Source organism: Pleurodeles waltl, chromosome 10, assembly GCF_031143425.1.
Source record: "Pleurodeles waltl isolate 20211129_DDA chromosome 10, aPleWal1.hap1.20221129, whole genome shotgun sequence".
Lineage (NCBI taxonomy): Eukaryota > Metazoa > Chordata > Amphibia > Caudata > Salamandridae > Pleurodeles > Pleurodeles waltl.
In genome coordinates this window covers 428168547-428456904 of record NC_090449.1, presented here as the reverse complement: position 1 = coordinate 428456904, position 288358 = coordinate 428168547, and the positions used below count along the sequence as shown (strand labels likewise).

The following is a 288358-nucleotide window of genomic DNA, read 5'->3' as shown; positions in this document are numbered from 1 at the left end:
GTAACTCCACCCAAACTAAGTTGCACTACAGCTAAGGGGAGAGACTGAGTAGAGTTGTTGACATCAGTAATTGGTACTTCTGTCCAAGGAGGTGTGATGCAGGTGACACCAGGTTTTCAGTCACCAAAGTGATACTGGCACCTGTGTCCCTGTAGGCCTGGGCCTCAACACCATTTATTAGAATTGGCTGCTTGTGCTTGTCCATGTTAAGGGGACAAGCAGCCAAGGTGGCAAGGCCAATGCCACCAGGCATAACAGAAACTGTCTTGGGGGTTTCTACACATACCCCAGTTTCTATAATGAACCCAAAAGTGAACCCAATTACACCTTTAGTTTGACTATTGCCAGTAGTCCCACCACTGTTACTACTACTACTAGGGGCACTATATGTTGAAATGGATGTATTAGTGGTGGTAGGCTCAGGGGCTTTACCTGGACAGGACTTATCCCCTGGCCTATGGCCTTTACCTCTGCAAACATAGCACCAAGGCTTTTTGTTGTGCGTAGAGTGTGAAGAAGAGGTTGTGGACCTGAAGAAGGATCTTTACATTTATGTTTGTCCCCATGCTTGTCCTGAGATTTTTCGCAATCTTTCTTCTTTTCTTTTTCACCCCCTGTATGAACTTTTCTGCTCACCCTTGTTCTGACCCATTTGTCTGCCTTCTTACCAATTCTTGTGGAGAGGTCAGCTCTGAGTCCACTAGGTACTGGTGTAACAAATCAGATACACAACTATTTAGTATATGCTCTCTCAAAATCATATTATACAGACCCTGGTAATCAGACACTTTACTGCCATGTAACCAGCCTTCTAAATCTTTGACAGAACAGTTCACAATGTCAACCTAATCTTGTGGAGATTCTTTCTTGGTTTCCCTGAACTTGATTCTGTATTGCTCTGTGGTGAGCCCAAACCATTAATGAGTGCATTTTTGAGAATGTTATAATTGTCTGAGTTCTCCTCCCTAACAGTGAGAAGTTTGTCCCTCCCTTTACCAGAGAAGGACAACCAAAGAATAGCAGCCCACTGCCCATGAGGGACCTTCTGAACTATACAGGCCCTCTCAAGTGCAGCAAACCACCTTTGGATATAATTCCCCCTCCTTATAAGGGGGAAGAATCTTGTGCAAGATTCTGGAGTTAATGTTGTCCTCTCTGACCTAATATCTTTTGAAACTATTATTGCTGCTGCCACCATGGGGAACTAATCCCAACCCCTGTCTTTCCCTTTCTACAGCTAAGGCTTCCCTACCTAGGGCCAGCTGTTGCTGTTTCAGCCTCAATCTAGCCTCTTCTAATCTCAGCTTTCTGACTTCCCTATCTAGGGAGTTATCCTCAGGATTGGATGTGTGAGGCCATTCAGAGACTGAGGTGATATGGGAATGAGCAGAGGCAGATCTTTCCCTGACTTGTGTAACCCTAGATACATGGCCTCTGGTTGTGAAGGGAGTTCCACTTGTGTGTGACCCCTTCCCACTACCAGCTACACTAGAAGGTTTACCGGGGGAAGATCTTGGGAAGGACCCTCCCCTGCATCCTCAGGACCCTTTCCTGATTCTACCTGGTTAGAATCCCCTTCTACCTCCTCTACCTGGTGACCAGACAGTTCTTGGTCATCCTGGAGAAGGAGATTTGAAAGAAAATCTTTGTTAGGGTTCTTCCCAATCCCTAGACTACTCTCAAAGCAAAGCCCCCTCAAACTCTTAAAGTTTAGGTTCTCATAAGTGGTTTTCATAACCGTAGGGGTAGCCTCAGAGGAAGACATAGGGGGTCATTACAACCCTGGCGGATGGTGTAAAAGGTGCGGTAATACCGCAAACAGGCCGGCGGACAAAAAAAGGGAATTATGACCCTGGCGGAAACCGCCAACAAAGACAGCCACTTAAACACACCGCCGGCCACGGCGGTACAGACAAGCAGCGCGGCGGTTACCGCCAACAGACAGGCGGGAGACAATGTACCGCCCACACTATTACAACAGGCCAATCCGCCACCTTTTCCGGGGTGGATTCACTGTGGATAAAAACACGGCGGAAACAGCTTTTGCAATGGGAAAACGCTCACCTTAACACATCCCACGAGGAACGACGACTCTATGGACCCGGAACTCCAAATACTACCTGCCCTTGTCTTTCTGCTCCTTTACGACCAACAGCGACGTAGGTGCAGAAGATACCGTTGAGTACTGCATCTACGACACGGGGGGCGGGTGAGGGGGGAGGCAAAAGTTAGGGGGACACCCTCCAAACACCCCCACCCTCGCATATTACAACATACACACCAATGCAGTCAAAAATATCACATTAACAACCCACAATCCCCCCGGAAGAATGCAAAGACAATGCGAATTTCGAACAAAAATTGTAATGTGCCAATATACATGTCATACAAAAATATACAGATATATATCTCTAAATCACTCATATTTACACATACAATCCGAGAAGTAGTGCAGATATGTACACAACAATGTCCGTGCACCAACAGTCCAAAAATGCATGGGCGAGGCCCACAAAGGATACCTGACCAAAATCGGAGAGAACACTGCTGGGGCATCAGATAGAAACACTACAGGCACCTCAGGGGGAAGGGAAGGGGGGGGGGCACCTCAGCCACATGAATGTGAAGCCAGATCCACGACGGGGCTCCTTGCCCATTGATGTATCCTGGGGAGTGCAAAGCCACAGTCTCTCAAGTCTCTACAGTGGGTGGTTTGCCCACTGTACCATCCTGGGGAGTGCAAAGCCACAGTCTCTCAAGTCTCTACAGTGGGTGGGTTGCCCACTGTGCCATCCTGGTGAGTGCAAAGCCACGGTCTCTCAAGTCTCTACAGTGGGTGGGTTGCCCACTGTGCCATCCTGGGGAGTGCAAAGCCACGGTCTCTCAAGTCTCTACAGTGGGTGGGTTGCCCACTGTGCCATCCTGGGGAGTGCAAAGCCACGGTCTCTCAAGTCTCTACAGTGGGTGGTTTGCCCACTGTGCCATCCTGGGGAGTGCAAAGCCACGGTCTCTCAAGTCTCTACATTGGGTGGTTTGCCCACTGTGCCATCCTGGGGAGTGCAAAGCCACGGTCTCTCAAGTCTCTACAGTGGGTGGTTTGCCCACTGTGCCACCCTGGGGAGTGCAAAGCCACGGTCTCTCAAGTCTCTACAGTGGGTGGTTTGCCCACTGTGCCACCCTGGGGAGTGCAAAGCCACGGTCTCTCAAGTCTCTACAGTGGGTGGTTTGCCCACTGTGCCATCCTGGGGAGTGCAAAGCCACGGTCTCTCAAGTCTCTACAGTGGGTAGGTTGCCCACTGTGCCATCCTGGGGAGTGCAAAGCCACGGTCTCTCATGTCTCTACAGTAGGTGGGTTGCCCACTCTGCCATCCTGGGGAGTGCAAAGCCACAGTCTCTCAAGTAGATGCAGGTCTACACTGGTTCTGGAGGGGGACTGGTGCCCAGACTGGATGAGTCTCCCCGTTGAAGTTCCTGTCCTGTCACTGTCCCAGCTGCACATGGGATAAGGATGCCTGATGTGGCGGTACATTCATTCCTACACGGTCTTTGCTATGTTCAGCGGTGCTTTGCCATGGCGGTTCAGGACTGTTCAGCGGTGCTTTGACATGGCGGTCTTTGCCCTGTTCAGCGGTGCTTTGCCATGGCGGTCTTTGCCCAGTTCAGCAGTGCTTTGCCATGGCGGTCTTTGCCCTGATCAGCGGTGCTTTGCCATGGCGGTCTTTGCCCTGTTCAGCGATGCTTTGCCATGGCGGTTCTGGACTGTTCTGCGATGCTTTGACATGGCGGTTCTGGACTGTTCAGCGGTGCTTTGACATGGCGGTCTCTGGACTGTTCAGGGGTGCTTTGCCATGGCGGGCTTTGCCCTGTTCAGCGGTGCTTTGCCATGGCGGTCTTTGCCCTGTTCAGCGGTGCTTTGCCATGGCGGTTCTGGATTATTCAGCGGTGCTTTGACATGGCGGTTCTGGTCTGTTCAATGGTGCTTTGACATGGCGGTCTCTGGACTGTTCAGCGGTGCTTTGCCATGGCGGTCTTTGCCCTGTTCAGCGGTGCTTTGCCATGGCGGTTCTAGACTGTTCAGCGGTGCTTTGACATGGCGGTTCTGGACTGTTCAGCGGTGCTTTGACATGGCGGTTCTGGACTGTTCATTGGTGCTTTGACATGGCGGTTCTGGACTGTTCAGCGGTGCTTTGACATGGCGGTTCTGATACTGACATTGGTGTGTGGCATGACGATCTCCACACTGGACATTGGTGTGTGGCATGACGATCTCCACACTGAACATTGGTGTGTGGCATGACGATCTCCACACTGGACATTGGTGTGTGGCATGACGTTCCATCATTGGCCAGCAGGACTGTGGCATCCTGGCCCCTCCTGGGCTGGGACTCCGGCGGTGGTCTCCTGACCAGTGACGATACTTGTGCCCTCCTGGGCTGTGACTCTGGCGGTGGTCTCTGGACCAGTGACGATACTTGGGCCCTCCTGGGCTGTGACTCTAGCGGTGGTCTCTGGACCAGTGACGATACTTGGGCCCTCCTGGGCAGTGACTCCGGCGGTGGTCTCTGGACCAGTGACGATACTTGTGCCCTCCTGGGCTGTGACTCCGGCGGTGGTCTCTGGACCAGTGACGATACTTGTGCCCTCCTGGGCTGTGACTCCGGCGGTGGTCTCTAGACCAGTGACAATACTTGTGCCCTCCTGGGCTGTGACTCCGGCGGTGGTCTCTGGACCAGTGACGATACTTGTGCCCTCCTGGGCTGTGACTCTAGCGGTGGTCTCTGGACCAGTGACGATACTTGGGCCCTCCTGGGCAGTGACTCCGGCGGTGGTCTCTGGACCAGTGACGATACTTGTGCCCTCCTGGGCTGTGACTCCGGTGGTGGTCTCTGGACCAGTGACGATACTTGTGCCCTCCTGGGCTGTGACTCCGGCGGTGGTCTCTGGACCAGTGACGATACTTGGGCCCTCCTGGGATGTGACTCCGGCGGTGGTCTCTGGACCAGTGACGATACTTGGGCCCTCCTGGGCTGTGACTCTAGCGGTGGTCTCTGGACCAGTGACGATACTTGGGCCCTCCTGGGCAGTGACTCCGGCGGTGGTCTCTGGACCAGTGACGATACTTGTGCCCTCCTGGGCTGTGACTCTGGCGGTGGTCTCTGGACCAGTGACGACGGTGCTGGCGGTTGTGTCTGGACCGCCGGAAATGATGGCGCACTTCTCCGCCGTGACACTCACAACAGGCTGGGCAGACTTCCGCTGGACCTTCCCCACCTTTTTTGGAGTTACAGCTGACTCACCAATCGCCTTCGATCCCATTTCACTTGTTGTCCCACCAGGAGTCTTGACAAGGTCCCGTCGTCCACTCTCCAATTTCAGAGCCTTTACAGGGGGTGGGCTGCCAGTGCCTTGGCTCCTGGTCCTACTGCCTGCCCTGGTGCATGGTGCACTCCAAAAACCTGGAACACACGCCACCGGTATTGGAGGCTTTTTGGCTGAGGCGCTACGACGGGACTGATGAATTGGAGGGAGGGTGGGGGCAAAAAGGTCAATTTGACATGGGGACAGTTTCTGACGGACACTGGGATGGGTAGCTGGAGGGGGTCTGGGAGTGGAGGAAGAGGAGGTGGTTGTAGGAGGTGTCACTTTAGCTGTTTTGGGTGCAGGTGCAGGTACTGGAGGCTGTCGTGAGGTGGATGGATGTTGGGTGAGTGATTGCCGGCGTTTGGGTACTTTGGGAGGGGGCGTCACAGACACACTGGGAGAGGACACAGGGGACGTGTAAATGGCAGTGGAGGTGGTGAGTGCAGGTGAGCGGCATGTGGTGCTGGGTTTCCTGGTGCAAGTCCTAGTGCCTGCAGATGTGGTGCATGCAGGTGTGTGTGTCGACGAGACTGGGAGGGAGGAGGGAGAAGAGGAGGAGGGGGACACAGTGGAGACTGTGGATGTTGCTGTGTCTGTATGGGTGTGATGCTTGTGTGAGTGCCTGTGGTGTGTGTGGTGCCTATGTTTGCTTGAGCTACTTGGGTGTGTTGACTTGTGTGCATGCTGGTCTGTAGGTGTGCTTGGGATGGGCTGGGGTACAGGGGATTGGGTCTGGGTGGAGGAAGTTGGAGGGGGGAGGCTGGACACAGGGACAATGGCTGCCATCAGTGCTGAGGCCAGAGATTGCAGGGTTCGCTGAAGGGCAGCCTGACCAGAATGAATGCCCTCCAGGAATGCATTACCGTGTTGTAACTCTCGTTCTACACCCTGGATGGCATTCACAATGGTAGACTGCCCGACAGTGAGTGACCTGAGGAGGTCAATGGCCTCCTCACTGAGGGCAGCAGGGGTGACTGGGGCAGGGCCTGAGGTGCCTGGGGCGAAGGTGATGCCCACTCTCCTGGGTGAGCGGGCACGGGGCGAATGCTGAGGGGCTGCTGGGAGGGCGGTGCTGGTAGGGGAGGTGGCGGCTGTACCTGTAGAAGTGGGGCGCACCGATGGTGCCGCCACCACAGGGGAGCTCCCATCGGCGGATGAGTCCGTGTCGCTGGTTGGTGATCCGGTGGCCGATGTGAAGCTCCCCTCGCCCTCCGTCCCACTGGTGCATTCAGAGTCTGTGGTGTGGCCCTCCATGGCCATGTGGGATGCAGCTCCCTCGTGCTCCGGTGCCACTTTACCGCCTGATGATGCTGATGTACAAAAGGACAGGGAGAGCAGGAAAAGGGGGGGGAGACAGAAGAAAGAGAGTTTTAGTGCATGGCATACCGCTACCGTTGGCGGACAAGACAGACGCAGCAGCCCCATGCATAACGCCGTGCACCTGGCCTCTGCACATGCAATTTCTGGGATATAGCCTACATGGCAATGGTGGAAATCTGCGCACATGGATGCCACAGGGGCAACTATACCTCGACTTGCCACTCTGCTGAGGTGGGGTAGAGTGCCACATGGCCTACATTACAGAGGGGCCTTGCCTACCTAACTCGCCCCGGCCTAGGGACACTCAGCTAACCTCCCCCACCCAGACCCCTCCACTGCACGCAAAGTCAGCAGAATGAGGTTGTACTCACCCCCTTGTGTCTGCTGTGATGTCCTCAAGCGCCCATCCAACTCCGGGTAGGCCACCGCCAGGATCCGGAACATCAGGGGGGTCATGGTGCGACGGGCACCCCTCCCACGTTGGGAGGCCATCCCCAACTGAGCCTCCGCCGTCTTCTTGCTGCAGCGTCGAATGTCCTCCCATCTCTTCCGGCAGTGGGTGCCCCGTCTCTGGTGGGCCCTCAGGGTCCGGACCTCCTTGGCGATGGCACACCATATGTCCCTCTTCTGGTGGGCGCTGACCTACATGACATGCACAAGGGAAGAGGAACAGTCAGTACCAACTGCACCGTAGATGTAAGTGTCCCCCCTCCCTACCCTTGCCATTTGGCACATGCAATCATGTTCCCTGAACTCTGCCCCCGTCCCTCTTCCACCCAGCCCTCCCCACCCAGGGCTAGCCCATACAACGTGCTCCCTGTGTACTAACCTGTTGGTCTGGGTGACCGTAGAGTAGCGTGTACTGGGGGAGGACCCCATCCACAAGTTTCTCCAACTCCTGTGCAGTGAAGGCAGAGGCCCCTTCCCCAGATGCAGCAGCCATCGTCGCTTCCAGACCGAGGTCACAGCAGCACTAGCAGAGTAGGTCCTCTCCTGTCGAAGGTCAGGTCTCTAGTGATTGAACAGATAGAAAATGGCGGTGACGTCCGCGGCGAAGACGTCCGCGGCGGTGCGCATCATCTCCGCCGGCGCACCTGTTCATTGGCTCCTGGGACCCATAGGGTCCTATGTTAACCAATGCAGCATTGCGCCGCGGTCTACTACCGCCTACCACGACGGTGTGCAACGCCAGCGCTGTTACCCCACAATACCATTGTCCCAGTTTAGAGGTCAGGCAGCCACCATTTCAGGGGCCCACATGGATTCATTTTCAACTGCGTCACACATACTGAGGCCTACACTCAACACACATACAGGAAGGGTTTATTGTCTGGTGTAGTCTTGTGTGTGACTGTGGGTACATACCTGGAGGAATGGTGACTGTTTCATCGCTGTTGTCCTTCTTAGGCACCGTCAGCTGGGACATGTGAGAAGATGGCGGAATCCTCTGGTGTACCGACCGCTGGTGGATCTGTTGACAATGGAAGAGAGACATTTAATCGTGACCTACAGGTTTGACCGTGCCACAATCCAGGAACTATGTACCCAGTTGGAGCCAGACCTGATGTCACCAATCCGCCATCCGACTGGAATCCCCCATGACGTGCAGGTGCTGTCAGTGCTCCATTTCCTTGCAAGTGGGTCTTTTCAGACAACTGTGGCCATGGCATCAGGGATGTCCCAGCCTATGTTTTCCAACGTGTTGTCCAGAGTGTTGTCTGCCCTGCTGAAACACGTAAGGAGCTACATCATTTTCCCTCAGGTGGAGGATTTGGCTACAGTGAAAGATGACTTCTATGCCCTTGGACATATCCCCAACATCATAGGTGCCATTGATGGGACCCATGTAGCTCTGTTCCCCCCCCACAGGAGTGAACAGGTGTACAGGAACAGGAAGAGTTATCATTCGATGAATGTCCAGATGGTCTGTTTGGCAGACCAGTACATCTCGCAGGTTAATGCTATGTTCCCTGGCTCTGTGCATGACGCCTACATCCTGCGCAATAGCAGCATCCCTGATATGATGGGTCAACTCCAGAGGCACTGTGTATGGCTATTTGGGGACTCTGGTTACCCCAACCTTTCCTGGCTATTGACCCCAGTGAGGAATCCCAGGACCAGGGCAGAGGAACGCTACAATGAGGCACATGGGCGGACTAGGAGGGTGATCGAACGCACCTTCGACCTCCTTAAGGCCAGGTTCAGGTGCCTCCATATGACAGGTGGGTTCCTGTTCTACTCACCGAAGAAGGTGTGCGACATCATCATCGCCTGCTCCATGCTCCATAATTTGGCATTGCGACGGCAGGTGCCTTTTCTGCAGGAGGATGATCCAGATAACGGTGTTGTAGCAGCTGTGGAGCCTGTGGAGCCTGTGGACAGTGATGAGGAGGAAGCTGAGGAAGAAGAAAACGACAACAGGGAGTCAGTCATACTGCAATATTTCCAGTGATACTCAGGTGAGTACATTTTCATGTTTCACATTACAGTAACTTTCACACGTCTACCTCTATCCTGTACCAACATTTCACTCACTATTTGTTAACTGAGTTGTCCCCTTCCATTTCAGTTTCACAAGTGTGGTAACCTACGTGTCAATTGCTTGCATCCTTGAAGGGCTTGTGATGTGTGACATAGGTATGTTAGCCTTCCATTGGGTAACCCATTATGACACTGTAATTGATAATACAAAATTACAATTCATAGATTGACTCCAGTTTTTTTTGGTGTTTCAAGGGTGTTTATTTAAGTGCTGAAAAATGAAGGGGGGTTGTAAAATGGGGATGGGTGATGGTGGAGGAATGTCCATGGCAGAGTCCAGTCTATTAGTCTCACAGGTACATTGCCCATCTGGGCATAGGAAGTGGAGCTGGGTCAGTTCCGATTCGGACAGGGTAACAAAGTGGGACAGTGGGGGGACAATCAGGGTGGCCTTATTTCCTGGCAGGGGTCTTGCCATCTTGCTCTGTCCTGTTCCTCGATCTCGGGGACCACTTGCGTGGTGGTTGTCCATCTGCAGGGGATGGGGTGCTGGTGTGGTGGTCCTGTGGCGGGGCATCCTGTCCACTAGCACCAGCGGAAGTGGTGGGCAGTTCGTCGTCGTGGCTAGTGTCAGGGGCCCCTTGGAGTGCCACGGTGTCCCTCAAGGTCTTTTGAATGTCCATCAGCACCCCTACGATGGTGCCCAGGGCGGAGCAGATGGTCCTGAGCTCCTCCCTGAACCCCAAATAGTGTTCCTCCTGCAGACGCAGGGTCTCAAGCAACTTGTCCAGGACCGTCACCATCGTCTCCTGGGAGTGGTGGTATGCTCCCATGATGGAGGAGAGGGCCTCGTGGAGAGTTGGTTCCCTTGGCCTGTCCTCCCTCTGTCGCACAGCAGCCCTCCCAGTTCCCCTATGTTCCTGTGCCTCCGTCCCCTGGACCGTGTGCCCACTACCAGTGCCCCCAGGTCCCTGTTGTTGTTGGGGTGGTGGGTTACCCTGGGTGCCCTGTAGTGGTGGACACACCGCTGATTGACCTGTCCTGGGTAGGGAGGTTTGGGCCCGCTGGGTGGGTGCTGTGCTGGTGTTACCAGAGGGTGGAAGTTCGGTGTTGGGCTGTGGCTGGGCAAGGGGAACCGACTGTCCTGAGGCCCACGATGGTCCGGGCTGGTCATCAAGATCCAGTAGGGCAGAGCTGCTGTCGTCACTGTGGGCCTCCTCTGGGGGTGGAGTGGTGTTGTCTATACCCTCTGGTGTGGTGACGTTCCTTCGGGTTCCTGCGGGGGTATAAGTACATGATTATTGCATGTGTGTGTGTAATGGTGTGCAATGGTTGGGTGTGCATGAACCCCAGTGCAGGCATTCCTGTTTGGGGGCTTGTGTGCTGATGGTTGGGGGGTGTTCTGGGTCTGTGCAGTGGGCATGCTTTAGTGATGGGTGTCCATGCTTAGGTGTGTCATGCAGGTGTTGGGGTTGGGATGTGTAGTTGGTGTTATTAGTACATTAGTGAGGATTTGGGGTGATAGGGGAGGTTGTGAGGGTGGGGGGGTGATAGCATGCAGGTAGGGTGGGGGATATGATAGTTAAGATTTGACTTACCAGTGTCCGTTCCTCCAACGACTCCTCCGAGGCCCTCAGGATGCAAGATGGTCAAGACTTGCTCCTCCCATGTTGTTAGTTGAGGGGGAGGAGGTGGGGGTCCGCCGCCAGTCCGCTGTACCGCGATGTGGTGCCTGGATACCGTGGAACGCACCTTCCCCCGTAGATCGTTCCACCTCTTCCTGATGTCCTCCCTATTTCTTGGGTGCTGTCCCACGGCGTTGACCCTGTCCACTATTCTTTGCCATAGCTCCATCTTCCTGGCTATGGATGTGTGCTGTACCTGTAAGCCAAATAGCTGTGGCTCTACCCGTAGGATTTCCTCCACCATGACTCTGAGCTCCTCCTCGGAGAAGCGGGGGTGTCTTTGGCGTGACATGGGGTGGTGTGTGTGAGGTGTGGGGTGGTGTATGTGGTGATGAGTGTGGTGAGTGTAGTGGTATGTGGTGTTCTGTGCTTGGATGTTGTGTGGGTGATGGTGTTGTGTGCCTCTGTGTGATGGGGTTGTCTATTCTCTGCCCTCTCTCTGGCCTTCTCTCCGAATTTTTGGTTGTAGGGGTTTGTGGGTGATGTGGGTGGGTGTTTTATATTGTATTGGATGTGTGGGTGTGGTGTGTGTATGTGTATCATGTGTGTAATTTGAATTGTCCAATGTGGCAGTGTTTTGGAGATGTGTGTGTATTTTGAGCGCGGCGGTGTGTACCGCCAATGGAATACCGCGGTTGAAAGACCGCCGCGTGGATTAGTGGGTCGTAATAGCATGGGCGTTATTCTGTTGGCGTGGAGGTGGAGGATTTGTTTCCGCATGTTTATCGCTGACCTTTGGTGTGGCGGTATTGTGCTGGTGTCTGATTTTCGGCGGATTCCGTGATGTGTGTCATAATAGATGTGGCGGTCTACCGTGGCCGCAGTGGTGTATTGGCGGTCTTCTGCACGGCGGTAAGCGCCTTATACCGCCAGGGTCAAAATTACCCCCATATTGATAGAAAAGTTAGAGTAAAGTGAAAGGAAAGAATATAGCAATTTGGAGTGGAATACTGGGTTACCAGTATGTAAGTACAAATTTGGAACCAGAGAGAGCATAAGCATTGGAGTTCTGATTAGCAGGACTCCAGTGACACAGTTAATACACACTGACAAACAGGCCAAAAATGGGGGTAACCATGCTAGAAAGAGGATACTTTCTCACAATGCCATATGAGGTTGTTGTATGGAGATCCCTCAGGTAATACGGACATGTCAATTGCTATGAGGATAACATGGATTGGCTCTGTTGCCACATCAAACTTAGTGTATGGGGTGTAAACATGTGTGTGCAAATCAAAATCAGTCTTCACATGTGGTATGATGACCTTTAGCCTGAATTTCAGAAATGTTAACTTATGAGCCACTTCCACTGCTGGTGTGTCACTATTCATAGGGGAAAACGTGAAGCACTGGCAGCGCAAGGGACGCTATGATGAGCCCCTTAGTGACAAATTCAGACGGTCCCTATTTATTCCATGCCCTAGTTAATGTGTGCCCTATGAGTGACACACAGAGCTGACTAATGTGCTGTGCCTCACATATTGGCACTCTACACACATGCAGCTAATGCAGCACTTCAGGCACATGCCCTGACAGTCATCACAGTGTATGTTCCGCATACAAACCTATTCCAACAATCACAAAACTCTTGCAGCTCTGTGAGAAAGTAGCCTCCTTCTAGCATGGTTACCCCCATATTTGGCCTGTTTGTCAGTGTTTGTCAGTGTGTTTTTACTGTCTCACTGGGATCCTGCCAGCCAGAACCCCAGTGCTCATAGTTTGAGACCTATTTGTCAGTGTGTTTTTACTGTCTCACTGGGATCCTGCTAGCCAGGACCCTAGTCCTCATAGTTTGTGGCCTATATGTGTTGTCAGTATGCCTGACTGTGTCACTAGAGTTCTGCTAACCAGAACTCCAGTGCTTATGCTCTCTCTACTTACCAAATTTGTCACTATAGTTTAGTGTCTTCATATACCAATTCTAATTGGCACACTGGTCCCCCCTTATAAGTCAATAGTATATGGTACCTAGGTACCTAGGGCATTGGGGTTCCAGGAGATCCTTATGGGCTGCAGCATTTCTTTTGCCACCCATAAGGAGCTCATGCAAACATTCCTTCAGGACTGCCTTTGCAGCCTCAGTGAAATAGTGCACACACTATTTCACAGCCATTTTTCACTGCACCACCTAACTTATAAGCCACCTATATGTCTAACCTTCCTTTACTGAAGACTAGGTGCAAAGTTACTGTGTGTGAAGGCATCCTTGCACTAGCAAAGGTGCCCCCACGTTGTCCAGGGCCAATTCCCTGGACTTCATGAGTGCGGGGACACCATTATGAGCGTGCACTACATATATGTCAATGGTAACACCAGAATATGGCCATGTGAGGTGTCTAAGATCATGAAATTTAACCCCCAATTCAGATCTGGTGTTGAGGGCCAATTCCATGCACCCTGGGGGCCCCACCATTGACCCCGAATACTTCCAAACTAGCTCTCTGAGGTTTCCATTGCAGCTGCAGCTGCTGCCACCTCACAGGTAGGTTTCTGTCCTCCTGGGGATTGAGCTGCTCAATCTCAGGAAAGCAGAACAATGTATTTCCTTTAGGAGAGGGGTTTTACACCCTCTCTCATTGGAAATAGGCGTTACAGGCATGGGAGGGGTATCCTCCCAGAGCCTCTGGAAATGCGTTGAAGGGCACAAATGGCGACCTCCTTGCACAATCCAGTCTACACCGGTTCAGGGACCCCCAGTCCCTGGTCTGGTGCAAAACTGGACACAGGAAAGGGGAGTGACCACTCCCCTGTCCATCACCACCTCAGGGGTGGTGCCCAGAGCTCCTCAATAGTGTCCCTGGCGTTAGCCATCTTGGATTCCAAGGCGTGTGGACACTCTGGGAGCATCTGAGTGGCCAGTGCCAGCAGGTGACGTCAGAGACCCCTCCTGACAGGTGAATACCTTGGTAGGTAGCCAATCCCCCTCTCAGGGCTATTTAGGGTCTCTACTCTGGGTGCTTTCTCAGATTTAGTTTGCAAGACTCCTCCAGGACTTCCCTGTTTCAGCTTCAGACTGTCGGATCAACCGCAGACTGATCCAGGAACCGCTGTAACTGCAACAAAGTATCCAGGAAGGCTACTGTGACCTGCAACTTCAGCTCCAGCTCCAGCAGGCAACTGTAACAGTTGTCAAGGTGGGCACGCTCAGAGAACTGCCTGTCTTCACCCTACACCAGAAGAACAGAAAGAATCTGCCATGGAGTGACAATCAATCAATCAATCAAGGATTTATAGAGCGCACTAATCACCCGTTAGGGTCTCAAGGTGCTAGGGGGGAGCTACTGGTTGTAGAGCCATGTCTTGAGGCGTTTCCTGAATGTCAATAGGTTTTGGGTCTGGCAAAGGTGGAGCGGTAGGGAGTTCCAGGTCTTGGCGGCTAGGTGAGAGAAGGATCTTCCTCCGGCGGTGGTGCAGCGGATACGGGGGATGGAGGCGAGGGCGAAGCTGGCGGGGCGAAGATTGTTGGTGGGGGTGTGGAAGGTGAGTCTGTCGTTGAGGTAGGCTGGGCCTGTGTCGTGGAGGGCCTTGTGTGGGTGGATGAGGAGTTTGAAGGTGATCCTCTTTGATACTGGTAGCCAGTGAAGGTCTCTGAGGTGGGGTGAAATGTGGTCATGGCGTGGGATGTCCAGAATGAGGCGGGCGGATGCGTTCTGGATTATTTGCAGCTTTGTTAGGAGTTTGGTTGTTATTCCTGCATATAGGGCGTTTCCGTAGTCCAATCGGCTGCTGACCAGGGCATGGGTGACAGTTTTCCTGATTTCGACGGGAATCTACTTGAAGATTTTGTGGAGCATGCAGAGAGTGTTGTAGCAGGAAGAGGAGATGGCATTGACCTGCTGAGTCATGCTGAGTGTGGAGTCCAAGATGAAGCCTAGGTTGCATGCGTGGGTGGTGGGTGAGGGCGCGGTTCCTAGGGAGATGGGACACCAGGAGTCATTCCAAGTTGAGGGGTTGGTGCCAAAGATGAGGATTTCTGTCTTGTCTGTGTTTAACTTGAGGTGGCTTGATTCCATCCAGCTGGCGATGGCGTGAAGTCTGTTGTGGAGGTTGTTCTTTGCAGCTGTAGGGTCTTTCGTGGGGGAGAGGATGAGATGAGTGTCATCTGCTTAGGAAACTATGTTGATGTGGTGGCTTTGTGGGATGTTGGCGTAGGGGGCCATGTAAACGTTTAGGAGCGTGGGGCTGAGCGAAGATCCTTGGGGAACGCCACAGATGATTCTGGAAGCTTCTGACAGGAACAGTGGGAGGCGGACTCTCTGGGTTCTGTCTGGGAGAAATTACGAGATCCAGTCGAGTGCCTTGTTGCTGATTCCAGCATTGTGGAGTCGTGTGCAGAGAGTGTGGTGACATACCGTGTTGAGAGCTGCGGAGAGGTCCAGGAGGATGAGAGCTGCTGTTTCTCCTTTGTCGAGCATGGTCCTAATGTCGTCTGTGGCAGCAATGAGTGCAGTCTCGGTGCTGTGGTTTCTGCAGAATCCGAATTGGGAGGTGTCGAGTACCTTGCTGTCTTCCAAGAACCGGGATAGTTGGCTGCTTACGATTTTTTCGATGACCTTGGCTGGGAAGGGGAGGAGGGAGATCGGCCGGTAGTTCTTGGGTTCGTCTGGGTCTGCCTTTGGTTTCTTCAGCAGGGCGTTGATTTCTGCGTGCTTCCATCTTTCTGGAAAGGTGGCTGACTTGAAGGAGCTGTTGATGGTTTTGCATAGGTGAGGGGCGATGATGATGTTTGCCTTATTGAAGATATATTGTGGGCAGGGGTCCGATGGTGATCCGGAGTGGATGGAGGCCATGGTGGTGGCAGTGTCCTCTATGTTGACGGGGGTCCAGGTGTGGAGGAGGTGGGTGTTGCTTGGAGCATTGGGTTCTTGGGTGTTTGTAGTCAGCTGGTGGGTCTGGGGTTCGAAGCTATTGTGGATTTCTTCTATCTTTCTACAGAAGTGGGTTGCCAGTGAGTTGCAGAACTCCTGTGATGGCGGGGTTTCATTGGAGCAGGTCCTGGGGTGGAGAGCTCATTGACAATGCCGAAGAGCTCTTTGCTGTTGTGAGTGTTGGTGTCAATGCGGTTTTTGAAGTGGGTTCTTTTGGTGGTGCGGATCAGTTGGTGATGTTTGCGCAGGGCATCCTTGAAAGCAATGTGGTTAAAGTTGGTAGGGTCAAGGTGCCAGGTTTTTTCCATTCTGCGACATAGCTGTTTGGATTCCTGTAGTTCTGGGGTGAACCAGCTGGCCTTGATTCTGTGGGAGGTGTTTGGGGGGTTTTTGAGCGGTGCGAGGGTGTTGGCGCAATCGTCTATCCAGCGATGCAGGTTGGTGGTGGCTGTGTTGGGGTCCCAGGTGGTGGGGCCCGGGCGAGAGTGGAGATCAATTGATCCATTGATATTTTCCTCCAGTTGCGTCGGGGGGGTTGTGTGCGGTGGTGGTGAGTAACTGGTTTTTGGTAGAAGTGGATGCAGCAGTGGTCTGTCCAGCTGAGTTTGGTGGTGTGGCTGAAAGAGACGTGGTTGCTGGCTGAGAAGATGGGGTCGAGTGTGTGGCCTGCGGAGTGGGTGGGTGTAGTGACGAGTTGCTTGAGGCCGAAGTTGGCGAGGTTGTCGATTAGGTTGGTGGTGTTGATATCGTTGTTATTTTCTAGGTGGAAGTTTAGGTCACCAAGGAGAATGTAGTCTGTTGAGGAGAGGGCTTGGGAGATGATGGCGTCGGCGATGTCGTCGCAGAACTGCGGACTGGGTCCCGGGGGTCTGTAGACCAGTGTTCCTCTGAGTGTGTTGTTGGCGTTGATGTGGATTTTGAAGTGGAGGTGCTCGGCGTAGTTGATGGTGTCGTGGGAGTTGGTGGAGACTCTTATGGTGTTTTTGTGGACTTTGGCAATTCCTCCTCCTGGTCTGTTGATTCGGTCTCTTCTGGTGATCTTGTAGTTTTCTGGTATGGCTATGGCTACGTCTGGTTCTGAGGCCAAATTCATCCAGGTTTTGGTGAGGAATGCAACGTCGGGCGAGTATGTGGTCAGGATGTCCCAGAGTTCAATTGCATGTTTGTGGACGGAGCGGGTGTTAAGTAGGATGCATCTTAGGCAGTTGTCTGTTTTGATTTGGAGTTTGGAGGCTAGGTTGCAGGTGAAATTGCAGGCTTTGCAGGAGAAGGGTCCTTTGGTGCGCGTCGGTCTGGACTGGAAGTCACTTCCTTGCTTCAGCAGGCACCTCTCTGCAACAACGACCATACTCTGGGACTCCTCTTCTGTCAACAAGCGTGATCCCTGGAACACAGGTGGTGGACTGAAGTGATTCAGACTGTCCAAAGGTCCAGCTGTTCACATTTGGTGGAGGTAAGGGCTTGCCTCCCCGTGCCGGACAGTACCCCTGGGCATTGCGTCTTCTGCAGCTCCTTGGGCTTCTGTGCACTTCTTCCAAACGTTCTTTGTGCACAGCGTAGCCCAGGTCCCCAGCACTCCATCCTGCAACGCACAGCTCTCTGAGTTGCTCCCCAACAGCGTGGGATCCTCCTGTGTAGTGCTACGGTGAACGGACTTTGCAACTCCTTTGTCCCTGCATTCTGGGACTCCCATGGGGGCTGCCTGGTATTCTGAGGGCTCTCTGCAGTGCTGAGACCCCTCTCTGTCTCCTCAGTCCAAGTTGAGACCCTGAGGTTCCTCCTGGGTCCGGGCAGCTCCTCTTTGACGCAAACTGGGTACTTGCGTGAACCAAGGCTTTTTGGCAGAATCCAGCGACGGAAACAGCCTGCATCCTGCAACTCGACGTGGGATATCTCTTGCACCAAGCAGGAATCCGCAGCTATCTTCTTTGGTGCATTTCTGTTCTTTTATTTTTGGTAACACTGAGTATTGTCTTTTATTGTGTATAAGTACTGTGTGACTATACTGTAGTGGTATTGCAAGAGCTTTGCATGTCTCCTATTTCAGCCTTGGCTGTTCTGCTACAGCTACCCCTAGACAGCCTAAGCTGCTAGACATTGTCTGCATGTCATTAATAAGGGGAAACTGGACCTGGTATAAGGTATAAGTACCTTAGGTACCCACTACAAACCAGGCCAGCTTCCTACAGTTACACAGCAGACCCTGACTTACTGTTGTTGTTACTGACTACTCTTTTCCTACCTAGGAAAAACATCTGAACAGCAGTCTTCACATATAGGGGGTCATTCTGACCCCGGTGGGCGGCGGGAGCCGCCCGCCTGGAGGGAACCGCCAGAAGACCGTACCGCGGTCAAAAGACCGCGGGGTCATTCTGGGTTTCCCACTGGGCTGGCGGGCGACCGCCAAAAGGCTGCCAGCCAGCCCAGTGGGAAACACCCCTCCATGAGGAGGCCGGCTCCGAATGGAGCCGGCGGAGTGGAGGGTGTGCGACGGGTGCAGTGGCACCCGTCGCGTATTTCAGTGTCTGCAATGCAGACACTGAAATACAAAGTGGGGCCCTCTTACGGGGGCCCCACGACACCCCTCACCGCCATCCTGTTCCTGGCGGGCGGAACCGCCAGGAACAGGATGGCAGTGAGGGGGTGGGAATCCCCCATGGCGGCGCAGCAAGCTGCGCCGCCATGGGGGATTCCCAGGGCAGCGGAAAACCGACGGGAGACCGCCGGTTTTCCTCTTCTGACCGCGGCCGAACCGCCGCGGTCAGAATGCCCAAGGGAGCACCGCCAGCCTGTTGGCGGTGCTCCTGCGGTCCCCGGCCCTGGCGGTATTTACCGCCAGGGTCGGAATGACCCCCATATTCTTGTGTGTAGCTGCTATAAAATTTCAACCAGACAAACTTGTGTGACCTGTGTCGCAAGGTAAGATATTTCGACAAAAGGCTATGCATACATTTCACACACACAATTTATTTGTGCAATATGGGTAGTTATTTGTTGTTCCTGAGTGTGTTCCTATGTGTTTTCCAACTGTTGTGGCTTAGTCATGGTTTCCGAGATGTTGGTGAGTTGATAAGATATGTGAAGTTGAAAAGATGTACTCTAAGACAGATCTGTGTTTAAGTTCTTTATTTACAAAATTTGTGCTCAGTGATGATTGCAGTATAGTCCCTAGGTGAAGATGTTGTGCACAATGTGCTCCCTTCTGTGTGCTCCTGCAGCAGTATTTTGTACTACCCATCATCCACTCATGCATCATTGTCATCCTCATCTCTGGGGACCTCAATGTGTTCCTCCCAGGGCACATTGGTGAGTACAAGGATGTTGTGCAAAATTGAACATACTAGTATGATTTTGCACATAAGGGGTGGTGCATATGATAGTTTTCTGCCAGATAGTTCTAGGCACCTGAACCTCGAATTGAGGATGCCAAATTTCCTTTCCACCACATTTCTGGCCCTTTTGTGGGTGCCATTGTATGCCTTCTCAGTATCCATCTGTGGGTAACCATATGGGGTCATGACCCATGGCTGGATCATGTAACCTTGGCTTGCTTCAATGGCAGGAGAGATGCAAGTGTCAGAATTGCACTTATGTATTTTTTTAAACTGACCTGCCAACGTATTTGTCAGTGTAGTGGATGATCAAACTTGCTTCTGGCATTATGTGTGTTCCTGTTTCCATGTATGATTGTATTGCTGTATGGTGATGCACTTTCCAGTCACGAGTTGAGCCTCAGGAGCATGGTGATTGTGGGATTTGCCTGGCATGCTAGTTCTGCCATGAGGGATATGTGTGATGTTTAAGTTAATTATCGCTAAGTCCCATTACTTTTGACCTGCAAAAAAGCTATTTTGTGTACATTTGTACCAATTTTGTGTATTGTGTGCCATGAGACGTGTGTTGTGTACTGTGTGTTGCATGTGCCCTCACCCCCTTGGACATGGTAACCCTCTCTTATATACAGAGCTGTTATAGCAATTTCCTGGCTAGCACTCATGTGTAAATGTGGACATCATGTAAAGTGTGGCAGAGAAGCTGGAGATGTCTTGCCATGTATGTGCCAAGTTTACAAACACCAGTGGCAAAGGACAGGGGATGAGCTGTTTTCCTGCACTGCCCTGCATCACTAGGAAAGGCCATCAATGTAACCTGTCTCCATGATGTGTTGAATTTCTGAACTCAATCACTGCACTGGGGGTAGTTCAGTTGCAAAATTCCACTGAAAGCACCCTTGTAACATGGGAGGGAGATGGGTGCTTTGCATATTTCTGTGCAGTAAGGTGACCCTTCCTACACATGAACAATCAATGATGGCAAGTTCCAATTTGAATGTGTGCTGCACTATGTACCACACATGGTAAATGTATACATAATGAGAGTATCAGTTATTTGACTTGATGTGACTCTGGTGCCAATATGCAGTTTTTTTGGAGGTGGCATGCCCAGTGCCAAAATGATTTCTGACCACTTCCACAAAAAGTGATATTTGTGAAAGGGCCATCTTTTTGATTCAGGGTCAGGACACAAGTGATGTCTTGACACCATCTTTAGAATGCAGAGAGGCCATTGCTCCACAAGAGCATCATTAAATGTGACAGATTAGTGGTGCTAGGTACTTGTACTAGTGGCAATATGTGAAGGTGATGTGCATTGAATGTGTGGAGTGCTGCATGTTGCAAATATATGTTGTTAAATGGTTATCTATGGTTTCCTGTTCATGTGTGTGTAGTGTGGTGTATGCATTGTTTGCCCCAGAGGTTTAGTATGTTGTATGTATGATGTTGTGTATGCTTGCTTACCTACGAGTAAGCCATTGCCATATTATCCATCCTGGAAACGTTGGTTGATTATTGATTGTCGGAAGATGCATGAATCATGGACAATGCTTGGATATTTTGCAAGGATGTTTGTGAATATTCCGTGATAGTCCGCAACAGCCTGTACATTAATTGAGTGTGTGTGTTTTCTGTGCCTGAAGAAGTATTCCGTTGCAGCAGGAGGGACAAGTTGGACATGTGCGGAGTCCATTACACTAAGCACATGTGGAAACCCAGCAATTTGGTAAAATTCTTGTTTGGTGTCCTGCTGCAGTTGCTGGGTGTTGGGGAACAGGATGGAGGGGGAGTGACGTGGATGATGGCGTCCAGTACAACAGGGAGGAAGGCAGAAAAGGATGGTTGGGAGATCCCACCCACTTGTGCTGCAGTGGTCTGGAATGAGCCAGAGGTCAGCATGTAGAGCACAGCTAGGAGCTTGGTCATGGATGGTATGACTGTCGTACTCTTACGGTGATGACTAGAGCAATGCGGTGGAGCAGCTATGCAATGGAGTCCCCCTTTAGATGGTAAAGTCTGATGACATCTTGTTCCCTGAGGGCAAGGATGGATGTGCGCTGAGGGAATAATCTCTTCCTCCTGTGCTGTCTTTGTGACTGTTGTGGAGATTGAGGTTGCGCGGTGGTGCTGTTGGCACCTGGCGTTGATGCTGTCATCGTCTCCGGGTGATGAGCTGTAGCAGTAACAGGTCTATGTTGTCCAGTTGGTTGCCAGAGTTCCTTTTGTGCCTTTTCCTTTAATACATGTGTCTTTGCGTCATTTTAATGCCTGGTCTGAACAGGCGTTGAAATTTTGATGGTAACCAGAGTTAGGGACAATTTAGGTATGCAATTTTAGGCGTGCGTCATTTTTCTGATGAGACATAAATATGGTGCTAGCAGATTAGCATCATTTTTTAGGAGAGAACACCTACCTTGTATATCATTGTTGATAAACACTGCAAGATTTGGTGACTCGCCTAAAAAATGATGCTAACTCCAGAAAAGTACTGCTAGACTGGTCAAGCAGCACTTTATAAATATGGCACTGGGTTAGCGCTGCTTTTGCATAAAAAACAAAATGGTGCTAATGCAGCGCAAACAGTTAATTCCTCCCTAATTTGTATTTTTCAAATGTAGTTGACAGAACAATTAGGTAAATATTTGAGTCTTTCGGGCTGAAGGATTGTTTGCAATGTATTTAACTGAACTGTGTCATTCTTTCCTTTCATTCCACAACAGATTTGGGCCCTCATTTCAACATTGGCGGTAAATGCCGCTTACCGCTGTGCAAAAGACCACCAACACATCGCTGCGGCCACGGAAATCCGCTACAGCTATTATGACCCACAGGCCGGAATCCGCCAAAATCTACACACCCACACTAGTCCTCCACACCAAAGGTCAGTGATAAACTGGCGATAACAAAACCTCCACCGTCACACCAACAGGAATACGCCCACACTATCACGACCCACAAATCCACGCAGCGGTCTTTCAACCGCGGTATTCCATTGGCGGTACACACCGCCGCGCTCCAAATACACACCCATTTACAAAACACAACCACTTTGGACAATTCAAAATACACACACCTGATACACACACCACTCCCACACACTCAATACAATATAAAACACACACCCACATCACCCGCAAACCCCAACAAAAATAATTGAGAACGAAGCACAGAGAGAGACACCACCATCAACAAACAAGCATCCACAGGCACACAACACCATCACTCACACAACATTCACGCACCTCACACAACACACACAAACACATCCCCTCACACATCACAACACACACCACCTCACACATCACCCACACCACACCATGGCACTGCAAAGACACACCAGGTTCTCTGAGGAGGAGCTCAGGGTCATGGTGGAGGAAATCGTCTGGTAGAGCCACAGCTATTCGAATCACAGGTGCAGCACACTTCCATTGCTATGAAGATGGAGCTATGGCGCAGAATCGTAGACAGGGCCAATGCAGTGGGACAGCATCCAAGAACTAGGGTTGACATCAGAAAGAGGTGGAACGACCTACGGGGGAAGGTGCGTTCTATGGTCTCAAGACACCAGATTGCAGTTCAGAGGACTGGCAGTGGACCGCCACCTCCTCCCCCACAACTAACAACATGGGAGGAGCAGGTCTTGGCTATACTGCATCCTGAGGGCCTCGCAGGAGTAGCAGGAGGAATGGACTCTGGTAAGTCAAACCTTTACTACTTTATCCCCCACCCCACCTGCAGGCTATCACATACCTCCACCCTCACCCTCACCCCCATCACTCCAACACCTCACATATGTCCCACTATCACAAACCACCCATCCCAACACCAAGCCCTGCATGCAACACCAAAGCATGGACACCCATCACCAAAGTGTAGTGTGGTCAGTTTTACGTATATTTTGCGCATTAGCTTCAAGCCTTAGGCCTCTGTGCACTTTGCCCTAAATATATTTTATTCATTTGCTAACAGCTTAGAGCCTCTGTGCACTTTACTCTAAATGCTTTCTATTAGGCTTCGTACTGTTATTTTACAGAATAGCCAGTTCTACGGTGTTGTTTTTTATTCATATCACACTGTTTTGCCTATTTCAGCACTGGAGTTCTTCATAACATATTCACTCTGTGCTTTAGTCAAGGATACAGTCTGGTACATTGCCGATAGACGTGGTAGGAGTCTAGACTTGCCATTCCTGCGCAGGAACATTTTGTGATCACAGTGACATGTTAGTTATAAAATCACTTCCTTGTCCCAATACATCAAGAGGGAGATTCCGACCAGGGAACCACAACTAGACGCTGACTGCCTCGTTGCAGATGCTGAACCAGATCACAGGCCTTTGCTCAGGTATGAGTGTGTCCGTCTCCCTAGTGATACAGAAAGGCAAGCTGAAAGCTTAACATGCTGTGCTCTAAATAGAACAAGCAGAGGGAGAGTAGAAACGGTTAGGAATTATGATAGCTTTATTTCTATGTTTTACTCTCCTGGTTACTATATCAATCCTACTATGTTGTATTGTTCTGGTTATTGCGGCTCACGCCTTAATATCTAAAATACAGTCATTTTATTAAAACATTATATAAAACTTATACTGTCTTTGTCATTTGTATATGAGACCATATTGTGAATGAGAGAGTTGGTTTGGATCTGAGTGACCACGACTTCCCTGAGAAGTTCCTAAGATGTCATGCGCTCGGCTGCCCAATCATTTCTTCCCCGTGGGAGAAATGAGGCACTGCTAGTTAGCCGGAGCAACAACCGGATTTAGGGTGACAGAGTTCCTTACACGTGGGTCAGACTCAGTCCCCCACACCGTTATCGATCCTGCTGCCTAGAAATCCAGTAGTCTCATTTAGGATAATGAGAGCCCACGCGACATGGCGCCGCCAACGTTTGGTCTGGCTCTAATGTTTGGGTCCGACTGACTCTCTCGGTCTCGTATATATTTTGACTCCTCGGTTCCGTATGCGGAGACGTCCGTGGGGCTGAGGGTTTCCGCCACCACGGGTTGGGTACATCCTCATACTTTGTGGTTGGTTGTTCAAGCTTGAACTTTGAAAGGAAATACCCCGATATTGGTGTGCCTTCTCTGTCCTAGAGCAATTATTGTTATACTAATGGCGAATCCAGTTGTAGTAGATATACCGCTTAATATGCGATTTCCGCTCACGGGTCATCTGATAGCACATGGACTGACGGTCCAGGGGGGTCCGGTCACTTTTGTGGTGGACGCCCATGCAGCCTATAGATCAGAACTTTTTTATTCTTGGGTCGTATTTCCAGCAGCTGATGGGGTTCAAATACTTTTCACGAATATACTGTTGCGAATGTCCCTGGACAATACAGGGCTTATGCATACTTAGAAATACCTTTATCTTATCAAGAACACCATAATTGGCTTGATGGCGCCCTCCCACATTCAGGAACACCAGTACGGTTAGGTCCGTTGAGTAATGATGGTCCGACCTGGCCTTTATTGGCTACATATACACCATATCCTGGAGTGGCAAATGTGGCAGTGGCTGAAGTGCGTCGTTTATATGTGGAATTAACTGCAACGTACAGACGATTAGTTCAGTTTGTGATGCAGACATTAAATACTAATGCAGCGCGTGCTGCTCCAGCTCATCCACATGCGGTGGTGCCGGGAATAAATCCGGCCACTGTACACTCTGTAATGGGCAAGGTACCGGCTAAACGTGAGGAGACTCCATTTTGGGTGGCGCAAAAAATTTATACGCTGGAAGCAGTATTTCCCCATACGGGACCTCAGGATAAGCATAGAATTTTGACGATGTGTTTGCCGTATGGGATGGTTCCTACGGTGGATCTTTGTAATACTTGGGGCACGGTGTTTGCCGCTCTCTATACTACAGCACACGGTACACCGACTTTGGCTAATTTGCCGGAGGTGCTTAAACAAATTCAGGATGAATATGGGGCTGCCCCTGCCTTGGATTTAGGTATGCAATTGATGGGTAATTTTGACGCGGTTTCTTCTATTATTTTGAGTAATCTCAAGGGGGAGGCTGTAGCACTAGCAGTGCGAATGCGTCTTCGGGACGTTCCGCAGATTAATCAGGAGCGGGAACTTCCGAGAATAATAGCTGAAACATATTCTAGTATTGGTCGTGATAGCCTAGGGGCTCGACCGCAGAAACCACAATTGCAGGGTAAAAATAGTAAGGATAATTCTAAGCAACAGCAACCTGAGGGTGCGAAAAAGCGCTGGGATAAGAAACAGCAAACACCTAAGAAAGATGGTGGGCAGTCTCCGCAACCGGAGACCCCACAAAATAAGTATAATCTCAGGAATAGGGATACTTTGAAGACGCCTGATCGATATCAATATACTGATACGCGCCAATCTCTTTCCTTTCAGGACTCCTCGGAGAAAAGAAGTGAGAGAGGTGGGCGGTCAGAGCGGAGGACGGAGTACGTGAAACCGAGACAGGATTCACAACGCTCAGCGGAGGTTTCTATTAAACAAGAAGAGAAACCGCTGCAACAAAAACAGCAGTTTAAAAAGAAGAAAGTGGCAGCAGTCTCAGTTAGACATGCCGCTCAAGAAGAGAGTTCTCTTGACGAACAAGACATGGGCGTTAGCGCTGTTAGACAGCGCGGCAGAGGTCACAATAGTTCGCCGGAGTCTTCTAGAGCATCTGGAGGCGAAAGCAACTGATGACTTCATACAAGTCGAGACGGCGGATATGCGAGTCTCTGATCCTGATCAAGTATATCTTGTGACTCTACGATTAGAAGGGGACATTGACCGCGTTGTACACGCCATCTTTTGGGATCATATGGTGAAATCATATGATGTCCTGTTGGCCGAACAAGATTGGCCACCTGACTTTGTTCGCGACTGTCCAGTTGGGGAGGAGGTTATTGCGCCTTCCTTTTCACCACTTGTTGCGAGAGAACTAGCGGAGTCATATGGTAAATCATGGGCTCTAGCACAAGCCCCCGCCCTATATAGAAATAATGTGGGGTGGGATAAACAATCACCTTATCATGTCATTCCCATTAAAGGAGAACCTCAGCCACAGCCGCAATATCCTATTAAATTTGAAGCAAGGGCATCGGTTCGGAAAATTCTTACACAATTGGAGTACCAAGGTGTGATTGAGCCTTGTGTCTCGCCGATGAATAATCCCTTATTTCCGGTTGCTAAACCGGACCATTCCTATAGGATAGTGGTGGATTACAGACATTTGAATAGTCATACACGCACATATGCTATACAGAATTCACATAGCGCTGCGCTTATGAATAATATAGTGCGTAAAAAATACAAAACAACCTTGGATATCTCGAATGGATTTTTCTGCCAGAATATAGCACCCGAAAGTCGGGACTATACTGGTTTCAGTGCGTTTGGCTCTCAGAAAAAGTTTTGTCGTTTACCTCAGGGGTATAAGAATAGCCCAGGACTGTTCTCGGCTCGTGTGACTGAACTTCTGCACGAGTAGGACCCTGAGGCGTTATCATATGTTGATGACATTTATTTGACGGACGATGAGATTCTACAACATCTCAGTCGCGTATTGCGCATTGTTGTGGGTTTTGCTGATATTGGTTATAAGTTTAATTTTAAGAAATCGAAGATTGCCTTCCTCAGTGTTATTTTCCTGGGATATGAGTTATCGAGTGAGGGCAAGAGCCTGGCGCCACATTTTTTGGAGAAATGTGCTTTACTGCAGCCTCCTAGTACGGTTCGGAAGCTCCAGTCTTTGTTGGGGTTTCTGAATTTTGGCAGAACTTACATTCCTGATTATGCTACACGTATAAAACCCTTATATGAACTGATTCGCCCGAATTTTTCAAGTAGATTTTGGACGATTGAGCATACACACATACTGCGAGAGCTGCAGAATGATCTCTTAGCGGTTAAACATTTACACACGCGGGACAATAAAACTCATTTGGTCATCAGGGTGATTCCTGGGGCTCTTGGATTTACGTATGTCACCTTTAATGAAGGGGAGACAGTCCCGATAGCATACAAGTCCCACTTGTATTCTGCTGCAGAACAACGTTTTGCACAGACTGAGAAAATTCTCACTGCAGTACAGATGGCTGTGATCAAAGAAAGACCGCTAGCCCAGGGCCAACGCATTATTGTCGTTTCCCCAATTCCGGCCTTGGAGGCTGTTACAAAAGCGAGTGTTCCTAATTCGAAAGCTTTACACCCGCGGTGGATACAATGGGCTACGTCTTTGACGGCCACTGATGTGGATTACATTTTTTACCCTAAGCTGCAGACTCAAGAATTTCTTCAATATGAAATTGAGTACCCGGTTCCTGCTGGCACATTACCTATTGACCAATATGAAGTGGTCATGTATACCGATGGCTCTGCGCAACCGGCGGTTGGGACTAAACAACAGTATTCTGCTGCTTGTGCGGTGGTGAGCGGGACTATGGAGGGGGGAGTTTTCTGCCCCCGACATACTTATACTAAAACCTTGGGAGATTGCACGGCGCAGCTGGCTGAGCTCAAAGCTCTTTTGTTAGCGTTGGAGCATGCAGAGCCGGCGATATTGACCTTGCTGGTCTGTGACTCCTACTACTGTGTGCAATCCTTCAATGAATATCTGCATTATTGGAAAATGAATGGGTTCAGAGATTCTAAAGGCAACACCATTAAACATAAATTGTTGTGGGGTAAGGTTGCGGGTCTGAAAGAAACGCTTCCTAAAGTCCATGTTGTACATACACTTGGACACCAGCGCGTTGGAATACACGTTGCTGGGAATACTTTGGCTGATGAGGCTGCAAAGTCGGCAGTGGCTATCGCCACTGTAGCCGCGGTAACTCGTTCGAGTTCAAAACCAGACATAGAGATTTCGGCTGCCATAAAAGCTACGGCTGATGGCACGCCATTTCCTAAAGGATTCCCTTCTAAATATAGTTACTGCTTGAGTGGTGCACTAAATGCTGTTGTTAATATTCCAGGCGTTGGTGTACGTGAGTTACCGAATAAGATTGAGAGACCTCGATTAATTTCTGCAGCGCATGAAGGGGTGGCATCTGCGCATGCTGGTGTGGCTGCCACGATTTCGCTTTTACAGGCCCGTTATTGGTGGCCTGGTCTCTATAAGGAGACAAAGCAGTATGTCCTTTGTTGTGACGTCTGTCAACAAATTAAAGCATCGTCGGCTAGACGCCCGCAGCAGACTCCTCTTCTGATATCAAATAGACCATTACAGTGTGTGTACTTGGACCATTGTGGTCCACTGACACCAGATAGTGCATACAAATACATATTGGTTGCTGTAGATTCGTGCTCCAGATTTGTGTGGGTCTGGCCACAGCGCTCGGCTGACGCTCGGACTGTTATTAAAGATTTGCGTATCTTTGTCGATACATTTGCAGTTGCGGCTTTTCATTCGGACCAGGGCCCTGCTTTTGCCTCTAAGGCATTCAGGGACACCATGGCTTCGTTGGGGGTCCAACTCCAATTCTCGTCTCCATTTCATCCCGAGGGAAATTCTGTCGTGGAGCGTTCAAATCGTGATTTAAAGCAATCCCTAACAGCCAGGGTTATAGGTACGGGTCGTAGTTGGCTAGCCCACCTGTATGGAGTACAGAGAGCACTTAATAACTTGCCTAGAAGGTCACTGGGGGGTCGTACTTCATATGAGTGCCTGTTCGGAACACGAATGTATGTTCCTGATCTAGATGGTCCTGGTGTGGAGGCGGCAGATACGCCCTTTGACATAAATGATTGTGTCACTGTTTTGCAGGATTTACAACAATTTCGTGAAGATAACTCTTCTGCGAGTGCTGCCTCCTCTGGAATTAAGGATGAGCCAGTAACACCTACTGGTTGGATACCCAGGATTGGGGATCTAGTGCGTGAAAAGGTCGCAGTAAAGAAAGAATTTGGTCCTTCTTATCGAGCACCTGTCCCGGTGTTGGGGGTGAGCGGCACGAGAACTGTGATTTTGCCGCCGCTGCAAGGGGCCAAAGGAAATCGTTTTGTTTCCATTGATAATGTCAAGTTACAACATGTGGCCGATTCTGCACAGCAGACCAAGAGGGACACCCAGTAGTTCCGGCATCCCTCTCACTACTGGGGAAGAAGTCCCGCTGCAGGTGATTAGCACCGACCATGTTTCCTCTCCGAGCTTGGGGAGGGTGGAAGATGATCTTGCGATTGTTCCACAGTCAACGATTGATATCGATTCTTTTTCTCAAGTTGCTGTACGTTCTACTGATGTTTCTGAACATGTGATTTATAGCGTGCCTAGGAGAGAACCTCCATCAGCTTCCTTGTTCACTGTTGCACCTTTTGCAAGAACTGCCTCTGGCTGCTTCAACGACGCGGATGCGGCTGTATCCAGCTCTTCGTCTTCGCTGTCTTCAATCCGAGGTCCACGTAAGCTACTAAGTTGGCTTAAACGTACATATTTTGTTGTTCCTTAGAACTATTTGTGGCTTTTTATGGCTGTACTGACTATTTTTTTATGGTTGGGATTTGTGGTTACCTTTTTTCTGGTAATACATGGTCATTTTCTTCCGGATCGATCAGACATTGAGCACGTGGAGACTGTGTTGAGACCACATTTTTCGTCTCATATGGTTCGAAGAGACTTATCCAATGTGAACATTTCTGCAATACCAATTCCAGATGGAATTGTGTGGGATAAAGTAATGTTTGAAATATATGGTCCAACTGAATTGATTCAAATACCGTATGTTCTTAAGTTATCAATGGATGATATTGTTATTCCAGGCATTGTTTCTGATGATTGGGATGTGAAGACAGTAGATGCTATGCTAAAAGATTTGCAATATTATACTGTCTATGACGATGAAGATGCTTACCAATTTAAAGATAATCATGGTGATATGTTTTGCTACACCTATTATGGACACCACTTTATTCACAAAGCGAGTAGCCCTAAGTCCATCTTTAATTATGTACAATGGGAACATTGCTCGACTCCTCCACAAGGGAGTTCGAAAACGTATAATGATAAATTTGCATATTTTTCTGGGCATGATCAGCGAAGCGCTAAGTCTTACTATTTTAAAGTGACACCGTATTCTAATAAGCAGATTTTGTTGACCGATACTAAATTACTGTATTCTAATTAGTTTGTATCTAAACTTTCGGTCGAAGGATATGAATACTGGTTGAAGACTGTTGACTTGAAAAGTGTTTGGGGTACGAAAAATTGGCAGATGCAAGGCACAGATACATTATTTCGAGCATGCATTATCCCTGTGCAAATGATTTTCCTCAATGACACAGTACAACAGACTAGTTGTTTGGGCTTGGCGTCGATTAGAGAATTGACTTTGCCTAGCATACCTGTCCCTTCTAAATTAAATAACTGGCAGCACTATGTGAATGCTACTTTTAGTGAATTTACGCATTGGGTCCAGAATGGTACGCTTAACGCTTCATCGTTACATCCGGACGGGTGGTTATTGTGGCCTGTAGACACTAATCAGTGTCATCAACGTTTTGTTACCTCTTCTGGGGGGTTCAGGACTAGTAGGGCAGACCCTCGTTACATTTCACCAGAACATGCAGATATAATAACTACATACAGTGTGGGGAAACTTTGTCAACAATGGTTGAAGTACTCCACGCTGGGTGCAGTTAAGTCACACCTCAAGTTACTGTCTAATGGTACTGATTTACAAGATTTCTTGTCAGGTCCCAAGGTGCCGCGGAGAAAAAGGTTCTTATACGAAGTGTATAATGAGTTTTGGAAACTTTCCCAGCAGGAGGCTGCAGCCAGGTTAAGACAGATTGATCGAGAAAATCTGCTGCAGACTTTGTCTGTTGTTGATAATGGCATGCATACCCTTTCTGACCGTGTTTACACGATTGACAGCATTGTCTCTTCTGCTATTGACATTATAAAATCAGACATGTCTTCTTTATATCATGGGCAGAGTCAGACACGATCTATCATGCAGCTGGGTTGGACTCTTCAGACCTTGAAGGCGGGTCGCGTTCCATGGCAGCACATTCGTGCCAGAGAGATCTTTATCTCCTTTAATTTAACTCGTCAACAACAATTGATGGCTAAGAAGGAAGCGACGTATGTTATGTTAAATATTGAAAAATTGGAGAAACTGCCTTTTACGGTGGCTGAGATTCCGTCAGCTGAGTGGTTGATTCATGGGGTTATTAATTTGCCTATCTCCACTCTGCGATTTACTTCTTGTTTGAAGCACATTCCGGTGGGAAGATATGAACTATTGGGTGACAGTTACATACACGAGGTGTGGGAGCTTCCTTTTCAGTACAGATGTGTTAATGGTTTGCGGGAAGTTTTTCTTAGCGGTAGCGACTGCAAAACTTCTGTTGGCCATTCCATGGTTTGTAAACAGCTGTCCTTGCACGGAGCGTGTAATGCTTCGATTGCTAACTTAGCTTGTTATCTGAAGGGAGTTCCGGTCCCGGTAATTAAAAACACTTTCCAGGTGCTTTCTAACGGCAGTTACATTGTTCTTAACAGCGAACGCTGCTGTGGCATGCGTGCCGGAATAGTTTACATCGTCGTTGTCAACAAGGCCGTTACGTGCTGCGGGAATGTGTTGTTTCCCCCTACTGAATTTAGGGAGGTAGCGGACATCTGGCCTCATATTGCTACTTCCAAGGTTGATTTCGACAAGTTGAGTCGCTGAAAGCTTTATTGTTTCAAAAGCATGTGGCCCTTACATCTGCTAGCGAGACCTATGCACTTCAAGTGGCAAGGTCATCGGCGGAGATACAGTCCCTTTTGAATACTAACTTTCCGAGTCACTTCGGTGAACTTGTGGGACATATATTTAATGCGTCCAGCACTGCTGGTATTGCTCATTTTTTCAAAGCCGTTGGTGTTGGTTTCGTTCACACCTTCTCTTCCATATTCGGTTTGATACCTTCGGCTATACACTCTATTTTCGGAAGCATTTTTGGGGGTTTCCCAATTACTTTGGCTTTATTGGCTGGAGTTTTGCTATTGTTGCTATTTTTTCGCAATGGCTGTCCCGCCGCAACGAGATCCTGTATTGCTGCTCCCGTCAGCGCAGCTGTGTCGTGAACGCATGATGCAGTGTTTTGGAGCAACACTCCTGGCTCATTTGGAGTGTGACTGGTCTTTGTCGTTCCGACCGGTTTTGGATTGTGTGCAACCCGTGTTTCGATGCCTTTGGTGCTCGTTTGAACATGCACTGGCTTTCTGTCTCTCACTGCAGCGCTCTCCAGTGGTTGATCTTGATCTGTTGATGTTCCCGATTAGGGCTCATTCCCAGACTTGTGCACTACGGTTGCGTTTGCTTCGTGAAGCGGATTATGAGATTCCCTTCCTGGAGTAAGATGGTTTTGTCTCTTTCCTTGGCACTACACGGGGTGCCGCCCTGAATGGTTTTGGGGCTTTGGAACACACCTGCTCCATGGTACTTTGTGGCGTGGATCTTCCGATATTGACATATCTCGAAGTGGAGGAGCTTCTACGTTCTATTGCTTCTGTCTGACAATTGGATTTTTTTTCTCTCTCTCCCGACTAAATTGACACTATATTGCAATTCGCTCTCTCGTCACATGTTTCCTAAATTTATGACTTTGCTGTCTTCTCATCTTGTCGAAATGTTGGGTTTAAATTTAGGTCATGTTTTTTTTTAATGTTGTTAGAACCACTTGCTACCGACAAGGGGAGGGTGTAGTGTGGTCAGTTTTACGTATATTTTGCGCATTAGCTTCAAGCCTTAGGCCTCTGTGCACTTTGCCCTAAATATATTTTATTCATTTGCTAACAGCTTAGAGCCTCTGTGCACTTTACTCTAAATGCTTTCTATTAGGCTTCGTACTGTTATTTTACAGAATAGCCAGTTCTACGGTGTTGTTTTTTATTCATATCACACTGTTTTGCCTACTTCAGCACTGGAGTTCTTCATAACATATTCACTCTGTGCTTTAGTCAAGGATACAGTCTGGTACATTGCCGATAGACGTGGTAGAAGTCTAGACTTGCCATTCCTGCGCAGGAACATTTTGTGATCACGATGACATGTTAGTTATAAAATCACTTCCTTGTCCCAATACATCAAGAGGGAGATTCCGACCAGGGAACCACAACTAGACGCTGACTGCCTCGTTGCAGATGCTGAACCAGATCACAGGCCTTTGCTCAGGTATGAGTGTGTCCGTCTCCCTAGTGATACAGAAAGGCAAGCTGAAAGCTTAACATGCTGTGCTCTAAATAGAACAAGCAGAGGGAGAGTAGAAACGGTTAGGAATTATGATAGCTTTATTTCTATGTTTTACTCTCCTGGTTACTATATCAATCCTACTATGTTGTATTGTTCTGGTTATTGCGGCTCACGCCTTAATATCTAAAATACAGTCGTTTTATTAAAACATTATATAAAACTTATACTGTCTTTGTCATTTGTATATGAGACCATATTGTGAATGAGAGAGTTGGTTTGGATCTGAGTGACCACGACTTCCCTGAGAAGTTCCTAAGATGTCATGCGCTCGGCTGCCCAATCATTTCTTCCCCGTGGGAGAAATGAGGCACTGCTAGTTAGCCGGAGCAACAACCGGATTTAGGGTGACAGAGTTCCTTACACGTGGGTCAGACTCAGTCCCCCACACCGTTATCGATCCTGCTGCCTAGAAATCCAGTAGTCTCATTTAGGATAATGAGAGCCCACGTGACAAAAGCATGTCCACTACAGATACCCACACAGATCCCCAAACCAAATATCACACAAGGTCCTAGACAAGAATGTAAGCACTGGGGTACAGGGTCACCCACCCATTGCACACGATGGCACACACAGATGCAATAATCATGCCTTTACACCCCTGCAGGACCCCTACCCAACGTCAACGGACAGGAGGTTCCAGACATATCCACCCCCCCCCCCCACAGAGGAGGCCCACAGTTATGACAGCAGCTCTGTCCAACTGGATCAAGATGACCAGCCCAGCCCATCTGGGACCTCGGGACAGTCAGTTCCCCACACACTGTCACATGCCAAGCACAGAGCCTCCCCCCTCAGGAAACACCAGCACAGCACCCACCCAGCGGGCCCATCCCTCTGTCCCCAGGACACGTCAAGCAGCAGTGTGTCCACCACTACAGGGAACCCAGGCAAACCCACAAACCCAAGAACATCAGGGACCTGAGGGCAGTGGCAGTGGGCACACAGTTCAGGGGACAGAGGAACAGGAAAACAGGGGAACTGGGAGGACTGCTGTGCGACAGGGGGAGGACAGGCCCAGGGAACCCACTCTCCACGAGGCCCTCTCCATCATCATGGGAGCCTACCATCATTCCCAGGAGACGATGGCAATGGTACTGGCCAAGTTTCAGGAGACCCAGCAGCTGCAGGAGGAACAGTATTTGGGGATCAGGGAGGAACTCAAGCCCATCAACACCACCCTGGTCACCATTGTAGGGGTGCTGAAGGACCTTGTGAACACCAGGAGGGACACTGTGGCACAACAAGGGGCCCCTAACACTAGCCTCGATGATGAACTGCCCACCACCTCCGCCGGCGCTAGTGGACAGGAGGCACCACCACAGGACCATGACACCAGCACCCCACCCCCTGCAGATGGAGAACCACCCCGCAAACGGTCCCTGAGATCCAGGAAAAAGACAGAGAACAATGCCAAGACCCCTGCCAAGAAATGAGACCACCCTGAATGTCATCCTTCAGTCCCACTTCGTCACCCTGTCCATCCTTCAAGTGCCCTAGCTCCACTTCCTATGCCCCTTTGGACAATGCACCTGTGAGACAAATAACTGGACTCTGCCATGGGCATTCCTCCACCATCACCCCTGACCATTTTCCAACCCCCTCCACTAATTTGCACTTAAATAAACACCCCTGAATCACAAAGCAATCTGGAGTCAGTCTGTGCTTTCACAAATGTGTATTTGCTATAACTAAGGAACATAGCAATGTCCATTGTATTGTCAACATACCTATGTCGCACAGCTCTAGTCTATGAAGTAACATAGCAGAGGTCACACAGTGGTACCAACATCTGTGAAATGGAAAGGCAAAGTGACAGGTCAGGGTCCATACACTGGGTGAAAGTGACAGACATATGATAGGTCTAACAATTGTATGAGATGTAGGAGGCAGTGATGTAGTGATGTCTTCTTACCTGTGTCTCACTGGACGTATTGCTGGATCACGTTGTTTCTGTTGTCGATATCCTCTTCTTCACTGTCCACAGGCTCCACAGCTGCCACAAGACCTCCTTCTGGACCATCCTCCTGCAGAAAAGGCACCTGTCATCGCAAAGCCAGGTTGTGCAGCATACAGCAGGCCACGATGATCTGGCACACCTTCTTTGGTGAGTAGTAGAGAAAACCACCTGTCATATGAAGGCACCGGAACCTGGCCTTCAGGAGGCTGAAGGTCCTTTCAATCACTCTCCTAGTTCGCCCATGTGCCTCATTGTAGCGTTCCCGTGCCCTTGTCCTGGGATTTCTCACTGGGGTCAGTAGACATGACAGGTTGGGGTACCAAGAGTCACCTGCAAATGCCGAGGGACAACTGTTAGACACACACTAACCGTTAGGGACAACCCCAGACCCAGACAACTATTCACAGGGTATAGGGTCCTTGTCCTCACCTATTAGTCACACACGGTGCCTCTGGAGTTGCCCCATCACATAAAGGATGCTGCTATTCCTCAAAATGTAAGTGTCATGCACTGAGCCAGGAAACTTGGCGTTCACATGGGAGATGTACTGGTCGGCCAAACACACCATCTGCACATTCATTGAATGGTAGCTCTTCCTGTTTCTGTACACCTGTTCACTCCTGCGGGGGGTACCAAGGCCACATGTGTCCCATCAATGACACCTATGATGTTGGGGATATGTCCCAGGGCATAGAAGTCACCTTTCACTGTGGGCAAATTCTCCACCTGAGGGAAAACGATGTAGCTGCGCATGTGTTTAAGCTGGGCAGAGAGCACTCTGGACAACACATTTGAGAACATAGGCTGGGACATCCCTGATGCAATGGCCACTGTTGTTTGAAAAGACCCACTTTCCAGGAAATGGAGTACTGACAGGACCTGCACTAGAGGGGGGATTACTGTGGGATGGCTGATAGCTGAAATCATGTCTGGCTCCAACTGGGCACACAGTTCCTGGATTGTGGCACGATCAAGTCTGTAAGTGATAAGGATGTGTCTGTCTTCCATCGTCGACAGGTCCACCAGCGGTCTGTACACCGGAGGATGCAGCCATCTCCTCACCTGCCCCAGAGGACATGCCCTATGGAGGAGAACAGCGAGCACAGAGTCAGCCAACAATGAGGTAGTAAAAAAGAATTTATTGCACACATTTGTCAATCCGCTATGTGTCTGTCACTGTGTGTATGCAAGGCCTAGATATGTGTGACGCATTTAAAAATAATGCCATGTGGCCACCTGAAATGGCGGCTGCCTGACCTGTAATGTGGGACAAGGGGATATGAGGTAACAGCGCTGGCGTTGTACACCGTCGCAGTAGGCGGTCAAAGACCACGGTGCAATCCTGCATTGGTTAACATTGGGCCCTATGGGTCCCAGGAGCCAATGACAATATACGCCGGCGCTGACGGTACGTACCGCCATGGACGTGAACGCCATTTTCTCTCTGTTCACTCACTTGATACCTAACTTTCGACAGGAGAGGACCTACACTGCAAGTGCTGCTGGGACCTGTGTCTGGAAGCGACGATGGCTCATGTGTCTGGGGAAAGGGCCCCTGCCTTCTCTTCGGAGGAATTGGAGAAGTTAGTGGATGGGGTCCTCCCCCAGTACATGCTACTCTATGGTCCTCCAGACAAACAGGTGAGTACACTGTGAGCATGCTGTATGGGAAATGCCTGTTTGGAGTGGTGTGGATGGAAGATACATGGGGGGGGGGAACTGAGGCCTGCATCAGCAGACGGTGAGTGTATGTGCGTCAGGACAAGGGTGGGAATGTGGGCCAATGACTGTGACGGTCCGGACGGTTAAAGATCACACTTTTCCCCTGTACTATTCCTCTAGGTCAGCGCCCACCAGAAGAAGGATATTTGGCGTGCCATCGCCAAGGACGTCCGGACCCTGGGGGTCCACTACAGATGGAGCACCCACTGCCAGAAAAGATGGGAGGACATTCGCCGCTGGAGCAAGAAGATGGCGGAGGCCCAGCTGGGGATGGCCTCCCAACGTGGGAGGGGTGCCTGTCGCACCATGACCCCCCTGATGTTCCGGATCCTGGCGGTGGTGTATCCGGAGTTGGATGGGCGCTTGAGGGCCTCAAAGCAGCCACAAGGGGGTGAGTACCGTCACATCCATCTGACTCTGCGCGCATTAGGAGGTGTCTGGGTGGGGGAGGTGGGCAGTGGGTTCCCCTAGGCCAGGGCGAGCTTTGTAGGCAACGACCCTTTTCGAGGCAGGCTATGTGGCACCCCAACCCCCCCAGTGGAAAAGCCATCTACACCTAGTCAGGCTGCTGTGACTTCCATGTGTACAGCAATCAGGCATAGGCCTTGTACCCCATGTCCCTGTGATTAATTAAGGAACTCTAAGAGTATGGCGTAGTGCAGAGGACTCCTTTGTCTGTAGTGTCCGCCAACGGTAGCGGTATTGCATGCACTGAACAAGTCTTTCTCCCCCCCCCTTTTTGTGGTCACCCTGTTCTTGTGTGCATTAGCATCATCAGGCGGAGGAGCAGTGCCACCGGAGCAGGAGGGAGCTGCATCCCACATGGCCCTGGAGGGCGAGACAACGGAGTCTGAAGTCACCAGTGGGACGGAGGGCGAGGGGAGCTCCACGGCGGGGACAGGAGCAGAGACCAGCGACACCGACTCCTCCTCTGAGGGGAGCTCCCTTGCGGTGGCGGGCCCCTCTGTGCCCACTGCATCTACAGATACAGCCACTACCCCCCTACCAGCACCGCCCTTTCAGCAGCCCCTCAGCGTGTGTCCCGTGGCCGCTCACCCAGGAGGGTGGGCATCTCCTTCGCCCCAGGCACCTCAGCCCCTGCCCCAATCAGCCCTGCTGCCCTCAGTGAGGAGACTATTGACTTCCTGAGATCCCTCACTGTTGGGCAGTCTAGCATTCTGAATGCCATCCAGCGTGTAGAGAGGCATTTGCAACAAACAAATGCATACCTGGAGGGCATTCATTCTGGCCAGGCAGCCCAACAGTGAGCATTTCAGGCTCTGGCCTCAGCACTGATGGCAGCCATTGTCCCTGTGTCCAGCCTCCCCCTTCCAACCTCCTCCACCCAGACCCAATCCCCTGTACCTCAGCCTATCCCAAGCACACCATCAGACCAGCATGCACACACCTCAACACACAAGGGTGGCTCAGGCAAACATAAGCACCACACATCCCACAGGCACTCACACAAGCACCATACCCATGCAGACATACCAACATCCACTGCCTCAAAGGTGTCCACCTCCTTCACATCTCCCTCCTCCCTCCCAGTGTCGTCTCCACTCACACCTGCATGCACTACATCTTCAGCTCCTACCTCCATAACCAGTACACCCATCACCACACACCGCTCACGTGCACTCACCACCCCACTACCATTCACACATCCCCTGTGTCCTCTCCCAGTGTGTCTGTGAGCCCTCCTCCCAAACTACACAAACGCAGTCACACACGCACCCAACAGCCATCCACCTCACAACAGCCTCCAGCCCATGCACCTTCACCCAAAGTCAGCAAACGTACAAATCCTACATCCACTCCCAAACCCTCTCCATCTACCCGTCCCAGTGTGTCTAAAAAGCTTTTCCTATCAAATGTTGACCTCTTCCCTATACCTCCCCCCCGTCCGTCCCCTAGGGCCCTCCTTTCCAGGTCCCAACCCAGCACCTCAGCCACAACATCACCAGGCACAGTGGTGGCAGCAATAGTGGGATTCTGGAGTGTGCCAAGCAACAGGGCTGTCAGTGTCCCAAGGAGCTAGGGCAGGGACATTCCCCCATCTCTAAAGCAGAAAAAGTTGCCCACATCCCGGAGGGAGAAGGTGAAAACTCCTGCCACCAAGGGCTCAGGCAAATCAAAAGTGGAAAGTGGCAAGACAGCTGCGCCACCATCCAAGGTGGGGAAGGGCATAAAAATCAAAGGCAGGTCCACGTCGATGACAACATGCACGGCGAACAAGAGTGCCACCACCACCTGCACCGCCGCCACCAGCACCGCAGTCAGTGAGCCCGCCACCAACACCGCAGTCAGTGAGCCCTTCACCGGCACCGCCACTACTGACACCGCCGCCAGCACCGTTTCCACAGAGCCCGCCGCCAGCACTGATGCCACAGAGCCCGCCACCAACACCGCAGTCAGTGAGCCTGCCACCAGCACCGCCGCTACTGACTCTGCCGCCAGAGCCCGCCGCCAGCACCAATGCCACAGAATCCGCCGCAAGCACCGCCGCTACTGCCACCGCCGCCAGAACCGCCAGTGGCCCCACGACATCCTGAGCCAGTGACACCACTGCAGACATGGCTGCCATCCCCAGTGGTCAGTCGTACGAGGCTGGTTTTCAGTTCCAGGAGCCTGGCCAGCTTGCATGTTGCACCACCGTCAGTGGAGTGTCGCATCCACTACCTCAGTCCTTGGCAGGTTGAAGCACTCTGGGCACAAATCCCCCTCCAGAACCAGTGGAGAAAAGCATCCACTACCTCAGTCTTTGGCAGGAAGAGCACTCTGGGCACCAAGCCCCCTCCAGAACCAGTGGAGAGAGGGATCCACTACCTCAGTCCTTGGCAAGATGAAGCACTCTGGGCAAAAAGCCCCCTCCAGAACCAGTGGAGAAAGGCATCCACTTGAGAGACTGTGGCTTTGCACTCTCCAGGATAAAGCAGTGGGCAAACCACCCACTGGAGAGACTTGAGAGACTGTGGCTTTGCACTCCCCCGGATAAAGCAGTGGGTAACCCACCCACTGAAAAGACTTGAGAGACTGTGGCTTTGCACTCCCCAGGATAAAGCAGTGGGTAACCCACCCACTGAAAAGACTTGAGAGACTGTGGCTTTGCACTCCCCAGGATAAAGCAGTGGACAAACCACCCACTGAATAGACTTGAGAGACTGCGGCTTTGCACTCCCCAGGATACATCAATGGGCACGGAGCCCCGTCGTGGAGCTGGCGTCTTGCACTCGGCCGGCTGAGGTGCCCCCCCTTCCCTTCCCCCTGAGGTGCCTGTTTCATTTCGATCTGATGCCCCAGCAGTGTTCTCTCTGTTTGTAGTCTGGTATCGAGTGTGGGCCTCGCCCATGCATTTTGGGCCCAGTGGTCCACAGACTTTGAATGGTGCACTATCTGGACTTGTATAGTTGGTGTATATAATTGTTTATTCTGTATATAAAGTTTTGACTAATGGATTTTTATTGATTACAATCGTTACAATCATTTCCTTTTGTCATTGTGTTCTTCCAGGGGGGGTGGGTGTTGTAAATCTATTGTTGCAGCATGTATTGGTGTGTGTGTTGTTGTGGGTGGGGGTGGGGGGGATGCGTGTTGCGTGTGTGTGTCACTCTCTTTTCCCTCCCCCCTCCCCTGTGTTGTAGGTGCAGTGCTCACCGTGGTCGTCGCCGCTGTCGTTCGTGCTCCTGGTAGAGGAGCAGGAAAACTATTGCAGGGAGGATTTGGAGTTCTGGCTCCATGGCGTCCTGGTTCCTCGTGGGTTGTGTAGAGGTGAGTGTTTCCCCTTCCAAGTCCTGTTTCCGCAGTGTTCTTGTTCTCGTTGAATCCGCCACGGAAAAGGTGGCGGATTGGCCTCTGATAATTGTCTTCGGCCTGTCTGTTGGCGGTGACCGCCATGCTGTTTTTTTGTACCGCCGTGGCGGTCGGAGTGTTAAAGTGGCTGTCTATGTTGGCGGTTTCTGCCATGGTTATGATTCCATTTTTTTTACCGCCGGCCTGTTGGCGGTCTTCCCGCCACTTTAACACTGACCGCCAGGGTTGTAATGAGTGCCTTGGTGTGCTCCTCATTGACCTGATGAATATTGTTGTTGTGCACTGTTTGTCTTTGTCACACCTTTCTCCAACTCCCCGTTCACCAAACCCCAAATCCTCTTCCCCCAGGCTATGTGATGCAATGAGGTATGATTACAAATGTACACCATAAATGGATCACACACTTGGTGGGGCAGATGTGGTGAAAGCAAAACTAACTCACTGCAGGATCTTCTTACTACTCACAAAGCTACTTTTCCATCCGTAACTACTCGTAAAGTTATAGCTACTAGTCATAAATTTACACTGCAAAAATTTGTTAAGTAACACCAAAAGTGTAACTTTACCTTTGAGAATCAGGCCCTCCCTTTGGTATTTACAAAATGTATGCAACATGGAGTAACCAAACCTTCTACTCCTGCGTCTTGAATCAAGGATTTTGTAAGTTTAGTTTTATTCTTTTTTATAAATTAGACACCGGATTGCTTAGGAGTTACTACTTCTAGTTTTTGTAATAAGAGTTTTTTGTCATGGTAGTCTGGTCTACGTCTTAGATAACCCACTAACTCTGTGTGGTTCCTTTCAGTCTAGTTGCCTGTGATGATTTTTTCAGAGTAATTCGACAGTTGGAGTTCACCTCATTTGTAATAGGTTGGGGTGGCATCTTGCCTTGTGATGCCTTCCCTGTTAGTACAAGTACACTAATAATACCACCACCATTAAGAAGAAGGCCTTTTTCAGAAACCCTACAATATGGCTTGGGAAGTTTGCGAGAAGTACCATTGCTTAATCAATTGAGGTAAGAAGTGAACTTGAAGAGCTAGTTGATGACTTATTAGTGAAGTTGTCCTTTGGCAGGATAGATAATATTACATTTTTGTTTATGCTGGTGGATCCCTTACTGGGCAAATAACGACAAAGTGTAGGACAAGGGCAGTTACCACACTAACTGTTATACTGTGTAATTGAGTGGGGGCCAAGTGCTGTAAATCCTCATCAAGTGAAACAGAATTAAATTAATCACTATTCTGTTCCAGGACAGTTCCACTCCGGTGGCGGGGTGTAAATGATTACTGGACTGCAGGAATAAGTAAGTAACCTACTGAAGAATACATACATGGTGAGCGACCTAAGATAGGGAAAGTCAAGGGGGAAAAGTCAATGTATAATGTGTGTCAATTTGAGAGGGCAGCTCAGTGTCACACTCTTGAGTCACCAGTAACACTCAACAATGCTATACTATGCCAACCTTCAATGTAAAGACAGATTATGATGATGAAAAAGAAAAAAGTAAAGTCCATTCATTTTAGGAACCACGCTCTCCACTCACAGTAAGCCCACCACCCTCCCCAAGCTAAACATAAGTTAAACATCCAATGTCCAAATCCCTTCCCCAACTTTCTGCCCTTCTCCACCCAAATAAGCTCTCCCACCAAAACAAAAGAAATCAATAAAATAGGACAGCGAGGGCATCCCCACTGCCCTCGCAGGAGCTGTGCCATCTCTTGTCTGAGCTGGGCGCTCTCACATCTGAAGTGCTCCAGCTCTTGTAGGAAACGGTGGAGGAGGCATGGTGATAAGTCTGAAGAGGGGAAGCTGGTGGTGGTACGAGTGGTAGCAGACCCCGGCTGCAGTTGGCAGTGGTGTAGCCGAGTTGGAGGCAGGCCTGGATTGTGGCCCGTGGAACTTGAGGCCTGTACGACCAGTCGGTGATATTCAGCAGCAACTGCCTCCAACATCTGCCTCCGTAGCCAGGAGACTATCTCCTGCTATGTTGGAACTGGCACTGCTTGCTGGTTGTCACCAGCTCTAGCAGCAGGAGTAGCTAAATGAAGAAAGTAAGAAGAACAAAATAGAACAATATGAAATTCTGATGCTCAGCTCAAGCACTTGTTTATACAGTCTATAGTGGCACAGTAGCAGAACATTGCTATTCCCCCGGGGACTCTGGAATTCAATTTGGATGTGATGATTGATGATTTAGTAGTCACCCAGCCTGGGCCATGATTTCCCACCCATGCATCACATCATAGTTAAGTAATCAATCATAGACTGACTCCAAGGAACAGTTAAGCCAGAACATCAACATAATGAATTCAAAATGTGATTTTAGTTTAAAGTATTTCATAGTGAAACTGAACTGATACTTTATGTGTGTTACAAATTAATTACCTGCCATTAAAGAGCAAAGCGTATATAGAGATATGTATATGTCTATATGCTGCACAATTAATACTTGACAATGCAACATTAACACAGCCCTCCTGGCGGGTCTGCTTACTCTCCAGCATGTTTTTGGGCAACCCAGCTGTATCATGTTATAAATATAATTCCAATGACCCTGATCTTCTCCAACTCCCTCCTCAATTCTACTATCATTAGTTCAAACATAGGTTATAGGCTTAGGCTGATAGAGGCTGGCAGGTGGGACACACTTGGCAAAAAGCGGATGTCCCATCCACCGTAGTACAGTAGGCAGTACATAGAAGAATAAGATGAACTGTAGTACTCAGAACTGGATACTTGTCACAGAGTATTCCATCCACCAAACTCTAAATCAGACTCTTAGTCCCAGATTACACCCTGGCCTTTAACATAGAATATTCTCAGGAAATACCTACTCTTGGCAGTGGGAAAAATGAGTCCACTGGGAGGTAAGTTTTCAGTATAGGGTCAGGGAGATGTTTAGCTATGGAATAGTTGGTTATCACTGATTATGTACTACTCTTTTGAGTCTTAGTCACATCAATTGATGGGAGGAACATTTTTGGAACCATCAATCCATAATGGAAAACATAAAATATAACTTCACTTGGGCAGAGATATGTGGCACAGACATTGCCTGCTGAGAGGGAATTACCTTTTTTAGGTAGGATGGGACAGAAAGATAGAATGATAGAATGAAGAAGTGAAGCACTAGTAGGTGACAGAGTGAGCACTAGGATGCACATCTTGTTTTCAGTTTGAGGTTTGTCATTGCAGACTTGGGGCCTGATTTAGATCTTGATGGAATAGGTCCCACTGTTTATTTACCGTTAGATTTTTCGTTCGCTGCCTTGTCGGCCACCCGCTCTATTTAGATGTTGGCAGTCCCTTAGACGAAAGACTGCAGATGAACCGCAGTCACCAAAAGGATTCTCCAGAAGCAATGACAGTGCTGTAGGCAAAAGCAGCTGGCGGTGGGTCTCCAGCCACTTTTACTGCTGAGCCAATAACGATGTGCCTTCCCACCAACACAACTGTGGTAGCTGCAGATTGGGTGGGATGAAAACACAAAACATACCTTTTTCTATTTTTTTCATTTCCTATCACCATGTATCTGATCGTACAAGTCCTACCTTTGCTGCTGCTACTGGACCAAGATGAAAATCACCCCTTCGTCACCAGAACGAAAGGCAAGTCACTGTTATACTTATCATCCACCGAATTGCCTGTGGACATTAGCACTGGACTTGTGCATGTTTCAAAAATATGTGCAAGCAATAGTACTATGAAGTGCACAGCATGTGTGTGGATTGTGGTAGTTACAAAAATTTAAAATAAAACACCTCAAAATATCTTTAACACTCACCAATCTGGTACCAACTGCCTGCATGCCAATGGACACCTACACGAAAACTCACAACTGTCCCTAAATGTGAATGTGTTCATAGAGGTATGTGTAATTATTCAACACAAACTACCATATCATATACATAAACATTACAGATCATTGTAAATACATAAAGCCAATATTATGTAGTATTCACACTACACAGTGAAACAAGTGGGTTTACACAGAATGTACAACCAATGGAACCTCTAAACTTCAAACATGTCAGAGATGTATTAAAGTCACATGTCCCCTTGGTTTGTGCAATTTCTGTTACACATTAGGTGCCATTTAACTCTAGAGTGTTGTATGCCCTGTGTAATGCATATGTGTATATCATCAAAACATAATGTTGAAATAAACACACATGCATTCTCAAGTCACAAAAATAGAAGCATATATAATTTTTGTGTAACTGTCCAGTAACATGATAAATGCCTGCACCAAAATTAACAAGTCCATCACAAATGTACAACACTAGTATATGTACTATATGAATATGTCAAAACTGTAACCTATGCATGTCACTATCATAAATGAGAATAAAAGCATATCACAAACATTAGTATAGATAACATTATCAGCAAACATTTACTAATAATATAAAACTAATGCCGGATGAAGGTATTTCAAATTGAACAATTTTATAAATGTCCAAATCATCCACAATTTGACAAGTGGGCTTCAGGCTCTGAAGTCGCCTCCTGAGTACACTGGCAAGTACAACCTCATCAGGAAGGGGCATCTATTGGGCATAGAGCAGGCACCTCAAAGATCTTACTTGGGAGTTGGGGGTTTAGGAGGGGTGGGCTTGGTTTTTGGAGGAGTGGTTTTGGAGGGGAGGGGGTGCTGATGGGTTAGGGAGGGGTGGATTTGGGTGTGAGAGGGATGGGTTGGGCTTTGGGAGGGTAGGTTTATATTTGGAAGGGGTGGTTTGGGATGTGGAGGGAGTCAGGGCCAGGGCAATAAAAAGTCTTCTTTAGGAAAATGGGTAGGATGGTTGGCAGGGAGCTGGAGTCCGGAGGTAGAAGGAGTAGCAGGGGATGATATGTGTGTGTCTGTTGAGGGTGCAGTTGCCTGTGGGTCTGGTGTATATGGTGTATGTTTGAGTGTCTGTTTTTGCTGTGTGTCTGTTGTTCAGGTGAATGTGGGAGTTTGTGCCCTGTGGGTGTGGGTATGGGCGTGGTTGCGGATTTGGGTGTGGTGGTACGTGTGGTATCTGCAGGTGTGCTGTGGTGGTGCATGTGGGTGTGGTGTCTGCAAGTGTGCCTGTGGTAGTGGTGCATGTGGGTGTGGTGGTGGGTGTGGTGTCTGCAGGTGTGTTGGTGGTGGTGGTTTTGGTGGTGGGAGTCATATCTGTATGCTTGTGTGCGCGCCTTTGTTTTTTGCAATGTCTGTGTTTATGTGTATGTGCTGCTTGTGTGTGTTGGAGTGGGTGTGTGCAAAGGAATGAGTGGAAGGGGCAGGAGTTTGGGCTTGAGGTTGGGAAGGGTGGGAGGCTGCTGTCAGTGAGGAGGCCAGACCTTGAAATGACCTCTGTAGACCAGATGTTGCACTATGTGTGCCTTCCAGGTAAGCCAGCATTTGTTGCATCTGGCAACTAAGCCCCTGGATGGCATCCAGGAACTCAGTCTGGTCTCCAGAGATAGTCCGCAAGAGGTCAATAGCCTCCTCACACAGCACAGCCATGTGGACAGGAGCGCAGGGAGAGACCTGCAGTGAAGGAGACACCACTCCTTTTAGGGGGGTGAGTTTGACCAACTGGGGGGGAGCAAGAGAGAGGGTGGGGATGGGAATGTGGGTGGCAAACAAGGATGCAGATGGTAAAGTTGCAGTAGGGTCCATCACCACTAGGGACTGGTCTTCTGTGGAGACCTCCCCAGATGATGTTGATGAACTCGTGGCCTCAGTGCCAGTCCCCTCAACCTCCGTGGCATTGGGACCCTCAGTGTCAGTGGTGTCAACACCGGAACAACAGTGGCCAGCTGCTTCCTCACCGATGTGGCCAATGTCTCCTCCGCCTATCCCTGATGATGCTGAAATGACAGATACACCACTTTGAATGTATCTGTATCAATAGAATTGAACTTGAACTTTGCTCACAAAACATTTGCCAAGTCTACATATTTAATGAGCATCAAGGCTCTCAAACTTGGCTTCTTAATCATCACTATCTCAGGCATGTACGGAACATTTTCAGAAAAACCATTTGGTTACAGTTTTGAAATTCCCCATGCTAGCTCCTATATCATGTAAGCTCTTGTCTCTTATCCATTTTAGTTTCTCTGCAGAAACTGTTTCACACCTCTGATTGCTAGGGCTTTGTTGTTTAGAATAGTGAACTCATGACCCCAGAAACTGAATAAACCAGAACTACATTTGTACAGTGTGTTTACATGGTCAAATAATCTGCATTACTTACTGTGAGAAGGTAGCCTCTTTCTAGCCTTGTTACCCCCACTTTTGGCCTGTTTGTGAGTGTATGTCAGGGTGTTTGTCACTGTTTTCACTGTCTCACTGAGATCCTGATAGCCAGGCCTCAGTGCTCATAGTGAAAACACTATGTTTTCAGTATGTTTGTTATGTGTCACTGGGATCCTGCTGGTCAGGACCCCAGTGCTCATAGGTTTGTGGCCTATATGTATGTGTCACTGGGACCCTGTCACACAGGGCCCCAGTGCTCATAGGTGTGCATGTATGTGTTCCCTGTGTGGTGCCTAACTGTCTCACTGAGGCTCTGCTAACCAGAACCTCAGTGGTTATGCTCTCTCATTACTTTTAAATTGTCACTAACAGGCTAGTGACCAATTTTACCAATTTACATTGGCTTACTGGAACACCCTTATAATTCCCTAGTATATGGAACTGAGGTACCCAGGGTATTGGGGTTCCAGGAGATCCCTATGGGCTGCAGCATTTCTTTTGCCACCCATAGGGATCTCTGACAATTCTTACACAGGCCTGCCACTGCAGCCTGAGTGAAATAACGTCCACGTTATTTCACAGCCAATTTACACTGCACTTAAGTAACTTATAAGTCACCTATATGTCTAACCTTTACCTGGTAAAGGTTAGGTGCAAAGTTACTTAGTGTGAGGGCACCCTGGCACTAGCCAAGGTGCCCCCACATTGTTCAGAGCCAATTCACTGAACTTTGTGAGTGCGGGGACACCATTACACGCGTGCACTACATATAGGTCACTACCTATATGTAGCTTCACCATGGTAACTCCGAATATGGCCATGTAACATGTCTATGATCATGGAATTGCCCCCTCTATGCCATCCTGGCGTTGTTGGTACAATTCCATGATCCCAGTGGTCTGTAGCACAGACCCTGGTACTGCCAGACTGCCCTTCCTGGGGTTTCTCTGCAGCTGCTGCTGCTACCAACCCCTCAGACAGGCAGCTGCCCTCCTGGGGTCCAGCCAGGCCTGGCCCAGGATGGCAGAACAAAGAACTTCCTCTGAGAGAGGGTGTGACACCCTCTCCCTTTGGAAAATGGTGTGAAGGCAGGGGAGGAGTAGCCTCCCCCAGCCTCTGGAAATGCTTTGTTGGGCACAGATGTGCCCAATTCTGCATAAGCCAGTCTACACCGGTTCAGGGACCCCTTAGCCCCTGCTCTGGCGCGAAACTGGACAAAGGAAAGGGGAGTGACCACTCCCCTGACCTGCACCTCCCCTGGGAGGTGTCCAGAGCTCCTCCAGTGTGCTCCAGACCTCTGCCATCTTGGAAACAGAGGTGCTGCTGGCACACTGGACTGCTCTGAGTGGCCAGTGCCACCAGGTGACGTCAGAGACTCCTTGTGATAGGCTCCTTCAGGTGTTAGTAGCCTTTCCTCTCTCCTAGGTAGCCAAACCCTCTTTTCTGGCTATTTAGGGTCTCTGTCTCTGGGGAAACTTTAGATAACGAATGCATGAGCTCAGCCGAGTTCCTCTGCATCTCCCTCTTCACCTTCTGATAAGGAATCGACCGCTGACCGCGCTGGAAGCCTGCAAACCTGCAACATAGTAGCAAAGACGACTACTGCAACTCTGTAACGCTGATCCTGCCGCCTTCTCGACTGTTTTCCTGCTTGTGCATGCTGTGGGGGTAGTCTGCCTCCTCTCTGCACCAGAAGCTCCGAAGAAATCTCCCGTGGGTCGACGGAATCTTCCCCCTGCAACCGCAGGCACCAAAAAGCTGCATTACCGGTCCCTTGGGTCTCCTCTCAGCACGACGAGCGAGGTCCCTCGAATCCAGCGACACCGTCCAAGTGACCCCCACAGTCCAGTGACTCTTCAGCCCAAGTTTGGTGGAGGTAAGTCCTTGCCTCACCTCGCTGGGCTGCATTGCTGGGAACCGCGAGTTTGCAAGCTACTCCGGCCCCTGTGCACTTCCGGCGGAAATCCTTCGTGCACAGCCAAGCCTGGGTCCACGGCACTCTAACCTGTATTGCACGACTTTCTAAGTTGGTCTCCGGTGACGTGGGACTCCTTTGTGCAACTTCGCCGAGCACCGTTTCACGCATCCTCGTAGTGCCTGTTTCTGGCACTTCTCCGGGTGCTACCTGCTTCAGTGAGGGCTCTTTGTCTTGCTCGACGTCCCCTCTCTCTGCAGGTCCAATTTGCGACCTTCTGGTCCCTCCTGGGCCCCAGCAGCGTCCAAAAACGCCAAACGCACGATTTGCGTGTAGCAAGGCTTGTTGGCATCCATCCGGCGGGAAAACACTTCTGCACGACTCTCCAAGGCGTGGGGGATCCATCCTCCAAAGGGGAAGTCTCTAGCCCTTGTCATTCCTGCAGTATTCACAGTTCTTCAGCCTAGTAAGAGCTTCTTTGCACCAACCGCTGGCATTTCTTGGGCATCTGCCCATCTCCGAGCTGCTTGTGGCTTTTGGACTTGGTCCCCTTGTTCCACAGGTACCCTCAGTCAGGAATCCATCGTTGTTGCATTGCTGATTTGTGTTTTCCTTGCATTTTCCCTCTAACACGACTATTTTGTCCTTAGGGGAACTTTGGTGCACTTTGCACTCACTTTTCAGGGTCTTGGGGAGGGTTATTTTTCTAACTCTCACTATTTTCTAATAGTCCCAGCGACCCTCTACAAGGTCACATAGGTTTGGGGTCCATTCGTGGTTCGCATTCCACTTCTGGAGTATATGGTTTGTGTTGCCCCTATCCCTATGTTTCCCCATTGCATCCTATTGTAACTATACATTGTTTGCACTGTTTTCTAAGACTATACTGCATATTTTTGCTATTGTGTATATATATCTTGTGTATATTTCCTATCCTCTCACTGAGGGTACACTCTAAGATACTTTGGCATATTGTCATAAAAATAAAGTACCTTTATTTTTAGTATAACTGTGTATTGTGTTTTCTTATGATATTGTGCATATGACACTAAGTGGTACTGTAGTAGCTTCACACGTCTCCTAGTTCAGCCTGAGCTGCTTTGCTAAGCTACCATTATCTATCAGCCTAAGCTGCTAGACACCCTATACACTAATAAGGGATAACTGGGCCTGGTGCAAGGTGCAAGTACCCCTTGGTACTCACTACAAGCCAGTCCAGCCTCCTACATTTACATTCACCAAAAGTAAAATATGGATCAATGTGTGTCCACAAATACTTCAATGTTGTACCAATATGTCTATAAGCTGAAAGCCTGCTTCATTTGCCTGACAATTTCACAATGGTAACACTTACTACAAGTAACTAAAGTATAGTTCAAATGTACTATATACGATGTGGAGTCTGTACTGAATGAGCTTAGCAATCTGTTATGCACTATGTACCTACCTATGATGTTGAAGATATTTAAAAAATATTTTTATGGTAGATTGACAAATGACTTTGACAGCATGAGTGAGTACATAGGCCTTGATATATTTCTAATACACTTCAGTACAGAGCAAATCACTTTCACATTTCCAAAAGAGTCATGCTTTGGGCCTTATATCGACACTTTCAGATATGATACCTCAATGTGATATAAACTTCCATCCCCAAATATTCCTTTAAGTATAACATTTCTCACAATCATTGATTTCTCATCTCGACCTAAATAAGGACATTAAATTGTTCTTTGGGATACATGTAACTCTGTCAACAAGGTGGACACATTCCTGTCTGTTTTAATCAATAGAGTTTGGCAAAAAAAATAATGTTGGCTGAAACAGACTAACTTGCATGCACATTTGTGAAGGACTAAGGCTTCATGCCAATCTGCTACTGTCAACATGAACGGACTTCAATACTGCTGTGAAAACATATTTCTAACATGTTTTGATAGTGAATGGTGCCTCTGTACTCATGTTTCCAGTCCTTTTGGACCATATGCTCATTATCATTTTGTAATTGTACCAACTCACCAATGTAAAGTCTGAAACATCAACTGTATCATAAATGCTTAGTATACCATGTCACCTGTAATAGGGCCTTCATTACTTACTCACATCTGTGATGGACCATCACACTTGACCCAATACTCAAATCTGGCATGTTTGGTATAATTGTCCCTCAAAACATGGAAAAAATGCAGCTACCTCTTTTTTCTAATGCAGCCATGTGACTGCTCAAAGCTGTACTTGGCTTGTGATGAGGTATCTAGTGGCAATCTTTCGCACACATCAATACACCAAACACATCATCAGACACTGGCCCTCATTCTGACCCTGGCGGTCGGTGATAAAGCGGCGGCCAAGCCGCCAACAGGCCGGCGGTCTAAAATATGCAATTCTGACCCTGGCGGGAACCGCCAACACAGCCCGCCGTATTAACACTCCGCCCGCCACGGCGGTACAAACAAACAGCGCGGCGGTCACCGCCAACAGCCAGGCGGCAGACAATGTACCGCCCACCCTATCACGACCCACCAATCCGCCACCTTTTCCGGGGCGGGAGCACCGCCGATAAGAACACGGCGGAAACAGACTACGAACGGGAAAACGCTCACCTCTACGCACTCCACGCGAGATTCCGGCAGTATGGAACCAGAGTTGCAGGTCATCCCCGCACTCCTATACCTGCTCATATACCAGGAGCACGCCCGGCGGCGCGGAAGACATCGGTGAGTACTGCACCTACGACACAGGGGAGGGAAAAGATTACCGGCACACACCCACCCACCCACACCCACTACAACACACACATCAATGCATTCCCACAGATCACTGTCACAACCCACAAACCCCCCCCCCTCCGAAATAATGCAAAGACCAAAAGAAGAGATCATAAACGGGCAGATATATTGAAATATGTACACCAGTAATCCCAATAAATAAATAAACTATGTACAAAATATACACAGCTACTAAATGTAGTCCAACCACTGTCCGTGGATCACAGGGGTCCTGTGCAAAGGGGCAAGGCCCAGTCCCACGACAAGAACTCCACGGAGAGAACACTGCAGGGGCATCAGAAAGAAAATAGGACAGGCACCTCAGGGGGAAGGGGGGGCACCTCAGCCACTTGAGTACACGACGCCAGATCCACGAGGGGACTCCATGACCACTGGGCCATCCTGGGGAGTGCTAAGCCACAGTCCAAACAGTCCATACAGTGGGTGGCCTGCCCACTGGGCCATCCTGGGGAGTGCAAAGCCACAGTCCATACAGTCCATACAGTGGGTGGCCTGCCCACTGGGCCATTCTGGGGAGTGCAAAGCCACAGTCCATACAGTCCATACAGTGGGTGGCCTGCCCACTGGGCCATCCTGGGGAGTGCAAAGCCACTGTCCATACAGTCCATACAGTGGGTGGCCTGCCCACTGGGCCATCCTGGGGAGTGCAAAGCCACAGTCCAAACAGTCCATACAGTGGGTGGCCTGCCCACTGGGCCATCCTGGGGAGTGCAAAGCCACGGTCCATACAGTCCATAACAGACCCCACTGCCACTGGAGGAGGCAAGTTGGCCAGAGGACATCCTGCAGCCCTGCCCGAGATAGATCCTGCCCTGCCACGTCTGCCAAAGGGCCAGCGGTTCTTGCCTTGAAGGGCCCAGTTCAGCGGTTCTTGAGACGGCGGGGCCCAGCGGAGCGGTGCTTGAGACGGCGGGCCCAGTTCAGCGGTTCTTGAGACGGCGGGGCCCAGTTCAGCGGTTCTTGAGACGGCGGGGCCCAGTTCAGCGGTTCTTGAGACGGCGGGGCCCAGCGGAGCGGTTCTTGAGACGGCGGGGCCCAGCGGAGCGGTGCTTGAGACGGCGGGGCCCAGTTCAGCGGTTCTTGAGACGGCGGGGCCCAGCGGAGCGGTTCTTGAGACGGCGGGGCCCAGCGGAGCGGTGCTTGAGACGGCGGGGCCCAGTTCAGCGGTCCTTGCCTTGAAGGGCCCAGTTCAGCGGTTCTTGAGACGGCGGGGCCCAGTTCAGCGGTGCTTGAGACGGCGGGGCCCAGCGGAGCGGTGCTTGAGACGGCGGGGCCCAGTTCAGCGGTTCTTGAGACGGCGGGGCCCAGTTCAGCGGTTCTTGAGACGGCGGGGCCCAGCGGAGCGGTGCTTGAGACGGCGGGGCCCAGTTCAGCGGTTCTTGAGACGGCGGGGCCCAGTTCAGCGGTTCTTGAGACGGCGGGGCCCAGCGGAGCGGTTCTTGAGACGGCGGGGCCCAGCGGAGCGGTGCTTGAGACGGCGGGGCCCAGTTCAGCGGTCCTTGCCTTGAAGGGCCCAGTTCAGCGGTTCTTGAGACGGCGGGGCCCAGTTCAGCGGTGCTTGAGACGGCGGGGCCCAGTTCAGCGGTTCTTGAGACGGCGGGGCCCAGCGGAGCGGTTCTTGAGACGGCGGGGCCCAGCGGAGCGGTGCTTGAGACGGCGGGGCCCAGTTCAGCGGTTCTTGAGACGGCGGGGCCCAGTTCAGCGGTGCTTGAGACGGCGGGGCCCAGTTCAGCGGTTCTTGAGACGGCGGGGCCCAGTTCAGCGGTTCTTGAGACGGCGGGGCCCAGTTCAGCGGTGCTTGAGACGGCGGGGCCCAGTTCAGCGGTCCTTGCCTTGAAGGGCCCAGTTCAGCGGTGCTTGAGACGGCGGGGCCCAGTTCAGCGGTTCTTGAGACGGCGGGGCCCAGTTCAGCGGTTCTTGAGACGGCGGGGCCCAGCGGAGCGGTGCTTGAGACGGCGGGGCCCAGCGGAGCGGTGCTTGAGAAGGCGGGGCCCAGTTAAGCGGTTCTTGAGACGGCGGGGCCCAGTTCAGCGGTGCTTGAGACGGCGGGGCCCAGTTCAGCGGTCCTTGCCTTGAAGGGCCCAGTTCAGCGGTTCTTGAGACGGCGGGGCCCAGTTCAGCGGTGCTTGAGACGGCGGGGCCCAGCGGAGCGGTGCTTGAGACGGCGGGGCCCAGTTCAGCGGTTCTTGAGACGGCGGGGCCCAGTTCAGCGGTTCTTGAGACGGCGGGGCCCAGCGGAGCGGTGCTTGAAACGGCGGGCCCAGTTCAGCGGTTCTTGAGACGGCGGGGCCCAGTTCAGCGGTTCTTGAGACGGCGGCCGGTCTATGGCCAACTGCTCATTGCCTGGTGGTGCCCTCCTGGGCAGCGGGGATGGTGCTCCTTCAATGCCCACCTGGGCTGTGGGTGGTGGGGCCCTCCTGGCCAGCTGGGCTGGGTCCTCCCTGGGCAGCGGCTATGGGGGTGGTGGGCTCTCCCGGGGCAGCTGTGCCGGTTCCTCCCGGGGCAGCGGCTATGGGGGTTGTGGGCTCCTCCTGGGCAGCAGGCCTGCTGCCTGACCTCTCCGACTTGCTGCCCTTGCCCTCCTTAGTCGTGGGCCTGTGGCCCTTTCCTCCCTTTGGAGCTGCGGCTGGTGACTGTCTCTGGGTGGTGTCCGGGGGGGATGTAGAAGGCGGGCTCCTGCGGCGCCCCTTCCGCCTTCTGCTCCTCTTCCCAGGGGGTGGGCTGGCTGTCCCCTTGCTGCTGGGCGAAGATCCAGACATGCGGGCTGGCGGGCTCCAATACCCCTGCACCCTTGTCAAGGGGGCTGCAGGGCTGGTGGTGGCTGAGGTGCTCTTCTTACCCCGACGAGAAGGAGGGGGGGGCTCAGGGTCAGGAAAGAAGTTAGTAGTGGCGAGGAAGAGTTTCTTGGGACAATGGAGAGTGGTAGGTACAGTGGGAATGGGAGTGGAGGGAGAGGATGTGGTTGTAGGTGAGTCACGTTTGCTGTCTTTGGGTGCAGGTGCAGGAGGGATAGGCTGTCGTGAGGTGGATGGCTGTTGGGTGGGTGGGTGGCTGCGTTTGTGTGGTGTGGAAGAGGGGGTGACAGACACAGTGGGAGAGGACACAGGGGACGTGTAAATGGCAGTGGGGGTGGTGACTGCACGTGTGCGGACTGGAGTGGAGGGTGTGCTGGTGATGGAAACACTGGCTGATGGTGAGGTGAATGGAGGTGTGAGTGTAGACGTCACAGGGAGGGAGGAGGGAGACGAGGAGGTGGGGGTCACAGAGGTGGTAGTGACTGTTGGCATGTCTGCATCGGAATGTTGCGTGTGTGAATGTCTGCGTGATCTGTGGTGCTTATGTTTGGATGAGCTTCTCTTGGGTGTTGAGGTGTGTGCAGGCTGGTCTGATGGTGTGGGTGGGACAGGCAGAGGAACAGGAGACTGGGAGGAGGGAGTTAGTAGAGGGAGGCAGGAGACAGGGACAATGGCTGCCGTCAGTGCTGAGGCCAGAGCCTGGAACGATCGCTGATGGGCAGCCTGACCCGAATGAATGCCCTCCAGGTACGCATTGCTGCGATGAACCTCCCTCTCCACCCCCTGGATGGCATTCAAAAGGGTAGTCTGCCCAACAATGAGCGTTCGGAGGAGGTCAATGACCTCCTCACTGAGGGCAGCGGGGGTAACAGGGGCAGGGCCTGAGGTGCCTGGGGCGAAGGAGATGCCCGGCTTCCTGGCAGAGCGGGCACGGGGCGAACGCTGAGGGGCTGCTGGGAGGGCGGAGATGGTGCGCTGGGTGGCGGCTGTACCTGTAATGGCGGGGGGCACGGATGGTGCCACCCCCGCAAGGGAGCCCCCTTCCGAGGACGTGTCCGTGTCGCTGCAGGGTCCAGTCGTCCCCGTCGTGGAGCTCCCCTCGCCCTCCGTCTCACTGGTCCAGTCTGACTCTGTGGCATGGCCCTCCTGGGCCATGTGAGATGCAGCTCCCTCCTGCCCCGATGCCACTTCTCCTCCGCCTGATGATGCTGATGCACACAAGCCCAGAAAGACAAACAAAAAGGGGGGGGAGAGAGAAATAAAGGGATATTGAGTACATGGATCTCCGGTACAGTTAGCGGACATGACAGACACAGATGCCCCCTGCACTAAGTTGCGCACTTGTGGTCCGCTACGCATTCCGTGGAACATGCCCTACACGCCTAGATTTGACAACTGCACCCATGGATGACACGGCCCAGGGATGGCTGTACTGACAAACTACTGAGGGTGGTGGCTGGGGACACAGGGGCTTACGGGGGTGCCCAGCCTACAGATATCGCCCTGGCCTAGGGGGACCCCCAGCCCTCCTCCCCCACCCAGACACCTCCACTGCACGACAACAGAGTAGATAATGGTTGTACTCACCCCCTTGTGTCTGCTGTGCTGCCCTCACGCGCCCATCCAAATCAGGGTAGGCCACCGCCAGGATCCGGAACATCAGGGGGCTCAGTTGACGGCAGGCACCCCCGCCTACGTTGGGAGGCCATCCCCAGCAGAGACTCGGCGGTCTTCTTGGTCCCGCGGCGGATGTCCTCCCACCTCTTGCGGCAGTGGGTGCCCCGTCGATGGTGGACCCCCAGGGTCCGGACTTCCTTGGCGATGGCACGCCAAATCCCGATCTTCTCATGGGCGCGGACCTATGTGACACGTACAGGGAGGGAGAAATACCACGTTCAAGTTTGTCAGCATTTTCCTTGCCAGTGGCCCAACGCCCCCATCCCCGCCAGGCCCCCCGCCATGCCCCCCGCCAGGCCCAACATGCCCCCCATCCCCGCCAGGCCCCCCCGCCATGCCCCCGCCAGGCCCAACATGCCCCCCATCCCCGCCATGCCCCCCGCCAGGCCCCCCGCCAGGCCCAACATGCCCCCCATCCCCGCCAGGCCCCCCGCCATGCCCCCCGCCAGGCCCAACATGCCCCCCATCCCCGCCAGGCCCCCCGCCATGCCCCCGCCAGGCCCAACATGCCCCCCATCCCCGCCATGCCCCCCGCCATGCCCCCCGCCAGGCCCAACATGCCCCCCATCCCCGCCAGGCCCCCCGCCATGTCCCCCGCCAGGCCCAACATGCCCCCCATCCCCGCCATGCCCCCCGCCAGGCCCAACATGCCCCCCATCCCCGCCATGCCCCCCGCCATGCCCCCCGCCAGGCCCAACATGCCCCCCATCCCCGCCAGGCCCCCCGCCAGGCCCCCAAGCCAGCCAGTGGCCCCAAATCCAGATTGAATTAAACTCACTTGTTGGTCTGGAGGACCGTAGAGAAGCGCATACTGGGGGAGGACCCCATCCACAAGTTTCTCCAACTCCTCTCCAGTGAAGGCAGGGGCCCTTTCCCCAGGCGCAGCAGCCATTGTCCCTTCCAGACCGAGGTCACAGCAACACTTGCAGTATAGGTCCTCTCCTGTGAAAGTTCAAGTCGCAAGTGGATAAGTAGATAGAAAATGGCGGTCACGTCCGCGGCGGTGCGTACCGCGGCGGTGCGTCCCGCCACCGCCGGCGCCCTTCGCCATTGGCTCCTGAAACCCATAGGCTTCAATGTTAACCAATGCGGCTTCGCGCCGCGGTCTTCGCCCGCCGCCCGCCGCGGTGTGCCACGCCAGCGCATTGACCTCACATCCCATTGTCACACTTCACAGGTCAGGCAGCCGCCATTTCCAGGGCCCACATGGCTCAATTTCAACTGCGTCACACAGGCCTAGGCCTTGCATAGCCACTCAGACACGCCATTCACTGCATAGAGAATCGTTTACTGTGCTAGCTGTGAGTACGTACCTGTGGGTTGCTTGACTGTGTGCTCCATGTTGTCCTTCCTAGGCACCGTCCGCTGGGTTGGGCGAGGAGACGGATGAATCCTCCCGTGTACCGACCGCTGGTGGACCTGTCGACAATGGAAGAACGCCACATTATCCTGACCTACCGTCTTAACCGTGCCACTATCCATGAACTGTGTGCCCAGCTGGAGCCCGACCTGATGTCCCCCATCCGCCAACCCACAGGGATTCCCCCTCTGGTGCAGGTCATGTCAGTACTCCATTTCTTGGCAAGTGGGTCATTTCAGACAACAGTGGGAATTGCTTCTGGGATGTCTCAGCCCATGTTTTCGAAGGTGTTATCCAGAGTGTTGTCTGCCCTGATGAAATCCGTGAGGAGCTACATCATTTTCCCTGAGGTGGGCGAATTGGCTACAGTGAAGGGTGATTTCTACGCCCTTGGACATATTCCCAACGTCATTGGTGCCATTGATGGGACCCATGTGGCTTTGGTTCCCCCAAGAGACAGGGAGCAGGTGTACAGGAACAGAAAAAGTTACCATTCAATGAACATCCAGGTGGTGTGTTTGGCTGACCAGTACATCTCGCATGTAAATGCCAAATTCCCAGGGTCAGTGCATGACGCCTACATCCTAAGGAATAGCAGCATCCCTTACGTGATGGAACAGCTACAGAGACACCGTGTATGGCTAGTGGGGGACTCTGGGTACCCCAACCTGTCGTGGCTACTGACCCCAGTAAGGAATCCCCGGACCAGGGCAGAGGAACGGTACAATGAGGCCCATGGGCGTACTAGGAGGGTGATCGAACGCACCTTTGGCCTCCTAAAGGCCAGGTTTCGGTGCCTGCATATGACAGGTGGATCCCTAATGTACTCACCTAAGAAGGTGTGTCACATCATCGTGGCCTGCTGCATGCTTCACAACCTGGCTTTGCGCCGCCAGGTGCCTTTCCTGCAGGAGGATGGTCGAGACGGTGGTGTTGTGGCAGCTGTGGAACCTGAGGAGAGTGACGAGGAGGAAGACGACGGGGCTGAAACAGACAACAGGGACAGAATCATTGAACAGTACTTCCAATAGGACACAGGTAACATTTCAAAGATAATTTAGTAAATGTGAACTACTCTCCTGCATCTCTGCTGCCTGTCTATTTGCCCCAGTGTATGATGACTGAGTTGTGGCTTTTCCCTCCCTATTTCAGATCTGGGGTCCCCACTACGAGTCCTGTGCTTCGTTTCCCCATGGACTACAGCTTTGTGGCAGCTGTTTGTTGACTTCACCATGTACAAGGACATATTTGCACTGTCATGTCAATTACAATATATTGAAATCACAGCCAGACTCCAGATAGTTTTGTGCAAAATAGGTGTTTATTTAAGTGCTCAAAATGGGATGGGTGGTTTCAAGTGGGTGGGGGCTATGGTGAAGGAATGTCCATGGCAGAGTCCAGAGTAACAGTCACACAGGTGCATTGTCCAGAGGCCTGTGGAGAGATGGAGCATGGGCAGTTCAAGGATGGACAGGGTGACAATGTGGGACAGTGGGATGACATCAGGTGGTATCCATTGCTGGCGGGGGTCTTGACATCCTACTCTGTCTTCTTGCGAGATCTCAGGGCCCTCTTGCGGGGTGGTTCTTCTCCTGCAGGAGGTGGGGGTCTGGTGGGCTGCTGCTGTGCGGGGGCCTCCTGTCCACTAGCGCCGGCGGAGGTGGTTGGCTGTTCTTGGTCCAGGCTAGTGGCAGGGGCCCTTGGGTGTTGTTGAGTGTCCGCCCTGGTGTTGACGAGGTCCTGCAGCAGCCCTACCATGGTAACCAGGGTGGTGTTGATGGCTCTGATGTCCTCCCTGTACCCCCGATAGTGTTCCTCCTGCAGTACCTGGATCTCCTGGAACCGGGCCAGTACCGTCGCCATCGTCTCCTGGGAGCGGTTGTATGCTCCCATGATGGTGGTGAGGACCTCGTGGAGAGTGGGTTCCCTGGGCCCGTCCCCCCCCTGTCGCACAGCTGCCCTCCGAGTTGCCCTGTTTCCCTGGGCCTCTGCCCCCTGGCCGGTGTGCCCACTACCACTGCCCCCAGGTCCCTGTTGTTGTTGGGGTGGTGGGTTATCCTGGGTGCCCTGTAGTGGTAGACACACCGCAGATTGACGCGCCCTGGAGACAGAGGCATGGGCCCGCTGGGTGGGAGCTGTGCTGGTGTTCCCAGAGGGGTTTGGGTCTGTAGTGGCCTGGGCCTGTGTGAGGGGAACCGACTGTCCAGAGGTCCCCGATGGTCCGGGCTGGTCATCGGTGTCCAGGTCGACAGAGCTGCTGTCATCGCTGACGGCCTCTTGGGTCGGGGGTGTGGAGAATTCTGGCCCCTCCGCCGCGGTGTGTTGACGGTCGGGTCCTGCAGGGGTATAGAGGTATGGTTATAGTTTCAATGTGTGGCATATGGGTGTATCTATGGGTTCTCGTGTCCCCAAGTGCTGGCATTCGTGTGTGGGGGCTTTGGTGAGGGTGGCTTGTGGGGGGGATGTGTATATGCATTGGGCATGCTTTGGTGATGGGTGTCCATGCTTAGTGGACGCATGCAGGCCTAGGTTTTGGGATGTGTGGGTTGTGATGGTGAGACATTGGCGGGGAATAGGTGTGCTGGGGGTGGGGGTGAGGATGGTGGTGGGGGTGAGGATGGTTGTGGGGGTGAGGGTGGGGGTGAGGATGGGGGTGGGGGTGAGGGTGGGGTTCGAGGATGGGGGTGAGGGTTGGGGTATGATTTGGCATGCAGGTGGGGGGGAAGCAGTAGTGAAGCTTCAACTTACCAGTATCCATTCCTCCGCCGACTCCTGCGAGGCCGTCAGGATGCAGGATGTTCAAGACTTCCTCCTCCCATGATGTGAATTGTGGGGGTTGAGGTGGGGGTCCTCCGCCAGTCTTCTCCACGGCGATGTTGTGCCTGGATACCATGGAACGCACCTTCCCCCGTAGGTCGTTCCATCGCTTCCTGATGTCTTCCCGATTTCTGGGGTGCTGTCCCACAGCGTTGACCCTGTCGACAATCCTCTGCCATAGCTCCGTCCTCCGGGCAATGCTGGTGTATTGTATCTGTGTGCCGAACAGCTGGGGCTCTACCCGAACGATTTCCTCCACCATGACCCTGAGTTCTTCGTCTGTGAAGCGGGGTTGTCTTTGGGGTGCCATGGGGTGGTGTGTATGATGTGTGGGGTGGAGTATGTGTAGTTAAGTGTGTTGAGTGTGGTGGTGTGTGTTGTTTTGTGTGTGGATAGTGTGTGGGTGATGGTGTTGAGTGGCTGTGGCTGCTAGTTTGTGGATGCTGGTGTCTCGCTCTGGCCTTCTTTCAGAATTTTTTGGCGTAGGGGTTTGTGGGTGATGTGGGTGTGTGTTTTATATTGTATTGTGTGTGTGGGAGTGGTGTGTGTATGTGTATCAGGTGTGTGGGATTCAAATCGTCCAATGTGGCTGAGTTTTGTTCGTTTGTGTGTATTCTGACCGCGGCGGTGTGTCCCGCCAATGGAATACCGCGTTTGAATGACCGCCGCGTGGATTCGTGGGTCGTAATGGCATGGGCGTATTTCTGTTGGCGTGGCGGTGGAGGTTTTGTCACCTCCACCTTTCCGCCGACCGCTGGTCTGGCGGTCGGTTGTGGCTGTCGGATTTTCGGAGGTTTGCCTTCTGTGGGTCAGAATGACCGTGGCGGGTTTCCGCGGCCGCGGCGGTGTTATGGCGGTCTTCTGACCGGCGGTAAGTGCATTTTACCGCCGGGGTCAGAATGACCACCACTGTCTGAAAAACTTACACATCTAGAAATCGTTGTGTGTCAGTCGGCATGTTGATGCCATAAAACGTTGTAAATAAAAAAGGTTAAATAACAAGAATAGATTTGGAAATGACCGTTTCTACAGGGTCACCACCAAACATTTTTCCTTCCTCTTCCTGCGTTTTGCTGCATTTTTGCGTATAGGCCTTAGGACTCTATGCACTTTACCACTGCTAACCAGTGCTAAGGTGTTTGTGCTCTCTCCCTTAAACATGGTTTGATTGGCATATTCCTGTTTGGAATATTTAATTTACATGTAAGCCCTTTGTAGAGTGGTATAGCATATACCCAGAGCCTATAAATTAAATGCTACCAGTGGGCCTGCAGCACTTATTGTGCAACCCACTTAGGTAGCACTTTAAAACATGCCCCAGGCCTGCCATTGCAGCCTGAAGGAAATGGCCCACTGCCATGTCGATTTGGCATTTAAAACCCTTTGCCAAGTCTTAAACTCCTGTTTTATCACATATAAGTCACCCCTAAAGTAGGCCCTGGGTAGCCCATAGTGCAGGGTGTTGTGTAATTAAAGGTAGTACATGTACTTTTTAGTTTTAAATGTCCCAAATGTGTTTTTTCACTACTGTGAGGCCTACCTCTCCTGTAGAATAACATTAGGGATTCCTTATTGAATTTAATAACCTATAATTCCTAAACTAGACCTGGTAGATATGTCATATTTGGCATCTATAAACTTGTAATAAAAAACCCTCTTTAATGGTAAAGTCGGATTTATCATTACAAGTTTGAAAATGCCACATTTAAAAAGTTTGCATTTTTCTGCCCTTAACCCTCTGTGCCTGTAGCCTACCTTACGTTACATCACTGGGTGTAACTGACGGTTGAGACTTTGTGAATTCACTACAAACAGTCACACAATAGGGGGATTTTCAGAGCCTGAATGGGCCATTAACTGACTTGATGGGGGGTGGAGCTAAGCACAGCAGCCCCACTTACACATGAATAGGCTGTACTCTGCCACCACACAATAGGCTTAACAACCCTGTATTGTCAGTGCGGTCAGCTTGGAGCCAGGGCAGAGAAGGCAGGTGTAGGAGGCTGGCCTGGTTTGTATTGGGTACCTAAGGTACTTACACCTAATACCAGATCCAGTTATTCCTTATTAGTCAAATGTAGGCAGTGTTCTATCAGCTTCGGCTGTCTAGAGGTAGCTGTAGCAGAGCAGCTTAGGTTGAACTAGGAGACATGCAAAACTCCTGCAATACCACCATAGTTACACAGTACTTATACACAATAAAAGACAATGCTCAGTGTTACCAAAAATAAAGGTACTTTATTTTAGTGACTGTGAGAGAGTAGCCTCTTTCTAGCATGGTTACCCCCACTTTTGGACTGATTGTGAGTGTGTGTCAGTGTGTTTTTCCTGTGTCACTGGGATCCTGCTAGCCAGGACCCCAGTGCTCATAGATAAAAACCTATATGCCAGTGTGTTTTGCCTGTCTCACTGGGATCCTGCTAGCCAGGACCCCAGTGCTCAAAGTTTGTGGCCTAATGTATGTGTTGTCAGTAGTGCGTGACTGTATCACTGAGGCTCTGCTAACCAGAACCCCAGTGCTTATGCTCTCTCTGCTTTAAATTTGTCACTGTAGGCTAGTGACTTCATTTACCAATTTCAATTGACACACTGGACCCCACTAATAAGTCCCCAGTATATGGTACCTAGGTACCCAGGGCATTGGGGTTCCAGGAGATCCATATGGGCTGCAGCATTTCTTTTGCCACCCATAGAGAGATCAGAAAAACCCTCCACAGACCTGCCAATGCAGCCTGCGTGAAATAACACACACGTTATTTCACAGCCATTTTCACTGCACTTAAGTAACTTATAAATCACCTATATATCTAACCTTCACTTGCTGAAGGTTAGGTGCAAAGTTACCAATTGTGAGGGCACCCTTGCACTTACGAAAGGTGCCCCCACATAGTTCAGGGCCATTTACTGGGACTTTGTGAGTGCGGGGACGCCATTACACGAGTGCACTACATATAGGTCACATGTCTAAGATCATGGAATTGTCCCCCCATTCCAAATCTGGTATTGGGGAGCCAATTCCATGCATCTTGGGGGTTCCACTATGGACCCCCAGTACTGCCAAACCAGCTCTCTGAGGCTTGCACTGCAGCTACAGCTGCTGCCACCTCACAGGCAGGGTTCTGCCCTCCTGGGATCTGAGCAGCTCAGTCCCAGGAAGGCAGAACAAAGCATTTCCTCTGAGAGCAGGGTGTTACACCCTCTCCCTTTGGAAATAGGTGTTACAGGCTGGGGAGGGGTAGCCTCCCCCAGCCTCTGGAAATGCTTTGCAGGGCACAGATGGTGCCGTCCTTGCATAAGCCAGTCTACACCAGTTCAAGGACTCCTTCTCCCCTGCTCTGGCAGGAAACTGGACAAAAGAAAGGGGAACGACTACTCCCCTGTCCATCACCACCCTAGGGGTGGTGCCCAGAGCTCCTCCAGTGTGTCCCAGACTTTAGCCATCTTGCTTTTTAAGGTGTGGGGGCACTCTGAAGGCCTCTGAATGGCCAGTGCCAGCAGGTGACACCAGAGACCACTTCTGATAGGTCCTTACCTGATAAGGTAGCCAATCCCCCTCTCAGGGCTATTTATGGTCTCTCCTGTGGGTTCTCTTCATATTCTGCTTGCAAGTTTCCTTCAGGAATCCTCTGCAACTACTACTTCATCCTCTGACCTCGGATCAACCGCAGCCTGCTCCAGGAACCGCTGTAACAGCAACAAAGTATCCATATGGGATACATTTCCTCTGCAACTTCAGCTCCAGCCAGTAACTGCAACAGTTTCCAAGGTGTGCATGCTCTGAGGACTCCCTGTCTTCATCCTGTACCAGAAGGACCGAAGAAATCTCCTGTGGGGTGACGGAGTCAGTCCCCTACTCATGCAGGCACCTTCTAAGATGACAAACTGTACCCTTGGACTCCTCTCACAGCGTGCTCCTAAGGACACAGAGGGTGGACCCCATCAACATAGACTGTCCTGAGGTCCTGTTGAAGCAATTTGGAGGAGGTAATCCCTGAGTGCAATGGTACCCCTGTTTTCTTCGTCTTCTTCACCTCCGTAGGCCTCTGTGCACGATTTGCAAAATTCCTTCATGCACAGCCTGGCCTAGGTCCCCAGCACTGTATCCTGCAACGCTCAACTCGCTGAGTTGTTCTCCGGCAGCGTGGGACCTTCCTTTGTTGTGCTGCACCAACCGCTTTTTGCACCTCCTTTGTCCCCATGTCCTAGGACTGCCATGGGTGCTGTCTGGCATCCTAAGGGCTCACTGAAGTGCTGAGCACCCCCTCTTCCTCCTCACACAGAATTGAGGCCCCCAGGTCCCTCCTGGGTCCAGCCAGCACCATTTTGACGCAAAGCGTATATTTGTCGTAACCAAGGCTTGTTGGCAACTTCTAGCACAAAATCACGTCTGCATCCATCTTCTCATTGTATGACGGCTCCTGCATCATGCAGGAACCCGCTGGCATCTTCCCAGTGTGCATTCCTGCAGGCTTCGTCCAACTGGGAACTCTTCTTTTGCACCCTCTTCTGGATTAGCAGGGACTCATTCCCTTTCTGGAACTTCTTTCAACTTCTGGACTTGGTCCCCTTCCTTTGTAGGTCTTCAGGTCTAGGAATCAAGCAATTGTTGTTTGCAGACTTGGTTGGTTACTGTAAAAATCCAAATCACAAGGTGTACTGTGTTCTAAGGAAACTTGCAGTACTTTACTCCTGTTTTTCTGGGCTCTGGGTTGGGGTAATTTACTTAACTTTACTGTATTCTTACTCTCCCAGAGATTCTGCACACACTACACTTGTCGAGGGGGGAATTTGTGATTCACATTCCACTTTCTTAGTATATGGTTTGTGTTGCCTCTAGACCTATTTTCTCCCATTGCAGTCTATAGCATTTCCTATTGTTTGCAATATCCTATGACTAATTACTTGTCTAAATTTGGTGTCTAGTGTATATATTGTGTATAATACTTACCTCCAGAAGGAGTATTGACTCGAAGATATTTTTGGCCTTGTGACATTGTAGGAGGCTGGCCTGGTTTGTTGTAGGTACCTTGGGTACTTACACCTTATACCATGTCCAGTTATCCCTTATTAGTGAAGTAGTATATACTAAAATAGTGGAATGTGAATGTTGAATTCCCCCTTAGGCAAGTGTAGTGTGTAGAGGAGCGGTGGGAGTGTAGGAAAACACCAAAGGTAAGTAAAGTACCCCACCCCAGAGCCCAGGAAAGCAGGAGTAAAGTACAGCAAGTTTCCTCAGGACACACTACAAGTTGTGATAAAGGATTTTGCAAGAACCAAGCAAGACTGCAAGCAACAAACAGTGGATTCCTGGACATGAAGACCTGTGGAGAGAGGAGACCAAGTCCAGAAGTCGAAGAAGAGTCCAAGAAGGACAGGAGATATCCCACGTCGAGTTTCAGGATGCAGGCTGATTCCGTCGCTGGATTCCGCCAATAAGCCTTGGTTCACGCAGGTACCCGGTTTGCGTCAAAAAGGAGCTGCCTGGACCCAGGAGGAACTTGGGGGTCTCAACTTGGACTGAGGAGACAGGGGGGCTCTCCGCACTTCAGAGAGCCCTCAGAAGACCAGGCAGCACCCACAGGAGTCCCAGAACATAGGGACAAAGAAGATGCAAAGTGCATTCGTCGAAGCACTACACTGGAAGGTCCCACACCACCAGAGAACAACTCAGGGAGCTGTGCGTCACAGGATGGAGTGCAGGGGACCTGGGCTACGCTGTGCATGAAGGATTCTTGGAAGAAGTGCACAGAAGCCCAAGGAGCTGCAGAAGACGTAGTGCACAGGGGTACTGTCGAGGCACGGGGAGGTAAGCTCTTACCTCCACCAAATTTGAATAGCTGGACCTTTGGACAGTCTGGGTCACTTCAGTCCACAACCTGTGTTCCAGGGAGCACTCTCGTAGTTAGAAGAGGAGTCCCAGAGTACCAGTTGTCATCGCAGAAGGGTGCCTGCAGAAGCAGGGAAGTGACTCCCTTATTCCACAGGAGATTCCTTCGGTTCTTCTGGTGCAGTGTGAATACAGGCAATCCTCAGAGTGTGCACACCTTGGAAACTGTTGCAAAAGCTGGCTGGAGCTGAAGTTGCAGGTCACAGGAGGAGGTTGCAGAGGAGTCCTGGAGGAATCTTGCAAACCGAAACTGAGGAAACACCCTGAGGAGAGACCCTAAATAGCGCTGAGAGGGGGATTGGCTGCCTACCCAGGTATGCACGTATCAGGAGGGGTCGCTGACGTCACCTGCTGACACTGGCCACTCAGAGGTCTCCAGAGGGTCCCCACACCTTGGAATCCAAGATGGCTAACATCAGGGATGAGGAGCTCTGGGCACCCCTGGGGTGGTGATGGACATGGGAGTGATCACTCACCTTTCCTTTGTCCAGTTTTGTGCCAGAGCAGGGACTGGGGGTCCCTGAACCAGTGTAGACTGGATTATGCAAGGAGGGCACCATTTGCATCCTTCAAATTATTTCCAGAGGCTCTTGGAGGCTACTCCTCCCAAGCCTGGAACTCCTATTTCCAAAGGGAGGTGGTGTAACACCCTCCACCCAAAGTAAATGCATTGTTCTGCCTTCCTGGGATTGAGCTGCTCAATCCCCAGGAGAGCAGAAACCTGTCTATGAGGTGACAGCAGCTAGGGCTGCAGTGGAAACCTCAGAGAGCTGGTTTGGCAGTACCGGGGGTCTATGGTGGAGCCCCCAGAGTGCATGGGATTGGGCCCCTAATACCAGATTTGGGTTGGGGGGGCAATTCCATCATCTTAGACACCTCACATGGCCATATTTGGAGTTACCATTGTGAAGCGACATATATGTACTGAAATATACATAGTGCATGCTCATAATGGTATCCCCGTATTCCCAAAGTCCGGGGAATTGGCCTTGGACAATGAGGTGGCACCTTTGCTAGTGCAAGGGTACCCTCACACACAGTAACTTTGAACCTAGCCTTCAGTAAATCAAGGTTAGACATATAGGTGACTTATCAGTTACTTTAGTACAGTGAAAATGGCTGTGAAATAGTGTGTGCACTATTTCACTCAGGCTGCAGTGGCAGTCCTGATGAAAGGTTTGTATGAGCTCCTTATTGGTGGCAAAAGAAATGTTGCAGCCCATAAGGATCTCCTGTAACCCCCAAGGACTTATAAGGGGGGTCCTGTGTGCCAATTAGAATTGGAATATGGAGTCACTAAAGTGTAGTGACAAATTTGGTAAGTAGAGAGAGCATAAGCACTGGAGTTCTGGTTAGCAGAACTTCAGTGACACAGTTAAGCATACAGACAACACACGTAGGCCACAAACTATGAGCACTGGGGTCCTGGCTAGTGGGTTCCTAGTGAGGCAGGCAAAACACACTGACAAACAGGTGGAAATTGAGGGTAACATGCCAAGAAAGATGGTACTTTCCTACACAACCCCACCCCAAACGAGGGATAATAAGGCTAACCTTGCCTAGATGAGTCTTTATTATCTAAGTGGAAATATCTGGAGAGTCCATCGGAATTGGAGTGGTTACTCCCAGGTCTATGTTCCACTCCTGTAGGGAAATGGGCCACCTCAACAATTTAGGGTTTTCTCCTTTCATCTGTTTTAACCATGAGAGGTTTGTGGTCTGTCTGAACAATGAAGTGAGTCCCAAATAAGTATGGTTTCAACTTCTTCAGGGCCCAGACTACAGCAAAGGCCTCCTTCTCTATGGCTGGCCACTGCTTTTCTCTAGGGGTCAACCTCCTACTGATAAAAGCAACAGGACGATCCTGGCCCTCTGAGTTCAGTTGGGATTGCATTGCCCCAAACCCCCAGTTCAGACGCATCAGTCTGAACAATTCATTTTTAGAGAAATTTGGGCTTTTTAGGACAGGTGCAGTACACATAGCCTGCTTAAGCACCTCAAAAGCTCTTTGACAGCTGGCTGTCCACAATATATTTTTAGGCATTGTTTTAGAGGTGAGGTCATTAAGAGGGGCAACAATGGAGCCATAGTTCTTAATGAACCTCCTGTAATACCCAGTGAGACCAAGAAAGGCTCTGACCTGGGTTTGTGTAGTAGGGGGTGCCCAGTCTAAAATAGTCTGCACCTTCCCCTGAAGTGGTTCAATCTGTTCTCCACCTACCAGGTGGCCCAGATAAACCACTTTCCCCTGCCCTATCTGGCATTTTGAAGCCTTGCTAGTGGGGCCTCCAAATCCTTTCATAGGTGGGCCAAGTGACCATCCCAGATGGAGCTAAATACAGCATTATCATCTAAGTATGCTGCACTGAAAGCTTCCAGACCTTGGAGGACTGTGTTCACCAGCCTCTGGAAAGTGGCAGATGCATTTTTCAAATCAAAGGGCATAACTGTGAACTGATAATGCCCCCAATAGTAGAAAATGCAGTCTTTGGATTAGCATCCTCTGATAACTTGATCTGCTAATACCCTGCAGTCAAATCAAAGGTGCTTAGATATTTGGCAGAGGCCAGTGTATCTATGAGGTCATCTGCCCTGGGTGTAGGTGAGCATCTGTTTTAGTTACAGTATTGAGCCCTCTATAGTCCACACAAAACCGCGTTTCTCTCTTTCCTTCTTTGCTATGAGGGTTGGGGACAAGCACCAAAGGGCTGGCCCAGGGGCTATCTGAGTGCTCAATAACACCTAGGTCCAACATTTTCTAAACCTTAGACTTAATACAGTCTCTGACATGATCAGGCTGTCTATAAATCTTACTTTTGACAGGCAAACTGCCTTCAGTATCAATGGTATGCTCTCACCAAGAAGTAGCCCCAGGTGTGAGTGAAAATAGTTCAGAAAACTGGCCTAGTACGTTTTTGCAGTCCTCTCTCTGCTCTGCTGTGAGGCAGTCTGCAAGCACAACTCCTTCCACTAAGCCATCAGCTGGAGAAGAGGTCAGGGAGCGGGTCACTCTCTTACTGCTGCCCTTCACCTGTGTCCATGAGTAGGGTTAAATCTTCCCTCTCATAGAGGGGTTTAAGGCGATTGACATGAATTACCCTAAGGGGACTTGTGGCAGTGCCAAGGTCTACCAAGTAGGTGACGTCACCCTTTTTCTCCACAATAAAATATGGTCCACTCATTTTGTCCTGGAGTGCTCTTGCTGCCACGGGTTCCAAAACCCACACCTTTTGTCCTGGGTGGTACTCAGTCAGGACAGCCTTCCGGTCATGCCATTGCTTTCGGGGCTCTTGGCTAGCCTGAAGGTTCTTAGGGGCATATTTATACTCCGTTTGCACCGATTGTGCGTCAAAAAATTTGACGCACAATCAGCGCAAACGTTGCCCCGTATTTAAACTCTGAGGCCTGAGCCCCCGGACAACAAAATTCCGCTGTGTGCGTCGTTTCTTGGATCCGGCAACCCGCCCTGCGTTAATGATATGCAGGATAGGCGTTCCCGGGCAAAAATGACGCACGGCCGGGAGGCGGAGCCAGAAAATGACGCACAGCCCGATTTGAGTCAAAACTTAACGCCTGGGTCAGGGCAGGCGTTAAAATGGGGCAAACACACCTGTATTTAATCAGAACACACAGAACAAACAGCAGAGCAGCAGAGCAGCAGAGCAGCAGAGCAGCAAAAGGGAGACATGGAGGTGATTCTTATCCAGCGTGCACTCAGACGCAGAGCCCAGCAGCAACAACAGCAGCTACCACAACACCAGCAGGGACCCCAAAGGCCGCGCAGAAGGCAGGAGAGCATATTCCGCCCAAGAACAACCCTTCAGGGCCTCAGGGAACACAACATCATACAGAGGTACCGGTTGAACTGGCAGGCCATTCAGCAGCTGCTGCGAAACATTGAACAGCAGTTGGCCCCCACTTTGGTGACACCCCACACCATACCAACAGAAACAAAGCTGCTTGCCGTACTTCACATGCTGGCAAGTGGCTCATTTCAAACAACTGGTGCCCTGGTTGGCGGAATATCACAACCATCATTCTCCGCATTTCTGCCCAAAGTACTGGATGCCATCATTCGCCTGACACCCGGCCACATCTGCTTCCCTAACACACTGCAGAAGCAGCAGGAAACTAAACAGGGGTTCTACGCCATCAGTGGCTTCCCACACGTCCTTGGTGCAATCGACTGCACACATGTACGCCTTGTGCCACCTGCTGCAACTGAACACCTCTACCGCAACAGGAAGCACACACATTCCATCAACGTGCAGGCCATAGTCGATCACTAAGGAATGTTCACCAACATCGTGGCTAAATATCCTGGGAGTGTCCATGACTCATTCATCTTCTGTCACTCTACCATCAACCAACACTTCCAGGATGGACACTATGGCAATGGACTACTTGTTGGTAAGTACAAAAACCTACTTATTTACACAGTGCACAGCAACCCTTTAGGACACACAACACATACACCACAACAGCAACATCTAGACAGGAACACACTGAGGTCCTGACATCACTAGCCATGTTTCTTAAGTCACCATTGAACCTGTCACACATTGGAATTTATTGTACAGCCTAATGTGAAGACATTAATGAGTGTGGTAGCCGAAATGTCACCTTGCAAATTGTGTCACAATGACCTTTACATTAATACACTGCCTAAGTCTAAAGGTATGGGATGTCCAGGGTACTTTCATATGAACGTGCTAACAACACTTATAAGTTAAACTCTACATTGAACTATCTACTCACCCCAAGTGAAGATACAAGGACACCTGTATCACAAGTCACAATGTTAGGGAGGGCACACTGCACTGAAAATCACAAAACATACTGATGACAAACTGTTAGCAGACAAACACGTGCTCAGCCAAGGTAAAAACACAATGCAGATGGTATAGCCTACAAGTATAGGATGTCACATCAGTACACAAAAGAGTCACAGACAACACAAGACAACTACTGCCATGAACGGTCTTTTCAATAGTGCAAGCTACATCAACATGATCCCATTCTTTTTTTCTTTCAGCTGATCAGGGGTATGGCATCCAGCCATGGCTAATGACACCATTTGGCAACCCAAGTACTGCTGCAGAGCGGGCATACAACGACGCCCATAAGAGGACACGCAGCATTGTCGAGCGGACCTTCGGCATCCTCAAGTCAAGGTTCCGCTGCCTCGGCATCACTGGTGGTAGCCTACTATATTCCCCAGAGATGGTCTGTAGGATCATACTAACATGTGCAATATTGCACAACATTTGTGTCAAAAGGAACATTCCCCTCCTCGAACCAGACCCATACATGCCTGAATACGAGGAAGAGGAGGATGCTGGCCTGCAACAGGAGGGGGAACTACAGAACACGGCCGCTGGTATACGCAGGCGGCAACAGATTGTAAATAATTTCTTTTCATAATTATCACCATCACCACTTAATGAACTATTGTAAATAAACACTGATAACAAACACCACATCATGGTCTGGCCTATTCATTTCTGCACACCTTTAGCTTTATATATCAGAAGAAGAATGTCGTCTCATGGAGCAATAATGATATAACAATCAGGACACAGAAAAACACACAACAAATGTAATGCCTATCATACAATGGTCACATACACACACAATGTAAATGACTGACATCCTGTACAGTTCACCTTTGAAGGGCAATAGCTGAGGACCACACATATTACACACATACATGTAGGAAACATGGTTCATCGCAGCAGATGGCACACAACTAAAACACCGTCACTCAACTAGGGGAAAACAGGCCTCATACATCAGGCAGTTGACATGCTTATGCTTCAGGAACAGGAATGTATTACCAGACTCTTGGCAGCAGTAATTCCAGCTACTTACAATGTTTGCAATGACTATCTCTCACTAGAGTTACACATAAGCAGAACATACACAGCACAAGTGCCACACATATGACAAGCATCCAGCACATCACATCCCATCTACATGTCAGCCCTTTTCTAAAAACCTTACACACCCATGCGGCTGGTCACACCCCACCTGTCTGAAGAGGTCCCTGGAATGCTGATATGTGTACCCTGTGATTCCCGCATCTACATACACACACTCACAAGAGTCATCCAGTGTGCCACACCCTTTCCTATGCCTACCATTGTCATAGTACCATCTCACTGCATGGAACTCAGCTCATATAATACACTGGCTTGGAGTTTTGAAGGCCTGGTTTCACCTGTAGATAGATTCTCGTGTGAAAGGTACTATAGGCCATTTTAAGCTAATCTCATCCGACAGGACTTGTGAGACACTGATAGAGGCCACACCAGTGATCACCTCCATGCACACCACCCAAATTTACATGCCCCGTCCCTGCTGATGCCTCCTACAGCATAGATGTTGACATTTGGGAAATCACACCATTACGCATTGCTACTAATGTTGCTGTGTAACACTTTATCAGGGTTCATGTGTCACCTTCAAGACAACACAGGACATACACAGTGTGACATGTCAACAGTCTACTCCTCCCTCTGACCAGTCCTAGTCAGACCACTGATCATGTAATTTGTGAAAGAGCTGGCTCCTGATTGACCCAGCATCCTGTCAGCCTGACTGGCACCTGGCCGTGGGTCACCCTAAAGATACCCGGTGTCCACCTATGGACCACACTTGCTGTCCAAAACCTCTTGTACCTCAGAGGTTAATTTGTCATTTGCCTCATCAATGTATACTCAAATACATTGTATTGCATCATCTGACTGTTATTTGTATCAGATTTTTGACAGTGCCCTTGAATAGCTAAATCATGGCCCTTCCGTTGCCTGGGCCTCATTAATGCCTAAACTACAAAGTGTGACAGTGGACCTGGCCCATAGCGTTTAATGGTGTACGTGGCCTCCAGCAGAACCAGCAACCTCAGATAATGTCCATGAAAAGTCAACACATATGAGGACCCTGACAGGTCACACGCTGAGTAACATTGTTCAAATAATTGAGATGAGTCGTGTGTGCTGAATACCAGCCATTTACTTCTGCACAGAGGCTATGATGTTTCCTGATGCATTTCCATCCACAGATGCCAACTTCAGTACAAATGTTGCAATGACACATGCCGGATCCAGACACCTGAGACATTCTCTCACTCAGCACACCACGGTTGCCCAGTTGAAAGTCTCATTACACGTCTTCAGTGACAGGGTGGGACCATCCATGTGTAGGTTACCATGTCCTCAATGACTTTTGTCACATTTAGCTACAAACGATACTCATTAGATACACGATTAGCTGCCAGTAACTCATGATGAGACGTGGACGTTACAGTGACAACATACACCTTAAGACTTGATACTGGATCAACATTGGACCACACACATGTACATGTACCATCCAATCAACAAAATGGTTGCAAGCAGCCTATCACAGTGGTGTCCCAGTTGTAACCTAGCAGGAAGAATGAAACATGCCACTAAACCAGGTAATGCATAAAGGGCCACATACATCAAAAACTTATTTGCTAACATGACATAAGGAACGTTGAGAATTTGCTATTAAATCAATGCTAAATGGTCTGTCAGAATTCTCCAAAGAATCAATAGGGCAAAAGTCAAATGGGCAAATGGGATTACAGATTAGCAAACTGAGAATCATACTCAATTTGCTTCTATGGGCCTGCTGCCAATGGTTTAGCATTACTGAATTTGGGAAAAGCCTGGATAAAGTTGCAAGTCAGGAACAGCAAAGCCCAGGGTGCTGTGGGCCTAAGTCCCCCTCTGCTGCACCACAAATATAAATTTATTATGCACATGTGAAGCACACACATGCATAAGGCGCATGTGTGCCCTACATGTCAATAGTGAAACACATTTTAAATACATCAACTCGTAATTAGGACATGGTTACCCCCCAAAAAGGTTTAGGCGACAATTGCATTACCTAATTGGCCTTAATGCAATTTGGAATAGCTTGATACATGTGCTCACAATTTTGCTAAGGAATACATCCAGGTATCTCTTTCATATTTAGAAATTTACAATCAGCAATTACCTACATATGTGCACAATTATGAGTAATATCCATTCTGGCCAATCATTACTATTGCACTGTGAATACCTTCTATACATCCTATAAGGGACATTTTCTATAGCTAACCCCAAAGTTTATCACTTAGCACCATTTGGTCATGCAAAATTACATTACTCAATTGGACAAAGGAAATACATATTTTTCATAATGCGTCATATATTCACGCATACAGCTTGTGCGTCAATATTTTTGACGCACAGGAGTGCAAATAATGCTGAGTCAATTTTTTTTCTCCATAAATAGATATCATATTTGGCTGCGGCTTAATTTTCACCTCTAGAACTGTAAATTATGCTGCAAACAAATAGTATTTACCAAATATGAAAAATATTTTGACTATGCATTATCTGCACTCCTGTGCATCAAAAAATATGACGCACAACCTGTATGCGTGAAAATGTAACGCATAATGGAAAAAAACGGCGGCCATTTTATGCAGGATGTGATGTAATGGGATATCCTGTTTACAGAATCTGTACAGTGGGTGTACTTTCACTTTCACTTTGCAGTCTCTGATTATTCTAGACTGTGTGGCTGTGTGCAAAGTGTTGTCCTGTGTATTAGTGCTTTTGTGTCCAGTGTGCCATCTCACTTGTTGTTTTGTAATCATTATCTTGTTGTAGAATACTGTCTGAGTCTGTGTTGTATAAATTTGTCAAGTCCAGTGTTGTATATATTGTCTGTGGGAGTCTGTTGTGCGTACTGTGATATAGGGGATAGTTGGGCTCTTCTATTTGTTAAGTTTTCTTTGTATTTCCCCACTCTAACTTTCCCCATTTCCCCCTTTTATTTTTTCTCCTACTTTTTCAACATTTTCAGCGCTTAAATGTCTGGTAGGCCACGGCTTTCCAGGATGGGTGAGGAGGAATTGGGGGGGGGTTTATATGGCTTGTTTGCCATTTCCTCCCACTTATGCTGGAGGCTGGGGGTAGGGTGATACAGGGGTATCACACGGAGGACCGAAAAGTCAGGTGGGGGAAGGTGCGCCATTACTTGGTGCGTCTATATGGGAGCCATTGGAATGACTATCAATTGAAGCACCGCTGGGCTGACCTGATCTCCAGGGAGCAAGATCTGCTGGACCACCTGGGAATCAGGATTGGTGGCCATGTTGGTGAGTACAGATCATGTAAATGTGCACAATTTAAAACTGTGTTGTGACATGTGATGATTGTTACCCAATCTGCCAGATAAGTAGCTGACTGTGTGTAATGCTAGGGAAACATACAGGGTAATTGATGCACTATGTGAAGGATGACAAATGCTAGCAGTCAGGCAGCTCATGTTTTCCACACATACAGGTTGCTTGTAGCAGAATGTAATGTAGTGCCGCCTTTGTGTCAGACAAGCGACACATTAATGACGCAATCAGGACTCTACAGGTCACAATAGCCAGTGAAGTATGGATGTAGTAACATCATACCTACATATGTTGACGCTATAGCTAGACTGACATTTTAAACCCTACATGATGCTGAAAATAAGTCCTGCCTTCACGTCAATTGAAGTTAGCAATGTGCCCCACACATATGTCACATGTGTGTCTGGTTAGTGTGTTGGGAAAATGTTCACGGAAGTGCCATGCCTTGTCGTGATAAATGTGCTCCTTCACATTTTATTGTTACATGCCAGATCTGAGCATGAACCATATTTGTAAAGGACTCAGGTGCCCTCAGCTAACATATTAGACAGGTATTTATTGTCACTTGTGCCAAAATCAGAATAGGGATGGCAGTCCAAAGGTATGGACTAGGGTACAAACATCTATGTTTGGTGCCAATCACCATTGTTTGGACACATCAATTTATGAAACTGGAACAACATGAGGTATTGCCAAAGTACCTGGCCCTCTGTACCATATACCTATCTGTCACAAATGTGTCATGACCACATAGGCTGTTTGACAGGTCATGCAGTCCTCAAGTAACCAGCTTTTGGATGGCTCTCTTGGATGCACATGATGAGATGAATGCACACCTATATTGTTGCTGCATACTAATGGAGGTGCATCTTTGCCACCACATGACAGTCCGGGCCACTGCATGTGTGTAGAAGTGTGTGTAACTGTAGCAGGAGACCCATCCTATGTAAATGTTGCGCATTAATAATTCCATGCAGTATGAGCATGTGTAAAAGTGCTTAATTACTCATGTCATATTATCACATTGTGTTTGTATTTGAAATTGTTTGTCAGTGCACGGATTCTGAGTATATTCTTCCTTCCATGCTTTACAGGTGGACCCGCACCGTACACAGTGGGAGAGGTGGCTCATTTTGAGGACCCCGACACCTACAGTGAGTGTTGCATATGTGGTATGTTTTGTGTTTTCTGGTGATGTGTGATGGACTACTGTGTGTTGAACACATTGCAAGGTTTGATGCGCTGCCCAATCATTAGTCTTGTTCCATTAGTGGGATTTCAGTTATCACTTAATTTTGAGTTGACCTATGCTTATCCATTTGTCTGATTTTGGGTCTGTAGGCCATTCCTGTAGGGCCCGCTATGGGAAATGGGGTGAGTCATGTGGAATACACTAGTTAATGTAAGAGTTGCACTGGGACTCGTCTCGGACTGAGTCTGCATGTCAGACTGACATTCTCCCAGATAGCTTCTGCAAATGGCTTGTCTGAAATCTGCTGATTCCCTAGTAACCGATGTACTGAGTACACTGTAGGTGGGATCTTCCGGGTGCATGTACTTCCACAAGTTGTACAAGACGTGTGTGGGACTAGAGTGCAACGGCCTAGGTGTGCATGCTATTCATGATCATGGGTGTTCTTGCTCCTCTGTGTCTGTAGAAAAATATGCCTCACTGTATGTATGTGATGTTGGCCTAGGTCAGTACATTTTGACATGTGTGGACCTTGGGTAGGACAAGGTTTAGCTGACTCCAATTTGTTGATAGCCCTTACTGGTGGTGTGTGTGTGGAGGCAAAAACATGTTGAGGTTTCTATCCACTCCTGGGTGTGCATCTATTTTGGGATTGTTGGTTGTTCTTTCCAATCCCCCTCAAAGACAGGCATGTGTTTGGGAATAGGGTACCTAGGACTGAAGCAACCAGTATGTTACACATACTTGTGACCATTTGAAACTTTGTTTTGAACCTAGTGTACACACTTGGTTATGGCACATGAGTTCTATACTAGCAAATCCCATTACAGATTGCAGATCTTGAGGTTTGTGATTGTTATCACATACACTGACATATGTAGTCCAGACAATAGGCGGAGAAGGTGCAGCATGATTGTTGGCTGCAATTGTAATTTTTTTGATGACAAGTTATTGGCAGTTGTTACCCATCATGTAGATTATTGTATATGCTATGTGTGAGATGACCTTTGTATGCAGGCTTCCCATGTACTTCCTCTGAGACTTTCAATGATCTATATGGTGATATGAGCTGTTACAAGTACAGTAAATGTATTGTCAGATTGACCACTTGTGCTATTCCACACAATGCAGTTCCTATGGTAAATAGTTGCCCTTTGTCTCCACAGCTGCAAACATGAGTGCCGCACAGAGGCATGAATTTGAGAGGCCAGCCATGAGGTACCGACACATCCTGCAGGTGCAGTCGGGGTTCAGACGGATGGCCCGTAAATACCAGTCGGATCGGGCCTCCGGAGCAAGGTGGGCTTCACCACAGGGTGGCCAAACGTTGCCCACTACAGCCACCACAACCACCGGTTCTCCCCAAGTGGCCCCAGCCACAGCGGGGACAGTTGTCCTTGCCTCTGCAGCACAACCAGGACCCAGCAGTGTGACAGCTGCAGGACAGTCCAGTGGGCTAGGCTCAACACCCACACAGAGCACCTCTGCCGGGACCCAGACAGCAGCAGCACCTCCAATTGACCCTGAGGCATTCCAGGCTTTGGAACGCAAAATGGACAAATGTATGAGGAAGGTGGACAAGCTGAGCCAGGATGTGGCCTACATCAAGAAGCGGGTCAGGTCTATCAGGCGGACCCTCCGGAGGGCCAACCTCTAGGACTGATATGGTCAATGTACATAATTCCCTCCCCTCCCTCCTCTTTCCTTGTTATCATGATTAGTGGGCTTGGGGGATTAGTGTTAGGTTAGTATAGGTTGTTAGCTTAGTTAGTGTTAGGGAGGAGGGTGGGGGGTCCTGATTCTTTCTACTTTTCATTATTAAGTGTGTGGGTGGGTGGGGGTCAATGTTGGGGTTCCTGTGTGTTTAAAAAATAAAGAAAAAGAAAATATATATATATATTTCAAAAAAACTTACAAAAAAATATATGATTGTTTAGGATAGTATAGTATGTGCGTAGGTTAGTATGTGTTGTCCTGCATGTGTCCTGTCTCATAATGGTGGGTGGGGGATTGATGTTTAGATCGATTCGTTATATGTGTAGAGTAAGTTTAGCTTAGGTTAGTTAGGGACAGTTGTGGGTAAGGAGTAGTCAGGTTAGATTAGTGTAGGTATGACTTTTCCCTTAGTTGCCCCTGGTGTGATTACTTATGAATAAATATATAGTTAACCCTTTGCATTATGTGTTAACTGCTACTTGATCATGGCCTTGCCATCAGTGTAGGTGATTGTTGTTCTATGACATTTGTGTCCTATGCTACAAACCAAAGAAAACTGAGCTTTAAAATGGCAGCTACCCCTGTGCTACCTTGGTAAGTATCCACCATTTGATAGAACCACCAATTGGAGTTTACATGGATCACAAAAGATTTGTGTCGATGAGTATGTTTTCTACGTCACAAAGTGTGGTTCCAGACTTGGTATTGTGGGAAAATTTTTAGGTCGGACTGCAGTGTGATGTTCAGGGACATCTTTGAAGATGAGGTCTTGTTAACACTCTTGTCTTCTTGTCTTCATAACTGACATAGATAATTTGTGCAAAAATTCAGCATGATTACCTATTTGGATGTTTACTCAGAAAGGTTGATTGATGCTGTGTTCAGTTGTGTTTGCTTAGATTAGACTGCATAATTCAATGTATTAGTATTGCATGGTGACAACATTTATCAGCCACCATTAGTTGACTTTGATTTCTCTTGATGAAGGATTATTCTGTCCAACACAGCATGATTGTGTGTGGTTTCTCACTTCATCAGTTATTCTCCTCAGGATGGGCAGGCTATGATGCAATCCTGGCCACTGCACAGATGTATCTGACTACATGATGTCAGGACAGTTGTATTGACAAACTACATGGTTGTCACACAGGCACTTTTGTGTTATCTACTGCACAGTTGATGTGTCAAATTACACAGAGACATATTTGGTGTGCAAGTGCTATTTATTGATAGGTGCTGTAGTGCAATATGTACATTGTCCATGTTTTCTGAGTCCGTTCTAGTGAAATCTTACATGGTGATCCTACAGAAGGGGTGTGGATAATGCTCCTGACATGCTGGGGTGATGTTACAGACAGTGCAGAAGGACAGGATTTGCCAATTAGTAGGAGAGAGACATTCACTGGCAATGCTGACAAGTTATACAGTGGTTAGCAGAACAGTCATTGAGTATAGTTGTAGTGAGACTGGCATTTGACAATATGTAGGACCTTGGTCGAAGTAGGCCATGGTGCAGGGACTAGTGCTTCCGGGTACTCTTCCTTGTGAATGTGATCTGTTCCATGTCTTCATCTTCTGATGTGTGTGTTGCCTGCTTCGTCCTTGTTGTTGTTGGTTGTGAAGGGGCAACACACACCTCAGTGTTAGAAGATTAGAAGACATGGAGTCAGACATCCCGGTGGATGCTCCGTGTGAAGTTCTTAAGGGCAATACTGCAGCAAGGAGGGTCTGCTGGTTTTTGAGAATAGCAGCCACATCACGATGGTAGGCAGCCAGGTCGGCCCTGAGGGAGTCATGATTGCATTCGTGCATGCAGTGGAAAGTTTGGGGTGCGAGGTGTTGTGGCAACTCCCTTACTGCAGTGGTGAATTCCTTGACAGTTTCTTGTAGTCCTTGCAGTATGGATGTTAGGGCTTGCATAGCTGCTGCCTGATCTGCAGATGACATCATGCACGAGCGCACCCCCTCAAGGCTGGCTGCCATAGTTTGCATCCCCACCTGCACCTCCTTGGCCAGCTCCCGCTGTACTCCAACTACAGTTCTTTCAAAGCTGGTGCCAGTGTCGTCAGAGTCCTCAGCTGTATAGGAGCTGGCAGGTCTTGCAATTGGGGTGGTGGGTGGTTCTTCTGTGATGGCTGCTTGTTCTGTGCTCCTCCTTGTGACTGAAGGTGGGGTCTGGAGGGTTTCTAGGACCTTTTGGATGGTCTCCTGGGGAATGTTTATGGGCTCGTCATCCATGTCATCAGGGAAATCTGGGACAGGCATATCGGCAGGAGATCCATCTTCCTCTGCAATGAAACAGGGTACAATTAGTGTGTCTGTGTTGTGACAATTTTGACGTAACGTGCCTGCCTTTTGATGAATTCACTTTGTGATCTTGTTTGGTATTGGTATCTGCTGTCCTTCAGCTGGGCATTGTTATAGGCCTATGGCCCACCTGTGTGTCACATGTATGATATTGAGTTTCAGACTTGTCTGCCTAATCGCCTCTAGGGGGGTTATTACAACTTTGGAGGAGGTGTTAATCCGTCCCAAATGTGACGGATATACCACCAGCCGTATTACGAGTTCCATAGGATATAATGGACTCGTAATACGGCTGGTGGTATATCCGTCACTTTACCGTCACTTTTGGGACGGATTAACACCTCCTCCAAAGTTGTAATAACCCCCTAGGTGTTGCTTTATACCAAATAGAGAATAGCCACCTTTTTGTCCTACTCGACTCTCCGTGTATATCCATTCTCATGGTGAGACATTTCACTGGCTGTGGGTGTTCTGATGGTCCTGGCAGCACAATTGCCTCTCAGGACCTGCCCCAATCCCTGATTGTTCACATTGACTTAAATTTAATTGACATGTAGCATATCCTATGCACGGCAATGTTATGATGTGATATGGATGTTGATATTGTTAATGTGTCCTGCTGATGTTGGGTAATGTGTGTTACATTGGATTGCCCTGATTATCGTATCTGTGTCCTATTTCCCCCTCTGACTGTGCAGGTGTATTTCAGTGACCAGTTCCATGGGTCCCCTCCTCAATGCTGTTGTCTGAGCAGTATGACTTTTGTGATGTCGCCTTGTTTGCCAGGCACAGGATGGACCCTGGCATATGCAGCATGGGTGTGTCCTTAGTGCTGTGTCGCTCCTATTGTTGTTTACATTGGCTGATGTTTGCGGCAACTATGGGCATTGACATTTGAGAGTACTGGGGGCTTTGTCTTGTTTCTGGAGATTGTTGCAGATGTCATCCTCACCCCCTAATTTAGGTATGTATGTTCCATGGGGAGGTTACTGCCATTGGCTACTTGAGCTGCACACAGATCAGAGGTGGTAGTGTCAACTGTTGTGGCAGTTACATTGCAGTTGTCGTTTGGCTAGAGGATTGCTGATAGGGCCCTAGTTAATGTAGGAGATATGTTGGCTGATGAGTGCCAGGATGTAAGTTTGACGTAGTGGCCTTCCCTCCTGTCAAGGCTTTCCCTTTGCTCCATTGTTGGCATGACAGCATGCCCCCATGGGACTGTTGTTGGTGTAGTGTAATGTTGTGCCCCAGCTTCTGTTTATGCAGGCCATGCCCCCCTGCAGTACCCCTTTACCCATGCCACTCCATGTATATGATGACTTACATGCAATGTGTAGTAGGTATTCCCCCCCTGCTTACAGTCAACATTATTGTATTTTATTTCCCCATGCGACTTACCCTGCATGTGCGTTGTCTCGTGGTAGTCTGCGCTGTCCTGTCCTTGAATCCCTGTGACGATCTCCTCAGGGATGACGGCTGCGACCATCTCCTCCATGTGGTCCAGGGCCTCCTGGTGTGCTGGACTCCCACCTCCAGTCTGCAGTACTACCTTCCTGTTCCTGGCCATTTTTTCCTTTGTCCTACGTTTGCAGTCATGCCAGCGTTTCTTACACTCAGTGACTGTCCTGCGTACTTCAGCCACACTGTTGATCTTGTCAACAATTTGTTGCCATATGGCCTCTCTCCTACTGATTGGCAACTTAGAGGTGATAAACAGTTGGTGCTGGTGTTCCGTCACCTCTTTAACCAGGATTTCCTGCTCCTCTGCACTGAAGCGACACTTTCTTTTCTTTCTATAAATGTCATGGTTCTTGTATGGATCGTCCTGGCTGGTTCCTGGTCTGCTGTCATCTTCCTGGGGTCTGTAGTGGCATCTGGGATCCATTTTGGCTCTCCTCTGCTGAAATGGCAGTGTTTGCGGGTATTTTTGACGCAATTGCGTCAAAAAAAACAGCGCATATCCGGGTTGCGGTGTCAAAAATCGACCCACAGTCATTTATGGCGCGTTAACGTCATTTTCCTTTACGACTTGATGCCGCGAAGTACGTAAAAAATAATGACTCCCACATGTTGATTGCGCCGCCGTGCGTCAAAGTATAAATTTGACGCCCGCACGGCGCTACGAAATGGCGTTAGCCGGCGGCACATTTTTTGACACAAAACTGCAGCGGCGCAGTTTTGCGTCAAAAAGTATAAATATGGCCCTTAGTGTCCTTTTTCATATACTCAGCCATCCTTGATCTTAGGCTAAGTACATAGTCCACAATGTCTTGTTTAGGGGGCTTCAAATGTTTGCGACCAAAGAGGAGTTCAAATGGGTTGTACCCACTCCTTTCTGGGGTACTTCCCTATAGGCAAAAAGGATGCATGGCAGGAGGACGTCCCATCTCCTTCTGAGTTTTTCAGAAAGTCCCATGATCATGTCTTTAAGAGTTTTGTTAAACCTCTCAACCAGTCAATTTGTTTGTGGATGATAGGGTGCGGTGAATTTATAGGTTACAACACAATCCTTCCACATAGCCTTCAAGTATGCGGCCATAAAGTTACTACCCCTGTCTGATACTACCTCTTTAGAAAAGCCCACCCTGGAAAATATTCCTAGGAGGGCCTTTGCCACTGCAGGTGCTGTAGTGGTCCTTAAGGGGATGGCTTCTGGATATCTTGTGGCATGGTCCACTACCACCAAGATTAACCTATTACCAGAAGCAGTTGGAGGGTCAAGGGGGGCAGCAATGTCAACCCCTACCCTTTCCTTTCAAAGGGTACCCCAACCACTGGCAGTGGGATTGAGGGTGCCACCAGTCTTGCCACTGGCTTGGCAGGTCACACAAGAGTGACAAAACTCTTTTGTGTCCTCTGACATATGAGGCAGGGGAAAGTGAGTGACAAGTCTGTCCCAGGTTTTGCTTTGCCCCAGATGTCCAGCCAAGGGAATGTCATGTGCCGGAGTTAGGAGGAATTCCCTGTACTGCAAGGGAATGACCAGTCTTCTGGTAGCACAAGGTTTAGGGTCCCTTGCCTCAGTATAAAGGAGATTGTGCTCCCAGTAAACTCTGTGTGAGTCACTGATATCCCCATTTTTCTGTTTGACAGCTTGCTGTCTAAGACCCTCTAGTGTGGGACAGGTCTGCTATGCCACACTCAGTTCCTCCCTGGCAGGCCCGCCTGCACCCAAGAGCTCAGCTGTGTCAGCTTGAAGCTCCTCTGGTGTAGGTTCTGCACAGGGAGTTGACTCCTCATCAAAAGGGGAATCTTGTGGAGAGGGCGAGATAGTGGACAAGGGCTTGCCCTTTCAACCCCTAGTTTTTGGGAGCACTTGGTCCATTATTCCAGGATCCAAGTTTCCCTGACCTCTTTGCTTCTTGGCCTGAGCCCTGGTAAGAGCAAAGATATGCCCCGGAATGCCCAGCAAGGCTGCATGGGCCTCCAACTTCACTTCAGCCCAAGCTGAAGTTTCCAAATCATTGCCCAATAGACACTCTACAGGTAAGTCAGTGGATACCACAACCTTTTTAGGACCAGTAACCTCCACCCCCGCACAGCTGAGATTCACAACAGCCATGGGGTGGCTAACAGTGTTGTTATGGGTGTCAGTAACTTGGTACTGATGACCAAGTAGATGCTGCTCAGGGGCAACCTGTTTCTCCATCACCAGAGTGACACTGGCACCTGTGTCCCTGTAGGCCGCAACCTGAACACCATTTATTAGGGGTAGTTGCTTGTACTTATCCAAATTAAGGGGGCAAGCAACTAAGGTGGCAAGGTCAATGACACCATCAGAGACTAAAACAGCCTCAGTGGTCTCCCTAACTAGACCAACCCCCACTACCAGCTACACTCCTTGTTTGGCTATTTGTAGAGTTTTTCCCAACAACACTGCTATTACCAGGGGCACTAGTGGAAGCAGTGGGGATTGTGGTGGTGGGAGGCTTGGTGTTTCTCTTGGGGCAAGTGGGGTCATTTGCCCAATGGCCTTTGTTCTTACATAAATAACACCAAGGCTTTTCTGATGATTAGAAGAGGATTTGGTCCCACCACCCCCAGAGGAGTTTTGTGGGCCTGATGAAGACTCTGATGACTTTTTATCTTTGTCCCCACCCTTGTCATGTGACTTACCATGCTTATTCTTGCTGTCCTTGTCACTCCCTGTATGAGCTTTTCTGCTCACCCATGTTCTGACTCATTTGTCTGCCTTCTTTCCTAATTTTGGGGGAGAGGTCAGATCTGAATCCGCAAGATATTGGTGCAACAAATCAGACACACAATTGTTAAAAATATGCTCTCTCAAAATCAGATTGTATAAGCTTTCATAGTCAGACACCTTGCTGCCATGCAACCAACCTTCTAAGGCCTTCACTGAACAGTCTACAAGATCTATCCAATCCTGTGAAGACTCTTTTCTGGTTTCTCTGAACTTGATTCTATATTGTTCAGTGGTTAAGCCAAATCAATCCAAGAGTGCAGTTTTCAGAACATTGTAGTTGTCTGAGTCATCTTCTCTAAAAGTAAGGAGTCTATCTCTCCCCTTGCCAGAGAAAGACAACCACAGGATAGCAGCCCACTGTACCTGAGGGACCCTCTGAACTTTACAGGCTCTCTCAAGTGGAGCAAATCACTTGTAAATGTCACCCCCTCCTTGTAAGGGGGTACAATCTTGTGCAGGTTTCTAGAATCAAATGTGTTTTCTCTAACACTGGAACTTCTGAAACTACTACTGTTGCTGCCACCATGGGGAACTAACCCCAAACCCTGTCTTTACCGTTCCACGGCTAGGGATTCCCTATCTAAGGCCAACTGTTCCTGCTGCAGCCTCAGTCTGGCCTCCTCCAACCTCAGCTTTCTGAGTTCCCTGTCTAGGGATTGATCCTCAGGGTTGGATGTGTGGGACACGTCTGATACAGAAGTGACATGGGAATAAGCAGAGGTTGACCTTTCCCTAACTTGAGTTACGCTAGTGACCTGGCCTCTAGGTGTGAAGGGTGACCTACCTGTGTGTGACCCCCTCCCACTAAAAGCTACACTAAGAGGTTTGTTAAGGGAAAGGTCTGTGGAAGGACCCTCCCCTGGATCTTCAGGACTCTCTCCTGAATCTACCTGGGTGGAATCTCCCTTTATCTCCCCTTCTGATTGCACCTGACCAGTAGGATGCTCCTGGTCATCTTGCAAGAGGAGATTCAAGAGAAATTCCTTGTTAGGGTTCTTCCCAATCACTAAGATCTTTCCAAGCAGAGGCCCCTCAGACTTTTGAAATTCAGACTTTCATAAGTGGTCATAACAAACCTGGGGGTAGCCTCTACAACAGACATAGGCCCTCATTATGACATTGGCGGCAAATGCCGCCTACGGCCACGGCGACATACCGTGGCTACCAGCCACCAACCGCATTACGACCATAGGCAGAATTCTGCCAGAAGGCTGGCGGAATTTCCGCCAACGGTCATGGCAGCAACGGCGGTAAGGTGACGCTGCTGCCAGCAGCAGCGCACTCCAGCAAAACACCGCCTACCTTATCATGTTCCATGATACAGCCTGGTGGTGTTTTGCTGGCAGACGCTGCTGCTGGCAGCAGCGCCGCATCCCGTCTCCTGCCGGAGGACACCCTGCAAGCAGGTAAGTTGGATTCTCCGACAGGAGAGGGGGGTGTTGTGTGTGTGTGCGGGGGTGTGTGTCTGTTTTTGGATGCGTGCATGCGAGTGTGAGTTGCGTGGAATGCGTGTGTGAATTAATGCAGGTGAGTGTATGTGTATGTTGCGTGTTGTGAATGCGTGTGTGCATCAATGTATGTTGGTGTGTGTTACAGTGTGTGGGTACTTATGTGTGCATGCGTGGATGGATGTGGGTATGTGTGTGTGGATGAATGTGTATGTGTGCATGTGTGGGTGTGTGAATGTCAGGGGAGGGGCAGGAGTGGGAGAGGGAGGGTGGGGGAGGACTCTGGTGAGGGGGAGGGGGTGGGTGGAGACCCCTATCAGTGCCAGGGAAGGAATTCCCTGGCACTGACAGAGCTTACTGCCATGGTTTTCGTGGCTGTAAGATTGCCACGAAAACCATGGCGGTAGGCGGGGTCATAATCCCGAGGGTGGGATTGTGACGGCCGCCTGGCTGAAGACCGAAGTCTCCAGCTCAGCGGGTGTTACCAGGATGTCCTGGTTTGTAGTGGGTACCTAGGGTACTTACACCTTATACCAGGTCCTGTTATCCCTTATTAGTGAAATGTAGGCAGTGTTCCTGCCGTTTAGGCTGTCTAAAGGTAGCTTTAGCAGAGCATCTTAGGCTAAACTAGGAGACATGCAAAGTTTCCGGCAATACCACCATAGCTACACAGTACTTGTACGCAATAAAAGACAGCCTGTAACACCTATTTCCAGAGGGAGAGGGTGTAACACCCTGCTCTCAGAGGAAATGCTTTGTTCAGCCTTCCTGGAACTGGGCTACCCAGACCCCATGAGGGGAGAACCCTGTCTGTGAGGTGGCAGCAGCTGTGGCTGCAGTTCAAGCCCCAGAGAGCTGGTTTGGCAGTACTGGGGGTCCATGGTGGAGCCCGCAGGATGCATGGAATTGACTCCCCAATACCAGATTTGGAATGGGGGGGAAAAACCATGATCTTAACCATGTTACATGGCCATATTCAGAGTTACAATTGAGAAGCTACATATAGGTATTGACCTATATGTAGTGCACGCGTGTAATGGCGTCCCTGCACTCACAAAGTCCAGGGAAATGGCCCTGAACTATGTGGGGCACCTTTGCTAGTGCAAGGGTGCCCTCACACTTAGTAACTTTGCACCTAACCTTCAGCAAGTGAAGGTTAGACATATAGGTGACTTATAAGTTACTTAAGTGCAGTGAAAACGGCGGTGAAATAGAGTGTGCACTATTTCACGCAGGCTGCAATGGCAGTCCTGTGTAAGGGTTTGTGTGAGCTCCCTATGGGTGGCAAAAGAAATGCTGCAGCCCATATGGATCTCCTGGGACCCCAATGCCCTGGGTACCTAGGTACCATATACTAGGGACTTATAAGGGGGGTCCAGTATGACAAATGTAAAAGCAGAGTTAGCATAAGCACTGAGGTTCTGGTTAGCAGAGCCTCAGTGACACAGTTAGGCACTACACAGGTATACACATTTGGCCATAAAATATGAGCACTGGGGTCCTGACCAGCAGGATCCCAGTGAGACAGGCAAAAGCATACTGACATACATGTGAAAAATGGGGCTAACATGCCAAGGAAGATGGTACTTTCCTACAGCAAACACGAGACAGCCTCCACAACAAAAAAGCAGTAGAGGACATAGCTGAATGGAAAGAAATCTGTGATGTCTTCCTGGTTCCAGACTCTGTCCTGAGCTTTACGGATAATGTGAGAAAGTAGCCTCTTTCTAGCCTTGTTACCCCCACTTTTGGCCTGTTTGTGAGTATATGTCAGGGTGTTTTCACTGTCTCACTGGGATCCTGCTAGCCAGGGCCCAGTGCTCATAGTGAAAACCCTATGTTGTCAGTATGTTTGTTATGTGTCACTGGGACCCTGCTAGCCAGGATCCCCGTGCTCATAAGTTTGTGGCCTATATGTGTTCCCTGTGTGATGCCTAACTGTCTCACTGAGGCTCTGCTAACCAGAACCGCAGTGGTTATGCTCTCTCCGCTTTCCAAATTTGTCACTAACAGGCTAGTGACTAAATTTACCAATTCACATTGGCATACTGGTACACCCATATAAAATCCCTAGTATATGGTACTCAGGTACCCAGGGTGTGGGGTTCCAGGAGATCCCTATGGGCTGCAGCATGTTCAGGGTTTGCACTGAAGCTGCTGCTGCTTCCAACCCCTCAGACAGGTTTCTGCCCCCCTGGGGTCCAGGCAGCCCTGGCCCAGGAAGGCAGAACAAAGGATTTCCCCTGAGAGAGGGTGTTACACCCTCTCCCTTTCTAAATAGGTGTGATGGTTGGGGAGGAGTAGCCTCCCCAGCCTCTGGAAACTCTTTGATGGGCACAGATGGTGCCCATCTTTGCATAAACCAGTCTACACCGGTTCAGGGATCCCCCAGCCCTGCTCTGGCATGAAACTGGACAAAGGAAACGGGAGTGACCACTCCCCTGACCTGCACCTCCCAGGGGAAGTGCCCAGAGCTCCTCCAGTGTGTCCCAGACCTCTGCCATCTTGGAAACAGAGGTGTCTGTGGCACACTGGACTGCTCTGAGTGGCCAGTGCCAGCAGGTGATGTCAGAGGCTCCTTCTGATAGGCTCTTACCTCTCTTGGTAGCCAATCCTCCTTCCTAGGTAGCCAAACCTCCTTTTCTGGCTATTTAGGGTCTCTGCTTTGGGGATCTCATCAGATAACGAATGCAAGAGCTCACCAGAGTTCCTCTGCATCTCCCTCTTCACCTTCTGCCAAAGGATCGACCGCTGACTGCTCAGGACGCCTGCAAAACTGCAACAAAGTAGCCAGACGACTACTAGTAACCTTGTATCACTTCATCCTGCCGGCTTTCTCGACTGTTTCCAGGTGGTGCTTGCTCTGGGGGTAGCCTGCCTCCTCTCTGCACCAGGAGCTCTGAAGAAATCTCCTGTGGGTCGACGGAATCTTCCCCCTGCAACCGCAGGCAACAAAAGACTCCATCACCGGTCCTCTGGGTCCCCTCTCAGCACGACGAGCATGGTCCCTGGAACTCAGCAACTCTGTCTAGTGACTCCCACAGTCCAGTGACTCTTCAGTCCAAGTTTGGTGGAGGTAAGTCCTTGCCGCCCCACGCTACACTGCATTGCTGAGTACCGCATGATTTGCAGCTGCTCCGGCTCCTGTGCACTCTTCCAGGATTTCCTTCATGCACAGCCAAGCCTGGGTCCCTGACACTCTAACCTGCAGTGCACAACCTTCTGAGTTGTCCTCTGGCGTCGGACTCCATTTTGTGACTTCAGGTGGACTCCGGTTCACTTTTCTTCTAAGTGCCTGTTCAGGTACTTCTGCGGTGCTGCCTGCTTTTGTGAGGGCTCCCTGACTTGCTGACTTGCTGGGTGCCCCCTCTGTCTCCTCATCTAAGTGGAGACATCCTGGTCCCTCCTGGGCCACAGCAGCATCCAAAAACCCTAACCGCAACCCTTGCAGCTAGCAAGGCTTTTTTGCGGTCTTTCTGCATGGGAACACCTCTGCAAGCTTCTTCACGACGTGGGACAACCATCCACCAAAGGGGAAGTTCCTAGTCCTCTTCGTTCTTCCAGAACTCCAAGCTTCTTCCAACAGGTGGCAGCTTCCTTGCACCCTCAGATGGCATTTCCTGGGCTCCTGCCCACTCTCAACACTGTTGTGACTATTGGACTTGGTCCCCTTGTCTTACAGGTACTCAGGTCCAGAAATCCACTGTTGTTGCATTGCTGGTGTTTGTTCTTCCTGCAGAATACCCCTATCACGAATTCTGTGCTCTCTAGGGGTAGTAGGTGCACTTTACACCTAACTTTCAGGGTCTTGGGGTGGGCTATTTTTCTAACCCTCACTGTTTTCTTACAGTCCCAGCTACCCTCTACAAGCTCACATAGGTTTGGGGTCCATTCGTGGTTCGCATTCCACTTTTGGAGTATATGGTTTGTGTTGCCTCTATACCTATGTGCTCCTATTGCAATCTACTGTTATTTTACATTGCTTGCATTACTTCCTTTTGCTATTATCTGCATAATTTTGGTTTGTGTACATATATCTTGTGTATATAACTTATCCTCATACTGAGGGTACTCACTGATTTACTTTTGGCATATTGTCATAAAAATAAAGTACCTTTATTTTTAGTACTTCTGTGTATTGTGTTTTCTTATGATATTGTGCATATGACACCAGTGGTATAGTAGGAGCTTTACATGTCTCCTAGTTCAGCCTAAGCTGCTTTGCCATAGCTACCTTCTATCAGCCTAAGCTGCTAGAAACACCTCTTCTACACTAATAAGGGATAACTGGACCTGGTACAAGGTGTAAGTACCTCTGGTGCCCACTACAAGCCAGGCCAGCCTCCTACACTTGGCAGGTGGCCTCACAGACACAGTGGGAGAGGACACAGGGGACATGTGAATGGTAGTGGGGGTGGTGACTGCACGTGAGCGGGGTGTGGTGGTGGGTGTGCTGGTGATGGACGTAGTGGCTGAGGATGTAGTGCATGCAGGTGTGAGTGGAGACGAGACAGGGAGGGAGGAGGGAGAAGAGGAGTATGGGGACACAGTGGAGGCAGTGGATGTTGGTGTGTCTGCATGGGTCTGATGCTTGCGTGAGTGCCTCCGGGATGTGTGGTGCTTATGTTTGCCTGAGCTTCCCATGTGTGTTGACGTGTGTGCATGCTGGTCTGATGGTGTGCATGGGATAGGCTGAGGTACAGGGGTGTGAGTCTGGGTGGAGGAAGTTGGAGGGGGGAGGCTAGAGACAGGGACAATGGCTGCCATCAGTGCTGAGGCCAGAGTCTGAAACGCTTGCTGAAGGGCTGCCTGACCAGAGTGAATGCCCTCCAGGTATGCATTGGTTTGTTTCAACTGCCTCTCTACATCCTGGATGGCATTCAAAATGGTAGACTGCCCAACAGTGAGGGACCTGAGGAGGTCAATGGCCTACTCACTGAGGGCAGCAGGGGTGACTGGGGCAGGGCCTGAGGTGCCTCGGGCGAAGGTGATGCCCACCCTCCTGGCACGGGGCAAAAGCTGAGGGGCTGCTGGGAGGGCGGTGCTGGTAGCGGGGGTGGTGGCTGTATCTGTAGATGCGGTGGGCACAGAGGGGCCCGCCACTGCAAGGGAGCTCCCATCAGAGGAGGAGTCCGTATCACTGGGCTCAGCTCCTGTCCACGCCGTGGGGCTCCCCTCGCCCTCCGTCCCACTGGTGAATTCAGACTCTGTAGTGTTGCCCTCCAGGGCCATGTGGGATGCAGCTCCCTCCTGCTCCGGTGCTACTGCTCCTCTGCCTGATGATGCTAATGCACACAAGAACAAGGAGACCACAAAAAGGGGGGGGGAGACAGAAGAAAGACATGTTGAGTGCACGCAATACCGCTACCGTTGGCGGACACGACAGACACAGAAGCACCCTGCACTACGCCGCGCACTTGGAGTTCACTATTCAATCCCAGGGACATGGGTTACTAGGCTATGGCGGATTTCTGCACACATGGATGTCACAGGAGCCTGACTAGGTGTAGTAGGCACTGTACACAGGTGGGGTGCCACAGGGCCTGCCTTAAGTAGGGTCCTTGTGTACTAAACTCGCCCTGGCCTAGGGGAACCCACAGCCCGCCTCCCCCACCCAGACAGCTACACTGTGCGCTGAATCAGCAGAATGAGAGTGTACTCACCCCCTTGTTGCTGCTGTGATGCCCTCAAGCGCCCATCCAACTCCGGGTACACCACCGCCAGGATCCTGAACATCAGGGGGGCCATGGTGCGACGGGCACCCCTCCCACGTTGGGAAGCCATCCCCATCTGGGCCTCCACCGTCTTCTTGCTCCAGCGGCGAATGTCCTCCCATCTTTTCCGGCAGTGGGTGCTCCGTCTGTGGTAGACCCCCAGGGTCCGGACTTCCTTGGCGATGGCACGCCAAATGTCCTTCTTCTGGTGCGCGCTGACCTACAGGAATAGTACAGGGGAAAAGGAGAAGATATTACCGTCAGCACCGTCACAGTCATTGGCCCGCATCCCTCCCCTTGCCATGACGCACATGCACTCACTGTCTTTTCATGCACGCCTCATTCTCGCCCCCCTATCTTTCATCCACCCCCACTCCACACAGGCATTGCCCATACAGCATGCTCACAGTGTACTTACCTGTTTGCCTGGAGGACCGTAGAGTAGCGTGTACTGGGGGAGGACCCCATCCACAAGTTTCTCCAACTCCTCCGTGCTGAAGGCAGGGGCCCTTTCCCCAGACACATGAGCCATTATCTCTTCCAGACTGAGGTCACAGCAGCACTTGCAGTGTAGTTCCTCTCCTGTCGAAGATCAGGTATCAAGTGATTGATCAGAGAGAAAATGGCGGTCACTGTGTGCCCAGTTGGAGCCAGACCTGATGTCAGCTATCTGACATCCCACAGGAATCCCCCCTCAAGTGCAGGTGCTGTCAGTACTCCATTTCCTAGCAAGTGGGTCTTTTCAAACTACAGTGGCCATAGCATCAGGGATGTCCCAGCCTATGTTTTCCAATGTGTTGTCCAGAGTGTTGTCTGCCCTGCTGAAACACATGCGGAGCTACATCGTTTTCCCTCAGGTGGAGGATTTGCCTACAGTGAAAGGTGATTTCTATGCCCTGGGACATATCCCCAACATCATGGGTGCCATTGATGGGACACATGTGGCCTTGGTCCCCCCGCAGGAGTGAACACGTGTACAGAAACCGGAAGAGTTACCATTCCATGAATGTGCAGATGGTGTGTTTGGCAGACCACTACATCTCCCATGTGAATGAAAAATTCCCTGGCTCAGTGCATGACGCTTACATCCTGCGGAATAGCAGCATCCCTTATGTGATGGGGCAACTCCAGAGGCACCGGGTGTGGCTATTAGGTGAGCACATGGACCCAATACAGTGGGAATAGTTGTCTGGGTCTGTGGATGTCCCTATGAGTTTGTGTGTGTCTAACAGTTGTCCCTCGCCATTTGCAGGTGACTCTGGTTACCCCAACCTCTCATGGCTACTGATCCCTGTGAGGAATCCCAGGACAAGGGCAGAGGAATGCTACAATGAGGCACATGGGAGGACTAGGAGGATTATAGAGCGGACCTTCGGCCTCCTGAAGGCCAGGTTCCGGTGCCTCCATATGACAGGTGGTTCCCTATTCTACTCACCAAAGAAGGTATGCCAGATCATCGTGGCCTGCTGTATGCTTCACAACTTGGCTTTGCGATGACAGGTCCCTTTTATGCAGGAGGATGGTCCAGATGGTGGTGTTGTGGCAGCTGTGGACCCTGTGGACAGTGAAGACGAGGAAGCAGAAGAAGAGGACATCGACAACAGGAACACAGTGATCCTGCAATACTTCCAGTGAGACACAGGTAAGAAGACAACGCTGCCTGCTACATCTGATGTAAGGGCCATATGTATGAAAGCTTTTTCCCATAGACACAGAATGGGTAAAATCCTTTGGTACATCTGGCCCTAAATGTACTACCTCTCTACTGTCGGTCCTTTTCACCCAGTGTATGGTCACTGAGTTGTCACTTTCCCTTACGATTTCACAGATGTGGGTCCCACTGTGTGACCTCTGCTTTCTTTCCGCATGGACTAGTGCTGTGTGAGATGGGTATGTTGACATTACATTTGAATGAGCATTTTGCCACTGTAATTGCTAATACACTAATTCGAAATCACAGACAGACTCCTGATTGTTTTGTGCTTTAAGGGTGTTTATTTAAGTGCTCAATCTTGGAGGGGGTTGTAAAATGGTGAGGGGTGATGGTGGAGGAATGTCCATGGCAGAGTCCAGTCTATTAGCTTCACAGGTGCATTGTCCAAAGGGGCATAGGAAGTGGAGCTGGGGCAGTTTAAGGATGGACAGGGTGACAAGGTGGGACAAAAGGATGACAATCAGGGTGGTCTAATTTCTTGGTGGGGGGCTTGGCATCATTCTCTGTATTTGTCCTGGATCTCAGGGACTGTTTACGGGGTGGTTCTCCCTCTGCAGGGGGTGGGGTGCTGGTGTGGTAGTCCTGTGGCAGTGCCTCCTGTCCACTAGCGCCGGCAGAGGTGGTGGGCAGTTCATCATCCATTCTAGTGTCAGGGGCCCCTTGTTGTGCCACAGTGTCCCTCCTGGTGTTCACAAGTTCCTTCAGCAACCCTACAATGGTGCCCAGGGTGGAATTGATGGATTTGAGTTCCTCCCTGAAGCCCAAATACAGTTCCAGCCACTGGGTCTCCTGAAATTTGGCCAGTACTGTTGCCATCGTCTCCTGGGAATGGTGGTATGCTCCCATGATGTTGGAGAGGGCCTCATGGAGAGTGGGTTCCCTGGGCCTGTCGCACAGCAGCCCTCCCAGTTCCTCTGTGTTCCTGGGCCTCTGTCCCCTGAACTATGTGCCCACTGCCCCCAGGTCCCTGGTGTTGTTGGGGTGGTGGGTTAGCCTGGGTTCCCTATAGTGGTGGACACACTGCTGCTTGACGTGTCCTGGGGACAGAGGTATGGGCCCGCTGGGTGGGTGCTGTGCTGGTGTTTTCAGAGGGGGGAAGGTCTGTAGTGGGTTGTGCCAGTGTGAGGGGAACCGACTGTCCCGAGGTCCCAGATGGGCCGGGCTGGTCATCTAGATCCAGTTGGACAGAGCTGCTGTCATCACTGTGGGCCTCTTCTGTGGATGGAGTGGACATATCTGGACCCTTCTGTCGGGTGACGTTGGGTAGGGGTCCTGCAGGGGTGTAAAAGCATGATTATTGCATCTGTGTGTACCATGGGGTGCAATGGGTGGGTGACCGTGTACCCCAGTGCTTGCATTACTGTGTAGGACTTTGTGTGATGATGGTTTAGGGGGGTGTATGGGTATGTGCAGTGGCCATGCTATGGTGATGGGTGTCCATGCTTTGTTGTTGCATGGAGGGCTTGGGTTTGGGATGGGTGGTTTGTGATATTGGGACATGTGTGAGGAGTTGGAGTGATGGGGTGAGGGCGAGGGTGGGGGTATGTGATGGCATGCAGGTAGGGTGGGGGATGAAGTAGTAAAGATTTGTCTTACCAGAGTCCATTCCTCCAGCTACTCCTGCAAGGCCCTCAGGATGCAGTAGAGCCAAGACCTGCTCATCCCATGTTGTTAGTTGTGGGGTAGGAGGTGGGGGTCCACCACCAGTCCTCTGAACCGCGATGTGGTGTCTGGATACCACGGAACGTACCTTCCCCCGTAGGTCGTGGCTGTGGATGCGAGTTTGTAGATGGTGGTGTCTCTCTCTGGCCTTCAGTCGCAATTGTGGTCGTAGGGGGTTTGTGGGTGATGTGGGTGTGTTTTTTATTTTGTATTGGGTGTGTGGGAGTGGTGTGTGTATGTGTATCAGGTGTGTGTATTTCGAATTGTCCAATGTGGTAGTGTTTTGTGAGTGTGTGTGTATTTTGAGCATGGTGGTGTGTTCTGCCAATGGTTTACCGCGGTTGAAAGACCGCCACGTGGAATCGTGGGTCGTGATAGTGTGGGCGTATTCCTGTTAGCGTGACGGTAGAGGTTTTATTATCGCCAGTTTATCACTGACCTTTGGTGTGGCGGACTTGTGTGGGTGTCTAGATTTTGGCGGATTCTGGGCTTTGGATCATAATGACCGTGGCGGAATTCCGCTGCCGCAGCAGTGTGTTGGCGGTCTTCTGCACAGCGGTAAGCGGCTTTTACCACCAATGTTGTAATGACCCCCAATGTGCTGTGTTATACAATTGGTTTTATCAATGCTTGTTTTACCAATGCTTGTTTGCTAATGTGAGCAGGTGTAGACATGTGCTTCTAATTGGGTGTAGTGTAGACATGTGCTTCTAATCGGGTGTGGTGACTCATCCACATGTGAAAACTCAACTGCTTTCCTGATTGGCTATAAATAGCAGAGTGAAGCATGCCTCCCTGCTTGGCTTTGTTTTGCTTCCTGATCTCAGCATCTGATTTGGCAGTCCAGCCCCTGCTGTCATCCTCGTATTCAGGACTTTTGAGGCAATTCTTTTCTTCATTCCTGTACCAGCTGACACCAGGCATTCCTCCAGCACTCTGGAAAAGACTGCAGCTAAGTGACTAGTATTCTCCAGGGAGTTTGTTCTTTGAGCGCTGCACTTTCCTAGAACAGCTGGTGTATTTCAGACCTCGTATTTTGGCAGAGTGCTTATCTTGAAGAGACAAATCCATTTCTGAACTATCTACATTATTATTGTAGTTACTTGCCTTAATGGGCTTCAGGAATCTGCTTGAGCTCAAGTACTACAAAAAGTGACAGGGCAATTTTAAAAGAGCATTTACGTGACTTTTCTTTCTCTTATAGCATAATTCTTGGATTTAAATTGTGTCATTCATGCCTGTGTTTCAGGTTTGAGGAATTTGCTTTTGAAGGGTTTTTCACACACACAGTGAAACCAAATCAATCTGTGCCACCCTAACTGTTTAAACCCAGAGTGGACATTTGTATTTCTTGGATTGTTTTTGTTCCTTTTAGTTTAACCCTATGCAGGCAGGAACGTTATATCTGATATAATTAATGCCCTTGTTTGTCTTTCTTGTGCATGATAAGTGCAACCACAGTTCTAATTGTAGTGTGCAACAGTGAATCTCTGTGAAGCCAGCCCTAGTGTTGCAGTACTTGTTGTTATGGTACTCAGTTTGTTTTTTTGGTAATGTAGTGTTAGTAATTGTGCTAACAGTTATTATTATCCAAGAAAAGTGCTGGAGCATCCTGGTGCTCTTCTACTGCTCCCATGCCCATACCAGAAAGAGAGATTAAGTTTCAAGGAGGTTGAGTGCACTAACTCTACTATCAGTCTGTCAACAACGACCTGCCCCCCCAAAGATACAGGGTGCCTGGCTGGACCAGCAAGACGTGGCAGTGTTTTTTCTCTTTCTCTTCCACTCCCCCTTTCCTTTTGGAACACCTGCCAGGGTTTCTGTGTCCACCAGGAAGTGCAGAGAGGTGTTCCATACCATCGCCCCTGCAGACATCCTGCTTTTCAGGTGAGTGTCCCGTCTTGACACTAAGGGTGTTAGGCCGTCTGACCTTATTAGGTTTCTTATCGTTAGATTATAAGGGGAGGCGTTAGAGGTTTGGTGGACCATTTGCTCCCACGATAACTCAGTTCCAAATCAAATCAATAGCAATACCAATCAGTAACATCAATAATCTTGGGAGTCAATAATTTACACACAGCATGACCCCTTGGCCATGAATAACCACACCTTATGTAAAAGTTAAAATGTTGATTTCCCTATATCAACAATGCTAATATCATGTAACTTAGTCTCAAAATCAAATGATAAGCATACAGAAAGAATACTGGTTGACCAAATCTTCTAAAGAATCTCAATTTAATCAAAGCTTGGATCACTGCACATTCTAATATTACCGTGCAAATTAATAGCAAGAATAACTGCACAATAGAAATAGCATATATTTAGAATTCAGCTAAGAAAATACATCAACTCTTGTTAATATTTAGCAGGCATCAATTAGTGAGCATCCTAACTAACCTTCTGATCATAATAGCATGTTTGGGCTTCATGCATAACAATTTAGTCAACACAAATTCGGAAAACATCAAACTATGACTCTATCAAAATTAGAGTTTGGTACCTAAGGACAAAAGCAAATAGACATGGCAATCAGTAACATCGTCGTATACCTTGCCTCAGTATGGTTCAGCAAGCTGCAATTGTCTTCATCAATTGGGCATCTGTTCCGTCAGCAAAGCATACAAATTCAGCATTAAAGTTCAAGATAGAGAAATCGCAGGAAAGGACATAATAGAATGTTGCTTCTCAATAAAGATTTAGGAAAAGTGAGAAATGTCTCTACATGCAGTTTGGAAAGAATAGTCGCTGTCTCCTCTCAGTGTAGTCTGGCTAAGTTAGATTCCCTAAAACTACTCCTCATGTTACTATTGGTCAAAAAATCATACATTTACGTTTAGTTCAATGAAAGTAGAACCTCAAATCTAAGAATTTACTAAACCATTGTTCACATGTCGATGATTGGCTCCTCTTCCTCTGTTCCCGTCGTCGGGCTCGTCAGGTAACAAATTTGTATCAGCTTATACTCCAGTCAGTGCATCCATTGTTAGCTCTTGGGAACCACGCCTTTACACAGACTAAGTTATACAAAGTATCCTTAGCTAGTACAACATATTCTAGCAAGCAATTCTCATGGGAAAGAATTCTAGCTACTTACATTCTGTCAACACAATGGAAAATTACAATTTAATTCACTAAGCAGCTATTTTATGATTCGTCTAAGCAATCCAACTTGACATGAGGCCATGCAACTAGGCCCAAGACCTCGCTAAATTAAAGCCCATGATTAATAAAGCAAATACATAATACATAACCATCAATGTGACATACTACTACATTAATCCAAATATGAGCACAACATTTTACATTAATAAGCTGTCCATAAGTACATTTCGTGATTATTGGTTATCACTCAAGTAGGCACATTTTCAAACTTGTGTATTATTTTTCTACATTAACTCATTTTATATGCAGAATTAACACTCAGAATACATAAATATTCATTATTAAAAATTCAGCGTTAAGAATGGTGCCACCTGAGCACATGTAAGTTATTCCTGAGCATGGGCATCATCCATGCGGTTAAAAAGCAAGATGTTTGATACCACACACAAGGGAATTGGCCAGGCCATCACGGACCTGGACATCTGTGAACTGCCCAGATGCCAGTCTATGTTATCCTTTGGACCACTGGTTACTCGTGGTAAATTACATTTTAAATGCTATCACTGGGTCATATATGCTCATATATATATGTCCACACTCATAGCACCATGCACCCTGCGTCCTGGGCTATAGGAGGCCTGCTTTAGGAGTGACTGACATGTACTATTGTAGTGGATCCTATTTGGTGTTAATGCGAATCATGAGTTTAGCTTAGCCTTTTGGCTTGCAGGCCTGTGACCCCAACACCTAGTGACTTTTAAGCTACATAGCCTGCTCTGTTTTAGCACATTTATTTATTTATTTCTTCCAAGATGGCTGCTATGTTTAAGTAAGCAAGATTATTTAATTTCACGTTATCAGTGCCAATCTGTGAAGGCGTCACTATCAGTGTCAAAGATAAGTGACATACGTAGGTATTCACATCATATACTTTCCCACTTACATGTGACATTAACATAATGTAAATTTTCATGGAATTGTTTATATAATTGCAGCCCCAAGCATGCCTTCTTATCTATTGTTTGGGAACATACCTGCGTCAGCGGTCCTACAAGATCAGTATAAATACATCGCACGCAGCCAGTGTTATTAGAGGGATTCCTACCAGATGCCTTTGACGCTATCTATGCTACACATCGCCTTGATAAAGAACCAGCCTTCGTGTCCCCACGGAGTCTGATCTAGAGACCTCATTCCAACGTAACAAGAGTTGAGGGGCTCTTCTCATGGACATGGTACTGGCAGATTAGGTTTATCATACCTAGCTTTCTCTAGGTTTTAGTTTAGGTTCATCATGCTGGGTGTTAGGGCCTATTTCACATCTCATTTTGTTGCAAGATGGTGGGGGGTTTTATATTCATGACCCTTGGTTTTACAATTCAGTTTCTTGCATTGTTTATTCTCCTAATCATTGCAGCCCATGCATTTTACAGTAGATTCACCTGATTCCCAATAAATCCAAATAGGATCCACAACACCCTCCCCTCTGCTGGAACAAGTATGATGCCATAATGATGACGCCAGAGAGAAGGTGCATGAACCCAAGCTAAAATGCTCTGGACTAAAACAATCTAAAATCATATTAAAATATAACTAAAATCTAATTAAAAACTTGTTAAAAATAGCTAAAACATAAGAAGAGACAATATGTTGACCATGACAAGCATAGCAGTCCAAAGTTAAAGGCAATGTTGGCAAAACTTTGAAACTTTAAAATAAGCCAATGGTCAAATTAATTTAACAGTAGTCATGATCTTGAAGTATGTCTTTGAAGCCATCGAAAGGAAGGGTATCCAGGAAAGAAACCACATTGTCAGATGTCAGATCGATAAAAGGATTGGCAGACATCCACAAAGAAGTAGTGCGCAGCAGCCTCAGGCGTAGGATCACCCACGAGGGACGCACCATTCAAAGTGCCTAAAGGAGCCAGATAGTCCACCAAGGGCGTCCCATAAGTGGCCTTGCAAATCAGACTCAGTCTCATGGGGCACGACCGTGAATGAACCCTTATCGGGAACAGCAGCATTTCTTGGTCCACAGGAGGCACTGGTGGAACAGCAAGGCACACCAAAGATAGGTGTTTGAAGAGGCCCCAGGTGCAATGAAAGACTAGTTGCACACAGACTGGTAGGAATGACAGTGACCAATCATACTCCATTTGTTCCAGCAACGGAGCACCAAAGAACTGCGCCATGCGATCATGGCACAGCTGGGATGGTGGTAGTAGTTCCATCACTCCATTTATCTGGGAAGGCACAACCACTGCATATCAGGAATAGCAGCAGCAGTATCGCACCAATCAATGCCAAAGTCACAGGAAAGCCACCAAACACACTTGAAAAAAATGAATGGATGGCTGAAGGAATGACTCAGAAAACAGTCTGGAAAATGGACACAAATCCAGACACAACCGACTTAAAGAAATGCACAATCCCTGTAGTGCTTGAAGCATTGAATATTCTGGATACCAGCTCTCCAAAGTTCTTTGGGAAGTTGGTATCTAATAGGGATTGTATCTCGGCTGATGATCTTGCTATCTGGAGAGCATACGTCTTTCTAGTTGATGTTAACGCCACTTGTTTCTGGAACAGTAGTGTCTTTAGTCTGCTTAGCTTGTCATAATTTACATTAGTAGTATCAATGTGAGGACACATTTCTGCTACTCTTATCTCTTGTGTGGGGGGAATAAAATATGTCCGCAACAAGTTACAATGTTAGAGACTGAAATTGCTTAGGCAACTCCTGACCTCACACCACAACAGCTTTGTTTGTTCAGGACCTCATAACTTCCATTTGAAAGTATTTGAAATGTTGGACGAATCAAAGGGACAGGAGTACCCTTCAGAAAACAGGCCAAGTTTGCGACCTCCGCATTGCAAAGGCCATGAAAGGACACCCGTTTGCAAATCATTGACTGACTAACAGTAGTCTCACATTTTCTTCCGCTGAGAAAGACCTCTCTTTCGCCATTCAGGCATTTATATTCAAAGGACAACTCCCACTCTCCTTTAATATAGCTATCGCCCAGCCGCTCGTATCTGCCCACGGCAAGATGCTTCAAGCATTTCGAAAAACAAAAGGTGGAAATGGGCAGATTTAGAATGCCATGTATGAGCCATACTGTCAATGGACTTTCTGCAACCCTGAAAGGCAACTTTTCTCACTTTTCTATATGAAGCATGGTGAAACTCGCTTCCTTTTTAGCCATTGTCTGTTGTTCCCAAGCTAAATTAAAAACAGCAAACAGGTCACTACCGTTAATGTATTTTCATGGAATGCAGCCATTTTTCAGAATCTGTAGTGTCCAACTTAACTGCATAATGGAGCGCAGTTGACTTTGTCCATGGTGTAAAAAGGACGTCATTTTGAATAATGTCTATCGCAGATGACACTATGTGATTACAGGAGTATAGCCTGTTGGACAGAGTGTTCATGTCATTATCAACAACAGCTAAAGCCTTTTTCCATATTTTCCTTCTCTATCTGCCTTAAACGCACAGCTGCTTCCACTTGAGAAAGCTTCCAGATCTCATTGTATATGGCATAGATTAATCTTTGGAAGCGTGGCTTTCTGGGACATAACAAGAAAACTTGTAAGTCTATGGCCCTCATTACAACCCTGGCGGTCAGTGATAAAGCGGCAGTAATACCGCCAGCAGGCTAGCGGTAAATACCGTCAATTTATGACCATGGCAGAAAGAGCTCAGCAGACAGCCACTTTACCACACCCACCACCAGGGCGGAATCAACAGCCACCACGGCGGTAGCCGCCAACAGCCAGGAGGAAGCCATTGTTATGCACACTGTATTATGACAGGCCAATCCGCCACCTTTTCCCAGGCGGTACCAACTACATCAATAACTTGGCGGAAACATTACACAGAAGGGAAACAACTCACCATTGGAGACTCAAGGAAGAACCAGGCCACCATGGAGCCCGAACTGCACATCTTCCCCATGATTTTCTATGTCCTGCTCCACCACGAACACCAACGACGGCGAGGATGACCACGGTGAGTGCAGACGCCTAGCACACAGGGGAGGGGGGAGGAATAAAAGAATGGCACACACACGTAACACACAACAGCCCCACCCCCAACACCATACACACAAGCAGATGCAGTAACATAACACATGTACTCCATACCCCTCAGGAATAATGCAAGGACAACACCAATGGATGAAAGTGAGTGTAGAAATATGAAAATTCAATCTAAAAGTATATACCTATGTACAAACAAGGGACACTGCCCAGTCCTCAATGTGGGTGGGCCACAGGGCCACATTACAAAGTCCAAGGCCTCACTTGACTCCTGCAACAACACGGAGAGCACAATGCAGAGGCATCAGTTGGAAAACAGGCAGGCACCTCAGGGGGACAGGGAACGGGGGGCACCTCAGCCGGCAGATGGAACAAATCCACTGGTCCTGGAGGGGGCAACATGCCCTGTGCTTGGTCCTGGGGAGTGCAAGGCCACAGTCTCTCAAGCAGGTGACTTGCCCACAAGCTCTGGAGGGGGCAACATGCCCTGTGCTTGGTCCTGGGGAGTGCAAGGCCACAATCTCTCAAGTGGGTGACTTGCCCACATGCTCTGGAGGGGGCAACATGCCCTGTGCTTGGTCCTGGGGAGTGCAAAGCCACAGTCTCTCAAGTGGGTGACTTGCACACTGGCTCTGGAGAGGGCATCAAGCCCTGTGATCTTCATCATGGAGAGGATGGGGTGAGTGAGTGTCTTCAACACTGGTTCTGGAGGGGGCATCGTGCCCTGTGATCTTCTTCCTGGAGAAAATGGGGTGAGTGGGTGTCTTCAAAACTGGTTCTCGAGGGGGCATCGTGCCCTGTGATCTTCATCCTGGAGATGATGGGGTGAGAGGGTGCCACACCCACTGGTTCTGGAGGGGGCATTGTGCTCTGTGATCTTTATTCTGGAGAGGATGGGGTGAGTGGGTGTCTTCAACACTGGTTCTGGAGGGGGCATCGTGCCCTGTAATCTTCATCCTGGAGAGGATGGGGTGAGAGGGTGCCATACCCACTGGTTCTGGAAGGGGTATCGAGCCCCATGATGCAGATCTTGGGGAGTGCAAGGTCACATTCTCTCTGGTGGGTGTCATACTCACAGGATTTGCAGGGGGCAGGCCGTACAACAGCCCATGGACGTAGAGCTACAGACTGTCTGCCGGCGGTGACTGCTGCTCAGTGGTGGTGGTGCTGCTGCTGCTGGTGGGGGGAGGCTTCTGCCCATCCCCTGCAGCCTCGGATGGCTGTCAACTGCTGCTGCTGGTGCTGCTGGTGGTGCTGATGCTGGTGGTGGTGGCGATGGTGGAGGGAGGCTCCTGCCTATCCCCTGCAGCCTCGGACAGCTGCCCACTGCTGGTGATGGTGCTGATGCTGCTGCTGGTGGTGGTGGTGGGGGAGTCTCCTGCCCATCCCCAGCAGCCTCGGACGGCTGCTCACTGCTGCTGGTGGTGGTGGTGGGAGGCTCCTGCCCAACCCCTACAGCCTTGGACGGCTGCACCACCATGGTTGGTGGTGGGGGCTCTGACTGAGTCCCAGCACCAGGCCCCTTGTCCTTTCTGCCTGCTGGCGCAGGCCCCTTGCCCTTCCTGGCAGCAGCTGGAGATTCCTCCTTCCCCTTCCTGTCAGCTGCTGGGGATTCCTCCTTCCTCTTTCTGGAAGCAGCTGGGGGTGGCACCTTGACCTTCCTTGCAGCAGATGTGGATTCCTCCTTCCCCTTCGTGGCAGCAACTGGTCATGCCACCTTGACCTTCCTGGCAGCAGCTGTGGAAAGCTCCTTGCCCTTCCTGGCAGCACTTGGGGCAGGCACCCTTTCCGTGTGGCTAGCTCAGGGCCTGGATCCTTTACCACCACAAGTTGCTGTGGACACTACTGGGCCCGTGGACTGGGTGGCTGAGGTGCTTGCCTGGGTTTTACACACCCTGGCCAGACGTGAAGGATGGGGTGGATGGGTAGGGAAGAGGTCAATGGTTGAGAGGAAAAGCTGCTTAGGGACATTGGGGCGGGAAGAGGGAGAAAGTTTGGGATTGGAGGAAGAGGGAGTGGGTGTAGGAGGTGTCTGCCTGCTGTGTTTGGGTGCAGGTGCATGGGCTGGATGCTGTTGTGAGGTGGATGGCTGTTGGGTGTCTGAGTGCTTGCGTTTGTGTACTTTGGGAGGGAGTGACAGACACAGTGGGAGAGGACACAGGGAGCGTGTGCATGGATGTTGGGGTGGTGACTGCCAGTGAGGTGTGTGTTCTGATAGGTGTGCTGGTGCTGGAGATAGTAGATGAGGATGTACTGCATGCAGGTGTGAGTGTAGACGCAACTGGGAGGGAGGTGGAGGACAAGGAGGAGCGGGCCACAGTGGAGGCAGTGGATGTTGGTATGTCTGCATCTGGATGGTGTTTGTGTGAGTGCCTGTTGAATGATGTGTGGTACTTGTGTTTTCCATGTCCACTCTTGTGTGTTGTCCTGTGTGCATGCTCGTCTGCCTGTGTGCTTGGGAGAGGTTGGGGTTGAGGGGAATGGGATTGGGCAGAGGAAGTTGGAGGGGAGAGGGTGGAAACAGGGACAATGGCTGCTATCAGAGAGGAGGCCAGAGCCTGGATTGATCTCTGTTGGGCCACCAAGCCGGTGTGAATGCCCTCCAGAAATGCATTGGTCTGTTGCATTTGGGCTGCCAGTCCCTGGATGGCATTCACAATGGTTGACTGCCCAACAGAGATGGATCGCAGGAGGTCAATAGCCTCCTCACTCAGAGAAGCAGGGCTCACTGGGGCAGGGCCTGCGGTGCCTGGGGTGAAGGAGATGCCCAATCTCCTGGGTGAGCGGGCACAGGACGCTCACTGAAGGGTGCTGGGAGGGCGGTGCTGGTACGTGGGTGGCGGCTGTACCTGTAGCTGGTGTGGGCACAGAGGTGTACGACACCACCAGGGAGCTTCCATCGGAGGAGGTATCCTTGTCCGAACTGTCCCCTCCAGTCTCTGCCGTGGTGCTCCCCTCGCCCTCCATACCACTGGTGCCCTCAGCGTCAGTGGACTCTGCCTCTTACGTCCTGTGGGATGCAGCTCCCTCCGTCGCAGGTGCTTCTGCTCCTCCGCCAGATGATGCTAATGCACATAAGGACAGGGTGACAAAACAAAAAGGGGGGTAAGAGACAAAGGATACCCTTGGTCAATGGCTACACCAACACCACCGTTGGCGTATATACCACCCTCACACACAGGGAACAGCCCTACGCACTATGCAATGCACTATCATCAACAATGCTAGTCACCATGGCATGGGGAGGGACACATACCACCAACTGCAGCATACCTGGGACCCACACAGCCCTTCCCAGTAGTGGATGCCTACTAGATAGGTAGGAGGAATATCAAATCAGAACCCTGCCCAACATAGGACCTACTCTGCTATGTCAGGCTTAGTCTAGGGGCACCCACAGTTACACATCCCCCACCCGGATACCACCCCACCAGACGTAAGTTATAATGATGGGCACTGTACTCACCCCCTTGTGGCTGCTGTGATGCCCTCAAGCGTCCATCCAGCTCAGGATAGGACACCGCCAGAATGTGGGCCATCAGGGGCGTCAAGATTTGACGGGCACCCCTACCTCGTTGGGAGGCCATTTCCAGCAGGGCCTCCTCCATCTTCCCGGCCCAGCATCTCAGGCCCTCCCACCGTTTGTGACAATGGGTGCTCCGCCTGCTGTAGACCCCCAGAGTCCTCACACCCTTGGCGATGTCACACCATATACCCTTTTTTGATGGGCCCTGACCTGCAGAGAAAATATACACAGGGAAAGGTATTAGTTAGACCATCCTGCCTGTTACACTCATGGCCTACCATTGCCCTTCCCATCCCTTTTCACACAGACATGGCCCATCATACATGCTGCACGCTGCCCAGGGCCCATCCAACAACCCCCCACACGAACCCTTCACACACAGCACTCCATGCACTCATGCCCCATGCCTAGTGCTCACAGTATACTTACCTGTTGGTCTGGAGGCCCATACAGCAGTCTGTACTGGGGTAGGTCCCCATCCACTAGTCTCTCCAACTCCACCGAGCTGAAAGCAGGGGCCCTTTCCCCAGTCACACTGGCCATGGTAGGTTCCAGACACAGGTCACAGCAGCACATGCAGTGTAGGTCCTTTCCTGTTGAAGGTCAGGTAGCAAGTGATTGAACAGATAGAAAATGGCGGTGACGTCCGCGGCGGTGCATACTGTCACCGCCCGCGTACATCACCATTGGCTAATATACCCCATAGTGCCCAATTTCATCCAATGAGGCATTGCACGGCGGATCCTGACTGCCTCCCGCAACGGTGCACAACGTCAGAGGAATTACCTCACTTCCACCTGTCCCTCCATACAGGACAGGCAGACGCCATTTAAGGGGGGGGCAGTGCATGGAACATAACTCCGTCACAGATCACAATTGTACATACAGGACATATGCCACTAATACATTTATAATTCACATCATGCATTGAACTGTAGTGGCTACAATGTACATTTTGTGACCGTCTCATCACTTTTTTGCCCCATAGATTGCAACCGCTTCGGATTATCCCCACATGTACAGACCCCTGGTGGACTTGGCAACAATGGAGGACAGGCACATTATACTCACCTACAGACTTGATAGGGCCACAATCACAGAGCTGTGTGCCCAATTGGAGCCTGACCTGATATCTGCTATCCGTCACCCCAATGGGATCCCCCCTCTTGTGCAAGTGCTATCTGTGCTCCATTTCTTGGCAAATGGTTCTTTCCAAGTGACAGTGGGCTTGGCAGCAGGAATGTCAGCCAATGATCTCAATGGCTGAAAAGAGTGTTGGGTGCCCTGATTAAACACATGTGCAGCTACATTGTTTTCCCCCAGGTGGAGGATTTGCCCACGGTGAAGGCTGACGTCTATGCAATTGGACATTTCCCCAACATAATTGGGGTGATTGATGGAACACATATTGCATTTGTGTCCCCCCCCCATCAAAATGAACAGGTCTTCAGAAATAGAAAAAGTTTTCACTTGATGAATGTGCAGACGGTGTGTTTGGCAGACCAGTACATCTCCCACGTCAATGCTAAGTATTCTCGGTCGGTGCATGATGCCTTTATCATTAGGAATAGCAGCATCCCAAATGTGATGGCCCAACTACAGAGACACAGGGTGTGGCTAATAGGTGAGCCCTGGTTCCCACCCTGTGGATGTTGGTATATGGGTATTGTGTGGGCCATAAGGCATAGTGTGTGGCTAACAGTTGGCCAACAATATTTGCAGGTGACTCAGGTTACCCGAACCTATCATGACTACTGACCCCTGTGAGGAATCTCAGGACAAGGGCTGAGGAACGTTACAATGAGGCACATGGGCGAACAAGAAGGATTATTGAACGTACATTCGGCTTCTTGAGGCCAGGTTTTGGTGCCTCCATCTGACTGGTGGATCCCTGTGCTACTCACCCATGAAGGTCTGCCAGATAATTGTGGCATGCTGCATGTTGCATAACCTTGCCTTGAGATGCCATGTGCCTTTTCTACAGGAGGAGGAGGTTGGAGATGGCCATATGGCAGCAGTGGAATCTGTGGACAGTGAAGATGAGAAGGCAGAGGATGAGGATGAGGACAACAGACCTGCAGTGATTAGACAATACTTTCAATGACACACAATGACAGTGTTACATCACATTTCATTGGCATTTTTTTGTTTCACATTGTCACTGGCATGCTGTTATTTCCCACGTCTATGCCCACTCACTGTACCCTTTGGCAACTCTTTTTGCAGATGTTGGTGCCCCACTATTGCTCCTTGTGTTGTCACTGCAGCCAACTACAGGTCTTTCCTATGTTGACATTAGTGTACTGTTGAATTGCAATGTTTAAACCTTGTATAACGAATACATACTGAAATCATTTGACATACTCCATACTTGTATTTTTTCAAAGTGTGTTTATTGCAGTGCTATGAAGAAAAAGTGGGAGTGCAATGGGCTGAGGTGATGATGAAGGCAAATCCAGGGTATAGCTCCAGTCTATTTGTAGCACAGGTGAACTGTCCAAGGGGGCATAGGAAGGGGAGCAATGGCAGTTTGGGGTGGACAGGTTGACAATCAGGAGAGTCTCATTTCCTGGGGGGGTCTTGGCAATAGTCTCTGGCTTCTGCCTGGATCGCAGGGAACATTTGCGGGGTGGTTCTGCTTTTGCAGGGGGAGGGGTGCTGGTGGCCTGTTGGTCCTGTGGCGGGCCTCCTGTCCACTAGCGGCAGCAGAGGTGGAGGGCTGTTCAGTAGTCTGACTAGTGGCAAGGTCCCGCTGGTGTGACACTGCCTCCCTCATTATATTGGCCTTGTCTGCCAGCACCACAGTAATGGTGATCAGGGTGGTGTTAATGGCCTTCAAGTCCTCCCTGATCCCCTGGTACTGTCCCTCCTGCAGCTGTCTGTTCTCCTGCACGTTGTCCAGGATCTGGCCCAGCGATTCCTGGGAATGTAAGTATGCTCCCAGGATCTCGGTGAGTGCCTCCTGGAGAGTCGGTTCCCTGGGCCTGTCCTCCCCCTGGAGCACAGCAGTCCTCCCAGCTTTCCTGTTGTCCTGTGCCTCTGTCCCCTGAGCTGTGTGCCCACTGCAACTAACCCCAGGTCCCTGATTGTTTTGGATATGTAATGTGCCCTGGGGTCCCTGTAGTGGTGGACACACTGCTGATGGACGTGTCCTGGGGACAGAGGTATGGGCATGCAGGCTGGGTGCTGTGGTGGTGTTTCCTGAGGGGAGGCTCTGTGGTGGTGTGTGACTGTGGCTGGCCAACAAACTGTCCATCCAGAACCAGGTGAGCAGAGTCACTGTCATCACTGTGGGCCTCTTCTGTGGGGGGACTGGATATTGCTGGTACCTCTTCTCCGGTGACACTGGCTGGGATACCTGTGAGGATGTAAATGTAGTGTTATTGTTTCTGTGTGTGACATATTGTGAATGGAAGGGTTGCCCTCTATGGTTGTTTTTGCCCTGGCAACTTTCAATTGTGTATGTTGGTGTATGGTGGGATGATTTGTTCTCTATAGTGTGCATGCTTTAGTGATAGGTGTTCATGCAGGTCTTTGAGTGGTGTCCATGCATTGGTGGTGCATGCAGGGCTTTGCATTGGGATGAGTGAGATGTGATGTTGGGGTGTGAGAGGTGGTGGAGTGATGGGAGTGAGGGTGTGGGTGGTGTATAGGTGATGGTGGTATGTTGTCAACATCAGGACAATGCGCGCTCTATGGGTGACTAAAATGCAAAAACCCAGCCTTTATGCAAGAGCATAATTCATGCATTGTGTTTATATGCAGTATGTTAACGTTAACCTTTTGCATTTCAGACTTTAACCTTGAAAAACACTATTAAAGATGTTTGCAATAACTGTTCATTTGCAAGGTATTGCTGCAGGCTTACTGAGTGTGTTGGGGTGTGGTCCCTTTCTAGACCTTCTAGAAGCTTTCCATGCAGCATGACTGGGTGTGGTTTGTGGGCTGGGCCAGACTCTCTATAAGGGAGCCAATCCAGCTCCACGTGATCACTATTCAGAGGTCCCGGTGCAGAGCAGCAGCAACTTCCTGAGCTCCTGTTCTGGAGGCCTACCTTGATGTTCCAGGCCTGCCCCGCATTGTATTGGTGATCCTTGAGCAGGAAGGTAAGGCGGAGGACGGGCTGGGCCCCGACCCCGTTCTCAAAGACTATCGAGTTTTGGCCCTACTTGTAAAACTTTCAGAGTGAGCGATTCATTACTCTCGTGTAAACCTTGGTGTTCAGATCGGCAATAGCTTGCGTGATCATTTCATGGCATTTGCATATTCTGTTCGAATCGGCAGTGTGCGCGATTCATTTCCTGCATGTAAAACTTGGTGTTCAGATCGGCAACGTCTTGCGCGATCATTTCATGGCATTTGCATATTCTGTTTGAATCGGCAGTGTGCGTGATTCATTTCCCACATGTAAAACTTGGTGTTCAGATCGGCAACGGCTTGCGCGATCATTTCATGACATTTACATATTCTTGTTAGAATTGGCAGTGTGCGCGATTCATTTCCCGTATGTAAAACTTGGTGTTCAGATCGGCAACATCTTGCGCGATCATTTCATGGCATTTGCATATTCTGTTTGAATCGGCAGTGTACGCGATTCATTTCTCGCATGTAAAACTTGGTGTTCTGATCGGCAACATCTTGCGCGATCATTTCATGGCATTTGCATATTCTGTTTGAATCGGCAGTGTACGCGATTCATTTCTCGCATGTAAAACTTGATGTTCAGATCGGCAACAGCTTGCATGATCATTTCATGGCATTTGCATATTCTTGTTCGAATCGGCAGTGTGTGCGATTCATTCCCAACATGTAAAACTGGACGTTCAGATCAGCAACAGTGTGCGCGATCATTTCATGGCAATTAAAACTTTGGTGTGTTGTGTTTGATGAGGGGCACACATTTATCCTGAGCCTTTGGGATTTTTTGTGAAGATGCTAAAATTCAAAATGTGACATTCTTTGTGCATATTAATTCCCTAGTACAATTCCTATTATTTTCCAGGGAATGTTTCAGGTAGCCTTTTCTCCTCATGTAAAAATGCAATGTTTGTTCTGAAACATTATTCTAGAAGGTTCTTGTACTTCTAGACAGTAGGTGATAGTTCATGAAAAGCTCAAATGAAACATTGTATTAAACCATTCTTGATTTTTCCAGGTATCTAGATTTTTTGAGGCCTAGTTGGAGTTTAGTTCTAGGCCATTCATGTTTCTTCAGTACAGAGTGTTATTTCATGTTCCAAGTATCATTGAACCCTAGGTTCAACAGTGTTATTTCATGTTCCAAGTATCATTGAGCCCTAGATTCCACAGAGTGTTATTTCATGTTCCGAGTATCATTGAACCCTAGGTTCAACAGAGTGTTATTTCATGTTCTGAGTATCATTGGACCCTAGATTCAACAGAGAGTTTTTAGGAAAATCAATGTGATTATATCTTGATATTGTGTAGTTTAACCTTTTGCTTCCTACAGGTCTCCTTCCCAGCTGCACCTAATCCCCTTTTCCCCCACTTGGACTCTCTCAGGCTCTGTGATATTTCTATCGGAGCTTTGGAGCTGTCTAGTGGTGGATATGTTGGGAACATGCGCAGACCCTGGTGATTCGTGGGTCAGAATGTGATGGGTGTAGTTCTGTTGGCGTAATGGTGTGGGTTTTGATACTGCCAGTTTATCACTGACCTTTGGTGTGGCGGATTTATGTGTGTGGAGGAATAGTAATGGATTGGTGTGTGTGTTTGTCATAATTTAGTGAACGGATATCCGCGCGGCAGCAGTTTGTTGGCGGCAGTCAGCATGGCGGGAAGTGGGATTTACCACCAATGTCATAATGAGGGCCTATGTCTTCAGATAGCGTATTAAGATGTTCTTTAACTGCTGCTAAGGTGTTAGTCTGTAACTATTGTTGGCACAATTTACCCAGACTGTATGTAGTAACTATACACAACAGTTGACATGAGACAAAGCACGGCTCCTGACGGCTAATCTTGAAACCCCCTAAGGAATTGTCAAAATGTGCCTGACACCCATTTGTGTCTACTGGCCACAATACCCACCCACCGGGACTAGAAAGTGAAGAATTATAGGTACCAGCCTGAACCTTTGCATATAATTCTTCCTCTGTGACGTTCAGGAAGGATTACCAATTGGTGAATTTTCCCAGTGTGGGGATACTGGGCGCATTCATTTCCTTTATTTATTTTTACTAACCCTAGACAAGATGTCTGTTGGATTGTGGCATTCAAAAGGATCATTTGGACAGGAATAAGGCACGCTCTAAATAAAGCAACATTTTCCTAATTTTATAAGGGGGCAAATTGAAATAGTATGATTCTGCATTCTTAATGTCATGCCCAGAACAATATGTGAAATTATCAGAATAATGCTTTGGGCTCCCCACATGGACACAGAACATTTCCCCATAATTCTTTGTGTTAGTGTACACATCATCACTTTCAAATACAGTATAATCCTGCAATTCAGCTATCATGGAATCAACTGTTTGAGCATCCCAGTCATCAGAAACAATACTAGGTGTAAATACATCAGTCATTGAGATTTTAAAGACATATGGAATTTGAATGACTTCAATAGGCCCATATATATATCAAATGGAACTTTATCCCAAACAATCCAGTCTGGAATTGGTACTGCTGAAATCTTCACAAGGACCAAGTCTCTGCGAACCCTCTGTGAGGAAATATATGGAGTTAAGACTTCATCTACTGGTTCGACAGAACAGCGTTCAGTAAGATAATGACCATTTATAAAGAGAAAGAAAATAGTCACGAAACCAATCCACAATGGAAAGGCAGGCAATGTCAGAAATATCCATATATAATTCCATGGATAAAATAAATAGTTATTTTTAAGTCATATATACAGCTTATAAGTCTTTGAAACAGTTTCACTTGCAGGAGCGGATGAAGTCGAAGAAAAGTCATCAAGGTCGATGAAATAACCAGAAGCAGTCTCTGCAAACACAGGAGTCACTGCATCACTGATGGATGCATCCACTTTGCATGGAGGCTCATAGTAGACAATGTTGTCAGTTTGTGTGGAGTTGGAGTAGAATACAGTCACATCTTGGACAATTGATGTCAGTGAAGTGGTAACAGAAATGAGTAAAAGCTAACTTTCCACCCTCCCCATGCTTGAGGAGGCATTTGTAGCATTGTTGCACATGCTTTTGTAGTCAGAAGCGTTGTTGTTTCTTCTTTGAAGAGGTTTTCATAAGAGGGGACAAGGAACTACCCAAGGGACCTCTGGGTCTACTGTGCAGGATCGGACACATGGTGTAGTTTGATGTTGTCAATGGAGACAAATCGGTTTGCTTTGGAACCAGGCAGTGCTGTTAGGATGACAGTTCTGGTACCTTGTATTCCCAGGACTTGGACTGGTGCTCTGTAGGATGATCCAAATTCCTTCTTCACAGTTATCTTCTCAAGAACCAGATCCCCGACTTTAGGAATCCATCCTGTAGAAGTTGTTGTCAAATCCCTTATTCCTAAGGTGGCAGCACTGGCGTATGACTTATCATCACAAAATTGCTGAAGCTCATGTAAGACAGTGAGACGTTCATTTATGTCAAAAGCTGTATCTGCCCCCATATAGGTAATGAAGCCAACTGCGATCAGAACCTAATACTCTAGCTGTTAAGGACTGCTTTATATCTCGATTCCTTCTCTCCACAACCAAATTTCCCTTGGGATAGTAGGTTAAGGAGTAATGGAATTCAACACCCATCGTCCTCATGGTGTCCCTGAATGCCTTAGAGGCAAAGGCAGGGCCCTGGTCTGAATGGAATGCTGCAACTGCATATGTACCGATAAAGAACAGCAAGTCTTTTATAACAGTTCAGGCATCAGCTGACCGCTGAGGCCATACCCAGAGGAGTCTAGAACGAGAATCTACAGCAACTAAGGTGGATTTGTATGCACCATCAGGTTGTAGAGAACCACAATGGTCCAGGTACACACATTGAAGTGGCCTGTTGGACACTAAGAAGGATGTCTACGGTGGGTATTTGATATTTGAGCCCTTTATCTGCTGGAAAATGTCACAACAAAGAACATATTGCTTGGTATGTTTATATAGATCCAGCCACCAGAACCAGTTCAGTAAGAGTGTTATTGTGGCAGCACACCAGCATGTGCAGAGGCGACACCTTCATGCGCTGCTTTTATTAGATCTAATCTCTGGTGTTGGTTGGGGATCACTCAAACTCCAACCCCACAAATTGTTGCATAGGCACTGATGTGGTATGAGTATTTTGTAGGGTATGCTTTTGGGAGAGGCTTGCCTTCAGCCAAAGCTTTCACAGCAGGAAATGTCATTGTCCAATCTCGTCTGAGAACGATTCACTGCAGCAACAGAAGCCAAGGTTTCTGATCAAAGATGTAATCAACATCTGTGGCAGTCAGGGGGTTGGTCATTGAATCCAACGTGGATGTAATGCTGGCACAGGGGTAATGACAATAACGCGTTTCCCTTGGGCAAGTGGCTTCTCTTTGATAACAGCCATCTGTACTGCAGTCAGAATTTTGTGGGTGCAAAGCATTGTTCCACATTGGAATATAAATGTGATTTATATGCTAAGGGCACTGTGTCGCCTTCATTAAAGGTGAGATAAGTGAACCCAATGGCACTAGCAATTATTCTGATGACCAAATTTGTTTTGTTGTCACAGGTGTGTAGGTGTTTTGCTTCTAGCATGTCCTGTTGCAGTCCTCTAAGGATGAGTGTATGTTCTACTGTCCAGTGTCTGTTAGAAAAATCAGGGTGTATTAGGTCATAAAGTGGCTTGATGCGTTGTGCCTAATCAGGAATGTATGTTTTGCCAAAGTTAAAGAAACCAGGTAAAGACTGTAGTTTCTTGATAGTATTTGGTGGCTGGAGTTGAGCACATTTTCCTAAAAAGTAGGGGCCAGGCTCTTGCCCTCATTTGACAGCTCATATCCCAGGAACAATACAGTGAGAAAAGCTATTTTTCTTTTCCTGAAATTAAATTTGTAGCCAAGGGCTGCGGATCCCAGAACGATCCGATCAACCCTGGCAAGATGAATGCTGAGGTTGTCATCTGTGAGATAGATGTCATCCACATAGGACCACGCCTTGGGATCAATAGCATGCAAAGGTAATGTTATATAGGCTGAGAACAGAGCTGGGCTGTTCTTATAGCCTTGGGGAACACAACAAAAACATTTTTGTGAGCCAAATGAGAATGCACTCAGGTCCCGACTTTCATGTGCGAAGTACTGGCAGAAGAAACCATTGGAGATATCCAAGGTCGTTTTGTATTTTTTTACACACTATGTTGTTAATTAGTGCTGTGTGAATTTTGTATTGCGTATGTGCGTATATGACTTTAAGTATCTGTAATCTAAGACTAGTATATATGAATGGTCGGGTTTTGCAATGGGAACTAACGGGTTATTCATTGCAGAGACACAGGCTCAAGTACACCCTGGTACTCGAGCTGAGTGAGGATTTCCCTCACTGGAGCTTTGGCATTGTGTTCAACAGGATATTGGGGCTGAGGCTGGGGTGTAAACCTAATCAGTATTAGATGGTAAGGAGAATCCTTCTCTCAACCTACATGGTAGCAGTATAGCGCAGATGCCTGCGCTAAAGCCCAGTTGACAGCATAGGTTTGTTTTACAGCTTCTGAAACAAGATCAGAGAAATAAGGCAAAATTACATTTTCCCCATGTGAGAGCTTACGGACATGTTCAGGAGGCCAGTTTATTTCAGCCGGTAGGATATCACAGCTAAGTTCATCCCAGAATATTACACTAATGGTGCGCTCTGTGTCTCCCTCAATTTGGATATTTAAATCATAAACCCTGTCCTGGCGGGTGATCGGGCCCGTCTGCAGTGCCAACTGCAATAAAGGTGCTAGTTGCTGTCGCATCCAGATGATCTTTCAGACTCCAGCGACATATCGTGACTTCTGCCGCACTGTCCAGCAGTGTCACAGCCCATGTCTTGTTCTTCAGCAATGTTCTCAAGTATACTAGCATTTTTTATTGAAAGTGTTGCCACCTTTTTCTTTTTAAACTGTGGCTTTTGTTGTAGGGACTTGCCTTCTTTTTTGTCTGAAGACCGCGGTGAGTCTTTCTTCTGTTTCATGTAGTGAGGACGTTGCTGTGACGCCCCACTCTCTCGCTACGTCTATCCGTTGCATTCTGAAAGGAACAAGAGGGACATGAATCAGTATATCTGTCAGGAGCTTTCATGTTTTCTCTATTTCTGAGATCATATCTCTTTTCGGAGTTCTCTGGGTGTGGAGAGTATGCTCTCTTACTTTGCCTTTCTTTAATTTGCTTCTGTTTATCTCAGCGCTTTTTAGAACCCTCCTGTGATTGTTTGGTACCTTCCTTAGGGGTGATACTCTGTAGTTCAGGCTTTTCTGGCTTGGTTCCCAAACTCTCCCATCCTATACAAGTATAGGTATCGGAAATTATTTTCGGAAGCTCTTTCTCCAGTTCCAAGTGTGGAATCTCTCGGAGCCGCTGGCATACAGCCAATGCTACTGTTTCCCCTTTAATGTTACTGAGTATTATTGAGGAGACTGCATCAAAGTTATGCATCAGTTTCATCCCCATATTTGGGGCTGGAGCAACCTTGTGTTCGTTCTGAATTTGTTTTAACAGTTTTGGTAAATTGGCAAGTGTCGGAGTACCATGTGTAGTAGTATAAATCACAGCGAAGACTGTACCCCATGTGGCGCAGTCATCCACTGAAGGAACCATCCCGAAGGGCAAGCACATTGTGAGAATTCTATGTTTCTCCTGTTGTCCTGTATGGGGAAACACAGCTTCTAGCTGATTAGTTTTTTTGACTATCCAGAACGGGATTTTCTCTCGTTCCATGGGTACTTTGCCTATGATAGAATGTACTGTTTGTGGATTAATCCCAGAAGTGGCCTATTGATATCTAGCGGGTGCTGGTGGTGCTGGATGCGCTGGTGTTGTGTTCAGAGCTCGCATTACGAACTGAACAACTAGTCTATATAGTGTCAATAGCTCATTGAAACAATTGCGCAGATCAACTGCATGCATATTTTGTATACCGGGGTGAGCTGTATATGTGGCAAACATCGGCCATGTTGGTCCGTCATTACCTAAAGAATCTAATCTCACCGGTTATATGTGGTATTGCGCCTTTAAACCAGTTCTGATGTTCTTGTAATCAGTATTTCAAGATACTGGTATGCTTGGTACCGTTGTGGTACATTTGCAATTCTGTATGTGTGGAATGAGTATGTTCTAGGGTCTTCCTCAGGAAAGGTGACCCAGGAATAGAATGTTTCTGTTTGGTAAGCTTCATTAGCTTCTTCTATGAAGGTGACATCCCCGCCCTCATCTCTTAAGCCATGCCCTATTAGGGTGAATGTTAATGTATGTTTGGTATTCTCAGGAATGTCAATGGCATTAGCCATATTATGAAATGGGTTAAGAGATGGAACACCAAATGGGGAATTTTTTTTTTTTTAGCTCGAACAGCCTAATTAGATCCCCCTGTTGAGCTGAGGATCTTCCCAAAGACCACGGACGTCTCCTTATAATGGTACTTAGGGTACACCTGTTGTGTGTGAGACAGAGAACTCATGGTACCCGTAAATTAGTGCCAAAACACCATTGTTGGTGGCACCATGTCGTAGTTGGACTCTTGCTCTATGCAAGACTGCTGGTTTAGGGATGACAGCACTTTTGTTTGTAAGTGACTAGGCCAGTCATACAAGTCACAACGGGAGGCCCAATCCTCCAAGCACACAAGCAGTGCCTCACCAAACACCCAAACAGTAAAAGGTGATTTGTGGCAGCCTTTACGCATGGACTCAAGAGTGCAACATCTCAGGGGAGTCGTGGTTAAACGTAGATTACCCTTTTCTCACATGATCAACAAGCCTTAGTCACACACAGGCAATGACGAAGATGCAGGAAAGTTTTCAATAGGTTTTATTAACAAGACTGCAGTCTACTGTAAAATGCATGGGCTGCAATGATTAGGATAATGAACAATGCAAGAAACTGAATTGTAAAACCAAGAGTCATGAATATAAAACCCCCCACCATCTTGCAACAAAATGATATGTGAAATAGGACCTAACACCCTAGCATGATGAACCTAAACTAAAACCTAGAGAAAGCTAGGTATGATAAACCTAATCTGCCAGTACCATGTCCATGAGAAGAGCCCCTCAACCCTTGTTACGTTGGAATGAGGTCTCTAGATCAGACTCCGTGGGGACACGAAGGCTGTTCTTTAACAAGGCGACGTGTAGCATAGATAGCATTGATGGCATCTGGTAGGAATCCCTCTGACAACCTTGTCTGCGTGAGATGTATTTATACAGATCTTGTAGGACCCCTGATGCAGATATATTCCAAAACAATAGATAAGAAGGCAGACTTGAGGCGGCAATTACATAAACAATTCTTTCCAAAGTACATTATGTTCCTGTCACACGGAACTGGGAAAGAATATGATGTGAATACCTGTGTATATCACTTGTCTTTGATGCTGATAGTGACGCCTTCATAGAATGGCACTGATAACATGAAATCAAAACATCTTCCTAACTAGAAACATAGCAGCCATCTTGAAAGAAATAATTAAATAAATGGGCTAAAACAGATCAGGCTAAGTAGGTTAAAGGTCACTAGGTGACGGGGCACAGGCCTACTAGCCAGAAGGCTAAGCTACCTCCTGATTCCCAATAAAACCAAATAGGTTCCACTACAACAGTGAGGGTATCTGACAGTTCAACACCCTCTACTGTGCCATCTTGGGGATTGGTTGACAGAAGATCAGGTAGTAGTTCACTCTCCTCCTCCTGCCCTCCATCTGTGACCATAAGCATAGTCATGTCAGCCCTGCTTTGGTGGTGTTTTAGGCGATTGACATGAATCACACTGTGAGGATTCTTGGGGGTGCCTAAGTCAACCAAGTAGGTGACCTCTCCCTTTTTTCCACTATGGGATAGGGCCCAGTCCATTTATCCTGGAGGGCCCTGGGAGCCATAGGCTCCAGCACCCACAACAGCTGACCAGGTTGGTACTCAACCAAGGCTGCCTTCTGGTCATACCAGTGCTTCACAAGCTCCTGGCTGGCCTGCAAATATATGTTTGCCTTCTTCATGTATTCAGCCATACTGAACGTAGGCCAAGTACATAGTCTACTATATCCTACTTGGGTTGTTAGAGAGGCTTCTCCCATCCTTCCCTCACAAGACTCAGAGCACCCCTTACAGGGTGTTCAAACAGAATTTCAAAGGTGCTGACTCCAAACCACTTCTGAGGAACCTCCCTTTATGCAAACCGGTGGCATGACAGAAGGACATCTCATCTTCCTCTGAGTTTGTCTAGGAGTCCCATGATCATGCCCCTAATGGTCTTCTGAACCACTCAACCAAGCCAGTAGTCTGGGGTTGGTGGATATATAGGTTACAATACATTCATCCCACATAGCCTTCAGGTATGTGGACATGAAACTTTTCCCTCTATAAGATACCACTTCCTTAGGAAAAACCTGCCTTGGTAAAGATACCCAGGAGGGCCTTTGCTACTGCAGGTACAGTTGCAGCCCAAGAGGGATTGCCTCTCGATACCTATTGGCATGGACCACTACCACTAGAATGAATCTGTTCCCAGATGCAGTGGGTGGGCCAAGAGGGCCAATCGTGTTGATCCCTCCCCTCTCAAAGGGAGTCCCAACCACAGGTAGTAGAATTAAGGGAGCCTTTGGTTGTGCGCCAATCTTGCCACGGGCTTGGCAGGTCACACTGGAGTGATAAAACTCCTTAACTTTTTCCTTAACCGGTCCCAAGTCTTGGATTGTCCCAGATGCCCAAGTTAGGATGAACTCTCTGTACACCTGGGGGACCACCATTCTCCTGGTTTCCCCTGGTTTGAGGTCCCTGGCCTCAGTGTACAGCAGACCATCCTCCCAATAGACTCTATGAGTACCACAGCATCTCTTTCCTCTTGCCTGGCAGCTTGCTGCCTGAGGCTCTCAACGGTTGGTCACATTCTTTGCTCATGGCAAAGTTCTTTTGCTGGAGGGTCCCCCTGGTCTGAGAAGCTCTGCCAAATCAGTCCAGGCTTCCTCGGATGCAGTTCCCTCCTCATGCATCAGGGCCTCACCCAGGGATGAGTTCTCCCCTGATACTGTGTGGAAGTAGAGTCTAGGTTAGCAGTTCTCTTGTCCTTGCTCTTGTTCTTAAAGTGCTTGGCCATAGTTTCAGGCTCCAGCTCGTTAACTTTAACCTGATGTGCAGCCTGTGCCCTTGCTGTCACACACACCCACCCAGGGAGCCCAAGCATTTCTGCATAAGCCCTCTTTTCTGCCTCTGCCCATGCAGAAGTTTCAAAATCATTGCTCAATAGAAACTCTACTGGAATGGCAGGAGACACTGACACCTGTACCTCTCACAGCCTCTACCTCAGTCCCATTGATTATTGTTCTCTGCCTATACTGCTCCAGGCTTGGAGGCAAGACAACCAATGGTTTAATGTCTGCTCTTCCCAGGGAAACCAAGGTAGCCTCAGCGTAACCTCCGGCCTCTCCAGAGAACACCTCTATTACCATCTCAAAGCTGGCAACACCTTTGGATTGCCCTCAGTGGGGGTTTTATTGGAACAAATTGCATCCCCCTTCTTATGCTCTGGCTGCTGGTAGTCAGAGCATGTCTTAGCCTTCTTGGGATGCCAGTGTTTTATCTGATGCTCTTTTCCTTTGGACTGGGAAGAGTCTTGAGGCCCTTCCTCCTTGGAGTTCTTTTGGGGGCCTGATGAGGACTCTGTCTTTTTTGTTGATGCTAGCCCCCTTTCCCTCCTGAGAAGTGTGTGCATCCTTCTTGGAGTCACTTCCACCTTGGGCCTTGGCCTGGTTTACCCTGGACCTGACCCAGTTGTCAGCTATTTTCTCCAGCCCTCTGGGAGAAAACAACTCTGAATCCACCAGATGCTGCCACCATTTTTCTGTTTAACAATTAGTCAGGATATGCTCTTTCATTAAAAGATTATATAGCCCTTCATAAGTGTCAACTTTATTGCCCTTTATCCAGCCCTCTAGTGCTTGGACTGAGGAGTCAACCAAGTCTACCCAAGTTTGGTTTTGACCTTTTCGGGAATCCCTAAATTTGACTCTGTATTCCTCTGTGGTGAGTCCAAACCCTTCAATGAAGGTCACTTTCATATACGGATAGGACTCAGCCACTTCCTGAGGAAGGGTCAGAAGTCTATTTCTGCCCTTAGCTAGGAATAACTCCCAAAGTAGAGAGCTTCAGTGCTGTTGACAAACCTTTCTCATTCTGCAATATCCCTCAAATGTTGCAAACCACATGGTTATGTCATCACCTGCACTGTATGCTGGGAAAATCCCTTTGGGGACCTTAGAGTCAAATTAACCCTCACTTTCCTTATTTATACTGCTGCCACCATCTTTGGAGATTAGTCCCAAACTAACTCTTTTCTCTTCTAGGGTAGTCTCCTCTTTTTAAGCTCAAGAGTTAAATATTTTTGTAAATGTTTATGGCCTATTGGAATGGGGATGTAACACAGGGCCCTAGCAATTCCAATTACCCATACTTTTGGAAAAAAATCTAAAGAATACTTTTTGTGTCTAGAGACAATTGAGGATTTCTCATGTACTCAAAAGTATACTTATCTCTAAGTGACAAAGTTAAGCACAAGTTCAAAATCCTGCTGCTACCACCAATATAGCAAGGTGGCAGTATTATGTGGCATGACTGGGGAGTCTTACCATGTAATACTAACACATTACCCAGTAGTGGACCTCGGATTCACACTAAAACCAGAGCTCAGTCCTGGTAGTGTGGCAAAGAGCAGTCAGGCAACTTCGAGGAACATGTGTAAAGCATTTCACAATAACCACATTGATGATAAGTAAATGCCAAGACTCAAAGGAAATCCAAATCCAATTTAGAAATATAAAGCTTATTTTTCTATAAATTTAGACAACAAAATGAACTTTTTAAGCTTTAGAAGCTAGGGTATTTTCACTGTTTAAATTGCTCCCATTGGAGTCAGTGGAGAAAATGGAAGTGCGCACTCAGGCACTTGCAGGGTGATTTCCAAGGAGCCCACCTGGACGTAAGGTTCTGCGTGGCCCAGGACAAAGAGTCAAAGGTCAGTTTCTTATTACCTTACCCAGGAAGTCCAGGAGCAGAGGTGCTTTGGCTGTCCTTGGTGTGGACGGGAAGGCGGCAGCTGGTGCGTTTGCACCAATTGGCAAACGGGTACTTGGGGGTGGACACACACTATACCCATTAGGTGTAGAATTTCTTGAGGGGACAGGACCACGAATCAACAGTTGGAAAGTAGCCACCACATCCGGTGGCTCATGGTGCAGAGGTGGCTTCTAGCTGTTAATCGCGGGAGCTGGTCGCACCAAAGCTGCTTTGTTACTCCTCTTGAGGTCACTCTCTTCAGGATGCAGCACCATAGGAGAGGGGTTGTTGCTGAAGTTGGTCTCTACGCTGGGGGTCTGCTCTGATGTTGGTGATGTCCAAGTTGCCATTTGTCTCTGGATTGGATACAAACCAGCCTTGGTAGCTGCAAAGGTGGTCTGCTGGTACTTCGGCAGCTGGAAATTGTTCAGTGGGGAGTCGAGGCTTGAAACTTGGCAGAGACCTCACTCCCACTCTTTAAATGCTGGACACTGTTTTTTTTTAGGCTAACTCAAACAAAGCCTGTCGGGTCGCTGTACTTTGACTTCAGCACAACATTTACTCCTGCAGTTTACAGGGTACCGGTATCACCAGTCAGTGGAGTCTTTCTTGGCTTCTCAGTGTCTACTGAGGTTCCTCTTACTGGGAGCGAGTTTTCACCTCAGGCACACGTCGGTCGCCTGGTTGCAGTGGTGGTCTCTTTAGGTCACTTCTGTGTCCTCTCTTTGTACTGCGGCTGGAGTCCGAGTTCTGTTGTCGATGACAATGTCTTCCTTGTGCCCCTTCTTCTTTGCAAGTTAGAACTAACTTTCTGGTGCCAGGAGAGCCCCTTAAAACCTGGTTTCAGGGGGGCCTGAGGGTGAGGGGGCGGTGGCCAATGGGCTACTGGTCCCTGCGGTTAGTATCCCCCTGTAGTGACCACTTACTGTGGGAACGGGTCACTTTCCTACCAAGAAGCCACTAAACCTAAAGGTTGCCAAGATGACAGAACCGTTCCTTGACTGTACAGACCTCCATCCCACCCTAAGGGTATGGCTAGACTTTTGGGGGTGTATGTCTCCTGCATAGCTAATTTTCCCACCCGTTGGGCTGCACAGGGCGGGAAGGGCTTTGTCCTCCACTGAGGGACAAATAATCACATTTCAAGGGTGGGTGAAGCTTTGGAGGCTCACTGCCTTGATTACCCTTTCACACTAGCCAGCCTGGAAGAGAGGAGGTGTGACCTCCTGCCTTCCCTAGCCCTTTGTCGCCATACAGTGGAAGTGCTAACACAACCAGCAGGAGGGCAGACTCATGTCTGTGATGACAGAGGCTCGGGAGAGCCCACCAAAACAGCAGAGAGCTTGGTACCTCGTTGGGCACCCTCTAAGGGTGCCACTTGGGCACATGTTGGTTAATCCTGAGCATGGCCATCATGTTTGAGGTTCAAAAGCAAGATGTTTGATACCAAACACAGGGGAACGACTGGGCCAACCCAGAGGTGGTCATGTGGGAACTGTCCATGTCATCCTATGGACCGTCGGTTACTTATGGTAGCATTACGTTTTAAATGCTATTACAGGGTTATATATGCTCATACATATATTTCCTCACTCATAGCACAGTGCACCAGGCCTCCTGGGCTATAGGAGGCCTGCGTTACGGATGAGTGACCTATACTATGGGCAGTAAAGGGACTCTGCCTGCACCTGATATGGGCAGAGTCTCACTCGAGGAGCAGGCTGCTTGTGCAGGCTGACATGGCAGCCCTGTCGTCACTTTTACTTGGGTCACCTAGGGTGGCACAATCAGTGCTGCAGCCCTGGTGACACCTTTACCATTACTATGGTTTGAATCACATACACTTACTAAGGGCAGTATTCAAGGGCTGCCATATGTCAGTGAGAGCATGGGGTTTGATGATGTATGAACAAGTGTGTAGAGTAATGGGACATACGTGTATGGGTGATTGAGAGCCTGTGTCATTTTAGATGTGCAGAACAGGAAATACCTCTCCCAATATGTGTCAGCATGACATGTCAAAAACATACAGATACTCTTCTTTCAAAATATGGACTGTAGTTTAACTTAAAATAAAAGCATCAGACAACTCCATTCCTTAAAAGTTTCTTCTTGCTTTTACATTTCTCTCATTTCAACATGAGCTGTATCCTTTCACTCATACTAGTTGTACAGTGTCTACTGGCCACTGGAAATAGGGGCCTGCAGGTTTTCTAATGAAATCTAAAATTGTAAGTAACATGAACTGAAAAACCAGCTTATTCTTTCAGGTGACTTTTCACTTCAATGTACAGACATTTCTAGCATTGTCAAAAAACATTCTGTACCCAGCTAAATTATTCATTTCACTACACTTCGATCACAATGCTTACCCATGAACAAAAAGGGACAAATTATCCTGTGTATAAAGAAGGAACAAGTTACTCAGTAAAACATTTCCCACTCAAAGATTAACCTGTTCCTCTGCGTTCCCATGCAGCTAGCTGCACTGGGAAAGGACCTACGTGGTGAGGAGTTCCAACACCTCAGGGAAGAAGGAAGGGGCCTTGTCGCTCCCAGAGATCAGTAACAGCAGCAAAATTCAAGGAGGTGTTATTGGCTGCAGTGTTAGGAGGCAAGTGAGCTTTTTTCGATACTCCATGTACAAGTACATGGGGTACACGATCGGTGTTGGAGACGGACACAACCATTGGCTTTTGTGCGTAGCCGTCACACACTTTAGCCTATGGCTGTTTCCGTTATGGAGTATTACACCTTCCACCGACGGCTGTCAGATGGCCAATATCCTGACGTCAAGGTCAGGCAACCGTCATTTTAGGATGTGAAGCAGTGTATTTTTAAATTGTTTGTTCATCACCATCACTCAAAAAGGTGGCTAGTTTTTTTTTACCAATGTCAGATATGCACAACACAGTTTATGCAAAAATATGACACATTAAAAAGTGAAATGTTACTGTGTTGAACATCAATAGTGCTGCAGTGTATGTTATACTTCAGTTGACAGTTATGTAAATAAAAAGATGTGCAAAGAATACATTTAAAATGTATCATTTACACATTATTTGTCAAAAATATCAGACATGTTAAAAATTGAGGTTTCAAGTTGCAACATTATGAAAAAATTATGTGTACATATATGACACAATAAGATTACTGATGTTACTAAGACATAATGTGTGTTTCGATTATCAATGTTTTGTGTGACAATTTTAAGTGATAGTTTATTTTCCTTAAATGCAGACATATGAACCAAGGAAGCGGTAGAAGATGAGAGCCTCAAGTCTTAAGACCGTTTCCAGATCTTGCCATCATGGAGGAATTCGGGCATCATAAAGAAATTCAGATTAAGTAGACAAACTTTACTGGAATTATGTCACCAGCTGAAGCCTGATCTCTTGTCTCGCAATAGGAATACAACAACAATACCACCAATATTGAAACTTATTTTGTGGCCTCAATATCTTTCCAATACACTGTGGCAGTATCTGGACCCATGTCACAACCAGTTGTCTGCAATATGCTACAAGAAATCCTTGCTTCAATGATGAGACACATCAACAGCTTCATCCAGTTTCCAAGACATCAGGATTTGGCCAATGTGAAGGGAGATTTTTATGCTTTGGGTGACCTACCACAAGTGGTTGGAGCAATTGATGGCACACTAGGTAACAGGCCCACTGCACTTTAAAGAACTTCCATTCCATTAATGTGCAAGTTGTCTGCTTGCCTGATCTGTACCTCTCAAGTGTGTGTGCCCCCTTTCCAGGGTCAACACATCATTCCTTTGTACAACTGAGTAGTACCATTCCCAGCAAATGTCACAACTAGGATCTGAGAGGGCCTGGATGGATTGGTAAGTACAATATGACTTCAGAATCATTTGCCTTAATCCTATTTAAGGAATGCACAATGACTTGACATCATTTTAATCAATTTACTTACTGATTTCATGTAGGAGACTCAGTTTATCCTAACCGACAATGGTTGTTAGCACCGCTGAGGAATCCAACATCACCAGGGAACTCCACTTCAATGAGGCCCATGGAAGAACACGGAGGCCAGTGGAGTTCCTGAAGGACAGATTTCTCTGTATGGACAAGAAACAGTGGAGCCCTCCTCTACTCACCCGATAAGGCGTACAAAATCACTATTGTCTGCTGCATGCTACAAAATATTGCCCTGTGATGGACCAACCCACTCATCGCAGAGGATGGGGACCGTGAAGAGCCACCGGGTGAGGATGTTGAAATTCCCAATTAAGATGACAGTGGTGAAGAGGCAGGAACTGACCTACATCAAGATGTTTTTGACTACTTCTTCATCTGAGCATAAGTGTACCTTTACATATTGTAACATCAAATGTCAGAACAACTTGTGATATACTGAACATATCAGCCTGTGATGGTCATTTAGCAGGCATGGTCAATTCAGGAAAGTCCAAGACAAAGATAATTGTTGATCAAAGTTTCCCTACATTGACTATTGTGTTTATTGACATAGATTATCTTTGCTTGTGCTAAGTATATTGTCCCCCTAATTTATCATTTCAGTCAAATATCTTATGTGACATCATTAATTTTACCTTGTTATTTTGTTTTAGGATCCTTCACCATGTCATCTTCATTTGGCTATTTCAAAGTTGTGATATTTGCAGCAATATGTTGCTGTTGGAAAGTACAAAGTGAACATGGGTTGATCCTGGGTCCGACACACACTTTAGATGTACAGATCTTGTACAGAAACAACCTGCACAATAAATGAATGGAAGTTCTTGAGATTGTATCAGACTTGTTTTCTGTTCGATGTTGCCACCAAGGCAATATCTACTGCTTAACTTCCTCTAATCCCATGTATTTGTCATGTCATAGCACACTGATCTCCCTTCACATTAGTTAAATCTTCAATTTGTGCTCAGTGTATGAAGCAGTTGATGTGTCTCATCATATTTGAAATAACTCGCCACTGAAAGGTGCACATCACTGAAAGGTGGTTGTGACATTCCACCAGATACTGCCACAGTGTATTGAAATGATCAAGAGGCCTCCAATCGGGTTACTGCCATGATGTAGTCTATTGGTGCTATTGATGCAGAATTCCTATTGTGAGGCAGAATGCCTGGTTACAACTGAGGTCATGAATCAATAATACCTACCTATTTAATTAGGTTTTATGAAATTTCCCCTTTCTTCCATGGTGTCAAGGTCTTGGAGTGTCAACTTCTAAATGGCACAGAATGTTTGGGTTATGCATTGTTTGTGAACATCATTTAGAATAGAATAGCTTTTATTCGGTATGAAAAATTCATCCATTACAACTAATAATCACCAATACATTTGTTTAAAAAAAAAAAAAAGCAATAAAAACCATAGATAATAAAAACATCCATCAGGAATTTAAACATATATAACCTCATGCATAGAAACAATAAAATAAAAAAATTCATTCTAAAAACTCCACATTATTACGCCAAGTAATAGCTCCCTTCAGGAATGATCCCAGCCCCTTCCACACCAATACATCTGAGGCCATCTGCAACCACATAAAAGCAGAACGAGATTGCACGAAACCCTTGGGCCTTAGGAGAGGTAATAAAAATTGAGTTCTAAATGGTGCATGAAAAACACAAAACAATGTAAAATGGGACAAGGTCTGTTGGGACACCCCATCACAGGGGCAGGGTCTAATACATTTGTCCCCATACTGACCTAACAGGAAACACAGATTACTTCTGATGATCCCCAAACGGAAACGGGTTATGAGAGACCTTTCCCTCACATCCTTTGTCTCTAAGAGATAGCGCTCAGGACCTACCCACATCTTTAACATGATGAAATCCATGATTGTTTTTTTCCCTAAAGCCTCCCCATCCCTCCTGTTCTCCTGGATTCTTAAAAAGTTATCTTTAACCCATTTCTTATCACAACTGGTCAGGCCCTCAGGATAATCAAACAAATCAGGCCGCCCCAAATCACGAGCCATCTTCCTTATGTGCATCAGCCAGGAAATATTTTTTACAGCTTCACAAGCCAAACAATCCCTTAAGATATCCCTATTAAGAGTGGCATGTTCGTTACTCCAAATTGAGATCCATAGCAGAAGGGGAGCCAACTGAATAGTGTCCTGCACAAACTCAAGCTCCAGTTCCAAATGAAGGCTAAAACCAGGGATATTTTGTCCAACTCCCAATAGCCTTCTACAGAACCAATTTTCTTCCACTGCAAGGGCTTGGGTATCCCTATACCCCCAAAGTGCAGCACCATACAGCAGGACAGGGAGGCATTTTCGCCTATAAATTTCAAGCAAAGGCTTGATGGGTTTACTACCTACCCCTACAGCAAAGTCAAAAGTCGCACCAACTGTTGCATGAAAAAGCGCACCCCTTCTGGCAATACAAGGTTTCCAAGATCCTTTCTCATCAAAAATAATGCCTAAGTATGGAAACTCGTGGACCCTACTAATAATTTGATCCCCCACCCTTAGCTCCCCCACCCTACTCAAAGGTCTTCCACAGACCATAAAATGTGATTTCTTAAAATTGACCTCTAACTATTTCCCGGAGACCATTCATAGTGCGGGCCATGAGGACCGCGTCATCCGCATACGTCAGCACAGGGATATCAGTACCATTCACCTTTGGGACATCCCAACAATGTTCCATCAGAAAATCAGACAATCCCTTTGTATATGGAAGGAACAAAGTAGGAGCCAGAACACACCCCAGGGGCACACCCCTTGAGAGCTTAAAAGCCTCTGAGCATTCCCCATTAGACCCCACCCTCACATTTGCAACTGTCCCAGAATGTAGATATCGGAGCAACTCTACAATATTAGGATCCAACCCTAACTGATTTAACCTCTCCCATAATATAGAGCGGTTCACCTGATCGAAGGCACAGCTAAGATAATCATCATTTATGATTATGTCAAAGACTTGTTACCTACAAATGTATGACACCCATATATTGAGATTTCATGGTTTCAATGTGTAAATGGGAAGCATATGATCAAGTTGTTATATCTTTTTTTTTATTATTCTATTAGTTGACAGGTTTAAAAATGATGGTGTGAGGAAGACATAGAAAACAAAATACCACAATAAATACTACATCGGTCTTTGACTTTGTTTTTATGTGAATTAATTGTGATGTTGAAAATGAGGGAAATAGCTCTGAAACCAGAATAAAGAAGAACAAGAAAAAATAACTAAAGTCTATCATGGTGGATGAAAGTATTTTTGTTGAGCACAAATTGTTTAGAATTCAATGTACAAGATACAACTGTTCTCAAATAAGGTAAAGGTTTCCATGAAATAGTCCACAGAGTGAATGGTAGAGAAACACTAGAGGTTTGGTGTCACTTCGAGGTGGTGGTGGAGGTCTTGCCATCCTCTTCTGGTGGTCTGGAGGAACGCCCACTAATGGGGGAGGAGAGGGATCTACAGTTGGAAGGACAGGGGTGGGTCGAGTAGTGTCCTGTTGTGGCAGGATCTTTCTGTCTATGGCAGGTGTAGCTTGTACTGATATTGAAAAACCACAGACCGGGGTAGATGGCAGGGGGAAAGCCCTGGACATGTGCTCATAAATATCAAACATCACCCCGGTCAGGGAGTACAAATTACAGTTGAGATTCTACATCTGTACATTGTTCTCCCTCTGCACTTTTCTCATCTCCTGGATCTCTGATATGGTCTGGCCCATCAAGTCCTGGGACTGCTTTAGTGCTCCCAAGACTTGGTCGCTGGAGGTCTGGGTGACAGTTATCCCAGTGGGCTCAATTTGCTGGCCCACTGATTCCCTCCTGCAGCCCCTACAACCCAGGCCCTTGAGGCAGTGTGGCCCATCCCATTGGGTCCTGGAGGTGGTGGTGGTGGTTGCTCAACAGTAGCCAGGACTGGGGGGCACAAGATAGTAGTTTTGTTTCTCTAGACACAGGAAGTGGATGTATCCTCAGGCTGAGGTGTTGTAGCAGCTGGGGTGAGAGGTATAGGTGTAGGTGTAGGCCAAGTGTGACTCACTCTGGAGCTATCTGTCCAGACAGACCAGGTAGACCAGGCATGTCCACATCCACCGGACCTACAGGGTGTCCTCACTGAAGGCTTGCTCCTGGTCTGAAGTGGAGGTGTCTTCTGTTGCAGACGGTGATCCACTGGCCCTGGGTGTTGGACTAAATATGAATTGCAAACAAAATAAAATTAAAGGTCTGCATTGTACCTCAAATATGTCTTCAGCTACAAATGAAGCAACCTGAAAAATGAAATTAATATTAATGGAATGATTAGGCCTTTGTGTGGTGTTTAACTTTTTACACATACTGTTTAATAAAAAAGGATGCAAACTTCAGTAACAATGATGAAGAGATGTCCCAAAATGTTATTTAGAAAGTGTACATTACATGTACCAACATTCAACTCAACACAGTATAGAGGGGATTTAAAAGATGAGCCATTTCAAGGCCTAGAAGCCTCAAAAACAAGCAATGGTACAATGCAAAGTCAATTGTTTATCAATATGAATTATAATCAGCATGCCACAGAGCATGATTGGAAACCTTTGAATCAACAGGCTAGATTCATGCAAGTAAGTAGATCAATTCAATGGAGTAACAAGAAGGTGACAACATACTGGATCAACATAGCAGATGAATGTTTCATACATACAATGAAATGGTAAAAGACAACAACAAAAAACGTTCACGTTTGTGCATATATGGAATTAAAGGGAGGATGAGCAACATCACATTGCACTATTGTTTTCCAGAGACACAAACAGGGCATCATGGTAGTTGTAGTCATGTGTTAACACCATTGACAATACTTGTTAAAAGGTGAGCTACACATACCTATTTGAATATCTTCAGTGAAAATGAATACACACTTACAATATGTACACACGTGTCAAATATGAATATGTGAAAATATCACTTACAAGCATTATACCTTCATGTGCAAATAGATGGAGTTTGGGAGGTGTTTTTTTGGATACAACAACTTACAGTGAGATAAAGCAAGGGGCTAGGCAAATGAAAGGGATGATCCAAGGAGAATAATGCACAATTTGCCAAAACATATTGCTCATAGATGAAAATAGGGACACCACCATGATGCTAGTAATTTGGATGAAACAAGCTATTTTGGAGACTCAAGTTTAGATACATGTTTTGATAAGGGTCTTGAAACATTCTGAACAGCTGGCTTAAGGGCAAAAACTCAATTTGTGATTAGTGAGATACTGCTAAGTTTAATTTACCAGTTTCTACTCCACCAGGGATTCCTGTGAAGCCTTCAGGATTTAGAATCTGCAAGACCTTCTCCTTCCAGGGAAAGAGTTGTAAGGGGGTTTGGGAGAACCAGCACCAGTACTCTGGGCCTCTAGAGGATGCTTGGAGGCCAGGAAATGCACTCTCCCACGTAGGTCATTCCACCTTTTTCTAATTTCCTTCTGTGTGTGCAGATTGTTAGCTACAGCATTCACTCTGTTGACTATTCTTGTCCACATTTCCCTTTTCTAAGATATTGTTGTATTTTTGTACTTGTATTCCAAACAATTGCGGCTCTACTCTAATAAATTCATCTACCATGACAGACAATTCTCCCAATGTGAAACATGGATTCCTCCTTCCTGCCATAATGACTGTAAAAAAAAAAACTAGTGCCTCAAAAATCTGTGAATAAACAATGAAATCAAAAAAAGGAAAACAAATACAGAGGGAGACCAAAATTGCGCAAAAACCTGAAATCTGTCTTTAAAATGTGCTGCTCTGCTAAAGTGGAATGGCAAAGGTTCATGGTCTGATATGGAGTGTGTTTTACAGTGTGTTTTGCAGGTGTTGACAATTGTACAGTATACGTCAGATGTGGGCTGCTAGCATCCATCCAATAGCCACAGCCATAGTACAATTCTGAACTGGTCCCATGATGGACTCCCGCCGTCATGGAGCGCCACTAGAACACTGTCAGCACGACTGTGTTATCTAAATATGGTTGGTGCAATGCTGCTATCCCGATAGCGATGTCGTAATAATCGGCAGCATTGGAGTCCACCTCTTCGGCTGCAGGATACAGCTGGTGCGACGGAGTACACCTCGTTTATGCAGACATCGGTTTTACAGTCATAGATCTAAGTACGGCTGTTGGAACTCAGTCAGCTTAATGGAGTACTTGGTACCACCACCATGGTGGGGCACTGGTATTACCGTCAAGATCTAAATCAGGCCCTTAGTTCCTTTATGCCACTGTGCTGCAGCAGACTCACAGCCACAAACAAAAACATTCAGATGCACATGAACCACAACCGAAAAGAAAAACCACTGACATATTTGAGGACTTGAGTACTACTTGGGCCTGGCTGTGCGATCCTCTTTACATTACCAAAAATCTTTTCCCCCTCTTAGTACTACACAACAAAACATGTAAGAGGGGCAAGGAGAAGCTTACAGAAAAAGGGAGCAGAAGAAAGTCAGCTGCAGAAATAGGAAATCTAGAAAAAAACGCAAACTGGAAATCTTGGAAAAAAATCAAGGAAATGCAGGGATAACAAAACAAACTAGTAAGTATACACAAGGGCATAGTTTTAGGAGTAGGGAACATAAATGACTTACAGGGCAGCAAAACCATTAGCTGCAGAACTGTTGGGACCACTTACACGTGCCACAGCACTGGTGGCAGTCGGACCAGATGCCATCTTGCCCTTGAGTACTTAAGAAAGAAAGTGAAAAACCTTGATTAGTAGTACTCTGTACAAAAAAAAAAAAAGGTTTGACAGGCACATCATTGTACTTTTTAAATCAGATAGCCTATTCCTTATTTCATAATCCTGTAGGAAAGTAGCCTCTTTCTAGCCTTGTTACCCCCACTTATGGCCTATTTGTGAGTATATGTCAGGGTGTTTTTACTGTCTCACTGGGATCCTGCTAGCCAGGGCCCAGTGCTCATAGTCAAAACCCTATGTTGTCAGTGTGTTTGTTATGTGTCACTGGGATCCTGCTAGCCAGGACCCCAGTGCTCATATGTTTGTGGCCCATATATGTTCCCTGTGTGGTGCCAAACTGTCTCACTGAGGCTCTGCTAACCAGAACCTCATTGGTTATGCTCTCTCTGCTTTCCAAATGTGTCACTAACAGGCTAGTGACTAAATTTACCAATTCACATTGGCATACTGTTACACCCATATAATTCCCTTGTATATGGTACTAAGGTACCCAGGGTATTGGGGTTCCAGGAGATCCCTATGGGCTGCAGCATTTCTTTTGCCACCCATAGGGAGCTCTGACAATTCTTACACATGCCTGCCACTGCAGCCTGAGTGAAATAATGCCCACATTATTTTACAGCCATTTTACACTGCACATAAGTGACTTATAAGTCACCTATATGTCTAACCTTCACCGGGTGAAGGTTGGGTGCAAAGTTACTTAGTATGTGGGCACCCTGGCACTAGCCAAGGTGCCCCCACATTGTTCAGGGCAAATTCCCTGGACTTTGTGAGTGCGGGGACACCATTACACGCGTGCCCTACACATAGGGCACCACCCATGTGTAGCATCACAATGGTAACTCCGAACATGGCCATGTAACATGTCTAAGATCATGGAATTGTCACCCCAATACCATTCTGGTATTGGGGAGACAATTCCATGATCCCCCGGGTCTCTAGCACAGAACCCGGGTACTGCCTTTCCGGGGTTTTCACTGCAGCTGCTGCTGCTGCCAACCCCTCAGACAGGTTTCTGCCCCCCTGGGGTCCAGGCAGCCCTGGCCCAGGAAGGCAGAACAAAGGACTTCCTCAGAGAGAGGGTGTTACACCCTCTCCCTTTGGAAAAGGTGAGAAAGGCTGGGGAGGAGTAGCCTCCCCCAGCCTCTGGAAATGCTTTGATGGGCACAGATGCTGCCCATCTCTGCATAAGCTAGTCTACAGCAGTTCAGGGATCCCCCAGCCCTGCTCTGGTGTGAAACTGGACAAAGGAAAGGGGAGTGACCACTCCCCTGACCTGCACCTCCCAGGGGAGGTGCCCAGAGCTCCTCCAGTGTGCCTCAGACCTCAGCCATCTTGGATTCACAGGTGGTGCTGGCACACTGGACTGCTCTGAGTGGCCAGTGCCAGCAGGTGACGTCAGAGGCTCCTTCTGTTAGGCTCTTGGTAGCCAATCCTCCTAACTTGGTAGCCAAACCTCCTTTTCTGGCTATTTAGGGTCTCTGCTTTGGGAAATTCATCAGATAACGAATGCAAGAACTCACCAGAGTTCCTCTGCATCTCCCTCTTCACCTTCTGCCAAAGGATCGACTTCTGACTGCTCAGGACGCCTGCAAAGTAGCAAGATGACTACTAGCAACCTTGTATCGCTTCATCCTGCCGGCTTTCTCTACTGTTTCCAGGTGGTGCATGCTCTGGGGGTAGCCTACCTCCTCTCTGCACCAGGAGCTCTGAAGAAATCTCCAGTGGGTCGACGGAATCTTCCCCCTGCAACCGCAGGCAACAAAAGACTGCATCACCGGTCCTCTGGGTCCCCTCTCAGCACAACGAGCGTGGTCCCTGGAACTCAGCAACTCTGTCCAAGTGACTCCCACAGTCCAGTGACTCTTCAGTATCGCGTGATTTACAGCTGCTCCGGCTCCTGTGCACTCTTCCAGGATTTCCTTCGTGCACAGCCAAGCCTGGGTCCCCAATACTCTAGACTACAGTGCACAACCTTCTGAATTGTCCTCCGGCGTCGTGGGACTCCCTTTTGTGACTTCGGGTGGACACTGGTTCACTTTTCTTCTAAGTGCCTGTTCCGGTACTTCTGTGGGTGCTGCCTGCTTCTGTGAGGGCTCTCTGACTTGCTGGGCGCCCCCTCTGTCTCCTCATCCAAGTGGCGACATCCTGGTCCCTCCTGGGCCACAGCAGCATCCAAAAACCCTAACTGCGACCTTTGCAGCTAGCAAGGCTTGTTTGCAGTCTTTCTGCGTGGGAACACATCTGCAAGCTTCTTCACGACGTGGGACATCCATCCTCCAAAGGGGAAGTTCCTAGTCCTCTTAGTTCTTGCAGAACACCAAGCTTCTTCCAACAGGTGGCATTTCCTGGGCTCCTGCCCACTCTCAACACTGTTGCGACTCTTGTACTTGGTCCCCTTGTCTTACAGGTACTCAGGTCCGGAAATCCACTGTTGTTGCATTGCTGGTGTTTGTCCTTCCTGCAGAATCCCCCTATCACGACTTCTGTGCTCTCTGGGGGTAGTAGGTGCACTTTACACCTACCTTTCAGGGTCTTGGGGTGGGCTATTTTTCTAACCCTCACTGTTTTCTTACAGTCCCAGTGACCCTCTACAAGCTCACATAGGTTTGGGGTCTATTTGTGGTTCGCATTCCACTTTTGGAGTATATGGTTTGTGTTGCCCCTATACCTATGTGCTCCTATTGCAATCTATTGTAACTTTACACTGCTTGCATTACTTTTCTTGCTAGTGCTTACCTAATTTTGGTTTGTGTACATATATCTTGTGTATATAACTAATCCTCATACTGAGGGTACTCACTGAGATACTTTTGGCATATTGTCATAAAAATAAAGTACCTTTATTTTTTTGTACTTCTGTGTATTGTGTTTTCTTATGGTATTGTACATATGACACCAGTGGTATAGAAGGAGCTTTACATGTCTCCTAGTTCAGCCTAAGCTGCTTTGCCATAGCTACCTTCTATCAGCCTAAGCTGCTAGAAACACCTCTTCTACACTAATAAGGGATAACTGGACCTGGCACAAGGTGTAAGTACCTCTGGTACCCACTACAAGCCAGGCCAGCCTCCTACAAATCCTACATCTCAAAAAAAACATTTTGAACTATTCATGCATTTCAAAGAATGACCTTTGCGTCTCCTCCACTTTTTGATGAGTCAAGTTGGCCCTCCTTTGTGTACTGCACATCCAGGAGACTGGGACTATGAGCTACATAAAGCCACAGAGAAGAACACAAGTTATGCAACCCCCTGACATCCTTACATTGTAAGAGTGAGTGACATGATGCGTTGACAGTCATGCCTTAAATCAGCCCAAGCAAGCACCTGTGTAGCTCACACTGGAACAGAATCATGGCAGTATAATTCACTTTACTTCTACTCCCTTCCTATGTTCATACCTCGTTACATCTTTCCCATCAAGCTCGCATCATATACCACTACTGTACTCTATCAAGGGTTTGTGTTGCCCTTGACTCTAGCAATAGTTTGGTTGCAGGGAGGTGTCCCTTCCTACACAAAACAATCCAGGGTGCTGTGCCATGTAATGTGCAACCCTTGAACCCTCATAGCTCAATGGTGCCAGCATTGATGCGATAGGTAGCACAGGGAGAGAACAGGAATAAAACATCTTAATAAATAAATGTCATGTTCCTGCCCTCTCCCTCTGAGGCAGCGCAGCAAGTTGTCTTGCACCACTGGGCAAAAGTTTGATAACTCTGGGGCCTTGCCACAGGTGCACTCAGCACTGCATTGAATAAACCCTGGCGTATTATTAATGCATTATGCCCACACTCCTTTTGGAACAAAGAAAGGGAACGCAACGTTTACAAACCTCTTGCATCAACATGGTACCACACTCAAAAATAAAATGTCCTTTTTGGCTTTGCACATGGGGGCACAAGTGACGTGGCCACTGGCCACAATCAGTGCTGCAAAGTTATATATATATATATATATACTAATCCATATTTATATCTATATCTCTATATATATATATATATATATATATACATACAAAGTACATTATTGAATACACATATAAAAATGTTACAATAAATGAACACATTGACATTAATATATAAATATATTAGTTATATTTATATCTAGTTACATTATGTGTGAGTAATGAATATGCACACTTATTAACCGACGTGAAATATATTTATTTTTGTAAATACAAAAAATATACATAAGCAGACAATGTGTATAAAATAACACCTAGGAAGTGGTGGCAGCGATGCTGGGACTTGGCTGCAGCCGAGTCACAGAAGAAAATGTAAAAAATAAGAAAAGGGGTCAAGGTAGGGACAACTTGACCACTTTGCTCTTGCGGCGAATGTCACAGCGGATCTGTGGATCTGCAGAAAATTAAAAAAAAAAAAAACAAGGGGAGGCTCTTGTGCTTCTTTTTCAATAAGCCCCTGGGTGGGGCAGGTCTCGTGGAAATTGTTATTTTAATGTGGGGGGGTGGGCGCGCACTCCCCGCTGCCCCAGGCACCACCACCTCCCCGGGGCTTTCATGAAGTTTTATGTGGTGGCTGGCCACCTCCCCCACTGCCCTGGGGACTGCCATCTCCCTGGGGCTTACAACAAATATGATGCAGGGAGCCACGCAGACCCCCAATTTTCTGGAGACCACCGCCTCCCCGGGGCGTTGCACCTGCTGCCCTGGGGACTGCCACCTCCCTGGGGCTATAATAAAAGTGAGAAGGGGGTCTGTTTCAGACCCCTGCAGCCACGGGAACCACTACCTCCCAGGGGCTATGCTCATTGGAGGTGGGACATGTGGCCCCTCTCAAGTAGCCACTGATGGCCCTAGGGAACACCACCCCCAAGGGCCGGCTCCTGCTATGTCCCAGGGTGCCCACCCCCGGGACATTCATGTTTTCTTTTGCGTGGTGAGAGCTGAGAGCTCCCACCAAGCAAAAGCGAAGACCGGTTTGTGCAAGAGAGAGCTGTCAAATAGCTTTCACTTGCAGGAAGCCGCGTTTTCATCTGTCTTCCCTATACGCAAATAAGTGTGCAGGGAAGACAGATAAAAACATTGCTTCCACAAGCAGGGAGCTGCTAGATAAAGCAGCTCCCTGCTTAGGAGAGCAATGCTGGCTCCCATAGGATGTGGGGGTCCGGCTAGGACCAGTCCTGCACTCTCTCTCTCTCTCTCTTCCATCAAAGAGATAGTTATTGCAATGGTCTCTCCATGCAATGAGTGCAAAAAAGTGGGCAGTCACCTGTGGTATAATGGTTAAGGTCACAGACCCTCACACTGAAAGTTGAGGGTTTTAGTCCAGGTGTGTCTATGATCATTTCCCTATTTTAATTTATTTAAAACTTTAAAAGTTTAAGGTTCATACTGAAAGGTGCTCTCACTCTTTTTTTATTGACAAATACATTTTTCTTTTCATCTTGTCCAGAAATATCTCATTCTAAGTATATCATTCACCAAAGCCTAAAAAACTCACTAACTCTCTCCCTCTCACTTTCATTCTCTCTCTCTCAATTTCTCTTTTTCAATCTTTCTCCCACTCACACACCCACTCAGACCCTTACACACCCACTCACAGACCCACTCATACACTCACACACCTACTCACAGACCCACTCAGACCCTTCTGCACCGATTCACAGCCCCACTCACACCCTCATGTACCTACTCACAGACCTACTCAGACACTCACTGAACCACTCACACACCCACTCAGACTCTCACACACCCAGTCACAGACCCACTGAAACCCTCAAGCACCCACTCACAGACCCACACAGACACTGATGCATACACTAAGACACTGATGCAACCACTTTCACACCCAGACAGACACACTCACCCCCAGAGACACCCTATTACACCTATTCTCACACCCAGAGAGGCAGGCCACGACCAACTCCCACCATGCACAGCCAAAGGGCTGTGTGCAGTGTGTGGTTGGGTTAGGGGGGTTGGCCTTAGGGCACGAGCTATAGAGCTATAGTTACTTGAGATAACTATCTATAACAGGCACATTTCTATGGTTTTGTACGTTTAAAATCTGAGCATAACTATAACATCCCTGTAACCTTTGGTGTTTTAAGTGAATACATATATATATATATATATATATATATTGACTACTTATGCATATATATATATATATTTTATAATGACAAAACTCTGTCTGCTCTCGTAGACAGAAAGGTGCACTCCACATCCAAAAGTAGAAAGAGAGAATATTTTAAAGGGACGGTACTGAGGAGTGATGTCCCAATTTGATTTTGCTGAAAATTATATAACTGATTTTATATGTGGTTAAATATAGTAATCTTTTGTGGGGTCATTTACTCTCTTTCTCTGATAATCATCATTGGTATAGAAGTCTGTCTTCTATGTTTCTTATGCACATTATAGGGAATTGGGGCCAGATGTGTGAAACTTTTTTGCACTTGCAAACGGTGCGAATCGCAAAATTCACCCGTTTGCAAGTGCAAAAACATGGTCTGCGATGCATGAAAGGCATTCGCAGACCAAAAATAAGAAATCGCAAAAAGTTTGATTTTTTTGCGTTGCGACCTGGTTTTGCAAGTCGCATTTTGCGATTCGATATTTCCAGTAGGAAATTGCGAGGCGCAAATTGCGATTCGCAAAATCCTAGTCGCAAATCGATGCATCAAAAAATCGCAAATTGCGATTTTTTGCAGAATGGCATTTTGCACATGCAAAATACCACTAAGTGAAACCAGGTGGTAACCAGGTGCAACCTATATAAAGAGGCCCAGAATGACTCAGACTCTTTTCCACGATGGCTGCACTCTACATCATGGCGAGGAGGATGAGGATCTTGGCAGGTTTGAGGAGAGGGAGGAGGAGACAGGAGCGCATTTTCAGAGTGCGCATTACACTTTTTAACTTGACAGAGGAGGAAATATTTGAGAGGTATAGGTTGAACTCAGCCATGATACTTGATCTGATAGCTGAGCTACAAGCCATACTGCAGCGCAGAACACTAAGGACCGCAGAATACCCACCCATGTGCAGGTATTATGCTCCCTCCACCTACTCGCCTCAGAGAGCTATCAAGGGGTCATAGCAGCAGCTGGAGGGGTATCACAGAGTACCCTCTCTAGATTTTTCAATGCATTTATCAACGCCATGCTGAGCAGAATACACCAGTACATCAGATTCCCCCACACCCCACTGGATATACAGCAGACAAAAATGTATTTTTACCAGATAGCACGTTCTAGGTGCCATAGATGGGACACATGTGGCAATCGGTCCACCATCAGCCACAGAGTACGTGTACCGCAACTGTAAATACCAACATTCAATGAATATACAGGTGATTTGCAATGCCTCCTATATCATAACTGACCTCGTAGCCAGGTACCCAGGGAGCACCCATGATTCGTACATATTCCGCCATAGCGGCATTCACACCAGACTGCTAGCTGGGGAGTTTGGAGAAGGATATCTACTAGGTATTGTCCCTCTATACAATGGCGCATTGATGGCATGCTGATGTCAGATGGCTCAGTTACTCATCATACCCTCTGTACCTTCCAGGAGACAGTGCCTACGCAGTGCGCACCTACATGATGACGCCCTACCTCAATCCTGCAACACCTGCTGAACGGAGGTACAATGCAGCACACAGGGTGACCCACAACGTGGTGGAGCGCACCATTGGACTGCTGAAGAGTCGCTTCCAGTGCCTCCACAAAAGTGGGGGGGCACTACAGTACAGCCCAGAGACCACATGTAGAATAGTGGCTACTTGTGCAATTTTGCACAACATAGCTACCACCAGGGGCATACCAGTAGAAATATGTGAATCTGAATCTGATAAGGATGATGATCTCATACCACCCCTACAGCCAGCAGACAGGACCAGTGCAGCAGAGGGAAGGCAAAGGCGTGCTGACATCACACACAACCATTTCAGATGTAAGTATGAATAAGACAAATGCACTGACAAATGTACCTGTAGTGAATTAAATTTATTACCTTAATGTCAGGTAATGTTAGTTCAACCAATAGCAAAAGAAATGAGTTAAAAAACTAGAGACAATGAAAGTTCAGAGTAATGCACTATTACATCATAGTGAACTCATTACCCCTCTGGCCACTACAGTTACTTTTTGCAGCCATGCACACCACTCAGGTGCCCAGTTACCTCACTGGCACCTCGATTGTCCGCCTCAGTGGCAGTGCTGTGCCTGGCACTGCGCCGTCTGGTGTCCATTGCGGGTACAGCTAGACTGCTGAGGCTGGAAGTGTCCTCGGTGTCCCCCAGTGCAAGCTCACTAGGTGTGGCTGACCTCTGTCCCATGATGTTATCAATCACATTAGTGATTTGGACAAGTCCGGTAGCCACATCCCTGCTGCTGTGTGCTGCCTCCACCTCTGCAGCCACTGCACGACGTGCAGTCAGTGAGGTTGAAGTAGCCACCCTGTTGACAGAACGACAGAAGCCCCGAACATGTTCATGAATCTGCGCTCCTGTCTGCGGTGGCTCACCCTCTCATGGCGCAGCTCCTGGCATAGTTCACGCACACCAGAAGTGAGCTCTCTTGTGTCCTGCGATGCCTGCACCTGTCCCTCATGCAGCAGTTCTATATTTGCATTCAGGCACTCAAGCTGGTGATGCAGGCCCCCCATGTTGGTGTTATGTTGCTGCATTTGTTTTTGTAAGCCAGTTATCCTTTTGTTCTGTAGGCGCTGCTGCTGCAACATAGCTGCTTCCAGCCCACCAAAGATTCTGCTGTGCATCGGCATTTGTCGCCATCCTGCGGGGTGCTGTGGTCTGCTGAAAACTGGCCTCCTGCATCTGGGTGCGCCTACCAGTTGGGGCTGGTGTAATTGGCCCTTCCTGCTGCTCATCCAAGTCCTGACTGAGCTCTGGCAGTGCCCTGGGCCTGCGTCGGACTGGCGCATTGGTGAGAGACCCACTTGTATTTGAATCAGAGGCTGGATGGGTGTCAGTCTCGCTTACGCTGGCTGATGCTGTGGCTGCTAGGCCTGGCCCACCTGCAACGACAATATGCAGCATGTCAGTTATGTTTGTTGCAAATAAGGGCACACAAAGGTAATAGAGGTACAGGTATTTCTCTTCACTGTGTTGTGGGTGTTGTGTTCCTCTGGGTGTTGCTCTACTTAATTACATTGTACGTGCTACTTTCAGCTATGGGTTGTGGACTGCCACTCCCATAATGCATTGTTGTGCTGCTACTAAGATGTGGAATGGACTACTTCTCACAATGTTTAACATTACTTGCTAATTCCTAAGGGGCTTTTGTGCATACACATATGGGGTTACAATTCAATATTGCACTTACCTTGGCTGGTACTTGGTGTGCCGGAGGTGTCTATCTCTGTGACCCCAGTCACAGCTTCAGGGAGGAGTGTTGACTCCACTAAGTCCTCTAATGGGGTGGATGGTGCCTCTGTGGGTGGACCGCCTCCTGTGCCCCTGGCCTCCTGCAGTCTTCTTGCCACCCTCTTCTTTGCACGGGACCACAGGTCATACCACCTCTTCTTAATCTCGTCGACCGAGCGCTGTGCCACTCCAATAGCGCAGATTTTGGTTTGTATATCTGTGCAGAGTCTCCTTTTCTCACTCTCCGGCACCTGGAGTGAGCTTTTACCAAAAAGGCGGTAATGGCTCCTGACCACCTCCTCTGTCAGCACCTCCAGCTCTTGCTCGCTGAATTTGAGCTTCCTCTTTCTCTCTCCCTTTTCCTGTCCTTTTCGCTGAGGTGTCCATCCTTGTTCAGGTGTGCTGCTTCCTTCAGAGTGTTGCTCAGTGTGGCTGGGCTGCTCTCTCTGGATGCTGGTTTGGGTGTGGCACCTGAAACTGCCTGGGATGACTCACTTCCTGCTTGTGATGTCATCAGGCTCCTCCAGGCGTGCTTTCTCGAAATTTCTCACAATTTGCCGAACCGAATCGCAATTTGCGAAAATGCAAATTGCGATTCGGTAAATCGGCCTCGCAAACCACAAATAGCGATTTTGAAGAGCTCGCTAATTCCGATTCGCAATTATGTTACATGGCCTATTGCGACTCGGAAATAGTGATTTCTTAAAAATCGCTATTTGCGATTCACAAGGCCATTTCTTCATACATATGGCCCTTGATGTTTCTTTCTTCTCTTTTTTTGAATATCTGTTTTGATTATGTTACAAATGTCACCATTGAGGTTAGATAAATTATTTTCTGGGGAATACAGTTTTTCTTTCGAACAAAATATGCGAGATCCCGGCTTCTCGCTTGGCACACCGGCCTCGTAAGGTGGATGTGATCGGCCTCAGCTGAGGTGTTGTGGTTGTATTTGTTGAATTTCGCTGAACTCCGCCACCTCATGTAGACATTGGGGGTCATTCCGACCCCCGGCGGTCGGATGCGGGAGCACCGCCAACAGGCTGGTGGTGCCCCGCAGGGCATTCTGACCGCGGCGGTTTGGCTGCGGTCAGACCAGGAAAACCGGCGGTCTCCCGCCGGTTTTCCGCTGCCCTGGGAATCCCCCCTGGCGGCGCAGCTTGTTGCGCCACCATGGGGGATTCCGACCCCCTCACCGCCATCCTGTTCCTGGCGGTTCTGACCGCCAGGAACAAGATGGCGGTGAGGGGTGTCGTGGGGCCCCTGGGGGCCCCTGCAGTGCCCATGCCAATGGCATGGGCACTGGAGGGGCCCCCGTAAGAGGGCCCCACTTTGAATTCCAGTGTCTGCTCAGCAGACACTGGAATTCGCGACGGGTGCAACTGCACCCGTCGCACCTTCCCACTCCTCCGGCTCCATTCGGAGCCGGCTTCCTCGTGGGAAGGGGTTTCCCGCTGGGCTGGCGGGCGGCCTTCTGGCGGTCGCCCGCCAGCCCAGCGGGAAAGCCAGAATGGCCTCCGCGGTCTTTCGACCGCAGAGCGGCCATATGGTGGTTCCCTCCAGGCGGGCGGCTCCCGCCGCCCGCCGGGGTCTGAATGACCCCCATTGTGTCGGCTTTTGTTGCAGAGACCCAAAGCGGTTTTTGCTGCTTATTGTTCATTTTCCTGAAACGTGCATGGGCGGCATGTTTAACGCAGTGTCGAGTAAACTGGGAAATGTTCTGAATGCACTTCCTAGCGTTCGCGGTTAGCTTAAACACAGCTGAATGAGGCAGAGGCTTTGTGTTACATATTATGTTAACCAACACAGACTATGAGTTATGAAAATAAGTTTTAATTGCAAGCAATTTTTTTGCTCTGGAATTCTCTCAAACACTATGGAGCAGGCACGTTTGAAGAGATTGGAAAAAGCATGTTGTCTTTTTAATGAGGATGATGAATCTGATTCCGCTATTCCCTCGACATCAGGGTTTGAGAATAAGGACACAAAGAAGACTATGAGACAACATTTATTTCACTATGAGAAATTATTAAAGAGGGAAGTGAAAAGGTGGTGGGAAATAACTTCACTTGCCAACTACATTGAGGTGGGCAGAGTCCCAACAGGCCTCGGTATACTCATCACACCCACCTACCAAAACCCCAAACCTAAACTGTTGGAGGAGTGGTCTACTCTTTTGGCCGCGACGTGTAAAAAGATGATGGGTTTACTTTCAAAATATGCTAAAATTGAATTGGAGGAGATTTGTGATGAAATTAAAAACGAAAGCTTTTCTTGGACCAACATTCCAACCAAACGGAAATTGTGAGATTTATTTCTGAGATGGAGCCTAGGGTTACTAAATATGAAGAGGAGATTCAGCTGAAAAATTAGCGCAAGTTCCCTCGGGATGAACAGGACTATGCAAGCGGTCAGATACTTACTTTGGCAAGAAATATGATGGAGCCAGTAAACAATTCAATGGGTGGGCGCTTTGAAACAACAGGAATTGGTAATATCTGAATCTGGCTTAGACATGTATTCAGTTTTGGTTGATCATTTGAGTAAATTAGAAACGGATTCTGTGTCTTTAACTGCGTCAGAGGAACATCGATTTTTACAGCAAAAGACTGGCCCCCGCAAAAAGCTATCAAAGGAAGTAGGAGGCATCAACAAAAAAGGAAAAGGACGCATAAGGGGTCAAGATTCAGGCAGATTGGTCATGGGAGAGCAACTCGGCAGACAAGACAGAAATAATGGGTGAGAGATCATCAACAGTTATAAATGTATATGACCATGTTCTTACATATGATGAACGGTCATTTTTGGAATTAGGTTTATCTTTATGTTCCATTAGTGAGATGGACTATTGTAGAACCTGGATAGACATTTTTCTATTTATACATAAATTAAAACTCATTAAGGTTTTCAAACAACAAGCAAATAAGTGGAGAAAAGACTTTCCTACCTGTGACAGGGCAGAAAATGATGGTAACTTATGTTGGGGTGACATTGAGGGTCTTGCTGCACTTAGGGAATTTGAGTTGGGTCAGGTGGATTGGGCAACTGAGAGGGATTTGCTTTGTGATATGAATTTGGGACTCAATAGGATTTTATCAAACCCTTTCAGACCAAGGTCAATATGCAATCCAGTAACACCACATGATAATATTGATACCTTCCATGATATAGTGGTGAGGGATCTCTTTCATATTTGGAAAAGTCCCAAGACCTGTCAATTTGATAATTTTCTCAGCAACAGAGACAGGCAATTAAGACCCAGAAGCAGGATCATAGTATAGTTCTTAAGCCTTCTGATAAAGGAGGCAATGTTGTTTTGTGGGATCTTAAAAAAAACATTTCTGAAGCGGAGAGGCAATTGATTAAATCTAAAGATTATGAGTTAATAACATATGAGGCATATAAACGATCTGTTGGTAAATATCATACATTGTTGGAAGGATGGAGGAATAAAGGTCTTCTGGGAGATGATGAATATACATTTTTGTATGTTAAAAAACCGATAGCACCCTGTTTCTACTTGCTTCCTAAAATACACAAGGACAGGGGTAACTCTCCTGGAAAGCCTATAGTATCTGCCAACAATAGTTTATTGGAACCAACTTCCATTTTCTTGGATTATTATCTGTTGCCTTATGTTCTTAATTTACCCTCGTATTGCCGAGACAGCACTGATTTTATTTCTAAAATTAGTAGGATTCCGTGGTTAGACACATACCTACTGGTTACTATAGACGTTGCCCCCTTGTATACTTGCATTAATCATGAACAAGGTATCTCTGCATGTAGGCATTTTTTTAGGGACAAGTCAATACACTTTTATGATCATTCCATGATGCTCTTGGAGATGCTTAGGTATTGTCTTGAAAATAAAGTTTTTCTGTTTAGTGAAACGTGGTACGAGAGAAGGTCGGGACTGCAATGGGCAGTTACTTTGCCCTAAGTTTTGCCTGTATCTTTAGGGGCTGGGGGATGGGGAGATACAAACTTCTTTGTATCGTAAACCGATGGCCGGAAATGGCATTTTACATGGCCAACTTGGCTCAAGTGGACCATCCCTGGCGAGCTTTTGAGAACCAAGCATAATTGTAGTAACCCTCACATCTATCAGAAAGAAGAATATAAAGCAGTGAAGAGATTTAGGGTGAAGGGTTATCCCAAGAAAGTCTTAAATAAAGCAAAAAAAAAAAAAAACTGAGTACGAGGGATGAGCTACCTTACCCAAGAACCAAAAAGAGAGAGAAGAAAGGGTCAAATGAAATCTGTTTAATTACCACTTATAATGCAAAATCCCATTTGGTGAGGGTGATGATTTACAGACTCTGGCACTTGGTGCACTCTGACCCTGTGATTGGCAGTGAACTACCATTGAGTCCTTTAGTTACATAGGAAAATCACCATCACTTAGGGATATGTTAGTGCACAGTAATTTGAATGTGAGAAGTGAAGTGGGAAGATGGCTAACGGAGCAACAACGATTTTATAAGTGTGGCCACTGTAAAGCTTGTAGTACAAGTAAGAATATGAAAACCTATTCCTTACCAACGAGAAAAATCAGACACATTAACAAGTTTATTACCTGCAGTAGTGATTTTTGTGTCTCTGTATTGGTATGCCCCTATGGCTTACGATATGTGGGGAGTATGATTTTTCCAGTTCATAAGAGGATATTGGAACACATGCGGGCCATACAAAATGTTGACAAAAGTTAACCTGTGGCAAGACATTGGTCCCAGAAGCATGATAAAAATACTGATAAATTGTCATTTTAGAGTATTGACAGGGTCATCCTTAATAAACGAGTGGGGGATAGGGAGAAGAAGCTCAGGATTTTGGAGTCAGAATTTATCATCCGCTTGAACAGTCGTACCCCCTGAGGACGGAACTCTGATGAGGAACTTCATGTACATATTGGTCAATGAGATAGATGTCATTGTGATGGGATATATAGAGACTGGGTGAGGATTTACTTACCCCTTTATTGTTTGATGTCTCCATTGTAGATCATTTTGGTTGAGATCAGACATTAAGTCATTAGGACACTTGGCGGTTAATTTGTCTAAGGGACGGTATTGAGGAGTGATGTCTCAATTTGATTTTGTTAAAATGATATAACTGATAAATTGCTGGATTTTATATGTGGTTAATTATAATAATCTTTTGAAGGGTCATATTCTCTCTTTCTCTGACAATCATTATTGGTATAGAAGTATGTCTTCTATGTTTGTTATGCACATCACAGGGAATTAATGTTTCCTTCTCTTTTATTGAAAATCTGTTTTGATTATGTTATAAATTTTAATACAGATTTCTGGGGAATACAGTTTTTCTTTTGAATTACCATTGATGTAAAGGTCTGTTTTCCATGTTTATAATTATGGGTACAGGTTTGTTTTTAAATGAAGTGGAGCACAGTTTCTGTATGTGGCTATGATGAAGATCGCAACGATCGAAACACATTGCCAAAGACACTTGTGTTTTCAAAGAACTTTTGGATGTGGAGTGCACCGTTCTGTCTATGAAAGTAGATAGAGTTTTCTCTTTATAATACATGCGGGGTCCCGGCTTCTTGCTCGGTGCACCGGCCTCGTAAAATGGATGTGATCGGTCTCAGCTGGGGTGTTATGTTTATATATATATATATATATATATATATTTATATTTATTGTATCAGTGGTCATGCTGGTTTGGACAAAAAATTAAAAAAAAAAAAAAAAAACTCAACATCCTGCAGGTCGAGAGCAGGTCTTGCCTGGTCAATGACGTCTGCCCAGCGGTGCATCAGCTGCTGCTGGGTGATCCCAGTGCAGTAGCGCACACACTACCGCACTCGCCCAGAGAGCACCTGTTGATCCTGCAAGGCATAGCCATTGCTGGGCCTGCTGCCAGCATGTGCGGTAGGTGGTGCAGCACCCAGAAAATGAGTGTGACCAGTAAGAGAAAGAGGAGGAGGATATTGGTAGTCGATTCACAGCTCTGGTTAGGTCCCTTTATCGAAAGTCGATGGCTGGGCTGGTTTTGAATGGATTTAATTCTTCCTCTTTCAGTACTGATTGTGGCAACCGTTAAGGTTGCCCGCTCTCCTCTTTATTATTTGCACCTTATACTGAACCCTGTTTGCAACATCTCAGCAGAAATCACTTGATCTCTCCTGCAGTTTTTAATAGTGTCCAATTGAAAATTAGTGCATACGCAGATGATTTTGCAACCTATTCTGCTGATCCCTTGTCGGTAATGGGGCAGATTACAACTGAAGCTGAGCTGTTCGGGGCTGGCTTTGGCTACATTCTTTACATGTCTAAAACTAAAATGTAAGTTATTTAGAATTTTCAATCTGACTCCCCAGTCCCAGGGATATTCATTACTGTCACCTACCTTGGAGTTAAGCTTTGGGCCCATGGGGATTGTATTGTTTCATTGAATTTGAAGCCCTCTTAAATTGGGTCATTGTGAAGATGGGGTCTTGGAATCGCCTTCCAATCAGTATTTTTGGATGATGTAATATTGTTAAAATTAACGTTTTACCGAAATTTCTTTATCTTTTCTGGGCAATCCCATTACAGGTTCCAGATCACTTTCTTAGGTGTCTCGAGGGAGCAATAGGCAGCTTTATCTGGGGGTATCGGAGGGCAAGAAGGGCTATTAGCCTTTTAAAACTCCCACCTAGCCGAGGTGGTCTGTCTCTCCCGGGCTTTAAGCTATATTTGTGGGCTTTTTTTGGCTCTCGCATTAAGAATATATTTACCCACCATGCAGTGCTTAATTTGTAAATAAAAAGATGCCGGTGCCCAAAGCCCTAATCTTAAACACGCGGCTGCTGCAATTAGTACTGAGGCGGCGTAATGCTGAAGCCATCTAGGGCCTCTCCCTGCCCCTTCAGCTCACTTTTGCAGCTTTCTACTTTCTCCCTTTGTGACGCATTTTCGTTTTTTCCCCTCCTCCGTTTTTCTCATATGTGTCTTTTGCTCGCAGCAAATGCTTGAGGCAGAGGAATAAGCTCCGGCCCGCAAAAATAAGTGCCGGTGCTCAGCACTTGAAACAACAAGCACAAATTAAGCACTGCCATCATGAGCCGGAGAGCTATGCTCTGAGTAGATGTACTGATCTGAACTATTTTATGCAGCCACGGTTTTAGATCATTTGAGAAGCTTTTAGAAATTGTAACCCGATATACCTTAAAAGCTATCCGCTCACTTTATAGCTAAGGACATGGATGACGATGTCCTGACAATTTTTCACCCCAGATGACAAGCCTACAATGAAAACTCTTTATTGAATCTTGACTTTTGGTAGGGTGGATGATAGACCTCATCTGGCTGCTAAATGGGGTGTTAAGCTTGATCAGGAAATTTCAGCTGATGAAATCCTGGATGCTTTTGATGGTATAAACTGGTCTGTCTTCTCAGTCAGCCTAAAATTGCAGCAATTTTGAACACTGTGCATGCTATACTATTCCCCAGACAGAATATGTAAACAGTCTTGGAACAGTTTGAACCGTAAGACTCATTGTTCTAAATGTCGGCAACATGCAGCTGATATCATTCAAATGTTGGCATAATGCCCTGCACTTAGAGCCTTTTAGTCTGGGGTAGTACAATTATTATCTGTTCATCTGGATTATCACATTGAGAGGTCCGTTAAGGATAATATGTTGGTTTACAAACCTGATGTCAACACCAGATTACCCTTGGTGGTATCAATTGCGTTCACTGTAGGATGTTTAGGCATCGCCAGAGCTTGGGTACAACCTACTCCTCCCCAGGCTTCTGAATAGTGGTCATTGTTTTCACAGATTTATGAACTTTGAGATGCTGAAGACGAATGGCCCCAAGGGTTGAACTCGTTTAAATAATGTCTGGGTCAACCCATTCTTTGGAGCCTAGAATCAGGCATCTCTGTAAACTTTTTATGTTTTCTCTTCTCTTCTCTTTATCTCTATTTGTATTTACGCTGTTCTACTTTATGATATCATTCCTTCTTGGTATATTGGCCACTACTCAGCCTAAAGATTTATCATAAATGCTGTGTGCCTATATTGGTTATTTTAAGGCACGTTCGATTTACTGATTACAACGACTTCAATAAAAAACTTTAAAAAAAGATACATTTACTGGTCAAAAAACATTTAACAACACATGTTTTTGGATCTAACTTTTATTTCCCTGTGCATAATGTGAAGTTGTGACACTAGGTAAGCCCTGATATAATGTAAGTCATATTATTGCAGACTACCTAGTTAGGTCAAAAAAGTAGATACTAATCCATTTCTCCTCAGACTACTCTCCTACAAATCAGTAATATCTTGTGATTCAAGATGAGTAGATGTATCTACAGAACAACCTAAAACATCTTCCCAATCAATTAAAGCTCAGAGTGCAATATTACGAAGAGTGGCACACAACACAATTATTCTGTGTGAATCTGAGCAACATATGAAAATACCATTGCGTTGGGATTGCCATGTTTCTGCGTGGGAACACCCACCTTGCACACATTAAAACATTTTTCCCTTAACTCTCCACCACACAGAACCTGCACCACGCAAGGATTGAAAAGCCATGCACAACTGACAATGAGCCATATTAAAAATGTGATTTAAGGATTTGTGTGGAGCTGGGTAAACAGTGCAAGACCTTTTTAAATCTGGGGCAATGTTTGTGGCATGATTTACATGCCAAATATTTTCAGGGCTAAGCTTATGCATGGTGCTCTTAAAGAAAGAGGCAACCCAAGTCTTGGCTCTGGCTCAGCTTTCCATCTTAATTGATTAGCTCACCCTCCGTTATATGTCCAGTATTTGTATAGCGTTTAATACTGTTTAACAGCATGTTTGTAAATGTAACTATAGAAATGTTGCTGAAGTGCACTTAACATGTAATCAATTAGTTTTATATGAAGAGACATTACAATTTAAGTCCAGAAGTCCAAGTATTTATTTGGTGAGTTGTCCAAAATTGCCATGGATCTTGATTGTGAATGTTATATACAACTGGCAGCCAACACCTGTTTTGTCAAAACACAACTTTATTAAGGCTGCAAATATTTTTTTTAAATGAGATAGATACTTGTCTCACTAAACATGTCTGTATGTTCTATAAGATACACATAAATAAGAAAAGTCATAGAAGGTGCTTCAAATGTCTATTGGTTTATAGAAAGCAGTTGTGGGATAAACTAGTGTTGTGTTTGATTGCGAGCCATATGTGCCCAGGAATTGAAAAGTACATTGTGTTAAGAAAACATCATAAGTGGTGGGTTTCAAAGGAGAAACAAGGATATTGTACGTAATTTGAAAGGCAAAATCCTGATAATTGCAAATGATTTTACAACGTAGTAAGCATGGCCAAACAATATGACGAAAAAGGTGAAGAATGGTGCAGTAGCAAGCTAAAATTAATAACCTAATAGAAATAAAGGAATAAAAAGGAAAACTAAAAGTTGTTATAAACAAGTTTGGTATAACTTTTTATATAAATTATTATGGAACTTAAAGTGCCAAAAACAGCCTGAGAAAACATCTGTACATGATTTTCCAAATACAACCCGTAATTAGAGTAACAATGAAACTCATGTAACTAATATGTTTATAAGTGTATGTACAAATGTATATCCAGCAGTTACAATATATGCTAGAGACACAATTGTTACAACGAGCAATTTGCTATGATGTCATACAGCTAGCATAAACATGTTTTTAAAACTGGACATTTGTACCTGGGATCACAGAAATCATAGGGCCTGATTTACAACTTGGCGGTAACATTTCCACCATTGTTTTTCCTTCAGATTTCACATGAGCCGCCTTGGTAGTCCACCCACTCTACTTAGATGATGGCAGGTCCATAAACGAAAGACTGCCAATGAACTGCCGTCATGCCATGAATCACCACCCGTGTCGGCGGCATCCTAGGCAAAAGTGGCTGGCGGTGAGACTCCAGCCACTTTTACCACTGAGCCAATCATGATGTGCCTTCCAGCCGACGCAACTGTAGTGGCTAAACCTTCATACCTGAGTTGGCAGATTAGGAGGGACAAAAGGACAAAACCCACCTTTTTCCCAAGCTTTCTAATTTCCTGCTGCCATGAACCCGGTCAGACATGTCCTGCCGTTGCTGCTGGACCAAGACAAAAATCAACCCTGTGGTCACCGGAACAGAAGGTAAGTCACTGTACTACCTGTCACCCTCAGAATCGTCAGTGTACATTAGCACAGGACTCGTGCATGTTTAACAAATACTTGCAAGCAACAGTACAATGATGTGCAATACATATGTCTATAATGTTGTAGTTAAACATTTTTTAAAAACATACCTCAATAAATCAAAAACACTCACCAGTCGGGTACTAACTTCCTTCATGACAATGGACACCTACACAGAAGGTCACATCAATCTTAACTCAAAACGTGTCCATACAGATGTGGGCAATAATTTTCCCTAAACTGTATCACCAATAGGAACTTCATAAATTCATGATAATGTGGCAATTGCACTAGCAAATGCTACAAGTGGGTGTACACAGAATGTACAGCCCACGTTACCTCTAAACTGCAAACACGTCAGAGATGTATGAAGGTCACATGTCCCCTTGGTTTGTGCAATTTATGACAAACATTAGATGTCATTCAACTTTAAAGTGTCAGCCCTGTGTAATGCATATGTGTATATTATAGACACTTCATGTTAAAATAAACACACATGCATTATCCAGTCATAAAAACAGAAACACATAAAATGTTGGTGTAAGTGTTCAGTAACATGATGAATGCTTGCACCAAAAATAACATGTCCATCACAAATGTACAACACTAATGTATGCATTCAAAAAATATCTAAAAATCAAAACCTGTGATTGCCAATGACACAAATGAGAGTAAGTGCAAGGCACAAACATTAGCAGAAATAACATCATCAGCAAACAATTAGAAACAATAACAAATATAGCTAGGACAAGGGTACTGTCAAACAATTTTCTTTTATGAAAATGAAATAAATCTCTCAAAATTAACTTTTATAATACATTTTACAAGAATGGGTCAAAGATCAAATGTCTCAAGCCTGGGTTGCATGCCCAGTACTTGTCTTGTATTCGCACTGCCAAAATCAACGTCCTCCGGAAGGGGCATCTATTGGGCAGAGAGCAAGCACCTCAATGATCTTACTTTGGGGCGGTCCTTGGATTTGAGAGGGGTGGTTTGATATTTGTGTTGTGGTGGGTGTGGTGTCTGTGGGTATTTTTCTGGTGGTGGTGGTGGTAGTGAGGGGTGCTGTGTTTGTTTGTGGATGTGCTGCTTGTATGTGTGGGTGCGTGCAAAGGAGTGAGTGTGCTTTGGATAGGGCTGAGTGAGCGATTTTGGATAGGGAAGGGGTGGGAGTTGAGGCAGGAGGCTGGGATGGGTGGGAGGGAGCCGTCTCTGAGGAGACAAGACCCTGGAATGACCTTTGTAGGCAAGACACGGCATTATGAATGCCATCCAGGTAACCTAGCTTCTGTGCCATCTGTCCACTAAGCCCCTGGATGGCATTCAGTAGTGCAGTCTGGCCTACAGAGATAGTTCACAATAGGTCAATAGCTTCCTCATTAAGCGCAGCTTGGGAGACAGGGGCGGTGGGAGGGGCCTGCAGCAAAGGTGACACCACCCCTTTCAGGAGGGCGGCCACAGCCAACTAGGGGGAGCAAGAGGGAGGGTGGAGATGGAAACGTGAATGGTGAATTGTTGCACTAGGTTCTGCCACATCTAGAGATTGGTCTTCTGGGGAGGCCTCTGAAGATGATTAGAGTTGCCGGTGGTCTCCGTGTGAGTCCCCTCACCCTTTGTGACACTGAATCCCTTGGTTTAGGTGGTGTCTGCGCCAGAACCACAGAGCCCAGCTTCTTCCCCACTGACGTGGCTGCTGTCACCTTCACCTTGCCTAGATGATGCTGAAAACTCAGATACAACAGTTTGAGTGTATCTGAGTAAACAGAATTAAACATTAACTTTGCTCACAAAACATTTGCCAAGCCCACATATTAAACCAGCTTTAAGGCTCTCAAACTTGGTTTCTTAATAATCAGTGTAGGAGGCTGGACTGGCTTGTAGTGAGTACCAAGGGGTACTTACACCTTGCACCAGGCCCAGGTATCCCTTATTAGTGTATAGGGTGTCTAGCAGCTTAGGCTGATAGATAATGGTAGCTTAGCAGAGCAGCTTAGGCTGAACTAGGAGACGAGTGAAGCTCCTACAGTACCACTAATGTCACTTGCACAATATCATAAGAAAACACAATACACAGATATACTAAAAATAAAGGTACTTTATTTTTATAACAATATGCCAAAGTATCTCAGTGAGTACCCTCAGTATGAGGATAGCAAATATACACAAGATATATGTACACAATACCAAAAATAGGCAGTATACTCTTAGAAAACAGTGCAAACAATGTATAGTTACAATAGGATGCAATGGGGACACATAGGGATAGGGGCAACACAAACCATATACTCCAAAAGTGGAATGCGAACCACGAATGGACCCCAAACCTATGTGACCTTGTAGAGGGTCGCTGGGACTGTAAGAAAACAGTGAGGGTTAGAAAAATAGCCCAGCCCAAGACCCTGAAAAGTGAGTGCAAAGTGCACTAAAGTTCCCCAAAGAACATAGAAGTCGTGATAGGGGAATTCTGCAGGAAAGACACCAACCAGCAATGCAACAATGATGGATTTCCAAACGAGGGTACCTGTGGAACAAGGGGACCAAGTCCAAAAGTCACAAGCAAGTCGGAGATGGGCAGATGCCCAGGAAATGCCAGCTGTGGGTGCAAAGAAGCTGCTACTGGACAGTAGAAGCTGAGGAATCTGCAGGAACGACAAGGGCTAGAAATTTCCCCTTTGGAGGATGGATGCCCCACGCCGTGGAGAGTCGTGCAGAAGTGTTTTCCTGAAGAAAGACCGCCAACAAGCCTTGCTAGCTGCAAATCGTGTGGTTAGGGTTTTTGGATGCTGCTGTGGCCCAGGAGGGACCAGGATGTCACCAATTGCGTCTGGGGACAGAGGGGGCGTCGAGCAAGACAGAGCCCTCTCAGAAGCAGGCAGCACCCGCAGAAGTGCCGGAACAGGCACTACAAAGAGGAGTGAAACGGTACTCACCCGAAGTTGCACAAAGGAGTCCCACGCCGCCGGAGGACAACTTAGAAAGTCGTGCAATGCAGGTTAGAGTGCCGTGGACCCAGGCTTGGCTGTGCATAAAGGATTTCCGCCGGAAGTGCACACAGGCCGGAGTAGCTGCAAAAGACGCGGTTCCCAGCAATGCAGTCTGGCGTGGGGAGGCAAGGACTTACCTCCACCAAACTTGGACTGAAGAGTCACTGGACTGTGGGAGTCACTTGGACAGAGTTGCTGGATTCAAGGGACCTCGCTCGTCATGCTGAGAGGAGACCCAGGGAACCGGTGATGCAGTTCTTTGGTGCCTGCAGTAGCAGGGGGAAGATTCCGTCGACCGACGGGAGATTTCTTCGGAGCTTCTAGTGCAGAGAGGAGGCAGACTACCCCCACAGCATGCACCACCAGGAAAACAGTTGAGAAGGCGGCAGGATCAGCGTTACAGAGTTGCAGTAGTCGTCTTCGCTACTTTGTTCCAGTTTTGCAGGCTTCCAGCGCGGTCAGCAGTCGATTCCTTGGCAGAAGGTGAAGAGAGAGATGCAAAGGAACTCTGATGAGCTCTTGCATTCGTTATCAAAGGAATTCCCCAAAGCAGAGACCCTAAATAGCCAGAAAAGAGGGTTTGGCTACTTAGGAGAGAGGATAGGCTAGCAACACCTGAAGGAGCCTATCAGAAGGAGTCTCTGATGTCACCTGCTGGCCCTGGCCACTCAGAGCAGTCCAGTGTGCCAGCAGCACCTCTGTTTCCAAGATGGCAGAGGTCTGGAGCACACTGGAGGAGCTCTGGGCACCTCCCAGGGGAGGTGCAGGTCAGGGGAGTGGTCACTCCCCTTTCCTTTGTCCAGTTTCGCGCCAGAGCAGGGCTAAGGGGTCCCTGAACCGGTGTAGACTGGCTTATGCAGAAATGGGCACCATCTGTGCCCATGAAAGCATTTCCAGAGGCTGGGGGAGGCTACTCCTCCCCTGCCTTAACACCTTTTTCCAAAGGGAGCGGGTGTAACACCCTCTCTCTGAGGAAGTCCTTTGTTCTGCCATCCTGGGCCAAGCCTGGCTGGACCCCAGGAGGGCAGAAACCTGTCTGAGGGGTTGGCAGCAGCTGCAGTGAAACCCCTGAAAAGGCAGTTTGGCAGTACCAGGGTCTGTGCTACAGACCCGTGGGATCATGGGATTGTGCCAACTATGCCAGGATGGCATATAGGGGGCAATTCCATGATCATAGACATGTTACATGGCCATATTCGGAGTTACCATTGTGAAGCTACACATAGGTAGTGACCTATGTGTAGTGCACGCGTGTAATGGTGTCCCCGCACTCACAAAGTCCGGGGAATTTGCCCTGAACAATGTGGGGGCACCTTGGCTAGTGCCAGGGTGCCCACACACTAAGTAACTTTGCACCTAACCTTTACCAGGTAAAGGATAGACATATAGGTGACTTCTAAGTTACTTAAGTGCAGTGGCAAATGGCTGTGAAATAACGTGGACGTTATTTCACTCAGGCTGCAGTGGCAGGCCTGTGTAAGAATTGTCAGAGCTCCCTATGGGTGGCAAAATAAATGCTGCAGCCCATAGGGATCTCCTGGAACCCCAATACCCTGGGTACCCCAGTACCATATACTAGGGAATTATAAGGGTGTTCCAGTATGCCAATGTAAATTGGTGAAATTGGTCACTAGCCTGTTAGTGACAATTTGGAAAGAAATGAGAGAGCATAACCACTGAGGTTCTGGATAGCAGAGCCTCAGTGAGACAGTTAGTCATAACACAGGTAACATATTCAGGCACACTTATGAGCACTGGGGCCCTGGCTGGCAGGGTCCCAGTGAGACATACAACTAAAACAACATATATACAGTGAAAAATGGGGGTAACATGCCAGGCAAGATGGTACTTTCCTACAATCAGTATCTCATGCATGTAGGAAAGAATTCCACAAACCATTTGATCACAGTTCAGCAATTCCCACGCTAGCTCCTATATCAGGTATGCCTTTTGTCTGTCATCCACTTTTATTTCTCTGCATGGCAAATGGCTTTGATAGCATGTGTAAATACATAGGCCTGGATACATTCCTAACAAACTTCAGTACAGAGCAAAAAAATATCCACATTTCCAAAAGAGTCATGTTTTTGGCCTGATATTGACTTATCAAGATGGAATACTCCAACATCTATGTGATATAACCTTTCATCTGCAAATGTCCTTTTAAGTATCACTTTTCTCACGATATTTGATTTCTCATCTAGACATAACTAAGGACACTTAAATGTCATTTGGGGTGTGTGTAACTCTGTCCCAGTGTCAACACATTCCTGACTGTTTCAATCAATACAATTTGGCATAAGAATTCTTGTTGGTTGTTACAGGCTGACTGTATTGTCCTATTTCCAGACCAGAAATCTGTAACCCTAAAGTTTAGGGTGCGTAGCTTTTTTTTTTTTTTTTAAATAAATGATATTTTTATGAATTGTTAGATACTTTACTGAACATAGTCTATCAGAGGGTTTTGGAGATACAGATTTTAGAAGATATTATGTATGTTTTGTTAGTATTATTTTATTTATGGTTTTCAACTTAAAACATCCAAGTGGAGAAAACAACTAATAACTCTCCGCACACGACATACACAGCAGCGTAAAGTACATTGGTTATATTACATATGTCTCAAGGTTACCTTCAGAGGGCTCAGACAGTATACAAAAGTGGTACAAAGTCATCCAGTACCAGTACCCAGCCTCAGTTCTATCCGTCACAGTGCACCATTAGCTTCACACATCCTTGGTCAGCTTTCCCAGAATCTCAAACCTCCACAGGACCACCACACTATGATTCAGTAATACCAGAAGTCACTGCTGACCCCAGTAATCTCAGACTTTGCCCTTCTGCCTCCCCGGTCTCCTTACTAATCAGGTATGTCTGCTATGGGCTCCAGCAGGTACCTGGACGGATTTGCAGAGGGGAGAGCTCATTGTACGTGTTAGTCTGGATGTTGCAGTAAGTCATGTCAGTGTGCCAGTCTCTTAGTGTGGGCAATGGCCCCCGGTACCATATCATCACCACCCCACGCTTTGCCAGCAACAGACCCACAGCCACCAACTTCCTAGCATCTTTCCCCACTTCTTTTTCATAGCCCAGAAGCGCTAACAACGGTGTTGCCTTCAGTGTGATACCCACTATTTGCTCCAACACTGTAAATACTGCCAACCAGAACCCCTGAACTTCCGGACATGTGCATGCCATGAGTAGAAAGTCGTCCCCCTTGGCCCTGCATCTCGGGCAGGTGGAGGAGACACAGAAGACATATCCCTGAAGACTGGCAGGGGTACAGTAAACTTGGTTAAGGTACTTAAAGTGGATAAACCTGTACCTCCAGTTCAATTATATGGTTTGTGTTATTGAGCAGCAGTATTCCCAGTGGGTGTCAGTTAATACAGTTTCTAAGTCCCTCTGGCAGTCAAGGCTGACTTTTAGCAACTCAGACCCACGAACCTCCTGCACAAAGGCGTATAATCTAGTGACCAACTTCTCCGGAGTTATTTCTTGTATCAGCCATTTGAGGGCTTGTAGTTCATGAGGCTCAAGAAGATCATCGCCAACCAGCTCACAAATGTATGCCTAGCCCTGTAGTATTGATATTTCTTCAGTGGAGTCTTTGTTTTGGCACCATCAGTGAATTTTTCCCAGGGGCGCACTCCGCCATCCTGGAAGAAATTGCTCATGACACCAATACCCAGCCTACCAAGTGTCTCAACCGCTCCCTTATCTTTCCTCAGTGGGAACCATGTGCACCAGTCTAACTTCGCAAATGGGGAGTACAACAGAGGAAGTGCCTTCCCAACCATGAGTCTATGCCAGGTGTGCAATGTAATGTTTAAGGAATCTAAGATGCCATAACAGCGCTTCAGAGGAAAGAATAAATGCTGCGGCAGTGTGTGGGGAGTGAGATATTGCGCTCAATGTAAGTGTGCGATGCATCATGGGAGCCAGGAATCCAACTATGTGCCAGCAGGCAGGGAGCAGCCTCATAATATGTCTCCAAGTCAGGGCCATTTAAACCTCCCATCTCATATGGCAATGTCAGCATGCTCCATCAAAGCCTGGAGTGCTTCCTCACCCAGGCAAGTCTGATAAGCAGGGATTTTAATGTCTTAAATGTTGTCTTAGGGAGTAATATTGGGACATTTTGGAATAAAAAAAAGAATTTCACGAGGACCACTATTTTCATGAGGGCAATATGCCCCATCAAAGTGAGGGGGAGCTTGATCCATCTATCAACCGCTTCCGATAATTTTTGTACTGCTCTGCCATAATTATCAAGCAGGACAACATTCGGGTCGGTATGTATCTGAATCCCCAGGTAGCGGACAGAATCCGTTGTCCACGCAAAGTGAAAATCCAGTGACACCGGCGTCATGGCTGGGTTGAGTGGAAATATAATAGATTTGTTCCAATTAATCTTTAAAGTGGAGTAACCACCAAACTCGACCACCTCACAAAGCATCAGTGAAAGATTACGTTCTGGGTCCCGAACATACAACAGAGTTTTCTCCCGCATATGTGGATATTAACAGTGTGTATCTCAGGAACGAACACCTCTATGCCTGTGGTATTCCCATATGGCGCATGACAATGCCTCTGCCACCAGAGCATACAGCAGGGGTGACAAAGGGCACCCCTGCCTTGTGCCCCTAGTGATTGGCACAGCATCAGAAACCATGCCATTAACGCACACCCTCGCTGCAGGGCTCGTGTAAACGGTCTGCACCATCTGGAGAAATACATCTCCAACTCCGACACGACGCAGCACCTTAAACAGAAGGAGCCACTCGACCAAATCAAAAGCTTTTTCTGCATCCAAAAAGACTGCTTCTGCTCGTACCTCTGGGTCAATCTGCTGCAGAGAATCGAAAAAGGTTCTAAGATTCATTGTAATACTGTGACTCGCTATGAAACCTGCCTGTTCACTTTAACCAACCGGGGGAAGAGAGGCACCAGCTTATTTGCCAGAATTTAAGCATACATTTCCGTGTCTAAGTTAAGCAGGGAGAGAGGTCTGTACGACGAGCACTGTTTGGGGGTGGCTTGCCAGCCTTGAGTAGTGTAACAATTATGGCTTCTTTCCTTGATGGTGAAGGGTGCAACTAGCAATTTCACCAAAGGGTGCCTAATTGCCTAAATGGTACTTTATCATTCAGATAGGACTTGAGTGCTCAAATGTTCACACAATAGGGAAGGTGTTAGTTCACCTCTCACAAATAGAGATCCTGAGCCCTGAAGAATGCCCCAGACCAGAACAGGATCAGAGTGAGGGCAGAAACATGTTGACAATTTGACAATGGGATGAGCTATTATACTCACAGTGACGGATACATTTTTAACCATACTCACGGACACAAATATTAAAGGTAGTATTTACCCGTAGTCAGTTAGGTATTTTTATCTGATCTGCTTTCCGCATTGCAGGAAAGTAGCCTCTTTCTAGCTTGGTTACCCCCACTTTTGGCCTGTTTGTCAGTGTGTTTTACTGTGTCTACTGGGATCCTGCTAATCAGGACCCCAGTAGTTATGATCTCTCCCTTAAAATATGGTTATTGCATACTGGTAACCCAGCATTTCACCCAAAATTGGCATATTGGTGCCCCCTTATAAGTGCCTAGTATACGGTACCTAGGTACCCAGGGCACTTGGGTTCCGGGGATCCCTATGGGCTGCAGCATTTCTTTTGCCACCCATGGGGAGCGCAAACAAAGGCTTCTACATGACTGCCATTGCAGTCTGTGTGAAAAGGTGCATGCACCCTTTCACTGCCATTTACACTTCACCAGGTCACTTATAAGTCACTCCTGTAGTAGACCTTCCAGCACTGATGGCAGGGTGCAGAGTAACTGTGTGTGAGGGCAACCCTACACTGACAGAGGTGCCCCACGTCCTCCAGGACCATTTCCCCAGACTTCCTGAGTGCGGGAACGCTATTTTACGCGTGTACTGGACATAGGTCACCACCTATGTCCAGCTACATAATGGTGACTCCGAACATAGGCATGTTTGGTATCAAACATGTTGGAATCATACCCCAATGCTTTAGCAAACATTGGTTGTATGATTCCATGCACTCTGGGGGCTCCTTAAAGGGGCCCCAGTTTTGCCATTCCAGCCTTCTGAGGTTTTCCAGGCAGCCCCAGCTGCTGCCACCCCTCAGACAGGTTTCTGTCCTCCTGTTGCTTGAGTAGCTCAAGCCCAGGAAGGCATAACAAAGGATTTCCTTTGGGAGAGGGGTGTTACACCCTCTTCCTTTGGAAATAGGTGTTACAGGCTCGGGAGGGGTAGCCTCCCCAAGCCACTGGAAATGCTTTGAAGGGCACATTTGGTGCCCTCCTTGCATAATCCAGTCTACACCGGTTCAGGGACCCCCAGTCCCTGTTCTGACGCACAACAGGACAAAGGAAAGGGGACTGACCACTCCCCTGTTCATCACCACACCGGGATGGTGCCCAGAGCTCCTCCAGAGGGTCTCTGGATTCTACCATCTTGTTTTCAGGATGGTCAGAGACCTCTGGGAGCATCTGAGCGGCCAGTGCCAGCAGGTGACGTCAGAGAACCCTCCTGACAGGTGCTTACCTGGTTAGGTGACCAATCCCACTGTCAGGGTCTCTCCTCTGGGTGTTTCCTCAGATTCGGTTTTGCAAGATTCCAGCAGGACTCCTCTGCAACCTCTGCTTCACCTTCTACTGTCGGACCAACTGCAGAACTGCTCCAGGTACTCTGCAACAAAGTATCCAAGAAGGCTACTGCAACTCTGTAATTTCAGCTTCTGCCAGCAACTGCAACAGTTTCCAGGTCATGCACGCTTTGAGGACTGACTGTCTTCATCCTGCACCAGAAGGACCAAAGGAATCTTCCGTGGAGTGACGGAGTCCCTACCCTGCTTCAGCAGGAACCTTTCTGCAGCGACGACCGGTACTCTGGGTCCCCTCTCCTGACTACGATTGTGGATCCTGGAACACAGGTGGTGGACCAAAGTAACCCAGACTGTCCAAAGGTCCAACTGTCCAAATTTGGTGGAGGTAAGAGCTTGCCCCCAAACCAGACAGTACCCCTGTGCACTGCGTGCTTTGCAACTCCTAGGGCTTCTGTGCGCTTCTCCAAGGAATCCTTTGTGCACAGCATAGCCCAGGTCGCCAGCACTCCATCCTGCGACGCTCAGCTCCCTGACTTGTTCTCCGGCGGCGTGAGATCCCTTTGTGGTAGTGCTGCGGCGACAGCAATTTCCAACTCCTTTGTCCCCATGTCCTGGGACTCCAGTGGGTGCTGCCTGGTCTTCTGAGGGCTCTCTGAAGTGCTGAGAGCACCCGATGTCTCCTCAGTCCGAGTTGAGACGCCCAGGTCCCTCCTGGGCCCAGGTAGCGCCTTTTCCCGCCAACCGTGTCTTTTGCATGAGCCAAGGCTGGTTGGTGGAATCCAACAACGAAAACCAGCCTGCATTCTTCTGCTCTACGTGGGACATCTCTTGCACCAAGCAGGAACCCGCAGCTGTCTTCTTTGGTGCATCTCTGACTTTTTCTTCTAACTGGAGAATCCACTTTTGCACCTTCGTCCGGGTTAGAAGGGGCTCCTGTTCTTCCTGGACTCTTCATCTGCTTTTGGAATTAGTCTCCTCTCTCCACTAGTCTTTAGGTCTACGAATCAGTTGTTGGTGTCTTGCTTGGTTTTTGCATAATCCTTCATCATGACTCCTAGTATGTTCTGAAGAAACTTGCTGTACTTTACTCCGGTTTTCCTGGGCTCTGGGGTGGGGTACTTTACTTGCCTTTGGTGTTTTCTTACACTCCCAGTGCCCCTCCACACACTACTCTTGCCTAGGGGAGAACTGACTTACGCATCCCACTATTTTAGTATATGGTGTGTGTTGCCCCTAGGCCCATCTAGCCTATGGTGGTTTCCACTATTTCCACTATTTTATTACTGTGTACTTACCTGATTTTGGTTACTAGTATATATTTTATGTGTATGACTTACCTCCTAAGGGAATATAGCATCTAAGATATTTTTGGCCTTGTGTCACTAAAATAAAGTACCTTTATATTTGGTAACACTGAGTATTGTCTTTCTTGTGTGTGAGTACTGTATGACTACAGTAGTATTGCAAGAGCTCTGCATGTCTCCTAGTTCAGCCTTGGCTGCTCGGCCTATAGCTACCTCTAGACAGCCTGGCTTCTAGATACTGCCCACATTTCACTAATAAGGGATGACTGGACCTGGTATAAGGTGTAAGTACCTTAGGTACCCACTACAAACCAGGCCAGCCTTCTACACTGAACAATATAGAATAAAGTTCAGAGAGACCAAAAAAGAATCCTCACAAGATTGGGTTGACTTTGTGGACTGTTCTGTTAAAGCTTTAGAAGGCTGGTTACATGGCAGCAAAGTGTCTGATTATAAGGGCTTATATAATCTTCTTTTGAGAGAGCATATTTTGAATAACTGTGTGTCTGACTTGTTGCACCAGTACTTGGTAGACTCAGATCTGACCTCTCCCCAAGAATTGAGAAAGAAGGTAGACAAATGGTTCAGAACAAGGGTGAGCAGAAAATCTCATACGGGGTCTGACAAGGACAAGTAAAAAGAAGGTGATAAGTCCCAGGACAAGGGTTGCAACAAACAGAAAAGTAAAGACTCCTCCTCAGGTCCACAAAACTCCTCTGGGGGTGGGAATAAAACCTTTCCCTCTTCTTCCTTTTCTGCACACACTAAAAAGCCTCAGTTCTATATGTGCAGAGGTAAAGGCCATAGGCCACTGGACAAATCCTGCCCAGGTAAAGCCACTGAGCCTACCACCACCACTAAATCCACTTTCACTTCTAGTGCCTCTAATAGTAGTAGTAATAGTGGTGGGACTACTGGCAATAGTCAAAGTAAATGTGTGGTTGGGTTCACTTTTGGGTCCAAAATAGAAAGTGGGGTAGGTGTAGAAACCCCCAAGACAGTTTCTGTCACACCTGGTGGCATTGGCCTTGCACCTTGGCTGCTTGTTCCCTTAACATGGATAAGTACAAGCAGTCAATTCAGATAAATGGTGTTGAGGCCCAGGCCTTCAGGGACACAGGTGCCAGTATCACTTTAGTGACTGAAAACCTAGTGTCACCCGCACAACACCTCCTTGGACAGAAGTACCAAGTTACTGATGTCAATAACTCCACTCAGTCTCTCCCCTTAGCTGTAGTGCAACTTAGTTGGGGTAGAGTTACTGGCCCTAAGCAGGTGGTGGTGTCACCTAGCTTACCTGTAGACAATACCTTAGGAGAATACCTAGAAGCCTCAGGTTGGGCTAAAGTAGAGTTTATGATCCATGCCCTGTATACCCAATTAATTTATTCCTTTAATCTCACATGAGATTAAAAAGCAAAGAAAAGAAGGAGCCCTGAAGCCTAAGGATCCTCCTCTCACCACAGGTAAAAAGGGTATCAAAGTATCCCCTACCCACCCTACCACAAAGGATATTCCTGTGGTGGGAGACACCCCTCCTTGGGTGGAACCTGTATCAAAGGAGTCAAAAGCTAACACAGATGGACTCCTGGAGGCAAAAGTACCTCTCTGTGAGACACCTAAGACAGAAAAGCATCCCTGCACTGCCTTAGAAAATTTGGAGCAACCCTCTAGCCCTCCCAGAGAACCTTTAGTGCAGCATCCGTGCACTACCTCTAAAACCATAGGATAGCAGCCCTGTCCTTTTTTTTTTTTTATAAAGACATTTTTATTGATTTTGTGAAAACGAGGAAATAATAATACAAATACAAATAACATGGCACAACTGGTGCTTGGGGACGGTCAATCCCTGGTCCGAATCAGGACTCTGTAGACAATATCTATGCACAAGAATAATAGTTAGCAACATAAACTCAGCCCCTCAAGGAAGGGTGAAGGAGGTGGGGGAGGAGAAAGAAGTCCTCCCATCGACCCATGACCACATCACACCTCAAGTTGCGCTGCTTCTAAGCTAAAAGCATGTCGCATCCTCCCGCTTCCCCCACACTTTATTGTATTTGTTTGGACACCCCCTGGCCTCGTACACCAGCCTCCCACGTTGTGCACACCAATCCACTCCTCGCTTCCATTTAATCAGTGTTGGTGCTGCCCCGGCCTTCCAGTCCACCATCATGTCGCTCTTGGCCACCAGGCACACCATTCCCAAGAAAACCCTGTCTGCTCTCCTCAGAGCAGCCCTGTCCTTATGTAGAGCCCTTAGGACAGCAACCCTGTCCTGCTCTACCCTCAAGAGGGACAACAATGCTGTCCTCTTTTAGAGCCATGAGGACAAACATTTGCCCTTCTCTAGCCTTGCTAAGACAGCATCCCTGTCTTGCATTACAATCCTTAGGACAGCAACCCTGCCTTAACATAGGGTCCCAGGAATAGCCATCCTGCCCCACTTTAAAACTTTTTCATAATCTTAAACCTAGGGAATCTCAGAGACAACAGATTTACTGTTCTCTAACTAAAAGTAATCAAACAGGGTGGTTCTCCTCCCCACAGGAAAGGGACCACATAGTGGATGATAAAGGAAGTAACCATCTATTGCAGAGCTATTCTCCACTTATCACCACTCAGACAATGAAGTCTCAACTGGCCAAGGTTAGCCTCACAGTCCTTCATTTGGGGAATGTTGTGTAGGAAAGAAGCCTCTTTCTAGCATGGTTAACCCCACTTTTGGCCTGTTTATCAGTGTGTTTGACTGTGACTACTGGGATCCTGCTAATCAGGACCCCAGTAGTTATGCTCTCTCCCTTAAATTGTGGTTATTGCATACTGGTAACCCAGTATTTCTTCCAAAACTGGTATATTAGTGCCCCCTTAGAAGTTCCTAGTGTGGTACCTAGGTACCCAGGGCATTGGGGTTCCAGGGGATCCCTGTGGGCTGCAGCATTTATTTAGCCACCCATAGGGAGCCCGTGCAAAGGCTTCTACAGGACTGCCAGCCAGCCTGTGTGAAAAGGTGCATGCACCCTTTCACTGCCATTTCCACTGCACCAGAACACTTATAAGTCACACCTGTAGCCGGCCCTCCAGCCCTGAGGGCAGGGTGTAGAGTACCTGTGTGTGAGGGCACCCCTGCACTAGCAGAGATGCCCCACGGTCTTCAGGACCATTTTCCTGGACTTTGTAAGTGGGGGAACGCCATTTTAAGCGTGTACTGGACATAGGTCACTACCTATATCCAGCAACATAATGGTAACTTCAAACATAGGCATGTTTGGTATCAAACATGTTGGAATCACACCCCAATGCTTTGGCAAGCATTGGTTGTATGATTCCATGCACTCTGGGGGCTCCTTAGAGGACCCCCAGGATTGCCATTCCAGCCTTCTGAGGTTTGCTAGGCAGCCCCAGCTACTGCCACCTCTCAGACAGGCCTGTGCCCTCCTGTTGCTTGAGCAGCTCAAGCACAGGAAGGCAGAACAAAGGATTTCCTTTGGTAGAGGGGTGTTACACCCTCTCCCTTTGGAAATAGGTGTTACAGGCTTGGGAGGGGTAGCCTCCCCAAGCCACTTGAAATGCTATGAAGGGCACATTTGGTGCCCTCCTTGCATAATCAGCCAACACCGGTTCAGGGACCCCCAGTCCCTGCTTTGGCGCAAAACTGGACAGAGGAAAGGGGAGTGACCACTCCCCTGTCCATCACCACTCCAGAGGTGATGCTCAGAGCTCCTCCAGGGGGTCCCTGGGTTTTGCCATCTTGGATACCAAGTTGGCAGGGAACTCTGGGAGCATCTGAGTGGCCAGTGCCAGCAGGTGACGTCAGAGCCCTCCCCTGATAAGCGCTTAGCTGTATAGCTGACCAATCCCCCTTTCAGGGCAATTTAGAGTCTCTCTCTTGGGTGGTTGTTCAGACTCGGATTGCAAGATTCCAGCAGGAATCCTGTGCAGCCTTTACTTCACCTTGTCACTGAAAAACTGCATCTGGACCCTCCAGGAACTCGACAAACTGCAACAAAGAAGCAAAGACTACTTCTGCAACATTGTATCTTCAGCTCCTGCTAGCAACTGCAGCTGAGGACTGCCTGTCTTCAGCCTGCACCAGAAAAACAAAGGAATGTCCCTCTGTGCAACGATGACTGGCGCGTGTGGTCCCCTCTCCTGACGAGCTGTGTGGATCCTGCCTCACGGGTAGTTAACTGAAGTGGTCCTGATGGTCCTGACGTCCTACTGTCTAACTTTGGTGGAGGTAAGAGCTTGCCTCTCCATGCAAGACAGTACCCCCGTGCACTGCATGTTTTGCAGTTGCCAAGTGTAGGAGGCTGGACTGGTTTGTATTGGGTACCTACACCTTATACCAGGTCCAATTATCCTTTATTAGTGAAGTAGTAGTGTTCTAACAGCTTAGGCTGATAGAGGTAGCTATAGCAGAGCTGCTTAGGCTGAAGTAGGAGACATGCAAAGCTCATGCAATACCACTTATAGTTACACAGTACTTATACAAAAGTAAAGACAATACTCAGTGTTACCAAAAATAAAGGTATTTATTTAGGTGACACAGTACCAAATATATCTTAGAGACAATACTCCTTCTTTAGGTAAGTATTATACACAATATATACACTAGACACCAAAATAAGGTAAGTAATTAAACATAGCATAGTGCAAACAATAGGAAATGCTATAGAATGCAATGGGAGAAAATAGGTCTAGGGGCAACACAAACCATATACTAGGAAAGTGGAAGGCAAATCAAGAATTCCCCCCTAGACAAGTATAGTGTGTGCAGAATCTCTGGGAGAGTAAGAATACAGTAAAGGTAAGTAAATTACCCCACCCCAGAGCCCAGAAAAGCAGGAGTAAAGTACTACAAGTTTCCTTAGGACACACTACACCTCGTGATTGGGATATTGCAGTAACAAACCAAGTCTGCAAACAACAACTGCTGTGTTCCTGGACCTGAAGACCTGCAAAAGAAGGGGACCAAGTCCAGAAGTCGAAAGAAGTTCCAGGAAGAGCAGGAGCCCCTGCCAACACAGAAGAGGGTACAAAAGAGAGTCCCCGATTAGTCGAAGACTGCAGGAATGCACCCTGGGAAGATGCCAGCAGGTTCCTGCATGATGCAAAGTATGTCCCACGACGTGAAGATGGATGAAGGCGTGATTGCATGTTGGAAGTCACCAACAAGGATTGGTTACGACAAAAGTGTGTGTTGCGTCAAAATGGCATTGGCTGGACCCAGGACGGACCTGGGGGCCTCCATTCTGTGTGAGGAGGAAGAGGGGGCTCTCAGCACTTTAGAGAGACCTCAGGATGCCAGGCAGCACCCACAGGAGTTCCAGGACACGGAGACAAAGGAGGTGTAAAAGGTGTTGGTGCAGCACAACAAAGGAAGGTCCCACGCCGCCGGAGAACAACTCAGCGAGTTGAGCGTCGCAGGATGGACTGCTGCGGACCTGGGCCAGGCTGTGCATGAAGGAATTTTGCAAACAGTGCACAGAGGCCTCAGGAGGTGAGAAAGACGCAATACACAGGGGTACCGTCGCTCTCAGGGAAGGCAAGGTCTTACCTCCTCCAAATTGCTTCAGCAGGACCTGAGGACAGTCTATGTCAATGGGGTCCACCCTCTGTGTCCTTAGGAGCACGCTCGTCGCTGTGAGAGGAGTCCAAGGGTACTGGTCGATGTCTTGGTAGTTGCCTGCGTGAGCAGGGGAGTGACTCCATCACCCCACTGGAGATTTCTTTGGTCCTTCTGGTGCAGGATGAAGACAGGGAGCTCAGAGCGTAACATGGAAGCAGTTGCTGGCTGGAGCTGAAGTTGCAGAGGAAAAGTATCCCTTGTGGATACTTTGTTGCTGTTACAGTGGTCCCTGGAGCAGGCTGCGGTTGATCCGAGGTCAGAGGGTGAATTAGTAGTTGCAGAGGATTCCTGAAGGAAACTTGCAAGCAGAATCTGAAGAGAACCCACAGAAGAGACCCTAAATAGTCCTCATAGGGGGATTGGCTACCTTATCAGGTAAGGACCTATCAGGAGGGGTCTCTGACGTCACCTGCTGGCAATGGCCACTCAGAGGCCTCCAGAGTGCCCCCACACCTTGCAAAGCAAGATGGCTGAAGTCTGGGACACACTGGAGGAGCTCTGGGCACCACCCCTAGGGTGGTGATGGACAGGGGAGTGTCACTCCCATTTCCTTTGTCCAGTTTCGCGCCAGAGCACAGGACAAGGGGTCCCTGAATCAGTGTAGTCAGGCTTATGCAAGGAGGGCACCATCTGTGCCCCTCAAAGCATTTCCAGAGGCTGGGGAAGGCTACCCCTCCCCAGCCTGAAACACCTATTTCCAAAGGGAGAGGGTGTAACACCCTGCTCTCAGAGGAAATGCTTTGTTCTGCCTTCCTGGGACTGAGCTGCTCAGACCCCAGGAGGGTAGAACCCTGTCTGTGAGGTGGCAGTAGCTGTAGCTGCAGTGCAAGCCTCAGAGAGCTGGTTTAGTAGTACTGGGGATCCATGGTGGAGCCCCCAGGATGCATGGAATTGGCTCCTTAATACCAGATTTGGAATGGGGGGACAATTCCATGATCTTGGACATGTTCCATAGCCATATTCGGAGTTACTGTTGTGAAGCTGCATACAGGTATTTACCTATATGTAGTGCACGCGTGTAATGGCGTTCCCGCACTCACAAAGTCCCGGGAAATGGCCCTGAAGTATGTGGGGACACCTTTGCTAGTGCAAGGGTGCCCTCATACCTTGTAACTTTGCACCTAACCTTCAGTAAATGAAGGTTAGACATATAGGTGACTTATAAGCTACTTTAGTGTAGTGAAAACGGCTGTGAAATAGTGTGTACACTATTTTACGCAGGCTATAATGGCAGGCCTGTGGAAGGGTTTGTCTGAGCTCCTTATGGGTGGCAAAATAAATGCTGCAGCCCATAAGGATCTCCTGGAACCCCAATGCCCTGGGTACCTAGGTACCATATACTAGGGACTTATAAGGAGGGTCCAGTGTGCCAATTGAAATTGGTAAATGAAGTCACTAGCCTATAGTGACAAATTTTAAAAGCAGAGAGAACATAAGCACGGAGGTTCTGGTTGTAGGAGGCTGGCCTGGCTTGTAGTGGGTACCAAGGGGTACTTACACTCTGTACCAGGTCCAGTTATCCCTTATTAGTGTAGAAGAGGTGTTTCTAGCAGCTTAGGCTGATAGAAGGTAGCTATAGCAGAGCAGCTTAGGCTGAACTAGGAGACATGCAAAGCTCCTACTATACCACTGGTGTCATATGCACCATATCATAAGAAAACACAATACACAGATATACTAAAAATAAAGGTACTTTATTTTTATGACAATATGCTAAACGTATCTCAGTGAGTACCCTCAGTATGAGGATGCCAAATATACACAAGATATATGTACACAATACCAAAAATATGCAGTAATAGCAAAAGGAAGTAATGCAAGCAATGTAAAGTTACAGTAGATTGCAATAGGCACACATAGGTATAGGGGCAACACAAACCATATACTCCAAAAGTGGAATGCGAATCACGAATGGACCCCAAACCTATGTGAGCTTGTAGAGGGTCGCTGGGACTGTAAGAAAACAGTGAGGGTTAGAAAAATAGCCCACCCCAAGACCCTGAAAAGTAAGTGCACCTATAACCCCCAGGGAGCACAGAAGTCGTGATGGGGGTTTCTGCAAGGAAGACCAACACCAGCAAAGCAACCAAAGTGGATTTTCAGACCTGAGTACCTGTGAAACAAGGGGACCAAGTCCAAGAGTCGCGACAATGTTGAGAGTGGACAGATGCCCAGGAAATGCCAGCTGAGGGTGCAAAGAAGCTGCCACCGGATGGTAGAAGCTGTGGATTCTGCAAGAACGAAGAGGGCTAGAAACTTCCCCTTTGGAGGATGGATGTCCCACGTCATGAAGAAGCTTGCAGAGGTGTTCCCACGCAGAAAGACCGCAAACAAGCCTTGCTAGCTGCAAGGGTCGCGGTTAGGGTTTTTGGATGCTGCTGTGGCCCAGGAGGGACCAGGATGTCGCCACTTGGATGAGGAGACAGAGGGGGCTCCCAGCAAGTCAGGGAGCCCTCACAGAAGCAGACAGCACCCACAGACGTACCAGAACAGGCACTTGGAAGAGGAGTAAACCGGAGTCCACCCGAAGACACAAAAGGGAATCCCACGATGCCGGAGGACAACTAAGGAGGTTGTGCACTGCAGGTTAGAGTGTCGGGGACCCAGGCTTGGCTGTGCACGAAGGAAATCCTGGAAGAGTGCACAGGAGCCGGAGCAGCTGCAAATCACGCGGAATCCCAGCAATGCAGTCTAGCATGGGGAGGCAAGGACTTACCTCCACCTAACTTGGACTGAAGAGTCACTGGACTGTGGGAGTCACTTGGACAGAGTTGCTGAGTTCCAGGGACCACGCTCGTCGTGCTGAGAGGGGACCCAGAGGACCGGTGATGCAGTCTTTTGTTGCCTGCGGTTTGCAGGGGGAAGATTCCGTCGTCCCACGGGAGATTTCTTCAGAGCTCCTGGTGCAAGAAGGAGGCAGGCTACCCCCAGAGCATGCACCACCAGGAAACAGACGAGAAAGCGGCAGGATCAGCGATACAAGGTTACAGTAGTCGTCTTTGCTACTTTGTTGCAGTTTTGCAGGAGTCCTGAGCAGTCAGCGGTCGATCCTTTGGCAGAAGGTGAAGAGAGAAGTGAAGAGGAACTCTGGTGAGCTCCTGCATTCGGTATCTGAAGAATTCCCCAAAGCAGAGACCCTAAATTGCCAGAAAAGGAGGTTTGGCTACCTAGGAAGGAGGATAGGCTAGTAACACAGGTAAGAGCCTATCAGAAGGAGTCTCTGGCGTCACCTGCTGGCCCCTGGCCACTCAGAGCAGTCCAGTGTGCCAGCACAACTCTGAATCCAAGATGGCAGAGGTCTGGGGCACGCCGGAGGAGCTCTGGGCACCTCCCCTGGGAGGTGCAGGTCAGGGGAGTGGTCACTCCCCTTTCCTTTGTCCATTATCGCGCCAGAGCAGGGCTGGGGGATCCCTGAACCGGTGTAGGCTGGCTTATGCAGAGATGGGCACCATCTGTGCCCATCAAAGCATTTCCAGAGGCTCGGGGAGGCTACTCCTCCCCAGCCCTGACACCTTTTTCCAAAGGGAGAGGGTGTAACACCCTCTCTCTGAGGAAGTCCTTTGTTCTGCCTTCCTGGGCCAGGCCTGGCTGGACCCCAGGAGGGCAGAAACCTGTCTGAGGGGTTGGCAGCAGCAGCAGCTGCAGTGAAACCCCAGGAAAGGCAGTTTGGCAGTACCCAGGTCTGTGCTAGAGACTCGGGGGATCATGGAATTGTCTCCCCAATGCCAAAATGGCATTGGGGTGACAATTCCATGATCTTAGACATGTTACATGGCCATGTTCGGAGTTACCATTGTGACGCTATACATAGGTAGTGACCTATGTATAGTGCACGCGTGAAATGGTGTCCCGCACTCACAAAGTCCAGGGAATTTGCCCTGAACGATGTGGGGGCACCTTGGCTAGTGCCAGGGTGCCCACACACTAAGTAATTTAGCACCCAACCTTCACCAGGTGAAGGTTAGACATATAGGTGACTTATAAGTTACTTAAGTGCAGTGGTAAATGGCTGTGAAATAACGTGGACGTTATTTTACTCAGGCTGCAGTGGCAGGCCTGTGTAAGAATTGTCAGAGCTCCCTATGGGTGGCAAAAGAAATGGTGCACCCCATAGGGATCTCCTGGAACCCCAATACCCTGGGTACCTCAGTACCATATACTAGGGAATTATAAGGGTGTTCCAGTATGCCAATGTGAATTGGTAAAATTGGTCACAAGCCTGTTAGTGACAATTTAGAAATCAGAGAGAGCATAACCACTGAGGTTCTGGTTAGCAGAGCCTCAGTGAGACAGTTAGTCATCACACAGGGAACACAAACAGGGCACACTTATGAGCACTGGGGCCCTGTCTGGCAGGGTCCCAGTGACACATACACTAAAACAACATATATACAGTGAAATATGGGCGTAACATGCCAGGCAAGAGGGTACTTTCCTACACTGGTTAGCAGAGCCCCAGAGACACAGTCAAGCACTACAGACAACACATAGATTAGGCCACAAACTATGAGCGCCGGGGTCCTGACTAGCAGGATTCCAGTGAGTCAGGCAAAACACACTGACATATAGGTTTTTACCTGTGAGCACTGGGGTCCTGGCTAGCAGGATCCCAGTGACACAGTAAAAACACACTGACACACACTTACAAACAGGCCAAAATTGGGGGTAACCATGCTAGAAAGAGGCTACTTTCTCACTTCAAGGATTGTTGGCATCCTTCCACGAAGTTCTTCATGCACCGTGCACCTCTGGCCCACAGTACTCTATCCTGCGACACACAGCTTCCTGCAGGGTTCTCCAGCGGCGTGGGACACTTTGTTGTAGTGCTGGGTGGACCTTCTTTTGCACAATCTTTGTCCCCATGATGTGAGACTCCTGTGTGTGCTGGCTCGTCTTCTGAGGACTCTCTGAGCTGCAGAGAGCTCCTTCTGACTTCCCATCCTAGGTAGAGTCCACCAGGTCCCTTCTGGTCCCAGGCTGCGCCATTTTCTGCTAACCGCCAGCTTTGCGTGTGCCAAGGCTTGTTGGCAGAATCCAGTGACCCAAACCAGACTGCAACCATCCATCCCGCGTGGAACATCATCTGCACCAACCAGGAACCCACATCTGTCTTCTTGGGTGCAGTACTGACTGTTATTCTTCACCGGTGGATCTTCTTTTGCACCTTCATCCAGGTTAGCAGGGGCTCCTGTTCTCCCTGGACTCTTCTGTGCTTCTTGGACATGTTCCCCTTCTTCCACAGGACTTCAGGTCCAGGAATCCATTGTTGGTGTCTTGCAGTATCTTCTGGTTCTAGTATTATCTTCTTTCTTGTGTTCTTGTGTGTTTTAGGAAAGTTACTGTGATTTACTCCTGTTTTCCTGGGCTCTGCAGTGGGTTCTATTACTTAACTTTGATGTTTTCTAATACTCCCAGCGCCCCTCTACATACTACAGTTGCCTACGTGGGAAACCGACTTTCGCATTCCACTTTTTTAGCATATGGTTTGTGTTCCCCCGAGGTCCATTTCTGACTGTTGTGATTTTCACTATTTGCACTGTTTTCTGTTTTTAGAGCTATTTCTGCATACTAGTGTATATAATTTGTGTATTACTTACCTCCTAAGGGAGTATAGTCTCTATGGTATTTTTGGCATTTGTGTCACTAAAATAAAGTAACTTTATTTTTGTAACACTGAGTATTTTCTTTCATGTGTGTGAGCACTGAGTGACTACAGTGATGTTGCATGAGCTTTGCATGTCTCCTAGATAAGCCTTGGCTGCTCAGCTACAGCTACCCCTAGAGAGCCTGGCTTCTATACACTGCCTACATTTCACTAATAAGGGATAACTGGACCTGGTATAAGGTGTAAGTATTTAAGGTACCCACTACAAACCAGGCCAGCCTCCTACAACTATCCAGTAGTATTTATCTAAGAACTCCCTCCAATGCAGGCCTACTGAGGTTGCGTCCTCCCTGGTGGCAGTGTCCTACCAGGGTGGGTAGGGATGGTCAGTGATAAAGCATGACACAATTAAGTGTGTGGTAACATCTCTTCCATAAAAGGGGAACCTCCTAGTTATCCTAACAAACCCAAGCACTTCTGGACAGGGTCACGTCTGGAACATACCCATCTCCTTCCCAGCCACACCTTTGGTGTTCAATATTGTTTGTATATGGAGAAAGTATGACGTGATATACTTCTCATCTCACTCTGTGTGTTTAGAGTACTGTCAGATAAACATTACACCTCCAGAAATCTTCGTCTGCATTGGATATGTAGCAGCCTTCATGTTGATGCCAAATAACATTGCTGTAAATTAAGAAGGTTAAATAACAAGAATAGCTATGTACAATAACTCACCCCCTTGATGCTGCTGTTGGGCCTTCAACTGCCCATAAAGCTCCGGGTATACCACCTCAAGGATGCGGGCCTTTGGTGTGGGTCAGGTTTCGGCACCCACTTTTGCCTCACTGGAAGGCCTGGCCGAACTGAACTTGTGCTGACTTTCTGGTCCAGTGTCAGAGTTCCTTCCACCTCTTCCTGCAATGTAGGATGCGCAGCTCATGGACACCCAGGGTCTACACCTTCTTTGTCATATGTCCCGCGCTTGATGAGTTTTGACCTGAATGCATGAGGAAAAAATAAAACAACAAAAGATGTTTTGAGTGATTTTGTTTGTCTGTAGTGCTGTGAAACACTGTTGTTGCATCTCTCACATGCATTCCCAAAGCAGCCAGTACAGATTATTTTCAAACATGTAAAATTTACTAGGAAGTACTAATTTGCAATGATCTATTGAGTACCCTCAACACTATTGATCTCCTCATGTTACCAATCTAGGCCACAAACAGCATCTAGACCAGGGCTAGGAAACCTTTCAGCTAGTGAGAGCCACTATTGATTAGTCCACGTCATTGTGAGGGACTAAAGGACAAAGAACTGGTACATTAGTTGCACATAACCCCAGGAACAGCTACATTGGCATAATGCCTAATCTTCAAAGAGCTAGATACTACGGTTTGTGCCACATACAGTGAATAAGGGTAGTATGGAAAGGCTGCGATGTGTCATTGAGAGCATAGTTTTGTGTGATGAATGAACAAGTGTGTGTAGTAATGGGACATACTTGTATGGATGATTGAGAGCCTGTGTCATTTAGACGTGCAGCACAGGAAATCCAATTCCCCATATGTGGCACCATGACATGTTTGAAACATACAGATACTCTAATTTCAAATTGTTAGTGTTAGGAGGCAAGTGAGCTTTTTTCCAGATGCTTCATCCTATTACACAACATATGCACTCCGCTGCGGAAACAGACACAGCCATTGGCTTTCATGCGTAGCCGTCCCACACTTTAGCCTATGGCAGAGTCAGTTGTGGAGTGTTACACCTACTATGCGGTCAACTTTCTACGACAGCTGTTGGATAGCCAATGTCTTGACAGCAAGGTCTGGCACCCAACATTTGTGGACGTGAAGCTGTGTATTTTTAAATTGTTTGTGCATCTCCTCCACTCAAAATGGTAGCTACCTTGTATGTAAATCTCAGATACCTACAACACTGTTTTTGCCAAAATATGACACATAAAACAGTGAACCATTACTACGTTTGACATTTATAGTGCTGCAGTGTATGTTATAATTCTGTTAACTGTAATTGTAAAAAAATAAAAATAAAGTGCAAATAATACATTTCAAATTTATTATTTACACATTATCCCTTAAAAAAGTCAGACATGTAAAAAAAATGTATATTTGAAATAGCAAAAACATTTTACAATTATGGGAACATATATGACACAGTAAAATCACTGATCTAACTAAGACATAAGATGTGTGTTGATTGTGAAAGTCTTATGTGACAATTCTAATTGATAGATTGTTTTCCTTGTATGCAGATATGTGAACACAGGGATGGGTAGAAGAAGGTGTCCTCAAGTCTTCAGACCATTTCCAAATCTTGGCACCATGGAGGAAAGGGACTTAATAAAATAGGCAAACTACTGGATTTGTATCAGCAGCTGGAGCCTGATCTCCCACCTCACAATAGGAATACAACAGCAATAACCCTAATAGTGAAACTCATGGCTGTACATCATTTTGTGGCCACACTGAGGCAGTATCTGGAGGCATGTCACAGCCAACCTTCAGTGGCGAGCTAAAATAAGTCTTTGCTTTAATGATGAGACATATTAACAGCTTCCTCCAGGTTCCAAGAGCTCAGGATTTGGCCAATGTGAAGGTAGAATTGTATAATTTGGGTGGCCTACCACATGTGGTTGGACCAATTGATGGCACACATATTGCTGTGGTGCCACCACAAACCAGGGAAAAGGTCTACCGCAGTCGGAAGAACTTCCATTCCATCAATGTGCATGTTGTCAGCTTACCAGAGTTATACATCTCACGTGTGTATGCCGCTTTCCTGGGTCAACACATGATTCCTTTGCACTAGGAACAGCACCATACACCTGCAAATGACACAACTTGGACCTGAGAGGGCCTAGCTGGATTGGTAAGGACAATATGATTTGAGAATAATTTGCTGTAATCCTAGTTTAGGAATGTACAATGGCTTGATGTGATTTTAATCTATCAATTTATTGCTTCCATGTAGGAGACAGTGTATCCTAACCGACCATGGTTGTTGACACCGCTGAGGAATCGAACAACGCCAGAGGAAGTTGCATCAACGAGGCCCATGAAAGAACACAGAGGCCAGTGGAGTGGGTTTGTGGGTTCCTGAAGACCAGATTTTGGTGCCTGGACAAAACCTGTGGAGCCCTTCTCTACTCACCCGATAAGGTGTGCCAAATCACAATTGCCTGCTGCATGCTGCACAAAATCACCCTACGATGGAACATCCCAATCATTGCAGAGGATGGAGACCGTGAAGAGCTACCAGATGAGGATGTCGAAATGCCAAATGAAGATGACAGCGGTGAAGAGGAAGGAATTGACCTACGTCAAGACATCATTGGCCACTTCTTCACCTGAGTGTGAGTCTACCCTTATATATTGTGACATCCAATGTCAGAACAACTTGTGACATAACTGAGCATATCAGTATGTGATGGTAATTTGGTAGGATTGGCCAGTTCAGGAAAATCCAAGGCAAAGATGTTTGTGGATCAAAGTTTTCCTACATTGACTACTGTGTTTATTGACATAGATTAGCTTTGCTTGTGCTAAGTATATGTGTCCTCCTTTGAGTCAAATATGATATCAGAAATCATTCATTTTCCTTTGCAATTCTGTTTTGGGGTCCTTCATCGTGTCATTTTCATTGGACATTTCAAAGTTGTGACATTTGCAATAGAATGTTGCTGTTGGAAAATACAAAAGGAACATTGGTTAACAGATACTCACTTTGGATTGACAGTTCTTGTACAGAGACAACGTACACAGTGATTGAATGGAAGTTCTTGAGATTGTATCAGGCCAAGGTAATATGTCCTGCTTAACTTGCTCCAACCACATGTGTATGTCAAGCTTAGGACACTAGTTTTCCTTCACATTGGCTACATCTTCAATTTGTGTTCAGTGTAGGAAGCTGTTGATGTGTCTTCTCATAGTTGAAATAACTTTTTTTTAGCACATCACTGATTGGTGATTGTGACATTGCACCAGATACTGCCATAGTGTCCTGAAATGGTCATATAGCCTCAATATTTGTTACAGCCATGATGTAGACTGTTGGTGTTATAGATGTAGGATTCCTATTGTAAGGGCAGGATGTCTGCCTCCAGCTGAGGTCATAAATCAATAGTAGTTTAAATATTTAATTTGGTTTTATGAAATATTCTGTTTCTTACATGGTGTCACGTTTCTGGAGCTCCAACTTCTAAATGGCACAGACTGTTTGGCGTCTGCATGGTTTGTGAAAAGCATATTTGATTTTGTCACATATTTGTCACCTACAAATGTATGACACAAATACTTTGTGATTTTGATTTATGTTTGAATTAAATGGGTAACACATTACCTATCCATCACATCTCATTTTTCTTTGGAACTAATTGTTTAATAGATTTAACTAAGTGACAGTGGAAGGAAGGCAAAACAAAGGAAATACCACAATACCTACAACAGCACTCTTTGACAGTGTCATTAGCATTTATTTTCATGACATAAATGGATTAAAAAGTATTTAAAAAGAAAACCAATGAAAAAAGAAAAAAAAGTTTATCATGGTAGCTGAAAGTATAGTAGTAGAGGCAAAACTGTTTGAAGTTTGTAGGAAGGTAGCCTCTTTCTAGCCTTGTTACCCCCACTTTTGGCCTGTTTGTGAGTATGTGTCAGGGTGTTTTTACTGTCTCACTGGGATCCTGCTAGCCAGGGCACCAGTGCTCATAGTGGAAACCCTATGTTGTCAGTGGGATCCTGCTGTGGCCTGTATGTGTTCCCTGTGTGGTGCCTAACTGTATCACTGAGGCGCTGCTAACCAGATCCTCATTGTTTATGCTCTCTCTGCTTTTAAAATTGTAACTGAAGGCTAGTGACTAATTTTACCAAGTCTGATTGGCACACTGGAACACCCTTATAATTCCCTAGTATATGGTACCTAGGTACCCAGGGTATTGGGGTTCCAGGAGATCTATATGAGTTGCAGCATTTCTTTTGCCACCCATAGGGAGCTCAGACAATTCTTACACAGGACTGCCACTGCAGCCTGAGTGAAATAACATCCAAGCATTTTCAAAGCCATTTTAAACTGCAGTTAAGTAACCTATAAGTCACCTATATGTCTAACCATCACTTAGTGAAGGTTAGGTGCAAAGTTACTAGGTGTGAGGGCACCCTGGCATTAGCCAAGGTGCCCCCACATTGTTCAGGGCAATTTCCCCAGACTTTGTGAGTGCGAGGACACCATTACATGTGTGAACTACAAATAGGTCAATATCTATGTGTAGCTTCACAATGGTAACTCCGAGCATGGCCATTTAACATGTCTATGATCATGGAATTGGCACCCCAGTACCATTCTGGTAATGGGGGGACAATTCCATGCATCCCTTTGGCTCCAGCATAGAGCCAGGTACTGCCAAACTAACTCTCTGGGGTTTTCTCTGCAGCTACCGCTGCTGCCAACCCTCAGACAGGTTTCTGCCCCCCCCCCGGGCCTGGGCAGCCCAGTCCCAGGAAGGCAGAACAAAGGATTTCCTCTGAGAGAGGGTGTTACACCCACACCCTCTCCCTTTGGAAATAGGTGTTAAGGGCCTGAGAGGAGGATGGTGCCCTCCTTGCATAAGCCAGTCTACACCGGTTCAGGGATCCCCCCAGCCCTGCTCTGGTGCGAAACTAGACAAAGGAAAGGGGAGTGACCACTCCCCTGACCAGCACCTCCCCAGGTGAGGTGCCCAGAGCTCCTCCAGTGTGTCCCAGACCTCTGCCATCTTGAATGCAGAGGTGTGAGGGCACAATGGAGACCTCTGAGTGGCCAGTGCCAGCAGGTGATGTCAGAGACCCCTCCTGATAGGTGCTTACCTCGCTCTGTAGCCAATCCTCCTCTGAGGGCTGTTTAGGGTCTCTCTTGTGGGTTTCTCATCAGATAACAAATGCAAGAGCTCACCAGAGTGCCTCTGCACTTCTCTCTTCAACTTCTTCCAAGGATCGACCACTGACTGCTCCAGGACGCCTGCAAAACTGCAACAAAGTAGCAAGAAGACTACCAGCAACATTGTAGTGCCTCATCCTGCCAGCTTTCTCGACTGTGCCTTCACCCTGCACTGGATGCCAAGAAGAAATCTCCTGTGGGTCGACAGAATCTTCCCCCTGCTAACGCAGGTACCAAACTTCTGCATCACCGGTCCTCTGGGTCCCCTCTCATCTTGACGAGTGTGGTCCCTGGAACACAGAAGCTGGATCCAAGTGTCCTGGACAGTCCAGTGGCCTTTCTGTCCCAATTTGGCGGAGGTAAGTCCTTGCCTCCCCACGCCAGACAGTAATCCTGTGTACTGCGTGAACTACAGCTGCTAGGGCTTCTGTGCACTTTTGCAAGACCTCCTTTGTGCACAGCATAGCCCAGGTCCCCAGCACTCCATCCTGCATTGCCCAACTCGCTGAGTTGGACTCGGACTTCGTGGGACCCTGTTTTGTTGTGCTGAGACAACTCAATGCTCAGATCTTCTCAATGCCTGTTCAGGTGCTTCTTCAGGTGCTGCCTGCTTCTGCGTGGGCTCTCTCTGTTGCTGAGCGCCCCCTCTGTCTCCTCCTCCAAGTGGCTGGCGACCTCCTGGTCCTTCCTGGGCCCTGGCAGCACCGAAAATCCTCAACTGTAACTCTTGCAGCTAGCAAGGCTTGTTTGTGGTCTTTCTGCGTAGAAACAACTCTGCATCCTCCAGCTCGCCGTGGGCCATCTTCTTACCAAGGGAGAAGTTCCTGGCACCTTCCGTTGTTGCAGAATCTTCAGCTTCTTCCACCTTCATCTGGGGTTTAGTGGGCTGCTGCCCCCCCCAGACACTTGCGTGACTCTTGGACTTGGTCCCCTTCCTTTGCATGTACTCAGGTCCAGGAATCCGTCTTCAGTGCTTTGCAGTCAGTTGTTGTCTTTGCAGAATCCCCTATCTGAACTTTACTGTCTTTCTGGGGTAGTATGGTAACTTTACTCCTACTTTTCTGGGTCTTGGGGTAGTATGGTAACTTTACTCCTACTTTTCTGGGTCTTGGGGTGGGGTATCTTGGACACCCTTAGTGTTTTCGTACACTCCCAGCGACCCTCTACACACTACACTAGGCCTGGGGTCCATTTGTGGTTCGCATTCCACTTTTGGAGTATATGGTTTGTGTTGCCCCTAGGCCTATTATCTCCTATTGCATTCTATTGTGTTCTACAGTATTTGCACTACTTTGCTAACTGTTTACTTACCTGCTTTTAGTTTGTGTGCATATTTTGTGTATATTACTTACCTCCCAAGGGAGTATATCCTCTGAGATACTTTTGGCATATTGTCACTAAAATAAAGTACCTTTATTTTTAGTAACTCTGAGTATTGTGTTTCTTATGATATAGTGCTACATGATATAAGTGGTATGGTAGGAGCTTTGCATGTGTCCTAGTTCAGCCTAAGCTACTCTGCTATAGCTACCTCTATCAGCCTAAGCTACTAGTGTAGTGTGGTTAGTTTTACGTATATTTTACGCATTAGCTTCAGGCTTTAGGCCTTTGTGCACTTTGCCCTGAATGTATTTTATTCATTTGCTGACAGCTTAGAGCCTTTGTGCACTTTGCTCTAAATGCTTTTTATTAGGATTCGTACTGTTATTTTACAAAATAGCCAGTTCTACAGTGTTGTTTTTTATTCATATCACACTGTTTTGCCTACTTCAGCACTGGAGTTCTTCATAACATATTCACTCTGTGCTTCAGTCAAGGATACAGTCTGGTACATTGCCGATAGACGTGGTAGGAGTTTAGATTTGGCATTCCTGCGTAGGGACATTTTGTGATCACGATGACATGTTAGTTATAAAATCACTTCCTTGTCCCAATACATGCAAGAGGGAGATTCCGACCAGGGAACCACAACTAGACGCCGACTGCCTCGTTGCAGATGCTGAACTAGATCACAGGCCTTTGCTCAGGTATGAGGGCTTATGTCTCCCCAGTGATTCAGAAAGGCAAGCTAGAAGCTTAACATGCTGTGCTCTAAATAGAACAAGCAGAGGGAGAGTAGAAACTGTTAGGAAATATGATCGCTTTATTCTTATGTTTTACTCTCCTGGTGACTATATCAATCCTACTGTGTTGTATTGTTCTGGTTATTGCGGCTCACGCCTTATTCTCTAAAATACAGTCGTTTTATTAAAACATTATATAAAACTTATACTGTCTTTGTCATTTGTATATGAGACCATATTGTAAATGAGAGAGTTGGTTTAGATCTGAGTGACCACGACTTCCCTGAGAAGTTCCAAAGATGTCATGCGCTCGGCTGCCCAATCATCTCTTCCCCATGGGAGAAATGAGGCACTGCTAGTTAGCCGGAGCAAAAACCGGATTTAGGGTGACAGAGTTCTTTACACGTGGGTCAGACTCAGTCCCCCACACTGTTATCGATCCTGCTGCCTAGAAATCCAGTAGTCTCATTTAGGATAAAGAGAGCCCACGCGACACTAGAACACTACTAATCTACTAATAAGGGATAGCTGGACCTGGCACAAGGTGTAAGTACTACAAAGTACCCACTATAAGCCAGGCCAGCCTCCTACAAAGTTCTAGGTAGAAAATACATCTGCCTTCAAAAAAGGTAAATGTGTCCCTGAAATAGCCCACAGAGTAAATGGTAGACACACGCCTTTTGAAATTAGGATCTGCCTCTGTTGGGGGTGGTGATGGAGGTCTTGCCATCCTCTCCTGTTGGTCCAGATGACTACCCCCACTGGGGAGGGGTGGAGAACAAGTGCAGGGACTGTGGTGGGTGGAGCAGTCTCCCGTTGTGGCAGGCCCTCGCGGTCTGTGGCTGACATAGGTCTGTTTTGTCCAGATGCAAAACAGCCACACACAGTGGTTGATGGTAATGGAAAAGAGCTGCAAATATGATGGTAGATGTCGCGGGAAGCGCGTTGCAGCCGGGACTTCAAGGAGGGCAGGAGCCCTTTGAATTCTTTCGCGCTCCCGCCGTCGCGGGAAGCGCGTTGCAGCTGAGGAGGGCAGGAGCCCTTTAAATTCTTTTCGCTCTCCCGCCGTCGCGGGAAGCGCGTTGCAGCCGGGACTTCAAGGAGGGCAGGAGCCCTTTAAATTCTTTCGCGCTCCCGCCGTCGCGGGAAGCGCGTTGCAGCTGAGGAGGGCAGGAGCCCTTTAAATTCTTTTCGCGCGGGCGGCGCCCCGGCGAAGCCCGGGCCAAGGGTGGGCCCGTCCTTGCCTGGAAGAGGCTGGGCTGGGCCCCCTCTCTTTCATCTGCTTTCTGAGGGCCCTAGCTTATAAAGGAAAGAGAAATACTAACTGGTATTGAGAAGACAAAGGAACTATTGTCCATCCTGACCCGGCCAGTGGCTTCATTTGGGAAACCTTGGGATTCGCGTTCAGCCTTTGGTGGGATACCAAGTGCAGGAATATCCCAGGAGCTACCATACGTGGGACAAACAAGTGACAATTTATCCTTTTATCCTTTCCTTCTTTTTATTTTCCTCCTTTTTTAAATTCTAACTTATACTCAAACAGATTGCTACCTGTCGGCAAAAGTATTCTCTATACATTTTACTTTCTACCAATTTGTTTAATTATCTTAGTTGGGGTGGCGCTATTTTAGTGCATACAATTAACTAAGCGCAACTTATTTTACATATAAATACCCCATTTTTCTTATATCGGATTTAGAGTGACATCACATAAAATATGGGGAAAAGGAAGCACTCAAAATTAAGGGCCTGATTCAGACCTTGGCGGACGGCGGAGGCCGTCCGCCAAGGTTCCGCCGCCGAATGACCGCACCGCGGTCAAAAGACCGCGGCGGCCATTCAGACATTTCCGCTGGGCCGGCGGGCGCTCTCCAAAAGAGCGCCCGCCGGCCCAGCATAAATGCCCCTGCAACGAGGACGCCGGCTCAGAATTGAGCAGTTGCACCCGTCGCGTATTTCAGTGTCTGCAAAGCAGACACTGAAATACTTTGCGGGGCCCTCTTAGGGGGGCCCCTGCAGTGCCCATGCCATTGGCATGGGCACTGCAGGGGCCCCCAGGGGCCCCGCGGCACCCCCTACCGCCATCCTGTTCATGGCGGGTTTCCCGCCATGAACAGGATGGCGGTAGGGGGTGTCTGAATCCCCATGGCAGCGGAGCGCGCTCCGCCGCCATGGAGGATTCATTGGGGCAGCGGTAAACCAGCGGGAGACCGCCGGTTTACCCTTTCTGACCGCAGCTGAACCGCCGCGGTCAGAATGCCCTCGGGAGCACCGCCAGCCTGTTGGCGGTGCTCCCGTGGTCGGTGACCCTGGTGGTCACCGGCCGCCAGGGTCAGAATGACCCCCTAAGTCACCCCCCAAGCTTAAAAGACAGTACCTCTATATTAAAATACATTTCAGGGGCCATGGGTATGATAGATAAACAAATTGCTAACGTAGAGGGGAAAATTCTGACATCCAAAGAACATAACACCCAATTTCCTACGGATGTGGTGATAACTGATGACTCTACAAGGTGTAATAATGAAGCATTGAATAGAGATGCAACAGATAAAAATGGATGCATTCAAAATATCTCAGACTATCCTTTCATTAGATGACCTTTCACCTGTAGCTAAACGCCAAAGGAAGCCGGCACCAGAGAAGGCAGATAACACCCCAAAAAAATCTCTTAAGAATGATTCGGCACCCACACTCGATAGAAAGCCCTTAAAGAAGACATCTCGGAAGAAACTTCCAATTAAACCAGCAGATACGACTAGATCTCTTCTAGCTAACCTCTGTGACCTAAAAAATAGCATGAAATCATTATTCGGGACCAAACTGGATTCCCTGTTGGAACGCTTAAAAGCAGTGGAATGCAGGGTTGAGGCAGGCATGGGATTTGTAAAGTCTTTACACCCAGAGGCCTTACACGACCTAAAACAAAATCCAAGTTTAATATTGCCAAATTCGAATCTAGAGCGAAACTCCCAATCCATACCCCTAGATAAGGTTAATGACCCACACTCGGTCTCAAAGCTCTTGATTAAACCACAGGTACCATTCATATCAGCAAGCACTAGCCATATACACTCTATTCACAAGCCTCTAACCAGTATACAATCATTCCCACCAGTACCAACTACTAATCAGAAACAAGTTTCCACATTGCCTAACACTCCCTCACTAACTAGGACAAATATTCCCCAAACAGACAAAGGAAGGTCTCAATATATTGAAACAAGACCCCCGAACTCTACATACATACCTAGTGACCATTTACATCTTCCTCCGGAGGCAACTCCATATGTTGTGGTCCTGACAAATGTTCCCGCTATAGGTGATCAACACCGGGAAACGTGGCCGGCATTGAGGAATAAGGCCCTGAATTGGATAGGAACACGTTTGGGTCCTGGGGGAGTGGGGGTCCTATTTAATGATATAAAAATGGCAAGAAGAGTCAAGTGGATAGGAAACAGGGTAAAAGTAGTGGAAGGAGACTGTGTGGTCCTTTCATTCAAGACCCCAGACTTGGTGCATAGTATCATCTACAAATTAGGCGCTAGACAAGCCACTTGTCAAGGAATTTCACTGCTACCCTTGGGTTTCTTTTATCCAAGATCTTCGGGGCGCAATGTTAGGAATCTACAACCCGTAAATGAACAAGTACCAAATACCCTGGACCATAATCCTCTTAGTTATAGATTTCAACCTCTCACAACGTTAGAAGATTTGGATTGACTAAACAGGAACAAGATAGATCTTCCATATGATCCTGCCCTGGATGCAAATAAAGAAAGGCCTACTGAGAACAGGGGAGATGTATTCTGCGAGAAGGTACCTGATAGGAACATCATAGACACCCGTTTGAATCAGGGAAACCAACTCCCTCCAATAATCTATACTCAAGATGATGTATCACCATTACCACCTATAGAGGAGGTGCACCCCCAACCCTATCAATATATGGGAACAACTATACTTTACTGGAATGTGGCAGGCCTAACTAATAAGATCAATAACGAGCTTTGGGTGAATTTCATTGGGGATTTTCCTTGTATCTGTCTTCAGGAGACTTGGACATTAAATCCAGTTCACATAAATGGGTACAAGACATTTCATACACCAGCTGTACAGGCTAATCACGCCAGGCCAAAGGGAGGCCTATGTACATATATCTCAAATAAGGCATGGCTACGTAACCCAAAAATGAAATTACAAAAACCTATTACCAAATGATTGAATGCAACTTGGATCAGAACACGCACCTAGTACTCATCAACTTCTATAATAACGCAACGCATAGAGAAGTCCCCAAAATGTTAACAGAGATGGGTGAGGACCTAGAGGAAATATGTGCGAGCAACAGACGCGAGACTCTTATTATATGGGGGGGGCGACTTTAATGTACATCTTTGCAAGGAACCTACAGGAAAGGTGTGTGGTTGGGATACCGAAGATATCGGCATAGGACCGCACTTTTCACATACCATTCAAGGAGAGGCAATGAATTTAGTGGCCCAAAAACATAATTTGTCTCTTGTAAATGAATTACTTTTCAAAGAACTACAGCTTAAACCAACCTTTAATGGAAGGGGTGCAAATACAGTTATTGATTATATTTTAATGTCAACACATTTTGTACACTATTTTACTAATTATATAATCCACGACATCGCAATAAGCGACCATTTCCCTCAAAGCCTGGAACTTTCACTAATCCCTGCCACACAGGCCAAAGCCAGAGGGGTAACGATGGCAAATGATATTGTACTAGCCCCGGGTAATGGTTATATACTGAGATGGACTCAGACTGACCCACAGGCATTATTAAAAGATATATTACGTGAACATACCCAAGTGTTCCTTGATTGCCTTAGTGATGACACGGCCCCAGGACAATGTCTAAGTGCTTTCCAACAGATAACCTACGCCGTAAAAAAAGCCCTCACGTTCAGGACAGGAGGGGCAGGGGGAAAGAAAAGGGAAATCAGCTGGTTTGACCACGATTGTACGAAAGCGCACACAAGACTAAAAAAAGCCCTAAGTGCCCCCATAAGATGTCAGACTGAAATACGTATCTGCAGACTGGCATATAAGACAGCCACAAAAAAGAGGAAACTCGCTTTGAGAGGGAAGTCATGGGACAACCTACACAGAGCTAGTCTGACGAAAGACAACGCCCTCTTCTGGAAAATAATAAATACTCCCGTTCTAGGGGACAATAATACCCCTAGAATGGAAATTGCAATTTCGGAAGAGGACTGGATCACGTACTTTTCTAAGATATACTGTCAACCCAATGACAGAGTTCCTCTGGACCTTCTAAAAGTCCCAGATCCTGAGGAAGATCGACACCTAGCAGTATCACCTCAGTTTACCTTAGAGGAGGTAGTAGAAGCTATAAACACAAGCAAAGCCGGGAAAGCGCCAGGGCCCGATGGTGTTCCAATTGACCTATATAAAGCTAACACCGACTTATGGGGCCCTTTATTGACGCAGGTACTGAGGGCTATTTGCACACAAGGCCCACCACCAACATGGCGCCATTCTATCATTATACCCATATACAAAAAGGGGGATCGCCTTAACCCAGCCTGTTATAGGCCAATTTCTCTCCTCGATACATCAGCCAAATTAGCGGGGAGAATAATTCTAAATAGACTTCAAACATGGGCGGAAGAAAATAACATTCTATCCCCAGTGCAGTATGGCTTCCGCACAGGACTAGGAACAGTGGAACAGGCCCTAAACTTAACTATCCTAGTGGGGAAATATACGAAGACCAGAGAGGGTAATTTGCACCTGGCCTTTATAGATTTGTCCTCAGCATTTGACTGTGTTTTGCATGAAAAGCTATGGGACATTCTAATAAGCATGGGGGTCGAACCAACAATAGTCCATTTCATAAGAGATCTGTATACTGGGTGCAGAGCAAGTGTAAGGTACGGGATGAGAGGGGAATGCACTAAGTCTTTTGGCATATACAGAGGGGTGCGTCAAGGCTGGGTTCTCGCACCACTTCTATTTTCATTATACATAAACAACCTAGAAAGTGAATTGATAAACAAATGTAAAGACCTTCCACAAATAGGCAACCGCCCCGTTCCTGCACTCCTTTACGCAGACGATGCAGTACTCATGGCCAGGACACCGCTAGCCCTCCAGAAACTCCTAACCACTTGTATAAATTACATGACAGCCATGGGCCTCACAGTCAACCGTTCAAAAACGTTTATAATGAACTGTGGCAGGAAACTGAGCAAGTCCTACAAAATCACTATTCACGAGGACAAGGTGAAGATAGCTCCCACCTTCTCATATTTGGGCATAATGTTTGACAAACAGGCCACCTGGGCACACTGCGTGAAAACAAAAAAAGATCAGATTATTAAAACAACGGCGGCCTTGACGATTTTTTCCAAAAAACTAGGGGGGATCTCCCCGTCAAACATGGTAAAAATCTACAAAGCCAAATGCATACAGGCGGCTACTTATGGAGCATGTATCTGGGGGTACACGAACTGCCATGCGATTCAGTTGGTGGAAAATGACTTCCTGAGATACCTGCTAATGGCACCAAATAGCACGTCATCATATATTAGCCATTCGGAACTAGGGGTCCACTTTGTAATTGATCTAATTAAGATACAACCTCTATTATTATGGCATAAAGTATGGACCTCTGAGTATACCGGATTAAACCAGGCCATACTATCTGACTGCATGAATCTAACACACTCGCTTAGAGTTCCTTGGCTAAGATATATTATGACCTTTTTTAAAAATATGGGCTGCGAAGCATATTACCAAAACCCACAATCATTGGAAAAAATAACTAGGAGAGACTTGAGGGCTCTGACTTTGAAGCACTTGGATGAACAGAGATGGGAAGTGGAATCAAAAAAATCTACAGTAATGTCTAACCAACTAATTCTGTTGACGGATGCAGTCCAGCCCTACTTAGTAAGCGTGGTAAATCCTCGACATCGATTTGTTCTTACAAGATTCCGCTTAAATATTTTCCATCGGCTAGTAACCTTTCCGATTATGTGTGATTGGAGTACAGTTTTAAGAGTATGTCCATGTGATGCGAAAGCTCCCCAACCTACAATGCATGTGGTCCTCTTTTGTAAATTTTATGATATACCAAGAAAACGTTTTTTATTGCCTTTTTTAAGATCGACTAATTTGCGTCATTGCCGCGACGCGTATTTCAGCCTACAGATTTTATCTTCTATTGAAATGTGCGGAATTTTAGCAAACTTTTTATGTACAGTACTCTCTGTAAGGAAGTCTATGGGCGTACTGAACTAATTTTATTTGAAAATCCGGAATTTCCGGTAAACTCCTCACTCTCTAGAAAATACTGTAATTGAACTCGATTTTGCACTGATGTAAATTTATCAAGTTTTATATACCTGTCCTTGAATGAATTAAGGATGTGTCTTATTATCTTCCCTATTTATTTATAATTTTTCTTATATATATTTATTATTAATGTGCTATTACTTGATACTTTTATGGCTTGTTGAAAACCGAATAAAGACTGTTTGATGATGATGATGATGGTAGATGTCAAAAAGCACCCCAGTAAGGGAGCTCATTTTGTCATAGTGATTACGTATTTCTAATATGAGTTCCCTTTGCACCTGTTAAAGTCCTGGAGCTCTGTTACAACCTGACCCATCACATCGTGGGACTCTTGTAGTGCCCCCAGTCAATGGTTGTCTGGGTGACAATAATGCCAGTAGTTTCACTTTGTTGGCCCACAGATTACCTCCCATGACTTCTACCCCCACTACCCTTTGCCCTGGAGGCAGTGTGCCCCATCCCACTGGGTCCTGGCACAACTGGTGACGGTGCTGATGTTGGTGTTGTCTCAACAGCAGCCAGGATTGGGGGGCACAAGATTGGTGCAAAGTTCCTCTGGACACAGGAAGTGAGGGTATCCTGAGGCTGAGGTGGGGTTGAAGCTGGGGTGGGAGTTGAAGGTGTGGGCAGATTGCAACTTACTGGAGCTGTCTACCCAGACAGATCAGATGGACCTGGCAGCTCCCTATCATCTGGACTTGCAGGAGAGAAGTCTTCATTTAAAGCTTGATCCTGGTCTGGAGTGGAGGTGTCTTCCATAGCAGACAGTGGTCCACTGGCCCTGGGTGTTGGACCTAAAAAGAATACAGACAATATGAAATTAAAATCTGGACTGTACCAATGTGTCTCAGCTACAAATGAGGCAACCTAAAATTGCAATTCAGATTAATAGAATGATTAGGCATTTGTGTAATTTTCATTATTTTACACATGCAGGCTGATTTATACAAATGCAAACTCCAGTAATGATGTGGAAGAAAATGCAAAACATTATTTATGAAGTGTAATATACACTTACCAGGCATTCAACCCAACACAGTAGTGAGGAGATTTGAGTACTCAACCATTCCAAGGCCTAGCAGGCTTAGCAATTAGACAAACTATAGTATAACTTAATGGAAATAATGGCATTGGTCATCATATGGACACTGCAAAATAAATTGTGAGTTGATACTGCTTCTATTCGGCGTGCTACATAACATGGGAACAAATCTTGGATTACACAGGCTGTGAATTATGGAAGCAATTACATCAATTCAGTGTAGTGAAAAGAAGGTTTCAACATACTTAATCAACACATCAACTAACATTTTCATACATAGCATGACATGGTGATTGAGAAATGCAGACCTTTTTGACATGTGTGCATATATGGAAGTAAAGAGAGGTAGAGCAACAATATATTATTACACTATTAAGTTGCAGATACAAAAACAGGGCATCATGGTAGTTGTAGTCATCTGTTAACACCATTGACAATACTTGTTAAAAAGTGAGTTACACATACCTATTTCAATGACCTAAGTGGAGATGAACACACATTTACAACATGTACACATAAGGGTATAATGTGAATAGGTGAAAATACCACTTACAAGCAGTATACCGTCATGTTCAAATCAGTGGAGTTTTTAACCTGTTTTTTGGAGTACAACAACATACATTGAGAGAAAGTAAGGGACTAGGCAATGTAAGGGCTGATCCACGTGGAACAGCCCACAATCTGCCAAAACATATTGTTAATTGCTAATAAGATAGATACAACTATGATGGTAGTAATTGAGACAAAACAAGATATTTTTGTGGACTAAAGTTTAGATATATATGTTTTGATAAGGGTGTTGAAACATACTAAACAGATAACTTGAGAGCAAGAACTCCATTTGTGATTGTCGAGACATTGAAAAGTGCAACTTACCAGTCTCCACTCCACCAGGGATTCCAGACAAGGCTTCAGGGAGTAGAATCTGCAAGACCTTCTCCTGTCAGGGAAAGAGTTGTAAGGGGGGCTGAGAGAGCCACCACCAGTTGTCTGTGCCTCTTGGTGATGCTTGGAGGCCAGGGAATGTACTCTTCCCCGCAGGTCATTCCACCTGTTCCTAATTTCCTCCTGTGTGTGTGTGGACTGTTAGCTACAACATTCACTCTGTTCACTATTCTTGTACACATTTCCCTTTTCTGAGATATGGTAGCATTTCCTACTTGTGCTCTAAATAATTGTGGCTCTATTCTAATAATTTCATCCACCATGACAGACAATTCTCCCTCTGTGAGGTGTGGATTCCTCCTACCTGCTATAGTGAATAAGCGAAAAATATTCAGTGCCCCAAAAGTCAAAGGAACCTCAAAAAAATAATAGTAACAATATGCACAGAAGGAGATAAACACAAAAAAAACACCTGGCCCCTGAGTGGCACTATCTGCATCAAAATGCTCTGTTGCAGTGGAATTGCAAAGAATCATGGTCTGCAATGGTATGTGTTTTGCAGGTATTCACAACTGTCCAATATACATCAGGTGTGGGCTTCTAGCATCCAAACAATAACCACTGCCATAGTGCAAAACTGAACAGTTTCAGGGACAGATTCTCGCTGTCATGGGACTGCTGCTGAAACACCACCAGCACGACTGTCTTATCTAATTATAGTAGTGGGATCCCACCATCAGAATGGTCATTGAGTGCTCATCGCCAGCATTGGAGTCTACCATGTCGGCAGTGGGATACAGCTGGCACAACGGAGTATACTCCATCGACGCTGACATCGGCTGACTTGCCATAGATCTACCTACAGCAGGCGGCCCACTGTCAGCTTGACAGAGTACTTAGAGATAATACCGTCAAGATCGAAATCACGGTCATAGTTTAATTAGTGAGTAAGACATGTAGAACTCTGTCTTGCATTAGCCTTTTGATCTACTGCTCTAATCTTAAAAAAACAACACAATTCAAGTTTCCTCATAGCTAGGATTCTGTCATCGCCCATTGGATTGGGCTTAGACATTGTGATAGCATGAAATCTCAGACTTAATGTCTCAGTTAAGGCATGTTGGGTGTTGTATTGGACAGCTAGGAGATAGTTCTTATCTTGTTTTTTTATTGCCTCAATGTGTTCTTGAATCCTTTCTTTGAAAGGCCGAATTATACTCCCTATGAATATCTGATGACAATCACATATGATACAATAAACCACAACATTTGTGTTTCAATTTATAAACTGTTCTACATAATACTTCTTCTTTATCCTGTGCGAAGTAACATAAATTGCAATGTTTGCAGTTGCAAAACCCCTTCAGGTTGTTTTGAGTTGACTCAAAGTATTAAAAAAATGAAACTAAATGGAGCAGAATGTCTCACGCCTACTGTGTGTTAGAACTGTGTCTTTGGTATGATCTCAGAAAGAGTGCCGTCAGCCTTAAGTGCGAATGTCAATAAAGAATTCTGTAGTTAGAGTGTTCTCAAACAACTATACAGTGTAAGGAGCAAAGGTCTATTGGACAGGGTTTGTTTCCTATTTTTGTTAAGTACTAAAGCGTGTTATTTTTTCTGTATTATTTTTTGCTTATCATTTCACTAGGGTAGCGTCTTGCTAGAAATTTGTTTTCCACTATGTTGAGTTTTTCAAGAAACACTATATCATTGCTACAATTACATCTAAGATGTGTCATTTCCCCCCAGGGTATAACCCGCATCTGAGATTTAGGATGTGCACTTGTGGAATGAGTTACATGCAGTCAGTTTTCTATATAATTTAGAGGTAATATTTACCCCATCCAAACACAGGACCAAGTCCAAAAAATCTATTTGTGTGTTGCTATAGTGATGAGTAAAAGAAATATTGTAAGTGTTTGTTTTGAGATAGTAAATTAATCCCAATAACAGATCAGTGCCCCCAGTCCAAATCAAAAATCCATCATCAATAAATCTGCTCTACACCAACACAAATTCATAGATCTAGCGTTTGTAGCGTACAAACACCTGATCGCTATACATTGGAAGGCGCCCCAAACTCCTCCTTACATAACCTGGCTGCGCGACCTATATAACCGTACGCAAGCAGAAGCCCATACACTGAAACAAGTACAACAGTCGGGCCTAGCCACAGGAAGGAATCGAAATATGGGACAGCTTTGTGGTTAAAATAGAAACTAGAGACGACATGTTCCCCCCATGACTCCCTACATCGCCTTCACTAATAAGCACCCACAATAGAACAATCAATGGCCACATAACCTAAAGAATTAGCTAGATTCATCAAGACAACATGGCCACAAACCCCCCCAAACGAACATGCATATGCCATGCCCACGCAAGAACAGGTACCTTTATTTAAAACCTGTACCCACATCAACTGTGCACCTTCACCCTCCCAGGCAACCCAACGACAATCCTAACGTTCAAACGCCATTATGCACACATGCAAAAAGATATAACCAGAGTGATCACAGTTATGTATATAATGTATAGTTCCTTTTTTTTATTTAGTTTTTTTCTCTTTTTTTTCTTCTCTTTTTGTCTCTTCTTGGTTATTTTTTTGCTCTCTTTTTCTACTTGATGCACATCATTAAAAGCTTCTTATTGTATGAGTTAAGAAGCTGCATACTCCTTTGAAACAGCTGTATTGCACTGACAGTTTCTATATCTTGCTTAATAAACAGATTTTAAAATAAAATAAAAAAATCTGCTCTAGTACAGTATATGCCCTGAAAGTACTTGTGGGCAGATCCAGCCCATGTATAAATTAGTGAAGAATAGGAACATGTCTGATCCCATTGCTGATCCTTCTGCTTGAAGTAGCTATTTGCCATTATGCATAAAACATTTTATCCAGTACTAAAGTGGTAATGTCTATTATGATAAATGTTTGTTCCAGCAGCATCACAACTCTAAAGATAGAAATCTTTGTATAGCTAGAAGCCCCTTATCTTTAAGGCTAGAAATATGAAGTGAGCATACATCAAGTGTGAAGGAAGTGTATTCATCTGGCCAGTTAATTTTCATCAATTTGATCCTTAGTGCCATGAATATATGCCAGTAGATTACTTACATATGGTTGTAAATAAATATCTACGTATTATGAAATGTGTTCTGTTGGAGAACTGATACCAGAAATAATGTGTCTCACGGGGAGAAAGGACCCTTGCTTGTGAATTTTAGGAAGAATGTACAAACAAGAAGTACTGGGAGACGGATTAAACAAATATCTTTACACTAAATCAGAAATCAGACATAGGTAACACCAGATCCTCAGCTTAAGTTCCAGTGTTGCAATAATGTTTTTTGAGAGGATTATGGTCTAATTTGATGTAGGTTTAGATGCCCAATAAATGGAAATGTATCTCCTGAAAGTAATCACTTAAGATCATGACAACTATTTTGCACCTTTAATGTGCCTCTTTGATAATAGTGCTGGATTCTCCTGCTAACCTAAGTGCTTCACTGAAATTAAAAGTGTGTAAGGTCAATAGGTATGTGGTTTTAGAAGAAGGACCCTCACTTGTTAATGTCCCTGTGCCAGAATCTACAAGAACCGAGACACTGGAAGATAAAGCCATTTACCCAGATTCACAGAGCTGAGTAAACCAGGATTAGGATTAATGTTCCATAATTTCACGTTCAACATCAGAGCAACTAAACCACATACACCAGGCATAGTGTTTAAATGTTACTTTACCATGCTGCCTACTGAACAAAACCTTGAGGCACACAATTTTGTGTTGAGGTATACTTTCCTGATAAAGTGGGTGCCAAACAGGATATCAAGTTAGATCTGCAGTATCAGGGGTAGGTAATGGGGCCTCTTTTCATAAACCTTAAAACTTTAAAACTTTAAAAAAAACTTTAAAAACTTTAAAACAGTAAAACTTTTCATAAACCTGTCTGACCTACATTTGATATCCCTTTCTCAGCAGGAGTAGGGAAGTTCTCTCTATTGATGTACCTTCAGTCAATGAGATCAAGGGTTCATTGACACGTGCACCTGTGAATTGCAACAGCAGGGTCTGGAGGAAGGGAAAGCAGCAGTAGCAAAATTGACAGCACATCATAGCAACAATGATTGCAAGCAGTGTCAGCAACAGTACTAGTAAGAACCAGCAGACAGCATCAGCAATAGCATCTACAGAGGTCACAGCAGAAAAGCTGGGGGATGTAACATGAAGAGATACAGGTGTGACAGTAGAGTTTAGACTGATCGCAGGATGGCTTTTAGGATATGACTAAAAATTAATGACAGGATTGTGAATAAAAGCAGAATGTATGAAAGAGTGACAACAAATGTGCAGACAGATAATGACACCTGAGCAAGAGTGGTTATAGTGCTCACATCTACACTTTCTTATCCACTTGTACCCTCTCCTCAGTGAATTAAGCACTAGCTCCAGGTACATGCAAATGACTCCTTAACTATATATGTTCTGTGAGCAATGGAAAGTTCCACCGCTGCTGCCATACAGAATCTGATTCTCTGGGAAGGGAGCCTTGAACTGCGACTGTCATCTGTGAAAATGGCATTCTTGTTTGCTGTTACCAGCTGTACCTGTTCTCTGAGGAAGTGCTGCTGCCTAGTTTGTACCTGCCGTGTGAGAGGGAAATGCCTGCCCTGCTGCTGCCCAAGCTGTACCAGTTTGGTGTGACAGGGAAGCTTGTGGTTTTGTTGCTCTTCTGTACATGTTGTATGAAGAAGGGGAATTTCCACTGCTATTGCCCCAAAATCATTTTAGGCCTTGCAGAGGATATGAAAATGGTATAAAATGCTATTACAATCTTTAGTTGTTCTGTAAGGGAGATACATGTGCCTTGTTGATGCTTGAGTTGTACCCATTCTGGGAGGAAAGGAAGTTTGCACTGTTGCTATGTGTGTTGCACCTGTTCTGTGTGTGTGACAGAACCTTTTGTTGTTACACCTGTTGCTGCTATCTGGTCTGTACTTACCCTCTGTGTTAGGAGACTTTATACTGCTAGACTCACGTTGTGCCCTTATTGTGTGTTAATGATTGCACCTTTTGAACTTACAGAAGCCAAAACAGTTGGCACTGTCAAAGTTGGTTTTGATGGTAAATGATAGAGTAGACTCTCACAAAATATGTGTTCAGTGTTAACATTTGGATTTGTATGTTAAACAGGCCAACTTTTCAAAACAGACAACACCACTTGGTAAAATTTTAAAGCACAGCAGCAGCGTGGTTCCATGTTGTGTGACACTTTTAGTCAATCTTGGCTTTTTATTCAACATCACATTACCTGTTGACATTTTTTAGCCAGTAACGAAAGTGTTGAAAGCAAACTACACTACCCAGAATCCAACATTCTGCTGACTGAAAAGTCAAGTCTGACAGATGGTATCACGTCACTGAGCCACCTGGCAGCCTTGCTAAATGCTTATTTAAACTGAGTTTGTGATTTTCTACCCTATCTTTGAGACATTTAGGCAGCAAGAGTGGGAGGGAGGGGAAATTACCTTACAGGTGCAGATGGGAGCATCCCACTGCAAATAGGCACATGCCTTATTGCCCACAACAATAATGGTCTATAGGTTTGCTCTCCCTAACAAACAAAGAGCTGCTGCACTTCCTCCCCTCCTATAATTACAGCATAGCACCAGGAGCTTAACATGTCTGAAGAGACACGAGAAAAAATTAAACACATTGTGCTAGTGATTCTCTTTTTTGAGCTCAACCTACCATCTGGCATTTCACATGGCACACCTCCAACACCACTCTTAAGTGCACTCCTTAAAAAGAGCCACTCGCTGGGCTTTGCTGGGGTGGTGTGGCGCGTGGGGCAGAAAGGAGTTGGGGGGCGGGGGCGAATTAATGAAAAAAAACTTCCCTGCTTCTCCACTGCCGCTGTGCTGCTCCTTTTCTGCACTGCAAGCACAGGCTCCCAGCCTGACCTGCGGCCAATCCTGACACTCCTCAAAGCAGCATTAGGATTGGCCGGGAGCACCCACCCAGGGCGCTACCAGGCAGACTGGGAGTCTGTGCCTGCTCTCTCTCGCTGAAGAGAGCCTACTGTGCTTGTAGATGGTCGGCCAAGCACATATGTGCACTGAGGGGAGTGCACTGTGCACTTCCATCATTGTCATCATCTCATCGTCTTCATCCCCAATGCCCTGCCCCGTCAACAAACGAAACAATAATAAACATGGTTTATTATTGTTTCGTTTGTTAAAGGTGATGTGCAGCTGCTGCTTCTGGTGGAGGGGGAGCGAAGTTCCTCTGCCCTAACGGGCTGGTCATATTACGGAGTGTTTTAGTTGTAGTTAGTGACTTTTGGTAGTGCCTTGAGCTGTTATATATTTACGTAGCGGCTCTGTTGTATGTTCATTGCGGGTTTCCACACTCAGGACTACATGATAAGTGACAAGATGGCCCAAGCAATTCGGCTGTTGCAGGAGGCCGGACGGCTTGACCTGCTGGCTGACGGAGTGTCAGTGTGAGGTGACCGCCTGGCACACCATGCATCAGAGGAGGTTGTGGCCACGTGCCGGTGTCTTTGCCACTGCATTGTACCAACTCCATGAGACAGGATATGGTGAGTAAAAGGGGCCACTCAAGAGGGAAGAGAGCAGCCCCTAAGTTCAATAATTCAAGTGGGAGAGCGGAGAGTAAGACACTGCTGCCAGCTGCATCATGCTGTAGAGAGGAAATGAGCAGCTGTGAGGCCCCACACATAGTGGCACCAGCCAAGAGCCCCTGAAATGCACAGGTGGCCTCAGCGAGGGGGATGAAAGCTATGTCTCAGGCAGACCACATTGGACACAGTGCAGCCAAAAGGGACTTTAGCGAGGTGAGAGAGAGGGGGGCCTCTGATGATAGACAAAGGGAGGGGAACTAGAAAGAGGTGGACAGTGTAGAAGGTGAGGTAGGCTGGGAGGTATTGTATGTGGGAGAGGGAGTGGCTGCTGCCACTTATGTAAAAGGGCCTCTAAGCAGACAGGGGCAGAAAAACAACAGAAAAGGAACCCGCTGGATGCCCATATCCCTGGAGCAGGGTGGGTGGCTAGAGAGGACACAAGATGGCGTGCAAAATCTGTGGCAATCAGGGTCCCCAAAAATGGTGGCCCAGGTGAGTATAGGGAACCAGTCCTGGGGGAACAGAAGGTAGCAGAGGAAGGAGTTGGGAAACATCAGGAGCAGGCTGCCTCTGGGGGCATGTCCTGTGCCATTGTGGCAGCCCTCCTAGAATGGAGTGAGGGTGAAGTAGTAGGGAGCGAAGAAGAGTCAGAGGAGGAGCTGGCAGGGTGGGGGAGAGGTCAGGTGTTTGAGTTGGAGGCAAAAAGGTCTGTGGTCTAATCAAGGTCAGGGCGGGGTAGTGGGGCAAGTGTCAGGTTGGTGGGCACAGAGGTACACAGAGGGGAAAGGTGGCCTGGTAGTATGGCAGGGGCACAGGTTTCTGAGGGGGGGTCTCAGTTGGGGCAGGATGAGGAGCACAGCAGATGGCTATGGTGTGGTCAGCAGACGGCATCATTGGACCACACAACCCCTAACACAAGAAGATCCAGGGTGGCCTTGTCAGTGCAACAGGCCAAAGGGTTTGGAGCAACCCTTGTTGAGGGGTGGCACAGGAAGTAACATTCCATGGTTAGGAGGGCATGGTATGGCCCCTCAGCACATCATGGCACAATGAGCATATGTAAGGCATGAGGTGCAACCACGCTGGCAGGCAGTGTGTGAGAGACAATGTGTTGGGGGTATGGAGGACTTGGAGGATACAATGCTGGATTACAATGAAGAGAGTCTGGAGGAGGAGGAATTGGTGAATGATGACGCTCAGAATGAGGTGAATCAGTGGTGGCAATAGGGGATGGGCCAGGAGGGAGGGGATGGTGTTAATCAGCATGTGCCTAGAATGTTACAGGAGTCAGGTTCCGGTTGGCAGCTGTACAGGGGCCCAAATGTGCCAGAAAAGAGGGGACAACTGGTGAGGCGGGAGGCACCAGAGATGGCACCGACCTAGGCACCAGGTAAGAAATCGGTGGAGGTGGTGAAGGCCTCCAGAATGGTTTCAATTGTTGTGGATGTGAGGGAGGCACTGGAGAGTGGGGACACTAGACTAAAAAGGGGTCTTTATGTTGAAGACATCAGGGTGGAAACAGACCAACATGGCGAGAAGGCCTAAGGACACTCAGCCGAGCAAGGGGATAATAAGCAGGGGGTTAGTGCACCTGAAGGGGGCATGAAAGGGGCTACTGGGGGACAGCCGGCATCAACCAAATACGCAGAGAAGAGCACAGGTGGAGATGAAGGGGAGGGGACATTGGAAAGTAAGACAGATGGGCTAGAGAGCATGGAGCTGAAGGTAAAAAACCTGCTATATATGGGAGTGTCCAAGCTGTTGGGCGCACACTTAATGATGGCCACCAAAGAAAAAATATGTAAAGATGCTAAAACTATTACACAGGGAATTGCGGGCAAAAGATGAGTCATAGGAAGAGGAATACTGGGTGTTACATTGATGACATTTTCTTTATCTGGGAAGGTGATAGGGAACATCTTCAGGAATTTGTTGAGTGGCTTAATCTATGTGACAGCAACCTCAAATTTACCCCTAATGTCAATAATCAAAAAAGTAGAATTTTTAGATATTCTCATCTTTGAGGAAAAGGGTCATCTTCAAGTGACTCTATATACGAAACCTACAGCTAGGAACACATTACTACATTTTGAAAGCTATCATCCCAGCTACTAACAACAGATTATTTTGTTTAGTCAGTTCCTCAGGATCCGGAGGAATTGCAGTAGTATAAATGAATACAATAGGAATGCCAAGACAATGAAGGAGAACTTTCTTCAGAGAGGATACCCTTACAGCGTAATTTGGGAAACCTACAAAAGGGTAAAATATTATGATTGTGACACTTTACTTAAACCACACCGAAGAAATTAACAATCTAGAATGGTATGTGTCGTTAGACATTCCAATATTAACAATAAGATACAAGGAATCATTAATACACATTGGAATATACTGAACTCCAATGATGATTATGCTCCTCTCCCTAGACCCTATGCTTTTAAGAGAAACTCCAATTTGCGGGACAAATTGGTTCAAGCTAGACTTATGAGAGAGAATATATTTACTCAGAAAAGCATTACAGGAACCAATCCCGTCTTGGGCAATCACCGGTGTGGAGTTTGCCATACCTATGCCCAAGCCATGGTATCTGGCACTTTTCAGTACAATAGCAAAACAATATATTTAAAAACTGACCAACTGTCAAAGCTCTAATGTCATATATTGCATTATGTGTCCTTGCCATCTAGGATATGTGGGGGATACAGGAAGACAATTTAGAGCTCCTTTCACTGAACATAAGTCAGCGATCAGGAATCGGCGACTTCAAGCTCCTCTAGTTGATCACTGTATAGAGAAGGGACATCAGGAAGGAGAACTGAAATGGACCATCCTTGAGAAGATTGCAGTACCTCAAGGAGATACTGAGAAGTATAGAAGGAAAAGAGAAGTCTTTTGGATCTATTTTTTAGACACAGTACACTAAGGACTCAATGACAAAATACCGTGGGAGAATGCCTTCCTTTGATAGGCTAGCTTCTCCCTTTCGTGCTTCTTCCATCAAGAGAAATCTGCAATGTGTGGGTTTCACCTTTTGTTCGATCTATATTTTTTTGGCCTGTTGGCAGAGATCTATATTAAATGACAGTCGTAAGTGTCTGATTGTCTCAGGACTTTGCTATCATTTGTTGATATAGTTTTGGATTTTTTTCATCTCACATTTATTCTGTCTGTTGGAAGAAGACGTTTGTACGATTTGCTTTCAGCATGACAAGGGATTTTCCATACCGAGGAACTCCTCCAATATGGCGCATGTTGCTTAGTATTGTTGAGTGGTTGTTTCAGTACAGTTGAATCTGTGCATTATTATCGCCAGTATTTCAGCAGCCTTACTTAACATCTTGGGTTTATTTGGTCATTTTAGGAGATTACAACTATACAACATTCAGTTCTTATCAGAGGGGCTGTCTTTTATCTACAATGCTTTGGAATCAATATCCCCATATGGAGATTGATTAAAAAAAACAATTATTTATAATATATAGCTGCCACATAAACAATTGTCTAGACTGTGTTATTATTGCTGCACTTCGGTTTTCCCATTAGTTCATTTCTACTTCATTAACACATTAAGATGCCGACTGGGTATCCCTTTGGAAATCAGATATTTCCTTGTTTGTCGTCGAATGCACTACTGTCTTGCTTCATATCGTGAGCACTTCCATTTCTGGTGTCATCCTGCTGCTACATTTCAAGCGGCACATTTTGCTTTCCGCTTGTGTACACCTCCTAAGAAATGATTGATAAGACGGGCATTGGATAGTCTCTGTGATTGCCTGAATCATGTGTAGAGACCAAAAGGAAAGTAATATGTAGGAACCGTGGTCCAGACATCGAGGCTGTTGATAAAAGTAATTAGGGTTTTTGTTTCAGACTATGCCTTGGGGCATTGACCTATTTTGACATGCTTTTTTACTTCCATATAAGGATTTCTGTCATAAGACACTGTCTGAGGAAGTGAACCTACCAACGTAAGAGGGCCTGTGGAGTCCTATGAGTCTCCCTCTCAGAAGTAAGAGATTTATATCACACACTTCTTTCTTGACAGGCGGTGAGACACTTAAATGGAGCTAGTTGTGAGCAGTTCAGGATGGTCACCCTTCTGAGGGCACTTAAACACTGGAGTTATCAGTACGTTTAAGCCACCATCTAACACTCTCTAATGGGTTGTTTAGGAGCAATAAGGATTGGGATAAGAGAGGACAGCAAACAAAAAATCAGGCATGACCTGGTGCATACATATACATCTTGTAGATACATTTTCACGGTTTAGGCCTATTATCTTTTATTTTTTCTTCCTTTCTTCTTTTCTTTTCTCAGTTTGTAATTTATTTATTTTTTGCTTTTTTCGAACCGTTAGTCACAGGAAATTATTGTATATTGCAGGAATAGAGTTCATGATCATTATAGCCTCTCCTGGGATGGTCTTATATATATGAATGTTGTGTGCCCTGAAGAAGGTGAGTGCCCCTTTTTGGCCACTTGTCACTGAAACGTACGTCAGCACTATCGCTTAGGACAAAGACACTGCCTGACACTGGACACTGAACTTTTCTCTCCCTTCCATCACATTTTGTGTGAATTATGGCTTATGGCAAATTTTCATCAACAGATAAGAAATCTATATGAAGTACAAGTATTACAACGGGAATAGAGGATTTTTCTAAACTTTGCAACTCTTGGATATTGAAGTTTTGTATATTGTAGATTTGTAATTATGTTGGACTAGTATATGGAGACTAGTTAGACTGATTGGGAGAGTACTCTATGTTTGTACCCTAAAGTGCTATCTATGTACATGTTTTGTCCTTTTTGCTATTTTTAAGCTGTATGATTGAGTTGGTGTGATGCCGTGTTTTTTATTTGTGTTTTGTTTCACAGGGGGTATAGGACTTTCTGTATTATACACTTTATTTCAATAATTAAACCAAGGAATATATATATTGTTGGAAAAAAAAATCTAAAAAATATTGCTTTGGATATTAGAGATGGTTGTACGACGGAACACTGATTTCCTAAACAACTAGTGCCTTAACAAAGAGGTCGGAACACCGACCTCTTTGCTACTACTAATGATTTTACCACGAATGCCTTAACAACGATTTTCATTGTAAAGGCATTACTGATAAAAGCATTACCCCCCCAACCCCACCCCAAAACCTAAAACCCCCTGACCCCCCACCCCCTCCCCAAAACCAAAAACGCCCCACCCCCAACCCGCCCCAAAACCTAAAACCCCCTGACCCCCCACCCCGTCCCCAAAACCAAAAACGCCCCACCGCCCCAACCCCGCCCCAAAACCTAAAACCCCCTGACCCCCCTCCCCAAAACCAAAAACGCCCCACCCCCCCAACCCTGCCCCAAAACCCCCTCCCCAAAACCAAAAACGCCCCACCCCCAACCCCGCCCCAAAACCTGAAACCCCCTGACCCCTCACCCCCTCCCCAAAACCAAAAACGCCCCACCCTCCCAACCCCGCCCCAAAACCTAAAACCCCCTGACCCCCCACCCCCTCCCCAAAACCAAAAACGCCCCTCCCCGCCCCAAAACCTAAAACCCCCTGACCCCCACCCCCTCCCCAAAACCAAAAACGCCCCACCCCCCCACGCTGCCCCAAATCCTAAAACCCCCTGACCCCCCACCCCCTCCCCAAAACCAAAAACGCCCCACCCCCCCACCCCACCCCAAAACCTAAAACCCCCTGACCCCCCACCCCCTCCCCAAAACCAAAAACGCCCCAATCCCCCAACATCACCCCAAAACCTAAAACCCCCTGACCCCCCCCACCCCCTCCCCAAAACCTAAATCCCCCCGCTTACCTTAGTCGACCCCTTGTCACCTGCGTCCTCCTCCTTCGCCAACTCCCTACTTTGTACCTTAACCACGCATGTTCGTAGTTCAGAACATACGTAGTTAAGGCACAAAATAACTGAGTCGTGGTTAAAGAAAGCGTTGTTGCGCTTTCGTTAACCACGACTTCGTTAAAAAGACTTTGTTGCAAAGGATGTTTCCCATTAGAGATATATACATGTATTTTGAATCTGTTGGCTTGATGTATTACTCTTTTTATAGTTGGAGATTCCGTCTCTTAGGAACCAAGTTTTGAAGGTGGGTTCGCTTCAGTTTGACACCCGGAGGTTTTGGGCATACAGTTTGAAGGGAACTGGTAAGTTGACAAGGCCCTACCCATGGGGTGTTCTATATTTTGTGCCCTCTTTGAGCGATTGAGTACATTCTTACAGTGCCATTTCTCTTGGTGCACAGTCATGTGGGAGTGACATACTAACTAGATGATTTCCTTTTTGTGAGTAACCCTGGTTCCACGGAATGCCAGTGGCTGCTGGTAAGTTTTCAGGAGCTCATGGGGGACTTGGGGTTGTTGTTGGCTCCTGAGAAAACAGTGGGGCACAGCACAGTCCTGTCTTTTTTAGGAATGGAGATAGATTCAGTGGCCATGGGGGCACGTCTCCCAGCGGATAAAAAATTGACGATTCAATTGCTTTTGGATCCCATGTTGGCTAAGGTCAAAGTGCCAGTCAAAGAGATACAGGTGTTGCTAGGACATTTGAACTTCACCTGTAGGTGACTGGGAGCAGGGGGGACTTTCTGTAGGTGTTTGGGTCCATGTCCAATTTAACACTGCTGCGTCACCACATATGGATGTCTGCAGGGATGAGAGAGGATTTATGCATCTGGCATTTGTTCTTGGACTCCTTCCGTGGAGTGCCACAGTAAGCACCCACTGAAGGAGAGTTGGATGCACAGATCTATTCAGATGCAGCTGGCGGGGTGGTTGGTCTCTACTGGCAGGGGAAGAGGCGCACGGAACAATGGCCTCTGGAATTGAAGCAGGGAAAGAGGAGCATTGCCTTTTTGGAGTTCTTTACCCTGGTGGTGGCTGTAACTCTATGGGGGATGTTATTGGCATACAGAAAGGTGCTGTTTAAAATTTACAACATGGCAGTTAACCAGCAGCTTGCAAGAGATGCGCAGGGGTTGAACCTGCTGAGGGTTTTTGTTTTGAAGTGCAGGGAGTACAATACTCTTGTTCAGGTGAAGCGTGTGCCAGGGGTGGACAATGACACTGTTGATGCCTTATCTCCTTCATGATGGGAGATATTCCATGGTCTGGCCAAGGAGGTGGACAGGGACAGGACTCGGATGCTGCAGGTGCTTTGGCCAGTAGGCAACAGAGGAACCTCCCATTGGTGGTAGGATTGTTGGCACTGCCTACTAGGAAGTCCTATGTGCAGGCCTGGAAGGACTTTATGGATGGTGGGGCTCAAAGGACACAGGAGGACTGGGCCGGGATACAGGACATGGTACAGTTCATCATCATCAAACAGAAGCTTTATTTGGTCACACTTAAACCATCAAACTATGCAAAGTCTGTATAATATCTCATATTTAAAATGATAAATTTCCATGAGATCATAGCTAAAATGTGGAAGCAATCACATGTCATGAATTAATATCCACTTTCGTTAGAACTATTTGATTAAGACCATACAGATATCACATTTTAAAAGCCACATAAGATCCCACCCCTTGATTCATAGCTATTAAACCTGATCAAATTTGCCCCTCATTATCTAAACAGAATTCTAACAACTTTCCTTTAGGAAATGATTGTGTCTTTGCCAAACGGCCACCAATAATTTGCTAACAGTAAAAACAATTAGTGGTACTAGTCTTGGGCCCAAAGCTGGTTTGAAGGGGAGATAACACACAATTTGCATCAACCAACAGCCTATCAAAAACCTGCCTAGCAAAGACTTTTTGTAGGTTATCGATTAGGCTGATTGGCCTGTAATTCAAGGGGATGCTCAGGTCACCCTTCTTGTAAACTGGTATTATTTTGGCCCCTCTCCTAGTATCGGGGATGGGGCCGCTAGCAGCGATGGCGTTAGATATCATATTCATATAGCTGGCCCAAACTAATGGCTCTGAGTTCTCTAAATCTCCAAGGATTTTATCAAGGCCAGGAGCTTTGGTGGATTACAATGATGCTATGGCTATGCTGGATTCTCGTGAGGAGAAAACTATTGGGTCTTCTGAACCATTCATACCTGCCTTGACTTCTTCTTGCATAGAATTAGACATAGCAAGCACTGTTGAGTGTATATCAGAACTAGAAGCAACACCAGGTAGAGCATACAAATTGGTAAAATGACTGACCCAGCTCTCCGTTTGAACGTGGCAGTGGTAAGATCTCGTACTATCACGTGCTAGATAGTATCTTCCAAAAGGACCTATTATCATTTGATACAATTGTCTCCAACAGATCCTGCCAGATAGCATCCTCCCAAGTCCTCCTGGCCTGGACAAGAGTTTTTTATACCTCATTCTGGCTTCTTTTATCGCCCGTGCAAGCAACTCATAACAGCAGACCTCAGGGCTGATTTAGCCTCTGAGCATTCAGTATTGTACCATTTCGTTTTTTTGAGCACGACCGGCTGTCTAGATGGCACTTTTTTTTATAGAAGATATCCTGTAATTTAGGGACAAAAGACTTGTGAATGGTGGGAATCAGGATGTTCTCTACATCATAATTTTTATATTTAGATGGGGTTACCACAAACAGATCGTAGATATCCATATATAAGTATGGATTTGGCATTACTCTTGGCCACAATACTCATTTACGGTTATTAGGCAATACCTGCTCAGGTACTTCAGTGCTGCATTTATTATCTAGCCATCAAAACACCTCTCCTAAAAGAGTGAGAATTAAGGAATTATGGGGGTCATTACAACATTGGCGGTAAATCCTGCTTACCGCCGTGCAGAAGACCGCCAACACACCGCCGTGGAATTCCGCAACAGCTATTATGACCCATAGCTCGGAATCCGCCGAAATTTAGACACCCACACAACTCCGCCACACCAAAGGTCAGTGATAAACTGGCAATAACAAAACCTCCACCGTCATGCCAACAGGAATGCGCCCACACTATCACGACCCACGAATCCACGCGGCGGTCTTTCAACCGCAGTATTCCATTGGCGGTATATACCGCTGCGCTCAAAATACACACACATTTACAAAACACAACCACGTTGGAGAAATCGAAATACACACACCTGATACACATACACACACCACTCCTACACATCCAATACAATATAAAACACACACCCACATCACCCACAAACCCTTACAACCACAATTATGACTGAAGGCCAGAGAGAGACACCACCATCTACAAACTAGCATCCACAGGAACTCAACACCATCACTCACCCAACATCCACGCACAAAACACCACACACCCCTAAACATCACCCTACACATCACAAAACACACCACCCCACACATCACCCACACCACCCCATGGCACCGCAAAGTCACCCCAGGTTAACTGAGGAGGAGCTCAGGGTCATGGTGGAGGAAATCATCCGGGTAGAGCCACAGTTATTTGGATCACGGGTGCAGCACACCACCATAGCTAGGAAGATGGAGCTATGGCGCAGAATCGTGGACAGGGTCAACGCAGTGGGGCGGCATCCAAGAACACGGGATGACATCAGGAAGAGGTGGAACGACCTACGGGGGAAGGTACGTTCTGTGGTATCCAGACACCACATCGTGGTTCAGAGGACTGGCGGCGGACCCCCACCTCCTCCCCCACAACTAACAACATGGGAGGAACAGGTCTTGGCTAAACTGCATCCTGAGGGCCTCGCAGGAGTAGCTGGAGGAATGAACTCTGGTAAGTCAAATCTTAACTATTACATCCCCCACCCTACCTGCATGCTATCACATACCCCCACCCTCGCCCTCACCCCATCACTACAACTCCTCACATATATCCCACTATCACAAACCACCCATCCCAACACCAAGCCCTGCATGCAACACCAAAGCATGGACACCCATCACCAATGCATGGCACCTCCACATACCCACACACACCCCTAAACAATTATCACACAAGGTCCCACACAAGAATGCAAGCACTGCGGTACAGGGTCACCCACCCATTGCACACCATGCCACACACAGATGCAATAATCATGCCTTTACCCCCAAGCAGGACCCCTACACAACATCACCAGACAGGAGGGTCCAGACATGTCCACTCTACCCACAGAAGAGGCTCACAGTGATGACAGCAGCTCTGTCCAACTGGATCTAGATGACCAGCCCGGCCTATCTGGGACCTCGGGACAGTCGGTTCTCCTCACACTGGGACAAACCACAACAGAGCCTCCCCCTCTGGAAACACCAGCACAGCACCCACCCAGCGGGCCCATACCTCCGTCCCCAGGACACGTCAAGCACAGTGTGTCCACCACTACAGGGAACCCAGGCTAACCCACCACCCCAACAACACCAGGGACCTGGGGGCAGTGGTAATGGGCACACGGTTCAGGGGACAGAGGCCCAGGAACACAGGGGAACTGGAAGGGCTGCTGTGCGACATAGGGAGGACAGGCCCAGAGAACCCACTCTCCACGAGGCCCTCTCCAACATCATGGAAGCCTACCACCATTCCCAGGAGACGATGGCAATGGTACTGACCAAGTTTCAGGAGACCCAGAGGCTGCAGGAGGAACAGTATTTGGGGTTCAGGGAGGAACTCAAAAATCATCAACACCACCCTGGGCACCATTGTAGGGGTGCTGAAGGAACTCGTGAACACCAGGAGGGACACTGTGGCACAACAAGGGGCCCCTGACACTAGCCTGGACCATGAACTGCTCACCACCTCCGCCGGAGCTAGTGGACAGGAGGCACCGCCACAGGACCACAACACCAGCACCCCACCCCCTGCAGGTAGAGAACCACCCCACAAGCAGTCCCTGAGATCCCGGACAAAGACAGAGATCAATGCCAAGACCCCGCCAAGAAATGAGACCAACCTGATTGTCATCCTTCTGTCCCACTTTGTCACCCTGTCCATCCTTAAACTGCCCTAGCTGCACTTCCTATGCCCCTTTGGACAATGGACCTGTGAGACTAATAGACTGGACTCTGCCATGGACATTCCTCCACCATCACCCCTGACCATTTTACAACCCACTCCAATATTTAGCACTTAAATAAACACCCTTAAAGCACAAAACAATCTGGAGTCAGTCTGTGCTTTCACAAATGTGTATTTGCAATAACTGTGTAAAAATAATATATCCATTGTATTGTCAACATGCCTATGTCACACATCTCTAGTCCATGAGGAAACAAAGCAGATGTCACACAGTGGGACTCACATCTGTGAAATTGAAAGGGAAAGTGACAACTCAGGGTCCATACACTGGGTGAAGGTGACAGACAGATGAGAGGTCGAACAATTATATCAGATGTAGCAGGCAGTGATGTCTTCTTACCTGTGTCTCACTGGAAGTATTGTTGGATCACTGTGTTTCTGTTGTCGATGTCCTCTTCTTCTGTGTCCTCTTCTTCACTGTCCACAGGCTCAGAAAAGCACCTATCGTCGCAAAGCCAAGTTGTGAAGCATACAGCAGGCCACGATGATCTGGCACACCTTCTTTGGTGAGTAGAATAGGGAACCACCTGTCAGATGGAGGTACCTGAACCTGGCCTTCAAGAGGCCGAAAGCCCTCTCTATAACCCTCCTAGTTTGCCCATGGGCCTCATTGTAATGTTCCTCTGCCCTCGTCCTGGGATTCCTCCCTGGGGTCAGTAGCCATGACAGGTTGGGGTAGCCAGAGTCACCTGCAAATGTCTGTTAGACACACACCAACTCTTAGGGACATCCCCAGACCCAGACAACTAGTCACACTGTATAGGCTCCATGTCCTCACCTAACAGCCACACACGGTGTCTCTGGAGTTGCCCCATCACATAAGGGATGCTGCTATTCCTCAAAATGTAAGCGTCATGCACTGATCCAGGAAACTTGGCATTCACATGGGAGATGTACTGGTCGGCCAAACACACCATCTGTACATTCATTGAATGGTAACTCTTCCGGTTTCTGTACACCTGTGCACTCCTGCATGGGGGACCAAGGCCACATGTGTCCCATCAATGGCACCTATGATGTTGGGGATATGTCCCAGGGAATAGAAGTCACCTTTCACTGTAGGCAAATCCTCCACCTGAGGGAAAACGATGTAGCTGCGCATGTGTTTCAGCAGGGCAGACAACACTCTGGACAACACGTTGGAAACATAGGCTGGGACATCCCTGATGCTATGGCCACTGTCGTTTGAAAAGACCCACTTGCCAGGAAATGGAGTACTGACAGGATCTGCACTAGAGGGGGGATTCCTGTGGGATGGCGGACAGCTGACATCAGGTCTGGCTCCAACTGGGCACACAGTTTCAGGATTGTGGCACGATCAAGTCTGTAGGTGACAATTACATGTCGCTCCTCCATTGTCGACAGGTCCACCAGCGGTCTGTACACCGGAGGATGCCGCCACCTCCTCATCTGCCCCAGCGGACGTGCTCTATGGAGGAGAACAGTGAGAAGAGAGTCAACCAACGCTGAGGTACGTTAACACAACTTTATTCCTCTATTTTTTAAAACTATTATGTGCCTGTATTAGTGTGTATGCAAGGGCTAGATATGTATGATACATAAAAAAATTATGCCATGTGGCCCCCTGAAATGGAGGCTGCCTGACCTGTAAGGTGGGACAAGGGGATATAAGATTACTGCATCTGCGTTGTACACCGTCGCGGTAGGCGGTCGTAGACCTCGGCGCAATCCTGCATTGGTTAACATCGGACCCTATGGGTCCGAGGAGCCAATGACGATGTACGCCGGCGGTGACGGTACGCACCGCCACGGACGTGACCGCCATTTTCTCTCTGTTCAATCACTTGATACCTGATCTTCGACAGGAGAGGACCTCCACTACAAGTGCTGCTGTGACCTCAGTCTGGAAGAGACAATGTCTCATGTGTCTGGGGAAAGGGTCCCTGCCTTCAGCACGGAGGAGTTGGAGAAACTACTGGATGGGGTCCTCCCCAGTACACGCTACTCTACGATCCTTCAGACAAACAGGTAAGTACACTGTGAGCATGCCGAATGGGCAATGCCTGTGTGTAGTGGTGTGGATGGAAGATAAGGGTGGGGGGGGAGAATCAGGTGTGCATGAAACGACGGTGAGTCAATGTGCGTCATGGCAAGGGTAGGGATATGGGCCAATGACTGTGACGGTGTGGACGGTTATATCTTCTCCTTTTCCTACGTACTATTCCTTTAGGTCAGCGCCCACCAGAAGAAGGATATTTGGCGTGCCACCGCCAAGGAAGTCCGGGCCCTGGGGGTCCACCACAGACGGAGCACCCACTGCCATAAAAGATGGGAGGACATTCGCCGCTGGAGCAAGAAGACAGCAGAGGCCCAGCTGGGGATGGCCTCCTAACGTGGGAGGGGTGCCCGTCGCACCATGACCCCGCTGATGTTCCGAATCCTGGTGGTAGCATATCCGGAGTTCGATGGGCGCTTGAGGGCATCACAACAGCCACAAGGGGGTGAGTACAGTCACATTCAGCAGATTCACCACGCAGTGGAGGTGTCTGGGTGGGGGAGGTGGGCTGTGAGTTCCCCTAGACCAGGCCGAGGTTAGTAGGCAAGGTCCCGTCGTAAGGCAGGCCATTTGGCACCCCACCCCACCTGTGTTCAGAGCCAACTACACCTAGTCAGGCTCCTGTGACTTCCATGTGTGCAGCAATCAGGGCATAGGCCTTGTAACCCATGTCCCTGTGATTAATTAGGGAACTCAAAGTGCACGGCATAGTGCAGGGGGCTTCTGTGTCTGTAGTGTCCGCCAATGGTAGCGGTATTGCATGCACTCAACATGTCTTTCTTCTGTCTTCCCCCCCTTTTTGTGGTCTCCCTGTTCTTGTGTGCATTAGCATTATCAGGCGGAGGAGCAGTGGCACCGGAGCAGGAGGAAGCTGCATCCCACATGGCCCTGGAGGGTGAGACAACGGTGTCTGAAGCCACCAGTGGGACCAGGAGGGCAAGGGGAGCTCCACGGCGGGGACAGGAGCTGAGACCAGTGACACGGACTCCTCCTCTGATAGGAGCCCCTCTGTGCACACCGCATCTACAGGTACAGCCGCCAACCCCCCTACCAGCACTGCCCTCCCAGCAGCCCCTCAGCGTGTGCCCCGTGGCCGCTCACCCAGGAGGGTGGGCATCTCCTTCGCCCCAGGCACCTCAGCCCCTGCCCCAGTCAGCCCTGCTGCCCTCAGTGAGGAGGCCATTGACCTCCTCAGGTCCCTCACTGTTGGGCAGTCTACCATTTTGAATGCCATCCAGGGTGTAAAGAGGCAGTTGCAACAGACCAATGCATACCTGGAGGGCATTCATTCTGGTCAGGCAGCCCAACAGCAAGCTTTTCAGACTCTGGCCTCAGCACTGATGGCAGCAATTGTCCCTGTGTCCAGCCTCTCCCCTCCAACTTCCTCTACCCAGACCCAAACCCCTGTACCTCAGCCTATCCCAAACACACCATCAGAACAGCATGCACACACCTCAACACACAAGGGAAGTTCTGGCAAACATAAGCACCACACAGGCACTCACACAAGCATCATACCCATGCACACATACCAACATCCACTGACTCCACTGTGTCCCCCTCCTCCACGTCTCCCTCCTCCCTCCCAGTCTTGTTTCCACTCACACCTGCATGTACTACATCTTCAGCCACTACGCCCATCACCAGTACACCCATCACCACACCCCGCTCACTTGCACTCACCACCCCCACTACCATTCACACATCCCCTGTGTCCTATCCCAGTGTGTCTGTGAGCCCACGTTCCAAGGTACACAAACGCAGCCACACACCCACCCAACAGCCATCCACCTCACGAAAGCCTCCAGCCCATGCACCTTCACCCAAAGTCAGCAAACGTACACCTCCTACAACCACTACCTCTACCCCCACTCCCAAACCCCCTCCACCTACCGTCCCAGTGTGTCCAAAATACTTTTCCTGTCCAACCTTGACCTCTTCCCCTCCCCCACCCCTTCAGTTCCCCAGGGCCCACCTTTCCAGGTCCCAACCCAGCACCTGAGCCACCACATCACCGGGCACAGTGGTGCCAGCAATAACCGGCTTCTGGAGTGCACCAACCAGCAGGGCAGCCAGTGTGCCAAGGAGCCAGACCACGGACAGTCCCCCACCTCAAAAGCATAAAAAGTTGGCCAGTGCCCGGCGGGAGAAAGGCAAAACATCTGCCACCAAAGCCTCTCCCAGGAGTACAGTTGGGAGTGGGAAGACAGCTGCGCCACCATCCAAGGTGGGGAAGGGGCACATAAAGACAGGCAAGTCGCAAAAAACCTGAACGGCGGACAAGACCGCCACCAGCACCGCTGCCAAGGACACCACCGTCACAAGCACCACTTCAGAGGACACCGCCGCCACAAGCACCGCAGCCAAGGACACCGCCACCACAAGCACCACTTCAGAGGACACAGCCGCCACAAGCACCGCTGCCAAGGACACCGCCGCCACAAGCACCGCAGGCCAATGAGCGCCAAAAGCTCTGACGCTACTGGGGCCGCCACGAGCAGGATGAAGCACTCTGGGCACAAAGCCCCCTCCAGAACCAGTGGAGAAAGACATCCACTACCTCAGTCCTTGGCAGGATGAAGCACTCTGGGCACAAAGCCCCCTCCAGAACCAGTGGAGTATCCCATCCACTACCTCTGTCCTTGGCAGGATGAAGCACTCTAGGCACAAAGCCCTCTCCAGAACCAGTGGAGAAAGACATCCACTGCCTCAGTCCTTGGCAGGATGAAGCACTCTGGGCACAAAGCCCCCTCTAGAACCAGTGGAGAAAGACATCCACTACCTCAGTCCTTGGCAGGATGAAGCACTCTGGGCACAAAGCCCCCTCCAGAACCAGTGGAGTATCCCATCCACTACCTCTGTCCTTGGTAGGATGAAGCACTCTGGGCACAAAGCCCCCTCCAGAACCAGTGGAGCAAGACATCCACTACCTCAGTCCTTGGCAGGATAAAGCACTCTGGGTTACAAAGCCCCCTCCAGAACCAGTGGCGAAAGACATCCAGTACCTCAGTCCTTGGCAGGATGAATTACTCTGGGCACAAAGCCCCCTCCAGAACCAGTGGAGAATCCCATCCACTACCTCAGTCCTTGGCAGGATGAAGCACTCTGGGCACCAAGCCCCCTCCAGAACCAGTGGAGTATCCCATCCACTACCTCAGTCCTTGGCAGGATGAAGCACTCTGGGCACAAAGCCCCCTCCAGAACAAGTGGAGACTGTTATCCACTTGAGAGACTGCAGCTTTGCACTCCCCAGGATACAGCAGTGGGCAAACCACCCACTTGACAGACTTGTGAGACTGTGGCTTTGCACTCCCCAGGATAAGGCAGTGGGCAAACCACCCACTTGAGAGACTGTGGCTTTGCACTCCCCAGGATAAGGCAGTGGGCAAACCACCCACTGTAGAGACTTGTGAGACTGTGGCTTTGCACTCCCCAGGATAAAGCAGTGGGCAACCCACCCACTGTAGAGACTTGTGAGACTGTGGCTTTGCACTCCCCAGGATAAAGCAGTGGGCAAACCACCCACTGTAGAGACTTGAGAGACTGTGGCATTGCACACCCCAGGATACATCAATGGGCATGGAGACCCCTCGTGGATCTGGCGTCGTTCACTCATCCGGCTGAGGTGCCCCCTTCCCTTCCCCCTGAGGTGCCTGTTGTATTTCGAACTGATGCCCCAGCAGTGTTCTCTCCGTTTTGATCGGGTATCTTGTGTGGGCCTCGCCCATGCATTTTGGGCACAGTGGTCCACAGACTTTAATGGTGGAATACCTTGCACTTGTATTATTGGTGTATATATTTGTTAATAGTGTATATATATTTTTTTAATACTGAATTTTAATAGATTACAAACGTTCAACTCATTTCCTTTTGTCTTTGCATTCTTTCGGGGGGTTATGGGGTGTAACTGTAATGTATCATGATGTATTAGTGTGTGTGTTGTCATGGGTGAGGGTGGGGTGAGGGTGTTGCGTGTTGCGTGTCACTCTCTTTTTCCTCCCCCCTCCCCTGTGTCGTAGGTGCAGTACTCACCGTGGTCTTCGCTGCCGGTATTCGTGCTCCTGGTAGAGGAGCAGGATGACAAAGGCAGGGAGTATGTGGAGTTCCGGCTCCATCCCGTCCTGGTTCCTCGTGGGGTGTGTAGAGGTGAGCGTTTTCCTTTCCAAGTCATGTTTCCACCGTATTTTTGTTGGCGGTGAATCCGCCCCAGAAAAGGTGGTGGATTGGACTGTTGTAATACTGTGGGCAGTACTTTGTCCTCCAACTATCTGTTGGCGGTTACCGCCGTGGTGTTTGTTTGTGCCGCAGTGGAGGTCGGAGTGTTAAAGTGGCTGTCTATGTTGGCGGTTTCCGCCACAGTCGTGATTCCATTTTTTTTCCGCCGGCCTCATCGCCGCTTTAACACCGACCGCCAGGGTTGTAATGACCACCTATGTTTGCTATCATGTTTGCTATCATGGTGTCAACCCTCATGTCATGCAGCATTGACCACAACCGAACATCAATAACTATGTAATTGATGACGCTAGTGTACTGTCAACGTTTAAACGTAGGAGCACTGCACAGATCCGAGTGCGTACAACCATTAAAGGCTCTAAGCCCTCGTCCCACACAAAGCACAGCCAACTAAAGGGCAGTGCATGAGCATGTGTGCTGTACTCTCCCCTGAAGCCTAGGAACATTCCAAAATTAATCTTCAAGATCAGTTAAATCACTGCCATATGTAGAAGGTTTGAATGAACAGTTAACATCAAAAGCTACTACTATTCTAGCATGTTGCTGGATAGATTCTACAAGTTCTTCTAGCTGTGCAAGAGTTTGAGACTCAACTCCACATGTGACTGATCTAACATACACATTAATTATCACCAGCTTAAAACCCATAGAAAAGGTAAGATGGATGCCTAGCAATTCAGGTGAGATTTTATTTAGAATCGAGTGAGAGCAATGTAGCTTGTTACTTCACAAAATAAGTAAACCTCCCTTGGCATGACCGCTGTTCCCAGCAGACTGAGCCCCAGCACTATATGGTAAAAGCCCTTCCACAAAACAACAGGCCAATAGCCCATGTATCCTGAAACATAAAAATATCATAACAATTAATATAAGAGACCCACTCATGGTCTAACAGTTTATTCTTCACACCAGCCAAGTTCCATCAGATAATACAGAATCTGGGACTGCTGCCTCCTGCACTGCACATACGTCATGTAAGAGGGGCTAAATGGGCCTTTCCTGATATATTGTTGGTACCACGACCATGACCCAAGGCCCTCAAAGTAAGTACCTGAGCCCCCTCCCTACTTTCCCTGTCTGCTGGATTAACCAGTGTCCAACCCCCATTTGCTAAAGTCCCTTCAGTGTGTATTGAACCTCCTACAATGGATAGTTAGTCCATTTCATTCAGAAGAGAGCTGGCATTGGGGTTTTGTAATTCATCGGCTGGAGCAGGGGCACAAGATTGATCAGAACCAACACCACCAACAGCACACCCCTAAGATTTACTGAAGTTACAGCATCCGGCGGCAATAGCTTCAATCTTATATCAGTGCTTTGTGTTGTTCTATGATAACATATACGCAATTCAAAATCAATAAGATTGCTAACTAACAGCTTGTCTTTCATGAGCAGATAAATAAAGTCATGATCTGACCCTTCTAAACTGTATCTTTTTGCCTCCTCAATGTCTGTTCTTATAATTGAAAATCAATGACGCTTGAATCTGACTTGATTGACCTTGTTGATCAAAGAGTCCTGATTTTCAAAAGACCCCTGTGGTAATTTGGGCACCCTAACCATATAAATAGTTCTTCCAAGCCTGCCTGCTTTTTGAGAATGAGAATTGATATCCGACATCCCATCAGCATGCATCCAGGACTGATGTTATAAAACCCTCTCTGCACCGTTAGATAGTCCAGTTACTGAATTATTAACTCGATACAGGCTATGGACCCATGCTGAGGAAGACACGTGTCAGTGGCCAGACTTGGTGTACCCTGGACAGCCAACTTTCTGAGATCGAAATCCGTACACTTCATGCCTCGGCTGTTGGTTCTTGCTCTCTATAAAACCTCCAACAAACGCACCACTTAGCGTGACAGCTGCACTAGTAGTGGCAGTCCTAGTAGTGGCAGGGGTTTCTGAGGGCTGCATCCGAGATTCTGATGGAACAATAGTGGGATGCCCAAACCCGCTTGAGTTTTATAATGTCATTGGCCCTGGTCGACGCAGGACAGAACTGCAGTGAAGGGGAGCGCTGCTTGCAGAAGGAAGCGGTGGATTCTGCTTCCAGTTTACGGCCATCCTTCCTGTTCCGGGCCGCAGCGCCACAGCAGCAGCACAAGTGAGCCGCATAGTGCCGCCAGAAAGTGGGGTGCACGAGGGCCGTAGGAGCCGCTGGAGCTGCAAGTGCAACAGCTGGGTGCTGCGGGTGCCAGGAGTGCTGCGAGAGCTGCAAGATGCGGGCCGGAGCCGGCACTAGAAGCTGCAGCATGGAACTACGGGCACAGCGAGAGTCGTGAGAAGCAGCGAGCACTGCGGGCAGGGAGCCAAGTGGCTGACCGGGACCGGGAAGACTGCTGTAACAAGCAGAAGTGCAGCTTGGGTGTTCTTTTGCTCCCCCAGGCATCCCCCACCCTTCCCTCTTCCCTCTCCAGCGACCCTCACACAGCGCCTATTGGCTAGGCCTCGCCTGCAGGCTGTGGAACGACACCCTCCCCGGCTCTCCTTCGACACCCAAACCACCGGCCCTTGAATGGCCTACGTACTCCACAGACTGTCTGCACTACAGTTTGCCAAGATCACCAAGACCGCGCCAAGTCCGCGCAGTCCACCGGTAGGCTGCTCCCTTGAAGGTCAGGAAGACGCCGATTTATAGGCTGGGAGGCCCAGAGATCCAATCAGCAGGCAACCTAACTATTCTACCAGCAGGCGGCTCCTAATGTAACATGGGCCTGTAACTATCTGAACACAGAAACTTGATCCTGGTCTAGGTGGCCCCTGCCCAAAAGGCCTAAGACATATAAATATTCCAGCAGCAGTGATGCTGAGATTTTCTGTGTGACCTGCCCCCGGAAAGGACATGTGCAGCATCTCAGGCCCATCAGCTCAGAGAGCAGCACATCTGGATAAGTGTTAAAAGACTATTGGGATCCCGGGTGGCCCTAAGGGTTCCCCATAGATCCACAGGGGTGGTCCCATACAGGAGTGATCATACAGGAGCGTCCAACAGAAATCAGTCAGCAGAAGCGGCCACGGGTCTCTGTGGTGCGGTTTGCTGCCTTTCTCCTCCCCCTCCTAATATCTCTGGCTTGTCTCACCCCACTCTTTGTCATCTGTTCCAACCTGAAAATAAGGGACTGCTGCCTCAACTTCTGGAATTGCTCTTATTGGTCTCCAGGGCGTTACAACCTTTTCTTTGCCTTTTTTTTTTATGAAGTTATTTTTATTAATGAACTTTGCAACAGGGAGCTAGCTACTTGAATTTTCATGGTTGGGGACTTAAACTGTAAAGTTGCTAATTCTGCCCTCTTACGTTTTTGGGATGAGGAAAAAGAGGAAGCATTTGGTATTCCCACTAGCGTCTTTCCCCAGAAAATAAGATCAGATAAGTGCAGGAAGCTTCTCCTTGAATACTTGAAGGTGAGGGATTGTATCATAGCAAATGGTAGATTCCCCTCCAATTCGCCAGCCCACCATATGCACAAATCCTCGGGGGGTACCGCCATTCTAGATTATGTGATAACCAACTATCAGACATTCCCCATGGTACAGGACATAAAGTAATAGAGACAGCACTCAGCAATCCTAACATCCTGGTTGCAACTATTAACCTGACAATTTACCCCCTACTGATTCCTGGTGCCTGGATGGGTCTAAATCAGAGTTTAATATTAAAACTGGTAGAACGCATTGGTCTCATGACAGGGTTAAGAGGCTCAATGGTAATCTAGAGACTGTCTCAGGAAATCTCGAAAACTGGGCAGGAAATATTTTGGAGTTCACGCAGCAGCTAATTATGATCACCCACCATAGGTCCCAGAGCAAGCATACAGTAAAACCCCGCCCCCTAATTCTACTAAATGAAGAAATTAATGCCCTTATACACAAACAATAGTGGGAATACACTTTGGAAAGGTATACTCAATTGAGCTTATTAAAAAGAAGAAGGAGGCGTATAAGAGCACGTCTAAGACAAGAAGCTATCAATAGATTTTGGACTGATGTAGGAGAAGCAGCTTTTAACAGCAATTCAAGACACTTCTGGTCATTGGTAGCAGATGGGTCCGGCTTGAGAACTAGTTCTCTCCCAATTGCCTTTAATGAATCAAGTTGGAGCACTTTCATTTTTGTTCTTTATGCATCCAATGGGAATACCGTGGAGCTTCCTCCAATTGGTGACTATCCCTCATACTCTTACCCCACTATGAAAGAAATTGAGGTAATTAGTAGAGGCTTGCGTAGCTCTGCAGCAATGGTTCCTGCTGAAATCCCCATTTTGGCGATAAAACACGACATTCTCACCTGGAGCAAAATATTATTTCAGGTCTTTAAGTGTTGCTATGAAACCAGAAAAATTCCACCATCCTGGAAGGGTACTATTATTGTTCCCCTTTTCAAGAAAGGGAACCGTAATTGTCCCGGGAATTATCGTCAGATTGCTCTGTTGGATGTGGTGGGTAAAATATTTGCTAAATACTTGCTCTCCCAGATTAGTGACTGGGCAGAAAGAAACAAGATAATCCCTCTGGAGCAATCGGGCTTTCGAGTAAAACATGATGCAATTGATAACATCTTGGCCCTTCAGTTAATAAATGAGAAATACGTAACTGAGCAGAGAGGTGATCTACGCAGCCTTTATTGACTTTTCCACAGCATTTGGTAAGATAGATCGGACTATGTTATGGGCAAAACTTTCTCGACTAGGCATGCCAGGTACTCTCCTAGATTTGGTGACTGCCCTGCATTACTCCACCTGGTGTATGGTGCTGTTAGGGGGCGACAGGGGTATATCCCATCAAATACCAACTCAGAATGGTTTAAAACAAGGCTGTATGTTAGCCCCAATGCTGTTCTCCTTGTACATCTCTGATTACCCACTCACCTATCCCGGTGCAAGGGTTTCGCCCCTATATTAGGAGGAAGGCCCATACCCTGTTTGCTCTATGCCGATGATAGAATCATATTGCATCATACACCAATAGGGTTAAATAATCGTCTTCAGGCCTTGAGGCTTTTCACAGAAGCCCATTTCCTAAAAATAAACTGTTCCAAAAGTAAAATCTCGTGTTTCCACTGTAAAAAAAAGGCTCAAATACGATAATTTATTTTGGTCACTGGGCGCTCAGAAGCTTGAGAGCGTAAACTCTTATACATTTTGGGGTAAAATTGTCTGCGGGAACCTCAGCGACAGGGCACACATAGAACAAAACCAAAGGAAAACTCTATCCCAAGCTAACGGCTTGAATACCCTTTATAGGGCTACTGGTAAGAGACATTTCAAACACCTCTTAAAGATGTACCGGGCAAAGATTACTCTGGTGGTCATTCCAACCCTGGCGGGTTGGAGGACCGCGGGAGCACCGCCGACAGGCCGGCGGTGCTCCAATGGGCATTCCGACCCGGCGGTAAAGCCGCGGTCGGACCGGCTAGCTGCGCCTCCGAGGGGATTCCGACCCCCCCTACCGCCATCCAGTTCCCGGCGGTCCGCCCGCTGGGAACCGGATGGCGGTAGGGGGGGGGTCGCGGGGCCCCTGGGGGCCCCTGCAGTGCCCATGCCACTGGCATGGGCACTGCAGGGGCCCCCGTAAGAGGGCCCCTAAATGTATTTCACTGTCTGCTGCGCAGACAGTGAAATACGCGACGGGTGTGCACCCGTCGCACAGCTTCCACTCCGCCGGCTCGATTCCGAGCCGGCTTCATCGTGGAAGCCTCTTTCCCGCTGGGCTGGCGGGCGGCCTGAAGGCGGCCGCCCGCCAGCCCAGCGGGAAAGTCAGAATTACCGCCGCGGTCTTTCGACCGCGGAACGGTAACCTGACGGCGGGACTTTGGCGGGCGGGCGGGCGGCCTCCGCCGCCCGCCAAGGTCCGAATGAGGGCCTCTGTCTTTACTCTATGGGCTAGAGCACATCGAAGTCTCAAAATGTTTTTTTTTAGATAAATTAGAGGGTCGCGTTCTGAGGAAAGTCACTTCCACAAACTCGGCCCTCTCCGCAGCAACCTTAAGGCTTGAGATGGGCCTGTGAAGTGCTTTTGTTCAAGGTCCCACTGGGGTTGTACGTTGGGTCATTAGTATGATGAACTGTGGACATGATTCTTTGAGATCACTATTAAAAAAAAGAAGTCTTGGCCGGCAGCAGGTCAAAATACACCATTGGCAAGAATTTCATACACCCCATAGATTTTCTACAGTTAGATCCTGTCTCCATTCCCACACTTCCACAGTCACAGTTAAAAGCCATCCTCCGACATTTAGCCAGGCTCACAAGCCTTCGTCTGAACAAAAAGGCCTGCGCACACAGGCAGGGTCTTCAATTTGTAACCAACACTATTCTTTTGAGGAAAATGCAGGCCTACCTCAGCTGGGACCTGCCTCACGGGATCAGGCATTTCTGGCTCCTACTGTGTCAGGGGCTGCTTCTCCTCAACTCATTGTGGGCCAGGTGGTATGGATCTTCAGCTACTTGTAATCTCTTGTCATAATGGTGATCAAGACCTGAACCATGTAGTTTTCATATGTCCGGCCTTGCTGTTTCCCCGCCGTAAGTGGATACGCCCTATCTGTCTCAAGCTTCCTTTACGCACAGCTTCTGAGCTAATGTTGTCCTTTTCTGACCCCCCTAATGAGATGATTTGCTATAGAGTTCTTAACATCTTTAAAAGCTTTTTAATCTTGTATTAAATTCAATTACAAATTTCGTTTAAAGTTTGTTCAGGAATAATGTTTGCTTTACGCAACTAGATGATTCTAGGGGAGTTGGCGGTTGTCGCATATATATTATGTTATTTATTCATTTTATGTATTTATTCTTTTTATGTGGACCTCTATAGAGTTCCGTATCATAAGAAACTTAAACTCATTGGCCCTGGCAGACAGGAACACTTGCACCTGCACAATTGGCCCTGTCCCTCTGTTATTTTCCCCAAAGGTAGGAGCATTCAATTCTTGATGTCATCTAACTTTTGGTGCAGGGACAGCGTGTCAGGGCTGAATGGAACCCACATCAAGCTGTTTTCTGGGGTCCTAATAGCCAAGTTCTCACACACCGCTGATGTCCCCTTGAGTATAGGAGCAGCATTTTCCATAATTCCCTTGTCTGCCTCCAGTGGCCCAAACCGATTGAAACACAGAATGGTTGGTACCACTGTAACCTAGGGGATGGCAGGATAACAGGGTGGCTCGCTATCATTAGCAAAGATTCCCTTGCTACAGTGCTGTGGAATAGGCCCTTCAGGTATATTCGTAGCCAATACAGAAGATACAGATTTACTAATAGGTTGATCCATCAATGGATTGCTCGATGGTGGCTTATATTTTTTTCTAGCCAGCACAGGTTTCTTTTTAACATTTCAGGTATCTTATTGATGTGAGAACCTCTCTCATTAGTGATATTAGTCACATTGTTATTTAGGATGGCCTCCACTTCTTCAGTTAAGTTATCAATGTCCTTTAAGGTGTTGTTCTCTATGCACTCAAGAGAGCGAGGATTACTGCCAGAGGGACGCTTCCTGGACTTTTATGCACCACTGGTATGCAAGGGGACAGCCACAGCTTTCCCCTTGCCCATAGCTAGGTACTATAATTAAATCAGGTAGGCCCAAAAAAAAAAAAAAGCAGTGTGCCAACTCACCACAGCAATACCCTGACTTAATTGAAAAAGGAGGTGCCCAGCACGGTCTCTTCCGGGCTACGATGGGCAAAGACAGACCAGGTCTTGGCCCGGGCACATGCCCTGGCGCGTACCAAGCAGCGGGACTGCAGGACTCCTTTTGTGTGCCTCCGGGCGCAAAGAGTGTGAAGTAATGGCCCTTCAGTCCCACAGGCCGCTACGAAATGTAGTGCGCAGCCCCTCCGTGGCCAGAAGCAAGTCTCCTGTGCAACAAGACCACGGGTCTTCTTTTGTGCGCCTCCGGGTGCAAAGAGTGTGAGGATAGAGGGCCTTCAGTCCCACAGGCTGCTAGGAAATGAAGTGCGTGGCCCCCTCTCAGCCAGAAACAAGTCTTCCATGCAGCGGGACCGTGGGTCTCTTTTTGTACGCCTCCAGGTGTGAAGAGTGCGAGGTAGCGGCCCCTCAGTCCCACAGGCCAATGGGAATATAGTGCACGGCTCCTTCTTGGGCAGAAACTTCAGAAAGTCTTCAGTTAATTTTTGTCACATATGGAGAAAGGGCTGTCGAAGGTCACCTTATCCAGGAAATTGGCAGACATTTCTTTCATGGGGAAACTTTTGTGGTGTTACGCACCATCAGAAGGAGAGCTGGAGAGAAGGATGGTGGAAGGTTGGTCCAAGGAAGCTTGCTTTGTGATGTGCTTACCAGCCTGCCAGTCATTTGTAAGGGAAAGGATGAATCTGTGTTGTTTTATACATTGATGGCATGGATGTTTAATGGAGCTTTTAATGTGTTAGAGCTTCTAGGTGGTGGGGGGAACAGGGGTTTGCTGTAGGAAGATGTGAGGTGCTATGGGTTAGGACTTGACATATGGTTACAGAGGTCTAAAACAGATCAGAAGGGGAAGGTGGTCGGTTTTGCTTCAGGAGTATCGAGTTGACAGGTTTTGTCCAGGAAAGTGGGGCACCTCCCTATGAGGGAGCGCCATGACTGCATTAGGGCCTGTTTTCATACACAAAGATGGAAAGCAAGTGACAGAATTTCAGCTTTTAGCAGTCCTGCGCAATGCACTTTTGCATCTGGGATTTGAGGCAAGGGGCTATGTAACACATTCGGTTTAGACTAGGAGTGACTAGAGAAGTGGGTAGGAGGGGTCGGAGTTGGCAGACTATCAAGGGGCTGGGCAGGTGGTGTTCAGAATCTTTCTGGCAGTACGTGCGGGGGAGTGAGAATTGTTAAGCCCTTTTCCTATTCTCACCCCCTTTTTTGCTGTGTTACAGATTAAGTTCCCAGCCCATGGGCCGCAGGTTTAGTTGTTAGGATTGTGGGTCACTCATTTGTAAAATGGGCAGAAAGGCAAGGGGCAGGCGGAGCCATGGAGTGACCTTGAGGCTGGATCCTCACCTGTTCAGCAGGGGGCGGCTACTTCGCATTGGTAAAGTAGTGTCACCCTCCTGGCTAAGCCAGGATCTGAAAAATAAAACAATATTTCTTTATTGTTTTATCTTTCAGCTGCTGGCACAGCCAGCAGCATGTGAAAAGAGGGGTGGGGCTGGGCCACGGGAGGGGGGAGAGTGGAAAGGGAGGAGGAGAGAGTACACCTAAGTGCGCACGTGAGTTTGGCCAGCCGTCTTAGGCCGGCCAAACACACATGCGCACTTAGGTTTCTCCAGCCCGGTTGTGTTGAACAGCCAGGCTGGAGAAACTGCACAGACCCCAAGGCTGTGTCTCAGTGGCAGTCCAAGCCGCTCAGACCAATCCTGATGCTGCTTTCATACTAGCTTTAGCATGAAAGCAGTGCCGGGATTGCTGGGGAACCTGTGCTGGTGTCCCAGTGAATACTGGGACTCCAGAAGAAAAGGCGTGAGGTTGCAGGAGGCGGCGGTGACAGGAAGAGGTAAGTTTTTTAAAACTATTTTTTTTATCCCTCCCTGCCCACTAGCCCCCCACCCTTGAGATTTGCGGAGGCTGCCGCTGCTGTTGAAAGTGCGTTGGCATTCCCAGGGGAGGAAGGGTTGGATAGAATTGTTGGTCTGCCTTGACAAGCTTTTAGTAGGAGGGAAGTGTCCAGATGTACTTGTTTTGCATGTTGGCGAGAATGACTAGGTAGCAGAGAAGGGATTAGCATTGATGAGGCCTATGAAGGAGAGGAAAGGTGAAAGGCCTAGGAATTATATGTGATGTTCTCCTATTTGAAAAAAGCAGCATGTGTCGGTGTTCTGTGCTGTGCCCTCCCTCCCCCAATGCTTACCTTCACACTTTTTCTCTAGTAGTGTTTCTATTTTATTTAACTATGTCAGTGTCTTTGTCTACCCTCCTGCTGAGTGACTATTACCTCCTATAAATGAAATGGCATTTTCTAGTGTTATTCACTTGCCTCATCCACTCCCTATAACACAATGCCCACACTTTGTGTAATTCTTCTACAGAAACGTCTGCCATTTGTTTTGTGTTTTTTTAGAGAAAGGTGGCGTTGAGGAGGAGAGAGAGATAAAGAAAAAGAGCCTGACAGACTAGCAGCCTTGCTTTAGAAAGGAAGGCTTTGGAAAATGGTGCAAAGGGAAATTAAGATGAAGGGAGAAAAAGTAATTAAGAAAGGATGAGGTGGAGAGAAAAACAAGTGGGTGCAATCAGACAAGAAGAAGATACATAAGGAGAAAGATAATAGGGAAGAGAGACAAAGAAAGAAACAGATGGGTCAACTGGCAACAGAGGAAATGACAAAAAAACCAGACGATAGATGACAAACAAAAGGGAAAACTACACTGGGGGGCAAATTAAACATAGGTGATAGAGGGAAAAAGAGAAAATGGCCAGTAGCTGAGAAAACGCGCTTGGGAACTCTGGAGGCAATAGAGAAGAGAAATGATAAACAAAGGAGCGAGGAAATAGGGACGAGATAGGAAGCATGAGCAAACGGATCAATGGGTACAAAAGAGGTGTCTATAGAACAGAAATGGTACAGTAAACGAGAAAAGACAGAAAGGCAGAATAACAGAAAAAGATGGGATTGGATAGAGAGACATGGGATATTAAAGCAAAAAAGTGAGAGGGGATTCGGTATAGTCAGAAAAAAGGAATGCAACAATAGGGACTGCAAAGAGGAGAGAGACAAAAGACACGCTGAAGAGATGAGGGAAAGGGGAAGAAGGGTTAAGACTGGGAAGAGAGGATAAGAGAGAAATATAGTAGAGAGAGGAAAGTGACAAAACGATGGTAAAGGTCAGGAGAAGAAAATGTGAGAGAAAGGTGGGTAGGACATGGGCAAAATGAGAAACAAGATAAGAACATGCAAAACAGGATAGTGGAGGAGGGGATATGGGCCTGAAATAAGAATGTCAAAGAGAATAAAAAGAAGGCAATAGAAAGGACAAAGAGAGAAAGAAGTCAAAATAAGGTTTGCATGTGAATGGGAAGAAAGGTAGCCAAGAAAGGGAGGAAGAGATACGGATATGTAAGAAAGAGCATGAGAGACAGGCAGAGTCAATAGCAATAGGAAAGAGAGAGTAGAGGGAGGAAAACAATGAGATAAGGATAGTGATATGATGGAGAGAGGAAAGGCAAATGAGGAATTCAGAGACCCATAAGGTGGGGTCATTAATGTAGCAGATGCAATTGCACACATGACAAGGGTGGGAGGAGCCCACTGAACCCCAGTAGCAGATATCTCATCGGGCCTGATGTACGACCATTTCATTTTGCAAGTCTCTAATAGCGATTCAATGCGAATTGTAATTAGATACTCGCAAAATGAAATGTACAAGTGTGTCTCAGACACATATAGCAATACCCAATGGGGTCGCAAATGACCTACCTCATTAATATTCATCAGGTAGGTCACAATTTGCGAACCCATTGGAAATGGCCACACTCACAGGGATGGTGGCCTGCTGGGGACAGAAGACCGCCATGTCTGTGCCTGCTTTTCAATAAAGCAGTTCTTTTTTTAAATGCAGACCATTTTCCCTAAAGGAAAATGGGATGCATTTCAAAAATAAAAGTGAAAACAATCATACATACCATTCAGACTCGGTATTCGGAAGGGACGACCTGAACACGCCCCTTCCTAATACCGAATCGCAAAACCCAAATTGCGATTCGGTAACAAGTTACCAATTTGCAATTTGGGTTTTGAACATCCCAAAAAGCATCTTCATAATTGCAAACATACCGATTCTGTGAAACGGCCCATTTGTGACTAGAAAAATGGTTTGTCCATGTGGCCCCTAATGCCTACCAGGAAGACAGGAATGGCCATTTTCCTTGTTTGCATTATGGGACCACCAGTAAAATGACATGTAAACATGGGAAAAGAGAAACCATATAATGAACTAGAGTTCACATGAATCAGAAGAGTTGAGGGCAGATCACTCACATGTAAAAGCCAGAGCGAGTAGGTTGTCAGAACAGCCAATGGTCCATCAGAGCCTAGGTCATGAATGAAACACCCAAGGCAAAAACAGGACACTCTAAAACACTGCATTATATGGAATCTAAAACATACCCATGTAGATCCTAAAAAACAGGGCATCAGTCCTATTGGTCACGAACCAAGTAACATCTCTCAGAAATTAAACATAACGCAAATGTAGCTGCCTCAGTTAGGTGGAGGGGCTTGAACCAACACTGTGAAACACAGTAACATAACAAAACCTTAGGGGGCTCACCTGAAAGGTATTCTGATGTGCCCCCCTTGCCTTAACCCTTCTATTAGCAGGAGTTTCAGCATATAGGTAATGTCAAAGGAGAAGCACTCAACTATTCATTCCTTGAAGCTAAGGGACTCATTTAAAATTGGCAGTGGTTGTGATGGACACTTTTCCCTCAAAACAGCTTCAATATATGATAAGCGTGATGTTCAAAGGACCTAACCTTAAAAATCATCTTCTTCAATTTCCCAAATGGAGCTTGTAGGGACAACTTTGAGAGTATTTCTGCCCAGGACTGCTCACATGGCTTTTTATCTAATCGATCAGCTTCTTTTTTGGAACACACTGATATGTTACTTGAAATGATTGTTTTCATATTGGAAAATAATGTATTTATTCATGAAGGCATATGGTTTAAACAGGCACAAGGAATTGCCATGGGTTCACGATTCTCCCCATGGTACGCTAACCTTTATATGGGCCTTTATGAGAAGATACATATCTGGTCACACGGTCCCCTGGTGTTCACAGAACATATTTTTTTCTGGGGACGGTATATCAACGATATATTAATGATCTGGACGGGACCCAAACCAACATTATTAGAATTCTTGACCTATATTAATACAAATGATTTCAACATAAAAATGACATATGAGTACAATAAAAAACGAGTGCAATTTCTTGACTTGGAAATATTCATTGAAAATAATCAAGTTCACTCGAAATTGTACCGTATACCCACTGCATGTAATGCTATATTACATGCAACAAGCTCTCATTCCAAAACTCAAATAAATGCTATCCCCTTTGGGGAAATTATTCATGTGAAAAGAAACTGTAGCAAGGAAGAGCTCTGTGAAATAGAACTAGACAAACTGGAGAATAGATTTATACACGGGGGCTACTTGCAACAAACTATTAAAGTTGCTAGAAACAAAATCAACAAAGTATCTAGACCTTCTTTTTTGAAAAAACATAACAAGAGTAGAGACATGTCATCGGAAAAAATAATATCTTTCTGTACACTGTATAATCAGAATAGTCAGGACAATTATAATAATCTTCTTAAACACTGGAATGTCATATACACAGATGACACATTAAAACAGATATTACCTTCTAGACCAAGAAAGATTCATAAAACAGGCATTACCATTAGAAATTTGGTTTGCAGAAGTTATTTGCCTCCAGTGAAGGAAAATCTGAAGACATGGATCCCAACTAAGCCAATTGGCTTATTTGCTTGTAACAACTGCAATATGTGCAATATAGCCTTACATAAAGCCTTCATGTTTAACTTCAATGGCAGCAAACCATATAGGATTTTGACTTTGATCAATTGTAACACTAAATTCATAGTTTACATATTGATATGTGAGTGTAACAAGATCTACGTAGGGATTACATCAGACCATTGAAGGAGAGGGTTCAGGAACACATGCGTGCATTAAGGAACAATGATGTGTCATTGCCTATAGTTCGTCATATCAACAAAGACCATCCTATGACAGAGATCCCTAAGTTTAAATTTATGGGTATTAGTCAGACCATGTCTCATCCTAGGGGTGGAAATCGTGAAATTTGCACTGAGAAGAAGTGAGGCAAAGTGGATTATTAGACTTAGAAGCATCAAAGTTGGTATGAACTTGGATCATGAAATGTATTATTTCTTATAAAGATGCTTCATACCTAAATTAGGATCGACTGTTATATGATATTTGCATGAAGTGATGTGCTGAATATTCAATATCCTTATCTTACTAATCATATTAATGGAATTATTTATCAACACAACATGGAATATGTATGCTTGTTGACACGCTGATTTGCCACCTCACTCACATTTTTCTCTTTCCTTAGGAGATGGGCTAACATATCGGTCATCCTTTCAATTGCAGCACTTACTAATACAACTTGTGGTGTGCATGTCTGTGGCATTTAGTTATGATTTATTTTTTACACTCTTTTCCTTCCTTAGTAGATGGACAAATGTAGTTGTTGTTCTCTTCAACTGATGATCCCAGTGTTGTTATTATTTGTTTGGTGATGATAGACAATAGTTTGTATGGAATTGTTTAGGGTATAAGATTATTAGGCGGCTTATGAATTCGAGGGCTTATTACTTTCAACTATTATCAATGTACGAAGAAACATGGATTTAAACATCTTCGTCAGATTCGAATCATTCTTAAGCTTCGCGGCATTTACGGACATACTGTGTTTGCCTATAGCTGCAGTATTTTTGAAGTTGGACATTCAAAGATGGCGCATTCTTTCTGTAGGCCTACGGACTCTTATATCGATTCACGCTAAATTTTTTAGTCCCTTGTTCATTTCCTTTTTCTCTTACGAGGATTGACATTGAAAGACTATGAGAGACTACGAGTGGTCTGATATTCGTCCACCTTATCACAGTGATGGTTTTCGGCCGTATATATTATTTCTATCAGTATTAGAGACATAGATGGATTATTTAAAAAGGTATAGCAATATCGTCAAGTTTAATTCAAAGATGGCACATGTGATGACAAATGAAGACTGCTCCATCAATTTAGTTTGGAAATTGTTGTCCTTTGACTATTTCTATCCTCTTTATGAGGACAATTATCGACTCAGGTTATGAGTGGCAGCTGTTACGGTGGTGCAGACATGCTGTGGAACACTAAGAGATTTCAAACGGTAATGCTTTGCCCATGCCTTAATAACATTCGGGTTGCTTTTCTGACATAAATACATTCAGCGGTATGGTTATACTATGGATGGGTGATTATATTATTAAGACGTTGGTTTCCTTCGACAACCGACATATATTGTCAGTGTACTATTCCCTTTCTAGGGTGTCCATAGACAGTTAGAGTTCGCATGAGGAAATGTTTATATTTAATTAGATTGCTGATTTGTTGTGGTATCATATTGTGACTGGAATTAATTACTTTACTAATAGAAATACTTTCTGACATGTTTTAGAGTGAATGTGTGTGGGCTTCATGAGGAGCCTTGTTAAGATGAGCGGGTTGCTACCTGGTTTTACGCTTCTGTCGTCTTTTTTCAAGAGGAACCATCATTAAGATTGACTTATGCACACAGGTCAGTTGTCTGAATACGTTTTAGGTCTGGAGTGACTTCAAACTCAGCATGTTATAAGTTGGATTCTTATCATGCCCTATACACTTTTAGGCAATTAGCAGCATTTTTTGGAGAAACTTAACGTACTAGAGGTCCTTACCACAAATGTACCATTTTGATTTGTGTGATATTTTGACAATTACGACTTTGCATGGAAACACATCCAGACTAATTTTGGGTATCAGTTGGTTTCTTTCTATCTCTAATCACTGGGTACACTTACCTAGAAAATTGTGTGTCTGATTTTGCCTTTTTTTCTTGATTTCACATACAATGGGGGTATATTGGCATGTGGCCTATTTGATTTTTATTTCAGAACATCTTGATGGTGACTAACTCAACACCTTCATTATTATAGAAGTGATTAATGGAACAAGATGACTCAATTTCTATTATGTATAGTGTTTTGGAGTTTTGTTGTATTTTAATTATATCTGTATTTTTGTTATTATCTATATCAGCCTTGAGGAAGTCCGTATTAGGACGAAACACGTGTCAGCTGGGCTGAATATCTTAATTAGGCTGTACTCTACAATCAGAAGCAACATTTCCCTTGGTTGGACTTTACCGCGGGTTACATATCTCAACATTGGCTCAACTTTATAACCACAAACAGCACTTTCTTTTGGATGGATTACACTAGAAATTAAAATCTCTCAGCAAAAATAAGGATCACATTATGGATGGACTCATCATGGACTTTGTATATTGTTTTTCTCTTTTGTAACGATTAATGTTTGTGTCTATAGATCCATTAGTGAATATTTAATTTTGTTTTATATGTGGCTATCATGGCATGTATATGTATTGTTTTTTGTTTTGATTGTTAGTTTATAGTTTTCAGTGTGGTTTTTTTTTCAGCTTTGTATAGACATACATATATATATTATTCTTTTTGTATATTCATTAAATTTCAGATTTATATATTTGCTAATGAGTCAGTGTACCCATCATGTTTTGGAGTTGTGACATTTTTATTTCATTATGGAACATATGTTAATCCATTATTGGTGACAGGTTATTATTTATATATTTTGAGTGCTCCACAGAATTTTTTCTATATGACTGCTCACATGGCTACCCTGGACAGATATAGCTTTGAAGCCCTAATTGGGCAGTTCCTCTGCTAGCATTTACATTGGAGTTAATTGATCCACAAGCTAGTTTTTAATGGCTTAAATGATACATGTTAGATATTGGGTTGTTGATTGACTGGTGTGTAAACCTTAGTCAAGCAGCAACCACAATCTTAGTCAGGGTAAGTATCAGGCAAACCCTAAATTAACATGTGCTCACCCTCTGGTAGCTTGGCACAGAGTAGTTAGGCTTAATTTAGAGACAATGTGTAAAGTATTTGTGCAGCACTTTAAACAGTAAAGCAGTGAAAACACCACACAAAAAGCTTCCACACAAGGTTAGGAAACTAGAACTGAACTCAATAAATAAAACAGGACCGAAACGACAAAGACTCAATAAGTAGAACTTGAGTTATGAATTTTTAAAGATGAAACTGGCAAATTACATTTAGAAGCAAGAAGCGCCGACTGTGTTGACTTTACTTCTGCAGTCAAGGAGATGTGTCAATGTTCCCCTACATCGATGGCGATGCTTCAGTGCCGAGCTGCAGTGGAACTCAGGTGTGGGTTCCGGCTGCCTAAACATTGAGGCGATGCTTCATGCCTGAAGAGTGCAGAGGCTGTGATGCAGAGTGTTGGCGTCACCACTGAGGCTGTCGTCAACGGGGGATGCGGGGACCTTGTGCCGAAGAAAGCGCTGCAGTGTCTGATCCAAAGGCAGTACACCAGTTCTGTTCCACGCAACAGTAGAAATGCGTTGGTTCTGCCCACGTCACAGCAAATATATGTTGATTCTGCCCACACAGCAGAGGATGCGTCAGGTTCCTTGTACCTTAGGCCCACTTCCAAGGGTCTAAGACTGGGGAGGCACCACTTGGCAGAACAGACTCACACATGGCAGAGTCTTGGTGCAGGAGCAGGGTGGTTGAAAGTCTGTTATGTCCCTGAGACTTCAGATCAGGAGGCCAGCCGACTAGACTTTGGATTCACTCTATCAATCAATAAATCAATCAGTAGATTTGTAGAGAGCTACTTGTCACCTGTGAAGATATCTAGGTGCTGGCAGAGTCCAGTTGATTAGCCAAATAGCCATGTCTTGAGGGACTTTCAGAACTCTGGAAGAGTTGGGGAAGTCTGTAGATGAAAGGGTAGCTCATTCCATGTCTTTGCTGCTAGATAGGAGAAGGAGCAACCTCTGCATCTCCTTCATCAGATGCTGGGGTGATGGTTAGTGAAAGGGACTAAACTGGCATATTTTCTGTGCAGGATGCTAGTGGAGTTCCTTGAGGTAGGGGATGATGTGGGTTCATCTAGGGAGAGCCAGGACGAGTCTGCAGTGTTCTGTCTGGCCTGCAGTGGTCAGAGGAGGTGAGATGCGATCCCTGCATAGAAAGCAATGCCGTATTCCAGCATGCTGAAAGTGAGGCCCTGGATGATGGTGTGTCTTTAGCTTTGGGGTAGCCATTTCAATGTCTTACAAAGCATGTGGTCGATGAAGAAGCAGGAGTAGGAGACGGACTTGACCTGAGTCGTCATGGTTAGCTTGTAGTCCAGAATAATACCTAGGTTCCTAGCGTAGATTAGTGTAGGTCCAAGTTCTGATGGCAACCAGGCTACATCCCAGGGGGAGCTTTTGTTTCCAAAAATCAGTACCTCGGTCTTGTCCGTGTTGAGCTTCAGGCAGTTGTCCTGCATCCAGTCGGCGACGTCTCTCATGCAGTTGTGGAAGTTGGTCTTGGTGTTGGTGGTGTCTTCGGAGAAGGAGAAGGAGAGGATGAGTTGTGTGTCATCAGCATAGGATATGGTATTGAGTCCATGGGTTTTGGTGATGCTGGCCAGAGGAGTCATATAAGTGTTGAAGAGGGTGGGGCTGAGTGAAGATCCTTGAGGTACTCCCCAGATGGAGGTGAAAGCAGACTTTTTGCATTCTTCCAATAAGAAAAGAGGCAATGGGCAGCTCATTGGATGCCTATGTTGTTCAGCCTTGTGATAAGTGTGTGGTGGGAGACTGTATCGAAGACTGCTGAGAGATCTAGGAGGATCAGAGCTACAGTTTCTCCTCCATCAGGGGAGTACCTCAAGGATCTTCACCCAGCCCCACCCTCTTCAGTAGCTGCAATGATGGCTGTCTCAGTGCCGTGGTTGCTGTGGAATCCGGATAGGGAGGAGTCGAGTAGGAGTTTCTGTTCCAGATGTGAGGAGAGTTGTTAGTTGTTGTTTTATTCTAATACTTTGGCCTGGAACAGCAGCAGGGAGATCAGTTTGTAGTTGTTGAGTTTGCTGGATTCTGCCAATGGTTTCTTTAATAGGGTGTTGTCATCTGCATGATTCCAGTCCTCTGGGAAGGTGGAACTGGCAATTAAGTTGTTGAACAAGGTGGTGAGTATGTGGCTGAATCTGACTTTGCCTAGGTTGAAGATGTTGTGAGGGCATGGGTCGGTTGGGGCCCCTGAGTGGACTGAGTTCATGATGAAGCTGGTGTCCTGTGGGGTGAGCTGGCTCCATTCAGTTAGTCGGATCTCTGTGGTGGTAAAGGGTTTGTTGTGTTGCTTGAAAGAGTCGGTGGCCTTAGGCTGGGGTTTGAAGTTTCTGTAGATGTTGGTAATCTTGTTGTGGAATAAGTTTGCAAGGTTGTTGCATAATTCTTGTGAGGGGTAATGTTGTCTGTAGCAGCTGAGGGGTTGGAGAATCCATTTATGATGTGGAAGAGTTCTTTGCTGCTATTGGATCTTGATTCAATGTATGAGGCTAAGACTTTTTACTTCAATTCTCTCAACTGTCTGTGGAAAAAGGTTGAAGACTTTCTTGAAGGCGGTCTTGTTAATTGTGTCCTTGCTGGTGCACCATCTCATTTCCAGCTGTTTACAGTCATTTAGGGGTTCGGAGGTCTTCAGTTTACCAGCTAACCTGCTTGGTGGACCTTCTGTGGGTGTTGTCAGCAAGAGGGTCGATGCTGTCACTGTAGTTGGTGATCCAATTGCTGAAGTTTCTGACGTTCTGGTCAGGGTTGTTGGAGAAAATGGGGTGGGTGGTGTTGAGGACATTGATCCATGTGTCCTTTGAGACATTGCTCCAGTTGCAGTAAGGGGCATTGGGCAGACTGGGGAGTGGAGGTCTGTGAGCCAGTGATGTTGAAGTGGATGATGGAGTGGTCGGTTGTCCTGGAGGATGGTAGACAAGTGTGTCCATGATGGTGGTTTTGCTGTCTGTCTGGAGACAAAAGTTGAAGTGTTCCATGGCTGGATTGATGTTGTCATTTGTGGTGGTGCTTTGGATGGATTCCTTATGTCTGATGGCGATCCCTCCACCAGGCTTGTTGATGCGGTCATGGTGGCTGCTCTTGTATCCTTCCATTATTGTGGAGTTGATGTTGTACACAGAAGTGGGATTGAGCCAGGTAACCCTGGATTGAAGTGATCCATTTCCGGTCCTTCTCACCCAGACAGGGGAACAACAGGAAGCAGGGCAGCACAGCAAGGCAGAAGTCCAGCAAAGGAGCAGTTCAGATGAGTGACAGTCCTTCAGCAGCACAAAGGTCCTTCTTCCCAGCAGAGTTTTCAAAGGTCCAGAAGTGCATTGAGTTGGTGGTGTCATACAGGGAGTGCAGAATTATTAGGCAAATGAGTATTTTGACCACATCATCCTCTTTATGCATGTTGTCTTACTCCAAGCTGTATAGGCTCGAAAGCCTACTACCAATTAAGCATATTAGGTGATGTGCATCTCTGTGATGAGAAGGGGTGTGGTCTAATGACATCAACACCCTATATCAGGTGTGCATAATTATTAGGCAACTTCCTTTCCTTTGGCAAAATGGGTCAAAAGAAGGACTTGACAGGCTCAGAAAAGTCAAAAATAGTGAGATATCTTGCAGAGGGATGCAGCACTCTTAAAATTGCAAAGCTTCTGAAGCGTGATCATCGAACAATCAAGCGTTTCATTCAAAATAGTCAACAGGGTCGCAAGAAGCGTGTGGAAAAACCAAGGCGCAAACTAACTGCCCATGAACTGAGAAAAGTCAAGCGTGCAGCTGCCACGATGCCACTTGCCACCAGTTTGGCCATATTTCAGAGCTGCAACATCACTGGAGTGCCCAAAAGCACAAGGTGTGCAATACTCAGAGACATGGCCAAGGTAAGAAAGGCTGAAAGACGACCACCACTGAACAAGACACACAAGCTGAAACATCAAGACTGGGCCAAGAAATATCTCAAGACTGATTTTTCTAAGGTTTTATGGACTGATGAAATGAGAGTGAGTCTTGATGGGCCAGATGGATGGGCCCGTGGCTGGATTGGTAAAGGGCAGAGAGCTCCAGTCCGACTCAGACGCCAGCAAGGTGGAGGTGGAGTACTGGTTTGGGCTGGTATCATCAAAGATGAGCTTGTGGGGCCTTTTCGGGTTGAGGATGGAGTCAAGCTCAACTCCCAGTCCTACTGCCAGTTCCTGGAAGACACCTTCTTCAAGCAGTGGTACAGGAAGAAGTCTGCATCCTTTAAGAAAAACATGATTTTCATGCAGGACAATGCTCCATCACACGCGTCCAAGTACAGCGTGGCTGGCAAGAAAGGGTATAAAAGAAGGAAATCTAATGACATGGCCTCCTTGTTCACCTGATCTGAACCCCATTGAGAACCTGTGGTCCATCATCAAATGTGAGATTTACAAGGAGGGAAAACAGTACACCTCTCTGAACAGTGTCTGGGAGGCTGTGGTTGCTGCTGCACGCAATGTTGATGGTGAACAGATCAAAACACTCACAGAATCCATGGATGGCAGGCTTTTGAGTGTCCTTGCAAAGAAAGGTGGCTATATTTGTCACTGATTTGTTTTTGTTTTGTTTTTGAATGTCAGAAATGTATATTTGTGAATGTTGAGATGTTATATTGGTTTCACTGGTAATAATAAATAATTGAAATGGGTATATATTTATTTTTGTTAAGTTGCCTAATAATTATGCACAGTAATAGTCACCTGCACACACAGATATCCCCCTAACATAGCTAAAACTAAAAACAAACTAAAAACTACTTCCAAAAATATTCAGCTTTGATATTAATGAGTTTTTTGGGTTCATTGAGAACATGGTTGTTGTTCAATAATAAAATTAATCCTCAAAAATACAACTTGCCTAATAATTCTGCACTCCCTGTATGTCCATTACTTATACCTACTTGGGCCTTTGAAGTGGGGGAGAATTCAAGGATAGGGCTTTGAAGTGCACAGAGGCCCTGACCTTGCTACCCTGGCTCCAGACTCACTATGGGAGTTTATACAGCCCTTTGTGTGGGGACAAGACACAGCCTAATCAACTGTAAGTGAGGCTGTGGCCGGTTTCTCCATCCCATCCTGCCAGGATGGCCCATCAAGGCCTACTAAGTCACACCTAAGCTCCCATTGTGTGTTACTGTCTAGGGGAGATACACAATGCCCAGCTGTCACCCACTCCAGACAAGTGATCAAAGACAGGCAGCAGACACCAAATGGCTAAAGTAAGAAAAAGCCAACTTTCTGAAAGTGCCATTTTCAGAATTGCATTTTGAAATCCAACCTCACCATAAGTTGTGATTTTAAATTGTTATTCCAGAGACACCATACTCAAAATGTTTATCTCTTCCAGATTGTGAATTACACTTATAAAATGTTATATGGTAATCCCAATGTTATCCTATGGAAGATTCCTCCTGTTTTCTACAGATTTCTCCTGTTTTGTACAGCTGTTCAAATCAGGAAGATTAGCAAATTTCTCACCTTTGAAGCCCTGGTTCAGGTCATCATCGCCTTAGTCATCTCAAGAATAGACTATGCAAATTCTCTCTACCTTGGCCTTCCAAAAGACTTAAATCGGAAACTCCAACTGGCACTAAATCAGACAGCCAGGCTAATCTTTCAATAGCCCACCCACTGTCACATTACCCCCGATGAGAAAGTTACAACGGCTGCTGGTAAAGCAACGACTCGTCTTTAAGAACAACTGTTTTATCTTTAAATCCCTATAGGGCATAAGCCTTTTTTATCATCCAGAATAAGAAAAATACCACAATTGTAACTTAAGATCCACCCACATGAATCTCCTTAAAATACTTACATTCAAAAAGAAGAGACTGGGTGGGTCCAGATTTTCTGTGCTTGTTCCCCACATTTGGAACTCTCTCCCTCTTGAGATTAGAACTACCCCAACTGTAAAAGATTCAGGCAACTCCTGAAGACATGGCTCCTTAGACAAGCTTATGACTAATGCCACAGGCAGTGTGTTATGCTTGTGTAATCTAAGCACCAAGAAACCTACCTGGTGTACATGTTCTATATAAAAACCAGTAACATAACATAGCATAACATAACATAACATGAAATAGGCCTTGCTGTAGTGAAAAACGACTTTGGGATTTTTTCACTACCAGGATATGTAAAACCTAAATGTACATGTTCTGCCTTTTAAATACATTGCCCCCTGACCTATGGGTTGTCCAGGGGCCTATCTTGGGAATGACTTATATGTATGAAAAGGGAAGGTTTGGATCTGGCAAAAGGGTAACTTTACCTGGTGACAATGGCAGTGTAAAACTGCACGTACAGGTTCTGTAATGGCAGGCCAGAGGCATGGTTAAAGGGCTACTTAAGTGAGTGGCACAATCAGTGTGCCAACCCATAAATAGCATTTAATTTACAGGCCCAGCCACATGTAGTGCACTTTACTAGGGACTTAAAAGTAAAATAAATATGACATTTGGGAATAAGCCAAGTTTACCATGTTTAGGGGAGAGAGCACAAGCACCCAAGCATTGGTTATCAGTGGTAAAGTGCACAGAGTCTTAAAGCCAGCAAAGATTATGTCAGAAAAGTGGAGGTGGTAGGCAAAAAGTTGGTGGGAAGACCACCCTAAGGTTGTCAGGTCTAGTGATACAGGAAATATTGCCTAACTCTTGTTTGTTCATTCTTTTCCCTAAGGTATTTAGGGCTCTTTACCTGAGTGCTCTTTAGATCAAAGTTGTGGAAAAATGACAGAGATCACTTCAACACTTTCAGAAGTATGTACTAGCATAGATATTAACGGAGCAGGTTTCTACGGGGGACAAGAAAGTGCACAGCAGCTATAGAGCAGTTTCCATTGACACCTACAACAGGTCCTGCATACGTGGTAGCATTGTGAATTTTAGGCAGGGACAAAAAAAGTTACACCACAGATGGAAGAATAAAATCTAAACTGGATCCCAAATTAGCTGATTAATAGGTTGCAGAGACTGCGAACAAATGGAATCAGTCTCTGATTTAGCCTAAAAAAAGACAACCAGCATGTAAAGCCCTTTATGAGCCGAGAGTTCAAAGTATGATTACATTTAATATTCTATTCGCCACCTACAAAGCCTACTTGAACAAAGAACCCAACTACCTTCAAAGGCTCGCCACAGCAGGAAGTTCAGTCAATGTATATGATTCTCATCCTACAAATAATATTCAAACGAAAGAAATGCGGATGAAGATTCTTTGGTGTCTAGGGTTCAAACTCTGGAATACCCTGAAGCCTAGCCTAAGAGTGGAATCCAACCACTTTCTGTTCAGAAAATGCCTAAAAACTGAACTTTTTATGCGGATGTGCATCTAATCTTTGGTGTCAATGAAAGCAGTGTTTAGACTGTTGAGTAGGGGCGCTTGACCTAACGTTAGGTTGAACTAAGCCTCCTCCCCCCTACACTGCCTTAGGCAGCTGATCTCCCTTCCGATCTCCGTATTAGCCCAGGGTTTCTCAACTGGCGCTCTACAAAACTCCTTAATAAACAAGGTTGATCGCATAGCAGAGTTTCAGCAGCTAAACTGAATTTGTCCTCGCACAATATCACAGCCCACCCATAAATGGAACAGCATGGGCACCAGGTGTGAAAAACTACTTCACACTAAATAGATTTAGCAAGTAAATAGCAGTACGCGCTTTCCTCACAAGTGTTACAGCACGGAATGCAGATAAGGGCAGGCCGCCCTCATTCAAAACATGGAGAAACAATAAAAGAGGCTTAGCAGGAGCCGTGTGAGCTGCCTTCACACAAAATATGAAGAATATGGGTAGCAGAAATGTAAGCCTCCAACATCCAAAGTAGAAACAGTGCAGACAGCCTGGACAGCAATTCTACCCTACAGAGGATATATAGAATGGCAGCAGTCCCTTGAAACGTAGTGAAGGGATAATTTTGCAAAAAAGTTGAGGCCCGATTCGATATATGATACCTTTATCCGGTCTTAGATTTTTGACTAATAAACTTTCCAGGGTATCATTTTTAAACCCATGCGCCCTGCGGACAAAGCAACACAACTAGTCTCAGAATGAAAAGTAATAGTTGCTAAAAAAAAACACAAAACGATGGCCCCGATTTAAGAGGGCCTAGCACCATCTTAACGGCACATTAGCGTAATTTAATTTTTTACGCTAATGTGGCGTTAGATGGCCAAAAACGCCACACCATATTTACAAAGTGATGCAATGCTTACATTGGGCCACTTTGTAACCCCTTGTGCTGCATTATGCCTGCGCTAGGCATAATGTATTCAAGGGGGCATTCCCCCATTAGTGGAGCTGAAGAAATGGCGCCAAGAAATCTAAGAGATTTCAGGCCAGATTTAAGAGGAAGAAGGGAAACCCTGTGGGTCAGGAGCAAGAGCCCTCACAGATCCATTCGGGTGTCATGCTTGATCATTGGGGTGCTCCTCGTCAGACCGGCGCTGCAATGTCTGACGGGCTCCCCGTTAGGGGGCTCTTTGCCGGAGATCTTTTATAGAAGAGCTGCCGTGGTGGACTAAAACCTACAGGCAGGTGGTGATTCAAGAGCAGGAGAGGAAAAAATTGGTTCTCTATCCCGACAAGCAATTCTCATTTAATGGACAGAGTGGATAGGACCAAGATTAAAAACAGGTTGAAAGTGAAATTGAGATAATGCTCAAACACTTTCTAAGAGTAATGAGGCCGAGAAATTATCTTGAAGCCACCCAAACAGGAGGACGCGCTGGGGTAGGTGATCGAAAGAGGATTGTCTGCACAAATTTAGTGACAACCTTAGGCTTGTACCTCCTATGGAGCCCTTCCTAGAATAAGGGATGGGCGACCCTAATATGTTTTGTTGACTGGACAGACAGCAGGCTTTATTGTAAGTCGACTGCAAAGTTTGGCCTGGTTTATGAGACTTTTTTCATATTACACTATAATGCTTTAATTATTGTGATACAGGAGAAGTATCTTTTTGATGTATGGTCCTGAAGAAGCGTCAGTGGATCTGTTAGACCGTAAGACGCGAAACATGTTGACCGGTCTGATGAGGAGCACCCCAATGATAAAGCATGACATCCGAATAGATGTGTGAGGGCTCTTGCTCCTGAACCACAGGGTTTCCCTTCTTCCTTTTGATAGGAACAGTGTATTCATTTTGTCTACTGTTACTTGGGGAGACCATACACTGGACCTTCAATCCTCCCTGTCCCTCTCTTTGATGTTGATACAGATTTGAGAGGGCCTAGAGCTATCCTAACAACACATTAGCGTAATTTTTTTTAAGCTAATGTGGCGTTAGATGGCAAAAAACGCTGCACAATATTTACAAAGTGGCGCAATGCTTGCATTGCACCACTTTGTAACCCCTTGCAGCTCATTATGCCTGTGCCTAGAGCAATTACCTGTGAAGTGGGAGGCTGAAATTTCCCACACTTTTACCAACAAAGAGTGGGACTTATTGCTAGCATCCCCCAAGACAGTATCACGTAATGCTAGATTCAAATTTATCCAATTCTCCATCCTACACAGAGCATACCTTACACCTCACCATATAAACAAAATGTTTCCTGGAGCAGTAGCAGAATGCCCAAGATGTCATCATGTGGGAGAGGATCTCCTACATATGCTAGGGCACTGTCCAGAATTGGTTCAGTATTGGGTGCAGATAACACAATCACGGTCGTCTCAGACAGGCCATTCATACCGGAGTACGCTGGATTACTGCCTCATGGGCCTCTTCCCACGTTCTTGGAGGGCCAGGGAGATAGCCCGTTTTACCAGTATGGCAATGCTCTTGTCCAAAATGCCTAATAACAAGGAGATGGAAGTCCCCGAAAGGACAGGCAGGTGTTGACGGTGAAGACCAAAACGTACCCTAACGGCTGGACATTTGAGCAGATTAACACTCCCTAGATGAGCAACCCCTTGGTTCCTATTCCACACTATGGGGGTCACTACGACCCTGGCGGACGGTGGTAATTTGGAGAAAGGTACTGCCAACAGGCTGGCGGTACCTTTTCCCAAATTATGACATTGGCGGTTTGGCTGAAGCCAATCCGACAATGTACCACTTCGTCTGCCAGGGTGGTAATGGCCGCTGGGCTGGAGACTTCGGTCTCTAGCCAGGCGGCCGTCACAATCCCACCCTCAGGATTATGACCCCGCCTACTGCCATGCTTTCCATGGCAATCGCAACGCCACGAAAACCATGGCGGTAGGCACTATCAGTGCCAGGGAATTCCTTCCCTGGCACTGATAGGGGTCTCATCGTCCTCCCCCACCCTCTCCCGTCCCGCACATTTACACACCCACACGCACACATACACACTTATACACACATGCATACACATTCACCCACGCATGCACACATACATACCCACACACCGCAACACACACCAACATACATTATCGCACACACGCATTGACAACATACACATACACTCACATTCAGTCATTCATGCACGCATTCCACGCGACTCACACTCACACCCGCATGCACGCATACAATAAGACACACACTCCCACCCACACACACACACAACACTCCCATCCCCCTCTCCTGTCGGAGAACCCAACTTACCTGCTTCCAGGGGGTCCTCCTTCTGGAGAAGGGACGCAACACTGCTGCCAGCAGCAGCGTCCGCCAGAAAAACTTCACCAGGCCGTATCATGGCTCATGATATGGTATGAAGGGTTTTGCTGGCGTGGCGCTGCTGCTGGCAGCAGCGCCACCTTACCGCCATCCGCCGCCATGACCATCGACGGAATTCCGTCAGCCTTGTGGCGGAATTTAGTCTGCGGTGATAATGCGGGTGGGCAGCTGGTAGCCACAGTGACGGTATGTTGGCGGCCGTCATCGTGGCGGGAGCGGCATTTACCACCAATGTCATAATGAGGGCCTATATGTTCAGTCTAGTTTCACATGCCCATTTATCTCCCAAATGAAACACAATTGTGCCCAAGCCCTATATACAACTAGGAATTAAATGTTGAGTAGGCCAAGGAACAGTCAATATGCAATTACCCTGGACATACTATGTAGTTAAGATGTGGCTGCAATGCTAACTTCTCCAGTATCATGTTGCTGGGTGACGCAGTTACAGTTTAAATGTTAGTAAGGGGTACCCTGTCGAACTTGCCAAATGATAATACATTTAACACGCTATTGATGGTTTGCGAGTTACGTGTAAAATTGTAACTGCAAATTGCATTATATACAAGAGTTATAGAATTGTTATATAAAATACAATAACATTTGTGTTAAAAAAAATAGCTTGGGCGCCTGAGTCACTTGCAGAAGAGGTGAGGGGAGAGAAAAAGGCATTTGCATATACAAGTATGGATTTGGCATTACCACCGGCCACAATACTCATTTACGGTTATTAGGCAATACCTGCTCAGGTACTGCAGTGCTGCATTTATTATCTAGCCATCAAAACACCTCTCCTAAAAGGGTGAGAATTAAGGAATTATGGGGGTCATTACAACATTGGCGGTAAGTCCCACTTACCGCCGTGCAGAAGACCGTCAACACACCGCCGCGGCCGCGGAATTCCGCCACAGCTATTATGACCCATAGCTCGGAATCCGCCAAAATGTAGACACCCACACAACTCCGCCACACCAAAGGTCAGTGATAAACTGGCGATAACAAAACCTCCACCGTCACGCCAACAGGAATACGCCCACACTATCACGACCCACGAATCCACGCAGCAGTCTTTCAACGCGGTATTCCATTGGCGGTACACACCACTGCGCTCAAAATACACACACATTTACAAAACACAACCATAGTGGACAAATCGAAATACACACACCTGATACACATACACACACCACTCCCACACATCCAATACAATATAAAACACACACCCACATCACCCACACACCCTTACGACCACAATTGTGACTGAAGGCCAGAGAGAGACACCACCATCTACAAACTAGCATCCACAGGCACTCAACACCATCACTCACACAACATCCACGCACAAAACACCACACACCCCTAAATATCACCCTACACATCATAACACACACCACCCCACACATCACCCACACCACCACATGGCACCGCAAAGGCACCCCAGGTTCTCTGAGGAGGAGCTCAGGGTCATGGTGGAGGAAATCATCCGGGTAGAGCCACAGTTATTTGGATCACAGGTGCAGCACACCACCATAGCTAGGAAGATGGAGCTATGGCGCAGAATCGTGGACAGGGTCAACGCAGTGGGACAGCATCCAAGAACACGGGATGACATCAGGAAGAGGTGGAACGACCCCCACCTCCTCCCCCACAACTAACAACATGGGAGGAACAGGTCCTGGCTAAACTGCATCCTGAGGGCCTCGCAGGAGTAGCTGGAAGAATGGACTCTGGTCAAATCTTAACTATTACATCCCCAAACTCTACCTGCATGCTATCACATACCCCCACCCTCGCCCTCACCCTCATCACTCCAACTCCACACATATGTCCCACTATCACAAACCACTCATCCCAACACCAAGCCCTGCATGCAACACCAAATCATGGACACCCATCACCAATGCATGGCCACTGCACATACCCACACATACCCCTAAACAATTATCACACAAGGTCCCACACAAGAATGCAAGCACTGGGGTACAGGGTCACCCACCCATTGCCCACCATGCCACACACAGATGCAATAATCATGTCTTTACACCCCTGCAGGACCCCTACCCAACGTCACCGGACAGGAGGGTCCAGACATGTCCACTCTACCCACAGAAGAGGCCCACAGGGATGACAGCAGCTCTGTCCAACTGGATCTAGATGATCAGCCCGGCCCATCTGGGACCTCGGGACAGTCGGTTCCCCTCACACTGGCACAAGCCATAATAGAGCCTCCCCCCTCTGGAAACACCAGCACAGCACCCACCCAGCGGGCCTATACCTCTGTCCCTTGGACACATCAAGCAGCAGTGTGTCCACCACTATAGGGAACCAAGGCTAACCCACCACCCCACCAACACCAGGGACCTGGGAGCCGTGGTAGTGGGCACACGATTCAGGGGACAGAGGCCCAGGAACACAGGGGAACTGGGAGGGCTGCTGTGCGACAGGGGGAGGACAGGCCCAGGGAAACCACTCTCCACGAGGCCCTCTCCAACATCATGGGAGCCTACCACCATTCCTAGGCGACAATGGCAACTGTACTGGCCAAGTTTCAGGAGACCCAGCGGCTGCAGGAGGAACAGTATTTGGGGTTCATGGAGGAACTAAAATCTATCAACACCACCCTGGGCATCATTGTAGGGGTTCTGAAGGAACTAGTCAACACCAGGAGGGGGACTGTGGCACAACAAGGGCCCCCTGACACTAGCCTGGACGATGAACTGCCCACCACCTCTGCCGGCGCTAGTGGACAGGAGGCACCGCCACAGGACCACGACACCAGCACCCCACCCCCTGCAGATGAAGAACCACCCCTCAAGCGGTCCCTGAGATCCAGGACAAAGACAGAGAACAATGCCAAGACCCCTGCCAAGAAATGAGACCACCATGATTGTCATCCTTCTGTCCCACTTTGTCACCCTGCCATCCTTAAACTGCCCTAGCTGCACTTCCTATGCCCCTTTTGAACAATGCACCTGTGAGACTAAAAGACTGGACTCTGCCATGGACATTCCTCCACCATCACCCCTGACCATTTTACAACCCCCTCCAATTTTAGCACTTAAATAAACACCCTTAAAGCACAAAACAATCTGGAGTCAGTCTGTGCTTTCACAAATGTGTATTTGCAATAACTGTGTAAAAATTATATATCCTTTGTATTGTCAACATACCTATGTCACACAGCTCCAGTCCATGAAGAAACAAAGCAGATGTCACACAGTGGGACCCACATCTGTGAAATTTAAAGGGAAAGTGACAACTCAGGGTCCATACACTGGGTGAAGGTGACAGACAGATGAGAGGTCGAACAATTATATCAGATGTAGCAGGCAGTGATGTCTTCTTACCTGTGTCTCACTGGAAGTATTGTTGGATCACCGTGTTTCTGTTGTCGATGTCCTCTTCTTCTGCGTCCTCTTCTTCACTGTCCACAGGCTCCACAGCTGCCACAACACCTCCATCTGGACCATCCTCCTGCAGAAAAGGCACCTGTCGTCGCAAAGCCAAGTCGTGAAGCATACAGCAGGCCACGATTATCTGGCACACCTTCTTTGGCGAGTAGAATAGGGAACCACCTGTCAGATGGAGGTACCTGAACCTGGCATTCAGGAGGCCGAAGGTCCTCTCTATAACCCTCCTAGTTTGCCCGTGGGCCTCATTGTAGCGTTCCTCTGCCCTTGTCCTGGGATTCCTCCCTGGGATCAGTAGCCATGACAGGTTGGGATAGCCAGAGTCACCTGCAAATGTCTGTTAGACACACACTAACTCTTAGGGACATCCCCAGACCCAGACACCTAGTCACACTGTATAGGATCCATGTCCTCACCTAATAGCCACACACGGGCCTCTTGAGTTGCCCCATCACATAAGGGATGCTGCTATTCCTCAAACTTTAAGCGTCATGCACTGATCCAGGAAACTTGGCATTCCCATGGGAGATGTACTGGTCGGCCAAACACACCATCTGCACATTCATTGAATGGGAACTCTTCCGGTTTATGTACATGTGTTCACTCCTGCGGGAGGGGGACCAATGCCACATGTGTCCCATCAATGGCACCTATGATGTTGGGGATATGTCCCAGGGCATAGAAGTCACCTTTCACTGTAGGCAAATCCTCCACCTGAGGGAAAACTATACAGCTACGCATGTGTTTCAGCAGGGCAGACAACAATCTGGACAACACATTGGAAAACATAGGCTGGGACATCCCTGATGTTATGGCCACTGTCGTTTGAAAAGACCCACTTGCCAGGAAATGGAGTACTGACAAGACCTGCACTAGAGGGGGGATTCCTGTGGGATGGCGGATAGCTGACATCAGGTCTGGCTCCAACTGGGCACACAGTTCCAGGATTGTGGCACGATTAAGTCTTTAGGTGAAAATTACATGTCGCTCCTCCATTGTCGACAGGTCCACTAGCGGTCTGTACACCGGAGGATGCCGCCACCTCCTCATCTGCCCCAGCGGACGTGCTCTATGGAGGAGAACGGCGAGAAGAGAGTCAACCAACACCGAGGTACGTTAACACAACTTTATTCCTCTATTTTTTAAAACCACTATGTGCCTGTATTAGTGTGTATGCAAGGCTTAGATATGTGTGACGCATTAAAAATAATGCCATGTGGCCCCCTGAAATAGCGGCTGCCTGACCTGTAAGGTGGGACAAGGGGATATGAGGTAACTGCGCTGGCGTTGTATACCGTCGCGGTAGGCGGTCGTAGACTGCGGCGCAATCCTGCATTGGTTAACATTGGACCCTATGGGTCCGAGGAGCCAATGACGATGTATGCCGGCATTGACGGTACGCACCGCCGCGGACGTGACCGCCATTTTCTCTCTGTTCAATCACTTGATACCTGATCTTCGACAGGAGAGAACCTGCACTGCAAGTGCTGCTGTGACCTCAGTCTGGAAGAGACAATGGCTCATGTGTCTGGGGAAAGGGCCCCTGCCTTCAGCACGGAGGAGTTGGAGAAACTAGTGGATGGGGTCCTCCCCCAGTACACACTACTCTACGGTCCTCCAGACAAACAGGTAAGTACACTGGGAGCATGCCGAATGGGCAATGCCTGTGTGGAGTGGTGTGGATGGAAGATGGGGGGGGAGAATGAGGCGTGCCTGAAAAGACGGTGAGTCAATGTGCGTCATGGCAAGGATAGGGATGCGGGCCAATGACTGTGACGGTGTAGACGGTTATATCTTCTCCTTTTCCCCTGCACTATTCCTTTAGGTCAGCGCCCACCAGAAGAAGGATATGTGGCGTGCCATCACCAAGGAATTCCGGGCCCTGGGGGTCCACCACAGACGGGGCACCCACTGCCATAAAAGATGGGAGGACATTTGCCGCTGGAGCAAGAAGACGGCGGAGGCCCAGCTGGGGATGGCCTCTCAACGTGGGAGGGATGCCCGTCGCACCATGACCCCACTGATGTTCTGGATCCTGGCGGTGGCCTATCCGGAGTTGGATGGGTACTTGAGGGCATCACAGCAGCCACAAGGGGTGAGTACAGTCACATTCAGCTGATTCTGCGCGCAGTGGAGGTGTCTGGGTGGGGGAGGTGGGATGTGAGTTCCCCTAGACCAGGGCGAGGTTAGTAGGCAAGGTCCCGTCATAAGGCAGGCCATGTGGCACCCCACCCCACCTGTGTTCAGAGCCAACTACACCTAGTCAGGCTCCTGTGACTTCCATGTGTGCAGCAATCGGGCATAGGCCTTGTAACCCATGTCCCTTTGATTAATTAGGGAACTCAAAGTGTACGGCGTAGTGCAGGGGGCTTCTGTGTCTGTAGTGTCCACCAACGGTAGCGGTATTGCATGCACTCCACATGTCTTTCTTCTCTCTTCCCCACCCCTTTTTGTGGTCTCCTTGTTCTTGTGTGCATTAGCATCATCAGGCGGAGGAGCAGTGGCACCGGAGCAGGAGGGAGCTGCATCCCACATGGCCCTGGAGGGCGAGACAACAGAGTCTGAAGCCACCAGTGGGAGGGAGGGCGAGGGGAGCTCCACGGCGGGGACAGGAGCTGAGACCAGCGACACGGACTCCTCCTCTGATGGGAGCTCCCTTGCGGTGGCAGGCCCCTCTATGCCCACCGCATCAACAGGTACAGCCGCCACCCCCCCTACCAGAACCGCCCTCCCAGCAGCCCCTCAGCGTGTGCCCCGTGGCCGCTCACCCAGGAGGGTGGGCATCTCCTTCACCCCAGACACCTCAGCCCCTGCCCCAGTCAGCCCAGCTGCCCTCAGTGAGGAGGCCATTGACCTCCTCCTGTCACTCACTGTTGGGCAGTCTACCATTTTGAATGCCATCCAGGGTGTAGAGAGGCAGTTGCAACAGACCAGTGCATACCTGGAGGGCATTCATTCTGGTCAGGCAGCCCAAGAGCAAGCTTTTCAGACTCTGGCCTCAGCTCTGATGGCAGCCATTGTCCCTGTGTCCAGCCTCCCCCCTCCAACTTCCTCTACCTAGACCCAAACCCCTGTACCTCAGCCTATCCCAAGCACACCATCAGACCAGCATGCACACACCTCAACACACAAGGGAAGCTCTGGCAAACATAAGCACCACACATCCCACAGGCACTCACACAAACATCATATCCATGGACACATACAAACATCCACTGACTCCACTGTGTCCCCCTCCTCCACGTCTCCCTCCTCCCTCCCAGTCTCGTCTCCACTCACACCTGCATGCACTACATCTTCAGCCACTACGTCCATCACCAGCACACCCATCACCACACCCCGCTCACTTGCACTCACCAAACCCACTACCATTCACACATCCCCTGTGTCCTATCCCAGTGTGTCTGTGAGCCCACCTTCCAAGGTACATAAACGCAGCCACACACCCACCTAACAGCCATCCACCTCACGACAGCCTCCAGCCCATGCACCTTCACCCAAAGTCAGCAAAGGTACACCTCCTACAACCACTACCTCTTCCTCCACTCCCAAACCCCCTCCATTTACCCGTCCCAGTGTGTCCAAAAAACTTTTCCTGTCCAACCTTGACCTCTTCCCCTCACCTTCCCCACCCCTTCAGTCCCCTAGAGCCCGCCTTTCCAGGTCCCAACCCAGCACCTCAGCCACCACATCACTAGGCACAGTGGTGCCAGTAGTAACCGGCTTCTGGAGTGCGCCAAGCAGCAGGGCAGCCAGTGTGCCAATGAGCCAGACCACAGACAGTCCCCCACCTCAAAAGCATAAAAAGTTGGCCAGTGCCCGGCGGGAGAAAGGCGAAACATCTACCACCAAAGCCTCTCCCAGGAGTACAGTTGGGAGTGGGAAGACAGCTGCGCCACCATCCAAGGTGGGGAAGGGGCACAGAAAGACAGGCAAGCGCAGAAAACCTGCACGGCGGACAAGACCGCCACCAGCACCGCGGCCAAGGACACGGCCGCCACAAGCATCACTTCAGAGGACACCGCCGCCACAAGCACTGCTGCCAAGGACACCGCCGCCACAAGCTCCACTTCAGAGGACACCGCCGCCACAAGCTCCGCTGCCAAGGACACCGCCGCCACAAGCACCGCTGCCAAGGATACCGCCGCCACAAGCACCGCAGGCCAATGAGCGCCAAAAGCCCCAACGCTACTGGGGCCGCCAGGAGCAGAATGAAGCACTCTGGGCACAAAGCCCCCTCCAGAACCAGTGGAGAAAGACATCCACTACCTCAGTCCTTGGCAGGAAGAAGCACTCTGGGCACAAAGCCCCCTCCAGAGCTAGTGGAGTATCCCATCCACTACCTCTATCATTGGCAGGATGAAGCTCTCTAGGCACAAAGCCCGCTCCAGAACCAGTGGAGAAAGACATCCACTACATCAGTCCTTGGCAGGATGAAGCACTCTGGGCACAAAGGCCCCTCCAGAACCAGTGGAGAAAGACATCCACTACCTCAGTCCTTGGCAGGATGAAGCACTCTGGGCACAAAGCCCCTCCAGAACCAGTGGAGTATCCCATCCACTACCTATGTCCTTGTCAGGATGAAGCACTCTGGGCACAAAGCCCCCTCCAGAACCAGTGGAGAAAGACATCCACTACCTCAGTCCTTGGCAGGATGAAGCACTCTGGTCACAAAGCCCCCTCCAGAACCAGTGGAGAAAGACATCCACTACCTCAGTCCTTGGCAGGATGAAGCGCTCTGAGCACAAAGCCCCCTCCAGAACCAGTGGAGAATCCCATCCACTACCTCAGTCCTTGGTAGGACGAAGCACTCTGGGCACCAAGCCCCCTACAGAACCAGTGGAGTATCCCATCCACTACCTCAGTCTTTGGCAGGATGAAGCACTCTGGGCACAAAGCCCCCTCCACAACCAGTGGAGTATCCCATCCACTACCTCAGTCTTTGGCAGGATGAAGCACTCTGGGCACAAAGCCCCCTCCACAACCAGTGGAGACTGTTATCCACTTGAGAGACTGTGGCTTTGCACTACCCAGGATACAGCAGTGGGCAAACCACCCACTTGACAGACTTGTGAGACTGTGGCTTTGCACTCCCCAGGATAAGGCAGTGGGCAAACCACCCACTTGAGAGACTTGTGAGACTGTGGCTTTGCACTCCCCAGGCTAAGGCAGTGGGCAAACCACCCACTTGATAGACTTGTGAGACTGTGTCTTTGCACTCCCCAGGATAAGGCAGTGGGCAAACCACCCACTGTAGAGACTTGTGAGACTGTGGCGTTGCACTCCCCAGGATACATCAATGGGCATGGAGCCCCCTCGTGGATCTGGCGTCGTGCACTCATCCGGCTGAGGAGCCCCCCCTTCCCTACTCCCTGAGGTGCCTGTTGTATTTTGAACTGATGCCCCAGCAGTGTTCTCTCCGTTTTGATCGGGTATCTTGTGTGGGCCTCGCCCATGCATTTTGGGCCCAGTGGTCCACAGACTTTAATGGTGGAATACCTTGGACTTGTATTATTGGTGTATATATTTGTTGATAGTGTATATGTATTTTTTTAATACTGAATTTTAATAGATTACAAACGTTCAACTCATTTCCTTTTGTCTTTACATTCTTCCGGGGGGTTATGGGCTGTAACTGTAATGTATCATGATGTATTAGTGTGTGTGTTGTCTTGGGAGAGGGTGGGGTGAGGGTGTTGCGTGTTGCGTGTCACTCTCTTTTTCCTCCCCCCTCCCCTGTGTTGTAGGTGCAGTATTCACCGTGGTCTTCGCTGCCGGTGTTCGTGCTCCTGGTAGAGGAGCAGGATGACAAAGGCAGGGAGTATGTGGAGTTCCGGTTCCATGGCGTCCTGGTTCCTCGTGGGGTGTGTAGAGGTGAGCGTTTTCCTTTCCAAGTCATGTTTCCACCGTGTTTTTGTTCGCGGTGAATCCGCCCAAGAAAAGGTGGCGGATTGGACTGTTGTAATACTGTGGGCGGTACTTTGTCCTCCGACTGTCTGTTGGCGCTTACCGCCGTGGTGTTTGTTTGTACCGCCGTGGCGGTCGGAGTGTTAAAGTGGCTGTCTATGTTGGCGGTTTCCACCACAGTCGTGATTCAATTTTTTTTCCGCCGCCCTTATCGCCGCTTTAACACTGACCGCCAGGGTTGTAATGACCACCTATGTTTGCTATCATGTTTGCTATCATGGTGTCAACCCTCATGTCATGCAGCATTGACCACAACCGAACATCAATAACTATGTAATTGATTACGCTAGTGTACTGGCAACGTTTAAACGTAGGAGCACTGCACAGATCCGAGTGCGTACAACCATTGGAGGCTCTAAGCCCTCGTCCCACACAAAGCGCAGCCAACTAAAGGGCAGTGCATGAGCATGTGTGCTGTACTCTCCCCTGAAGCCTAGGAACATCCCAAAATTAATCTTCAAGATCAGTTAAATCACTGCCATATGTAGAAGGTTCAAATGAACAGTTAACATCAAAAGCTACTACTATTCTAGCATGTTGCTGGATAGATTCTACAAGTTCTTCTAGCTGTGCAAGAGTTTGAGACTCAACTCCACATGTGACTGATCTAGCATATCATACCATAGAAAAGGTAAGATGGATGCCTAGCAATTCAGGTGAGATTTTATTTAGAATCGAGTGAGAGCAATGTAGCTTGTTACTTCACAAAATAAGTAAACCTCCCTTGGCATGACCGCTGTTCCCAGCAGACTGAGCCTCAGCACTATATGGTAAAAGCCCTTCCACAAAACAACAGGCCAATAGCCCATATATCCTGAAACATAAAAATATCATAACAATTAATATAAGAGACCCACTTATGGTCTAACAGTTTATTCTTCAAACCAGCCAAGTTCCATCAGATAATACAGAATCTGGGACTGCTGCCTCCTGCACTGCACCTACGTCATGGAAGAGGGGCTAAATGGGCCGTTCCTGATATATTGTTGGTACCAGGACCATGACCTAAGGCCCTCAAAGTAAGTACCTGAGTCCCCTCCCTACTTTCCCTGTCTGCTGGATTAACCAGTGTCCAACCCCCATTTGCTAAAGTCCCTTCAGTGTGTATTGAACCTCCTACAATGGATAGTTAGTACATTTCATTCAGAAGAGAGCTGGCATTGGGGTTTTGTAATTCATCGGCTGGAGCAGGGGCACAAGATTGATCAGAACCAACACCACCAACAGCACACCCCTAAGATTTACTGAAGTTACAGCGTCCGGCGGCAATAGCTTCAATCTTATATCAGTGCTTTGCATTGTTCCATGATAACATGTACGCAATTCAAAATCAATAAGATTGCTAACTAACAGCTTGTCTTTCATGAGCAGATAAATAAAGTCATGATCTGACCCTTCTAAACTGTATCTTTTTGCCTCCTCAATGTCTGTTCTTATAATTGAAAATCAATTACGCTTGAATCTGACTTGATTGACCTTGTTGATCAAAGAGTCCTGATTTTCAAAAGACCCCTGTGGTAATTTGGGCACCCTAACCATATAAATAGTTCTTCCAAGCCTGCCTGATTTTTGAGAATGAGAATTGATATCCGACATCCCATCAGCATGCATCCAGGACTGATGTTATAAGACCCTCTCTGCACCCTTAGATAGTCCAGTTACTGAATTATTAGCACGATCCAGGCTATGGACCCATGCTGAGGAAGACACGTGTCAGTGGCCAGACTTGGTGTACCCTGGATAGCCAACTTTCTGAGATCGAAATCCGTACACTTTATGCCTGGGCTGTTGGTTCTTGCTCTCTATAAAACCTCCAACAAACGCACCACTTAGCGTGACAGCTGCACTAGTAGTGGCAGTCCTAGGAGTGGCAGGGGTTTCTGAGGGCTGCATCTGAGATTCTGATGGAACAATGTTGGGATGCCCCAACCCGCTTGAGATTTATAATGTCATTGGCCCTGGTCGACGCAGGACAGAGCTGGAGTGAAGGGGAGCGCTGCTTGCAGAAGGAAGCGGTGGATTCTGCTTCCAGTTTACGGCCATCCTTCCTGTTCCGGGCCGCGGCGGCACAGCAGCAGCACAAGTGAGCCGCACAGTGCCGCAAGAAAGTGGGGTGCACGAGGGCCGTGGGAGCCACTGGAGCTGCAAGTGCCACGGCTGGGTGCCGCGGGTGCCAGGAGCGCTGCGAGAGCCGCAAGATGCGAGCCGGCACTAGAAGCTGCAGCATGGAACTACGGGCACAGCGAGAGTCGTGAGAAGCAGCGAGCACTGCGGGCAGGGTGCCAAGCGGCTGACCGGGACCGGGAGGACTGCTGTAACAGGCAGAAGTGCAGCATGGGTGTTCTTTTGCTCCCCCAGGCATCCCCCGCCCTTCCCTCTTCCCTCTCCAGCGACCCTCACACAGCGCCTATCGGCTAGGCCTCGCCTGCAGGCTGTGGAACGCCACCCTCCCCGGCTCTCCTTTGACACCCAAACCACCGGCCCTTGAAGGGCCCGCGTACTCCACAGACTGTCTGCACTACAGTTTGCCAAGATAACCAAGACCACGCCAAGTCTGCACAGTCCACCGGTAGGCTGCTCCCTTGAAGGTCAGGAAGACACCGATTCATAGGCTGGGTAGCCCAGCCATCCAATCAGCAGGCAACCTAACTATTCTACCAGCAGGCGGTTCCTAATGTAATATGGGCCTGTAACTATCTGAACACAGAAACTTGATCCTGGTCTAGGTGGCCCCTGCCCAAAAGGCCTAAGCCATATAAATATTCCAGCAGCAGTGATGCTGAGATTTTCTGTGTGACCTGCCCCCGGAAAGGACATGTGCAGCATCTCAGGCCCATCAGCTCCGAGAGCAGCACATCTGGATAAGCGTTAAAAGACTATTGGGATTCCGGGTGGCCCTAAGGGTTCCCCATAGATCCACAGGGGTGGTCCCATACAGGAGTGATCATACAGGAGCGTCCAACAGAAATCAGTCAGCGGAAGCGGCCACAGGTCTTTGTGGTGCGGTTTGCTGCCTTTCTCCTCCCCCTCCTAATACCTCTGGCTTGTCTCACCCCACTCTTTATCATCTGTTCCAAACTGAAAATAAGGGACTGCTGCCTCAACTTCTGAAATTGCTCTTATTGGTCTCCAGGGCGTTACCTCCTTTTCTTTGCCTTTTTTTTTTATGAAGTTATTTTTATGAATGAACTTTGCAACAGGGAGCTAGCTACTTGAATTTTCATGGTTGGGGACTTAAACTGTAAAGTTGTTAATTCTGCCCTCTTACGTTTTTGGGATGAGGAAAAAGAGGAAGCATTTGGTATTCCCACTAGTGTCTTTCCCCAGAAAATAAGATCAGATAAGTGCAGGAAGCTTCTCCTTGAATACTTGAAGGTGAGTGATTGTATCATAGCAAATGGTAGATTCCCCTCCAATTCGCCAGCCCACCATATGCACAAATCCTTGGGGGGCACCGCCATTCTAGATTAAGTGATAACCAACTATCCGACATTCCCCATGGTACAGGACATAAAGTAATAGAGACAGCACTCAGCAATCCTAACATCCTGGTTGCAACTATTAACCTGACAGTTCACCCTGTTGATTCCTGGTGCCTCGATGGGTCGAAATCAGAGTTTAATATTAAAACTGGTAGAACGCATTGGTCTCATGACAGGGTTAAGAGGCTCAATGGTAATCTAGAGACTGTCTCAGGAAATCTCGAAAACTGGGCAGGAAATATTTTGGAGAAATTTTCTGAGTTTACGCAGCAGCTAATTATGATCACCCACCATAGGTCCCAGGGCAAGCATACAGTAAAACCCCGTCCCCTACTTCTACTAAATGAAGAAATTAATGCCCTTATACACAAACAATAGAGGGAATACACTTTGGAAAGGTATACTCAATTGAGCTTATTAAAAAGAAGAAGGAGGCGTATAAGAGTACGTCTAAGACAAGAAGCTATCAATAGATTTTGGACCGATGTAGGAGAAGCAGCTTTTAACAGCAATTCAAGACACTTCTGGTCATTGGTAGCAGATGGGTCCGGCTTGAGAACTAGTTCCCTCCCAATTGCCATTAATGAATCAAGTTGGAGCACTTTCATTTTTGTTCTTTATGCATCCAACGGGAATACCGTGGAGCTTCCTCCAATTGGTGATTATCCTTCATACTCTTACCCCATTATGAAAGAAATTGAGGTAATTATTAGAGGCTTGCGTAGCTCTGCAGCAATGGTTTCTGATGAAATCCCCATTTTGGCGATAAAACACAATATTCTCACCTGGAGCAAAATATTATTTCAGGTCTTTAAGTGTTGCTATGAAACCAAAAAAATTCCACCATCCTGGAAGGGTAGTATTATTCTTCCCCTTTTCAAGAAAGGGAACCGTAATTCTCCCTGGAATTATCGTCAGATTGCTCTGTTGGATGTGGTGGGTAAAATATTTGCTAAATACTTGCTCTCCCAGATTAGTGACTGAGCAGAAAGAAACAAGATAATCCCTCTGGAGCAATCGGTCTTTCAAGTTAAACATGATACAATTGATAACATCTTGGCCCTTCAGTTAATAAATGAGAAATACGTAACTGAGCAGAGAGGTGATCTACGCAGCCTTTATTGACTTTTCCACAGCATTTGGTAAGATAGATTGGACTATGTTATGGGCAAAACTTTCTCGACTAGGCATGCCAGGTAGTCTCCTAGATTTGGTGACTGCCCTGCATTACTCCACCTGGTGTATGGTATTGTTAGGGGGCGATAGGGGTATATCCCATCAAATACCAACTCAGAATGGTTTAAAGCCAGGTTGTATGTTAGCCCCAATGCTGTTCTCCTTGTACATCTCTGATTACCCACTCACCTATCCCGGTGCAAGGGTTTCGCCCCTATATTAGGAGGAAGGCCCATACCCTGTTTGCTCTATGCCGATGATAGAATCATATTGCATCATACACCAATAGGGATAAATAATCGTCTTCAGGCCTTGAGGCGTTTCACAGAAGCCCATTTCCTAAAAATAAACTGTTCCAAAAGTAAAATCTTGTGTTTCCACTGTAAAAAAAAAGGCTCAAATACGGTAATTTCTGTTGGTCACTGGGCGCTCAGAAGCTTGGGAGCATAAACTCTTATACATTTTGGGGTAAAATTGTCTGCGGGAACCTCAGCGACAGGGCACACATAGAACAAAACCAAAGGAAAACTCTATCCCAAGCTAACGGCTTGAATACCCTTGATAGGGCTACTGGTAAGAGTCATTTCAAACACCTCTTAAAGGTGGACCGGGCAAAGATTACTCTGTCTTTACTCTATGGGCTAGAGCACATCAAAGTCTCAAAATGTATTTTTTAGATAAATTAGAGGGTCACGTTCTGAGGAAAGTCACTTCCACAAACTCGGCCCTCTCCGCAGCAGCCTTAAGGCTTGAGATGGGCCTGTGAAGTGCTTTTGTTCAAGGTCTCGCTGGGGTTGTACGTTGGGTCATTAGTATGATGAACTGTGGACATGATTCTTTGAGATCACTATAAAAAAAAAGAAGTCTTGGCCGGCAGCAGGTCAAAATACACCATTGGCAAGAATTTCATACACGCCATAGATTTCCTACAGTTAGATCCTGTCTCCATTCCCACACTTCCACAGTCACAGTTAAAAGCCATCCTCAGACATTTAGCCAGGCTCACAAGCCTTCGTCTGAACAAAAAGGCCTGCGCACACAGGCAGGGTCTTCAATTTGTAACCAACACTATTCTTTTGAGGAAAATGCAGGCCTACCTCAGCTGGGACCTGCCTCACAGGATCAGGCATTTCTGGCTCCTACTGTGTCAGGGGCTGCTTCTCCTCAACTCATTGCGGGCCAGATGGTATGGATCTTCAGCTACTTGTAATCTCTGACATAATGGTGATCAAGACCTGAACCATGTAGTTTTCATATGTCCGGCCTTGCTGTTTCCCCGCCGTCAGTGGATACGCCCTATATGTCTCAAACTTTCTTTACGCACAGCTTCTGAGCTAATGTTGTCCTTTTCTGACCCCCCTAATGAGATGATTTGCTATAGAGTTCTTAACATCTTTAAAAGCTTTTTAATCTTGTATTAAATTTAATTATCAAATTTTGTTTAAAGTTTGTTCAGGAATAATGTTTGCTTTACGCAACTAGATGCTTCTAGGGGAGTGGGCGGTTGTCGCATATATATTATGTTATTTATTCATTTTATGTATTTATTCTTTTTATGTGGACGTCTATAGAGTTCCGTATCATAAGAAACTTAAACTCATTGGCCCTGGCAGACAGGAACACTTGCACCTGCACAATTGGCCCTGTCCCTCTGTTAATTTCCCCAAAGGTAGGAGCATTAAATTCTTGGTGTCATCTAACTTTTGGTGCAGGGACAACGTGTCAGGGCTGAATGGAACCCTTATCAAGCTGTTTTCTGGGGTCCTAATAGCCAAGTTCTCACACACCGCTGGTGTCCCCTTGAGTATAGGAGCAGCATTTTCCATAATTCCCTTGTCTGCCTCCAGTGACCCAAACCTATTGAACACAGAATGGTTGGTACCACTATAACCTAGGGGATGGTAGGATAACAGGGTGGCTCGCTATCATTAGCAAAGACTCCCTTGCTACAGTGCTGCGGAATAGGCCCTTCAGGTATATTCATAGCCATTACAGAAGATACAGATTTACTAATAGGTTGATCCATCAATGGATTGCTGGGTGGTGGCTTATATTTTTTTCTAGCCAGCACAGGTTTCTTTTTAACATTTCAGGTATCTTATTGATCTGAGAACCACTCTCATTAGTGATATTAGTCACGTTGTTATTTAGGATGGCCTCCACTTCTTCAGTTAAGTTATCAATGTCCTTTAAGGTGTTGTTCTCTATGCACTCAAGAGAGCGAGGATTACTGCCAGAGGGAGGCTTCCTGGGCTTTTTAGCACCACTGATATGCAAGGGGACAGCCACAGCTTTCCCCTTGCCCATAGCTAGTTACTATAATTAAATCAGGTAGGCCCAAAAAAAGATAAAAGCAGTGTGCCAACTCACCACAGCATTACCCTGACTTAATTGAAAAAGGAGGTGCCCAGCACGGTCTCTTCCGGGCGATGATGGGCAAAGACAGGCCAGGTCTTGGCCCGGGCACATGCCCTGGCGCGTACCAAGCAGCAGGACTGCAGGACTCCTTTTGTGTGCCTCCGGGCGCAAAGAGTGTGTAGTAATGGCCCTTCAGTCCCACAGGCCGCTACGAAATGTAGTGCGTAGCCCCTCCTTGGCCAGAAGCAAGTCTCCTGTGCAACAAGACCGCAGGTCTTCTTTTGTGCACCTCCGGATGCAAAGAGTGTGAGGATAGAGGCCCTTCAGTCCCACAGGATGCTAGGAAATGAAGTGCGTGGCCCCCTCTTAGCCAGAAACAAGTCTTCCATGCAGCGGGACCGTGGGTCTCCTTTTGTACGCCTCCAGGTGTGAAGAGTGCGAGGTAGCGGCCCCTCAGTCCCACAGGCCAATGGGAAATGTAGTGCACGACTCCTTCTTGGCCAGAAACAAGTCTTCAGTTAATTTTTGTCACATATGGAGAAAGGGCTATCGAAGGTCACCTTATCCAGGAAATTGGCAGACATTTCTTTCATGGGGAAACTTTTGTGGTGTTACGCACCATCAGAAGGAGAGCTGGAGAGAAGGATGGTGGAAGGTTGGTCCAAGGAAGCTTGCTTTGTGATGTGCTTACCAGCCTGCCAGTCATTTGTAAGGGAGAGGCTGAATCTGTGTTGTTTTATACATTGATGCCATGGATGTTTAATGCAGCTTTTAATGTGTCAGAGCTTCTAGGTGGTAGGGGGAACAGGGGTTTGCTGTAGGAAGATGTGAGGTGCTCAGGGTTGGGACTTGACATATGGTTACAGAGGTCTAAAACAGATCAGAAGGGGAAGGTTAGGTCGGTTTTGCTTCAGGAGTATCGAGTTGACAGGTTTTGTCCAGGAAAGTGGGGCACCTCCCTATGAGGGAGCACCATGACTGCATTAGGGCCTGTTTTCATACACAAAGATGGAAAGCAAGTGACAGAATTTCAGCTTTTAGCAGTCCTGCGCAATGCACTTTTGCATCTGGGATTTGAGGCAAGGTGCTATGTAACACATTCGGTTTAGACTAGGAGTGACTAGAGAAGTGGGTAGGAGGGGTCGAAATTGGCAGACTATCAAGGGGCTGGGCAGGTGGTGTTCAGAATCTTTTTGGCAGTACGTGCGGGGGGATGGGAATTGTTAAGCCCTTTTCCTATTCTCACCCCCTTTTTTGCTGTGTTACAGATTAAGTTCCCGGCCCAGAGGCCGCAGGTTTAGTTGTTAGGATTGTGGGTCACTCATTTGTGCAATGGGCAGAAAGGCAAGGGGCAGGCGGAGCCATGGAGTGCCCTTGAGGCTGGATCCTCACCTGTTCAGCAGGGGTGGCTACTTTGCATTGGTAAAGTAGTGTCACCCTCCTGGCTAAGCCAGGATCTGAAAAATAAAACAACACTTCTTTATTGTTTTATCTTTCAGCTGCTGGCTCAGCCAGCAGTATGTGAAGAGAGGGGTGGGGCTGGGCCACGGGAGGGGGAGAGTGGAAAAGGAGGAGGAGAGAGTACACCTAAGTGCGCACGTGAGTTTGGCCAGCCATCTTAGGCCGGCCAAACACACATGCGCACTTAGGTTTCTCCAGCCCGGTTGTGTTGAATAGCCAGGCTGGAGAAACTGCACAGACCCAAAGGCTGTGTCTCAGTGGCAGTCCAAGCCACTCAGACCAATCCTGATGCTGCTTTCATACTAGCTTTACCATGAAAGCAGTGCCGGGATTGCTGGGGAACCTGTGCTGGTGTCCCAGTGAATGCTGGGACTCCAGAAGAAAAGGCGTGAGGTGGCAGGAGGCAGCGGTGATGGGAAAAGGTAAGTTTAAAAAAAAAAAATGTTTTATGCCTCCCTGCCCACTAGCCCCCCACCCTTGAGATTTGCGGAGGCTACCGCTGCTATTGAGAGTGCGTTGGCATTGCCAGGGGAGGAAGGGTTGGATAGAATGGTTGGTGTGCCTTGACAAGCTTTTAGTAGGAGGGAAGTGCCCGGATGTACTTGTTTTGCATGTTGGCGAGAATGACTTGGTAGCGGAGAAGGGATTAGCATTGATGAGGCCAATGAAGGAGAGGAAAGGTGAAAGGCCTAGGAATTATATGTGATGTTCACCTATTTGAAAAAAGCAGCATGTGTCGGTGTTCTGTGCTGTGCCCTCTCTCCCCCAATGCTTAGCTTCACACTTTTTCTCTAGTAGTGTTTCTATTTTATTGAACTATATCAGTGTCTTTGTCTACCCTCCTGCTGAGTGACTATTACCTCCTATACATGAAATGGCATTTTCTAGTGTTATTCACTTGCCTCATCCACTCCCTGTAACACGATGCCCACACTTTGTGTAATTCTTCTACAGAAACGTCTGCCATTTGTTTTGTGTTTTTTTAGAGAAAGGTGACGTTGAGACGGAAAGAGAGAGAAAGAAAAAGAGCCTGACAGACTAGCAGACTTGCTTTAGAAAGGAAGACTTTGGAAAATGGTGCAAAGGGAAATGAAGATGAAGGGAGAAAAAGTCATTAAGAAAGGATGAGGTGGAGAGAAAAACAAGTGGGTGCAATCAGACAAGAAGAAGATACATAAGGAGAAAGATAATAGTGAAGAGAGACAAAGAAAGAAACATGGGTCAACTGGCAACAGAGGAAATGACATGGAAACCAGACGATAGATGACGAAGGAAAGGGAAAACTACACTGTGGGGCAAATTAAACATAGGTGATAGAGGGAAAAAGAGAAAATGGCCAGTAGCTGAGAAAACACGCTTGGGAACTCTGGAGGCAATAGAGAAGAGAAATGATAAACAAAGGAGAGAGGAAATAGGGACGAGATAGGAAGCATGAGCAAACGGGTCAATGGGTACAAAGGAGGTGTCTATAGAACAGAAATGGTACAGTAAACGAGAAAAGACCGAAAGGCAGAATAACAGAAAAAGATGGGATTGGATAGAGAGACATGGGATATGAAAGCAAAAAAGTAAGAGGGGATCGGTATAGTCAGAAAAAAGGAATGCAACAATAGGGACTGCAAAGAGGAGAGAGACAAAAGACATGCTGAAGAGATGAGGGAAAGGGGAAGAAGGATTAAGAGTGGGAAGAGAGGGTCAACGACCACGGAAGCACTGCCAACAGGCTGGCGGTGCTTCCTGGGCCATTCTGACAGCCGCGGTCAGAAAAGGGGAACCAGCGGTTTCTCGCCGGTTTTCCCCTGGCCCAGGGAAGCCTCCGCCATGGGGATTCCGACCCCCTTCCCGCCACCCTGTTCCTGGCGGTTTTTACCGCCAGGAACAGGATGGTGGGAACGGGTGTCGTGGGGCCCCTGGGGGCCCCTGCACTGCCCATGCCACTGGCATGGGCAGTGCAGGGGCCCCCTAACAGGGCCCCACAAAGATTTTCACTGTCTGCTATGCAGACAGTGAAAATCGCGACGGGTGCCACTGCACCCGTCGCACCCCTAAAACTCCGCCGGCTCCATTCGAAGGCTTCATTGTTGCAGGGGGTTTCCTGCTGGGCCGGCGGGCGGCCTTTTGGCGGTCGCCCGCCGGCCCAGCAGGAAAGCCAGATTGGCCGGCACGGACTTTTGACCGCTCCCGCCGCCCGCCAGGGTCAGAATGACCCTCATAGTGTGTTTGCCTATAGCTGCAGTATTTTTGAAGTTGGACATTCAAAGATGGGGCATTTTTTCTGTAGGCCTACGGACTCTTATATCGATTCACGCTAAATTTTTTAGTCCCTTGTTCATTTCTTTTTTCTCTTACGAGGATTGACATTGAAAGACTACGAGAGACTACGAGTGGTCTGATATTCATCCACCTTATCACAGTGATGGTTTTCAGCCGTATATATTATTTCTATCAGTATTAGAGACATAGATGGATTATTTAAAAAGGTATAGCAATATCGTCAAGTTTAATTCAAAGATGGCACATGTGATGACAAATGAAGACAGCTCCATCAATTTAGTTTGGAATTTGTTGTCCTTTGTCTATTTCTATCCTCTTTATGAGGACAATTATCGACTCAGGTTATGAGTGGCAGCTGTTACGGTGGTGCAGACATGCTGTGGGTTTGCTGAGGAACACTAAGAGATTTCAAACGGTAATGCTTTGCCCATGACTAAATAACATTCAGGTTGCTTTTCTGACATAAATACATTCAGCGGTATGGTTATACTATGGATGGGTGATTATATTATTAAGACGTTGGTTTCCTTCAATAACCGACATATATTGTCAGTGTACTATTCCCTTTCTAGGGTGTCCATAGACAGTTAGAGTTTGCATGAGGAAATGTTTATATTTAATTAGATTTCTGATTTGTTGTGGTATCATATTGTGACTGGAATTAATTACTTTACGAATAGAAATACTTTCTGACATGTTTTAGAGTGAATGTGTGTGGGCTTCATGAGGAGCCCTGTTAAGATGAGCGGGTTCCTACCTGGTTTTACGCTTCTGTCGTCTTTTTTCAAGAGTAACCATCATTAAGATTGACTTATGCACACAGGTCAGTTGTCTGAATAAGTTTTAGGTCTGGAGTGACTTCAAACTTGAGATGTTATAAGTTGGATTCTTATCATGCCCTATACACTTTTAGGCAATTAGCAGCAATTTTTGGAGAAACTTAACATACTAGAGGTACTTACCACAAATTTACCATTTTGATTTGTGTGACATTTTGACAATTACGACTTTGCATGGAAACACACCCAGACTAATTTTGGGTATCAGTTGGTTTCTTTCTATCTCTAATCACTGGGTACACTTACCTAGAAACTTATGTGTCTGATTTTGCCTTTTTTTCTTGATTTCACATACGATGGGGGTATATTGGCATGTGGCCTATTTGATTTTTCTTTCAGAACATCTTGATGGTGACTAACTCAACACCTTCATTATAATAGAAGTGATTAATGGAACAATATGACTCAATTTCTATTATGTATAGTGTTTTGGAGTTTTGTTGCATTTTAATTATATCTGTATTTTTGTTATTATCTATATCAGCCTTGAGGAAGTCCGTATTAAGACGAAACACGTGTCAGCTGGGCTGAATGTCTTAATTAGGCTGTACTCTACAATCAGAAGCAACATTTCCCTTGGTTGGACTTTACCAGGGGTTACATATCTCAACACTGGCTCAACTTTATAACCACAAACAGCACTTTCTTTTGGATGGATTACACTAGTAATTAAAATCTCTCAGCAAAAATAAGGATCACATTATGGATGGACTCATCATGGACTTTGTATATTGTTTTTCTCTTTTGTAACAATTAATGTTTGTGTCTATAGATCCATTAGTGAATATTTAATTTTCTTTTATATTTGGCTATCATGGCATGTATATGTATTGTTTTTTGTTTTGATTGTTTTCAGTGTGGGTTTGTTTCAGCTTGTTACATATATATATATATATATATATTTTTTTTTTTTTTGTATATTCATTAAATTTCAGATTTATATATTTGCCACTAATGAGTCAGCATACCCATCATGTTTTGGAGTTGTGACATTTTGATTTAATTATGGAACATATGTTAATCCATTATTGGTGACAGGTTATTATTTATACATTTTGAGTGCTCCGCAGATTTTTTCTATATGACTGCTCACATGGCTACCCTGGACAGATATAGCTTAGAAGCCCTAATTGGGCAGTTCCTTTGCTAGCATTTACATTGTAGTTAATTGAGCCACAAGCTAGTTTTTAATGGCTTAAATGATACATGTTAGATTTTGGGTTGTTGATTGACTGGTGTGTAAACCTTAGTCAAGCAGCAACCACAATCTTAGTCAGGGTAAGTATCAGACAAACCCTAAATTAACATGTGCTCACCCTCTGGTAGCTTGGCACAGAGTAGTTAGGCTTAATTTAGAGACAATGTGTAAAGTATTTGTGCAGCACTTCAAACAGTAAACCAGTGAAAACACCACACAAAAAGCTTTCACACAAGGTTAGGAAACTAGAACTGAACTCAATAAATAAAACAAGACCGAAACGACAAAGACTCAATAAGTAGAACTTGAGTTATGAATTTTTAAAGATGAAACTGGCAAATTACATTCAGAAGCAAGAAGCGCCGACTGTGTCGACTTTCCTTATGCAGTCAAGGAGATGTATCACTGTTCCCCTACATCGATGGGGATGCTTCAGTGCCGAGCTGCAGTGGAACTCAGTTGCGGGTTCCAGCTGCCTAAACATTGAGGCGATGCTTCATGCCCGAAGAGTGCAGAGGCTGTGATGCAGAGTGTTGGCGTCACCACTGAGGCTGTCGTCAACCGAGGATGCAGGGACCTTGTGCCGAAGAAAGCACCGCAGTGTCTGATCCAAAGGCAGTACACCAGGTCTGTTCCACGCAACAGTAGAAATGCGTTGGTTCTGCCCACGTCACAGCAAATATATGTTGATTCTGCCCACACAGCAGAGGATGCGTCAGGTTCCTTGTAACCTTAGGCCCACTTCCAAGGGTCTAGGACTGGGGAGGCACCACTTGGCAGAACAGACTCACGTATGGCAGAGTCTTGGTGCAGGAGCAGGGTGGTTGAAAGTCTGTTACGTCCCTGAGACTTCAGATCAGGAGGCCAGCCAACTAGACCTTGGATTCACTCAATCAATCAATAAATCAATCAGTAGATTTGTAGAGAGCTAATTGTCACCTATGAAGATATCTAGGTGCTGGCAAAGTCCAGTTGATTAGCCAAATAGCCAGGTCTTGAGGGACTTTCAGAACTCTGGAAGAGTTGGGGAAGTCTGTAGATGAAAGGGTAGCTCATTCCATGTCTTTGCTGCTAGGTAGGAGAAGGAGCAACCTCCGCATCTCCTTCATCAGATGCTGGGGTGATGGTTAGTGAAAGGGACTAAACTGGCATATTTTCTGTGCAGGATGCCAGTGGAGTTCCTTGAGGTAGGGGATGATGTGGGTTCATCTAGGGAGAGCCAGGACGAGTCTGCAGTGTTCTGTCTGGTCTGCAGTGGTCAGAGGAGAAGAGATGCGATCCCTGCATAGAAAGCAATGCCGTATTCCAGCATGCTGAAAGTGAGGCCCTGGATGATGGTGTGTCTTGACCTTTGGGGTAGCCATTTCAATGTCTTACAAAGCATGTGGTCGATGAAGAAGTAGGAGTAGGAGACAGACTTGACCTGAGTCGTCATGGTTAGCCTGTAGTCCAGATTAATACCTAGGTTCCTAGCGTAGATTAGTGTAGGTCCAAGTTCTGATGGCAACCAGGATACATCCCAGGGGGAGCTTTTGTTTCCAAAAATCAGTACCTCGGTCTTGTCCGTGTTGAGCTTCACGCAGTTGTCCTGCATCCAGTCGGTGACGTCTCTCATGCAGTTGTGGAAGATGGTCTTGGTGTTGGTGGTGTCTTCGGAGAAGGAGAAGGAGAAGGAGAGGATGAGTTGTGTGTCGTCAGCATAGGATATGGTATTGAGTCCTTGGGTTTTGGTGATGCTGGCCAGAGGAGTCATATAACTGTTGAAGAGGGTGGGGCTGAGTGAAGTTCCTTGAGGTACTCCGCAGACTTTTTGCATTCTTCCAATGAGAAAAGAGGCAATGGGCAGCTCATTGGATGCCTATGTTGTTCAGCCTTGTGATAAGTGTGTGGTGGGAGACTGTATCGAAGGCTGCTGAGAGATCTAGGAGGATCAGAGCTACAGTTTCTCCTCCATCAGGGGAGTACCTCAAGGATCTTCACTCAGCCCCACCCTCTTCAGTAGCTGCAATGATGGCTGTCTCAGTGCTGTGGTTGCTGTGGAATCCGGATAGGGAGGAGTCGAGTAGGAGTTTCTGTTCCAGATGTGAGGAGAGTTGTTAGTTGTTGTTTTATTCTAATACTTTGGTCTGAAACAGCAGCAGGGAGATCAGTTCGTAGTTGCTGAGTTTGCTGGATTCTGCCAATGGTTTCTTTAATAGGGTGTTGGCTTATGTATGATTCCAGTCCTCTGGGAAGGTGGAACTGGCAATTAAGTTGTTGAACAAGGTGGTGAGTATGTGGCTGAATCTGACTTTGCCTAGGTTGAAGATGTTGTGAGGGCATGGGTCGGTTGGGGCCCCTGAGTGGACTGAGTTCATGATGAAGCTGGTGTCCTGTGGGGCGAGCTGGCTCCATTCAGTTAGTCGGATCTCTGTAGTGGTAAAGGGGTTGTTGTGTTGCTTGAAAAATTAGGTGACCTTAGACTGGGGTTTGAATTTTCTGTAGATGTTGTTAATCTTGTTGTGGAATAAGTTTGCAAGGTTGTTGCATAATTCTTGTGAGGGGTAATGTTGTCTGTAGCAGCTGTTTACAGTCATTTAGGGGTTCGGAGGTCTTCAGTTTACCAGCTAACCTGCTTGGTGGACCTTCTGTGGTTGTTGTCAGCAAGAGGGTCGATGCGGTCACTGTAGTTGGTGATCTAATTGCTGAAGTTTGACATTCTGGTCAGGGTTGTTGGAGGAAATGGGGTGGGTGGTGTTGAGGGCATTGATCCATGTGTCCTTTGAGACATTGCTCCAGTTGCAGTAAGGGGCATTGGGCAGACTGGGGAGTGGAGGTCCTTGAACCAGTGATGTTGAAGTGGATGATGGAGTGGTCGGTTGTCCTGGAGGATGGTAGACAAGTGTGTCCATGATGGTGGTTTTGCTGTCTGTCTGGAGATGAAAGTTGAGGTGTTCCATGGCTGGATTTATATTGTCATTTGTGGTGGTGCTTTGGATGGATTCCTTATGTATGATGGCGATCCCTCCACCAGGCTTGTTGATACGGTCATGGTGGGTGCTCTTGTATCCTTCCATTATTGTGGAGTTGATGTTGTACACAGAAGTGGGATTGAGCCAGGTAACTCTGTATTGAAGTGATCCATTTCCGGTCCTTCTCACCCAGACAGGGGAACAACAGGAAGCAGGGCAGCACAGCAAGGCAGGAGTCCAGCAAAGGAGCAGTTCAGCTGAGTGACAGTCCTTCAGCAACACAAAAGTCCTTCTTCCCGGCAGAGTTTTCAAAGGTCCAGAAGTGCATTCAGTTGGTGGTGTCATATGTCCATTACTTATACCTACTTGGGCCTGTGAAGTGGGGGAGAATTCAAAGATAGGGCTTTGAAGTTCACAGAGGCCCTGACTTTGCTACCCTGGCTCCAGACTCAATATGGGAGTTTATACAGCCCTTTGTGTGGGGACAAGACACAGCCTAATCAACTGTAATTGAGGCTGTGGCCGGTTTCTCCATCCCATCCTGCCAGGATGGCCCATCAAGGCCTACTAAGTCACACCTAAGCTCCCATTGTGTGTTACTGTCTAGGGGAGATACACAATGCCCAGCAGTCACCCACTCCAGACAAGTGATCAAAGATAGGCAGCAGACACCAAATGGCTAAACTAAGAAAAAGCCAACTTTCTGAAAGTGCCATTTTCAGAATTGCAATTTGAAATCCAACCTCACCATAAGTTGTGATTTTAAATTGTTATTCCAGAGACACCATACTCAAAATGTTTATCTCTTCCAGATTGTGAATTACACTTATAAAATGTAATATGGTAATCCCAATGTTATCCTATGGAAGATTCCTCCGGTTTTCTACAGATTTCTCCTGTTTTGTATAGCTGTTCAAATCAGGAAGATTAGCAAATTTCTCACCTTTGAAGCCCTGGTTCAGGTCATCATCGCCTTAGTCATCTCAAGAATAGACTATGCAAATTCTCTCTACCTTGGCCTTCCAAAAGACTTAAATCGGAAACTCCAACTGGCACTAAATCAGGCAGCCAGGCTAATCTTTCAATAGCCCATACACTGTCACATTACCCCGATGAGAAAGTTACAACGGCTGCTGGTAAAGCAACGACTTGTCTTTAAGAACAACTGTTTTATCTTTAAATCGCTATAGGGCAGAAGCCTTTTTTATCATTCAGAATAAGAAAAATACCACAATTGTAACTTAAGATCCACCCATATGAATCTCCTTAAAATACTTACATTCAAAAAGAAGAGACTGAGTGGGTCCAGATTTTCTGTGCTTGCTCCCCGCATCTGGAACTCTCTCCCTCTTGAGATTAGAACTACCCCAACTGTAAAAGATTCAGGCAACTCCTGAAGACATGGCTCCTTAGACAAGCTTATGACTAAAGCCACAGGCAGTGTGTAATGCTTGTGTAATCTAAGCACCAAGAAACCTACCTGGTGTACATGCTCTATATAAAAACCAGTAACATAACATAGCATAACATAACATAACATAACATAACATGAAATAGGCCTAGCTGTAGTGAAAAACGACTTTGGGATTTTTTCACTACCAGGATATATAAAACCTAAATGTACATGTTCTGCCTTTTAAATACATTGCCCCCTGACCTATGGGTTGTCCAGGGGCCTATATTGGGAATGACTTATATGTATGAAAAGGGAAGGTTTGGATCTGGCAAAAGGGTTACTTTACCTGGTGACAATGGCAGTGTAAAACTGCACATACAGGTTTTGTAATGGCAGGCCTGAGGCATGGTTAAAGGGCTACTTAAGTGAGTGGCACAATCAGTGTGCCAACCCATAAATAGCATTTAATTTACAGGCCCAGCCACATGTAGTGCACTTTACTAGGGACTTAAAAGTAAAATAAATATGACATTTGGGAATAAGCCAATTTTACCATGTTTAGGGGAGAGAGCACAATCACCCAAGCATTGGTTATCAGTGGTAAAGTGCACAGAGTCTTAAAGCCAGCAAAAATTATGTAAGAAAAGTGGAGGTGGTAGGCAAAAAGTTGGTGGGAAGACCACCCTAAGGTTGTCAGGTCTAGTGATACAGGAAATATTGCCTAACTCTTGTTTGTTCATTCTTTTCCCTAAGTTATTTAGGGCTCTTTACCTGAGTGCTCTTTAGATCAAAGTTGTGGAGAAATGACAGAGATCACTTCAACACTTTCAGAAGTATGTACTAGCATAGATATTAACGGAGCAGGTTTCTACGGGGGACAAGAAAGTGCACAGCAGCTATAGAGCAGTTTCCATTGACACCTACAACAGGTCCTGCATACGTGGTAGCATTGTGAATTTTAGGCAGGCACAAAAAAAGGTACACCACAGATGGAAGAATAAAATCTACACTGGATCCCAAATTAGCTGATTAATAGGTTGCAGAGACTGCGATCAAATGGAATCAGTCTCTGATTTAGCCTAAAAAAAGACAACCAGCATGAAAGCCCTTTATGAGCCGAGAGTTCAAAGTATGATTACATTTAATATTCTATTCACCACCTACAAATCCTACTTGAACAAAGAACCCAACTACCTTCAAAGGCACGCCACAGCAGGAAGTTCAGTCAATGTATATGATCTCATCCTACAAATAATATTCAAAGGAAAGGAATGCGGATGAAGATTCTTTGGTGTCTAGGGTTCCAACTCTGGAATACCCTGAAGCCTATCCTAAGAGTGGAATCCAACCCCTTTCTGTTCAGAAAATGCCTAAAAACTGAACTTTTTATGCGGATGTCCATCTAATCTTTGGTGCAATGAAAGCAGTGTTAAGACTGTTGAGTAGGGGCGCTTGACCTAACGTTAGGTTGAACTAAGCCTCCTCCCCCCTACACTGCCTTAGGCTGCTGATCTCCCTTCCGATCTCCTTATTAGCGCAGGGTTTCTCAACTGGCGCTCTACAAAACTCCTTAATAAACAAATTTGATCGCATAGCAGAGTTTCAGCAGCTAAACTGAATTTGTCCTCGCACAATATCACAGCCCACCTATAAATGGCACAGCATGGGCACCAGGTGTGAAAAACTACTTCACACTAAATAGATTTAGCAAGTAAATAGCAGTATGCGCTTTCCTCACAAGTGTTACAGCACAGAATGCAGATAAGGAGGCCTGGACAGGCCACCCTCATTCAAAACATGGAGAAACAATAAAAGAGTCTTAGCAGGAGCCGTGTGAGCTGCCTTCACACAAAATATGAAGAATATGGGTAGCAGAAATGTAAGCCTCCAACATACAAAGTAGAAACAGTACAGACAGCCTGAACAGCAATTCTACCGAACAGAGGATATATATAGAACGGCAGCAGTCCCTTGAAATGTAGTGAAGGGATAACTTTGCAAAAAAGTTGAGGCCCGATTTGATATATGATACCTTTATCCGGTCTTAGATTTTTGACTAATAAACTTTCCAGGGTATCATTTTTAAACCCATGCGCCCTGCGGTCAAAGCAACACAACTAGTCTCAGAATGAAAAGTAATAGTTGCTAAAAAAAAAAAAAAAAAGTGGCCCCGATTTAAGAGGGCCTAGCACCATCTTAACGGCACATTAGCGTAATTTAATTTTTTACGCTAATGTGGCGTTAGATGGCCAAAAATGCCACACCATATTTACAAAGTGATGTGATGTAATGCTTGCATTGGGCCACTTTGTAACCCCTTGTGCTGCATTATGCCTGCGCTAGGCATAATGTATGCAAGGGGGGCATTCCCACATTAGTGGGGCTGAAGAAATGGCGCCAAGAAATCTAAGAGATTTCGGGCCAGATTTAAGAGGAAGAGGGGAAACCCTGTGGGTCAGGAGCAAGAGCCCTCACACATCCATTCGGATGTCATGCTTCATCATTGGGGTGCCCCATGTCTGACAGGCTCCCCATTACGGGGCTCTTTGCCAGAGATCTTTTATAGAAGAGCTGGTGTGGTGGACTAAAACCTACAGGCAGGTGGTGATTCAAGAGCAGGAGAGGATAAAATTGGTTTTCTATCCCGACAAGCAATTCTCATTTAATGGACAGAGAGGGGATAGGACCAAGATTAAAAACAGGTTGAAAGTGAAATTGAGATAATGCTCAAACACTTTCTAAGAGTAATGAGGGCGAGAAATTATCTTGAAGCCACCCAAACAGGAGGACGCGCTGGGGTAGGTGATCGAAAGAGGATTGTCTGCACAAATTTAGTGACAACCTTAGGCTTGTACCTCCTATGGAGCCCTTCCTAGAATAAGGGATGGGCGACCCTAATAGGTTTAGTTGACTGGACAGACAGCAGGCTTTATTGTAAGTCGACTGCAAAGTTTGGCCGGATTTATGAGACCTTTTTCATATTACACTATAATGCTTTAATTATTGTGATACAGGAGAAGTATCTTTTTGATGTATGACCCTGAAGAAGCGTCAGTGGATCTGTTAGACCATAAGACCCAAAACATGTTGACCGGTCTGACGAGAAGCACCCCAATGATGAAGCATGACATCCGAATGGATGTGTGAGGGCTCTTGCTCCTGAACCACAGGGTTTCCCTTCTTCCTTTTATTAGGAACAGTGTATTCATTTTGTCTACTGTTACTTGGGGAGACCATACACTGGACCTTCAATCCTCCCTGTCCCTCTCTTTGATGTTGATACAGATTTAAGAGGTCCTAGAGCCATCCTAATGACACATTAGCGTCATTTTTATTTAAGCTAATGTGGCGTTAGATGGCAAAAAACGCTGCACAATATTTTCAAAGTGGCGCAATGCTTGCATTGCACCACTTTGTAACCCCTTGCACCACATTATGCCTGTGCCTAGAGCAATTACCTGTGAAGTGGGAGGCTGAAATTTCCTGTACTTTTACCAACAAAGAGTGGGACTTATTGCTAGCATCCCCCAAGACAGTATCACGTAACGCCAGATTCAAATTTATCCAATTCTCCATCCTACACAGAGCATACCTTACACCTCACCATATAAACAAAATGTTTCCTGGAGCAGTAGCAGAATGCCCAAGATGTCATCATGTGGGAGAGGATCTCTTACATATGCTAGGGCAATGTCCAGAATTGGTTCAGTATTGGGTGGAGATAACACAATCACTGTCGGCTCGGACAGGCCATTCATACCGGGGTACGCTGGACTACTGCCTCATGGGCCTCTTCCCACATTCTTGGAGGGCCAGGGTGATAGCCCGTTTTACCAGTTTGGCAATGCTCTTGTCCATATGCCTAATAGCAAGGAGATGGAAGTCCCCGAAAACCTCCACAAATGCATCACTGGTGGGAGGATGTTGCTGGTTGGGGATTAGTGGAGAGTGAAGCCCTGCGGAGAGAAGAGTGTAGGGGAATGTGTAAGTCACAAATCTCACTAGAAGGTGATATCTTTTTAGAGACCTTTAAAGGACAGGCAGGTGTTGACGGTGAAGACCAAAATGTACCCTAACGGCTGGACATTTGAGCAGATAAACACTCCCTAGATCAGCAACCCTTTGGTTCCTATTCCACACTATGGGGGTCATTATGACCCTGGCGGACGGTGGTAATTTGGGGAAAGGTACTGCCAACAGGCTGGCGGTACCTTTTCCCAAATTATGACATTGGCGGTTTGACTGAAGCCAAACCGCCAATGTACCACTCCGTCTGCCAGGGTGGTAATGGCCGCTGGGCTGGAGACTTCGGTCTCTAGCCAGGCGGCCATCACAATCCCACCCTCGGGATTATGACCCCGCCTACTGCCATGCTTTTCGTGGCAATCGCACCGCCATGAAAACCATGGCAGTAGGCACTCTCAGTGCCAGGGTAGGGGTCTCATCGTCCTCCCCCACCCTCTCCCGTCCCGCACATTTAGACACCCACACGCACACATACACACTTATACACACATGCATACACATTCACCCATGCATGCACACATACATACCCACACACCAACATACATTGTCACACAAACGCATTCACAACATACACATACACTCACAATCAGTCATTCATGCACGCATTCCACGCGACTCACACTCACACCCGCATGCACGCATACAATAAGACACACACCCCCACCCACACACACACAACACTCCCATCCCCCTCTCCTGTCGGAGAACCCAACTTATCTGCTTCCAGGGGGTCCTCCTTCAGGAGAAGGGACGCAGCACTGCTGCCAGCAGCAGTGTCCGCCAGAAAAACTTCACCAGGGGGTATCATGGCTCATGATATGGTATGCAGTGTTTTGCTGGCGTGGCGCTGCTGCTGGCAGCAGCACCACCTTACCGCCATCCGCCGCCATGACCATCGACGGAATTCCGCCAGCTTTGTGGCAGAATTTCGTCTGCGGTGATAATGCGGGTGGGCAGCTGGTAGCCACAGTGACGGTATGTTGGCGGCTGTCACCGTGGCGGGAGCGGCATTTACCACCAATGTCATAATGAGGGCCTATATGTTCAGTCTAGTCTCACATGCCCATTTATCTCCCAAATGAAACACAATTGTGCCCAAGCCCTCTATACAACTAGGAATTAAATGTTGAGTAGGCCAAGGAACAGTCAATATGCAATTACCCTGGACATACTGTGTAGTTAAGATGTGGCTGCAATGCTAACTTCTCCGGTATCATGTTGCTGGGTGACGCAGTTACAGTTTAAATGTTAGTAAGGGGTAAAGGGTGGGGGGTACCCTGTCGAACTTGCCAAATGATAATACATTTAACACGCTATTGATGGTTTGCGAGTTACGTGTAAAATTGTAACTGCAAATTGCATTATATACAAGAGTTATAGAATTGGTATATAAAATACAATAACATTTGTGTTAAAAAAATAGCTTGGGCGGCTGAGTCACTTGCAGAAGAGGTGTAGGGAGAGAAAAAGGCATTTGCATATACAAGTATGGATTTGGCATTACCCTCGGCCACAATACTCATTTACGGTTATTAGGCAATACCTGCTCAGGTACTTCAGTGCTGCATTTATTATCTAGCCATCAAAACACCTCTCCTAAAAGGGTGAGAATTAAGGAATTATGGGGGTCATTACAACATTGGCGGTAAGTCCCGCTTACGGCCGTGCAGAAGACCGCTAACACACCGCCGCGGCCGCGGAATTCTGCCACAGCTATTATGACCCATAGCTCGGAATCCTCCAAAATTTAGACACCCACACAAGTCTGCCACACCAAAGGTCAGTGATAAACTGGCGATAACAAAACCTCCACTATCACGCCAACAGGAATACGCCCCCACCATCACGACCCACGAATCCACGTGGCAGTCTTTCAACCGCGGTATTCCATTGGCGGTACACACCACCGCGCTCAAAATACACACACATTTACAAAACACAACCACAGTGGACAAATTGAAATACACACACCTGATACACATACACACACCACTCCCACACATCCAATACAATATAAAACACACACCCACATCACCCACACACCCTTACGACCACAATTGCGACTGAAGGTCAGAGAGAGACACCACCATCTATAAACTAGCATCCACAGGTACTCAACACCATCACTCACACAACATCCACGCACAAAACACCACACACCCCTAAACATCACCCTACACATCATAACACACACCACCCCACACATCACCCACACCACCCCATGGCACCGCAAAGACACCCCAGGTTCTCTGAAGAGGAGCTCAGGGTCACGGTGGAGGAAATCATCCGGGTAGAGCCACAGTTATTTGGATCACAGGTGCAGCACACCACCATAGCTAGGAAGATGGAGCTATGGCGCAGAATCGTGGACAGGGTCAACGCAGTGGGACAGCATCCAAGAACACAGGATGACATTAGGAAGAGGTGGAACGAACCCCACCTCCACCCCCACAACTAACAACATGGGAGAAGCAGGTCTTGGCTAAACTGCATCCTGAGGGCCTCGCAGGAGTAGCTGGAGGAATGGACTCTGGTATGTCAAATCTTAACTATTACATCCCCAAACCCTACCTGCATGCTATCACATACCCCCAACCTCGCCCTCACCCCCATCACTCCAACTCCACACATATGTCCCACTATCACAAACCACTCATCCCAACACCAAGCCCTGCATGCAACACCAAACCATGGACACCCATCACCAATGCATGGCCACTGCACATACCCACACATACCCCTAAACAATTATCACACAAGGTCCCACACAAGAATGCAAGCACTGGGGTACAGGATCACCCACCCATTGCACACTATGCCACACACAGATGCAATAATCATGCCTTTACACCCCTGCAGGACCCCTACCCAACGTCACCGGACAGGAGGGTCCAGACATGCCCACTCCAACCACAGAAGAGGCCCACAGGGATGACAGCAGCTCTGTCCAACTGGATCTAGATGATCAGCCCGGCCCATCTGGGACCTCGGGACAGTCGGTTCCCCTCACACTGGCACAAGCCATAATAGAGCCTCCCCCCTCTGGAAACACCAGCACAGCACCCACCCAGCAGGCCCATACCTCTGTCCCCAGGACACATCAAGCAGCAGTGTGTCCACCACTACAGGGAACCAAGGATAACCCACCACCCCAACAACACCAGGGACCTGGGGGCAGTGGTAGTGGGCACACGATTCAGGGGACAGAGGCCCAGGAACACAGGGGAACTGGGAGGGCTGCTGTGCGACGGGGGAGGACAGGCCCAGGGAACCCACTCTCCACGATGCCCTCTCCAACATCATGGGAGCCTACCACCATTCCCAGGAGACGATGGCAACGGTACTGGCCAAGTTTCAGGAGACCCAGCGGCTGCAGGAGGAACAGTATTTGGGGTTCAGGGAGGAACTAAAATCTATCAACACCACCCTGGTCACCATTGTAGGGGTGCTGAAGGACCTTGTGAACACCAGGAGGGACACTGTGGCACAATAAGGGGCCCCGGACACTAGCCTGGATGATGAACTGCCCACCACCTCCGTCAGCGCTAGTGGACAGGAGGCACCGCCACAGGACCACGACACCAGCACCCCACCCCCTGCAGATGGAGAACCACCCCGCAAGCGGTCCCCGAGATCCAGGACAAAGACAGAGAACAATGCCAAGACCCCTGCCAAGAAATGAGACTACCCTGATTGTCATCCTTCTGTCCCACTTTGTCACCCTGCCATCCTTAAACTGCCCTAGCTGTACTTCCTATGCCCCTTTGGACAATGCACCTGTGAGACTAATAGACTGGACTCTGCCATGGACATTCCTCCACCATCATCCCTGACCACTTTACAACCCCCTCCAATATTTAGCACTTAAATAAACACCCTTAAAGCACAAAACAATCTGGAGTCAGTCTGTGCTTTTACAAATGTGTATTTGCAATAACTGTGTAAAAATGATATATTCTTTGTATTGTCAACGTACCTATGTCACACAGCTCCAGTCCATGAAGAAACAAAGCAGATGTCACACAGTGGGACACACATCTGTGAAATTGAAATGGAAAGTGATAACTCAGGGTCCATACAATGGGTGAAGGTGACAGACAGATGAGAGGTCGAACAATTATATCAGATGTAGTTGGCAGTGATGTCTTCTTACTTGTGTCTCACTGGAAGTATTCTTTGATCATCGTGTTTCTGTTGTCGATGTCCTCTTCTTCTGCGTCCTCTTCTTCACTGTCCACAGGCTCCACAGCTGCCACAACACCTCCATCTGGACCATCCTCCTGCAGAAAAGGCACCTGTCGTCGCAAAGCCAAGTCGTTAAGCATACAGCAGGCCACGATGATCTGGCACACCTTCTTTGGTGAGTAGAATAGGGAACCACCTGTCAGATGGAGGTACCTGAACCTGGCATTCAGGAGGCCGAAGGTCCTCTCTATAACCCTCCTAGTTTGCCCGTGGGCCTCATTGTAGCGTTCCTCTGCCCTTGTCCTGGGATTCCTCCCTGGGGTCAGTAGCCATGACAGGTTGGGGTAGCCAGAGTCACCTGCAAATGTCTGTTAGACACACACTAACTCTTAGGGACATCCCCAGACCCAGACACCTAGTCACACTGTATAGGATCCATGTCCTCACCTAATAGCCACACACGGTGCCTTTGGAGTTGCCCCATCACATAAGGGATGCTGCTATTCCTAAAACTTTAAGCGTCATGCACTGATCCAGGAAACTTGGCATTCCCAAGGGAGATGTACTGGTCGGCCAAACACACCATCTGCACATTCATTGAATGGGAACTCTTCCGGTTTCTGCACATGTGTTCACTCCTGCGGGGGGTACCAAGGCCACATGTGTCCCATCAATGGCACCTATGATGTTGGGGATTTGTCCCAGGGCATAGAAGTCACCTTTCACTGTAGGCAAATCCTCCAACTGAGGGAAAACGATACAGCTGCGCATGTGTTTCAGCAGGGCAGACAAAACTCTGGCCAACACGTTGGGAAACATAGGCTGGGACATCCCTGATGTTATGGCCACTGTCGTTTGAAAAGACCCACTTGCCAGGAAATGGAGTATTGACAAGACCTGCACTAGAGGGGGGATTCCTGTGGGATGGCGGATAGCTGACATCAGGTCTGGCTCCAACTGGGCATACAGTTCCAGGCTTGTGGCACGATCAAGTCTTTAGGTGACAATTACATGTCGCTCCTCCATTGTCGACAGGTCTACCAGCGGTCTGTACACCGGAGGATGACGCCACCTCCTCATCTGCCCCAGCAGACGTGCTCTATGGAGGAGAACAGCGAGAAGAGAGTCAACCAACACCGAGGTACGTTAACACAACTTTATTCCTCTATTTTTTAAAACCGCTATGTGCCTGTATTAGTGTCTATGCAAGGCTTAGATATGTGTGACGCATTAAAAATAATGCCATGTGGCCACCTGAAATGGCGGCTGCCTGATCTGTAAGGTGGGACAAGGGGATATGAGGTAACTGCGCTGGCGTTGTACACCCTCGCGGTAGGCGGCCGTAGACTGCGTCGCAATCCTGCATTGGTTAACATTGGACCCTATGGGTCCAAGGACCCAATGACGATGTATGCCGGCGGTGACGGTACGCACCGCCGCGGACGTGACCGCCATTTTCTCTCTGTTCAATCACTTGATACCTGATCTTCGACAGGAGAGAACCTACACTGCAAGTGCTGCTGTGACCTCAGTCTGGAAGAGACAATGGCTCATGTGTCTGGGGAAAGGGCCCCTGCCTTCAGCACGGAGGTGTTGGAGAAACTAGTGGATGGGGTTCTCCCCCAGTACACGCTACTCTACGGTCCTCCAGACAAACAGGTAAGTACACTGGGAGCATGCCGAATGGGCAATGCCTGTGTGGAGTGGTGTGGATGGAAGATGGGGGGGGGGAGAATGAGGCGTGCATGAAATGATGGTGAGTCAATGTGCGTCATGGCAAGGGTAGGGATGCGGGCCAATGACTGTGACGGTGCAGACGGTTATATCTTCTCCTTTTCCCCTGTACTATTCCTCTAGGTCATCGCCCACCAGAAGAAGGATATTTGGCGTGCCATCACCAAGGAATTCCGGGCCCTGGGCGTCAACCACAGACGGGGCACCCACTGCCATAAAAGATGGGAGGACATTCGCCGCTGGAGCAAGAAGACGGCGGAGGCCCAGCTGGGGATGGCCTCCCAACGTGGGAGGAATGCCCTTCGCACCATGACCCCACTGATATTCCGGATCCTGGCGGTGGCCTATCCGGAGTTGGATGGGTACTTGAGGGTATCACAGCAGCCACAAGGGGGTGAGTACAGTCACATTCAGCTGATTCTGCGCGCAGTGGTGGTGTCTGGGTGGGGGAGGTGGGCTGTGAGTTCCCTTAGACCAGGGCGAGGTTAGTAGGCAAGGTCCCGTCATAAGGCAGGCCATGTTGCACCGCACCCCATCTGTGTTCAGAGCCAAGTACACCTAGTCAGGCTCCTGTGACTTCCATGTGTGCAGCAATCGGGCATAGGCCTTGTAACCCATGTCCCTGTGATTAATTAGGGAACTCAAAGTGTACGGCGTAGTGCAGGGGGCTTCTGTGTCTGTAGTGTCCGCCAACGGTATCGGTATTGCATGCACTCCACATGTCTTTCTTCTGTCTTCCCCCCTTTTTGTGGTCTCCTTGTTCTTGTGTGCATTAGCATCATCAGGCGGAGGAGCAGCGGCACCGGAGCAGGAGGGAGCTGCATCCCACATGGCCCTGGAGGGCGAGACAACAGAGTCTGAAGCCACCAGTGGGAGGGAAAGCGAGGGGAGCTCCACGGCGGGGACAGGAGCTGAGACCAGCGAGACGGACTCCTCCTCTGATGGGAGCTTCCTTGCGGTGGCGGGCCCCTCTGTGCCCACCGCATCAACAGGTACACCCGCCACCCCCCCTCCCAGCACCGCCCTCCCAGCAGCCCCTCAGCGTGTGCCCCGTGGCCGCTCACCCAGGAGGGTGGGTATCTCCTTCACCCCAGGCACCTCAGCCCCTGCCCCAGTCAGCCCTGCTTCCCTCAGTGAGGAGGCCATTGACCTCCTCCCGTCACTCACTGTTGGGCAGTCTACCATTTTGAATGCCATCCAGGGTGTAGAGAGGCAGTTGCAACAGACCAGTGCATACCTGGAGGGCATTCATTCTGGTCAGGCAGCCCAACAGCAAGCTTTTCAGACTCTGGCCTCAGCTCTGATGGCAGCCATTGTCCCTGTGTCCAGCCTCCCCCCTCCAACTTCCTCTACCCAGACCCAAACCCCTGTACCTCAGCCTATCCCAAGCACACCATCAGACCAGCTGTAGTGCTTTCCTCTTATCTAGTTTCTAAGCACATACATAAACCACCAGAAATACACTTCTGAGTTCAAAGAAGACATTTCTTGTTGTTAATTCTTCCCCAACCACACTTTTTATGGTGACGAATTAGTAGCTTTCAAGCCCGCGTTAATCAAACAAAATATATCAGTTTGCAATATACACAGCAGGTTATATTTATAAGATATTGAATGCAAAGCAAAACAAATACTTCACCGTGTGGGAAACTATTTACAGCTTCATCTTTCTAAGGTCTGCAAGCTGATGACCCCTTGCCAGCTGCGAGAAAGAGATTCATCTACCCACACGGGATTGCTGGCAGCTGGCGCCAAGCTCCAGCACGAGGTCCGGCAGATTCGAATCTGACTCTCTGCAGCCTGTTACATTTGTTACAACGGTGTGCCCCCTCCTCTCAGACCTGGGAAACTGAGCAAGCCTTTTGGAGACTGGCCAGGTCTCCAAGACTACTCCTGTTCCCAAGCTCAAGCGAAGAAAAACAACACCCATGTACCCTCTCTTATCAGGTCTAGTCTACTGTGAGAAAAAACATCTTGGTTCTCTTGTGCAAAAACACAGCTTGGATAAATACAGCTTGGATTCTCAACTGCAATGTCTAACTCCACGTTAAAGGCAATAGGCAGCTAACCTAGATATCAAATGCAATGTCATGTTAAAGGCAATAGGCAGCTAACCTAAATATCAAATGCAATGTCTAGTGTCATGTCAAAGCCAATAGGCAGCTGAGCTGAATACAAAATGCAATGTATAATATCATGTCAAAGCCCATAGGCAGCTGAGCTGAATATAAAATGTAATGTATAATATCATGTCAAAGCCAATAGGCAGCGGAGCTGAATACAAAATGTAATATATGATATCATGTCAAAGCCAATAGGCAGAATATCTAATAGCATGTCAAAGTCAATAGGCAGCTAAATTGAATACATCATGTCAAAGCCAATAGGAATGCAATGTCAAAGCCAATAGGCGGCTAGACTGGATACAGCATGTCAAAGCCAATAGGCAGAATACAGAATGTAATGACTAATGCAATGTCAAAGCCCATAGGCGGCTAAACTGAATACAGAAAGTAATGGCTAATGCCATGTCAAAGCCAATAGGCGGCTCAACTGAACAAAACATACCATGTGCTACTGGTGAACATTGAGCAACTAATATGCGCAGTGGTGAAACACAAAGTCATTGGTCAAAACAAAATTTAACAAATGGCAGTACACCAGCATGCACACACCTCAACACACAAGGGAAGCTCTGGCAAACATAAGCACCACACATCCCACAGGCACTCACACAAGCATCATACCCATGGACACATGCAAACATCCACTGACTCCACTGTGTCCCCCTCCTCCACGTCTCCCTCCTCCCTCCCAGTCTCATCTCCACTCACACCTGCATGCACTACCTCTTCAGCCACTACGTCCATCACCAGCACACCCAGCACTACACCCCGCTCACTTGCACTCACCACCCCCACTACCATTCACACATCCCGTGTCCTATCCCAGTGTGTCTGTGAGTCCACCTTCCAAGGTACACAAACGCAGCCACACACCCACCCAACAGCCATCCACCTCACGACAGCCTCCAGCCCATGCACCTTCACCCAAAGTCAGCAAACGTACACCTCCTACAACACTACCTCTTCCTCCACTCCCAAACCCCCTCCATTTACCCGTCCCAGTGTGCCCCAAAAACGTTTCCTGTCCAACCTTGACCTCTTCCCCTCACCTTCCCCACCACTTCAGTCCCCTAGAGCCCACCTTTCCAGGTCCCAACCCAGCACCTCAGCCACCACATCACCAGGCACAGTGGTGCCAGTAGTAACCGGCTTCTGGAGTGCGCCAAGCAGCAGGGCAGCCAGTGTGCCAAGGAGCCAGACCACAGACAGTCCCCCACCTCAAAAGCATAAAAGGTTGGCCAGTGCCCAGCAGGAGAAAGGCGAAACATCTACCACCAAAACCTCTCCCAGGAGTACAGTTGGGAGTGGGAAGACAGCTGCGCCACCATCCAAGGTGGGGAAGGGGCACAGAAAGACAGGCAAGTCGCAGAAAACCTGCACGGCGGACAAAACCGCCACCAGAACCGCGGCCAAGGACACCGCCGCCACAAGCATCACTTCAGAGGACACCGCCGCCACAAGCACTGCTGCCAAGGACACCGCCGCCACAAGCACCACTTCAGAGGACACCGCCGCCACAAGCTCCGCTGCCAAGGACACCGCCGCCACAAGCTCCGCTGCCAAGGATACCGCCGCCACAAGCACCGCAGGCCAATGAGCGCCAAAAGCCCCGACGCTACTGGGGCCGCCAGGAGCAGAATGAAGCACTCTGGGCACAAAGCCCCCTACAGAACCAGTGGAGAAAGACATCCACTACCTCAGTCCTTGGCAGGAAGAAGCACTCTGGGCACAAAGCCCCCTCCAGAGCTAGTGGAGTATCCCATCCACTACCTCTATCATTGGCAGGATGAAGCTCTCTAGGCACAAAGCCCCCTCCAGAACCAGTGGAGAAAGACATCCACTACCTCAGTCCTTGGCAGGATGAAGCACTCTGGGCACAAAGGCCCCTCCAGAACCAGTGGAGAAAGACATCCACTAACTCAGTCCATGGCAGGATGAAGCACTCTGGGCACAAAGCCCCTCCAGAACCAGTGGAGTATCCCATCCACTACCTATGTCCTTGTCAGGATGAAGCACTCTGGGCACAAAGCCCCCTCCAGAACCAGTGGAGAAAGACATCCACTACCTCAGTCCTTGGCAGGATGAAGCACTCTGAGCACAAAGCCCCCTCCAGAACCAGTGGAAAATCCCATCCACTACCTCAGTCCTTGGTAGGATGAAGCACTCTGGGCACCAATCCCCCTCCAGAACCAGTGGAGTATCCCATCCACTACCTCAGTCTTTGGCAGGATGAAGCACTCTGGGCACAAAGCCCCCTCCAGAACCAGTGGAGACTGTTATCCACTTGAGAGACTGTGGCATTGCACTCCACAGGATACAGCATTGGGCAAACCACCCACTTGAGAGACTTGTGAGACTGTGGCTTTGCACTCCCCAGGATAAGGCAGTGGGCAAACCACCCACTGTAGAGACTTGTGAGACTGTGGCTTTGTACTCCCCAGGACAAGGCAGTGGGCAACCCACCCACTGTAGAGAATTGTGAGACTGTGGCTTTGCACTCCCTAGAATAAAGCAGTGGGCAAACCACCCACTGTAGAGACTTGACAGACTGTGGCTTTGCACTCCCCAGGATACATCAAAGGGCATGGAGCCCCCTCGTGGATCTTGCGTCGTGCACTCATCCGGCTGAGGTGCCCCCCCTTCCCTACTCCCTGAGGTGCCTGTTGTATTTCAAACTGATGCCCCAGCAGTGTTCTCTCCGTTTTGATCGGGTATCTTGTGTGGGCCTCGACAATGCATTTTGGGCACAGTGGTCCACGGACTTTAATGGTGGAATACCTTGGACTTGTATTATTGGTGTATATATTTGTTAATAGTGTATATATATTTTTTTAATACTGAATTTTAATAGATTACAAACGTTCAACTCATTTCCTTTTGTCTTTGCATTCTTCCGGGGGGGTTGGCGGGTGTAACTGTAATGTATCATGATGTATTAGTGTGTGTGTTGTCGTGGGTGAGGGTGGGGGTGAGGGTGTTGCGTGTGTGTGTGTGTGTGTCACTCTCTTTTCCCTCCCCCTCCCCTGTGTCATAGGTGCAGTACTCACCGGCGTCTTCGTTGCCGGCGTTCGTGCTCCTGGTAGAGGAGCAGGAAGACAAAGGCAGGGAGTATGTGGAGTTCCATGGCGTCCTGGTTCCTCGTGGGGTATGTAGAGGTGAGCGTTTTCCCTTCCAAATCGTGTTTCCACAGTGTTTCTGTTCGCGGTGAATCCGCCCCAGAAAAGGTGACGGATTGGACTGTTGTAATACTGTGGGCGGTACTCTGTCCTCCTCCTGTCTGTTGGCGGTTACCGCCACGGTGTTTTTACCGCTGTGGCGGTCGGAGTGTTAAAGTGGCTGTCTATGTGGGCGGTTTCTGCCACGGTCGTGATTCAATTTTGTTTTCCACCGGCCTTACCGCCGCTTTAACACCGACCGCCAGGGTTGTAATGACCACCTATGTTTGCTATCATGTTTGCTATCATGGTGTCAACCCTCATGTCATGCAGCATTGACCACAACCGAACATAAATAACTATGTAATTGATGACGCTAGTGTAATGGCAAAGTTTAAAAGCAGGAGCACTGCACAGATCCAAGTGCATACAACCATTAGAGGCTCTAAGCCCTCGTCCCACACAAAGCGCAGCCAACTAAAGGGCAGTGCATGAGCATGGGTGCTGTACTCTCCCCTGAAGCCTAGGAACATCCCAAAATTAATCTTCAAGATCAGTTAAATCACTGCCATATGTAGAAGGTTTCGAATGAACAGTTAACATCAAAAGCTACTACTATTCTAGCATGTTGCTGGATAGATTCTGCAAGTTCTTCTAGCTGTGCAAAAGTTTGAGACTCAACTCCACATGTGACTGATCTAGCATACACATTAATTATCACCAGCTTAAAACCCATAGAAAATCCATAGAAAAGGTAAGATGGATGTCTAGCAATTCAGGTGATATTTTATTTAGAATCGAGTGAGAGCAATGTAGCTTGTTACTTAACAAAATAAGTAAACCTCCCTTGGCCTGACCGCTGTTTCCAGCAGACTGGGCCCCAGCACTATCTGATAAAAGCCTTTCCACAAATCAACAGGCCAATAGTCCATGTATCCTCAAACATAAAAATATCGTTACAATTAATATAAGAGACCCACTCATGGTCTAACAGTTTATTCTTCACACCAGCACATACGTCATGAAAGAGGGGCTAAATGGGCCTTTCCTGATATATTGTTGGTACCAGGACCATGACCTAAGGCCCTCAAAGTAAGTACCTGAGTCCCCTCCCTACTTTCTCTGTCTGCTGGATTAACCAGTGTCCAACCCCCATTTGCTAAAGTCCCTTCAGTGTGTATTGAACCTCCTACAACGGATAGTTAGTCCATTTCATTCAGAAGAGAGCAGGCATTGGGGTTTTCTAATTCATAGGCTGGAGCAGGGGGACAAGATGGATCAGAACCAACACCACCAACAGCACACCCCTAAGATTTACTGAAGTTACAGCGTCCGGCGGCAATAGCTTCAATCTTATATCAGTGCTTTGTGTTCTTCCATGATAACATGTACGCAATTCAAAATCAATAAGATTGCTAACTAACAGCTTGTCTTTCATGAGCAGATAAATAAAGTCATGATCTGACCGTTCTAAACTGTATCTTTTTGCCTCCTCAATGTCTGTTCTTATAACTGAATATCAATTACGCTTGAATCTGACTTGATTGACCTTGTTGATCAAAGAGTCCTGATTTTCAAAAGACCCCTGTGGTAATTTGGGCACCCTAACCATACAAATAGTTCTTCCAAGTCTGCCTGCTTTTTGAGAATGAGAATTGATATCCGACATCCCATCAGCGTGCATCCAGGACTGATGTTATAAAACCCTCTCTGCACCCCTAGATAGTCCAGTTACTGAATTATTAACACGATCCAGGCTATGGACCCATGCTGAGGAAGACACGTGTCAGTGGCCAGACTTGGTGTACCCTGGACAGCCAACTTTCTGAGTTCGAAATCTGTACACTTTATGCCTGGGCTGTTGTTCTTGCTCTCTATAAAACCTCCAACAAACGCACCACTTAGCGTGACAGCTGTACTAGTAGTGGCAGTCCTAGTAGTGGCAGGGGTTTCTGAGGGCTGCATCCGAGATTCTGCTTCCAGTTTACGGCCATCCTTCCTGTTGCGGGCCGCAGTGGTACAGCAGCAGCAAAAGCAGCACAAGTGAGGAGCACAGCGCCGCAAGAAAGCGGGGTGCACGAGGGCAGTGGGAGCCGCTGGAGCTGCAAGTGCCATGGCTGGGTGCCGCGGGCGCCAGGAGCGCTGCGAGAGCCGCAAAACGCGGGCCGGAGTTGGCACTAGAAGCTCCAGCATGGAACTACGGGCACAGCGAGAGTCGTGAGAAGCAGCGAGCACTGCGGGCAGGGAGCCAAGCGGCCGACCGGGACCGGGAGGACTGCGGTAAGAGGCAGAAGTGCAGCTTGGGTGTTCTTTTGCTCCCCCAGGCATCCCCCGCCCTTCCCTCTTCCCTCTCCAGCGACCCACATACAGCGCCTATCGGCTAGGCCTCACCTGCAGGCTGGGTAACGCCACCCTCCCCGGCTCTCCTTCGACACCAAACCACCGGCCCCTGAAGGGCCCGCGTACTCCACAGACGGTCTGCATTACAGTTTGCCAAGATCAACAAGACAGCGCCAAGTCCGCGCAGTCCACCGGTAGACTGCTCCCTTTAAGGACAGGAAGACGCCGATTCATAGGCTGGGAGGCCCAGCCATCCAATCAGCAGGAAACCTAACTATTCTACCAGCAGGCGGCTCCTAATGTAACATGGTCCTGTAACTATCTGAACACAGAAACTTGATCCTGGTCTATGTGGCCCCTGCCCAAAAGTCGTAAGCCATATAAATATTCCAGCAGCAGTGATCCTGAGATTTTCCGTGTGACCTGCCCCCGGAAAAGACATGTGCAGCATCTCAGGCCCATCAGCTCCGAGAGCAGCACATCTGGATAAGCGTTAAAAGACTATTGGGATCCCGGGTGGCCCTAAGGGTTCCCCATAGATCCACAGGGGTGGTCCCATACAGGAGCGATCATACAGGAGCGTCCAATAGAGTTCAATCAGCAGAAGCGGCCACGGGTCTCTGTAGTGCAGTTTGCTGCCTTTCTCCTCCCCCTCCTAATACCTCTGGCTTGTCTTACCCCGCTCTTTATCATCTATTCCAACATGAAAATTTGGGACCGCTGCCTCAACTTCTGAAATTGCTCTTATTGGTCTCCAGGGCGTTACATCCTTTTCTTTGCCTTTTTTTTAATGAAGGTATTTTTATTAATGAACTTTGCAACAGGGAGCTAGCTTCTTGAATTTTCATGGTTGGGGACTTAAACTGTAAAGTTGCTAATTCTGCCCTCTTACGTTTTTGGGATGAGGACAAAGAGGAAGCATTTGGTATTCCCATTAGCGTCTTTCCCCAGAAAATAAGATCAGATAAGTGCAGGAAGCTTCTCCTTGAACACTTGAAGGCGAGTCATTGTATCATAGCAAATGGTAGATTCCCCTCCAATTCGCCAGCCCATCA

The 288358-nt window shown here is 47.6% G+C and overlaps 1 long non-coding RNA gene across 1 annotated transcript; it reads right to left on the bottom strand.

The window, feature by feature from the left end:
- Nucleotides 1-129320: 129320 nt before the first annotated feature.
- On the bottom strand, nt 129321-287484 carry LOC138261591 (uncharacterized). The gene is made up of 5 exons (XR_011199120.1): nt 287355-287484; nt 190697-190848; nt 175437-175698; nt 132868-132964; nt 129321-130434 (listed from the first exon to the last, which is right to left on the bottom strand). It is a non-coding gene; the product is annotated as an uncharacterized lncRNA (long non-coding RNA).
- Nucleotides 287485-288358: the final 874 nt, after the last annotated feature.